At 41.4% G+C, this 203,648-nt stretch overlaps 1 protein-coding gene across 1 annotated transcript; it reads left to right on the top strand.

Annotated features, from left to right (window-relative positions):
• The first annotated feature begins 48,263 nt into the window (after nucleotides 1–48,263).
• Nucleotides 48,264–202,263, top strand: LOC134537839 (aquaporin AQPAn.G-like). Its single transcript, XM_063378698.1, has 6 exons — nucleotides 48,264–48,378; nucleotides 81,090–81,289; nucleotides 141,117–141,260; nucleotides 170,081–170,290; nucleotides 189,206–189,286; nucleotides 197,707–202,263. The coding sequence occupies exons 1-6, from the start codon at nucleotides 48,363–48,365 to the stop codon at nucleotides 197,812–197,814; spliced, it is 759 nt and encodes a 252-aa protein (XP_063234768.1). The 5' UTR covers nucleotides 48,264–48,362; the 3' UTR covers nucleotides 197,815–202,263.
• The last annotated feature ends 1,385 nt before the right edge of the window (nucleotides 202,264–203,648 follow it).

The following is a 203,648-nucleotide window of genomic DNA, read 5'->3' as shown; positions in this document are numbered from 1 at the left end:
ATGTTTCGGCGGAATATAGAAACCCTGAAGATAGCTTGCAGGATCCAGCAGAACCTAATATGGCGTGAGTAGTATACAAATGTATGTTCTGGAACATGGCTTCTGGCTGTGGAGCCCGTGGAGCCGACCGCCATCTTGGATTGTGACGTCACGGCGGCAAAAATTCCTCAAAATTCCTCAAAAATGACTCAAAATGACTCAAAAATTCCCGTTTTAAGAAAAAATTTCACGTTTTCGAGGGAAAAATTCCCGTTTCGAGGGAAAATTTCCCGTTTTATTCCGTAAAAATCCCAGCAGCTGAAAATTCCTGATAGAGGCTTAAGCATCCTTAACTCAAGCCTCAGTTAAGCCTCTTTTAGGATTATGACGTCACCGTTGCTATTTTCGTTACGTCCGCCATCTTGAAAATCCGCAATTTTTATGTTAGAAAATCGGTAAAAAATTTAATAATCATTAAAAAAATTATTTGATCGAATTAAAAAAAAATTAAAAACCACTGTTGCAGTTATCGTTACGGTCGCCATCTTGGATTATATAAATGTTATATTTCGTTACACCCGCCATCTTGGTTGAGTACCTTGTCATTCTTACACTTTACGTTACGACCAGCATATTGGATCCTATTAATGTTGCAATTATCGTTATGGTTGCCATCTTGAAATTTAGTCACCATCTTGAAATTTAGACGCCATCTTGGAAATCCGTAATTTTTATGTTAGAAAATCGGGAAAAATTCCAAAATTCATCAAAAAATTAACTTAATAGAATTCTGATTGATTATATCGATTCCCGTCCTTGGTTCGAAACCGGTGAGGGCAAAAAATAAAAAAAAATCAGATCCTTCCTCCACAGAAGCCACCTACAGACTGACCTACCACCACCAATAACTAGGTATTTACCATCAGCTGGTATGACGTCATGTCCGCCATCTTGTCTTTGTCCGCTGGAGGCATCCATCTTGTTTTCGTCTGCTAGAGTGTGCTGGAGACATGTTAGTATAATGTTCTGTTCACCATAACTTTGACCTTGACCTTGAACTTTGACCTTGACCTTGAAATTTGACCTTGACCTTGAAATTTGACCTTGACCTTGAACTTTGACCTTGAGCTTAAACTTTGACCTTGAGCTTGAACTTTGACCTTGACCTTGAACTTTGACCTTGACCTTGAAATTTGTCCTTGACCTTGATGTCCATCGCGGATCCGTCATTTTATGTTCAGTTCATGCTAGTGGTCATTGCCACCATCATGTTTTCGTCTGCTGGAGGACACCATATTGTGGGTACTCGTCTTACCATCATGCTAGTTTTATTCTAACATGCTACAGTGCAGTAATCATTTATTATTACTGAGGTGCCCACCATCTTGAAATTTGACCGCCATCTTAAAATCATGTAATTACTTAGCTAGAAATGCGGGAAAAATTCCAATAGTCTCCGAAAAAAATCAATTATTAATTTACAAATTGAATCTATGGATCCCTGTCCACGGTTCGATTCTTGACCAGAGACAGTTGTAACTAATTATTAAATAAATGTTAGGTTCTGTTTTCCATTACCTTTCACGGAGTTTATTAATCATTCACTCTACGAAAATCAACTCAAATCAATATACCGGACCAACGAATTAATACAGTGCCGATTAGCCTATTATGAAAGTCTAATTTTTCAATAATCTGAATAACATATAAGCCGTTCATGTACAAAGCCACACATATAGATCAATTGTCTTCAGTCCATGAGACCGAGTCATGACATTATCAGACGTATAGACTAGTCATTTCAGGACCACATGACCTTCGTAATCCATCGTGACATTTTTATACATTCTAAAGGACCAAGTAACCTTGTAAAATATTTTAGTAACACCAATAGGTGATAAACTAGTAAATATTCAATCACTACATTTTGTGCTACGCGCAATCAACAAAAAAGGAAGCACCAACAACGAAAAGACAGCACCACCAACGAAAAGACAGCTCATTTGGAAGCACCGACAACGAAAAGCCAGCACCGCCAACGTAAATACAGCACATTTGGAAGCACCGACAACGAAAAGACAGCAGCGACAACGAAAAGACAGAACATTTGGAAGCACCGACAACGAAAAGGTACCACATTTGGAAGCACTGACATCTAAAAGACAGCACCGCCATCGCAAAGGCAGCACATTTTGGAAGCACCGACAACGAAAAGGCAGCACCGTCATCGTAAAGGAACGGACCGCAAGACCGGGTCATGTCAATATCAGACATATAGACCATGAACTCAGTACACACAGGAAAACGAAAAGTACACACAGGAGACGGAACGTACACACAGGAAAACGAAAAGTACACACAGGAGACGGAACGTACACACAGGAAACGGAACGTACACACAGTACACACAGGAAAACGGAACGTACACGCAGGAAAAACGGAATGTACGCGCAGGAAAACGGAAGGTACACGCAGTAAAACGGAACGTACACGCTGGAAAACGGATCGTACACGCAGGAAAACGGAATGTTCACGCAGGAAAACGGAATGTACACGTAGGAAAACGGATTTTACACGCAGGAAAACGGAACGTACACGCAGGAAAAACGAAACGTACACGCAGGAAAAACGAAACGTACACGCAGGAAAACGGAAGGTACACGTAGGAAAACGGAACGTACACGCCGGAAATCGGAACGTACACGCAGGAAAACGGACTGTACACGCAGGAAAATGGAACGTACACGCAGGAAAACGGAATGTTCACGCAGGAAAACGGAACGTACACGCAGGAAAACGGAATTTACACACAGGAAAACAGAAAGTACACGCAGGAAAACGGAACGTACACGCAGGAAAACGGAACGTACACGCAGGAAAACGGAACGTACACACAGGAAACGGAACGTACACGCAGGAAACGGAATGATCACAGACTCCAAAATTCATTGGCTCCAATATTCATTGACTCCAATATTCATTGGCTCCAATATTCATTTACTTCAATATACATTGACTCCAATATTCATTGGCTTCAATATTCATTGGCTCCATCAGTCATTGTCACCAACAGTCTTTTGGTTCCAAAAGTCTTTTGGCTCTAAATATATTTGGATAGAATTCTTCGAGTCTAAGAGACTATAAAGCCACATGGCTACGAGTCTAAAATGATCTAGATATTTACGAGTTATACACGGCTTGCGAGGCTAGAGCTACGAAGCTTCTAGTTCACAAGTTTACGTGACTGCGAGGATACAGGACTACAAGTCTACATGAGTACTTGACTACGAAGCTACTCGTCTACAAGGCTCCAATTGCAGCATCTGTCTTCGTCAGAATTTTCTCTCTTGCTCCAACTGCACCACCATTATGTTATAAGATTACATGGATACTTGCTTACGTAGCTTCAAGTCTACGAGGCTCCAATGCATCATGACTACGCGACTTCTAGCAATGAGGTTACGAGACTACGTGAATACGAATCTTCAAGTTTACGAGACTGTGAGGCTACAGAGCTACGAAGCCTCTATAAAACGAGTTTACGTGTCTGCATGGATACAGGAATACAAGTCTGCATGAGTTCTTGACTACGAAGCTACTCGTCTACAAGGCTCCAATTACTACATTTGTCTTCGACGGAATTTTCTCTTTTGCTACATCTGCTCCATCAGCATTATGTTATAAGATTACAAGGCTACTTGCTTACGTAGCTTCAAGTCTACGAGGCTCCAATGCATCATGACTACGAGACTACGTGCCATGAGGTTACGTGACTATGCGATTGCAAGTCTTCAAGGTTACGTGATCGCGAGGCTATAGGACTACCAAGCTTCCAGAACGTATGGTTACGTGACTGCATGACTAATTGGCGGCGCGGCTACGAAACTTCATGTCTCTAACTGACTACAATAACACTATTCAGTGGTGAGAGTTAATTTATCTCATGCAAAGGTACTTGCTGCAAGTAGTTCCGCTTTTCAACATCAGATGACGTCACGTGTTGCTTGCAGGTAAATAATATTTATTTCTTATATGCGGGATGCTCACTATCGATCGCATAAGAAGGATGGCTTCGTTAGTCTCCAAGGAGAAGGAAGTTCGTCCTTCCTGCTAGTGCTTCTCAGATTTCTCACGTTCCGCCATCTTGGATTGCCACGTTACGGCGACCATCTTTGATGGGTGTGACCTTGACCTTTGACCGAAACCGCAGGAATGATCGCAAGCACTCGGATTAATCATCAAAATATTGATAAGAATAATCAGGAGCACACGTAGAAAACCATCACAATATTGATAAGAATAATCAGAAGCACACGGAGAAAAAAGACACATGTTTTCTTTGATATCATAAAATTACAGGAAAAAAAAATTAAAAATAAAAATAAATTAATAAAAAATTTAAAAAAATTAAAAAATACATAAACTGATTCTGCTAGCTTGTAAACTTATCATTGTTATATTGATAAGAATAATCAGGAGCACACGGAGAAAACCATCACAATATTGATAAGAATAATCAGAAGCACACGGAGAAAAAATACACATGTTTTCTTTGATATCATAAAATTACAGGAAAAAAAAATTAAAAATAAAAATAAATTAATAAAAAATTTAAAAAAATTAAAAAATACATAAACTGATTCTGCTAGCTTGTAAACTTATCATTGTTGAGCAAAGATAAGTGTACAAGCCAGAATTTTAAGTATTTTTTAATTTTTTTAAATTTTTTATTAATTTATTTTTATTTTTAATTTTTTTTTCCTGTAATTTTATGATATCAAAGAAAACATGTGTCTTTTTTCTCCGTGTGCTTCTGATTATTCTTATCAATATTGTGATGGTTTTCTCCGTGTGCTCCTGATTATTCTTATCAATATTTTGATGATTAATCCGAGTGCTTGCGATCATTCCTGCGGTTTCGGTCAAAGGTCAAGGTCACACCCATCAAAGATGGTCGCCGTAACGTGGCAATCCAAGATGGCGGAACGTGAGAAATCTGAGAAGCACTAGCAGGAAGGACGAACTTCCTTCTCCTTGGAGACTAACGAAGCCATCCTTCTTATGCGATCGATAGTGAGCATCCCGCATATAAGAAATAAATATTATTTACCTGCAAGCAACACGTACGTCATCTGATGTTGAAAAGCGGAACTACTTGCAGCAAGTACCTTTGCATGAGATAAATTAACTCTCACCACTGAATAGTGTTATTGTAGTCAGTTAGAGACATGAAGTTTCGTAGCCGCGCCGCCAATTAGTCATGCAGTCACGTAACCATACGTTCTGGAAGCTTGGTAGTCCTATAGCCTCGCGATCACGTAACCTTGAAGACTTGCAATCGCATAGTCACGTAACCTCATGGCACGTAGTCTCGTAGTCATGATGCATTGGAGCCTCGTAGACTTGAAGCTACGTAAGCAAGTAGCCTTGTAATCTTATAACATAATGCTGATGGAGCAGATGTAGCAAAAGAGAAAATTCCGTCGAAGACAAATGTAGTAATTGGAGCCTTGTAGACGAGTAGCTTCGTAGTCAAGAACTCATGCAGACTTGTATCCCTGTATCCATGCAGACACGTAAACTCGTTTTCTAGAGGCTTCGTAGCTCTGTAGCCTCACAGTCTCGTAAACTTGAAGATTCGTATTCACGTAGTCTCGTAACCTCATTGCTAGAAGTCGCGTAGTCATGATGCATTGGAGCCTCGTAGACTTGAAGCTACGTAAGCAAGTATCCATGTAATCTTATAACATAATGGTGGTGCAGTTGGAGCAAGAGAGAAAATTCTGACGAAGACAGATGCTGCAATTGGAGCCTTGTAGACGAGTAGCTTCGTAGTCAAGTACTCATGTAGACTTGTAGTCCTGTATCCTCGCAGTCACGTAAACTTGTGAACTAGAAGCTTCGTAGCTCTAGCCTCGCAAGCCGTGTATAACTCGTAAATATCTAGATCATTTTAGACTCGTAGCCATGTGGCTTTATAGTCTCTTAGACTCGAAGAATTCTATCCAAATATATTTAGAGCCAAAAGACTTTTGGAACCAAAAGACTGTTGGTGACAATGACTGATGGAGCCAATGAATATTGAAGCCAATGAATATTGGAGTCAATGTATATTGAAGTAAATGAATATTGGAGCCAATGAATATTGGAGTCAATGAATATTGGAGCCAATGAATTTTGGAGTCTGTGATCATTCCGTTTCCTGCGTGTACGTTCCGTTTCCTGTGTGTACGTTCCGTTTTCCTGCGTGTACGTTCCGTTTTCCTGCGTGTACCTTCCGTTTTCCTGCGTGTACATTCCGTTTTTCCTGCGTGTACGTTCCGTTTTACTGCGTGTACCTTCCGTTTTCCTGCGCGTACATTCCGTTTTTCCTGCGTGTACGTTCCGTTTTCCTGTGTGTACTGTGTGTACGTTCCGTTTCCTGTGTGTACGTTCCGTCTCCTGTGTGTACTTTTCGTTTTCCTGTGTGTACGTTCCGTCTCCTGTGTGTACTTTTCATTTTCCTGCCTGTACAGTCCGTTTTCCTGCGTGTACGTTCCGATTTCCGGCGTGTACGTTCCGTTTTCCTACGTGTACCTTCCGTTTTCCTGCGTGTACGTTTCGTTTTTCCTGCGTGTACGTTTCGTTTTTCCTGCGTGTACGTTCCGTTTTCCTGCGTGTAAATTCCGTTTTCCTACGTGTACATTCCGTTTTCCTGCGTGAACATTCCGTTTTCCTGCGTGTACGATCCGTTTTCCAGCGTGTACGTTCCGTTTTCCTGCGTGTACCTTCCGTTTTCCTGCGTGTACATTCCGTTTTTCCTGCGTGTACGTTCCGTTTTACTGCGTGTACCTTCCGTTTTCCTGCGCGTACATTCCGTTTTTCCTGCGTGTACGTTCCGTTTTCCTGTGTGTACTGTGTGTGCGTTCCGTTTCCTGTGTGTACGTTCCGTCTCCTGTGTGTACTTTTCGTTTTCCTGTGTGTACGTTCCGTCTCCTGTGTGTACTTTTCGTTTTCCTGTGTGTACTGAGTTCATGGTCTATATGTCTGATATTGACATGACCCGGTCTTGCGGTCCGTTCCTTTACGATGACGGTGCTGCCTTTTCGTTGTCGGTGCTTCCAAAATGTGCTGCCTTTGCGATGGCGGTGCTGTCTTTTAGATGTCAGTGCTTCCAAATGTGGTACCTTTTCGTTGTCGGTGCTTCCAAATGTTCTGTCTTTTCGTTGTCGCTGCTGTCTTTTCGTTGTCGGTGCTTCCAAATGTGCTGTATTTACGTTGGCGGTGCTGGCTTTTCGTTGTCGGTGCTTCCAAATGAGCTGTCTTTTCGTTGGTGGTGCTGTCTTTTCGTTGTTGGTGCTTCCTTTTTTGTTGATTGCGCGTAGCACAAAATGTAGTGATTGAATATTTACTAGTTTATCACCTATTGGTGTTACTAAAATATTTTACAAGGTTACTTGGTCCTTTAGAATGTATAAAAATGTCACGATGGATTACGAAGGTCATGTGGTCCTGAAATGACTAGTCTATACGTCTGATAATGTCATGACTCGGTCTCATGGACTGAAGACAATTGATCTATATGTGTGGCTTTGTACATGAACGGCTTATATGTTATTCAGATTATTGAAAAATTAGACTTTCATAATAGGCTAATCGGCACTGTATTAATTCGTTGGTCCGGTATATTGACTTGAGTTGATTTTCGTAGAGTGAATGATTAATAAACTCCGTGAAAGGTAATGGAAAACAGAACCTAACATTTATTTAATAATTAGTTACAACTGTCTCTGGTCAAGAATCGAACCGTGGACAGGGATCCATAGATTCAATTTGTAAATTAATAATTGATTTTTTTCGGAGACTATTGGAATTTTTCCCGCATTTCTAGCTAAATAATTACATGATTTTAAGATGGCGGTCAAATTTCAAGATGGTGGGCACCTCAGTAATAATAAATGATTACTGCACTGTAGCATGTTAGAATAAAACTAGCATGATGGTAAGACGAGTACCCACAATATGGTGTCCTCCAGCAGACGAAAACATGATGGTGGCAATGACCACTAGCATGAACTGAACATAAAATGACGGATCCGCGATGGACATCAAGGTCAAGGACAAATTTCAAGGTCAAGGTCAAAGTTCAAGGTCAAAGTTCAAGGTCAAGGTCAAAGTTCAAGCTCAAGGTCAAAGTTTAAGCTCAAGGTCAAAGTTCAAGGTCAAGGTCAAATTTCAAGGTCAAGGTCAAATTTCAAGGTCAAGGTCAAAGTTCAAGGTCAAGGTCAAAGTTATGGTGAACAGAACATTATACTAACATGTCTCCAGCACACTCTAGCAGACGAAAACAAGATGGATGCCTCCAGCGGACAAAGACAAGATGGCGGACATGACGTCATACCAGCTGATGGTAAATACCTAGTTATTGGTGGTGGTAGGTCAGTCTGTAGGTGGCTTCTGTGGAGGAAGGATCTGATTTTTTTTTATTTTTTGCCCTCACCGGTTTCGAACCAAGGACGGGAATCGATATAATCAATCAGAATTCTATTAAGTTAATTTTTTGATGAATTTTGGAATTTTTCCCGATTTTCTAACATAAAAATTACGGATTTCCAAGATGGCGTCTAAATTTCAAGATGGTGACTAAATTTCAAGATGGCAACCATAACGATAATTGCAACATTAATAGGATCCAATATGCTGGTCGTAACGTAAAGTGTAAGAATGACAAGGTACTCAACCAAGATGGCGGGTGTAACGAAATATAACATTTATATAATCCAAGATGGCGACCGTAACGATAACTGCAACAGTGGTTTTTAATTTTTTTTTAATTCGATCAAATAATTTTTTTAATGATTATTAAATTTTTTACCGATTTTCTAACATAAAAATTGCGGATTTTCAAGATGGCGGACGTAACGAAAATAGCAACGGTGACGTCATAATCCTAAAAGAGGCTTAACTGAGGCTTGAGTTAAGGATGCTTAAGCCTCTATCAGGAATTTTCAGCTGCTGGGATTTTTACGGAATAAAACGGGAAATTTTCCCTCGAAACGGGAATTTTTCCCTCGAAAACGTGAAATTTTTTCTTAAAACGGGAATTTTTGAGTCATTTTGAGTCATTTTTGAGGAATTTTGAGGAATTTTTGCCGCCGTGACGTCACAATCCAAGATGGCGGTCGGCTCCACGGGCTCCACAGCCAGAAGCCATGTTCCAGAACATACATTTGTATACTACTGGCGTGGTATAGCGCTCACGTCCGTGAATCGCAATATTTCTTGCAAGTTATTAAATGGGCGGATGAATCCTGCTATTCCCGCTTGAGGAGTGCATTAAAATCTGTATTTCCAGAAACTTTCCTGCCGCCACCCTGCCCAAGCCTTCAAACCGCAAACAAGCTCGTGGTACCTAGTCAGATAGACAAAGGTTCATGCAAGTTTTCGCCACTTCTTGTGAGGTTGTTTGTTGATCTGTCGCCTCTAGAAGGGTTTAGCAGATGCCTTACGATTTATTTTGCCCATCAGTACAATCCGACCTAAAGAACCGAGTATGTTCAACCTGTGGGGTTTATTTTACATCCCACAAGAGTGTGCAAATGCGCAATCATTACATGCATGGCAAGACTGCCCAAGACTTTCGTGAAAGTTGAGTACGGCCACAGCGACTTGCTGCAAGAAGGGCAAATGAGCTTCTCTGCATTGTGCGTCGCTGTGAAACATCGTCTGAGGATGCCGATTGGCTCGACGAAGACGAAGTTGATGCAAGCGGGTTAACAATTCCGGAACCCTCTTCGTCTGCTCTCCGGATGCCAGTAATGAAAGAATATGAGTGGCTGGCAAACTCATGGACAGAGGAGCAGTAAAACTCCAATTGAATTGTTTTTTTTTTTTTACAATCTACTTATTTTAATTATGGCTAATTTTATTTTAAATGTTTTTCGTTTTCGTTCGATCGTATTCTTAAATACGATTATATTTTGACAAATATATTTTATTTCAGTTAGTTTTATGTTTGTAATTGCATTGCCTAAAGTAAAAATAATTATTAGAAATAAAATTTGTTATTTGTTTTTAATAGCTTTATTAGTAAAACGCTAAAATAGGAGAATGCATGAGAAGAACAATGGCGGATAAAGCAAAAAGTGTGTAAGGACAGGGCCAAGTCAGGAAAACGACGTAATTAAATGTATGGCTGCTAAATGTATGACTGAGTAGTAAAAATTTATTAGGACAAAAAACATTAGAAAGCTCTTGCTTTTAAAAACAAGACATTTCAAATGGTAATAAATAACATTAAAGCGATTAAAACAATAACAAAGGTAATAATAGTGACTTATTCCGGTACGTTACGCCACATAATTGTGACTTTTAGGTAAAAATGGTCACTTGGGGTTACGTAACGTTTTACTAGGGGTGAGGGGGGGGGGGGGGGTACAGAAAAACGTTACTGCGCGTTACATGGGGGGAGGGGGGGGTCAAAAATATCAAAAAATTGCGTTACGTAATACTTGAACGCTCCCTTACGAAAAGTTGTCTTTGGCACCGCAATTAATTTGTTACACAAAAATATAAAAGTTTGAATAATATCACTGCAAATTGGTTGTCTCAAACAATTTTAGTTTTAAATATTTATATATTTACACTAAAATCAAGCTATCATTAACATTTAAATATTTTAACAAATATATTTATACCGACGAAAGTTACTGTTTCTATTAAATAATTTTTGTGGAATAGAAATTATTGTAACCACAAAAAAATATTACATAAAAAATAATATTCACCCCATTATTATTATTATTTTAGAAATATTATGTTGTTAGGTTGACATTGTTGTCCTACTCTCGTCTATCTACTCTCTTGTCAAGGATGCTCTTCTATATTCATAACCATCTTCAACTCTTCTCTTCTCCATGATATCCATTATTTATTTATTCTTTCTTAATTTTTTCGTTATTATTTCTTTTCTGCTTTTCTGTATCTAAGTTGATGCCATTATTTTCGCTCTTCTTTCTTCTCTTTTATAGACTTATGTTATATTTATTCCACTTTTGTTCACTTCAGGCTCTCAAAGTATCTTCTTTTATTTAGTTAACCTGGGCCTCTATTATTATGTTTTATTATTTTCTTTTTACTTGGTATTTTTTTCTGTCTTCGAAGTTCTGAAATGCTATTTAAAGAAATCATTAGTCTTAACTCCTCTCTTTTTTCAGCTTACAACGTATTTATTCTATCTTCTTCCAAGTCAGATTTGGATGGTATCTCCTGTTTTTATTTTATTTGTATATTTATTCTTATTATTATCGTTGTGTATTGTAGTTACATTTTATCTTTTTTTACTCATAAACATCATCTATTCATGCTTCTTTATTCTTTTCATATCTTGTCTTGTAATATTATCTTAGCAGGTTATTGTTGACTCCATTACTTCTGGTGTATTTTCTTCTTCCCATTCACACCATACATCAAACACTTCTAAACGTTTTCCGTTGCAATTCTTTTCCATAACAGAAATCCACTTTTGTTGGTATTAAGTCTTCATAATTTATATTCATTTCCCGTAAGGAACGGACTTGTTTATGTCTTATGTCTTCAATTTTCTGGCAGTGATTGAGAATGTACAATGCAATTTCTTCAACACTGCAAATCTCGCAGAAAGGGAACTTTACTTAATTTATGTAATATAGTACACCTTTAACATTTACATTACTGTTTGGGTATTGTGAGCAGTAATGATCAGTTTCAAACCATTTCCTCTTCATTCTGGTGCCAATATAAGGAAATTTACTGTAGGTACATCTTCCCTTCCCGGAGATGTTCAATTTTGTTTTTGGCATAGCTTGTTTTCTGTCTTCCGAATGAAGTATTCTTTGAGTTTCCTTAATATTTGCGAGTTCGATTATTTTCTTAATACATATATAAGTAGATGGGGATGAATCCAGTAGCTACCTGTAATATTCGACAGTCAGATGTCTGTTCCCTGGCTGTTGCCGAAGTGTGACGTCACTTCCGCCCTTGAGTTACTTCATTTGACCGTCCCGCCGTAATGGCCGGAAGTCATCCGAGCGGTAATTTTGTTTTTGGCATAGCTTTTTTCTGTCTTCTGAATGAAGTATTCTTTGAGTTTCCTTAATATTTGCGAGTTCGATTATTTTCTTAATACTGTAACGTTTTGGCCCTGACCCTAGCCAACACGTACAACTCCCGCGCCTCGCCACACCGTCAAAAGACTCTAATGACTCGTACCGCGAGCGCAGGCAAACCCCAAAAACAAATATTTGAATCCAAACCGATAGCAGACACAACAACACTACTAGTAAGATTTTGAACAGTGAGAGGGGACAGCAAGTTATAAAAAAAATGAGAAATTTATATGGCACCATTTAATAGTTAGATAAATATATCATAAACGGATTTCTCACAAATCGCCGCGAACCACTTCCAATACATACTGTATCATATAAAAAAATTACCGTTAAACTATACACAAAATACTTCATCAATTACTACCAACGGTATACTCTGATCTTATATTTCGGAGCTCCGAAGAATTAATATAATTACCCCAAAAAAATATTAACTATAAATATATATATATAACATATTAAAAACAACCTCTGACGCGCCAGGCATAGTACAACTATAAATATTAAAGGATAAACTTTTACATCTGATAAGCGTAATGTAACAACATATTAACACATATTAACATCTCACTAAATATCTTAAAAAATTTTATCTAGTTCCAAAATTTTGGCTTAAAACAAAAAGGCCTTTCACAGTTTAAGTCATAGTCTAACGCTGACGGTCTTTTCACTTCAACGACTGTCGAGTATAGTTATTTTTGCACGCGGAAGGTAACCAACTGCTGAACAATCAGGTTGCGTAGTAAGTTATTTAAATTTGCAAAATCCACGCTTTATCATTTCTTGCTGCGACTAAAAAGGGTCAATGGGGCGGTGGCATGGCTGGCACTTACTTGCGATCCACGTCGAGAAGTCCGGTCACCTGGTACACTCACTTACTCACGAGCGTAAAATGATGGCGAATCATCACCATTAAACGTTGCCGGAGTTGCGAATTTCTGCTGTGACGAGTTCCCGTCATGCTGGTTCGGAGGTGTCGTCGACGCACGTATTTCCTCCTTAAAACATGCTCGCGATATTCACCAACCTCTTCACCGCTCACTCGCGTCCTACGTATACGGCTTCCCCAACCTTTTTTAAAAAGGCAAGCCGTTCATAATCGCTTCGTAGTGGAAGCATCACCACGGTCAACCCGCTTTATTTCGACACGTCCGCCGCCGGCTAGGCCCACGGGCCGACTCCCCATCACTCGTCTTCTGACGTCACACCCACTCCATATGTCCGCTGACGTCAGACACACAGCTCTTCCGCCACGTGCGTTCGCCGCGGAGCGATACAATCGATGATGTTCTCGAACCTTCCAGACCAATATAATAACTAAAGTCCATTAAAATTAACAAATTAAGAAGACTAAATAAAAATTACAGTTTCATATATTTTATTACGTTAAACCAAATATAACAAACGTAAATCAAAATAACTTCTATTGCCAGGGAGGCCAAAAAAAAAAATATAAAAAATCTACCTTTTCTGCCAACATAAATCTCATCCAGGCCAGAGCTGTAGCAGACATGCTACAAATCACCCCGCTCAAAAAAAATATTGAAGCAATTAAAGAAAGGCTTCTATCCGAACCATTATCGTTTTAGCGGTAATCATCCTAGGACCGAATAGCCTAACAACAAAGGTAACAATTAAAGTACAATTAATAGAGCAAGTAAGAACAAGAATAAAGATAAAAAGGAGAGAAAACTACACAAAGTCACCTAACAAAGGAACAAAGTATTGACAAGATAGCACCAACAATTAACAAAGGTACAAAGACTAACCGCTATAACCGACAGTACTTAAAAATAAATCAAATACCATAATAAAAAAAATCATTCCACTCTTAACCTACCCAACTCATTATCCACCTGGAATAATATATTTTTTTAACTGCGAAACATGCGCCTTCTTTACTTTATACACATTCTTAACATCTCGTAGCAAAACCGTGACTGGACCTAGAAATCTAGTTATTTCAAAGGGCCCCGCAAAAGCGTGCTGAAGTTTCCCAGAAATAAAATCCTTTTTATTACTAAGTATATATTGTCTGCACAAAGCCTTGTCCCCTATCTGATAAGGATTAGGAATACGATCTTTGTTATACTGCGAACAGATCTTATTCCTAGCTTTGTCCAAATTGATAGCAACTTCATTCCACATATTTTCCAGTCGTCTAGGACTATGTACCTCTAAACATTCCGGATTGATCCCCCAAACATTTAATAGAGGGTGACAGAGTTCTCGACCCAAAAAAATTTCTCCAGGAGTAAAACCTGTTCCACTGTGTTTGCTACTGTTAAACGCCAAGTTCAGATAAGGCACCGAATCATCCCAGTGGCGGGGGTCTTTTTGGTGAAAAATGCTTAAGGCTACCTTGATATTCTTGTTTACTCTCTCAACTAAATTGGGTTTGGGATAATAAGGGCTCGTAGTAATATGTTTCACCCCCCATCGGAAACACATTTGTTGGAACATGGTACTCATAAAATAAGTGGCATTATCGGAAACCAGTAGCTCCGGACCCCCATACAAACTCCAAACTTTATCCACCAATGCCCGTACCACCTGCACACTCTTCATGTCCCGCAAAGCCATCATTATACAAAACTTACTAAACCCGTCTACTAATACTAACAAACAGTTATTTCCTCGCACGGTGCGCGGTAAGGGCCCAAAAACATCAATAAATGCTCTTTCCCACGGTCTCTCGATCTTCTCCACCGAGTATTTTCCCACCTTACTATTGCGGGGTTGTTTACACACTTGACACAAATGACATTGCTTAACATACTCATCCACATCCTTTTTTAGGGTGGGCCAATAAAACTTCCTCTTTAATCTTTCCTCTGTTTTCTCACTTCCACCATGGGCTCCTACACAAGAATCATGAAAATATCTTAAAAGCACACTCGTCAAACCCTCAGGGACATATACCTTTTTTACCCCATCTTTCACCCAATATAGAATTCCTTTAAAAAGTTGGAAATTTTCATACCCCTTTTCCCCTACTTTACTACGAATATTTCTGACGTCACAATCCCTCTCCTGCCATTCCTCTATACCTATAGAACTTTCGGGAAAGTCTCCTAAAACATTTAAATATTCTTTAACTTCCACCCCGTCCTCCTCTTCACATTCGCTCTCGTCTGATTGGTCCTCAATTTCTACAACATGCTCTTCGGGATTATACATGCGCGACAAAGCATCGGCCACTTTATTTTCCTGCCCTTTGATGTGACGAATCTTAAATCTGAAACGACTTAATCTCATCACCCACCGCCCAATCTTTCCAAGCTGCTTAGGATGGGTAAAGAGCCAAGTTAGGGCCTGGTTGTCCGTATGTAGTTCAAATTCATCGTGTTCTAAATAACACTCAAATCTTTCTAAGGCATAGACGCAAGCGAGGGCCTCTTTCTCATATACACTATAACCTTTTTCATGTTTATTGAGCGTCCTACTAGCAAACATAACAGGTTGTAAACCCCTTTCTCCTTCTTGCAATAAAACCGCCCCTAGGGCTAAACTAGACGCATCCACTTGCACAATAAATTTTTTATCAAAATTTGGAAGTACCAACACCGGAGGGCTTGAAATGGCGCGTTTTAACTCCTGGAAAGCTTTATTCTGAGCTTCACCCCAAACAAAGGCTACTCCCTTCTTTTTTAGTTCATTTAAAGGGGCGCACAAGGTGGCATAATCGGGTATGAACCTGCTAAAAAAAACCAGCATCCCCAAAAAGCGCATAACCCCTTTCAGATTTTTAGGTGGGCCATAATTAACAATCGGAGCTATTTTCGCAGGATCCATCTCTAAGCATCCATCTCCCACAATAAATCCTAAAAAACTGATTTTCCTTTTTACCCAACACACCTTCTCCGGGTTTACCGTAAACCCAGCTTCTCGTAGTTTCTCCAGCACTTTCCGTAAATGCTGAAAATGTTCTTCCAAGGAATCGGAAAACACACAGATGTCGTCTAAAAAGCTAAGTAAGAACTTGTATTGATACTCTTGTAAAACTTTCCCTAAAATCCTGGATAAACATTGCGCCCCAAAGTTCACACCAAAAGGTACTCTTCTCCACTCATATTGGCCCCAGGGTGTCACAAAACTAGTATACGGCTGGCTCTCAGGGTCGAGCACACATTGGTGAAAGGCCGCGTTCAGATCCAAAATAGTGAAATATTTGGCCTTGCCCAAATATTGGAATAACACCTCAATCTTAGGTAAAGGGAAAGGATCTAGCCTAATTTTTTCATTCAAAAGGCGATAGTCCAGCACTAAACGATATTCCCCTGCCTTTTTTTTCTTTACCAAAAAGGCCGGTGACGCATACACAGATTTTGACGCACAAATAATTCCTTTCTCCATTAAATCCTGTATTATCTGTCTAAAGGCTTGCATCTTCGGAGGGGGGCACTGGTATGGTACACACTTCACTGCTTTGTTATCCGTTAGCTTAATACAGTAAGGATCTATTTCACACTTTCCTACTTTATCAGTGATCACATCTCCAAACTCCTCGATAATTTCTTGAATTCGACCTACCACTTCTTGATCTAACCTACTCTCAGCCCCCTGCATTCCACCACACACTACCTCTGTCTTACTCCTATTCTTGGTTAACCTCACACTAACCTTTGGCTCAAAGGAGAAACTCAACTTCTTCTTATTACAATCGATAACCGCCCGAGTGTCCACCAAAAAATCCATTCCTAAAATTACCTCCTTAATAAGATCAGGTATCACCCAAAACTCGCGATCCCATGAAAAAGATCCAATTTTAATGTGTAAGTAAGCCTTTAATTTAGAGATTTTATTTTTTCCGTCTGCGAGTTGAAATTCCATACCACTCGCGACCGCTAATTTTTTTTTTAATTTCCCATCCCTTTTTAATAGCTTATTCACAAATTCCTCACTTACAAAACTTCGGGTAGCCCCAGTATCAATAAGAGCCACCACCTTCTCCTCATACATTTTAAGGTCTACCTGTAAATTATTTTCGTTCCGTATCACGGCTAAAAAATGTTTATTCCCAAAACGCAATTTATTTAGCCGCCCCTTTTTCCTACAAACACGAACCACATGCGATTTCTTCCCACAATAAAAACATCCTTGTTTAGAAATTGATTGACCGCCCCGCTGAAAATGTCCCCCTTCGCGACGATAAAAACAATCATTACCCTTTTTCTTAACCCTCAAGACCTTGTCTTTGCCCTTTTGAGTACACTCTACTCTATAATGCCCTTTCTCCCCACACGTATAACATTTCCCTTTCCTTTTCCCGCGGGTGAATATTTCCTCAACTACGCTCTCTTCGACAACTTTGTTTACCCCGTGTATATTTTTTTGGTACTCCTGCCGCGCATACATCACGTTTTCTATTTCTACCGACCACCTTCGCAGCCCATTCAGATCCCTCGGTCTTTCCACAAATGAACACTCTCTCCTCACATCGGGATTCATATTTTCTACAATTATATCCACCATGGCCTGCTCCGGTAAACACAAACCAAATACTTTCAAGTGTAACAAAATATCATATACATAATCACCCATTCTCTCCCCCTCTCTTTGAAACCTAAACACTCTGTCCTGCACGAGTTGTAACTTACGGCGCCGCGGACACAGGGCATCCCATAAACCCTCACTTACTTCACACCAACTAAGGTTATTAACCAATCCGTCAATAACTACGGCGCGAGCTACTCCCGAACATTTAACTACAACACTCTTCAAAATAATATTATCGTCGGCCCATTCTTTAATTTCCCGCAATTTTTCCACCTCGCTGCAAAACTGGATTAAGTCCTCCGGATTTTTATATTTTAAGTAAGGAATATTTTTTATCGCCTCGAAAAACAATTTCTGATTCAAGTAATGATCACTTTTATTAACCTCTCCCCCTGAAACATTTCCGTCAGCTCCATGCAAAACGTATTCCATAAACGTCACCTGGAGGAATTCTAAGTCCTCCTGCCCTTCCACTGTTATCCCCACCTTTTCCAGGTTGTTTATCAAGTCCGGGCGCTCCAAATTAAAAATCCAACTCACATTCACTGCCATACTAGCCCTTATTATTCCAAACACAATAACCCCTACAAGAAATAACATTACGCCTGCTGCCCTCCAGCCACTGCATATAGCAGAGTGGCGCACTTTGTAACGTTTTGGCCCTGACCCTAGCCAACACGTACAACTCCCGCGCCTCGCCACACCGTCAAAAGACTCTAATGACTCGTACCGCGAGCGCAGGCAAACCCCAAAAACAAATATTTGAATCCAAACCGATAGCAGACACAACAACACTACTAGTAAGATTTTGAACAGTGAGAGGGGACAGCAAGTTATAAAAAAAATGAGAAATTTATATGGCACCATTTAATAGTTAGATAAATATATCATAAACGGATTTCTCACAAATCGCCGCGAACCACTTCCAATACATACTGTATCATATAAAAAAATTACCGTTAAACTATACACAAAATACTTCATCAATTACTACCAACGGTATACTCTGATCTTATATTTCGGAGCTCCGAAGAATTAATATAATTACCCCAAAAAAATATTAACTATAAATATATATATATAACATATTAAAAACAACCTCTGACGCGCCAGGCATAGTACAACTATAAATATTAAAGGATAAACTTTTACATCTGATAAGCGTAATGTAACAACATATTAACACATATTAACATCTCACTAAATATCTTAAAAAATTTTATCTAGTTCCAAAATTTTGGCTTAAAACAAAAAGGCCTTTCACAGTTTAAGTCATAGTCTAACGCTGACGGTCTTTTCACTTCAACGACTGTCGAGTATAGTTATTTTTGCACGCGGAAGGTAACCAACTGCTGAACAATCAGGTTGCGTAGTAAGTTATTTAAATTTGCAAAATCCACGCTTTATCATTTCTTGCTGCGACTAAAAAGGGTCAATGGGGCGGTGGCATGGCTGGCACTTACTTGCGATCCACGTCGAGAAGTCCGGTCACCTGGTACACTCACTTACTCACGAGCGTAAAATGATGGCGAATCATCACCATTAAACGTTGCCGGAGTTGCGAATTTCTGCTGTGACGAGTTCCCGTCATGCTGGTTCGGAGGTGTCGTCGACGCACGTATTTCCTCCTTAAAACATGCTCGCGATATTCACCAACCTCTTCACCGCTCACTCGCGTCCTACGTATACGGCTTCCCCAACCTTTTTTAAAGGGCAAGCCGTTCATAATCGCTTCGTAGTGGAAGCATCACCACGGCCAACCCGCTTTATTTCGACACGTCCGCCGCCGGCTAGGCCCACGGGCCGACTCCCCATCACTCGTCTTCTGACGTCACACCCACTCCATATGTCCGCTGACGTCAGACACACAGCTCTTCCGCCACGTGCGTTCGCCGCGGAGCGATACAATCGATGATGTTCTCGAACCTTCCAGACCAATATAATAACTAAAGTCCATTAAAATTAACAAATTAAGAAGACTAAATAAAAATTACAGTTTCATATATTTTATTACGTTAAACCAAATATAACAAACGTAAATCAAAATAACTTCTATTGCCAGGGAGGCCAAAAAAAAAAATATAAAAAATCTACCTTTTCTGCCAACATAAATCTCATCCAGGCCAGAGCTGTAGCAGACATGCTACAATACATATATAAGTAGATGGGGATGAATCCAGTAGCTACCTGTAATATTCGACAGTCAGATGTCTGTTCCCCGGCTGTTGCCGAAGTGTGACGTCACTTCCGCCCTTGAGTTACTTCATTTGACCGCCCCGCGCCGTAATGGCCGGAAGTCATCCGAGCGGTGTTGGAACACATCGCGACGAGATAATGGGAAGAAAACCGACAGTCACGCATCCTCCAGGTCACAGCCGCCGCTCCGGAGGTTCAAGACGCGTGAAGCTTCGCGAAATGAAAAACCCGCAAGGCACAGTTTTATTGGACACTATTCCTACAATATATTACGAAATAATTTGGTTTCTCCTAATTTATCATAGTACAGCTTCAACTGACACTTGTACCCATATCTGTCCCTCTAAAATGTTATCGGACATGTCCTGTCTATATTTAATGTAATTATTGTAAATGATAAACTTAACATGTTTTCGACAATGACGCCCTTTGACACGGAAATACAGCAACACATCGAGAATATTAGGAACATACAATTAAGAACCTAAGAAATACAGTATGAAACCCATGGTATGAAGTAAGGACCCCTTAGCATTTGGTAAGAAATCCATTGCAAAGAGTAAGGAATCAATTACATATAGTATTGAACCTTTGGCATAGAGTAAGAAACCCATGTAATATAGTAAAGAATCCTTGGCAAGGATTAAGGAACACATGGTATAGAAAAAAGAACCCACGCGTAAAGCGTAAATTAAGTAACGCATCATAGAGTAAGAAACCCATGGCATTGATTAAGGAACAATTAACTTAGTCTAAAGAATAAATATATATTAAGGAACTCATGAAATAAAATTAAGAACCAATGGCATAGAGAAAGTAATTCGGGACATAGAGAAAGGAACCCAAGGCAAATATAAATAATTTCAAGGCATATCTGAAGGAACCCATGGCATAAGGTAAGTAGTTATAGGGATAGAGCAAGAAAACCATAGTATAAAGTAAGGAACCATTAGTATAGAGTAAATAACTAATAGCCTATATTAAGGACCCAGCCCAGCAATTGCAGGTAATGTTTTCGGGAACCTAATTAATATTTGACATCAGGATGATCAAAATGGAATTAGAGTTCAGGTTCGTAGGAATGCTCTAAAATATCTCAAATTATTGCCTGATTCAGAAAGCTCTACGGAATCGAAACAGCAATTGCTAAACATTAAATTATATAAACTGTTATACATTAATGAGTGCTAATCTTGCAACAAATAGCTGTGTCGTTGTGACACTGAACATATAATATTAATTAGATTTACAATATAAGTATTTTTTCCTTGATAAAATTAGCATAGGCTTGGTTATGTGAGATTAGGTCAGGTTCATACATGAATGGGCGCATTGATTTGAATATATTACTTATTTCTAACAATTGACGACCGTTGGTATAGCTCGGTTTGTTAAATACTTTACCAAGTATGATTCCACATGTCTTGGTGTAAATTTTGTCAGGCACCTTTATTTATTTCCTATGATTCAAATGCGATTTATAAGAATGTTTCTGTGGCAATAAAAACTTTTCTATACAAATATAAACGGTTGAAACGTGTAGCTAAAATTTAAGGCAAGCATCATGTTCAATTGCCTCTCTACCTAGTGCAATGAACTTGAGTAAGTGCAATTAACCGGTGAAAATGTAAAACAGGGCCTGCTTATGTGGTGCTGTCATCGAAGTTAGTTTTGGAACGCTGGTGTTTAACTTTATCGTTGTCACAATACAGGTTTACTGCTATATGTCTCGCATGAAACTTCACAAGGGCCAAATGAGTAACCGAACTATATTTATATTGTGTTGAATAGACACACAAAATTGTATTTCAGTGCCTTATTTTTAACCCACATTCTGCTAACTTTTTTAAAAATTTTCACGACAGACAATCATCAATCATTTTATTTTATACCATAGTCGTTTATAAATTTTCTATAATAATCAACTAAAGAATTGGTTTCGTCTTCATAAGACAAACGAACGTACAACCAAAAAGTGAACAATGATCACATCATCACTTCCAACATTGTATTTAAAGAGATTTTGTAAACGCTTATATTATTGGTATGTTTGAATATAATACTTCTGTAAAAAAAAGGGGGGGGGGGGTTGTCTGTAAAGTCGGTTTACGGATGATAATTTTACGTGATAACGTCATAAGAAAACATTGTTGTGTGCTGCCGCTGTCTCTCTTCTACTCGGACGCATCGGCCGATGGAGTGGAAGAGAGATAGAAGTGTCACAAGCCGATCGTGCCTCTCTATCGCTTGTTCCGCGCTCTCGCTTGCACGCTCGGCTCAGGCGGAACGTGACAATGAGTCATGCTTTTTCCGGCGTCCATTGATTTATAAGACGTTATCACGTCAAAAAAAATGTGTAACAGCTATTTGTACTGATGTGTTCAATTACATGTCTTCTTTTGTTCCAACACCCGTTTACTTTATTCTGTTCTTCTTCAAAATGTAATTTCTCCCAGATTTTTAAAGAATGGAATGCTACACAAACCGATTTGGCGCGCACTGCGGAATTCCGCACGGGTCGACTAGTTATGTAATACGTTCTCCTCACGAGTGTTGCGAGCATGTGAATGGGTGAGCGAGTGGGCCTGTGACGGGCCAATGACACGCAGTTTCTCCCGAGCGAGGAAGTGGCGACCTCTGACCCGAGCAGTAGGCCAGGCAGGCAGCACACAGTCCTCCTCCCTCCCCAGGGCCCCCACATTTAAGGAGGCAAGTTGGGGTCGTTACCACAACGCCGAACGTACAATAACGCCTAATACCATAACGCCAAATGCCAAATAGACCGCAACGCCGACAGCTAGAAAACTGCTGTGTACCACAACGCCGAAATACAGTAACGCCGAAAACTGTTGCTGCGGGGTGTTGGGGGGGGGGGGGGGGGGGGGGGCACAGGAGCAAAATGAAAAACAACTGAATGAATTTGTGTGCTAAGCTTACCTAACCTAACCTTTGTGGCAGTCCTGCAATGAAATTTTTCGGCGTTGTGGTGCGTCCCCGGCAAATTGTTGTTTTCAGATGAGAGATGCGTATTAAAATATGTGAGTTGAGTAACCATGACATTATCAACAATGTCACATCTATTATTGTAAAAATATCTCTGAAGATTTTGCTAGTATTACCTACTAAGTAGTATTCGTATTATAATAGGCCCTTAAACAACTAGGTACATTCCAAAATACATTTTAAAGTAAAAAATATGCATGGCAAAATTAATATAGTTTCTCAAACTTATTGATTTATAGAACATAATTTTTAAGTTAAAAAAAGAAAAAAAAGTTAAACATAAAATGCCAAAAAATGATTCAACACCAAAAGAGTATCCCAGAACTACAACAAAAAAAATTTAAAATTATTAGACAGTCATCTACTGTCACGCATTTAGTTAATGTGTGCTGAATAACGCACGATAAATCAAAACACAGAATTGATGTAGTGATTAACGCCACAATAAAGACGTGGTAATTAAACGCCCCCACGTGGATCGCGAGAGCGATGAATGGAAGCGTGTTCCTCGCAGTGTTCTAAATGCCTCGGCTTTCCCCCGGCTGGGCTGCGGAGGTCAGCCTACCCCGGCTGCGGGGTTATTGATGGTGTGATTGTCCGGCCGGCCATCCATCTCGGCCCTCGCGTGGTTCCCGTCGGGGACCACCACAACGCCGAAATACCACAACGTCGAAATACCACAACGCCGAAATGCCAAATTGACCACAACGTCGACAGCTAGAAAACTGCTGTGTACCACAACGCCGAATTACCACAACGTCGAAATACCACAACGCCGAAAAGCCAAATTGACCACAACGCCGACAGCTAGAAAATTGCTGTGTACCAAAACGCCGAATTACCACAACGCCGAAATGCCAAATTTACCACAACGCCGAAATGCCAAATTTACCACAACGCCGACAGCTAGAAAACTGCTGTGTACCACAACGCCGAATTACCACAACGCCGAAATACACTAACGCCGAAAAATGTTATTGCAGGACTGCCACAAAGGTTAGGTTAGGTTAGGTTGGACTAGGTTAGGTTAGACTAGGTTAGGTTAGACTAGGTTAGGTTAGTCTAGGTTAGGTTAGGCTAGGATAGGCTAGGTTAAGTTAGGTTATATTACGCTAGGTTAGGTTGGGTTAGGTAAGGTTAGGTTTTTATTATGGTATTCCGGCGTTAAGGTACATTTAAGAAACACACACAAATTCATTCAGTTGTTATTTCGGCGTTGTGGTAACGACCCGTTCCCGTCGACCGCGGCGCTCCGCTGCGCGCTGGATGGTCGAGTGAGCCACGAACTGCATGGTCACTGTCGGCACACTGTTGCACTGTCTGTTGATGGCCTCGCTGAATCAAGACTGATTCGATTACCGCTTGTGCACATCGCTTTCCAAAAGTGGGTGAGCAGATGTTGGAGTTTGTGCACGATACATTGAACCCAGCAGCAGCAGTTTTTTTTTTGGTTATGAAATCCACTATGAGTAGTGAATTTCATTTTGCTAGTGCTCAATTAAAAAAAAAGCCAAATAATTTGGGGGAAAGCGAACACATTTTTAGGCTAGTAAAGCTACTTTTGTGTCAAAAAAAATTGTTTGTCTGTAAACAAACGTCATAACAAAACATTGATGAAATGATTGCATACTTTTATGAATAAAATTGAATAATTTTTATTGAATTATCACTATTTTGTATGAATACAAAGAATGAGTGAAATGAAATCTACAATTTAATTGATAAATTTACTTTTATTTGTACTCATTAATTCAAATAAGTTTATTACATTAACGAAGAGATTATTTTAACTATAACTTTTATACATGTTTGATATTTAACTTCTTCCAATCTGTGTTATTCTGTTAAGGATAGGACGATGATAGGAAAAGTAGGAAACGAATGGGAGTGCATCAAGTTTAATGTGCCTCGAAAAAGTCAAATCGATGGTTGTTCCAGTCGAGTGGAAGAGAGATAGATGCGGCGCAAGCGTACAGTGAGCGTAACGGGACAATGTGCGTAACGGGACACTTTTTCGTGCGTGCATCCGGCGTTCATCGATTTATTAGACGTTGTCACGTTAATAAAGGAACTCCAGTTTCAAATGTGTTGAGCTAGGATATATTGCCTCAGAATGCGTCCTCCTGAAAGAGAAGGGGCGTACAAGCAAGCATACAGGGTGTCCGTGAAAATACGCACTTTTTTTTGGATCACATAGAGAATAAATTTCTGAGACAGAAAGTCTTTGCAGTTTTTTGATCTGACCCATAGGTATTTAGTAATTAATTAAAATAGTTAACCAATGATGAGCGCGCTCTAAGAGAAAGAAGAAGAGTGGGGGGACTGTGCTTACCGGGAGAGAGAGAGAGAGAGAGAGAGAGAGAGAGAGAGAGCGTGTAAGCTTACTGCTGCTTGCCCCCTTATACTCTTGGCGCGCCGTGAGAGACAGTAAGCAGTAGTACCTCGCGCTTCAGATCAAAAATCGGCAAAGACTTCCCGTTTCAGAAATTTATTCTCTATCTGATCCAAAAAAAAAAGTGCGGTCTTTCACGGCCACCCTATATAGGCAACGTAAACAAAAGGGTTCGCGGAGTGACGTGACGTATGCCCGTTACGCCCATTCGTGAGTATAGTGTCGCTTATAGCCATGCATGCGAGTGGTGGAGGTGGAAAGTTCGCCTAGTGTAAGGGAGGCCGTGTTCAAGCCCGTCAACTGTACTCAATACTTTGGTAAAAATAGAGCTGTGATGTCGTCCAGGCGAAAATGGCATAAATACAGACTGTCCCAAACTTAAAAAATTGATTGTCTGTAAAGTCGGTTTACGGACGATAGTTTAACGTGACAATGTCATAACAAAACATTGATAAAATTATTGCATACTTTTATGAATAAAATTGAATCATTTTTATTGAATTATCACTATTTTGTATGGATACAAAGGAGTGAAATGAAATCTACAATTTAATTGATGAATTTACTTTTATTTGCGCTCATTAATTCAAATATGTTTATTACTTTAACGAAGAGATTATTTTAACTATAACTGTTATACATGTTTGCTATTTAACTTCTTCCAATCTGTGTTATTCTATTAAGGATAGGACGATGATAGGAAAAGTAGGAAACGAATGGGAGTGTTTCAAGTTTAATGTGCCTCGAAAAAGTCAAATCCGTGGTTGTTCCAATCGAGTGGAAGAGTGAAGCGTACAATGAGCGTAACGGGACACAGCGTAACGGGACAAGTGCATAACGGGACACTTTTTCGTGCGTGCAGCCGGCGTTCATCGATTTATTAGACGTCATGTCACAATTAAAACAAAACCGCAGACTTTGAGTAGCCACTGGCCGAGCAGGTGGTTTTGCAGGGCAGCATACAAGAACAGCTTCAATAGTTTACATTGTATGGACGATTTCCCCCCCCCCCCCCCCCCAATTAAAACCCTTTTTTTTATTTTCTTCTCCAAGCCCTTGTAATAATATTCATCTGATCAAAAATTGTTTTAAACCAAAGTTTTAGATGAATTTTCAGATTTGCAATAAATTTTTATAGATTTTATAGGAAACTAATACGGGTGTTAGGAATGTTTTTGTCACTAAACCTAGTTTATTTTACCCTCAGGAGCAATGGGTGGTAGTAACAAAAATTGGTTTTAAGAAAAAATTATATTAAAAATTAAATTATTTACAAACATTTTGAACGGATTCGGTCGTATGCCTACCAATGGTCATTTGCACCATTCTGCTCTTTGATTCCCGATCCAATGATCTTACATAACTCAAGAACGATCGTACGATCATTCCTATAAAGTTTTCTCTAACACATATTAGGAGTAAACGAACTTCGTTCCCGTGAACTATAGCTCATACATTGCAAAAAACAGGCGGCAGCTTTCACGCGGAAACTACTCAACCGATCATCATGAAATTTTATGCGCATATTTTCAAGGGTATAGTAAAGGACATAGGACACTTTTTATATAAAAAATTATATATTTTTTCCGAAGCGCAAAAAAATTTATATTGGTATATATGATCGTCCGACTGAGATTTTGAGTAACTTAATTTGAATGAAATTCAACGCCATCTAGCGTTTCAATTAGTAAATTAAATATTTCGCCAATCTAATACTGTAATACCGGCGGTCAATTTTCTATTAATTTTTATTTTTCTGTCACTGCCAAGCAATACTTAAACTTTTTTTTTTTAATTTTTGAGGTTAGGTGTCTATTTTATTCGGTGATGGTTGTTTGGAGGTTGAAGCGAGGGTCGCGGTATCGAACCAGCACCCCGACATCACTCACATTCACAAACACCGAGTCGGTACCCCAAGGGGAAGCCTTCTTTTCACAGACGAGAGAGCCAAACGCCCGATCGTGCATCTTCGGTTTTTTTTTCATTGTAAATAAATATGGCGTTGTTGATAAAAGGACACTAATGGTCAATTCGGTTAGGTTAGCTACATTATAAATACTTTAAAACATTGTGGACGGTTGATTTGGTTAGGATAGCTACATAAAAGATACGGAAAAAAACATGAACTTCGGGGAACTTCGGGTGTGGCTCTCTCGTCTGTGAGAATAAGGCTTCCTCCTGAAGTCTTGTGGGTTCTGTGCGAGACTGCGTGAGAGCGAACCTCGCTGCTACAGAAAGCACTGGAGCGATCGGGCTCTGAGCTCAGCTTCAAGAGTGTTAGCGCTAGCCGAGCACAGTGCGTGTTGCTTGGAGAAGGGTAGAGGGGGGGAGCGCTATGTGGAACATGCCTGCAGGGCGTCTCTGACATTTACCCGGCGTCGCATCGCCCGCAGCCAGACCCGCGCACAGAGCAGCGCGCCTCAGGCATTGGGGACGCAGGGTGATGCCGGGTGACGCAGGGTGACGTAGATTGACGCAAGGTGACGCCTGGTGACGAAGCGTGACGCAGAGTGGCGCCAGGTGAAGCAAATACGTAGATGGAAGTTGATGCCGGGTGACCCAAGGTATCGCAGGGTGACACAGGGTTACTCCAGATTACACAAGGTGACGCCGGGTGACCCAAGGTATCGCAGGGTGACGCAGGGTTACTCCAGATTACACAAGGTGATGCAGGGTGATGCAAGTGACGCCGGGTGACATTGGATCACACAGAGTTAAACCGGGCGACGCAGAATGAAGTAAGTTAATGCCAGGTGACGCAGAGTGACATTGTACGACGCAGGGTGACGCAGAGTGACGTAGGGTGTTGCAGGGTAATGCAAGGTGGCACCGGGTAATTCATGGTGTGCAGGGTGGCGACGGTGACGCAGTGTGACGCAGGGTGACGCTAGATGATGCTTTGTGACGCAAGGTGACGTCGGTGACTCGAGGTGACGCAGAGTAACGCTGGGTAATCTAGTATTATGCCGGGTGATGTAAGGTGTCGCCAGGTGACGCAGTTTGATGCAGACTGACGCATTTTAACATAGGGTGATTAAGTGTGGCGCAGGATGTTTCAGGGTGACGCAAGGTGACGCCGGGTGACGCAATGTGACGCCGGGTAAAGCAGGGTGATGCCGAGTGTGGCTGAGTGAAGCAGAGTGACTTATGGTGACGCAAGGAGACCTCGGACGATACTGAGTGACGCTGAGTGATGCAGTGTGACCTAGGGTGATGCAAGGTGATGCCGGGTGAAGCACAGTGACGTGTGGTGAAGCAAGGTGACGCGGGGTGAAGCAAGGTGACGAAGGGTGACGAAGGGTGACGCCGTGTGTTTTAGTGTGATGCAGAGTGACACCGCGTAACGCAGGGTTACGAAAAGTGACGCCGGGTGAAGCAGAAAGCTGCAGGGTGATGCAGCGTGTGCAGAGTGACGCCAATTACGCCGGGTTACGTAAAATAACGCCAGCCTATGCAGGGTGATGCAGGGTGATGCCGGGCGATGCAATGTGACGCAGAGTGACGCCAGGTGACGCAAGGCGACGCCTGTTGACGCAGAGTCATGCTGCGGGATGCAGGGTGGCGCAGAGTGACGCAGGATGAAGCAGGTTGAGACGAAGCGACGCCGAGTGATGCAGGGAAGCAGCAACTGCACGCAGAGAGAGTAAAAGTTGTGGCTGGATTTCTATCAAAACTTCCACGGGTAAAAAGTATAATTTTTCAGTTTGCAGAATAATTAGGTATGTTGTTGACTTAAGTATCCGTTTATTTTCCGCCTTCAGATAGCACACTCTAAATGGACATGGTAGAGATTTAATGAGATAAAGTAAATATGAATAGTAGTAGTATATAAAAGGGGCTCCGAGCGCAGGCTTCAGGCTGTGGATTGAAGATTGTTTACTTTGTGACGTCACGGCGACCATCTTGAATGAGTGTAACGGGACACAGCGTAACAGGACAAGTAGTACCGTGACCTTTGACCTTGACCCCGACGGCCATTTTGGATCCACCATCTTGGATCCACCATTTAGGATGACGTCATTTTGTTTTCTCGAACATTCCGGCATTGTGTTTTCCGCCATTTTGAATTATGACGTCACCATTGCAGTTTACATTACGGCCGCCATCTTTAAAATCTTTATATATTATCCGATTTTAATGAAAAAAATCTAAAATTTATAAAAAAATTCACTTAATAAATTTTAATAATTTTTTTTATAAAAAAATGTACTTTTACGACACGGAGTTCGGAGTCCTCGGTTCGAACCCAACGAGTGCAAAAAAATAAAAATGGCGACCGATCCTTCCTCCCGTGGTGGGTGCTGGCATACTGACCCCCACCACTTTGTTCATAGCATATATATCGCCAGTTAGCATGATGTCATGTCAGCCATCTTGTCCTCGTCTGCTGGAAGCTATCATCATTGTATCGTCAGCTAGAGTACGCTGATGCCATGTTAGTTTAATTCTTATCCGCTAGAGTGCAGTAATCATTTATTATTATTGCTGTGACACCCGGCATCTTGTCATTTGGCCGCCATCTTGAAAATCCGCAATTATTTAGCTAAAAAATCGGGAAAAGTTCCAAAATTCATTAAATAAATAACTTATTAATTTAAATATTGATTCGATCGATTCCTGTCCTCGGTTCGATACCCGATCGATGCAATAATGTTTAATTTTATATAAAAAAAATAATAATTTCAATAAACCATGTTCAACATTCGTAAAGAGACTTTAAATCCTCTACTACCATCATCCTATTAGACATCAAGACCACCATATTGGAAATTCGTAATTTTAATGCTAGAGATTCGGGAAAAAGTTCAAAATTCATTAAATAAATTTGTAATATATATAATGATTGATTAGATCGACTAAGGTCCTTGGTTCAATCCCTGGCCGATACAAAACAACTTTAATATTTTTAAAAAGTACCACTTAAGTGGCAGGTTTGAGAAAATGAAAACACCGCAAGTTCTTTTAAAAAAACTTTTATTACAAAATACTACACTATTACAAGTACAAAAAATACACAGACAAATGACTAAAGTTTTGTGGATTTCTCTATTTCTGCATCTGCCACCCACGAATTAAAGTGAGGTGGAAAGCCCCACCACTTGACGTAGGACCGTCCGTTTCTTCGTTTTATAATCTTCTCCACCAAGTACGTATCGGGATACAACGTAGGCTGAATCTCTTCGGCATAGAAGCCGCCATGGATAGGTTTGTGGTCCAAATCTTCAAGGTAGTAGGTCCTAGGCTCTGATTCACGAACATGTGTCACACGGAAAAGTTCAGGGCTCCAGTTCGCAGTGAATCCTTTCTCGAAGATTCCTTTCTGCTTGGAGATTTGCACAATGTCACCGATAGTAGCTTTAAGCTTCCGTGGATCTTTCTTCTTCGTGTTGGAAAACACTGTTTGAAGTAGGCGATTGTCCGTTACGTCCTCTGGCTTCATTTTCGTGGTAGAATGCACCGTGGAATTATACTCGCTTATTAGTTTCGGCAAGATGTCAAGCCACTTGTAATTTCCGTTAACCGTGAACTGTCGCCACATCTTGGAACGCAAAGTTCTGTTACACCTTTCGACAACAGAAACTTTGATGTTACTAAATGTAGAGTAGTGTCTGATGCCATACTTCTTCATCAAAGCCTTGAAGGGTGCATTGTAGAATTCTTTCCCGAGGTCTGTTTGCAGGTGCGACGGTACACGTCCACCCTGCAAAATATTGTCCATGGCCTTGGCTACGTCAGTTGCAGTCTTTGATTTGACAGGTCTCGCCCAAGCGAACTTGCTATAAACATCGATGACTGTCAACATGTACTTGAAACCGTTATTCAATCGGGAATACGGTATCATCTCAACAAGGTCCGCCTGGAATAAATCATCAATTCCACGAACTATGACTTTGTGACGAAGATATTTCCGTCTAGCAGGATCATGAAGTTCGCGAGCGATTCCGGTTCGACTCATTGTATGTAGCCGGCTTCCCTCAGTTCTTCAAGTATGGAGACTATTTCGTTGATGTGCGAATAGTTTCCTACACTAAGGGAAGCATGTAGAATTCTAAGATGATCAACTAATTAATTGGAGTTGTCCCAATATACATAGTCAAATACCTGATCACTTTCTAGCTTTTTTTAAACCTTCACCATGTATCGTTAGTTCACTGAAGAGATTAGCGAGAATGTCGATTTTTTCATGATTTTCGTCTTTATACACACCACTATCTGGATCGTTATCGCGAAAATGTGCATTGGTTAGCTCTAGTAGTTTTTTGTACTCTTGTAAGTCTTTGTGAGAATATCCTTTTGGCTCCCTGCGAAACAGCAATTCGTACAGACCCGGAGTCACACGCGTTTTGAACGCTTCTACGCGCACGATATTTCCTGGTAGAAAGTCTATTTCTTTAGCACCGAGGAACCACTTATTATGTTTTCTGTACATTCCGTAGGTCGTGTCATTATTCCGGCTCGTAAACGATATCAGGTATGGTCGGACCATTGCATTAACTTGATGTCCCTTTTTCGGTATTTTTTTCTTGTGCATTGACTCTGTACTTGTTAAGTCTTCTTCTCGATCTGGTTCATACTTTCTCTTCTTTACAGTTGGCATTTCATCTTCAACTTCTGTCTTCACAATGATGGCTGGTTCTTCCTTGTTTTTAAGTTCGTCGAGGCGACTAGTGATTGGTTTAAATATCTCCTCATTTTCCATCTCACGTGCAAGTCTGGTTCGTCTAGCAAGTAAATATTTTTCACGAACAGACTGTATAGCTCTATGAAGGTCACTGGCCAGGTCCGACATTGTACTGGTTGAAAACTTATTGCAAGACCTCCTTTTATACTTTTTTATTCGTTCGCAGAAACTTCTTTCTTGTGTTTGGCCAAATCCGAATTTGTTGACAAATGAGATAGTGATGCTTTCAGACTACTTTGAAAAGTCCTCAAATCGTCACGTCTTTGTGCATTCGATACTTCGATCATGTCGCGAATGCGAGAATCCGAGGCTTCGACACGCTGGTCGATGGCAACGAGATACTCTAGTAATTCCTTTTTCACAATTTCTACTTTTTGAGCCAGTAATATAATGTATTTGCGGATATCGGAGTCGTGACATACAGTATGTCTGCTGCTACGACCGAATTTTGAAATGCTATGACTCATGTTTGGCGATAAACTGATCGAAACCTCGTCTGTACCTACCCTTATATAGAGGCCAGTCTTTGACTATAACTAGGAATCCGTGTTCTTCTTTCCAACACAAGGAGCACATGTCTTTGAATTCCTGGAATGTCATGTCGGTGTTTACGTGATCGTCATAAGCGTGACGTAAATTAAGTTCGTCCATGCGAAAAAGCACTATGACATTCGCGTTGTCTCGTAGGAGATGTTTTGTAATACGACTGTACGTCTGACACATGTAAACGCAGTCTACCTTGGTGTGTCTGCCCATGGAAAAGTACTCTTGTATTATGCCTTGCTTCTCGCACATTACATCGTCGAAAACAAACACGGAATTGGCTTTTGTTTCGCTTGGAGGTACCACATCCGTATTATCATTAAATGTAAAATACTCCAGACCATCCATCGATTGTAGAACCGTAGCTAGGCGCTGGTACTTAGGCTCTTGCAACGACTTGGAATACAAGTAAACGTTTTCGAACCTAAGACCGTTTGGTTCCTCCAGAAAACTTAGCAGAACGCACGTTTTGCCACAGTTGGACGGACCCGCCATTATGCATCGTACGGCAGAAGGCAACAGTAAGCCATGCCGTGATTCAAGCGCACTAAATACATCGTCTTGGGTAATGCGCACAGGCAAACACACTTCTTGCTTGACGACTTGCATTGTACTGAAGAAATTGTATAAAATCAAACACATTTATACTTTCTGGTCAGTTTTGCGCAATGACTCGAAGAGGTAAGTACAAAAAACACATCGGTGCAGGACTCGTAAACTCGCTGATAAACAATCTGACATTCGAAATACACATTCCCGGTTACATATTCTGCGGCCCCGGCACTAAACTAGCGAAAAGGTTAGCTCGCGGTGACGTGGGCATTAATTCTCTCGACGAAAAGTGCAAACAACACGATATCGCATATTCATTAAGCAAGGATCTGGAATCCAGACACCGGGCCGACGAGATATTGGCACAGGAAGCCGAAGATATAAGTAAATCGTCGAACGCGGGACTAGGAGAGAAAATCGCGGCCTGGGGCGTTTCCAAAATCATGAAGGCAAAGACCAAATTAGGACTGGGTGCTCGTTGAGCCAGCTCCATCAAGTCAAAGACTAACTCACGCAAGACCAAACGCAAGACTGGTGCAGGCGTGCAAAAAGCCAAGCAAAAATTCCATACCACCAAGTGAAAAACACTATTTAAGATTTACTAGTTCAAAACGAAATAATCTACGTTGCCGGACCTGAACAGAAGAAATGGCTGAGCAAGTTGTGTGATGCGTCAGTTGTAATTGTAGATCTACAGACCGACTACGGCTGTCCTTCCCTGCGCAAGCTTAGTGCAATATACGACGTGCAGCCACGTAACAAGTTTGAACGTGTCTGTGCCTGTACAAACTCGCAGTTAATGCAGAAATGGCACACACAATGTTAGTAGGAGCCTGCATATATAAATGGCGTGCATACGTACGTGCCTTCAGTGGTCGTTCGACCTGCAAGAAGATGTTTACGTTTCATCCTGCTAACGTGTACTTGAGCGCAAGACCTAGCTTCAGCAGTGTCGAGTACAGCTACTGGGATTCCGGGTATCTACGTACATATACAGAAACCTGTGATGTAGGCGCTCAGCATTGTCGGTTTGCGCACTTTCCTGTGTCCTACGAACCGACTCAGCAGCTGGTAGATTGTTGCGAACCTGGAAACTGTGCCGTCTATAACATGAGACCACACACAATCCTTCCTGCTAGCATCGCTGAGGTAGTCGCCTCGTCTGCATGTGCAACACCAAACATGGACGTGTTGCAACCTGTTGCGACCTGTGATGTTTCTACGCAGACGTCCAAACGGTGTGTGTCTCGTCGTCGTAGTTCAGGCAGTGAATCTGTCCCAACTAGCACTGAGCCAAAGCCCAGGCGTAGATGTGTTCACAGACGTCATCGACCATGTCTTGTCAGAGTTGTCGACGTCGCAGAAGATGACCAGCTGGAAACCTGTGTTCCTGATCCCGTGGCCTGCGAACCGGTTGGAACCGGAGTCGACGATACAGTGCGTGCGGCATTAAAGACTTTGCTTGTGAAAATGCTTGATTCCTTAACCTAATGTGTATTTGTGTAATTTTTATAAATAAATGTGTAAAACTTGAACTTGTGTGTTTTTTATTTCTGTAATTTTTAGGTACATAATAAAAAAATTTTAAATACAGACAATATTTTGACTCATGTAGTATACCAGTAGACCGCGGGTATATAAGCGAGGTTCAGACGACTGGACCCGCAGTCCACCTCAGGTCGCGGTGCAGTACGGACTTGCTCTCTTCAGGTGGTTTCGCGAGATTTAGTTATGTCGACCGGAATAGACTGTTTACCGTCAGCAGCGGGGACCTCGATGGCAGCAGCGATGATGGAGTCGGAGATCCTGATACCGACTGCAGAGGAGACAACGATACGTGCTGTTCCATCATCAGCTGAAGTTTCATCATCTGCATTGAATACTTCAATTAATGAAGAGTGTACAGCGCATCAATGCAAATATTGTGGCGCATCATTTACTTTCACTTTAAATGCGCGCAGACATGAAAGAAGCAGCTGTCAGAATAATGTTCAAAGAATACTGTTTCAGTGTATAAAATGTAATAAACTAATTTCACGTCTCGATAGCTTACTTCATCATTATAAAAAATGCTCCGAGAAAGTTAAGTGCGAGTATAATGAACATGGTTATTGTTTTGACTCATGTGTTGTACCAGCTGATGAGACTATATAAGTGAGACCCTGGTGATATGAACTTCAGTCCGCCTCCGGCTGCGGTGATGAACGGATCGGATAATTAGACTTGTATAACATAATAGACCGGTATCTAGCTATTCTTGAGAACTCGATGGCATCATTACCACTATCTACACCAACCTGGATCGAACGTCTACCATCATCAGTGCAGAGCACGATGACAACGACGTCTACAGCTACACCTGCTCTCTCAGCACAGCAGGAGATTTCGACTCAAGCAACATCTTCTGCAGAGCAGACCTCAAAGACTTCAGAAGTTAACATGTCAGCAGTGTTACAATGGTTGTCAACAATTCCAGTGCCATTGATGAAGGAAGGAGCATCCAGCGGTGTTCCATCACCCGACTGCACGTACTGTGATAAGATCAAAAACTTGAAATTACGGGATTATGTAATACACAATTGTACTAATAACTCTGAACGCATTAAATATCAGTGCAACAGATGTTTAAGCAAGTTTATACTCTATGGAAGATTAAAACGGCACCTCAGGAATTGTGATGGACTGGCTGTACATTCATCGGAATCAAGCTGTATATTTTATAACAAAACATTAGCAAATATTCAAAGTGCACAACGGCACGCAATATTTCACTGTCCTTTTAATGAAGTCGATAATTCGTCTTTGTGTGAAAATTGTGGTGTACCAATATGTCGACCTGATAAACTGAATAGACATTTACGGACATGTAAAAGACTTACTTCGTCCATTAAGAAGACTGTTTGAATCGAGACATCCACAAAACTTTAGTCATTTGTCTGTGTATTTTTTTGTACTTGTGGTAGTGTAGTATTTGTGTAATAAAAGTTTTTTTTAAAAGAACTTGCGGTGTTTTTATTTTCTCAAACCTGCCACTTTAGTGGTACTTTTTTAAAATATTAAAGTTGTTTTGTATCGGTCAGGGATCGAACCAAGGACCTTAGTCGATCTAATCAATCATTATATAGATTACAAATTTATTTAATGAATTTTGAACTTTTTCCCGAATCTCTAGCATTAAAATTACGAATTTACAATATGGTGGTCTTGATGTCTGATAGGATGATGGTAGTAGAGGATTTAAAGTCTCTTTACGAATGTTGAACATGGTTTATTGAAATTATTATTATTTTACATAAAATTAAACATTATTGCAACGATCGGGTATCGAACCGAGGACAGGAATCGATCGAATCAATATTTAAATTAATAAGTTATTTATTTAATGAAATTTGGAACTTTTCCCGATTTTTTAGCTAAATAATTACGGATTTTCAAGATGGCAGCCAAATGACAAGATGCCGGGTGTCACAGCAATAATAATAAATGATTACTGCACTCTAGCGGATAAGAATTAAACTAACATGGCATCAGCGCACTCTAGCCGACGATACAATGATGATTGCTTCCAGCAGACGAGGTCAAGATGGCTGACATGACATCATGCTAACTGGCGATATATATGCTATGAACAAAGTGGTGGGGGTCAGTATGCCAGCACCCACCACGGGAGGAAGGATCGGTTGCCATTTTTATTTTTTTTCACTCGTTGGGTTCGAACCAAGGACTCCGAACTCCGTGTCGTAAAAGTACATTTTTTTATAAAAAAATTATTAAAATTTATTAAGTGAATTTTTTTATAAATTTTAATTTTTTTTCCATTAAAATCGGATAATAAATAAAGATTTTAAAGATGACGGCCGTAACGGAAACTGCAACGGTGACGTCATAATTCAAAATGGCGGAAAACACAATGCCGGAATGTTCGAGAAAACAAAATGACGTCATCCAAAATGGTGGATCCAAGATGGTGGACCCAAAATGGCCGTTGGGGTCAAGGTCAAGGTCAAAGGTCATGGTACAACGTGTCCCGTTACACTCATCCAAGATGGCCGCCGTGATGTCACAATGTAAACAATCTTCAATCCACAGCCTGAAGCCTGCGCTCGGAGCCCCTTTTATATACTACTAATAGTATGTTTATTGACAGGCGCAGAAGGAGGCAGCAGCATTTTGGATTTTTGACATCATTGCCCCAACCTTGGATGACATCATCGCTACCATCTTGGATTCGCAATCTTATATTTAACATAACCCTTGACCTTTCACCTTGATTTGACCTTAAGCTCCAGCTGCCATATTGGATTCCAGAATTTTTTTTCTATAACATTCACCATTTTGGAATTGTGATATCACTGTTGCACTTATCGTTACGGCCGATATCTTGGATGTGTGTGACATCACTGTTGCACTTGTCATTATAGTCGCCATCTTGAATGTGTAATTCGACTATATAGTGTTTGTTTTCTTCATATTCGATTTTCCCCTCAACCACCTCCTTGTTTTGGTCTGCAAGTGGCCACCATCTTATTTGAGTATTCTGTGGCCGCCATATTGTTTTTGTCTGCTGGTAGCCACTATCTTGTTTTGGTCTGCTGGCGGTGGCCAACTTAGTTCCAAAGCTCGAAGATGGGTGGTTCCATTGTCAATGATGAATTTTATTTTGTACAAAAAGCTCTATTTAAGTGGCCGAGCCCCAAACCAAGGGACGCCACAGTATGTTGAGATTTGAAAACATACACTTTTAACCCGTCGGCCAGGAGAGCAGTTGATGAATAAATAAATTATACATGCTTTCAAAGTATTTCTTTAAGTCGATATTGGTATGATGTTTGGCAGGGAGTTTAAATTTCATAAATAGTTACCCAGAGGGCGCCATCTTTAGTTCTAACCATTGCTTGTAGTGGGTATCATCTTTAATTCAAGATATTGCTGCCAGAGGGCGCCCCATTTAAATATCAAAAGTTAGTTGACAGATGAGACACTCGTGTTGGCGTGTAGTTCACTGATACAGTAGAAGACCCCTCGTGTGCTGAGGTAGTACCGAGTCGAGCACTCGCCTCACGAACCCGCAGTCTGGGTGTCCACTCCAGGCTGTTGCTGTGGCGGCTAGTCTCGGTGTCAACTGCCGTGTCACGTGCTACCCGCAGTCGGAGATCCACGCGGTTCTCGACGGCCACGCACTGAGAGCAACACGAAGTCCCGCAGGAGACCTGCGCTGCTCAGCGAAGAAGGGCCGCAACCCTGTCGTACTCGCCAGATCACAGGACGCGGCGACCTGTCACGCTCGTACTCTTGTAGTAGCAGAGAGTCCACACAAGACACTGCATGATGTCTCGTATCGTAGGGGTTCTCGTATTGTGGGGTCGCACAGTCCGTCTCACTCCGAGACTAAGTCACTGCTGTGGTGATTCGTCCAAGTCCAGTTCAGAAACTCTGCCCTTCCCGCCACTGGCTGCTCTTATCAGTAGTGTGACATAAACCCTTGTTGTTCGGTCTTTTCCTGAACTCGCTAACTCGCTTACTTGACCGACGAGTAAAAAAAAGCGACAGTCGTCGGCGAGCGTTGTCCACCCTGAGGCGATGTGATGTTTGCCCACACCAAAGGGTCCAATCCCGCTGAGCGAGTTTTTCCACAGGAGTCGCCCCGCGAGTAGCAACTCGCTCCACGAGTTGCACTAGCAAGCAAGTTGATTAAAACCTGTTACCTTCTACGTGGGGGCTAAGTCCGTTGAGATCCTTGGCTGCGGTTGCACTAAGGCCGAACTGACCGCTGAAAAGTTAAGAGTCCAGCTTATCAGAGCTTCAGGCTAAGTCCAAATCGGCGCGCAGTCGGGCAGAGTGACGGTGTTTCGAAGAGATCTGGGGGTTTATTCTAAGTTTCCAGCGTTTTCTATCGGAACATTTCGATATCGATTCCGACATATAGCTCTTTGGCCGATCGGCAACACACGGTTACGAACGATCGTAATCGAAAGGTACTGAAATTGCTATTTTAAGCGCGGTAACGTTACGAGGCCTAACTATCTCGGCAAAGTTCGTGTTACGATTTCCCCCTCTACAATTTTTCTGGCAGCGAAGATGAGATTTGAAAACTGCAACATAACAACAAAAAACACTTCATATTTCTAACAAATCTATAAATAAAAACACAGAGTTTATAAGACAATATACTTTCCAGATGTTTCAATGTTGATAAAAGTATTTATAAAAATCTTAAGTAATTTTAAAAGTGATCGAGCAAGCGAAAACATGTTTATTTCTTAAATTGTTTTTACGGGATATTTGAAGTGAAATGTTTAGAGTTGTTTGCACGTGGTCGGTCATTGTATTATTGAAATAATGGCTGCTCGGCGATCTCGTGTGAGTGAGAGGCAAATTAAAATGTTGCTTTATTTTATGGAGGAGCACCCTGAATTCTTGCGGAGAAAATTTTCATCAAATTCCACGACTGCAACAAAATACACACGCTGAGTTATTGTTGAAACTTTTGATATCTGAAACAGGCGAATAATTTATGAATATGTATTTTGAAAGTTGGGTTATTTTTCAATTTACTTGCATAAAATCTTTGTTATAATATTGTTATTATAGAAAGAACGTCTTTACATTCCCACTTAGTTATTATGTATCTGGATCACTACTTACATTATGTAATTTTTTAATTTCTTTGATTGGATAGAAGTCGCTTCCATATGAAGAAATACTTTCGTGTTTTTGGGGCGTTATTCAAGTAGTTGGCCTAACAGTCACGAGATGGCAGGGCTTGCGGAAGTGCGAGGCAGTAGCGCGCAGCGACCGGTACGACTACTACAACACTTTATTGGAATTAAGTTTCGCGTCCACTACCGTTTCCTGAGTGGTAAAAGTAATTACTGAAGATATTTGTTCATGTATTATGGATCAATATTTTATACATAATAAATGTACAAATATCTTCAGTAATAACTGTTACCACTCGGGAAACGGTAATGGACGCGAAACTTAATTCCGATTAAGTGTTGTAGTAGTCCTACTCGCCGCAGCGCGCTACTGCCTCGCACTCCCGCAAGCCCTGCTGCCCTCTCGTGACTGTTAGGTCAACTACTTGAATAACGCCCCAAAATCATACATATTCAATGCTACTGGGAAAACATTTCATTTTACAAAATATTAAACACAATTGACACCTACGTAAAATATAAAAAAAAATAGATCATGCCCAAAAATGTACTATTTTCGACAATGTTTAACTATTTGTGTACACATAAATCGTGCATGCGCCATGATTTCAAGTGGCTGCTAATTCCCGATCGGCAAAGGTTTTTCGACAGCAATTGTATACTCGAAACATGCCGATCGTTGGCTTCCGAGAATCGAAAGGTTCCGAGTTGATGAAAGTAACTTAGAATACCAAATTGTAGAAAGCTTCCGATAATCGTGGCATCACGATCGGGAACTCTTTTCCGAGAAACTTAGAATAAACCCCCTGGCAGCGTGACGCAGGTATCGATGTCCGGCGGGTGAGAACTTCCCCGACTCCCTCCGAAGACTCAGGTTGGTCGATTATTTTTTCTAACCTAACTTAAAGCTATGAGTGTTCGGGAGAGGTCTGGGTAGGGAAGACTCTAAGTGCGTCTCAGGCCGAAGCCTATACGCTCCAATCATGCAGGTTGTTAGCCATGTAAGAGAGGTAGCATGCATCATGTGCTAGGAGGGGGATTGGCCAGCCATGACAGCGATTGGCGACCATGACTAACCCCTCTCACTGACTATCCTAGACTAAAACTAAGTAAGTTGGGCCCAGGTAAAACCAGGGGAAACCCTAGGCTCATTCGTGCGGGGTGCAAAGATAATACATTATGCGTGCGGGTTGGATACAGGAAACCGAAGGACGGATCTGGATGAAGAGTTGGACATAGTAGAAAAGAGTCTACCATGCGGGGGTTGGGCACTTGAACAGGTTGATCATGGCTAGGGCAGGCTTATTTATACCAGTCACCCACCTCTCCATTACCTTCTAGAATAGTCGCTTTATTCATTTTCTACTCCCTTCCCGGGGGGGGGGGGGGGAAGGTGGCGAGGAGTTAGGTCCGCTGACCTGTCATGTGATGTCCCACCCCCCTCCCAACTGCCCAGCCTTGCTCGTGCTTCGAGCTGCTCATGTGGAAACATGCCGGGACGTTATGCAGCCCACGCTGCCTTGCTGTACGGCGGATGTCGTGCACAATAGTATTAAACCTTCCGATAACTTCAGCGCATTCAGCCTTCCACCGCAACAGATGTATCATGATGAACCTAAGGACTCGTTCCTTTGCGCACACAGAGTGAAAAAGGAAAGCATTCAATGCGCTCCATCCCCTGCCATCTTGGAATTAGGAAAATGTGCCATATTGGATGGAGAGGTGTAACATGATGCGCCTAAGAATAAGTTCCTTTATGTGCATCAGAAGCGCGCACAAGAAACAAAATTGTCAAAGTCCTTATAGTAATATGTGTGCTTATAGGGATCGTGGTAAATATAGACATACTACTTCGTGTCCAGTAAAAATTATATATGGATGGTAGTAGACATAGTGCTATATATGCTTTTAAATGACTGGGGATAGATATAAGCCTAGTATGTGTAGTAAAAGAAACAACATTAATGTGCGTATTGGCTAAAAGCAGTGTGAGCTATTGTTTCGAATTAATGATTACATGTTTGTAGTCTTCAGAAAATCCCAGAAGTATGGACAGAGGAACAAAAACTTCGAACTTTCCTTCGGCATAAACAGGTTTGCCTATATTCATCCTCGAGGGCCCAGCCGGCCATCTTTGCAGCAGATAGTTCATTTGGTGTGAGCGAAAGGTAGTTTCTCATAGCTGATGATAAACCCACATTTTCTTGTTTGGTCTACCTCGACGCCATTGAGTACATATGTAATGTACTCAATTGGGTGAAGAATACCATTGCAGGATATTGTTATCATTTTCGGATGCGTGCAGCCTGCCATTGTAAGCGTGCATCTTATACGTAAAAATGTCTGCAAAGGTAAAGTACAGATATCCTGGTGATGTTAATATTCTTATCGTTCTTGAACGTGTACTAGTGGCGGAAAAGTTGTGTTCTTAATGCAATCTAAGATGGGAATAGTTCATCTGAAAAATATTTTTCAAACTAATATGTTGTTTTAATTTTGGTCTTGGAGCTTACTCATTTCATTTATCTTATTTTTTTTATCATTTAATAAGAATTTTAAATAAGTAATTTCGTATTTGAAAACCTTGTGACCATTAAATGTCAATCAAACTGCCAACGATTTTCCTGATATTCATTTTTATAACCTGGTTAAACTTTGCTAAACTAAAGTAATCCGATACACCAATAGGTTCAAGAATAATCTCAAACATTAGCTATTTAATTACATGTAGACAAATAGTTCTAGGTTTGTTAACTCATTTATCCGCCTCTAAAAAGGGCAAAAGTAATTAGTATTCTTAAAATTAGCATGCATCTAAAAAAAAGTGTTTTCAATCTAAATCATATTTAATATAACAGAGAGAGACGCTACAGAATTTTCAAGTGAACTTAAGTATTTAATACCAACAGCAGTTCTTATGATGAACTTGTCACTATTGTACTTGCTCACCCGAGCATCATAACTGACCCGGGGCGACCTGGGATATCGTAAAGGAGTGATTCAAGTCTTATTATCACAACCAGTAAAGAGGGATACGGCATAGAAAATAATATCTGATTATTTTCTCTGGCGTGTAAATGGACTGTAGGAGTAAAGAAAGGAGCTTTTACTCAAGCGAACCGGTAGAAAAGTGAGTTCATTCCGCTAAAATGCTCGCTTGTTGAAAACAGCCCACTGTTCGTTTCGTCACACAACATGAACTTTAAAATGAAATAGATACTGTATTGCAAATCAGTAACCGTGTTCACAGTTTCAAGTTTTTTTTTTTTAAATTTTTAGATTTCAAAGACCTGTCGTAATATTAAACCCTACGAAAAAAAAAAATGTGGTACGAAATAAGAAAAAAAATTATTTGATGTTTAATTTAAGCCCTTTCCCACATCATTAGTAAATGGGGATTGAATTGGGCATTGCAAGAATATGTGTGCATAGACGCATAAGGCAAGACCTCCGAGTTTACTGAGGGGTTCCAGGCTTCTTGCAGCTACTCATTTCTCATATTTAATTATCCAAGGCGGAGTTGGTAAAACCCATCCCACCAGGTTCTCCTGACTCCCATTTGTAGGCGATGAGATGAATACTGACAGATACACAAGTGTTGTGGCAATGGCGTTCGTTTTTTTTCGGGTTTTGAACAGATGTTGAAACGCCGCGCGAAGATAGACGGCCGCGGTGTTGCGCACCAGCTTTTGTCTCATGAATACTCGTGTTGTTCGAACAGTCTCACGCCCATCTAGCGACAATAGCTGCTGTCGGCGAGCGCGTGATACATGTCGCCGTGTATCACGAGGAGAGTGTCGCTTTCCCCGCGGGACATTACAGACACACCGCGGCAGGTGAGCTGTGCGGTTCACGCCCCGCGCAGCAGCTGGTCGGAGATACACCGCCAGGTTCACAGAGGCGCGTGGTTGATTGTCAGTTCACTGGACTTGCGTCGCAGAGCAGCAGGAGAACAATGCCTGCACGAGAGGGAACTCGGTCTCTGCCTTCGGCTTCTTAGCCAATTAACTATTTTTTACGTGACGTCTAATAAATCGATGAACGCTGGCTGGACGCACGAAAAAGTGTCCCGTTACGCACATTGTTCCGTTACGCTGTGTCCCTTTACACTCATTGTTCCGTTACGCTGTGTTCCGTTACGCTGTCGGCGAGTGCAGTAATAATAGGTTATATTAAAATTGACTAAAAAATTATGGTGATTCATATGATTGATGATAGATATTTGATTACAGTTTATTTATATGAAAACTTGTTCATAATTATTTAAACTTTATAGCTAAACGTCAGTTTTAAAATTAATTACAAGTCATCTACACGTGAACTGTTTCATCGACTGTTTATAAAGTGAAGTGAAAAGTTAATGTGGTTTTCATTGCTTATTACAACAACAATTTCAGCAATAAAGGTTAATTATTCTTGCATTTTAAAAATCTGATTACTAGTATAATTTCAAATATTTATTCTTTTATTATTAAAATAAAAATGATTCAATTTTATTCATAAAAGTATGCAATCATTTCATCAATGTTTTGTTATGACGTCACGTTAAACTATCGTCCGTAAACCGACTTTACAGACAACCAATTTTTTTATGTAGAAAAACACTGAAATGTAATATATGTATGGGTTTGCTTGTACGCAATACTTAGTTGCGGTAATAAACAAAATCGATATTGCATTATATACAATGATGCAATTCGTTGAACACATTTTTTTTTGTTATGATCATATTCCTGATATTTTACAACAGTATTCTGATGATAATTTCCACAAAAAGTATAATAATAGGCATGGTAAAATAATGCAGGAACTGTTGACGGAGAAATAAAAAAAAACTAATTTAATAGGTGAGTATGAGCATATAGGTTTTCCTCTCTACTCCACATGGTCTCCTCTGTTGCGAAAGTATTATCAATTATATATTTGTTATCATAGGGATAAAAGTATGTTTGATATCTTGTTTGTCAAATAACATGCGTAATTAAAGTTTATTAAAACAACCTCTTACAGGCTGGTTATAAGGTAAACAAATTATCATTTAACAAAGGGTTAAAACCCATGCAATAAATATTGGTAATTATGCTTGCATATAAAATGTCATATGCATATGTATATTTTTGACATTTATTTACGTTTAGCATATCTTTATACGTTATATGCATGTTCATAAGTTGTATATATTGGGGGCGCCTGGAACTGGTTTTAACTCGATGATTGATGGTGGAGTCAGTGACCATTCGCTATCTGATGTCACGGCGGCCATCTTAAATTATGATGTCACCATTGCAATATTTGTTATGGTCGCAATTTTGACTTTGACCCTGACCTTGATCTTGACAATGACCACCATATTTAATGCCACCATATTGACTTCCACCATATTTAAATCGAGTGCCCCACTACTTATTGTTCTTTTCGTTATAGTCTCTATTATTATGTTGACCTTGACCTTTCACCTTTACCTTGACATTTAACCTCGACCTTTGACCTTGAAGACTTAAACATTGAAGACTTAAAATGTGCAGCAGAGGCGACGGCGCTAGACACGTGAGACAAGCGCAGATCAGGGTGTCCACAATTAGTACTTTCGTACTAGATATAGTACTTTTATAACTTTTTTAGTGGTCTAGTACATTTACGTTCAGATCTAGTACTGTTTTCTTTAATATAATAATATAACAGTAACTCCAATATGTTTTATTATTAAGCGTAATTATTTTTAAAAACTATGGAATGTATGTGTGTGTGGTGTGTGATATTTAAGTTCGAGCATTGCAATGTTATAATAACTTCCTAAATTGTTAAAACAATAACAAATTATAATTTAGTACTTTTTTTTTTTTTCAAATCTAGTACTTTTTTCTCGGCTAAGTTGGTACGAAATATTTCTTCCTTGTGGACACCCTGGCGCAGATGCAGCAGGACGGATAGTAGCGGCGTGGCGTGAGGGGGCGAGGGCGAGGGACTGCTTCGCGCATCACGCCCCACTCCCCCCACCTTCGCCTCTGCCTCCATCGCCTCCGCCACCACTTTGATAGCAGCTAGGAAAACTGAGAATGACGGAAAAGTCTCCAGCCTTAGAGAAATCCAATCCTCATTGGTCCACTCTATCTGCAGGAAAAATTACACTAGGAAAAATAGTATATCAGATGCTGTCAAGATGCAGTCAGAAGATCCTGGAACATCAACTCAAGATGGTAAGAGAGAAATTTTGAGATTCTCGGCCACATCAGGTTTCACTTAAAAGAAAAGTTTTTTTTTCTGTGCTAAAACTATTGATGAACAATATAAGGAAATATAGAGAAATAAACCAGTGGATAGGCATGGTGTTTTATTTGAGGAGGCGAAGAAATCTGTTTATAGACGCAGTCAGACTCACTGCTGACACAAGTAATATTACATGTTAATCAGAAATGAAAACTCGCCTGATTAATGTGAATGACTTAGGACCACACACACCCATTGTACATGGTTAAGTAGGGAGTCCCCCCAGCATGCTCACCCTAAAGGTTCCGAAAATAAAAGACAAATACTGCACTTCAGGTATGGGAACCACCTTGACCTTGGGACAGTCTGTTAGACGGTTATTCCTCGTCAAGCATGACTGAGCCATCCCTCTGATCGACATGGGGGGAACAGTCGCAAAAACTATTGAAGTTAGCAGCGCTGCCCAATGCCATGTTGTCAGATGTGTGAGGTCGCTGGCTCCTCACAGTTGTAAGTGGCTGTCTAATTCTGGCAGTAAGGCGCAAAACATGCGAAGGGAATCGCAACAGGAGCTTTGGAAATGCACCAAAAAAAATGTTTAAAACTGTGTGGACTCCGAGAATATTTCTGAGTATCCAAGTAAAGTAATGGCATGCTTATGTAGCATATATTAAAAGAAAGCACTAAGGTTGGTTCGCAGTAAATTGGTTAAAACTGTATTCATTCTGGTGCAGGTAAGGTGAGACATGTCTGAGACTTAGGCCCACACAACGCGTCTGTACAAATGTGGTTTAACAAGTACATATTTACAAACTTCTATGAGACATGTCACGCAAACCGCCTCTGCCCAAAAATGAATTGGCAAATAGTTAATTAATTCAGTGAGACACGTTTGATACTTAGGCACACACACACCACCTCTCCCCATGCGTACATAGGCACTTAGTTTCTTACTTCAATGAGACATCTCTAAGACTTAGGCCCACACACACCGCGTCTGCCCACACATGCTCTGGCAAGTAGTTTGCGGTGTAACTGATCCTTGGGCCAGGCGGCGCATGTCGAACTGACACGTTGTTACATTTTGAGAGAACAGAATGGCGAACATACTTTACTTCAACCTCCAGGACATGTGGATGAATGAATGAGACGGGACGATAGCTGGAGGCAGCGGAAGCCACGAGGAACCACGCCGGTCGCAACAAGGTAGCCCTGGATGTAGGCAGACGACCCCTCTGTTAGTTCAGTCTACCTTTTACTTTATTTAGTACGGAATTATTTTGTCTCGATTTTAAATATTTAACTCAACGTTTTTGTTAAATGTTACTCATTTCATAGTATATATTTTAATAGGAAAAATTACCGCCTGTATACATAAAGTAGACTAGAATAGTAGTATAACTCACGTGGAGTTATTATTTAAGTAATAAATTCTGCTATATATAGCTCATTCATGCGAACATAATGTTAAAAGTATTAAATTAAAAAAAAAAATTGTTTGCAGGTAAAAAGCTATGACTTTGCTATATTTAAAGCTTCTAGCTCATCTGGCAGTAGGTAAAATTTTGTATGGATTAGTGAAAAATTCTCAACCCAAAGACACTACCAGTAAAACAGTTCTTAGTAGAATGTCAGTGTTAAGAGGTTATACCGACCGGGTCAAATAGAGGCACCTGATAAGACCACTACGACTTGAGAATGCTTGAACAATTGGGATTCATATCGGTTATAAATTAGGATTGATGACATTAGATAAATACGAGAAGCAAATGTGTCAATGTCCACTAGTGACAAGGGTTCGCTAGTACCTTTGAATATATATACTGTATAGAAGTCGCGAGTGGATAGGATTTACTCTACGTTTTTCAGGAGCGTATGATGAGCAGCTTGGGAACTTCACCGCTGCAGTGAGCTGCCGTAACGCCCTGTATCGTCTTAGGTTGTTATTTACAGGTTAGAGCGCAGCACTGTCGCCCGCTGTCATTCCCCCGCACCATAACCCAACATTCACTGCAGCTCAAGGTCGTTCAACGGGAGTTTGTGCGTAGGGATGAGAGGTGGGGTAGAGGGTGGGTGAGGGACAACGCATGTTTGAGGGAGGGCGGGGAAGGGGTGTTTGAAGAGTTCGACACTTGTCCGTTAGGGACCACCACAAGTCGATGCCCTAGAGATGGTGGCGATTGCGGCGGTGAATTAACCAACTACCTCAAACCGTATTAGAAATTTTAACCTGGGCTGGCGACTTCTATACAGTATATATATTCAAAGCTGTTAGGTATACAGTCCTGTGCACATGAGCTGGAGATGATGCCCAGGGGTGAGGCGGTGCAGAGCCGGCCGGGGAAAAGCGGTGTGGGAGGGGGTTGTTGACAGGGAGGGGAGAGGCCCGGATATAGGCCGGCGGCTCGGCGGCGCTCGGGTTCACTCGCGTCCCGCGCCGCGCTCTCGTGTCAGTTCCGCCCGCGACCGCCGCGCCGCGCCACCGTCGCTCCACGCTCCCGTCCCGACACACTTCTCGCGCCATGGGCAAGGCTGTAGGTAAGGAAGCTTCTTGCAACTGGGTGCAACCCTTAAGGCAATAACCAGGGAATTTAATTAAATTGTAGTAAAGTTGAGGCATTCGATTTGCTATTTAAAATATGCGTATCTTATAACTGTAATGCAGAATTTTTTCGAGATTTTTTAAAATCATTATGAGCGGCATCAAATGTTAATTGTTTTGTTACTTAAATTATATCTTCAAAAGTAATGTCTTAAGATAAATTAAAATTGTGTTACGCTGTGCTTTATTTAATTAATCTGTTCTACGATGCTGGCCAAGAAAAAAATTTTGTATAACATAAAATAAGGATGTTTTAGGTAAATAAAATTTAAAAAAAAAAGGTTGTTTACTATTTGAACCTACTGAGATTCGCCTCGTTTATTTCATCTTGTTTATTTGCATGATTGGTTTTTAACTACATACCTGCGTTCAGGACACTTAAATTGGCTTACGTGGGTCAAGCCAAGACCACAATTCACGAACACCGAGAGAAAATAAGAGTGGAGGGGAGATGGAATAGAGATGGGCTCTATTAGTACTTACAATTTCCAGTAGCAAATAATTTGATAATGATATATATCTCTAGGCTAAGTATTCGCCACTCGAAACTGGAAGTACTCGCCAGAGCCCATCTCTACCCCTCTCCTCTACACTCTTCTTTCTCTCGGTGTTCGTGAAGCTGTGGTCTGCCTGTTGACCCACCTCACCCAAGCTAGTTAAGTGTCCTAAATGCAGGTATGCAGTTAAATGTCCCGTGAACATGTATGAAGTTATAACCAATCGCTGATATAAAGAAGTCTAAATAAACAAGATATCTCTCCGTATATTCATATAGTTTAGAACATTTTATTATGTACATGTAACATCCTCATTTTATTTGTAACAGACCGAAATGAAATTCTGGTTACAACAAAAATATTTAAGAAATATTGATTAAACCTTACATGTAAACGACTAATAGGAACACCTTATGTTTATTCTTTGTGAAGAAATTAAACTTAAACCTACTGAGAATCTGGAAATATTTTTCGACTTACAAGGGTAGGGCGCGACTTGGGGAAATTCACTTCGGGAAGAGACTCGGTGTATTAGTAGCATATCTTCAGGGTGTCCACCCCTTGAAATGTAATAAAGCTCACTGGCCAGCCAGTTCCGGGCAAGAAAGGTCATTTAATATCCAAGCATAATTTATATAATAGTTAAATTTTGCTCTAGCCAACGGCGCAGTGGCGTGGCTGGTTTCATTCTTGCTTGCCGCCCAGACGCTCGGATTTCGATTCTTAGGCCTACTGTTGATCGCTCTTTTTAATGATTAATTATTTTTATAATTTGACTGTTTACAAATATTATTAATTTTAAAAGAAATAATTTTTTTTAAATAATGTGTTTATTAGATTATATTTATTTTACAGTAATAATTATGTCTTTGAAGAATAAAATAATGGGACAGTAACAATAGTTATAAAAAGTCCTCATAATTAAAATGTATTATTTTTATTAATAAATGTTATTCATATATTTTATAATACAAACAAGAACCTGGATAGTAATTATAAAAAATTTAAAAATATTTATTTTTTCGCATCTTGCACAATTAATAAGAGATTATTGTTTACATGAACGATGTTGTTGAAGTAGATCTGTTTGAAAGAATTTCACTCAAGAATAAACTGCCTTGTTTGTTCAGATTTTGCAGAGAAATAAGAATAATCAAACGGTTGAGAAATTGAACACAATATTGGGGTAAGCAAAAGAAGTTACCACATTACGTTTTTCAATAGAATACAAAGAAAACGATAGAAACGCAACTGCTCAGGTCAGGTCAAAATCGGTTTCGGTAAATATGTATTAAACGGATTAGCGCCAAAAAAAATCGTACAAATATGAAATAACTTTCATTATATGCTATCTTACGTACTCTCTTCAGAACCGCCTGCGGAGATAAAAAATTCCAATTACTTTAGGAGATATCGAATTTTTTAATCTTCATTTTTTGGCGATTTTTTTTTAAAAAAAATTTAAAAATCCGAAAATACCTTTATTCTGTGCTCTTAAACTTCCTCTTTTCATTAAACCCGGCTGAGATAAGAAATTCCAAATACTTTTGGAGATATCGAATTTTTTAATTTTCATCCTGTGCACTCGTGCGGCGATAACGGTTGCTTGTTTACAAGTATCATTTTTTTTTTTTTGCGATGTTCCCGAACGGAGAAACCTAAGATGCACATAGAGTTCTGCCATTCCCGATTACACCCGAACAATTCACCTTCGGCCAACCTCGGGTTTATTTATTAATATTTCTCTGTTTATTTTAATGTAGCTATACTAACCTAACTAACCATCCAAATAGTTTTAAAGTGTTTTAATGTAGCTAACCTATCCGACCACTTTTAATATTTCAATTCATTTTTCCTGCGCAAAAATAAATAAATCCCGAGGTTGGCCGAAGGTGAATATTCGGGTGTAATCGGGAATGGCAGAACTTTATGTGGATCTTAAGGACTCTCACGTAAACGAATACATCATGTAAAAAGAAACTTACGTGAGTTTATTCTGTTCATCCTTTTTCCCGGTTTGTTAGGTCAGGTCAGCTACATTATAAATACTTTAAAACTAAACAACCAATAAAATTAATTTTATTATTTTTAATGTCTGTTCAGTTTCAAAGTATTTATAATGTAGCTGACCTGACCTAATCTACCTTTGTCCCATTTTGTTAGGTCAGGTCAGTTACATTATAAATACTTAAAACTATACAACATGTAAAATAAATTGATATTATTTTTAATTTCTGTTTATTTTGAAGTATTTATAATGTAACTAACCTTACCTAATGGAAAATTTATGTTATTTAGACATTCACGCGCACACGGCAAAATATAAAATGGCGACGGTCAAATTATTACACACGTCTGGTATAGCAAAATAAGAACGGCCATATCTCCAAAAGTATTTGGAATTTTTTATCTCCGCAGGCGGTTCTGAAAAGAGGACGTAAGATAGCATATAATGAAAGTTATTTCATATTTGTACGATTTTTTTTGGCGCTAATCCGTACAATACATATTTACCTCGGTTTCAACAGAAAATTTATAACCGTTTGGATAGAATAATTTCAAAATTTTAATTACATTTTAATGACAAGACTCAGTAGAATATTTATTTATAACTTATTATTAAACCCATTAATATTTTATACTTGAAATATAAAATTATTACTTTAATTATTATAATATGAAGCAATATCAAATAAATGTTTTATTATAACTAATAGAAAATAACTTATATTTAAATTAATAATGTTAGTAAAAATTATATTTATTAAAAAAGTTATTATTAAAAAAATTCTCAACCAGCGAGGATCGAACCCCGAGTGTCTAAGTGGCAATTCAATTAAATAGTTTTTTTTTTACTGACACACTTTTTACACTTTACAGATCTTGTTATTGCGACATGACATTCCAGCACTCAGTGCTCTTTTACCTAATTTAGTTGATATATATACATTTCTGATATGGTTATAGTAAATCAATATTTAAATTAAAGGAAATTTTAAAAAAACCTTTAGCAATGGTTTTTGGAGCCTCTTTTGACTCAATGTTTTTGTTTTGAGTCTATACCTAGAACATATTTACACTGCAAGCCAGTACGGTACTACCTAGACCGCCCGTCGGCCAGAGGGGAAAGTTACTAACTAGTACGTAAACCGTGTTTAAATTTCCAAATGCGATTTTCTCGGGAGTGGCTGGCCAGTGTGCTTTATTACTTTAAGGGGTAAACATCCTGAAGGTATACTAATAACAAACCGAGTCTCAACCCGAATGCATTCCCCAAGTCGTTCCCTCTCCTCGTTAGCGTAGTTGAACTAATACTCACATGAAACTTGCCAATTGTGCATTATTGTCACATTTGGGTAAATTATGAAGGTGATTGTGTCCTTCGTGCTGATTCGGTTTTCATTACGTTGAAAATTTCATAAACTAGCCAAGGCCTACCAACAACTGGGTGGAACCCTTAAGGGGCCCGCCTCGTCAGGGGTGTATGTATGTTAGTGAGGCAAGATGATAAGCGCGACGCTCGATGGTATTTCTAGCGCGGTGTCGCCTCTAAGCGCAAGGCTCTGAACTGGTGCGCAGTCTTCTCGTCGTCAATTGATAACTGTGAAATTTGTGCGGTGACCGTATTTTTATATTACGGGGAAATGAAGATAAAGGTGTAATGCAAGCCCCTTAAGTGCTTTCAAAAATCTGTACCACTTGTTTTACACCTAAAAATTACTCTGAAAACATGCGTTTCAGCCATTTTAACGCTTCTAGAAATACAATTTAAAAACATGATCCAAAATTAAAAGTACTTTTCGGGCCTCAGCGAACTCTTAAATGCTTTTCGTAAACATACCCCACTCGGATATCTTGAGTAGTTATGAAATCGCGTTGTTTTTCCTGAAGCTCTGCACACCGTGTGTGTGACCAGGTAGGCGGGCCCCTTAAGGCAATAAGCAGGGAAATTAATTAAATTATAGTAAAGTTGAGGCATTAGATTTGCTATTTATAATATGCGTATCTTTTAACTGCTATACAGAATATTTTCGAGATTTTTTAAATCATTATGATTGACATCAAATGTTAATTATTATGTTCCTTAAATTATATCTTCAAAAGTAATGTCTTAAGATAAATTAAAACTGTGTAAGCATATGTATTTTCGTAGACACTTCGGAAACGTTAGGACCCACCTCGGAGAACAGGACAATGTAGGGAGTAGTGGTGGAGAGGTCGCTGTGGAAGTATCACAGCCGTGTGTTTGCTTGTTGACTCGCGGCTTCCTTATCGCCGCGACACTGGCGCTACTGGCGCTACTGGCGCTACCGGCGCTACTGGCGCTACTGGCGCCCTCGTGGGCCCGGGTTCAAGTCCTGCCCGCCCCACCTCTCCTATCTCGGCCGGCGCCTGTCTGGCCGCTGTTAGCTCCGAGGACACGCTTCCTGCCTGAGTGCGTTTTTTTAGCGATCCTGCAGACAGCGGTGAAAATAATATCTACGGATGTCACATATTTGGCTATGAAGACTTTTTCATTATTTTTTATTTTTACTAATTCAAATAACTTTTAATGAATTTAATAAAACATCATTTATTTAGCATTTCCCGTACTTAGGCCTATATCTTCATTCCAGGCACACAGGTGCACTAAACCAGCCAAACGTATGAAATGCAATCATATGTTGGTGAGCATGTGACAAAAAAAAATTAATTAAAGAGTATTTTGAAATATTTTATTTTGTTTCTCTAACAAATAAAACTAAAGAAAATTAAAGTGCCCACCTGCCCGTATAAACCTCTGCACTCTCTTGCTTTGACCGACCGTGCGCGCTGTGTCTGTCTGTGTCTGTCTGTGTCTGTCTGTGTCTGTCTGTGTCTGTCTGTGTCTGTCACCTGGGAGCGCTTCCGCCTCTCTCGCTGTTCCTTGTCGGCATGTACTGGCCTTCCCTGCAGTTCTTCTTGTTTTCTCAACATGTGGTGTTTTAGCTTGAATATTTCTTGACTGCAATTTGATTTCCTGATGTGGTCGTATTGACTAAACGACGTTGATATTTTTTCCTTCCATTTTAAATGGTACTCTTTTCATCCGTAAATGAGTTTGTTGTTCGTTATAATGTAACTGCTGGGATTCTGGATGCTTTCTGGCAGTTCAACCGTTCGATGTTCTCTGCAGCTCATTCTGCCTGAGGTTTAACGTTTCAACTCACACACAGAGGAAATTAGCAGCCAGAAATGCCACGATAACAGTTGATTGATAATAACGACAAAATTTAACGTAGAAACTAGGACTTTAATCGTGAAAAACCGCAACCGCTTTCACCTTGCTTATCTGAACTCGTCGAACTAGCTGTTTAATAATTTTGCAAATACCTATTCTACTCTGTTAAGGTTCCCCATTATATTTGATCGTTTACACTGTTTATTTTAACTTTTTTTTCCTCTGTAGCATCTATATATGTGCAGTAAGATCAGACAGTGTGTTTGAACATGTAGCTATCCACACAACTGGCTTGTTGGTGACTCGGAACAGGTTTAATTAGTTCTTGAGATCTAGGTTCAAATCCAGAGCACGATAAGCCAGTCTCATCAAGATCGTATTATTTTGCGTCAATTCTTTGTTTTTGAAAACATCTTGCTAGTTCTTGCTTAGTGATGAACATCTGGAGAAGTTAAGTTTCGAAAATATGACCTGCAGGTATATATTCACAACAGACAAACACTGTTTTGTGCGTACATTTGTGTAAAATATATTTATAGTCCCGACTTATTTATTTGATTTTTGCTTCCTACGAAATTAAATCTGTAGTTCTAAGACACGAGAAACACGAACCTGTCAGTAACACTTGACACTGCTGCCTCTGCCTGGTTCTTCACACCAGTCAAGTGGGGCCGGCGGAGTAGCTAGTAGCTTCTCCCGCGCTGCCTGACTGCTCAGCATGCCGTGGACCACATCCTCAGGGTTCAGCAGTCGTCACCCCAGACACTGTGACGGATAAAGGGAACTCAGCTCTGAGTCCAAAGGTCCACGAAGAAGAATGACCTTTCGGGAGGTTTATACCGTGGTTACTCTTTCAGTCCGCTGTACATCCGACTCTAATAGACTCGCTGTCTACAAATATATATATTTCTCTTCATTTTTACCATCAAGTTGGACTCGAAACATGTGTGGGTTTCTTTATTGCGTGTAAGTTGATTTGCCCCATACGACAGTGGAGAGGCGCCGTGTGGTCAGCGCGCTGTCCTCCCGACACGGAGACCTGCCCGGAGGGAACGTGGCGGACGTTTCCTCGTCTCTCCCGCGCAGCACTGCAAGCACTGCGCCGTGTGCGCTGGAGATACAGTCGCCTGTGTGCTTCAACGCTGATACACTTAGTTTATCCTCTCTCATTCTCGGGCCAGCGGCATCAGGATCACAAGACTCGCATCTGTATTGCTGAGGTAATGCAAGTCTTGTCAAGTCATCTGCGGCCCTGTTGAAGGATTACAGTTTCGGCGTACGTGTAACGCACAGACACACTTGTCGCTGGTATTCCATCAGTAGACCGAAGTACGTGTGATACGGCGTGTTGGCTCGTTGCCACAACGCCGAAATACCATAACGCCGATTGTCAAAATTGACCACAACGCCGACAGCTAGAAAACTGCTGTGTACCACAACGCCGAAATAACAACTGAATGAATTTGTGTGTGTTTCTTAAATGTACCTTAACGCCGAAATACCACAATCAAACCTAACCTTACCTAACCTAACCTAACCTAGCGTAATATAACCTAACCTAACTTAACCTAGCCTATTCTAGCCTAACCTAACCTAACCTAGTCTAACCTAACCTAGTCTAACCTAACCTAGTCTAACCTAACCTAGTCTAACCTAACCTAACCTTTGTGGCAGTCCTGCAATGACATTTTTCGGTGTTAGTGTATTTCGGCGTTGTGGTAATTCGGCGTTGTGGTAATTCGGCGTTGTGGTACACAACATTTTCTAGCTGTCGGCGTTGTGGTCAATTTGGCATTTCGGCGTTGTGGTATTTCGGCGTTGTGGTATTTCGGCGTTGTGGTTCGTCCCCGCTCATTCCGAGCGCACTGCCGCGGATCGCAGGCGGTCGTGGAGTACGTGAAGGTGTCAGGTTTGTTGCTGAGTGAGAGGGCGGGTGCCGCGGACAAGATAACCGCGGCAGCGTGCGGCAGATGCACAAGCAGAGCATTAGCATATCGCGCCTCTGTCGGAGGTCACCCGGCACAGCCCGAGGTCATCCCGCCGGGTCAAGGGAGGTCTCTCCCCCCCCCCCCCCCCCCTCAACCACCCCCACTCCAGCACCAGCCCCTTCACCGCCACTCGCGGTGGCACGACACGGCCTGTGTCGTATCCGTCAGTAATGACTTCGCTGTCGATGTTCAGAATCAGCTTACACATACTTCAATCCGATATTAATATTACGCCCCAATTTGATTCTTTAACATATGTCAATATTCTACAGAATGAGTCAGAAATCAACCAACAAACTTCGGCCACAGGTTCATTTAAAAAAAATTTAATTTAAAATAAAACCGTATATTCACATTGAAGTTGGAGCTTCAGAACCTTTTATTGCAAAAAAAAATAGACCATTAAGCATCTGAATAAGGTTAATTGAACAGATGTATACATGTTCTTAAAATGATTCATGGAATGGGTAATTTTGATTTAATACAATTGTTTTTTAACCTGATACCACGATACTGCTTTAGGGGTAGTAATGGGTATTAGGTGTGGTTTTCGAAATCTAATGTAATAAGTAGGCTGGGAGATTTTATTTTTCCAAATCGGACATAAACCGTTATCTTACTCTTAATTTTAAAGTTAAGTGTGCTAAAATTGAAAAATAAATACGTATATCCTTTTTTAAGAGATGGTAAAGGGTGTCAAGGTGGTTACTGAAACCTCCTGTGGACAGGAATAAGTGGGTGATTATTTTTAAATAAGATAAAGAATTAAATTTACTCTTTTTAAACATTAATTGTGCTTAATTTTAGTAATATGAACCATTATTATGCTCTAAGGGATTTAAAAAATGGATGGGGTGGTGTTTCACAATTTTTACGTAGGCAGTGACCTTACACATATTCCTAAATTATATTTGAACAGTAATTTTCCTCATATTTTAAATATCATGTTTCTAAATTTTCATAAAGTATCAAATTTCTGCCTTAAATGACGGGAAAGGGGGAGAGGATGATTTTTTTTTTAGACATTCCACTGTAATTTTAAATCAGTTAAATACAGTAACTACACCTTAACTTAAACGTAAAATGTACTAAATTTCATCAAAAAGTGCAAACACTCTGTTTTACGAGGTAAGAAAAAATTGGTTGTCTGTAAAGTCAGTTTACGGACGATAGTTTAACGTGACGTCATAACAAAACATTGATGAAATGATTGCATACTTTTATGAATAAAATTGAATCATTTTTATTTTAATAATAAAAGAATAAATACTTGAAATTATACTAGTAATCATATTTTTAAAATGCAAGAATGATTAACCTTTATTGCCGAAATTGTTGTTGTAATATACAATGAAAACCACATTAACTTTTCACTTCACTTTATAAACAGTTGACGAAACAGTTCACGTGTAGATGACTTGTAATTAATTTTAACAACTGGCGTTTAGCTATAAAGTTTAAATATAATTATGAACAAGTTTTTATATAAATAAAGTGTAATCAAATATCTATCATCAATTATATGAATTACCATAATTTTTTAGTCAATTGTAACATAACCTATTATTACTGCACTTGCCGACAGATGCTACTTTTTTTTAATAATAAAAGAATAAATACTTGAAATTATACTAGTAATCAGATTTTTAAAATGCAAGAATAATTAACCTTTATTGCAGAAATTGTTGTTGTAATAAGCAATGAAAACCACAGATTAAAATTCGTCGAGAATATTTTACTTTTTTTATGTCTTCCAGTGCTCAAAATGATATGCAATTGTGGCCCCGGGTACGAAATTTTATTTATAATTCATTAATAATAACGCCCCTCGCGATAAACAAAGGAAAATATGTATTAACGAGTGCCTGGTTGCCGTGGCAGCTAATAGATATCGCAATTCATTCGGTTCGTGTCCGTCACCGTAGACTACTGCACCATAGGGAATAATATTATTTCGTTTTTATAATACGATTTTATAACAAATACGCATCCCAAATACACCAAACTTATTTATAATGAGTTACAATATTTTTTAAAACATTGTGCAAAAGATCCCGGGTGTAATTTGAATTATTATGTGTAACTGTAAAACACCATTGTTCGTACAAAAAAAAAGTATTTGAAAATTCAACATTACTTTTAAATAACCGTACCGATTGTGCTGAAAATCGGTGGACGATTGTTAAATTACATAATATTAATAATTCAAACGACGAAAACATAATTGAAAAGTCAAATCGATGGTTGTTCCAATCGAGTGGAAGATAGATGCCGCGCATGCGTACAATGAGCGTAACGGGACACATCCGTAGTGGGACAATGTACGTTACGGGACATTTTTTCGTGCGTGTAGCCGGCGTTCATCGATTTATTAGACGTCACGTCAAAAATGATTCAATTTTATTCATAAAAGTATGCAATCATTTCATTAATGTTTTGTTATGACGTTGTCACGTTAAACTATCGTCCGTAAACCGACTTTACAGAAAACCTATTTTTTTTCAACATATTTTTTTTTCGTGATGACCTGAAACTGAATTTCGAAATACTATGAATTTATGAAATATTGAACTCTTACTCTCGAGTCACACTCACAATATGCTAGGAAATGTGGCAGAAAAAATGTGACGATTGCGTCCGCCGTGGCACAAGACTCTGTCCAATGGCGCGCGATGCGTCACAGTCCTCACTTAGCGTAACGAATTCTTTGATCCTTTAGCTATCCAGTGGTGTAATTAAATTTTGGATGGAGATGATAGATATGTAGCTGCAACACCAAACTGTATCACACCGATTTTGTTATCATTCGTTTTTTGAACTGCCTCCCACTATGGAAGCAATTATTTTAAAGACGTATTCACGTCAAAAAGCCGTCCAGTGTCGGGCCAGCTTGCGGGCATGGTCTGCCTGCTCCTTAGCGGGACGCGTGGGCGCCAAGGAGAACACACTTCCTCCTTGACGGGCAAAGCAGAGACGTGCCAGCCAGGGAGGCAACCTTCCAGACTTCTCGTCCACACTCCTTCCGTTCTCGCTTTATAACGTGTCGAATTATGATCTGAATTAATTATTTCAGCAGTAAAATGTTCAGCTGCATTTTCGGCAGCTACAAAGTTTCTATGGATTGCAGGTAGTGTATTTAGCGTGGAAAATATCTGTTTTGAACTGGCATTGGCACAGTTGGACGCTATATTGTACTGGTCGAACGCTCGTTATTCGTCGCTTGTTTCACAATCAGCTACACGATGGGTGCTTGATTGTGCGTGGTTCGGGGCTGGTATTGCAGTCACGCATCTCGCCCGTTGTACCAGCAGCGAGCCTCCATAGGGGCGCTCGGTCGTCCTCGGAGCGACCTCACCCGAGGACAGACGCCACGATAGATAACCCAGCCGTCGAGCGACGAGGCCAGGGGACAGTCTGTGCGTGCAAACACTGTCCCTCGACAATAATAGCTCATACGCTCACATTAACGTCTTTTACACGCTCCTTTCAACTCTTAACTTATTATTCTGTCGCGCACTGAAATCATACTGCCACAGTTCCACGGGAAGCCTTCATTTCACAGACGAGAGAGCCACACCCAAGTTCTCCGAAGTTCATGCTGGCTTTTTTTTTCCGTACCACAACAGGTGTATTTATTTGGGATGTAGTTTACTCATACGTCATACGTCGTTCTATCTCATTGTATAAACCGGCGTGGCATTAAATTTTGCGGTCGATTAGGATAGGTTAGCTACATTATAAATACTTTAAAACATTGTAGATGGTTGGTTATATTAGGTAAGTATAGCTACATTAAAAATACTGTAAAATCATTTTATGGTTGCTTAGCAAATAACTTTTTAATATGTAGCTATCCAGCGCTAGGAAACCGTTTACGTGATTCCACAGTATCTTTAATGTAGCTATCCTAACCAAATCAACCGTCCACAATGTTTTAAAGTATTATTTTAATGTAGCTAACCTAACCTATTTGACCATTAATTATCATGAGTTGTCCAAAATAATCATTCACGGACACACGGCAAACGAAAAATATGGCGGCGTACAAATAAATACCGTTGCCTTGTTTATTGTCTTTCCTTTTATCAACACCGCCATATTTATTAACAATGAACAAAAAAAACCGAAGATGCACGATCGGGCGTTTGGCTCTCTCGTCTGTGAAAAGGTTTCCCCAGTTCCACCGACTTGTGTGTGGACTCTTTAACTGTCCACGGCGTCATGTGGAGACACCGTGCATAGATTAAATATCCGACTTAACCACATCATCATTGTTATTTGATGCATAACCACATGGGATGTGTCCACGCTCGCAGAATGCATGGGGTACAACTGTAGGTACACGTCGTAATCCACTTGGCAAGAAGCAATTCAAATTTAAAAAAAAATTAAATAGGGTTATGAATATTGATGGTAGTGACTGTTGTAGGGATGGTTATTGGACTGTGCGGCTTTTTATAACGAAAGAAAAAAATTAGGAACACATGGTTTTACTCCGAAGGTATGGTTCCGTAATTCCTACTAGTAAGTAATTTTGTATCTTACATTGCAATGTTGTTATTTTACGCTGCCGCCGCCATTCATTGTTTAACTATTTATTTTATTTTTTATTTTTTGAGAACTTTTGTAAATGTTGGTGATGTTGTGATAATGAAATTCTTTTAAATAACAATTGTATTGCAATTCTAATGAATTTTTGAGCCTTATATTTCATGTTTGTTGTTTTATTATAATAGGTAATTTTATTACGAAATGTGTATTTTGTTACATTGCATTTAAGTACGTACTATTTTGAGTCACGTTGTAACGAACGAGTCTAATGGGAGGCAAAATTTTGAATAGAATTGTTAACATAGTTCCTTTTCTGTGAGGAACACGTGCTGTGCACTGAAGTAGCTGACACATTGAATTCCGCAGTTTTTCCAGGCAATTCTTTGATTACAGCCGTCGTATATTCTGTGTTTGATTTAGCTGGTGTTTCATGTATCCCATTTTATCCCTGGATCCTGAAGGCTTGATCCTGATGGCATCATCCTGTTGGCTTGATCTTGTGGTCATGATGCTTGCTGTTTTATTTCAGTATCCTGCACATAAAAGAAATTGAGAAATAAGAAAGAATTATGATTGTAGGATGAAAATAAAAAGCCTTTTTATTCGACTTTCGATTATAATTCATTATTATATGATAATTTTTTTTAATGTACAGGTAGTTCCAACGTATTGAAATAAAACAGCATGCATCAAGTACCACAGGATCAAGCCAACATGATCATGCCATCAGGATCAAGCCTCCAGGATCCAGGGATAAACCTCAATATATGAAACGAAAGAATTTGCGAATTTTTTATTCCCCATAGTTGGCCACAGTTGTGCTAAACAGATACACGATCGCGGGTAAAATTGACTGGCGGTGGCAGTGTGGAAACACAAGTAATGTAGGATTTAAACTGCTATTTTTCACGAACCAGTAGGAATTAAGAAACCGTGTTTTCAGGGTAAATATAGGGACGTGTGTAGTGTGTGAAAACTATGTTTTCCGATTTTTTTTCTTTCCGATCTGTGATGTCCGAGTATTACCGTTATAGGGTTTTGTAATTCTACATTGAAACTATGTGAAAAAGGTTGTATGTCCATTTTGCTACGGCATACATTCCTTCTTATTACAGCTATGACCTCTAGTTTTACACAACTCTCTTTCTCATCATTCGTTATGACACGTGAGCGCCGTGGGTTGTTTATTATGCAGGACACTCATGGTTAGGGTTTAACACATGCATGATTTCGTGAAAATGGCTAACCTGAAAGTTTTCTAGCTTTACGATATTTTTTTTTTTTTTTTTTTTTTTTTAGTTTCAATGTATCTACTTGCTTATTCAGTAAAAATAAAAGAATGACAACTCTGTATTATAAAATTACCCACGGGGAAAATCTAACGCCAAAATACGCCCAAATTATCGCCAAACATATATTCACAGGTGTAATATGTTTTGTGTAGGAAACATTACTCGCAAAATTTGTTTTGGTAAGCTGCAAGTAGTTAAATTTATTTATTTAAAACGGTATTCAAAGAAATTATTTTTAATGGTGCTTAGCTTCTTTAATAATAATTTTAGGTGGATAGTTAAAAGTGTTGATTGTTTTCAAAACCGTTTCCATCTAGTCTCTTGTGGCGAACCACCTGATAGTGGTGTGTCAGGAAGATTGTGAATGTCGCGCCGCGTCAGCATGGCACACATACTTCAAGCAAACATATATTACTTTTACAGCAACGCATTGCCGGTGAAATGGGAATTATTTTCTTGCATGGAGTTATTTTTTTTGTAGCAATACACAACACCTCATTGGTAAATTCTTCATATTATCTGTGATTAAATTGCTAACGTTCCATTGCTCCGAAATTTGCGAATAACTGTCAACATTTTGAAAACACGATAGTTCCGGAGGAAATAAAACTAGCATGTGCCTCTAGAGTCATAGTATCACAATACATTCAAGACCTGCTTCGTGTTAGTTTGGTATGATAATCAAAACAAGCGGCTCTCTCGGCAGCGCAGACGAGCCAATGTTATGACACATGCAATGCTAGCAATGGTAGACACACTGATAAATATTTTTAACACAGTACGATATCTCTTTAGAATTAATGTAAAAAAAATTAAGTCGTATATAAAGTCAAGATTCGACTATTTTTGACGTGCAAACATCTTGGCTCTCGTTATATGGCATTTGGTAGGAGTAATTTCGTTAATGGAACGTAAGTCCATTGGAACTAAAATGTGTTCCTAAACACTGTGCTGTTATCTGTGGAAGTCTCGGAAATCTCGCCAAGATGGTGGACCCACGTTATTCATCAGTATTTAATAATTCCGCGAACGTAATAAACGTATTGGTGTACCAAACTAAACTTTATAAAAGTACATCTCTCTTTGAATATTTTATGTTTCAATTTATAGTCACAAACAGAAATAATAACTTAAAAAATACGCATTACAATTTTGACATTTATTTCTTAGTTAACACTGAATGAAGAGATAGCGCACCGTTTGTCATACTTTAGACATAACAAATTGTTAGCCCACATATATTTGACGCCATGTTGAATAAAAAACTTCGTGATGAAATTTTTACATCTTAAGTGTTGAATCACCGGGAAGTATTTACAGACTGATTTCTGTCGTTTAAGCAAAAACAAATTTAAATACCCATACTTAGTGTTATGATATGTGTATTAGAATGTTTCAGGTTAATTTTATTTTAATGTGTCTATTATACGACCACTTTTAGATTGAAAAATACGTATAAGATAGCGTAGCGTTCGTAATGCTTTGAAACCATGTTTGTTTCAACACAATTTTCCTGGCTAATCAATTATAGGTACTTATTTAAGTTGCGATTATATCTGGTTATGACTATTCAAGATCACAAAATTTATTCCAGGATAGTTTCACTACCATAAATTTAACTTTGGCACACCAATACGCTTAGTACAATCCCCGATGTTCGCAAAAGTTAATATATAATCTGGTGCATGTTGTCACACGTGGGTCAGCCATCTTGACGACTTCTGCTCGTGGCTATAGCAGTTTCTGCATGCTTGCGCATTGGACTTTCAATATATTAAATTTCCATTGTGTAATGCGCGCTTATTTCATTGCATTTCTGGTTCATACTAAAATTTAACCCTCAAATACCCTTAAGAAGTATAACCTCAAAAGTGCAGGCGATGATAATTATTCCTGTCTAGGGGGGAAATGTCACTGGTTCAGCTTCGAGGTATTTACATGCGACGGGTTCGGTACTCCTGTTGTTCGGTTAGCCCTGAGTACCATCTTGTTGAACAGAATTATAGTTAAGTTTTATAAGAGTCCTGCGTAACATATGTTGTCCGAGTTTCGTATTATAAGTTTATTTGCAACATGAGAACACAATAATTTGCTTGTTATCAAGTTCAGTTGTTTACACATCATTGGCGAGAATTGAAATACTAGCTCACATTTTGTTTTGTGTGTTTAGCCTTTAGAATGTAATTTGTTTAACCAATGCTGTGTCAATATTATAGCAAACATAATCGCAGAATTATTCTATTTCGATCATAATATTATGTTCACTTCCACTTGCATATCATATGTGCGAAATAGCATACTTGGAACACACGTGGACCTCGGTCTGTGGCGACACCACGTGGTTATTGTGTTAGATCTGTAACGGTTGCATCGGCGTACACCAAGTAAGCGGTAAATGTAGTTGTTCCCTTTTGAATATTGCTCTATTTTACACAACATTTAACAATTAATAATACGTAATATCTGTGCATGCTGAAATAATGAAGCTTTTTAACACGGAAAGTATTTGAATTGGTCGAGTAGTATTTGAGTTTACTTCTTTAAACATACCATATCACGCACTCTCTCTTTATAATATTTCACGTTATTAAAGATATGGCTATGTTTCGTCCCTGGCCGAGCTATCTGCGAGCAGTGAGGCTTATCACAGATAGCCGGGCCTCGCTGGGCGCTGTCAGAACAGCTCTCTCTTGCTGCCCGCCATGCATACAGCCTACTGCACGTGGTTCACCGTCGGTGCTGAATATGAGAGGCAGTTCGCCACCCGGCGCCTTCTCCCATAAAACTACTGTATTATGCATTCAGGATGTACACGCTTTTTTTTTTCTACCTGGTTCAAGGAGAAAGTCCGTCATGCCCGGTAAGCACTCGCGCAACCTTGCCGCTCTCAACAAGCGTCTTTGTGAACGTGTTATCCTGCACTTTCCTCGGTGTATCGGCCCGACAGTTTCAGCACAACTGAGCTAGGAACTGGTCTGCCATTGACCGCCGAAGGTCTGACGAACCCGGCCCTATTGGGTTACGAGCAAGCGCCGCCACACGAAGTGCGCCGCAGAAGTGAAGTAACCTCTCTCGAGGCTATGACGAGCAAGACGGCGCGATGGAAGTCTCAGAGCTGCGAAGTCCAAGGTTCGCTCTATGAACCGTGCGGATTCAATTCTTGCTAATCAGGAAAAAAACTGGTTGTCTGTAAAGTCGGTTTACGGACGATAGTTTAACGTGACGTCATAGCAAAACATTGATGAAATGATTGCATACTTTTATGAATAAAATTGAATCATTTTTATTGAATTATAACTATTTTGTATGGATACAAAGAAGGAGTGAAATGAAATCTACAATTTAATTGATTCATTTACTTTTATTTGCACTCATTAATTCAAATATGTTTATTACTTTAACGAAGAGATTATTTTAACTATAACTTTTATACATGTTTGCTATTTAACTTCTTCCAATATGTGTTATTCTGTTAAGGATAGGACGATGATAGGAAAAGTAGGAAACGAATGGGAGTGTTTCAAGGATGATGTGAAGGAAAATGGCTTACCCAACACCAAGATGCAGTAAAAAATAATATATTTGTGCCACGGACTCTGCAGCAATGCTAGGAGGAACGGGTTAGCAAAGAGCAATTTAAAATGAGCGTAACGGGACACTGTGCGTAACGGGACACTTTTTCGTGCGTACAGCCGGCGTTCATCGATTTATTAGACGTTGTCACGTCTAAAAAATTTCCTGTAAGTTTTAGACATATCATATTTGCAGTAGGGTTAACTCTGATGACTCACTTATGCCTGTCTCGGAGGAGAACCACACGAACAACTTTCAAAACCAACCGGCATTCCAAAACATAGCAGCTGAGTGCTGAGGTGTTGTATTTGTAATTTACTGACGTCGATGGCTGGTACACTTGCTCATGATTGGTCACCGTTTCCACGTTCCACCGCATTCAGACATCAAGTGAATTCTAGCTTTTACTTTGGGCCTCAGACTGAAGTGAACACTGAATGATGGTGTGCATCTCGTATAAGTCAGGCAGCTGAGGGGAGGCGACACAAGGCTACAGTTGAGGCCGAGCGTCACGGCGAGACTCACGCTTATGAACGGATCTGTAGCTTTGAGTCTACCAGCGTAACGGTGGTCTTTACCAGTTCCTCAAATACACAGCAGACGCCCACACGTATTCCAAACAGCATTCAACATTTCCGTCGTTAAGATAATGGACAATGCTATCAACATACTTTTGAGTTAGTCCAACACTACCTCTGTTTCAAGTATTTTCACAAAAGAGAGCACAGGTGGAAGAATCTCTGAACTATTTCATGAATTCTATCCAACTGCATCAGTAGGGTTGGTTTGACCGAGTCTGGCGCAGGATCTAGGGCGAGGTGCGAAGTGCGGGTCAACGACCGACCACCATATTGGATTATTACATAACGGCGGCCATCTTGGATTACCTTGATCTTGACCTTAAACTTTACCACGGCGGCCCTCTTAGATGACTTTGATCCCAGCCGCCGTTTTGTTCCATCGTTTTGGTCACAGAGCTTCATCACAGTATTTATCTTGTGAGCTTCAAGTGCTTCATCGCAGTCTTCGATATTGTCAGCTTCAGGTCGTTCTGTATTGTTTTCAATTTCATGGACGCGACTAGAATTTGGTGTGAATATATTTTTTTTTTCATTTCCCACGAAGGAGCTACTTATTTCTTTTATGTTTTAATTCCAAATCATAAGTGAGATCTGGGATAGTAGTTTTTTTTTTAGAATCTGCATTTACACATCCTTTGTGATCTTATAGGTCGCCTAATATTTGCCTTAAATTTTAAATTTTTCAGATTTGTTAGGATAATAATTTCGTATTTTTAATATGGTGGACATGTCATCATAATTCAAAATGGCGGAATCCAAGATAGAGAGAGGTGGTTGTAGGAAACAAAATGAGGGACGTTTCTAGGAAACATAATGGCGGACAGGATCATGATAATCCAAGATAAAAACTGAGGTCCAGTTAAGATAAAATGTCAAGTTCCAGATCTTACAACATGGCCGTCATGACGTAATAATCCAATATTTTGGCCAGTCATTGACTCGCACCTCGCCCTGGACCCTGCACCAGACTCGGCCCAATCACACTACTCGCATCTCAGAATTGACTGATAACTGTTTCATTCAAATTAATCGTGTGAATTTAAGCTCATTGTTTTTTGCCAATATATTTCTTTAAAAATTGTTTAACTTTTGGACGTTTCTGTAATTTACTGATTCTGAGGAATTACTAATAACATTGTATAATGGGTGGTTATTGTAATGTACAAATAATCTACCAAATAATTTTCTAAAACTAAAAATTAAATTAAAAATAAAATTAAAAAAATTAAAAGCCAATTACTGATAAAATATAAAAAATAAGCAATCAGTGTTTCATAAACTAAAAACATATATGCATTTGAGTATTGCAATAAAAATTAGGTCAGTGCATTTGAATGACCCGAAAGAGTCATGAATGTAGCTTTGACAGCCACTGGGAGGCGCAGTGAGTAACTGTGACCTTGGCGCCGGCCCACGGGCTGTGAAGGGGCCTGATGGACTGCCAAGTCTAACCTGGAGCGAAGAGAACAGCGCGCCTCTCGTGATGCCGGGATCAGACGACATTGTCTCGCCTCGCCTCGCCTCACCTGGGAGCCTGGCAGTCTGGGAGCCTGGGAACCTGGCAGTATGGCAGCCTGGCAGCCTAGCAGCCTGGGAGCCTGGTCCCCTCCGCGGGGCAGAGCGCGCACCAGCTGCCGAATGCGGCACGCGACCAGCCTCGTCCCGCAGACTCGGCCCTCATGCATATTCACCCCGAGCTGCTGCGGCACTGCGGGCTGTCTGCCGGTCAGGGTCAGGGTCAGGGTGGACCTCGCTCGGCGGCAGCAACCCCCAGCCCCCAGCCCCCCAGCCCCCCCGGCTCCACGCCTGTTTCACAAGTGACTGCATTAATCACTACCTTCAGAACTTATTTACATCGCGTGGAATATCAAACACGTTTTGAAGTTGAAGAATGAGCACGCATAAGACAAGGAAACTGTCATGGTAAAAGGTATAAAGGAAACACCAATTAAACTGCTATACAAGCAAAATAATAGTACTTATTTATAACAATACTAGATGACATAAACTTCGCAACACCTAAAATTAAATTGATTGCAACTTCATAAGCGATTATTAATCCTTATCAACCTTCCAACTCTAATTCATTGAGATCGAGAATTTTAGCCGCATCGTGTACGGTTTGGGTTTTGTTTGGTTATTAAATGGAACTCGTTTGCAATTCAAATGAATTCAATGTCTTTTATTTACATGAAAGATAAATGCAGTTAACAGTCAATGCAAAGCTCTCTGGTAAACTACAGTTTTCGTTTTGTTTTCCGGCGCGTAAATAAACCCCGACACGTGAACACGCGACATACAGTTGTCCGTGCGCGAAACACGGGAACTCCCAGTTAATTCCGCAAACTTCCAACGACTGGCCTTGTGATTTGGTGATGGTATCGCGAAGGCCAGAGGTACGGGGAATTGTAGCCGTTTAAAATCGAATGGCAAGTCCGTTGGAATCATCGGGATGCGCGGAATAAATACATCCTCTCCTTTGTACTTTCCCTCGATAATCTTCGCCTCGCCAGTTTAATTCCATTGCATAGTCGTGGTTGATTAATTTTATGTAACATGATGATGACTGAGCCGACTTTCAATTCCAAACTGTAAGATGGTAACCCAGGCAATTTCAGCGAATTCAAAAATTATGTGGCATGAAACAAGAGTATAAGTTCGTATGAAAGAAAAAAACGTAGAGAAACAATTGGTAAAACCGGAATTAAATAGACTACTGGGAAACACAATTCCTGTCGCTTCCATGTATGAGGTGTGTCGGGCTTTAATGGGGAGGAAATACATCATTGTAGCCCACTGTGGATTACAAAAATCGTTTTAAAACAACCTCACTGTAAACCTGTGTAGCTAAGTAATCAGAGAAGGCTTGTTGAATGTTTCTTCTAAATCCTGGACGGTAGAAGTTCCAGCACAGGCCACGTTCCTGACAGAGGCGTTCCTGTGGTGGTAGCGATGGAACCCATCCACACAGGGACAGTGTTAGGGGGAGGTCTGTGGGGCCGTGTTTGACAATGGTGGTCCTGTGGTGGAAGTGTTGGGGACCACATACCCGGGGACGTAGCCAGGGGTGAGGTCTGTAGCGACATTCCTGATAGAGACGGTCCTGTGGTTTGAGCATTGGGGACCACCACTTCCCCCCCCCCTCTAGGGACATAGTCAGGGTGTGGGTCTGTGGGGTCCGGACCCTGGAAGGTTCCTGACAGAGGCGACCCTTGTTTGAGGAGCTTTGGGAACCACCACCTCCTCCCAGGTACGAAACCAGGAGGGGAGGTCTTTGGGATCCGGACCCTGACAGGTTCCTGACAGTGACGGGTCCTGGGGTGCAGTAGCGGATCCAGAGGGGGGGCTAAGGGGCTCAAGCCCCCTCCAAAAGCATTTGGGTTCACTATTGTTATAGTGTTTGCCTTGATAAAGCCTAGCCTCAGCTGGGTCAAGCCCCTCCCAAACCAAAATCCTGGATCCACCACTGCTGGGGTGGGAGTGATGGTGGCAACCTCCCCCCCCCCCTTCTCAAGGATCAAGCCACTATGGTCCTGACCCTGGCCAGGTTCCTCACTGTAGTGGTCCTGTGGTTGGAACGTTCGGGACAACCCCCAGGTATCTAGCTAGGGGGAAGTTTCGTGGTGTCTGTACCCCTCCCTTCTGTGATAAAAAACAAGTGTAGACCGCATAATAAAATCACGTAAACATAAGGTACAAGGTTACAGAGAGATTTTTTGTAGGATTTTTGTACTCCTTGCTGGACTACAATAACATATTTGCTCCCCATTATGGCCCTACAAAATTCACACACAAAAGCGGCAGCGATTGTTTACAGTTATTTAATTCCGGTTTGTACACATGTTACTGGAAGTATGTCTTTCATGCAAACTCAACAGTTGATTTTCACTTATTTAATAACTTTAATATATGACCTCTTTTAACAAAATAAACATTTTTCACGTGAGAAAAAAGTGTTGAAATTAGTTAAATAAGCGTCAAATTATGAACTGAGCAGTTTTCTTCTATCGACCAAAATCATTTATTAAAAAGTCTTATGTGCAAATCTTGTAGTTCTAAGTCAACTATTCCCTGAAATTTAAGTGTGACATTAAATTTTCTTTTAAAATTTAGTTATAAAAAACTTACTCATAAAAATTATGTTATGCATATATACTGGACCTCCTCCTTAAAATTCTGACTACAGCCCAAATGTCCCCTAACAACAACTGGAACTAAAAAATAGTATAGATTTAAAACAAATAATCTAATTATCTTTATTATTGAGATTTTTTTTTTAAGAATCAAACAAAGCATTAATAATGACAATTTATTGAGGCTGTTATTTTATTCTTAATTCCGGACTTATCATTAAACTGGCATGGGAAGTATTCAGTACTTTCCGAAACCCTCCATCACTCGCCCCCCTCAAGATGAGAAGCTAGGTACCTCCTGGTTCCTGACGCACTCATCGCAAACTGACACGGTTCTCCGAGTTCGCATACTTGAGAATGACTGCGTGGTTCTCTGAGTGCACGCACTCAACAGCAACTCGCGCGGCCCTCGAGACGTCAGGCAAACAAAGACACGGGTCATACGATCACCAGGAGCTCTGGCTCGGCGATAAGGCGGACACCCGTGTCACTGGAGCTCAGTGTTGCTGTTATCTGGCAGCTGAATACAATTGAAATTGATGGATACCAACACGACCTTCAGTGTAATGCACTGTGACATACTAGCACTTTATCGGCGTTACCCGGGCACACACACGGTTTGAAGAGCTTCAGGAAAAACAACGCGATTTCAAGACTACTCAAGATATCCGAGTGGGGTCTGCTTACGAAAATCATTTAAGAGTTCGCTGAGGTCCCAAAAGTAATTTTGATTTTGGATTAAGTTTTTAAACTGTATTTTTTAGAAGAGTTAAAATGGCTAAAACTCATGTTTTCAGAGAAATTTTTGGCGTAAAACCACCGGTACAGATTCTTGAAAGCACTTACGGGACTTGCATTACACCTTTATCTTCATCTCTCCGCAATATAATGTTACGGTCACCGCTCAAATGTCACAGTTATCCTGTGACGACGAGAAGACTGCGCGCCAGTCCAGAGGAGACACGGCGCTAGAAGCACCGGCGAGCGTCGCGCTTATCATTCCGCCTCACTAACATGAGGCCGTGTCACAAATTTGTGCTCCTATCTATATCAATGTTATTTTAAAAGGCAGTTTTTCTCAAAGTCTATAAGAAGTAGGGGCCGGAAATTTTGCCTACTGAAAGTATACAATACATTTAACATAACCACTTTTTTCAAATTTAGTTATCATATCATATATAATTTCTGTGATGAAAATAATATTATCAATATTTTGATTTGTCCAAATACAGTGAAATTTTGCTTATATTTATAATTATTTAGCAAAAACTGAAAATACCATTGAAATGTATTGCACATTACCTTTCGATCAGTGTCTTCATGATCATGATGGGTTTAAAAACCTGGGTGTAATCAAGTCTTTAACTATTACATGACAACATTTATACTTAATAATTTGGAGATAGGCCTTTTCTATCCTCAGCCCCTGAGCTTTTACTACCTGGTCTGGCGACCGACCTGACACTCTTCAACCACCCCAAGGGTCTCCGATTGCACATCCCATAAAAAAAAAGCTGTTCGTTCATTTGTTTTTGTGTTCGAGCGAAGGTTTACTTCTCCACAAGTGCCACAGACTTCACACATTTATGCCAAGGGAATATTCCGCTGATGTGACGCCATACGAATGTATTATTCGCGACCATACAACTTTTTTGTTTGTCATCGGGAAGAAATAAAATCATGGTGTTTTCTATACAGGGAAAAACCGTCGTTTATCAAGCAAGAGTGGGGTGTTTATTTCAACTAGAAGAAAGAAAAACAGAGGGGAAAGTTTGCAGAGTTACAAAGTTATCAGCATAAAAATAGAAGTTATTTTTACGTAGCTCCTACTGGAATGAGTATTTTGTGTTGAATTATGTAGCATGATTAATATTCTCTTATGGTATGTGTGTTTTGTTAAAATCTTATAAAACATATCTTACTGTTGAAGGATTTTCATTTTTTTGTGATGATCTTACTTAAACAAGTTTTAATTATATTACACATGTCTATTTTAAAAGCATTTTAATGTGTACTTATAGAATTGTAATAGCCTTTATACGGACTCTCAAAATGCATGTGCGCATCTATAATTATTTACATCACCATTATGGCCGTTTCACAAGATCAAATATTTATTGAATTCAATCCGTTGCCTTCATTGTACATGATTTTCGATATGTACATTGAATTCAATACAAATTGAAGATGTTACTCAACTAAGCTTATTCTTATTAACTTATAAGTATTTTGTTTGTTCAGTAGGTACATAAAAGTAAAAGATTCTTTATTATTTAAATAATGAGCATCTATAAGCAATAACGTTTTCTAAATATTTACATAAACATAATGGAATATATTTTTTCAATACTTTATATCTAGATCACATAAACGGCAGTATTATGTAATCAATGAGGTAATGAAATATCTTTAAAGGATATTTTCTCCTCTGTAAAGTAAATTTGTAATGCAGCCCTCTTAATGTTAGTCTTGTGAGTTATTTCGTCTTCTAATATGCTACAGCAATATATAAAATTAAGTTTCGTTAGTGTTTTAGTCTTGTGTAATGTTAAAGTGTTATGTAATCAATTCAACAATTTTTTGTAAATTCGTATTCATAAAGATACATATCGTAATAAGATCAATAGTAATATATGTAAATTTAAATTCTTTGAAACAACGCCGATAAGAGGTTCTCCTACCTCTGTTAAACTGTATGATGGTGCATGGTATAAAATTAGGTAGTCTGACTTAAGTGAGATTGTATTTGGATTGTGTGTAATGCATATGCAATATCTAAGCATATGAATTTATGTTATTATCCTTTTAAAACGTTACATGATGAATTTCGTATACTTTTTATGTCAACTAACATTATTTTTCACGGAATATTACATCCAGATAAAGAATAATTACCACATGTTTGAAGATTAATTGTATTCCGATACGTTTAAAGTATTAAAATTTTTAGATACGACTGATACTACAGTTGTAAATGTGAGGTTTCCTGACTCTGAATCCTTACATCCGCAATTTCCTTGTGAGCCGCCGATCAGATTGTCATCCTCTCAGATTGTCGAGGAACCAGATACATTTTTCGTCGAGTAAGCTGGAGCTGTTAACCTTCCTACTAATCATGTGATAAGGGTATAGTAGCTATATCACGCGCTGCGGCTACAGTTACTTCGGTTGAATAAGCCACTAAATCTCACTGTTAAAAGAGAGAACTTATAGAGCCGAATATTGGAAATAAACATTTACTGACACGGCCTCTTAATAATAATATATTTAGAGCTGTGGCTATATGTTTATCCAATGCATGCAAGGAGTGATACTCAAGGAGCCAGAATGTGGCACGAAGAAGCGACCCAGGGACAGCTAGCCAGGGTATCGCCCTGGTCCTTCTATACCTACACACCTGTCCTGTGGTATGTCAATTGATAGTAAACCTCTATCTAATATATACAGGGAAAGTAATTTACTTAAATTAATATAATAATATCTCAATTTCGTAAGATAAATGAGCAAAAACACAATTAAAATTTGATTTACAAGTTTCTACAAAAATGTTTTATTAAGTTTTTTTTTTAGTTTTTTTTTTTTTTTCCTTGGATGAGGGGCCCTGACCCCCGTTTTTACTGAAGGTATTTTATACCCACCAGGCCTCCTGGTCAGGCTCCTCTTCAAAACGTCTGGGCCCCGCAAAAAAAGATGGCGTTGGGCTCCGCAGAGTTTAGGGCCCCGCAAAAGTAAATGGTCTAGGGCCCCGTATAATCTAGGGCTAAGTAAATTGTCCAAGGCTCCGAATTATCCAGGGCTCCACATATACAAGAGCCCCGCAGAGCCTTTGGACCAGCAGAGTCTAGGGCTGCGTAAGGCCTAGGACTCCCCGTACCTAGGATAGATCTTTGCAGATCCAAGATGGCTAACATGACCTAATAATGGTGGAAATAACATATACCTTGAGTATTAGTGGTTCGTGTCAGTTGCTTGGTAAATATTGTGGATGGATGTTGATTTATTATTCATCGGCGGGAATCGAACCGAAGTCTGTAATCGATTAAGTAATGTAATGTTTTTAATAAATAATTTTTCACTTATATTTTGGAATTATTTCGGTATTCTTAGAAAAAAATTGAATAGTTTAAATTTGATGGTCAAGGTCATGGTCTAAAATGGGACCTTTCAGTAAAATGGCCCCACTTAAAAGAAAATAGGCCCTCTTTGAGAAAAATTGCTTTTATCTCAGGAGAATGGCCCCTTTAGCATTTTTGGGAAAGGGAAATTTACTTCGAAATTGGGAAGTTTTTTTTAGTCATTTTGAGGATTTTTTTAATAGTTTTTGAGGAATTTTGTAGAAATTTTCCCTAAAAAGCCAAGATGGCGGCTGGTCATTGACCCAATCCACAGTTTCCACACCCTGAATCTGGCATTAGACTCCCTATTTTCTACTACTTATAGAGACATGGAAGACTCTTGTACTATAACAATCATGTCTTGGTGCACACTTCGTTGCTAGTATATCAATTGTTTGTTTAGTTGTGAACCAGCACTTTTTTTTAGAACGTTAGCGAAGGATTTCGCCCTGCTTTTCTTTGCCCAGCTTTCTACCCTTCTTTCTGCCGTTTTCTGTCCTTTCTGTCGTTTTCTGTCCCGTTCTGTTATGCTTACTGCCCTCCACTATACTATTCTCTGCTCTTCGCTGCTCTGCTATGTCTGTTTTGCCCTGCTCTTCCCTGCTTTTCTTCACTCTACCTTGTTCTTGTCGCCAATCTGGCTGGCTTGTTTCCCGGTGTAGGCTGTAGCAACTGCGTAGTGCGGTGTAAACATGAAGGCCCAGTGAGTTCCAGGTGAGAATACCATGGCTGCAAGCGTTTAATGTTGTTACTAACAAATAAGAAGTTTCAGTTGTCTATGACATTTGTATTTACAACACTTGAAATAAACCAGATTAGAGAAACATAACTACACATATAATTAACAATATTTGGCAACATAAACAAATTTGTAACTAACACTCGATTTCAAACTAATCTCATTTAATTATTTTACTGGTAAACATTATTATTGTTTAGTTGCTGCATAAATATCTTCATCATGATTCTACTTCATCGGCAATTTTTATTTTAACTCATTAGCGCAGAAACTAGACCACAAATATTTTAAGAATAATTTTTTTTGAAACCTGTAAATTAATGTTACCTAACTACCAATGAAGTAGGAAAATAATTATTAGTTAAAAGATGACACCTACGAGTTTGTAAGGCAATATCGCATGTATTTTAGTAGCCATAACAAGCTCATAAGTAGTAAACTTGTGAAAACTTAGTCAGTTTACAATATTTTTTTTTAGGAAATTTTCCATAAGCATTTAAATGTTGTATGCACGTTACCTACACGTCTCACTGTAACATTGTAACGTTGCTGCAATGTACTGCAATGTACAGGCGCGATATGCACTGACTGATGCGGGACTATCTTAAAGTCATAGAACAACGACGTCCCAGGTGTATGTTGCATGCACATTTCAAGCAACGCATTTTCCTCATGTTCCAGGCAGCCCATTGCCCACACCACGCATTCCAGGCAATACCCTTCTCACAGTTTTACAGGCCACACATTGCCCTACGTTCCAGGAAGCACGTGGCTCGCACATTCCAAGCAACATATTGCTTGCACGTTCCAGGCAAAACGTTGCCCGCACGTTCCAGGAAGCACATTTCTCGCATATTTCAAGCAGCAACAGAGTCATATAAAATGTTCCAAACAAAACAAAAATAATTAACCTTTATTGCCGAAATTGTTGTTGTAATAAGCAATGAAAACCACATTACCTTTTCACTTCACTTTATAAACAGTCGACGAAACAGTTCACGTGTAGATGACTTGTAATTAATTTTAAAAACTGGCGTTTAGCTATAAAGTTTAAATATAATTATGAACAACTTTTCATATAAATAAACTGTAATAAAATATCTATCATCAATTATATGAATCACCATAATTTTTTAGTCAGTTCTAACATAACCTATTATTACTGCACTCGCCAACAGCGTAACGGAACACAGCGTAACGGGACACAGCGCAACGGAACAATGAGCGTAACGGGACACAGCGTAACGGAACAATGTGCGTAACGGGACACTTTTTCGTGCGTGCAGCCGGGGTTCATCGATTTATTAGACGTTGTCACGTCAAAAATGTTACATTTATAAATTACAGGTATCGTGAGTGTAACGTGTTGAAATACACAAAGACATCGCACTTTTTACGTTACACCAACAAACAAGTAATGTGCCGAGTGGCACAAACAAACTGCCACATTTATAACTTTGAGGCAACGTGCACGTGACGTGCTGAAAGATACATTAAACAATGTCACCAACGATCATGTACATGTGCCGAGTGATACGGTCAGAACATCACGTTTATGACGTTGAGGCAACATGCGTGTATCGTACTGAAGATCATATTCAATTATATACCCGTTACAACAACGGATATGTAATGTTCCGAGTGACACAAACAGAAGGTCACATTTGTGACTTTGAGGCGACGTGCGTGTAACGAGCTGTGAAACACTATGGCGAGTGTTGCATCTTTTAACGTTATGTTGCTAGTACAAAGTGTGGTGTATGGGTTGTTAGTAGGTATTTTCACAGACTCTGCAGTGTACCTGGTTGTTACTAGCTTGTTGTGCAGCGTACTTGGTTGTTACAAGGTTGTTGTGATGTTTACCTGGTTATTACAAGCTTGTAGTACTGTGAACGGTCTCTGGAGTGTAGGAGTGAGAGATACCCCCTCCCCCTAAAGCAATGAGGGTTGCCTTTCTTCCACTCCCCTCGTCATACCCACGCGGGGGAGTTGGGGGGGGGGGGGGGGAACTGGGCCCGTCGTCTTGGAGATTATATTTGTTCTTTAATCGCGAGATATTCGTTCCCATTTCCGGCATGAACAGAAATCCACTTCGGAATGATCCCGCTGTTTGCTTTTAAATTATTTCCATTTCTTGGTAGGAAGATAGATATTTTATAATTTCATGGAAAGAGGGTCATATAACCTCCTTCCCCACCTGCGTACGCCCCAGTACACGAAAATGCATTGTCATAACTTTCCAAACCGACATTCACTAACAGATAACCGGGATAGGCAACTTCTTGTTTCACGAGGCGACTGCAGTGGTCATAACTTTGACACCAGCCCGTGTCTGGTGCACCCCTGCAAGAACCGAGAGCAGGTTTCACGTCACGTCCATCCACAAAGCACGGGAGCAACACGAGGAAACACGGAAACGTCCGCCACGTTTCTGTCTCGCGCAAGTTCCAGGAAGCAGACCCTGCCCTCGTGGTGGGAGGCGAGTGCTGTACCCAGAGAGCCACCGCGGCTGGCCTGAAACTGGGGGGGGGGGGGTGCTCAGTCAGGGACCGGACCGCCAGATCTGACGTCATACCTCCGCCCGGATCGAAGTGACGGTCATGAGGAAGAGACTGATAACCAAAGCACTTTAGACAGACGAGATGGGTGGGGGGACAGTTTTTTTAGTTTCTTAAACTAAAACAATTTTTAATTTTTGTTATTTTCAATTTTATGACACTTAAATAGTAGCTTGGCTTCTGGGTTGTAACCGTGTCCTTGGCGAATAATTCACCGACGTTTCGGCGACTCTACCGAAACTTCAGACAATGGCCGTGAAAGCCTGCGAATATTATTGACACTAAAGGAGTTTTTTAAACCTATAACTCATTTTCAATTTGATTGGCTGATTATGGAATAGCACTGAGAATTAATTGCGGCTGCAAAGTACACACTGAATGTAAGCTCTAACGATATAAACATGTGTGTTCTCACTGACTGAACTCCAGACGGCACAGAGGCACAGACTGCCCGTGTCACAGGCGATGAGAGCCGGCTGAGTGATGAGCTGCGCGCAGACAGGAGGCAGGCTCCGCGCAGGGCGAGTGATGAGCTGTCAGGCGGCTGATGCGGTCTTGCAGCACCGCCATGTTGCAACAGAGCGCAGACATGTCATCGGCCCAGATTGGCGGGGCCCGAGGCGCGGCCAGCGGACCGCCCTTTCTCCGAGCCGCCGCGAGCCTGCAGCACCGTGCCTCTGGCAGCGCCGTGCCTCTGGCAGCGCCGTGCCTCTGGCAGCGCCGTGCCTCTGGCAGCGCCGTGCCTCTGGCAGCGCCGTGCCTCTGGCAGCGCCGTGCCTCTGGCAGCGCCGTGCCTCTGGCAGCGCCGTGCCTCTGGCAGCGCCGTGCCTCTGGCAGCGCCGTGCCTCTGGCAGCGCCGTGCCTCTGGCAGCGCCGTGCCTCTGGCAGCGCCGTGCCTCTGGCAGAGCCGTGCCTCTGGCAGCGCCGTGCCTCTGGCAGCGCCGTGCCTCTGGCAGCGCCGTGCCTCTGGCAGCGCCGTGCCTCTGGCAGCGCCGTGCCTCTGGCAGCGCCGTGCCTCTGGCAGCGCCGTGCCTCTGGCAGCGCCGTGCCTCTGGCAGCGCCGTGCCTCTGGCAGCGCCGTGCCTCTGGCAGCGCCGTGCCTCTGGCAGCGCCGTGCCTCTGGCAGCGCCGTGCCTCTGGCAGCACCGTTCCTCTGGTAGCGCCGAGCTCCTGGTACCACCGTACCTCTGGTAGCGCCGAGCTCCTGGTAGCACCGATATCCTAGTGGCTAAATTTTACGTGAATCTCATAAGTTTGTAAGTTAAAAATAACACTCAAATACTGTTTAAATTTAGGTAACTTTGTTTACTGTAAAAAATCATAAAATTAATTAAAACATACTTACCAGTTGTTTTAATTTCCTCTTGTATATTGCTCCAGATTTTATTCTTAAAATTCGTGTTCATGTACTTGGGGTTGGAAAGATCATAGTCATAGAGCACAGGATAATCGCGCACTAGTTCGATAAGGATTTCATCGTTCATTTTTTAACTTGGGATAAAAACTGACGGTCACGGTGCGGCGAAGGCACCGCCACGGTCGGACGCCGGGCGAGTCTGAGCTACAACACCCAGTTTCCTAGAGGCATACTTTCAGGCGCGCCGGTGGAATCACGTGCCGGCGTCGACACTGCTACGTCACTGATGTGTGTTAGGTCGACCTTTAGTCTGTCATGCTGTTGCTGGTCGTAAATCTTTAACACCACCAACACTGCCGATCGCCGAGGCCAAACACGTGAACGTACTGCAGGGACGACCCACTGTGCTGTCCACCGGACTGCTGGTTGCTAGAGCGCGTGGCTGATACTGGTGGTCTGTGCAGTGTACAGAGTAAAGGTTGGCGACAGTGGAAAATATAAACATGGCGGACTGGGATGCTGATGTGGTACAGCAAGAGTAATGTGAACATGTACGATTGTAGTAGTGAAGTATTTATAGTAGTAATATAATGGAGAAATAAATAAACATTACTTAGCGCAGTCGGTGACGTGAATTGGTAACGGCAACATGACTGTGGATCACTAGTTGACAATCTCGGCGCGGCGTGTCACGGTGTAAAGATGGCGATTTCGTTTAACGTACCAGCAAAATTTAAATTAGAAGGGAACATCAGTGAAAACTGGAAGAAATTTAGACAGGCCTTCGAAATATATTTTGGAAACTTCCGATTTGAAGACGAAAAGCGAACAGAGGAAGATAGCAAATTTTTGTAAATGTAGTTGGCGACGATGCACTAGACGTATGCATAAACATTACAGTCTGTGCCCACTTGTCGCCTGCTTCCCGCGGGGGAGCTAGCGTCTCGCCTTCTCAGCCCACCGGAGTGGCGTGCAAGCGCCTTGAACTTTGCAGGGTTGCTATTCCGGACATATGCCCATGAACGTAATTGTTTATTTTTTTGGTATTTACCGCCACCCATTCAATTTACGCCGCATTGTTCGCAAAAGTTCTGTACAATTGAAGTTGAATGTCGAACACGTTAATGAAAATCTGCACTGTTTATCTAAGCGGTAACGCTGTTAAGTTGCAATAAGTGTCGGCCGCGACACGAGGCGGTGAGAGCCCGCGCAGCAGCAGGCGGTTGGTAGACGTGGCAGCTGACACACCTGTGTGTGCACGCGCGCGGCCGCTCCGCGTGTGCCGCACCTGTGCACTGGCACACATCACACAGCACACAGCACACAGCACAGCTGCCTGCCACACCTGCAGAGCACGCATCTCTGAGACGTCTTCCGTCGCTTCCCTCGACCGTAGCACACTCGCTGCACTAAATGTGCGCTGGGCAACGAAATAATTTGGTAATATTAGTTGTAGTTATCCATTCACATCCTACATATTGCGACTTAGTGCAGTATAAAAGTCTACCTTGATTCAACCCAATCAGATAAATCAGGACTAACTTATAATGTGAAAATTAACTTGAAATTAGAAACTCTTTGTTATTGGCCTGATTGACCGTGAGTTGGTTCATAAAGAAAAGATGTCTACCAAGTCCTAGGCTGATAGGAGACCAGCATGATTGCTTCTTTAAGCATGGCGTTCTGTGATGGTGGGGTCGTATCAGTAGGGTTATTGGTGGCTCATTTCACTAACATGCCATGCTCATGTGAGGAAGATAACGGCCTGGATCTCAGCATCGTGGTATAACTCAAATTTATCAGCACGAAGTGGTACCACACGATATTCTTGAAGTTTCTTTCACATTAATCCACTGTGTTAAATACACTCTTACAATTTTACATAAAAACCAACCACATGTGTACCCTTGATGCTACCTAGCGCTAGAGTGGCCAGTGTGTGACATGTGCACCCCTGATGCTGCCCAGCGCTAGAGAGTGGCCAGGGTGTGACACGTGCACCCACGACGCTACCCAGCGCTAGAGAGTAGCCAGAGTGTGACGGAGAGGGGCGGGTGTTGCAGAGGCCAAGGCCATGCTGGGCCTGCAGGACATCACGGACAACAGGAACATCTGGCGCATGCTGGTGGCCGAGTTCCTGGGCACCCTGCTGCTGGTGCTGGTGGGCTGCGGCAGCACCACGGCGCACTGGAGCGAGGGCTACTCGCCCAGCGTGGTGCAGATCGCGCTCGCCTTCGGCCTCGCCGTCGCCACCATAGTCCAGGTACAGCCACCGTCTGTCCCTGCCGTAACCCTCGACCCATCCACCCAGGCGTCATGGCCCTACTGGTAGCGACTCTCGCTTAACAATTACACATCAACAACACTCCAGTGATAAAAAACACTTGTTATTCACGTGTTGTAATTTAGGTTTTTATGTTTGTTTACTTTACCAAAATAACATTAGTTAATTTCTCTAAATGTAGGCAATTTATAAAAGAATATAAGTCTAAAACCAAATGGTAATCAAACAGAAACAAACTTTTAGTCTTAAATATCCTTTATACCCCTTAAACCATGTATCGATATCTTTGACCTTCCATGGTCTATGAAAATCATCTGTAAATGCTTTTCAGATACTTCTGAAACCATTAGTAGTATTTTCTTAATACCAACCTATTAAATCCAAGCAACTGGTTGTATCAATTTTCAGGATCTTTTAAACAAGAACGGTTTGAGTTTAGACTTCCTCCTTATCTCTTTCCACTGCATAAATATAAAAATCTAAATCCCTTTCTTCTCACAAAGTTTGACTTATTTTCCTAAACACTATGCCCAGTAATTTATCTGTTTTCTTTAGTGCACTGCGTGTTTGTCTCCAGAAAATTTTAAACATCTAAATTGTCTTTTATTTTTACTTGTTGACTGTAGTTGACAATGGTTTTGTGCTGACCTTTTGGTTTGAGGCGTCTGAGAGGAAACTTAAGTACATTTTCTAAAAATACAAGAAAATATTGGTTGTTGTTATTATTATTAATATTAGTAGTAGAAATTGTAGTAGTAATAGTAGTAGTAGAAGTAGACGTAGACGTAGCAGTGGTGTAAGTTCTTCCTCTAAATTATTGCCCTTTTACTCCGAATCAGTTTCATATTCAAGTAACATGCTATCTATTAGACTAAACGGGACTACATGAATTATTACACAAAATAATGAACAATTACAAATGCAGGAACTGAAAAATGTTTTCTACTCTAAAACCGACAGCTTTATTAACTTGTTAAAAAATTGCAGCAGATAAAATTACCACACTCTTGCTGTTAGCCTTCACTCTTCTCGAGTGCAACTATTGTGTTTATGGTCATGCAGTTGTTGGTCAGTAAATCAGTACAATGGTCTGTGTGTTTGTGACGTGTGGTTTTCAGTGGAAGTGAAATGCTATTCATATCCTTGAACTAGCAGTAAAATGTTTTGAGGTTTGGAAACAAAGCGTCGGGTAAACTAGCGTGAGGGTTCATGACTGTGGTCGCTTCGCGGTAACAGGTGTGTCGAGAGGCGAGCCGTAGCTTGGTATGAAGCAACTAACCATGTTGAGGTGAGGTAGTAGTAAAGACAGGGGAAGCCTTCATTTCACAGACGAGAGAGCCACACCCGAATTTCCCCGAAGTTCATGCTCGCTTTTATTTCCGTTCAATCTCATTGTATAAGCCGGTGTGGCATTAAGTCTTGCGGTCGATTAGGATAGGTTAGCTACATTATAAATACTTGAAAACATTGTGGATGGTTTGTTATATTAGGAAAGTATAGCTATATTAAAAATATTGTAAAATCATTTTATTGTTGCTTAGCAAATAACTTTTCAATATGTAGCTATCCAGGGCTAGGAAACCGTTTACATGATTTCACAGTATCTTTAATGTAGCTATCCTAACCAAATCAACCGTCCAATGTTTTAATGTATTTATAATGTAGCTTACCTAACCTAATTAACCATTAGTTGTCATGAGTTACATTGAACCAAAAAAAAAAAAACGAAGAGGCACGATCGGGGGTTTGGCTCTCTCGTCTGTGAAAAGAAGGCTTCCCGTAAAGACAGCACATCTCACATCAGTTTGTTTACAATTTTCCTAAATCTTGTAAATCTTGCTGTAGTGATAATAGTATTATTCCATATGCAGTCCTGCCTGCGGGAGAAAAAGCTCCGAGATTCGCAGAGCCCATTGAGATTAACATCACTTCAGATAGACGATGGAAAAGTGTCGTGGTGTAACAACATAACGTATAAGCCGAAGCCGAGATCACACATTATTACACTGCACTTAATTGATATGAAGTTATGTTTGAAAAAATTAACGATGAAACATCGTGGGAATAAATTAGGCACACATGTTACGATGCTGCCTGTTTTTAAGCCTAAAGAAATTTAGAAAATTTTTGGTTATCACTAATAACTTCCCGATCTATTCAACACTAGTTTTGGCAGTAAACAATTAGTATAAATTTGGATAAAATGTTTATAAAATGTGGATGGGTGGCAATGCTCAGAGGGCAGCAGCTGCGGAGGTGAAATCCCACTTGAAACATTAAGAGTAGTGTATCTTGGTTCCTCCTGCTACTGGATTTGGATGTGGCTAGTATCAGTGACCGACTGACATATGACGTCACAGAGGCCATCTTGGATGTTCTTTTTGACCTTGACCTTTGACTTTGATCTTGACCTTTGACTTTAACCTTGACCTCAGGCGCCAACTTGAATATCGCCATCTTGAAATCGAACGTTGCAATAATATTACGGCTGTCATTTTAGATGTGCATGATGTCATCGATGCACTTTTCGTTACAGTCACCATCTTGAATTCTAATGGATCTGTTGTCACAAACACATTTTTCGATTCTGACAACACAGACACAATCTTATAGTCTGCTGGAGGACGCTATTTTGGACGACATCGCGACCACCATCTTAGTTTGTTCTGTTCTGCTGGAGGCCACCATATTGGATACCGCCATATTTGTTTCTGCCGTTTGAGTGCGCCAGCAGCGCTCTGTCTCATGCATATAAGGTCGATGTTCCATTACATCTACTAACATTTTCATACAAAATACATTGGAACTGGGATGATTCGAACTATGACAGCTTGGACCTCTGGGTTGGAAAACATACGCCTTTGACCCACGGCTATCGAGACATTTACCAGACCGAAAATTAATAAGGGGTATATGAAAAGTGACACACATTCGGAATTGTAATTTTTGTAATTTGAAGGAGTAATAGCATCACCTGTTCGAGACCAAACCGCAGTATTTATTTTCAATACTTCCTACCAGGAATGCTACTTAACACACATCGTCTGCTAGAGTGCGCAGCCACCATCTTGTTTTCAGTAATCGATTCACGGCGTAATAGTGTCACGTAGTACATATGCCATCTCCCAGAGAGTGCTGCCACAATATTTGATAAAATTTGAACTGCTAGAGTGAAGAAATATTTTGCTACCTTGACATCCACCGTCTTGTAGGCCATCTGGACCGCCATTTGGAAAAACTGTAATCATTTAGATAGAAATTCGGAAAAAGTTTCATACATTATTAGAAATATCAAACATTATATTTCTGATTGATGCAATCTATTCTTTATCTCGGTTCGATCCTTGCTTAATGCAAAAAATTTAATCTTAATTTAATATTGTGAAAAATCCTTAAAGCTGCTTAAATTCCTCATATACCAACATCCAGTCAGCCAATGATGACATTGACCACCATATTGAAATTAATAATTATTGACCTAGATATTCTAAAAAAATTAAAACAAATAATGTAGGTAATGTAATGAATAAGTTAAATAAATGTTCGTCCTTGATTCGTTTCTCGGCCAGGGATAATAGTAACTAAAGCTTAAAATAAAATTAAATTCGGTTTCCCATTGCCTTCATGAAGTTATAAATAATTCTCTCTACGAAAACCGACTCTATACAAGATACATGTCTAAAGAAATAAATGCATTGGTGCTCTGCCTACTATGGAAGTCTAAATTTTCAGTATATGGAATACCTTATAAAGGTTGAACTTGGGAACTTTATAGAACAAGATGGAGGAACAAAATTAATGTGTTATATTTTATATTGTCACCTCAGTGTACGTGTCTTTCTTTCTCTATGAACCATTAGTTAATAATTTTTGCAGGTTTATCTTTTAGTATTAAACTTCTTTGCTCAAGTAATTAGATATTTTGTTAAGCCAATAAGAAATGTATTTTCAAGTTTCATGCGTAATTATATAACTAAATTTTGTTAAGCACTCGGGTATTGGACGAAGACAGTCGAACAAAAACTATTTCTCGCAAATAAAAATTTTGTTTGGTAATTTTGACGGAGAAAAGAAAACGAGAATTAATATTCGAACCATCGTAGAAGCACGACGTATAATTGCGATACAGAAGAAATTGTAAATTATGGTATTTTAATTATTTAGAAGAATAGTATAAAATAATATGAGAAATTTATTCTACAGAGAATTGGAAAATATTTATTGATTTGAAGAGAACGGACAACTTATACGAAGATTATAATAATTATTCAAGCGTTCCCAGTTCGAAGGAAATAGATCATTTATACGAAGAATTTCAAGAAGTATTCAGGCGTTCCCAGGATGAAGAGAACGTACAACTTCTACGAAGATTACAAGAATGATTCAGGCGTTCCCAGGACGAAGAAATAGAAAATCTACGGAATAATCATCAGTTCGAGTCCATCCAGAACCACCGAGAGGCGTTCCCAGGACGAAGTCGCGGAACTACTGCGCTGGTGTTCCCAGGATGAAGATGCATCATTCGATGCGGAGTTCCAGTATTAAGGAGTCAGAAACCGTACTAGATAGTTCTATTACCCTGAACTATTACTACAGATCGGTCGTATCTTTCTTAAGGAATCTCATATAATTCACGAGCTTTTCAGAACAAAACCCCGGAATATTTAAAATCATTAAAGTAATTTTAAACACCAGTTTTCTTCTAATACCAGAATGTTGACGTCTCTTATAACTTGAATTACTATTTAAAATATAGTGTTTCATATAATCTATCAATCTATCGATACCACCACGACATACCCTGCTCTACCTACTGAATAGTTATGATAATGACAATTACTTCACTTTGTACATAATTCATTCAATAATTGAAGACATTTAATAACATAGGTGCAATTAGTTTGACGATATTTTACTGGTATGAAGTAAACCATGTATATCACGTTATATTAATGGAATGACACTGAAAAGTAATAACCTTTCTTTTCCGTTCATTATACTAATATTGTGGCATTCATATTTAAGTCAAAACATTCACACCCTTTTCTTGTTTCCTTTTAATTCATACAAATATTCAATTTATTACAACTACTTAGAAGTTGTTGGCGCCCATAAATTAACATTAAATAATTCTTTCTTTTGATTTTATTTTATAAAAATTCATTAGAATGGGTCTAAGTATATTCGAGTTATTTGAAGTCAAACCACTTTATAGTAATCGATAAATGTTTTGACGGAAGTAACCCGTTTAACCTTCCAACTAGGTCGAGTACAATGTTAGGCGTATAGGCCAAAAGTCTTCGAACCAAACAATTTTTTCTTCAAATTTATACATAAGCAGTTAAAACATGTTTTTATTGTGTGTAGCCTGCATTTCTTAGTTTACGGAGTATTATCACTACTTCGTTGAGGTGTGATTAGTTTCCTCCCCTAAGCAAAATTAATAGAATTCTTAACTTGTCGACTAATATGTTAGGATCTTTCCATGGTGTGTATTCAATCTCACCTGCTGGTGACATATTCCTTGAATTTTTATTATTATTTTTAAGATATCTGAAAATTTCCATTTTTACACCATACTCATTATCGTCGTCGTCCCAGTGTCCGTCATATGCTGGATCAGAATAATTTATAATAATGCATTGTTTCCATTGTTTTGGCCTCAGTGAATCATCACAATCTTCATTGACCCTATCAACATACACACTCCGACTCCAGTAGCAGGAAGACAAAAATTATACTACCCTTAAGATATTAGACCTATTGAGTACAGTGTAATATTTATCTGGATGTGGGAATTTTACATTGGTATGAATCTTGAAGTCGTCAGCAACCATATTGATTTTATGACATCTGCTGTCGTCGGCCATGTTATATGGCTTCACGGCATTCATCTTGTTTCCGAAGTTCACCAATGGGTTGTTAATGTACAGTGGTTGGGTACAGTGGTTGGGTAGTAACCCGTATATGTGAGAGTTGAAGAGGAAATACTTTAACTGATTTGTCTTAATGGTCAGTCAATAAATAACAAAAACAGACTATTAGCTGTGAAATTTCTGATGGTTTTTCAAAGTATTATACAATGCATCAACTGAGAGATCATATTAAGTATTTGTTACTAGGTTTTTTTTTTCTGAATAAGCTGCTAGAGCCTGCAAAAGTCGCACACATTTTCTGGTAGGGGTGCAATACAGCCGCTTTTCTTAATTCGATTTTCGCTGACAGGGTGCACTAGTCTCGAATATCTGTAGGATAGAGAGAGATAATCCTGAAGTTTCAAGCATATAATTCTTTGGAGCATAAGAAAAACATCGTGCTAGTACCGGCTGTCGTAAACTACTAAAAATGTACAGAAATATGTTTCAAGTTTTGAATTTACCTATAATTATACTAATTATAATCATATAATCATATAATCATAATCATACTAATTATAGGTTATGTTTCCAAGTTAACCCTATGTCTAACTGAAAATAAATAGTCCATAGTACAAAATGTACATTTCCATGAAAAACTGTTTAGAAAAATATGAGTGCGTTTCTAACATTAGCAAATGAATATCTGTAAATAATGAAATAAATACTCTTCTAAGATGTTTTAAAATATGGTGAGACACTTATGTTTAATGTGTAATTATGTTTAATTTTAATGTTAACGTAATTTTTTTTAGTTAATGCTTTCATATTTATTTTTATTTACGTCTTCAAAAGTCTCAGTTAAAATTAATCAAAGACTTTGGTTTTCCGTACGGCCATTTACCTATGTTAAATGGACTTGTCCACGTATGAAAGAGGGGAATTAGCGGAGGGAGGTGGATGATGTCACGGGTGTGTGACGTATGCAGGGAAGAGACTGTTTGGAGACTGGAGACGACAGTGGCTTGCGGGCGTAGACCGACGACGGAACAGCTGTGAATATGTGGTGTCGGTGTAGCTCTGTGCACGGGAGTAGGGACGCGACCCACACGGTCGTTGTGAACTGTTAACCCTGGAGACTGCTACGCGGACCCATCGTGGCTGCGGCCTGCATCAGCTGGTTTATTTTTTTTAATAATTTGCAAGGAACGGCAACGTATTTACCGAAAGCGATCTTAAACTTCTCGTGAGTCGCGAGTGTTAATGCACCTCGCTCCGAAGTGCGGAGACCGCTGCCATTTGACTGTGCTACATACGTCACCTACGCCGAGTCTACAGCCCGGGTACCCGAAGGCGCTACAGTTTTGGTAAATTTCTACTGCACGGCGAGAATTATTGTAAGTAAAACTTTAATTTGTTATTGGTGGAAGAAGAAGTTGGTTTGGGACGGTGTGCAAGCTTTGGTGTGGATCCCCCCCCCCCCCCCCTTCCGAACTTCTAGTACGGACTTAGACTTATGCGAAGGCCAGGTCTTGGTGTTGTAGGTAACCTGATCGCTACGGCCGGGCATCACGTAAGGATTGTAATTTTTTGTCTTTTTTTTAATGTATTTTTATCCCACTTGTCAGTGGTCAGTGTATTATAATTTATCTTTTTTTTTATGTGTCAGAATAATTTTGCGAACCCTGCAATAATCTATTCAACACACAATCAAGCATTTTATTTTATTTTTGCGTCTCTACCGTGTGTACGCGACTAGCCATGGTGAAGTCAGTCAGCTGGGTTCAAACAGAATGGTTGTAACTGGCTGTCCTGGTAGGGATGGACGTGGGCTGCTCGCCTCGTCACGGGGTAGCAGGCTACAATGGAAACACAGAACACCTACACATACATACTTGAACTATGAAATCACCAGGCGACAGGCCCTCTGCACATCGCTTGAGGGGACCCTAAAAGGAATTATTTGCTTGCTATGCCATAGAATACACACACCACAACTAAGCACAGTCCACAATCCATATACCGGCTGCGAAAATTGTTCTAAGTCCAATTTTTACATTTGGGGGTTTCCCCCCCCCCCCCAGCCCATAATTATAGGGGGCTCCCTCAGAGATGTAATAGAATCTAGCCCAAGGACACTCCCATTTATCTGGGACGAGTTTGAATTACGAGCGAAACTTTCGTTCTTGAGAAATGAGTATGTAACATATAGTAGTTACTAAAGGAAAACTTTACACATACGCACTTGAAGCCTCCCCTTAAGAAAATGTCTCTCTATGAGGAAAAACTATCTTACAAATGTATTTATTTAATAAACCTTTTGCAAGAAAAAAATATAACTATTAAAGAACACCAGCACTATATAATTTTTTTTTTAAATAAATTAATAAAATGAAGCTGTGTGCATTGAGGTGAATTTGGCCAGCTAGTTGTGAAATTAAATATTGCGACTGGTGTGCCGGTTTGCAAGAGATACCTGCACACAATATGTGTTCAATAAGAAATATGGCCTCCAAGTAAAGAGATAGTACTGGTATTGTATAAATATCAATTTTATTACGTTCTTTGGGTAGACTCTAAATTAACTGTTTAAAACAATATAAATCTTTTGGCTTCAAACAAAAAATAATAATGCCAAGTTTAATTATGTTGAGCTATATTTTCTAGTAATTCAGGTATAGCCCGGGGGGTGGGGGATATGTCTAACTAGTTCACCATAGTATTTTACAGCCCTTAGATATTTTAAACTGTTTTACTTTTTCTTAAGAAAAAAAAATGGGTTTGAATTCAATCGATTGAATTTTATTTACTACTTCCTTACCGAAAATAGCCCCTCCCCCTCCCCCCTCCCCCCCCCCCCCCCCCAAATAAAACTATAAAAGAAGAAGCGTATTTTACGAGGTCGCCGTAAAGGTCCACTGCACCACAGATTATATTTCACGATGCCATAAGCGAGGCTCTAATTATTGCTTTTACCAGCCGACAGCGCTAGGCTGTGCAGCACGCTTGGGACAGCAGCGAGTCCTCAGCCACGCCCAGCCATCTTGCGCCACGCCAGTGCAAACAATTATAAATTATTTTAAAAAATTGGTTATCTGTAAAGTCGGTTTACGGACGATAGTTTAACGTGACAACGTCATAACAAAACATTGATGAAATGATTGCATAAATTTATGAATAAAATTGAATAATTTTTATTGAATTATCACTACTTTGTATGGATACAAAGAAGGAATGAAATGAAATCTACAATTTAATTGATAAATTTACTTTTATTTGCACTCATCAATTCAAATATGTTTATTACTTTAACGAAGAGATTATTTTAACTATAACGTTTATACATGTTTGCTATTTAACTTCTTCCAATCTGTGTTATTCTGTTAAGGATAGGACGATGATAGGAAAAGTAGGAAACGAATGGGAGTGTTTCAAGTTTAATGTGCCTCGAAAAAGTCCAATCGAGTGGAAGAGAGATAGATGCGGCGCAAGCGTACAATGAACGTAAAGGGACAATCTGCGTAACGGGACAATGAATCATCCTTTTTCGTGCGTGCAGCCGGCGTTCATCGATTTATTAGACGTTGTCACGTCAAATAACCAGTGCAATCTATGTTTCAACTGCATCTTTAATAAACTGCTTATTTAATATTTTTAATAGCATACGAGATATAAAATGTTTTTTTCTTAATCCATTAATACAAGCAAATAAATAGTATAATGAATTCGTTTTAATTATTTGGTGGTTTTTGCATCGATTATCCATATGATTTTTCAGAATTTCAGATGGGAATACAAAATACTGCGTAACTAATAACGTAATTCTGACTGTCGCATTGGCTCTTCCTGCTCTGTGTTAGCTAGCATTTTCTCTTTCGACTTTTCCGGTTAAGTTCAAATTACCCTCACCTACTTCACGATATAAAATGAATTCACTTATTAAATAATTGTGTATTCCGTGTTCCTGGGTGTCCATAATCGTGACAAAACCTGGCGCAGTACGCCCCTGTTGTTTGCACTGTGTACTTGTACCCTACCCCTTGCGTTATTGCTAAGAAGAGTGTGTTATTGTTTTGAAACAACTTTTTTTTTTAAAAACTCTCTTGTGATATTGGCAGGAAGGGCACACTCATGGATGCATGGAGACTTTCATTAGTGATATTTTGACACCACAGATTCGATACGATTTTAAGGGCTCAAAATCATATTTATTATACCATTTACAGTGTATATTGTGACACAGCTAAAGAATCAGAAAGACCAGCACCGTTTCTATATATACATATGTTTAAAACAATCATATGCGTATAAAATGATGAGATGCACGGGTAGATGATCGACTACCCCCGCTACTGACTAGTCGACGAAGACTAGGTAGAGCCTGAAGACCGCCTGTCGGAGGAGGACTGTCGAGGTAGAGATAAGGCTGAGTGACAGTTGGCCAGGAGACGTGACGGCGACAGCGACTCACAGTAGCTGTCAGTCAGGAGGTTGCGCTGGTAGGTGATACCCCAACTCCACTACTGACTGGTCTCCACAGGAATACTAGGTAGAGCCTGAAGGATGCGATGTGAACTAGACAGGCAGATATGCGCCTGGTGACAAGATGGACAGGAGATTGCGGCGGCGACTCACAGTTTGATAGACTAACTCCACTACTGACTGGACATTAGGAAGACTATGTTAAGCCTAGAGGCCGCGTTGAGAACTGGAGATGCAATAATACAGGGGAGTGACACAGTTGGCCAGGAGACGGCGACCGCGACTCACAGTTAACCTCCAGTCATGTGTTGCACTGGTAGGTGATAGCCTAACTCCGCTACTGACTGGACTCCAGGAAGACTAGGTAGAGCCTGGAGGCACCGAGGAGGACTGTAGAGGCAGAGATACGGCTGAGTGACACAGTTGGCCAGGAGACGGCTGCGGCTGGCGGTTAGCAGCTGGGTCACGGTCAGCCCGCTGCCTCTCAGCTCAGATGAGTTTTTACATGGTTTTACTGACCCACATGCCCCGTCCTGCCTTTGTCATGACTCACCGCATGTTCATTCCGGACCAGTGTGGTTTCTGCTGAGCGGCTCGGAGGAGCTGTGGTCGCACACCTGTGATTCTTCTACTTTAGTCAGCATTTGGTTTGAATGTGTTAAATGAGTCCTTCGATTGAATCCTAGGCCATAGCGAACGCTAGATATTTTAAGCACCGTCATGCAGAACTTTGAACGTTGTAGGGTGTATTTTAATACTTTCTCGGCTGAAAACTTAACAGCATATCAGAAGTTACTAAAAAAGTTTATTCCGAGCAAACCATACTCCCACGACGTTCCACCAAGGTCGCCGTGTCACTTTAGCTTCTTTTCCAAACTTTCAGCAGCATCTCAAGACATTGTTTCAGGGCTCTTACACACTGGCGACTTTCTGTCGCTCAGTCGCTGCAACAGAAAGTCACCCGTAAGTGAACTGTTCGTTCAAATTATTTTGCTTCGTGCTATGATTGAGTTCCTTAAAACAGTTTTTTAATATTTTGTTATACAAACATGAAAGTGTCATAGTGAGACTGCGTATTCATAAGCAAGTGTGTAACGCTACGAATCGTATGCTGTTACACGCTAGCCCTCGGCTGTTTAGCTCAGCCATGAGCAGTGGATGTGCGCAGTGTTCATCCGCGATAACCTTGCCCACTCGCACGGCATGGCGAGCCCTCGGCAGTCTCTGCTGCTACTCGGCGCGGATGGACGTCTGCTCGGAGCGAGTGGTTCTGGGTTCCGATCCCGGCTACACGTCCATGTGTGTGGCATTTCAAAACCCTCAACTAACCAAATTACATACAGTCATACAACTTGATCAGCTCACTTAAAAAAAAAATCCACTTTAACTTGCCAAACAATGTATTAGAGCAGTGGATTTTTTTAAAACTATATATAACACACGGTAAAATTTTTTAGTTACATTTTCAGATACTTAGTGTTTAATTTTTTGTAACCGGGTTTGATTCATCCTTAAAAGGGCTTCGATATTTGCTTTTTATTGGCTTTAAATGGATTTTAATCAGTAATACAGCAATACTTGACTTTTTATCAATTGTTTTATCACATCAATTAGCATATTTAATGGTTTTGAGAACCTTAAAGCCAAATGATATTTCAATCCCGGCATGAATTGAGAGCATGAAAGCGCGTGTTTAACAAATATGGATGACCAACTGTATGAGTCTGTCGCGAAACTATTTATTTTTTCGGTTATAATTCATAAGAAAATAAAAGTTTTGATTTCCAAAAATTCTGAAAATCTTAGGTTTTGTGTGCGTTTTGGAAAAACCAAATTTTATTGATATCTAATAAATCTTACGAATAAAGGGTTTTAAGACAAAGCCACGTACAAAAATCTAAATCAAAACTGTATGCCATGCGATTGCTTGTTCTATGTTCATGCTAGGATCAAAATATAAATGGTGTTTCAACTTTCCCAAAAAAAAAAATTAAATGAATAGGGCCTACTTATTAATTTGATAAAACATTTGTAAACATTTACCCATGTTAATATTATAAATTTATTCAAAATCATGATCAAACACGAATTTAGAGAAATAAGCATAAAATTGTAGAATTCAGTCCTTCAAGGAGAACGGGCCTGCCGCCCAGAACCCCCCCCCCCCCCCCTTCAGGATTTAAAAGAAAAGAAACACAAGTAAAGACACAATGAGAAAGTTAGAATAACTTATATACCTAAGTGTACAGAGAGATTATTTTAGAAGAACTGTTGCAATTCTTAGTGGCCTGCACTACAGCCCGATATACCTCATACACAGAAGTCATGGAATTGTGTTTCCAAGTAGTCTATATTTAATGCTGCTGTGCATATATACTTTTGACGTGTTTTGGCAAAATCACAAAATAATTGTTATATGAACAAATAATTATCTGAGACAATTGAATAAAAACAAAATTAATAAATTTTCGGTTTTCTTTTATCAAGCAAAATCATTACTTAAATTTTAATGCTTGTACATTCGAGTTGCAAAAGTCTACTGTTCCCTGCGATAGTCAATATTATTTTTTTATTCAAACTGTACGAAAAACTTGCTCATAAAAAATAATATAATGGTTGTATTGGAACCACGCCTTCACAGAATCCTGGCCACGAGCTTGTATCTGGGCATGTGACCGCCGGGACATCGGAGAACAACTCCTCACACAAGCAGTGGCACTCACAGACCTGGCCTCAGTTGGTTACTATCTCACTACGGGAAGCCTACGATTCACTCGTCCTTCTGGACATACGCGAATACGTTGGCAAGCTTTCCTTCAACAGACGAGAGAGCCAAACGAACGATCGTGCATCTTCGGTTTTTTTTTTTTGTTCATTGTAAATAAATATACAACTCATGATAACTAATGGTCAATTAGGTTAGGTTAGCTACATTATTAATACGTTAAAACATTGTGGACGGTTGATTTGGTTAGGATAGCTAAATTAAAGATACTGTGAAATCATGTACGGTTTCCTAGCCCTGGATAGCTACATATTAAAAAGTTATTTGCTAAGCAACCATAAAATGATTTTACAGTATTTTTAATGTAGCTATACTTACCTAATATAATCAACCATCCACGATGTTTTAAAGTATTTATAATGAAGATAACCTATCCTAATCGACCGCAAAATTTAATACCACACCGGTTTATACAATGAGATAGAACGGAAAAAAAAAGCGAGCATGAACTTCGGGTTTGGCTCTCTCGTCTGTGAAAAGAAGGCTTGCCAACGGGTGTGTCCAGAAGGACGAGTGAATCGTAGGCTTCCCATCTCACTACACACTCGTGTGTGTTCTCAGAGCGAGACATTCAGTGAGAGTAGCTAGCGCTCAGATTTTACCAAGCTACCGTCTGTCACGTTTGACTGGTTTGTGCAAGAAAATGAACTGGAATTGAAACTTGCCTTTTATTGGACTTCAGCGCCATGCTCGGCTGTTAAATGATTACCTTATCCCTATGCAGTAGGCACGAAATATATAGGCTTGATTTCAAATGCTAAAATTAAACAATACTTTATAATACAATTCAATGTTTTTTTTTTACTTAGTAAAATAATTTGTGGTTAATTAAAGTGAATGAAATACGGTATCAGATGCGACAGTAACTTCCACTTTATTATGTATGCAGTTCGTTTATCTCGTACAGTAACATGTGTGTTATCTAAACTGGACATTGTTTTGTTACTGAATGTTACGACAACAGCTATGAGTTGAATCACCGCTTGTGTTTAAACGAGTGTTTTGTTTCCCGCGACGCCAGCCGTGTTCCGCTGTTGTAACGCCGTCAGCCCACACTGCAGCTGATAGCCGGGCAGGTCGTGTTACGCCATTGTTCCGGCACTGCGCTGTTACCGGCGGTGTTACCTCGGCTCCTTGTTCCTGCACTGCGCTGTTACCGGCGGTGTTACCTCGGCTCCTTGTTCCTGCACTGCGCTGTTACCGGCGGTGTTACCTCGGCTCCTTGTTCCTGCACTGCGCTGTTACCCGGTTACCAAATGCTCTGCTCAACAAGAAGCTCAAGCAATAACAAAAGTTTATATTGCCATTTAATGAAATATGCGTTTTTGATTATTTATATATATAGAGTTTACTCTAAATGAACGCGTCAGTCAAGGTGCGGGAACGTATGATTTAGAACTTGCTGGACATTTAGCCACCGGCGGAACATGCGGTGAGCGACCGAGGCAACGGCGGCTCCAGGAAGACCTCTCGGGCAGGAGGATGCAGTCAATAACCATGACACTGCCCTTGGGATATTCACAAAATATATAGTCCCAAATACTGAAATTTAGTATTTTCGTACAAATTATGATTGAAAGAAGAGTTTAGCACATCAGCGAAAGTATTTAAATTAATATTAATATTCCCTACAAAGAAATAATAAGTAAAATTTGGGCTCGGAAGGGGCTGTCACCCCCTGCGCCCTTCCTCTGGAACCGCGCTTGGACCGAGTCCGAACTCGCCTCTCACGCGTGGCGTACACTGGCTGGTTTCTGCGCAGCGCCCGCGCAGCCTCGGGGTCCGCTCCCCTAGCTGCGCTCGTCGTGAGTCACGATCCGTGTTCTCAACTCGCCCCCACTCGCCCCCACTCGCCCCCACTCGGTCCGGGCGATGTGGCTGTCCCTCAACTCTGAGACTATCTTCGGCTCCCGGCGCCGCTACTGCCGTTTCCCTACCGGCGAAAGCGTCTACACACCTACCCGGGCACAAACACGGTGCGCAGAGCTTCAGGAAAAACCAACGCGATTTCAAAACTACTCGAGATATCCGAGTGGGGTCTGCTCACGAAAAGCATTTAAGAGTTCTCTGAGGACCGAAAAGTACTTTTGATTTCGTTTTAAATTTTTTAACTATAGTTTTAGACGAGTTAAAATGGCTAAAACGCATGTTTTCAGAGTAGTGTTTAGGCGTAAAACAACCGTTACAGATTCTTGAAAGCACTCAAGGGACTTGCATCACACATTTATCTTCATTTCTCCGCCATATAATGTTACGGTCACCGCTCAAACTTTACAGTTATCATGTGACGACGAGAAGACTGCGCGCCAGTCCAGAGGCGACACCGCGCCAAAATCACCAGCGAGCGTCGCGCTTATCATCCCGCCTCGCCGACACAGACACACCCCTGACGAGGCGGGCCCCTTTAACAACTGGAAGTAACTGCGGGTCTAACAAAGTCCGGTACGCTGTGTTCCGTCACACTGCAGATGACGTCTCGTCTGGCCCGGCTCCGCGGCCACGCAGAGACCAAGTCTCGTTGAGGTGTTTGTGCCTCAACCTCCCTGGCCTCACCGCCGCCGCTAAACCTCGAGTTCCGCGGATACTTACACACTTAACATAACTCCATTTGAACAAATGTATAAGCAATAAAATCTAAATCTACATAATCAAGAATAGGTTATGTCGCTCACGTATGGTACTTTTGTCAGGTTTCTGCCAAAAATGATTTACGATAAACATCTCGTTTTTATATTCAAAGAACAAGTCCTATGGACAGCGCAAACATTATAAATTTCCTGACTGTTTTAAATGTAACTTAGTCGAGTCCAAAGTTATCAACGACCAGTCCATTTCCAACTTGGAGCGATCTGGTAACGTGGCGGCTGGCCAGACTCTCGAGGTAGCTTCGTCCGGGCGGCGACAGAGGGCGGCGTGTTGACGGTGTAGTGAAGGAGGCTTCCTTGGCAGCGGAGTCGTCTTCTGATGGCCTCTTCGGTTCTGACCTCGAGGGTTTTTAATACTCCTCCGGGCCGCTTCTGTAGGATCCGAGAATTGTCTGGAAGCCCTCGGTGACTTGCTTACCGTGAAGCCAGTTTCCAGCCACGTCTTCGTAAGCCGGCGTTTCGCCGAAGTTCACCGACTACGACCGAGCCTATCGCATCTAGACCCATTCAGCCCGCGCGAGCGGTGATTCGCGGGTGACGTCACACGCCGTGCAGGGGCTTACAGCTGTCATGTACGGGTGTGAAAATACCCGTAACACTATAATTAATCAATTTTCTTTACTTAGAATATACACAAATATAAACCAAAAGAGAGGAATCAAACTAAACAAAGCCGTTTCTTTACTCAGCCTACTCTCCAACCATGACCCAAACTGCAACCGACCGGATCAGGCCTGAATATGACGTGAAGAGCAGCAGCATCGAGCTCTCAGCATCAATAACAAAGCCTGCCGTTACACGCTTGCTGCTAGCACGCCAGAGCTTCTTCACTGATCCTGCTCTCTAAACATGCCCCGAAACACAGCTGGCCGTATGACCTTTGTCTGCGGTGAAGAGCATAAAAGTCGAGAACCCAAAATCGACAACAATAACTATCTTTGACGAACACACAACACATCAGCACTTCTTCGCTGAGTCTCGACTACAACCATGCAATGTGCTGCAACGGAACTGATAAAGCCCGGGTCTGCCTGGATGATCATCTGCGTTAAGACCTCAACAGCTGCAACAATAGCTGTCAGTATTATCTTTGAAAGATTTGTGCAATGGGAGTGCATGACTTGATGTAAGCTTTTGGACATACGCCATTGCTAAGCACATGTATGTCTGTAGAAGAAAACTACAAAAAACCCAACAGGAATATGGTCAACAAACAAAGAAAAACGGACTAAGAGAACGAAAAAAAAAACCACAAATTATAACAGCACAAAAATATTGAACCCCAAAAAAAAAAATTCAGCACAACAGTTGAAACGAGACAAAAACACGACAAAACGAAAAGACGAAACGAACACAATAGTTTTCCAAAACAGAAACAAGCGAAGTTTCGGGAACTGCTATCTGCTCCCGTCCTCAGGCAGAGACGCACATGCAACGAAAACCCAGGTGCGACTGTTTGTTGACCATATTCCTGTTGTGGAATATTACGTGGTGTTTATATCCTGTTGACAACAGCAATTTTTTTTGCTTAATTTGTGTTTTTGACTCTTGGGTTTTTTTTTTTTTTTTGTAGTTTTCTTCTACAGACATACACGTGGTTAGCAATGGCGTATGTCCAAAAGATTGCATCAAGTAATAGCTGTCAGTGACACGCACCTAACTGAGCCCGCCCTGCACCACACCCGCACTGCAGGTGGCCTGATCAGACCAGCAGCAGCGGTGAGCTCTTGGGATGACATCAGCGGCGGCTGGTGACATGCGAGATCGCGTGGCTGTGAGGATGCGCGTGTCTCTCGACAATCTCGGTGATATAATGCAGTGTATTTCCGAGGCCGTGCATCGATCTGGCCGAGGGCTCTTCGTGCTTCACTTCACGGTCAAGCAATTTGAATTTTACATTATGATTTTATAGTCTAGAAATCACGAATTTTTTTTCCCTTATATTTTCCTAGGCTTTCTAAGCAATCTTACACCTACTTGATCCTTCACAGTAAACCACGTGTATTGACATATTTTTGGCAATACAGTGTGAATGCTTTCTTACCAATATAATTATTCTCTCCCTTATTTTAACCTCTAAAAATTTGAAATAAGTATATATTTCATTAATTTATTTTCTATTTAGAATTCTTATGTTGGTTCAAAAAATATTTTTATTTTATTTTTCAAAACATTTTTCATGCCACCTGGCCAAAACGTCCTTGCTCGACTCGAAAACTTTCTATTCGACCGAATGTTCGTGATCGAACGGTCTATTAAAAGAACTTTTTTTGCATAAAACAGTGTGCTAGGGCCGTGAATGTTTTTTTTACCACGAAGGCCGCTATCTCGTAGAGTACTTCTCAACACAAATACTGAAATGTCAATAACCTTATCGAAGCTATTACAGCCCATAAAGTACGTGTACCTTATCGACCCTGTTGGCTATAATGTGTGCAGGCGATAACGGTACTTGAATGCGGCTTTCCATTAATTTTTTATCTTTTTTATCTTCATTTTTCGCATGATGTTTAATTTGGTGTTTAAAGTCATTTTTTCTTTATGAAACAACTCCACAGTTTTATCGAAATAATATTCTGTTTTGTATGTGAGTGCAAACGGACATGATTCAATAGCGACATAACGAAAAGAGTATTTTAACCATTTCTTTAGTTCCCTGACCAATGGGCTATAATTCGCGCAGTTGTGTATGCTGTGACAGATATCGTTTTTTAATAGTTTACAGTTCTAATGAGAAAATAGTTTACTCTTGTCCGGTCTCGCTGAGATTCACGCGTTCTTCTGTTAAGTTTATTATTTCTTTTCTTTTTTTTGTTTAGAGTGCTGTAGGACATGACATCAAACCTTAAGCACTAGTATAAACAATAAAAAATAAGTGACGTTAATCCTGGTGCCGAGAGAATCCTATAGTTATTTCCAGCCTTTGTCTATAGTCCAGTAAAGGGATTTTGAAACACTTGCATTAATCTAAAATAAAACTTTTAATACTACTACTACTGAAGATCATTATTTAAATTCTAGCTGTTCATCAGTGTATCAGTTTTAAATAACAATCCTTTCTTTTAAAAATTAAGAGTGTACAATAATAACAAAATTATTCTTGCGTTTTACAAGAAGTTTTTTTTTTTAACCAATAATCCTGGATAGTGAAGGGGTACAGCAAGTAGTTCCTTCACAGTGATGTGATGTATCTGACTGACAGTCACAACATTGGTTTTGTGCTGGTAGCAACTCTACACTGGTCGCGCCCTCTTGCACTGCAGTCGCCGGCAGACCTGCGCATCCAGGCACATCAAGAAACATGCTACACGCAGTAGCGTAGCCAGGATTTGTGTATTGGGGGGGGGGGGGAGGTTAAGAAGCTTTGTTTCCCCCTCCCCAAACCCTATTAAAGCGGGGGGGGGGGGGGGGTGTCCTCCCCCGGAAAAATTTGGATTTTAAGGTGTAAAATAGTGCTATTTGAGCATTTTTCTGTACTTAACTTTAAATATTGTAATGGTAAAAATACTATCATTAATTTTTTAATAAAAAAATTGTTTGAGTGATGAAGTAAGAAATTAATTAAAGATATTTTAATCAATCCAAGTGCCTTGTCCACGTCCACTCAAAATCATAAATCATGCTCGAAGCTCGACAATACAAAAAAAAAAAATAAAAATGGTTGGGTTTCGGCAGAACTGCCTATTCCTGGAAACAATTAGCTTTAGCTTGAAGAGTTACCCAGTCACCACCTGCTTATAATTACGGAAGGAGAATCGGTAGGGCTCGCTTACTCTTCCCCTCCAGTGCAGTGGCCAGTGATAGCAGTAAGACACCCAGGCTTTTAGCTAACCTGCTTTAAGATAAGAAAAATAATGTGGGCTAAGGGGGGGGGGGGGTTAGAACCCCTAAACCCCCCCCCCCGGCTGCTCCCCTGGCTACACGCATTGGTAAACATTGTAAATTATGACTTAAACATTGTTTAAGATTAACGTCAATACTAACGACATGTCTTCACGACCTCGAGTGACGAGCGGTCTAAACTTACTCTTTGTTTTAGATAGATTTCAAAGAAATACTACCTTGTAGCCGTTACCATGGTGCGACTTTCAGAAAATTTTTATATAAATTTTTATTTCATGGTTCATAGACCCCAAAACCATCGTCAACTTAAACACGATACTGTCGCAATTTTTTCACAAATCACTTCCAAACTGATACATAAAATCTAGTAGTGGAAAATCTCAATACGGCCGTCATCTTGAAAATGCAGCATCAGTATTTTTATGATAGTAAATCGGAAAAAAAATTAATAAAAATAATAAAAATATAAAAATTTAAATAAAAAACATTCTGTCATCTTGGATTATGTCGTCACAGCCTCCTTATTGAAAATCCGCAATTATTATACAACAAATTCGACCATTACTCCTGCCAAGTCCCGTATACCGAGAGCTAAGATGTTTACACGTCAAAAAGATACAATCCGTTATTAAATTCGGTGTTTACTTTTGCAACCCTTACATGATTATTTCCTGTAAGTTCAGAAACACACATTCCTTCCTGGTCAAGATTATGCGCCGTGCTATGACGAGCCGATGTGTCTGAATGCTGCAACATGCTCAGCCCAGTGTTGCCATGTGTCGCTTATCAGAACAAGTGGCGCAGCAAAGAGGAAGAGATTACAGTCTGAAGCTATAATTATCTTACTTAAATATGAACACACTATTGATTTTTTAATTATAATTTACGATGAGAAGATGGTTTGACAAATATTTGTCTGAAAACACGTCTGGCAATTACCAATATTCCTTGATGCTTTTTTAAGCTAGCAGCCTCCACTTGACTTTGTCATTCTTCTCAATTTCTTTAATGGTTGTCAGTTAGACAGCTGCTTTTTTTGCTCTTACTGCTTGATTACTCCTAGGTCAAGCCTGAGTATCGTCCATAGCGAATTCATCACGGACGGAAAACACACAACTTTGGATTCAGAGAACTTGGAGTAGCTATCAGTATTCACACTTGAAGTTGATGAATGCAGGAAATGATGGAGGACATCAATCGGGAATGGCTTGACCTAAATAGAGTCTGATGGTTCTCTACTGTTATCGACAAAATGCGTTCACTGCGAGCCTGTTCATCTCAAATGGGAAGCCTGAGATGTACATCAAGTTCTGTCCCTGCCCGAACACGCCCGAATATTCATCTTCGGCCAACCTCGGGTTTATTTATATATATTTCTCTGTTTATTTTCATGTAGCTATACTAACCTAAATAGCCGTCCATAGTGTTTTAAAGTGTTTTAATGTACTTAACCTAACCGACCACTTTTAATATTTGAATTAATTTTTCCTGCGCAAAAATAAAACAAATCCCGAGGTTGGCCGAAGGTGAATATTCGGGCGTGTTCGGGCAGGGACCGAACTTGATGTACATCTTAGGCTTCTCATCTGAACTGCCATCATAACACCAAACTTCATCCGACAGAACGGAGTCGGGCAGCTCGCACACGACGCTGTCGTTCCCCGCGTCGACGGTCTGCAGCTCGCTCCCGCGAAGCGCGCCGGTGAAAGTAACCGTGGGTAAAAGTTGCGGTGGTAGAAAGTGCAGAAAGTGCCGTATTTGCCCCTCTAATGCCCGCCAGATAGCTACATTCACTAGAAGGTTTCGTCCTTCTGATACGAAACGATTAGTCAAAGTGTGTTGGACAGTTTAATGACAGTGTTTAGCTGCAAGATCAAGAGAAACTCATGCCTGTGATTTACAATATGGTGGTAAACACTAATTCTCTACATGTGAGCGTAGTTACTCCGGTGACGACGCGGTGTAGAGACCTCTACTGAACCTGACATTTTCGCGACAGGGCTAGTCCACGATGGTTCGTCATTGCCTTTCGCAGTATAAGCAGGACAGACTGGACAACGCGTAATCGTGAAAATTCTCACGAGCAAGAAGACCTCGATGCAATTCCAACTGTTAATAAAGGTTGTTCGTCGTCTTTATGAAAGCAGTTAGTCAGATAGCAAATAGTTTTTGCATGACATGTTTTCTACTCATCTACAATAAAAAAAATAATTGCGACTCAAATATTCTCGGATAACACGAGCTTCGGGTTTCTGGGGCTTGATGACTCAAGACTCAGCTGTGATTTCAAACGGATGTGGCCTCACCACAAGTTCCGTGAAAGTACAGTGTGATGCTAGCCCCGATAGACTTTGATCCAAGTGGTGGTTAAATTCTAAACATCGCAGTTAAACGACACGAAGGAGCCCCAGCATGTTGGAGAGGCGAGCCCTAGCTGGCCGACTGAGCCGCCGAGGCTCGCGACCGCGAGGCTGGGGTCGTGACCCTGTCCTGCCGTCACGCCTGCTGCTTGTGTGTCGCGGCCAGCACGACCGGGCCTCAAGGCGAGACCCTCCCCGCCGGCCGTACATCACCGCGATCTCGCACCTCGCCGCCTGACGCCATGGGATGTGATGAGTAGTATATATGGACCGGTCCGGGGTCACGGAGTAGGAGTGTGGTGCCGGTGCCGATATCCGCCATATTGGAGTGTGACTTCACGGCGGCCATTTTGGCTGGCCTTGCGCTTACACCTTGACCTTGATCTTCATAATTTGTCAAAAATCACTCAAAATTCGGCAAAATTTCCAGTTTTTTTGGGAGAAAAATCCATCAAAAAATCTCCGAAATTTGAAAATAAAAATTATCCTGTTTAGAGGAAAAAATTACCGTTTTGAGGGAAGGAAAACTTCCCGCTTAAGTCCTCAAAAATGCCAGCGGCTTAAAAAAAATTCCCTGAAGTGGCTTAAATTCCCGGGCTGGCAAGCTGCTCTAAGCCGCCGAGGTTACGACCTCGACCATTACGATGTCTTGGCCGCCATTTTGAATTGTTACGTAACCGTTGCAATAACCGTTACGGTCACCATCTTGAAAATCCGTAATTTTTTATGATAGGAAATCGGTTGGTGTGGACAAGTATTCCGCAGTATTCGCACCCAAGTACCAGCGAAACACAACAGCTGCTCGAAGGTCTGAGGTCAGTAGTCGGGGAATAATGTCACAGCGCATGTATACACTGTCATATCAAGCTTGCCTCAAACCAACCACCAATGAATGTTTCTCGTCACGCACTCACGCTCATGTGCCCTCTGCGTTCCCTTCAATCTTTATACGCGCTTATTTCCTACTCGCCCAGCGAGTAAAATTCGACACATCGACGGAGGGCATCATACGACTTCTGGTGCTACTGGACACCTCCCACAGGGCCCAAAACTGCAGAGCGACTTTTCACAGAAATAAAAACTCGCCCAGCGAGTCCCAATCTCGCAACACGAGTTGACACTTCAAGTCGCTGACGATTACATTCTTGATTCTACCAGTCTCCACAGAACAACACTCCAGGATCCCTCGTCGACGACTGGGTTTAGTCCTATTTCAGAGTAAAGTTAAAGTTCCTCTTACCAGTCACAGAGTGACTAAGTCCTACTCCGGCGATCGGTGCGTAGTCGGACAAAGTGACGTTCTTCGGGTGGTCTGGCAGGGCGGTACTCCCACTCCTTCACTGTGGCTTCTTCATGCTCTCCCCGGGTAGGGGTACATATGCGCCTACAGGACGACGGCGCCAGGCTTGAGGCCAGTGCAACTATTGCGTCCTGATCGACCTTCGTGCTGATCGCTCTTCAGGTTTAAACCCTAGGATTAGATATGATGTCTTAAGATTAACTAGTTTATCTTGTCGATTGCTTTTATTATATATGTGTGTGTTTGTGTTTTTGTTGATTGATTTTACTATAGGGTAAATCCAGGAGAGATGGACCACCGGGTGAGATGGACCGGTGGCATAGTTCACGAACCTGCTAATAGAAAGCGCCATGGTTGGTAGGAATGTGTCATGGAAACTGTATTGCGCGTGCTGTGTTGTTTAAGTTCCTTTGTATGAGTTAATTGAGAAGATATTAAAGAAAATAGAAAACAGGTAGGTCAAAAATTTTGTTAATGTGAACGCAGTTGTGTCGTAGAAACAGTATTTTGCAATATTTTTGAACCATCATTCCTTACAACATGTAAACAAGCTAAACGTATCTTTGTAGTGTTCTGTAGCTACGCTGGGCACAACAGGGACGTAATGGCGGCCTGGTCCATCTCTCCCTAACGATCGGGATAGATGGACCAAAATAAAGTGGGAGAGATGGACCATCGTGGGAGAGATGGACCATCGTTTTAAATGGGCCTACGTATTATTAATGAGTAGGCTGTAGATTTTTAATGTCGTTTATACAAAAAAAAATTAGTCACAAAACATATTGTTAAGTAATTTGGAGGTTAATTTCCAAACTTTTAAGGTAAATTCTTCTCTCCGTTAAGCCTACTTAAAATACAAAAATACAATATAGGCTGTATGCGGTAAAGTGGGCACTTTTGAGGCCATAGTTACTTTTATCATTCGATCAAATTACTATCTTTCGGCCACTTTTAAATAGTATATAAATAATCGCAACTACATTCCTCCCTATTGCATTTTTAAAGGGAAGAATAAGAAACAGGAGTTCAGTGATGGCATCCCTCCGGGTTCCATGATTGCAATGCACGTGAAATCTGCTTACATAACCTCTGAATTATTTTTCGACTGGTTGAAACATCACTTTTTGCAAAGAAAGCCTGCTGGAAAAGTACTGTTGATTATTGACGGACACCCCTCCCATTGCAGCAGTGTCGAAATGCTTGAATTCGCTGATGGAAATGATATAATTTTGCTCAGCCTTCCTAGTCACACGACCCATTTCTTGCAGCCACTTGACAGAAGCTTTTTTAAATCTTTGAAGTCTAACTACAACAAAGAATGTAATGTGTTCATGAGGAACAACCCATTGGGGCAGATTACGAGACTGCAATTTGGCAAGTTGTTAGGATGTGCTTGGTCCAAATCAGCGAATGTAGAAAATGCAGTTTCCGGCTTCAAGGCATGTGGAATTATTCCGCTAAACATGTCTGCAATACCAGGCTACGTTTACCTGACACCTAGCGAAGATTCAACAATCATCACCCCTGACACAAGAGGTTCTAGTGAAACGTCACTTTCTGTAGCTACTGAAACGAACTTAGTTCAACTACACTCTCCAGACATTGGTTTGACATTAAACCAAGAAGCAACCATATTCACCGATAGGTCTACCCCTCCACTCGAATCTGCTCTGCCTATAAGACATTTCGAACAACCTATCAGTGATGAATGCCTGGCGACTCCTGGAACTTCGTCAGGGCCCACCAGTGTCTCCGGAGTCAAAGAGGTCGAAAATCCCACGCCAACAAAAATGTTGAACAATATCTCACCTATTCCAATCTTAACAAAAAAAAACTACAGCCCGTGGTAAGAGTGCAAGTGTTTCGAAAGTACTAAATTCTAAGGATAATGTACAACGTATTACCCAAGGAAAACATGACAAATTGAAGAAAATAAAAGAACAAGAAAGAAAAAGACGGAGAGAAGAAGCTATCCTAACTAGGACTGTTAGGCCTACCAAACATAAAAAACCAAACACCAAAGGATTTTCTCAGCCAATTTTGTATGATAATTGATGATGGTGACTGGGACGAAGATGAATGTGTTGGGTGTAATGAGGACTAAAATACTACAAAAAGTACAGAAGACTGGATTAAATGCACAGTGTGTTCCCGTTGGTTGCATGAGAACTGCACAAAGTACGAAAATAAGTGCGATGTATGTGGAAAAAAAGAACTAAAATCTTTATGGGTTTTAAAAAAACTACATCTGAAAGATGAAATATCTTGTAAATCATTTTAATGTATAGGCACTGTAGACTTGTACGTCAGAAACGATTTTTGTTTAATTGAGTGCTTAAATCTAAATTTAAAGTTAGTCATAACTGATTAAATAGCTTTCTGAATGCTGGTCCATCTCTCTCATATAGGCTGGTCCATCTAACCCTAGGTATATGGTATAGATGGACCAGTACTGCAAAATTTTTCATAATTTTTCTTCACTTTGTTAACATAAATTTTCTACATATGCCTTTGCTTTTCATATACATAGTTCACCAGAATATCATAGCGAAATTTACTTCACCAATAACTTCACAAATAACAAAATTATAAGAGTTTCAAAAAAGGTGGTCCATCTCTCCTGGATTTACTGTATATATAATATATAATATATAATATATAATATATATGAGTGTTTGTGTTTCCATTAACGAGGTCCGAACTTCTGGGTAATTGGCTACAGCTTTGCTAGTTGTGTTCTCATTTCACGTCAACGCTGCAGAAGACAACGAACTGCCTCATTTTCATATCGGACAGTAGGAAGTTCGATCAGTCACCAGACCGATCAATCATCGTCCATATCCTAAGAGTTTAGTTTAAAAAATTGTATATATTGTTGCGATTTACCGTGGGTTCGTAAAGGATAGCCCAATTAAAGATTTTTATCACACACACAGTTTTATTTATTGCCACTACTTATGTCACTTACAAATAATCTTCCAAAATGGCAAATATGAATTTCACTTGAAGAAAGGTCTATTCCCCAGTCAATCGTTTTCACAATTCACACACCTCGCTGGGCCGCACCTCTGGCGCAACTCTCGTTGCAACACCCCTCGTGGGTCTCCGCCGCGGGACTCTGTCGCCACACTCCGCCGCCGCCGACGCACTTGCCTTCGCCGAGGATCCGCTCGACGCCTCGCTCGGAACTTCGCTCGGGACTCCGCCACGCCCGCGACACTATTGCCCGGAAACTCCGCCGCGGGAAAACTCCCGACTGAACACTCCGAACTGACTCACTCCATGACGTCCTCGGGCATATATATAGGCCCCGGCGCAATTCCAGAACTCTCGAGAGCGGCCGGGGCCAGTCGCGTCATCGCGAGCCGTCCCGACGGCAGAAATCTCTCGAAAACACGTGTAGGCGGTTCGCGTAACTCCGCAGCTGGCAGGTTTCGGATGTCAAACTAACAGTGCCGCGCTAACGTTCGTAACATTATTATTGTTTTAATTGATTATAATTTTGTATGTTGCTGCAAAATAAAATAATGTTGTCATGGATAAATAGTGAATGAGACCTCATTGCAACTTCTCCAAATAATGCTTTATATTTTGCACTTTTAGTGACACGTGGGGATTGGACATCATATAACGCGTTTAATGTGACGGACATTAGTTTACTCGCCATTGTTAATTGTGAATTTAATTAGTTCGGTTTTGGTTCGGTGTGATAAAATGATTCTTTTGGAACAGGCTTCTGGGTGTATGGGGTACATTACTTTAATGCAGAATCAGAATCATGAAACTACTGAAGGAATCCGCAGATATTAGTAATATACATCTCCAGCCTGTTACCGGGTAAGGTAGATCGTAGCTGTGACAGTGCAGTCCACGGCTGTACCAACTGTTCCAGCTGTTCCAGCCTCTGGAAAGACACGGCTGCTGGCTGGATCACCATGCCCTTCTTCGACGCAACACAAAAGGAAATGGACTGACACAGAGCGTTTTCTTCGCAAATTCTTCGTAATTTGCCTCATTGAAACTTCAAACTGCGAATCTACCATTTTATTTTGGACTATTAAAGTGAAAGATTCCTTCTTATTCTAAACAAGAAAAAAAGTACAACTTAGGGAAATGTTGAACTGGACTTCAAAAACGGCGCGTTGTTTCGCGAGGTTCTCCAGACGGTGTGGCGGCTCAGCGAACCGGCCGACTGATGGAGTTGCTCGACCTTCGGGTTGATGGACTGACATCCACACCCTCGCTGCGAGCCCGCTGTTGCGCAAGTCGCCGTCTCCCGCCCCCGCCGACCGCCTCCGGCACTGGGTGCGGCCTGCAGCTGCGTTCCGTACTGCACACAGTGCGAACCGTGCGCGCACCCTCCACCCGGGGCACACGTGGGCAGCGTGCATCAGCGTTATTCTTGCCTGTCGCTGCGTTCCGTTACTGCGCACCGCGCGCACCGTGCGCACCGTGCGCGCCGTGCGCGCACCCTCCAGCCGGGGCACACGTGGGCAGCGTGCATCAGCGTCATTCTTGCCTGTAGCTGCGTTCCGTTACTGCGCACCGCGCGCACAGTGCGCACCGTGCGCGCACCCTCCAGCCGGGGCACACGTGGGCAGCGTGCATCAGCGTCATTCTTGCCTGTCGCTGCGTTCCGTTACTGCGCACCGCGCGCACCGTGCGCACCGTGCGCGCACCTATCTACCCGGGGCACACGTGGGCAGCGTGCATCAGCGTCATTCTTGCCTGTCGCTGCGTTCCGTTACTGCGCACCGCGCACACCGTGCGCACCGTGCGCGCACCCTCTACCCGGGGCACACGTGGGCAGCGTGCATCAGCGTCATTCTTGCCTGTCGCTGCGTTCCGTTACTTCGCACCGCGCACACCGTGCGCACCGTGCGCGCACCCTCTACCCGGGGCACACGTGGGCAGCTTGCATCAGCGTCATTCTTGCCTGTAGCTGCGTTCCGTTACTGCGCACCGTGCACACAGTGCGCACCGTGCGCGCACCCTCCACCCGGGGCACACGTGGGCAGCGTGCATCAGCGTTATTCTTGCCTGTAGCTGCGTTCCGTTACTGCGCACCGCGCACACCGTGCGCACCGTGCGCGCACCCTCCAGCCGGGGCACACGTGGGCAGCGTGCATCAGCGTCATTCTTGCCTGTCGCTGCGTTCCGTTACTGCGCACCGTGCACACAGTGCGCACCGTGCGCGCACCCTCCACCCGGGGCACACGTGGGCAGCGTGCATCAGCGTCATTCTTGCCTGTAGCTGCGTTCCGTTACTGCGCACCGCGCACACCGTGCGCACCGTGCGCGCACCCTCCACCCGGGGCACACGTGGGCAGCGTGCATCAGCGTCATTCTTGCCTGTCGCTGCGTTCCGTTACTGCGCACCTTGCACACCGTGCGCACCCTCTACCCGGGGCACACGTGGGCAGCGTGCATCAGTGTCATTCTTGCCTGTAGCTGCGTTCCGTTACTGCGCACCGTGCACACAGTGCGCACCGTGCGCGCACCCTCCACCCGGGGCACACGTGGGCAGCGTGCATCAGCGTTATTCTTGCCTGAGGCTGCGTTCCGTTACTGCGCACCGCGCACACCGTGCGCACCGTGCGCGCACCCTCTACCCGGGGCACACGTGGGCAGCGTGCATCAGCGTCATTCTTGCCTGTAGCTGCGTTCCGTTACTGCGCACCGTGCACACAGTGCGCACCGTGCGCGCACCCTCCACCCGGGGCACACGTGGGCAGCGTGCATCAGCGTCATTCTTGCCTGTAGCTGCGTTCCGTTACTGCGCACCGCGCACACCGTGCGCACCGTGCGCGCACCCTCTACCCGGGGCACACGTGGGCAGCGTGCATCAGCGTCATTCTTGCCTGTCGCTGCGTTCCGTTACTGCGCACCACGCGCACAGTGCGCACCGTGCGCGCACCCTCCACCCGGGGCACACGTGGGCAGCGTGCATCAGCGTCATTCTTGCCTGTCGCTGCGTTCCGTTACTGCGCACCGCGCGCTCAGTGCGCACCGTGCGCGCACCCTCCAGCCGGGGCACACGTGGGCAGCGTGCATTAGCGTCATTCTTGCCTGTAGCTGCGTTCCGTTACTGCGCACCGTGCACACAGTGCGCACCGTGCGCGCACCCTCCACCCGGGGCACACGTGGGCAGCGTGCATCAGCGTCATTCTTGCCTGTCGCTGCGTTCCGTTACTGCGCACCACGCGCACAGTGCGCACCGTGCGCGCACCCTCCACCCGGGGCACACGTGGGCAGCGTGCATCAGCGTCATTCTTGTGGCACACCCTGGACACTCACTGTACCTTACATCCGGAGCACTTGCAGTGGGCAGAACACAAGCAGACTGTATTTGGTAACAATTCGTGTTCCCGTGTATTGTGTGCTGAAAACTAGTTAAGTCAAATTTAGCAGTGAACACAGTGATATTTATTAATCACCATAACATTATCTACATCTACCAAAAAAATATTTTTTTTTCCTATACCAGCAAATTTTCGTGGCAAATATCTGAACTGCTTCGTGCTCTGACTTGTCATTGCGTGAGCAATTTTCAAATTAGTGAGAAAACATGCCGTTGCGCTCAATGTTGACACGTGATTGCAAGTAGCTGTCTAATGCACCCCGAGACATCAGAAGAACACGTATTCCCTCCAGCCAAGCACAGATGCTTCTCTACTCTAGCCTAGAGATGATGAACGATGAATGTTTGCAAATCTCTAGTGTGTTCAGTAACCGCGATGCTACAATTTTCATAGTGGTATGACTGTGCCGCTCTACGCTTTAATAAACATTATCTGACTCATTGGCTTATTAGGATTCTACCACTTTACAAGCTTGAGGGATTAATACTACACTTATACTATACATTCTTTATATATGCATACTTATATAGTTATTGGGAGGCAGATTATACACCAATATTTCCCTTAAATGTCGGGAAATATGCCAGAATGTCTTGCCGTTAGCGAGATGTGTTGTGTGTTTGCAAATTATGACTATAACCGTGTTTATGTATTCGAGAATTTATTTTGTTAACATATGGATTTTATTATTGTTTTACATTACCTATTTCTAATATTTTATATTAATACATTTTTTTTTTCAAAATTAACTTGCCCGTAGACACTTATTATTTAGGTGTTAATTACACCTATGTTATAGCTTTAACGGAAATAAACATTTCAAAAAAGAGCACCGAAATTATTCTTTGTTCCCTCCACTAAACTGATGTGGTTTACTGACTACAGAATGTTAATAAAATGATAAGAAAAATCTACGTACGTCACTTACAGCCTAGTTCCGTAATTAATATTCCGTAATTAAGTGCATAATGTTTTAAACTATTATAAAGTTATCACACATATAGTGATTAATGGTGCAGAATTCTTCGTTGCTGGATTAAACTTATTGAATGAGGCGCTACCATTACAAATAATGGCAGAGTGTTAATTAATTTTGATGCGAAACCAATATTGGTTTCCCTCCTACAATTAAAAATCAACTTGTTAGGATATATGGCCCTATGACTTAAAAACGTCTGTTTTATTTACAAATGCATATAACGCGCCATTCAAATGAAAAACGCATTCGAAAACTTCAAGCGGCAATCATACGACGCCTGGAATGTAGGCAATACCTAATACACCATAAGGTTACGAATACTCGGCTTGACTTTTCCCCGCAGCCAAGAGGCAACACGTCACGGCAAACTTGTGTTCACCGGTCTCTCGTGTCCTGCAGTATTGCAGCGGCATCTGGAGGTCCCCCTGGTAGGAACTAGCAGGCATGCGGCAGACTGCATTGGCCTGAAGGATGGTGCCGAAATCCTGTTACTCACCTAGTACATAATAATAATAAATTTCCCATTTTTTTACACTTTGTTAACAATATTCACTTAATTAACCTGGAAATTTAGCACTCACGAAAGCAAGCTTGCATGTGAGTGCATCTAGTCACTTCAAATTACATGCGGTAGTTTGACGATTGTAAACATTTGTAAATTTATAGTAACTGAGAAATAAATATATAAAATATAACCTCAGAAACTTTACATTAGTTATATAGAGATGAAAGTTAAAAAGAGCAATTTATTAAAATGCAATATTATGTATAAACAAAAAACGTAGTATAAATTATAACATTGTTACATGAATAAATAAAAAAATATAATTAAATAAAAATTAGTATTTAAGTAAAGTACAGGTACATAGTTATAACAATATATAAAACTTACTTAATACTAAAGCCATATCTTCATCAGTTAACTTGTAGCCAAATATCAACATATTTTTTTCATTTGAAAATAATTTTTAATTTTTAGTTTTGCAGGAAGAACAAGATTTTTTGGAAGCAAAAATTCTAAAGATCTCTGAGATATTGTTTTATGAAATTGAGGTATTTGTAAATTTATATTCTGTCTATAGATAGAAATCAAATAAACACGCATAAAGATAGACGGAAATTTTGTGCTCCTGACCAACTGTCGGTTTTCTATTCCTACTATAACTACTGTTCTCTCCTCTGCCTGAAAGATGTATCGTCTACATTACATATAATGTATCATTGCTGTTAAATTGGCTGCATGCATTTGAAGTCGAAATGATGCGTACTAGAAAGTTACAACTGATTGTGTTTTTTTTATTAATTTGATGGTGAAGATCTTAAATGAATAATCAGTAGTCATTTAACTCTATTTAACTTTCGTAACGTTTTCGGTAGTTTATAAGCAGACACGATTACTCAACCTGCCTTTAAGGGAGCCTTTAAGAACCAAGCAAAGTTATCAGCAGCGTGTATGTCAATTATACTTCAGTATCAACAAGGGACCATCTCCCGAAATTTTGGGTTAACTTTTCGAACAAGCTGTACTAAATCGTGTATACTTCTGTTTCGTGTCAAAAACCAGTCTCGTCTAAACGTTAGGTAATCCTAGAGCATGGGGAAACCAACCTTAGAATAATGAGGTACGATTACAAAGATTAATAATTCTATCTGGCCGATTTTACCTGTATAGTGTGCAGCGAGTATTTCGTAGTTTTTGATGAAAAGAGAACGTGAGAGTGATACTGGTGAGATGATAGCTCTCGTCCTTCAGAACGAAAGACGCCTGCTTGCCTGTGGTCTGGAGCTGTGAATGAGAGGAGGGGATGAGGGAGGGGGAACGGGGAAGGGCGCCGCGCGCCGCCGGCTGTAGAGGTTACTTTCCCCGGTCTGAGGCTGGGCTCCAGGGGGGCAGGGGGCAGGGGGTGACTCATGTGGGGCGAGTGTCGCAACAATGGCTCAGACCTGCACGGGGAGGGAGGGGATTGCATATTCATGCCCTTCGAGAGCCGGTGCGTGCGGCGTGACGCAAGCGCAGACGGTGTCGCGAGCGGGCGGCCGTCGACCCGACCACGCCCCGAGCCCCCGGAGCCTGCCAGGAGCCTGCCAGGAGGCTGCCAGGGGGCGCCCCGCTCTGCAGACCTGGCGCAGTGCTGGCTCACGTCGGGACAACACCCTGGCTGTCGTCTCTGACCTGAGCGGCGAGGTCTGGTCAGCTAGGGGCGCCCCGGGAGCCGATACAGCACAGCAACCAGGAGCCGACACAGCACAGCAACCAGGAGCCGACACAGCACAACAACCAGGAGCCGACACAGCACAGCAACCATGAGCCGACACAGCACAGCAACCAGGAGCCGACACAGCACAGCAACCAGGAGTCGACACAGCACAGCAACCAGGAGCCGACACAGCACAGCAACCAGGAGCCGACACAGCACAGCAACCAGGAGTCGACACAGCACAGCAACCAGGAGTCGACACAGCACAGCAACCATGAGCCGACACAGCACAGCAACCAGGAGCCGACACAGCACAGCAACCAGGAGTCGACACAGCACAGCAACCAGGAGCCGACACAGCACAGCAACCAGGAGCCGACACAGCACAGCAACCAGGAGCCGACACAGCACAGCAACCAGGAGCCGACACAGCACAGCAACCAGGAGTCGACACAGCACAGCAACCAGGAGCCGACACAGCACAGCAACCAGGAGCCGACACAGCACAGCAACCAGGAGCCGACACAGCACAGCAACCAGGAGCCGACACAGCACAGCAACCAGGAGCCGACACAGCACAGCAACCAGGAGCCGACACAGCACAGCAACCAGGAGCCGACACAGCACAGCAACCAGGAGTCGACACAGCACAGCAACCAGGAGCCGACACAGCACAGCAACCAGGAGCCGACACAGCACAGCAACCAGGAGTCGACACAGCACAGCAACCAGGAGCCGACACAGCACAGCAACCAGGAGCCGACACAGCACAGCAACCAGGAGCCGACACAGCACAGCAACCAGGAGTCGACACAGCACAGCAACCAGGAGCCGACACAGCACAGCAACCAGGAGCCGACACAGCACAGCAACCAGGAGCCGACACAGCACAGCAACCAGGAGTCGACACAGCACAGCAACCAGGAGCCGACACAGCACAGCAACCAGGAGCCGACACAGCACAGCAACCAGGAGCCGACACAGCACAGCAACCAGGAGCCGACACAGCACAGCAACCAGGAGCCGACACAGCACAGCAACCAGGAGCCGGCACAGCACAGCAACCAGGAGCCGACACAGCACAGCAACCAGGAGCCGACACAACACAGCAACCAGGAGCCGACACAACACAGCAACCAGGAGCCGACACAGCACAGCAACCAGGAGCCGACACAGCACAGCAACCAGGAGCCGGCACAGCACAGCAACCAGGAGCCGACACAACACAGCAACCAGGAGCCGACACAGCACAGCAACCAGGAGCCGACACAGCACAGCAACCAGGAGCCGACACAGCACAGCAACCAGGAGCCGGCACAGCACAGCAACCAGGAGCCGACACAGCACAGCAACCAGGAGCCGACACAGCACAGCAACCACCAGGAGCTGGATTGCCCCATCTGTAGCCCCATTGGCGATCATAACAAGTGTGTGCTGCAGTAGTAGTCTATCCTCAGCACTGTAGGCTGTAAGTCCTCTGGTTTAGCCTCACATTTCTCTCTACGCTACAGCACACTATGGCTGCTGGCACCTTAGGCGTTACCCAGAGTTTGCATGTCACTCGATTGACTCTACGTCATCCCAGCAAGAGCAAGTCTCATGGTACACGGTACTGTCGTACCTGGAGACTTGGCAACACCGCTCATGTTACGCCTCCTTCACCCAATGGCTGCATGTAGTTGCTTAGCCAAAGCTGAATACTGCATTTATGTAAACTGGCCCAGGGCAGAAGAAGTAGGGCCTACCTCTGAACCCAAGTAGAATGTAAAATGTCTTCACACTAGAGCTACAAGATCACAGTAACAAGCTTGTTACTTGCAGCACAGCATCGTTCTCACCTTGCAGTAGATGCGATTCGTGCACACGTATGTGCACATGCCCAGTAAGAACGGAGCTCTCCTCCTTGCTCACATGCGAGACATGTCACGCTTACAGCGCTGCAGGCTTCCCCCTCGTGGACACAATTACGTGCCGGTGGGAGGTCTACCCACCAATAACCCGAAACCCCGAAACCTTTTTGTCTCAATCAAAGTCGACACACTGCTATTTGCGGTAGCAGTGTTTACACAACATGCCCAGGTAATAACATGGTACTATACTCACTCGGAAACCCGTTATAGTGTAACTGGCTGCCGCGTCTATTAGCGGCCATGTGTCTCTCCTTGCCTGGACCACCCGCGATCAGGGCCAGCAGGACGAACGCCATGTCGTGTTTGCGATGGCCCAACACCCGCCTAGTTCCATGGTGTGCGCAGCGTCGTACAACAACTCAGAGACGTGTTTGTTCAGTGGTTGGTGCAGTCCTGGGCTCTGATGCACGTGTGTGCTGACGTCACAATCCAGCAGGCGAGTGGTTCGGAGACCGAGATGTTCATTCGCGTTGCCTCTTTGCATGGACGAGCGATGTAAATCTCTACCTCTGAATTCAGGGTATTCAAGCTTGGCGTATTTGCCTGGGACCTGTGAGTGACTCGAAGTGCTGACTGTAGGACGAGATATACAACCTGAAGGACGCGATATACAACCTGTAGGATGAGATATACAACCTGTGGGACGCGATATCAACCTGTAGGACGAGATATACAACCTGTAGGACGCGATATACAACCTGTAGGACGAGTTTTACAACCTGAATGACGAAATATACAACCTGTGGGACGCGATATACAACCTGTAGGATGCGATATACAACCTGTAGGACGCGATATAGAACCTGTAGGACGCGATATACAACTTTTGACCCGTGAGTGACTTGGATTGCTGACTGTGGGAGGCGACATACAACCTCTGACCTGTGAGTGAGTGCTGACATACACTGTGGCCCACGGATTCCCGCCAGTCACTAGATGACACCGATACTTTCTCCGATCACGCCGACAACAGGCTCCACCGACAGCGGAGCTGTGACCCGTGACAACGCGACTCACTGCCATGCTAGTGCCGTGTTCAGGAACTCCCCGTTGCGATCCTAGCCAGCCCTCCTCACTTCAAACTTCCATGGATATTTTAAACACACAATTATAATGCGCCAGTTTCTAAACACTGGACATTAAAATTATGTTATGAAGAAATTAATAAAAAAAATGGAGGGGCCTAAACAACTTGACACAGGATTCTTCAACGGTGTACGCAGTACATGAATAGCATTTTACGATTGGAAATCTGTAAACAGCAAATGCTGGACTGATTTCTCGTCATTAGCCGCGTTCATATTAATCCATAAACATATATTTGCGCCGTAACCAAAATACGTGTGTCTAAAGAATATGACATCACCATGAGCTTAGCCAGGAGCGTTTGGAAAAAGAAAAAAATAAATATATGTATGAAACGTATCCAAGTGTAATGATTCATGTCCTCGTATTGCAAGTTATGGCCTTGTTGGGATGAGCGAGTCAGTGGTTGGTGTGCCAGGCGCCGAGGCCACGTGACGAGTCTTCTCACGAGCTGGGCCTCGTGGGTCCCTATGTCACGAGTCCCTGCGCACAGAGAGTGTGTGTGTGTGGGCGTGTGTTGATGGAGAAGGGGCCTGGGGAGGGAGGGGGGGTTGTACCGGCGCGCCGTGCTAGTGCGCGCGTGTGTGTGTTGGCGGGAAGGGAAGAGGAGGGGGGAGGGTCGTACTACTGGCGCGCCGTGCTACAGACGCCGCGCCCATGTGCGAGCCCGCGGGGCTGCCCCTACTACTTTCTCCCACCTGCCCGCCCATAACCTCATTCATTCCCGAGTCATTTTCCTCCCGGCGAGCGTCTCAGATGTCCAAGGACGCCCGGGCCATTAGAGTGTGGGCTAATTCATCTCGGCCTCACGTGCAGACGTGGCAGCCCTGCCCTGAGCGGGCCGACTCAGCGGCACAACGTGTCTCGGCGCGTTATACAGTCTGCGTGTTCCAGTTCCAATACACATATGTTCAATGTCACATTACTTTACTTTGGAAAAAATATCGACAAAAACGTGTGTCTACTGATGTACCACCAGTAAACAAACATACGTGGCTTTATTTAAAACAGTTGAATTTGACTGTGATATTTACATATCGTGAAGCAAGATGACATCTTGCGCAGAAGACAAGAATACTTAGTGTGTGGTGGATGCCTCGTGGCATGGAACTTCACGAGGCGTGCCCGGCCCATACAGGGGCGTGCTCAGGGGCGTGTACAGGGTCGTATACAAGAGCGTGTACAGGGGCGTGTACAGGGGCGTGTACAGGGTCGTATACAAGAGCGTGTACAGGGTCGTATACAAGAGCGTGTACAGGAGCATGTACAGGAGCGTGTACAGGGGCGTGTACAGAGGCATGTACAGGGGCGCCTAGCAGGCCCCGCGCCGGGCCTTGTTGCCCTAGCCTCTTGGATCGAAAACACTCCAAATCGAAAGAGAATATTTTTTAGAAATGTTCAAAAATGGGGGGGGGGGGGGGGGGGTCAGTTGACCACCAGTGAATTTCCCACCATGTCCCGGTTTCTGGATACACAAAAATCATGGTTATTCCACATAGCTCGAAAGTAGCGGTTTTCTGCCCCTATGACCCTCCCACACACTCTTTTTCAGGTTATAGCCATAAAAGTATTGTATTGTCATCCGGATTACATATACGTGCAAAGTTTCAAATCGATACGACAATTATTAACAAGTTAAAATCGACTTTCAAGATTTGATTAAGAAGTTACTTTCAATTGGAGCTAATAAAAGTGTGTAAAGAAGATATCACCTCGATCTTAATTCTTTATAGAACCTAAAGTATTAATATCTTTGACGCCATGTTTGTTTCAACACAACCTAATCTTTCATTTATATCGAGCTGCTCTCGTTTTCTAGAGAGATAAAATCTATACACGTTTTTAAATCTAATATGGGGCTTTTAAACATAACAATGTTTCATAAAAATCGGTCCAGTAGATTTTGCGTGATGCTTGGACAAAAACGTGACGGACATACGAAGCGATAACGCGTTTCAAATTCCAGGCAACGCCATCTATTGAGGAAATCCAAAACTAAACGTTTATTAGCGCCTTTAGTTCGCTAGCCGCCTTGAGGACGGGTCTCACTAAGGAAAAGGATAGGAATTATCTATGAAAAAATGGTTTTTATGTTATACGTCCGGCATCCGTCATCATAGCGAGATAAAATATATATACCCGTTTTTAAGTTTAAAAAAAAAAAGCTTTTAAACATAAAAACGAAAATCGGTTCAGTAGATTTTGCGTGATGCTCGAACAAACAAACAAACTGACAAACAGACAGATACAGTTTAATAATTATATTTTATTCCTTTCTTTAATGCAGTCGTGTGAGACAGTTAATATTTATCTTCGCTATACAAAATAAATCAATGAATTAAATGAATGATGGCATTTTAATACTTGTTCTCTGCTGTTATGGGTTAGTCTATAACAATACAAGAGTTGGTCCCTGGCCTGTCTACTCGTCTGTATGATGATCAGTGCAAGAGTAGCGTTTAGGAGCGAAGTAAGGGCATCTCAGCTAGTTCATTATATGACGTGAACGTAATTCAGATAAGAATAGCGACATTACTTGAGAAACAATAGGAAAACAATCTTCGAAATTAGTACCACTTTGTCTGAAAATGTTCAAGAGTTAATTTTTTCAAATTTTTTTTCTTCTCTGGAAGCGATTCTATATCCATCAGACGTCTTTCGAAAATACCAGGGCTCCGGTAGAGTATACGGCCGCCACTGGGGTGTGCCGAGTGTTTCCACACGACAACACCTGAGCCGGTAGGCCCATGTGATGCATCAGCGACATGCCTTTCATATACTGTCGCCTGATGGCGCAACTCAGAACACCGCGCTACAATGGCCGACTCGAAATGGGGAGGAACCTATAGTTCAGAGATCAGTAAGTCGAGGTGTTGCCACAGAACTACGTTATTGCTTCTTTCTTAAAACCTTTCCTTTCGTTTTGAAATGGCCTTCGCTGAAATTATCTTATAGATTCAGTGCAAAAAGTTTCCAAAATGAGTTAGCAAAAATATTTTCCTCTTCTCGCCAGTAAATTAATTTTTTGTACAATGCATTATACATATTTTAATGGAAAGCAAGTCTATCAAATTTCATAACTACATTTTGAACGCAGTGTCGGGGAAAAAGTCAAAGCCTGTTCTTCTTTTGTGGCAAAAAATTCTGGAACAGCCATTTTTAGATAGATTTATACGAAAAACTACCTATTGTAGACGTTATCATGGTGCGACTTCCGGAAATTTTTTACATAGTTTCTCGTTTCATGGTCCATAGAACTCAAAACCATCGTTAAATCAAATTATGTATATATATATAATCACATTTTTATGGATAATTGCCACTGCTGTAATTTTGCACATATCACTTTTAAATTGATGCATAAAATATATTACTGGAAATTTTCGACAATTTTTTTTTTTTAAATTTGAAGGGGAAAAAAATTACTGTAACTACCTTAATACGACAAATATCGTATACGTATGAAAATTATATATTTCGTTAAAGTAATTTTTGATACGAGCAACCATCACTGAAAGAGGTGGGGAAAATAGGGGTTGGAGGACAAAAAATTCATAACTTCCTAAGTAGGCCCACCATCAAATCCATTCAAATAGTTTCTAAACCTTTTAAGTACTAACTAAAACTTCTTTCGTCTGAAGAATTTTTTCATACTATCAACTATTTCTGCAAAGGGTGGAAAAAACAGGGTTTAAAGGACCAAAATTTCGTTACTCTCTTATTAGGTAAACTATCGAACCTATAACAATTTACTTTAAATATTCTAAACATTATCTGGGACCAGCTAGAAGCAGCTAATTATAGCTTGGGCCAGCTATGAAAAGCAAGAGCCGGCTAATTCCAGCATACAGGCATCGTTCTCTTTCCTATAATAGGCCGACTGTAGGAGCTTATCATTAACAACTACTACGTTTTACATCTTAATTTATAAAGACATGTTTAAGTTACTTTCTTTGTACAACCAAGGCAAGTAAGAAAATAACTTACTTGCGAACATTCGATACAATGAAGACACATTAAGAAAGTCGGGCCTAAAATATTGTCATTACTTTTAGTTGTAAATGACTCTATCGAGATAGGACATGGTGTCAGATTTAATATTCCATAGTTGGCGAAGAATGATGTAGAAAGATAAATATTGTTACGAGTGGAAAAACAGGTTCGAAAATGAAAGTTCATTTGATTGAATACTGTTTTATTTATTGCTATTATTGGCACTTTTAACTAAATTACAACACTGAAAATGTCTATCCACTAATTATTCACTCTTTCATTTAGTTAATACTTTACTCTCCCCACTGGAGCTCGGCTCTACTGCTCGTCTCTTACCTCGCACCTCTGTCCCAACACACTGCCTCGTACCACTCACTCGTCCATCGCACACAACACACCAGTGGTGCACCAGTCTCCGCACACGAAGCCCTTCATTTGTCGTCGGTTTCCGCTCACCAACGGGTCACTCGCCTTCTTCACTTCACTGCCTCGGGGGGCTGGCGTGGTCATTTATATACCCCTCAACCCTCTTATAGAATGGTCTCGCACCCCTTTTAAGTGTCGCGTCATCAGAGTCGACTTGACCCCCGAAGCTCCCAGAACAGTGTCGTCCTAGTTACGCAAATTTAGTACGTGCCAAACCCTCCAGAGGCGTTGAGGAAGAGGGAAGCGGGGAAGTACGGGGTAGCGAGGCGCTATTACTAATCGTATTATGTGTGTAACAACAGTGATACAGGTAGACCGCGCCCCATCCGCGGACTAACGGGTCAGCTGGCTGGCTAGCAAGGCAAATGGTCAAATGGTCCAATGGTCTTCCCGCGACCCCACCTACAGTACAATCGTAACACTATATTAACTTAAACAGCTGCATGTCATGTAGATGGTGCTTTCAAACCAGAGACTACGCACAATCCTGCTGTTTACTGCCGAACGATTTTTTTTTTATTTCGAAGTCGTCCTTTGACAAGCATCTTTGTACAGTTTTTCTCAAGTTATTTTAACTGTATTCCTTTTGTGTTTATCCTTAGTGCTGGCCTGGCTATCAGCAAAGTACAAACTACTTTTTTATTGCCACCTATATGAAATTGTAAAATGTCTTAAATGCAGTCAATCAAGATTTTGCTTGAATTATGTCCATAAAACACTTAGAGAAAGAAATCACCCCACAATGCAGAGAATACGAATCGAGTATACTAAATAATGGAAAAAAATACAATTTTTTAAATAACCAAGTCCTTTGTGTTAGGTTATCTGACAGGTATCTTCCAGTACATTTAAGGTTATCTTACAGGTATCTTCGTGTTAGGTTATTTTATAAGTAACTTCCAGTACAGCTACCCGACACTTATATGACCAAAATCTTCATGTTAAGTTATGAGAAGTAGATGATAAACCTTTCATTAAATGAGTTGACACGTGGAAAGCCAATCCTGTCATGTAAATGTATCCAAATCGCAGCTCTGATTACAAAGATGTGCGGCAGGTGTAATCATGGCTCAAGCCGTGGGCAAGTGCAGAAGACGCCTAGCAACTGGTGGTAGCGTGAACTTCACCTTGAGAACGACATCCGCATAGGCCATCGTCCCGCAGTTTCCACTCTAGTTATCGCTGTTAGCTTCGTTAGCGTCCTCTCTCTCTCTCTCTCTCTCTCTCTCTCTCTCTCTCTCTCTCTCTCTCTTGATGCAGGCAGTAGCCCTGTGTCGCGTCTTGCGCTGCTTCCATTTCACAACTGCGTGCATGCTGATCTCTTACTCCTGGGATCGTGAACCTCTTTGGCCCTGGCCATCCTCATTGATTTCTTAACAGGCATTACATTGGGAGAACGTGGTTTTCTAGTATACCGCTGGACTTATTTCAGACTTTGGAATAAATCTCTACCCGTGAGAAGAAATTTGGTGAGATAAGAGTCTTGAAAGTCAATACAAGAGATCTTCGGTCAAGAGGTTCAAGAAAGACAGCCTATCTTCCAATTCCGCTTTCTTTTATGTTATTGATCACTCTTGTTTTATCATAATCAAATATATATCTTGCAAGAGTTCCCAGATTATAATATTTTCTTCACGAGGCTTTGCTGTTTAACGATTAAATCTCTGTGCTTTGCCATACATTTCTCAAAAAACGTTTCCCATAAAAAATAACGTCCTCTGCTCAAAGTATGTACTTTTTTAATCCTGCGTCATAAACGAATTATAAAGATTCCAATGAAATAAAAAATTAATGAAAAAATTACGTACACAATATTCACTTCAGGAAAACTCACACCAACTGACTGTCGACAAGAAAAAACGGATAGGACAAATATACGTTTTACTTGACGTGCATTTACTGAGTATTCACACAGTTTCGGTACCATCGTTGGTACATGTAGGATTCTCCCAGGTTAATTAAACCTGCTGATATAGCTAGTTCCTCCCAAGGGAAACTCGAGATGCCATTCCAAGACTGCAGAACACACGTGAGGCCAACGAACCACTGCCGTGGAGTGTTTCAGCTGTGGTTGTCGGGAGGAGTCGGCCAAATATCGGTTACATTACGAGTCCATTGAGAATGCCTTACATTCCAGGAGTCTCATCATTGCTGCTAAAAATGTTCAATGATTTAACGCGTAAACGATGCATTTCAGGCAGTTACGACAAGATAAGTGGTCAGTTTATTAGGTCATATCCCTCAATAAGTAGGCACAAATTATTCAAAATATCGAAGGTTACAAATGGTCTATGCAGTTAAAGGATGTTTACCATTGTAATTTTATCAAAAGGAGGAAGAAATGTTAATAGTTTGTTTTAAAAATAAAAAAACTCTGTCAACTTAGCCATAAAAATTTAGTATCATTCATAATGTTTCATTAATATGCACAAATGCGATTTTGAATATGACAGACAAGTATACTAATTCAATTTAAGGAATTAAAAAAAGACTACATGAGACGTGTGCTTTTTTTATATACTTAATATTCAAATAGAAATGATCCCATTAAATACATTGATGTGTTTCCCAATATTCTGTAGTACGTTTACGCCACGACAAGAATTATTTCTTCTAACCATAAGTTTAAGAAAAACGTACTGTCGTGTCTTACACTAAATGTATCAATCACTACTATCATGTATGAAAGACATATCCAAGACGCTGGGTGGTTACTGTCAGGCAAAGTTCTGACACTACAAGTCCCAGCAGCAGTGGGACAGTGTGTGGTAATCAAGAGTGGAACTGGAGGTTCGTCCAGACACGAGCCCAGTCAGAGCTGTGAGGAAACAAATGGCCATACATACGCAGTGTATGGAGTTAAGTTATACACGGCCCTTTTTTTATTCAGCAGGAAAGTCCGCATCGTAGGTAAACAGTAAAGTGACCACCAACTCTAATTATAACTATAACTAGCCTGCAAAAAGATATTAAACAATACACAAGGTATATGTTATCTGTGGTTGTTCTTTAGAGCGAGATGTCATATTTTATACTTAAACTATTTGTTTTAGACCCAATTGCATAAAAATGGCTAAAAGATTTAAATTTAAAATTTTTTTAGGTGTGTTTGCACTGATCTCGTGCGAGGTCCGGCTCGTGAACTCGCAGCCACTGGTGGCGTGCAAGCACTGTGTTGCGGCTTACGGCCGAGCGAGGCGATAGTGCGCAGTGCTTTCACAAGAGCGCTGCAGGCGGGAGACAGGAGAGGCCGCGAGGGCCGGGCAGGGCGAGGCAGGCGCCTCTGGCTCTCTGCGTGCTGCTGGCCCGCTGCTGGCCCTCTGCTGGCCCTCTGCTGGCCCTCTGCTGGCCCTCTGCTGGCCCTCTGCTGGCCCTCTGCTGGCCCTCTGCTGGCCCTCTGCTGGCCCGCTGCTGGCCCTCTGCTGGCCCTCTGCTGGCTCTCTTCTGGCCCTCTGCTGGCCGGCTGCTGGCCGGCTGCTGGCCGGCTGCTGGCCGGCTGCTGGCCGGCTGCTGGCCCGCTGCTGGCCCGCTGCTGGCCCTCTGCTGGCTCTCTTCTGACCCTCTGCTGGCCCTCTGCTGGCCCTCAGCTGGCCCTCTGCTGGCCCGCTGCTGGCCCTCTGCTGGCCCGCTGCTGGCCCTCTGCTGGCCCTCTGCTGGCCCTCTGCTGGCCCGCTGCTGGCTCTCTGCTGGCCCTCTGCTGGCCCTCTGCTGGCCCGCTGCTGGCCCTCTGCTGGCCCTCTGCTGGCTCTCTTCTGGCCCTCTGCTGGCCGGCTGCTGGCCCGCTGCTGGCCCGCTGCTGGCCCGCTGCTGGCCCGCTGCTGGCCCTCTGCTGGCTCTCTTCTGGCCCTCTGCTGGCCGGCTGCTGGCCCTCTGCTGGCCCTCTGCTGGCCCTCAGCTGGCCCGCTGCTGGCCCTCTGCTGGCCCGCTGCTGGCCCTCAGCTGGCCCTCTGCTGGCCCGCTGCTAGCTCTCTTCTGGCCCTCTGCTGGCCCTCTGCTGGCCCGCTGCTGGCCCGCTGCTGGCCCGCTGCTGGCCCTCTGCTGGCCTTCTGCTGGCCCTCTGCTGGCCCGCTGCTGGCCCTCTGCTGGCCCGCTGCTGGCCCTCTGCTGGCCCTCTGCTGGCCCTCTGCTGTCAGGCTACTGGCCCGCTGCTGGCCCTCTGCTGGCCCTCTGCTGGCCCTCTGCTGGCCCGCTGCTGGCCCTCTGCTGGCCCTCAGCTGGCCCTCTGCTGGCCCTCTGCTGGCCCGCTGCTGGCCCGCTGCTGGCCCGCTGCTGGCCCGCTGCTGGCCCTCTGCTGGCCCTCTGCTGGCCCTCTGCTGGCCCTCTGCTGGCCCTCTGCTGGCCCTCTGCTGGCCCTCTGCTGGCCCGCTGCTGGCCCGCTGCTGGCCCTCTGCTTGCCCTCTGCTGGCCCTCTGCTGGCCTGCTGCTGGCCCGCTGCTGGCCCTCTGCTGGCCCGCTGCTGGCCCTCTGCTGGCCCTCTGCTGGCCCGCTGCTGGCCCTCTGCTGGCCCTCTGCTGGCCCGCTGCTGGCCCTCTGCTGGCCCTCTGCTGGCCCTCGGCTGGCTCTCTTCTGGCCCTCTGCTGGCCGGCTGCTGGCCCTCTGCTGGCCCTCTGCTGGCCCTCTGCTGGCCCTCTGCTGGCCCTCTGCTGGCCTGCTGCTGGCCCGCTGCTGGCCCTCTGCTGGCCCGCTGCTGGCCCTCTGCTGGCCCTCTGCTGGCCCGCTGCTGGCCCTCTGCTGGCCCTCTGCTGGCCCGCTGCTGGCCCTCTGCTGGCCCTCTGCTGGCCCTCGGCTGGCTCTCTTCTGGCCCTCTGCTGGCCGGCTGCTGGCCCTCTGCTGGCCCTCTGCTGGCTCTCTTCTGGCCCTCTGCTGGCCCTCTGCTGGCCCTCTGCTGGCTCTCTTCTGGCCCTCTGCTGGCCCTCTGCTGGCCCGCTGCTGGCCCTCTGCTGGCCCTCTGCTGGCTCTCTTCTGGCCCTCTGCTGGCCGGCTGCTGGCCCGCTGCTGGCCCTCTGCTGGCCCTCTGCTGGCTCTCTTCTGGCCCTCTGCTGGCCCTCTGCTGGCCCTCTGCTGGCCGGCTGCTGGCCCTCTGCTGGCCCTCTGCTGGCCCTCTGCTGGCTCTCTTCTGGCCCTCTGCTGGCCGGCTGCTGGCCCGCTGCTGGCCCGCTGCTGGCCCGCTGCTGGCCCTCTGCTGGCCCTCTGCTGGCCCTCTGCTGGCCCTTTGCTGGCCCTTTGCTGGCTCTCTTCTGGCCCTCTGCTGGCCGGCTGCTGGCCCGCTGCTGGCCCGCTGCTGGCCCGCTGCTGGCCCTCTGCTGGCCCTCTGCTGGCCCTCTTCTGGCCCTCTGCTGGCCCGCTGCTGGCCGGCTGCTGGCCGACTGCTGGCCCTCTGTTGGCCCTCTGCTGGCCCTCTGCTGGCCCTCTGCTGGCCGGCTGCTGGCCCTCTGCTGGCCCTCTGCTGGCCCTCTGCTGGCCTGCTTTTTGCTCACTACTGCAGTCCCAAAATTGCAGTCCAAATAATGCAATCCTACTATTATTTCATTCATATTGTTGCAGTACCTTTATTGCATCCCCTTTATTGCGGTTCCAAGTGCAGTTAATGAATCCCTATTTTACTCTGCCAATGTTACAGTACCGTTTATTTTTTTTTTGAGGTCCCATTATTACGGTACACTTATTGCAGTACATATTTTACAGTAACAATAACAGACCAAGTTATGCACGCAGCTTGACGTAAAGAAAAGATTTCAGTTCAATGCCTTGTGCATATGGCAATTTATACTCGACCTGCGCCTCAAACCAACTTTGTAGCTTCACGTAGGGAAAGATACCTAACCCCAACTCATTTCTCATCATTTCGGAAAACTTGTTTATCCATCCATAATAAAAAAAAAATGATGAGGGTCGAATTTGATCAAGACATAGACAACCCTATTTTATAATTTACAGAACTGGTAAAATAAATTCAAATTTATATTTAATGACAGTAAAAAACATGTACTATACATAATTTGATTACCTATAGGAAAATGTGAATGTGCAGTGTGGCTGGGTTGTGAGTGTTGCTTTAGTGGCAAGCAGGGACGTCCTGTGACGGCCGTGTTAGCCGCGTCCCAGGGACTCCCAGTAGGGGCGGTGCCCTAGCAGACCGCCGCCTGCTCGACATGTCCTCTGTACTGCACCTAGCCACGCGCCACTATCAGTGCCGGCCGTGTTAGCGTTACATGCGTGAAGTGGATAGTAGTTTGCTGAATTTTAAATATTCCTCTGTGAAATCACTGAACCCAATACATACTGTGTTCAGTTTAAAGAAGTGTTACAAATTTGAAAATAATTTAAACTCTTTAAACCTTATGTGATAACTTTGTGCTTTTGCTCTGTGGTTTATGCTGCTGCTCCTAGCTTGTGGTAGCCACTGAAATAAATCTCCTTGTTCTATATTATATAGTATATGTTCTCATGGGGTTCTTGGCGCCTACCCTCGTTGCAGTAAATACCAGGACCGCTACTGCTGGATGGTCTGCCCAGACTGATAGTCCAGCTAGCACGTCACTGCCCTGGGTTACTGTATGGAGAGTATTTATAAAAAGGAAATTTAGTGGTGTTACGTGAATAGTGGAAATTTGCATATAAATTAAATAATAATAATTGAAAAACATATGATTTTAATGGTTCTTAAATATTGGTGTGAAGTTACGTTTAAAATGAGATTAAGTGAGAACAACCAAGGTGTCAAATCTAGGTGTCGGAAATTTGCAAATGACGTCACTAGAACACGTTGAATATCCTGCCGGGTCTAGCTATACGTGGTCGGAGGCTTGAGGCTCTCTTCACAGGACCTCCAGGTGGTCTGCTGCTACACTGGAACTCTGGATGCTGTAATTCTGTAATTAGCGAACTACAGAAGGGCTGAGGTCGCCGGGTATCAGCTGAAGACTCGACATCCCTCTCGTCCTGGAAAGTCTGGTTTAATTCTGGATTGGTCTCACCAATCTTCGTGGTCGAATCTCAGCTGGCGCTGCCCTCAGATGTCTGGAACCACTACGAGACGAAGACGGGACCGACGCGGAAGTTGGCACTCGAAGTCGCCGATACTCCCTATCTAGGATTTATTTAATCCAGATATAATTCTCTCAACTCGTAGAGAGGAGAATTCTAAGCAGGACACGATCGCGGATGACGCGAAATCTTCTATTTCTCGGGCGGCAACCAAGGCTTTGGTTCGCCCCAGCCCGAGAAACGTCTTCTTTCCGCAAGATGGCGATGGCGTCTCCCTTCTTCCTCCTTATAAACTATTTACTGGCCGTCCCTAGCAACCAAGGAGCTATCGATATCAGCAAACAGAATAAGCTGCATAGTGAAATAAAAACGTGGATGTTGGAGTGTAAAAGAATCGAACTAAGACCAAATGAATAAAGTTTCCAAGGAATAATTCTTAGAAGACCCTGACGTTGGAAGTGTGTCGTCTATGGTAACAAGATGTGTCATATTTGTTATGCCTTGGTTGTCCTCTTTACAATCAAAACAATTAAATACATAATATTCGCTCATGGAATATACAATTAATATTACAATCATAATAAAAATAATAATATATAACTGTAAACAGTTGTACTGGTTACACTTAGGAAAGTTATTTGTTTGTGTATCGTATCTTAATGAAGGAAACTGCTCAAATATTTGTATAAACATATTTTTGCATAAAATTATGTACAGTTAATTCTAAATGAGCCTTTCATCATGAGTCATGCTGGTGGTCGGGCACGCTTCGTTGACCTTGGCGCTACGCCGTAAAGGCTCGAGTAGTTATGTGAACGCGTAGACGTGGATTAGATCTTCCTGAGCCTCCAGCCACGAGATCTGCTGTGCCAGGCTCGCTGCACACTGCGCCTTGCAGCTGCCCGGGTGCGATTAGTTAACCTGTGGTTAGCGCTGCTTGGCTCGTCGGCGCCAACTGGCCGCCTTTAGACACAATCATGCGACGTTTAGCGCAGTTGTCGGGCCGGCGATAACGAGCCGCAGCAAATCCGGGGACGCGCCCGGCGTGCCACGAGTCGTTAGTGCCGACCAATGGCAGGCGCGGAGATCACGTGGTTTAGCGATGATGTTGGCGGAACCTGGCTCCACGCGTGTCTGTTCACTTCGGGTCCTCCGGGGTTCTGTTTACACAGACTGGTGGTAGAAACATATGATTGTTAGATTTATTATATTTCAAGACAAAAAAGAATAAATTAGGTCTGTTTGTTCTTTCCCAAAAATAACATTCTTATCAAGAATAATAAATTAATCTATTTTGAAGCAAAAATCACAGTTTAAAACATATATTTTAATACAAATGTTTTTTTGTTTTTTGAAGATCGTTATTAAACCTATAGAAAATTTGTTTTCTTAAAAATAAATATATTTTAACTACCTTGTCTAAAAAAAATGCATTTTTAACAACTTTATAAACATCAATGAACGATCAATAGCAACTTAACCAAAAGCCAAACAGCACAGCTACTTTGATTAGTACATATGTATAGTACCTACTGCCTATATTTCACAAAAGGACATTTTGCAAAGGACTTCGCACCTTTATGGTAGCACATGCGACGGTAACTCATGCCTCGCCTGTGAAGCGGTAGGTGCAACTGTTGATGCTGTTGCCAACAGGATCGGTGTCTCGCTACATGCCAGCTATAGCGCATGTTCCGCGTAGGGTCTGCTCCTTGCCCGGACGTCTGGACGTCTCTTTGACTTCTTCCCTGGCTACTTTCCTGCTACAGGCCAGTGCTGGCGTGGTCTTGGTCTCCGTGTGGAGTCTTACCCCTCGCCCGGACGTCACTGGGACCTCCTGCTCCAGCCAGCAGCGGTGCCAACAGCTCCTTCGAGGTTAATCGATTGTTCCGACCGCTTTCTCGCTGCGAGGGGACCGTCATTACTGATTCGCGTCGCTTGCCCGGCTGGAACCTGCAGCGTCGAGGCGGCTCTGCAACATGACACGTGCGAACCCTTCAGATTTAAGATCAACATCAGCAACAAGATATCTTTATTTAAGTAACCAACACTGTACAATCCATCTTGCACAACTCGTAAGACTGCGCGTAACGTTAGTGTACTCTTGTCAACTATTTTTAACATTCAAGATGGTAACAGACGACAACCTATTTAATGAATATTCAATATGACCTCCCAGGAAATGGGACATTATGCTAAAAACAATTACTCAAATATTAAAGTAAAGCGTATGTCCCTTATATAGTTACCTATTTAATAACATAACATTTTACCGCGTGGTTAAGAGGGTGCCTTCTATTTCAGGTTAAGATTTTATATTGTTACGAATGTGAGCAAGGCCACGACATGCGTAGGTGCAGAGCTGGCTGGCGGCTGCCGTAACATGAGATGTGCCGTGCGCACCTGGGTCGCCGCTTTATCTCCCTCCAGCCCTCCGTTCCCCCTGCGCGGCACTGTTAGTTTGACATCCGAAACCTGCCAGCTGCGGAGTTACGCGAGCCGCCGACACGTGTTTTCGAGAGATTTCTGCCGTCGGGACGGCTCGCGATGACGCGACTGGCCCCGGCCGCTCTCGAGAGTTCTGGAATTGCGCCGGGGCCTATATATATGCCCGAGGACGCCGATCGGAGAGAGTTCGGAGTGTTCAGTCGGGAGTTCTCCCGCGGCAGAGTTCCCGGGCGATAGTGCCGCGGGCGCGGCAGAGTGGCGAAGTCCTTGGACGAAGGTTCCAGGGCAGGGAGTGAGTGAGTTCAGTGGAGTCGGGAGTTTTCCTGCGGTGGAGTTTCCGGGCGATAGAGTCGCGGGCGCGGCGGAGTCCCGAGTGAAGTTGCGAGCGAGGAGTCGAGCGGATCCTCGGCGAAGGGGAAGTGCGTCGGCGGCGGCGGAGTGTGGCGACGGAGTCCCACGGTGGAGACCCACGAGGGGTGCTGCGGCGAGAGTTGCGCCAGAGGTGCAACCCAGCGAGGTGTGTGGAACGAGTGACTGGGGAATAGACCTTTCTTTAAGTGTAATTAATTATTTGCCATTTTAGAAGATTTTTGTAAGTGATATAAGTAGTAGCAATAAATAAAACTGTGTTGTGTAATAAAATCTTTAATTGGGCTATCCTTTACGAACCCGAGGTAAATCGTAACAATATTTACAGTAATTACAGATAAACTTGTAAACCTTTTCAATTGTTAAAATTTCACGAAATGAAAAATATATACAGCGCATACTTTTTGCATAATTAGCTGCCAAAGTTACATTTATAACGTTTTTGGTTTTTACAAATAAGGAGAATTTAATTTAATGCAGAACTGAAACATTTTAGTTTTAACTGCAATGCCACTGCCTACTTAAAGAAATGGTTTGAATTTCTTTCAGAAAATATAGGTTAATTTTACATGGCATTTCAAAATTCTTAAATTTGTTACGATTTTGACAGCCAAGAAACATGAAATGAGTTTTTGTGATAGAAATGTAAACCATATCATGAAGTAGCCAGTGGCATTGCAGTTAAACCTAAAAAGTTTCAGTTCTGCAATAAATAAAATTCTCCTTATTATTGAAAAAGTCTAGAAGTTGATCAGTGATTACTATAAATATAAAATCATGACCTGAAATGGGAGGCACCTCTTTAAACGCCGCCTACCAGCGAACTTTGGAACAAAGATGGCTGCTGTGAGGTCATACAATCTGACTGACATCAACAGAAAAACCCCGGGGGGAGGTGGTAATTCATGTTCACTAAGTTTAACCAGTTAACAAAAAATAACCTTAACTTTCATGATCTCATTACACTATCTGTAACTCTTGTTATCTTGTTGCGTCTGAGTACTTGTCATAGTACATAGTATTGCTCCCCTTTTGGCACATAACGTTTGTATAAAACAATTATAGGTTAAAGAAATTCTGTTATCATAGAATTAATACATTATATTTTTACTACATTTAGAAATCGTCATTAATAATTACCTTTCCTTAACTCAATAAAAACCACGATTTTTTTTTTAAACATAGCAAGTCTAAATAAAAATATTTTGGAATGCAGGTACACGGGTTATAAGAGGCAACACATTTTTTTTTTCAAAAACTTCAATTTTTATATATTTTTATTTCAAATTACCTTTAACAGTTTTATTGCAATTTACTATCTTTTACATAAAGAGAAATACGATCTACCTTTATCAAAAATAAAATGAAAGTAATGATACGTAGAATGCATTTTCATATTCATACTGCCTTTAAAATAAAAAAAGTTAAAAAATTAAATATATAAGATAAATTTTCCATTATATAAAATATAATACTTTAAATTAATAGGTTTAAAATATTTACATGAAATTATTTAAATACAATTATAAAAATAATTATGACAAACCTTTAAAACGGTTCTTAAAATCACCACAATAAATAATATAATTAATTCCTGAGGGCAGTTTTAGTAAAATTTCCTTATGTTTTGTATTTGACGTCTTATTTACTTCACTTCATATATTTATTTCATCAGTCTGCAATTTTATCTCTATAGATAAGATCAGTAGCGAGTTAAATCCACCATCGAACGAACTATAAGGACGGTAATAGGCGCAATATAAATGTGAATGTTTTTCGCGCTTCTCACGACCGAGTATTCTCTCTGCCGCATGAAGTCTACTCCTTGCCGCATGCAGTCTACTCCTTGCCACATGCGGTCTACTTCTGCCGCTCGTGGTCTGCTTTGCCACTCGCGGTATGCTCCCTGCCGCATGCGGTCTTCTCATTCCACTCGCAATCTTCCCCCTGCCACAGTCTGCTCCATTCCACTCGCAATCTTCCCCCTGCCACTCACAGTCTGCTCCATGCTGCTCGCTGTCTACGCCTGCTGCTTGCTGTCTACTCCTGCCGCTTGCTGTCTACTCCTGCCGCTTGCTGTCTACTCCTGCTGCTCGTGGTCTTCTCCCTGCCACATGCAGTCTACTCCGTGCCGCTTACAACCTGCTCCCGCAGTCCTCGACCAAGAATTGTGACATCAGCAAGATAAACTACATTCGCTTACTTAACTACAGTGAATATAATAATGGATAAAGTTATATCTATAAAACGGCGTATTCAACATAAATAATTACAATTTTAATCTCTTAGCCTCTGCTGTTTCTTAGTTCACATCGTTCTGGTTACGTTCATTGTGGCCACGCTGGGATATCAATAACACCAACTTCACGAGTCGAGTATTAGTTGTTGAAGCCATGGCCCCCACAAGGGGGAGGGGGGGGGGGGGCTGGGTGGACCCCTGGGTCTAGGGCCCGGGACCAGCTCTGTTTATTTTTAAATGTTTAACTATTATAATTTATCAATTAAGCAAATGAGAATGAATTGGCCACGAATCTTGACTTTTCCAATGTAGTTGATGATTTTAGGCCGAAGAAAGCTCGAAAAACTATTATTATGTTAAGTAGTCTTATTTTGTAGCCAGTGTCTATGATTTACATAAATCCTAATTTTATTTTTCTGTAACTATTTTCATTCGTATCTCATTGTGTGAAATAAACATACATACTCGCTGAGGTTATTTTAAAGTAAAAATTATTTTATAAATAAAGCTTAGTTTGGACTTATAAAATAGTAACCATAATTATAGGCCTACCCTGTATTATCCGCAATTATAATGTAGCACGTGACTGTAAAATTGGGGAGGGGGAAGGAGGCCCGTCTCCGATCCTGGATCCAGGGCCCCCTTGATCGTGTGTGGGGGCCATGGTTGAAGCCACGGATCAACATAATCAACTCCCCACCGGACACTTTTCTCGTTGAAGACTTGGCGAGTCAGGGCCGGATTTAGGGGAGGGCAACCGGGGCCTCCACAAACGGAGGGCCCCCACAATAGAGACGTCGGGAAAAAAAAATTCTTTAAAATTCCGACAAGTAAACACTAGTAAACATCTTTTCCTTTGATATTCTTTTTTCGCTGTTTTACCTTTACCTACAATACTTTGTACATACATGATAATATTATTGTTAAATATTAACAGAAATGTTCATTAACACTAAAATTTAATTTCATATCATTCTTGTCTCCGATTATATTTATGTATGTTTTTTAAATACTAAGAGTATCTACTTGATTTCACAATAAATTATTTATTGGAAAACTCGACTGAAAAAAAAAATTGTTCATTTTATTTGTAAAATAATTTGGGGCCAGCGGGCCTCCGCTCCTGTCGCCCCGAGGCCTCCAGACCTGTAAATCCGGCCCTGTGGCGAGTGCTTGTGCATCACTGCCGGCGCTGTGTGGCCTCCTGAGGGGAACACCGGTGCCTCGCGTGGAGTGAGTCCTCGGGCCAGACCGCAGGCAGCAAGTGTATCTGGGTCAGCGGCGCCTGCCCCGGGGAGGGTCGTCCACCTGCAGCCACCCCCCTCCCCTCCTGCGTGCTGCCAACCAGGCTCAAGGTCGCGCCTCTCTCCGCCGAGACCATCCCGCCACAGACACTGGGTCACACGCTCTTCACTGCCGCTGTTCCGCAACGGCAACACACGCGGCCGCTAGTTGGTCCATGTCTCTCTTCACTCTCTTCACTCTCTTCACTCTCTTCCACTTCCCTTACGGCCTTACGGTCGGCATTCTCACGTTCCTCTCCCACACATGCGCCCTAATAGGGTAGGTTGGGAGTAGCTTTCCAGTTCGCCTTATATACATTTCACCGAACTGTTAGGGATAGCTCCCTTTTGTTTGATCGTGAGGGTATTAGGGCTTCGGCAATGACCAGCGGCTGGGGCCACCAACCCAGCATAGTCACCGCCTCAGCTCCACACCTCACACAGCTGACCAGACAGTTGGCTGTGTCCTGAGCCCTGAGACTTCATCAGCACTGCTGGCGCCTTCCCCGATCTCACGCATCACTTCCCCCAGGACAGTGCTTGTTCTGCCGAGTCTGTTACACGTGTAATCGGCACATCTCACAGTTCCTCGGGCGAGAGAATCTTCAAGTAGTACTCGACCCAGCATACCGGCCCTCGGGACGATACAGCGCGACTCCCACCGCGCATGCGCGCGCGAGCCAGGGACACGAGTGTGGTCTGGCCTTCATCAGCGTCGCGTCTCGAGCCGAAATGGCGTGAGGTACCTGTGTTCAGTAGCGGATCCAGAGAGGGGGCTAAGGAGCTCAAGCCCCCTCGAAAAGCATCTGGGTCTACTATTGTTTTAGTGTTTGCCTTGATAAAGCCTAGCCTCAGCTGGGTAAAGCCCCTCCCAAAACAAAATCCTGGATCCGCCACTGCATGTGTTGGCAGGGCGTTTCCCCTTGGAGTTCCCGGCTGGCGGCTTTCATGCGGCCGCAGTGCTTCCTTCTGTCTTGACACGCGGGAAGGGCAATGTTATAACTCCAGTAACTCACCAGTAAGGGACAGATCATAAAGATATTCCAATATTACAACTAAGTAAACTGAAGTACAGACAGTGCGGATCGCAAGGCGAAGTAGCGGGTCAGTAGCCTCATTGAATATACATGCATATATATACACACACTTTAAAAATTTTGACATTTTAAAATATGCGAAATAAAGTTTGAATAAGTATTTAACTTCTATAAATAAAACCACATTTTAAACGCATGCCTGACTGTATGCCCGAAGCTCAGTTTTTTAAAGAGTTTTTTCACGTTAATCGGGAGTCAAGCTTTCCCAAAACACGATTAAAAATTATTTAATGATGACCGGTTGTACAGAACGCGTTTCTGTGCCGCATGAAGTGAACTTGGGCAACTGCCCGCGCTGCCTCGCTGCTGACTGCTGACGTCCATTTAGCACGAATGTGTGCCCAGGACCAGGCTTGTCACACGCTCTATTACCATGAAACCATTACCGAGCCTTGGGTACCGTGTGCATGATGCAGCAATTCACAGTTGTCTCGACTGCCGTCTAAACATAATGCACTTCTAGTACTTTAACCATTTCATCAAATGCTGTTTTGAACAATACTATTCCTATTTCATATTGTTCTGTCTTCGTGTGTCTGCAAAGAATTTAGCAAGGCAATACACTTCTATCTGTTTTCATACCTGTGGTTAAACTTTGGTGATGGTTACTTGATAGATAAAGACCCGTAAAATTCGCGGATTCATTTCGCGATAGGATAAGAGTCAAACTACTGTTGACATTATTTTGCTTGAGTGATTGGGCCACAGTTTATCTGGGCCAACGAAAAATCTTTAACAGAAGAATTTGCGAATCACGATCATTCCAGTCAACAGGTGTTACGAGTCGGTAACCAATCAGCAGATGTAATTTGCACGAGTGCGTAGAGGATCATGGAGTCTATCCTTTAGGGATTTGAAATCGCGAATTTTACAGGAGGTCTCTATTGATAGGTAATGTGGATGAAGCAGCATGTAGCACTGGCGACCAACACGCTCATGACGTGGCGCGGCTGCCTGCAGCGCTCGCGGCGGCAGGGCGCAGCAACCGGTTCTCTACCTGGTCCCCCGCTGTTTCGCCATCCCAGCCGCCAGGCCGCCCTCGTGAGTGGTGAGGGGGGGAGGGGGGATAATTAAACCGCCGATAAGCGTATCGGGGCGGCATCCGTCACGCGCGGCAGCTCTGGAGAGGGGCGGGGGGAAGGAAAGAGTTCTTCGCGAGACCTCTCGCCGCCTCATTAGCTCCTGTTCTCCCGGCGGTGTGTACTGCAACATGCGGACCCATCGAGCCGAGACGGAGGCGGGTAAACTGAGAAGCCTATAAGTAAGATGTACATCAAGTCCTGTCCCTGTCCGAACACGCCCGAATGAATATTCACCTTAGGCCAACCTCGGGATTTGTTTTATTTTTGCGCAGGAAAAATGAATTCAATTATTAAAAGTGGTCGGTTAGGGTTAGCTACATTAAAACACTTTAAAACACTATGGACGGTTAGTTAGGTTAGTATAGCTACATTAAAATAAACAGAGAAATATAAATATATATAAATGAACCCGAGGTTGGCCGAAGGTGAATATTCATTCGGGCGTGTTCGGACAGGGACAGAACTTGATGTACATCTTAGGCTTCCCTGTGGACAGCAGTGTCGGAACCACTGCAGCATAGAGTAAGTAAAGGGAAAGGCGCCACTCCCATAGTAATGATCGTTCGCTTAAATTTTTAAACAAAACCCTTGCGATCATACCATTTCTTTGCAACTTGACAACGAAAAAATTACAGCCGAATGTAGTATAGGCCTACTTTCACTAAAACTAACTAAAATTAATTTAAAACTATTTATAATTGGAATATAAGTAATTTCTGGTACTGAAACAGCAACTTAGATTAACACAAATTAATAACAACTGGACATGTAATAAACTAAAGAGATAAAAACTTGTAATCTATTTTTCCCCGATGTTGGTGAAACATGGTATGATCCAATTTTTAATGATTCAGTTCGTCCTATCTACTGTCAGCCCCCCTCACTGCAGGCAGATACGCTAGGGACTAGTGTGTGGTGCCGACAGCATGAGAACGAAAATAACGGGTACTCTCTGTGTGACAACACGGGCGGCTGTGGTACCTTCAGGCCGCCTCGGTGCAGCTCAGTCGGTGCTGGCTGTGTGCTCAACACGCGTGGTCTGACATCAGTCAGCGCGGTACGTGCGGTACTAAACTGGAACTAAACTAGAACTCATTTGTTGGTACCTTTATTTCTACGCTATGTTGAACACATTTATTTGTATGGGTGGGATTAGTAGTTTATTTAGTTTAAATTGTTACATAATGAAAGTAAATTAGTTTATTAAATGCCATTGTACATATAGCTCTAGGCTGAATTTATAAAGTAAAATAAATGCTTTCAGTTCTAGCCCGTGATTTGTAAACATCTAAACTTTAAAACGAGCGAATTCATGTGTTCTCGTGTTGCAAATAAACTTGTAATATGAAACTCGTATGATTCTTTCTAAAAAAAAAAAAAAAGCCAAGTGTGATAAATATACGAAAATTATTGTGACGATTTACCGAGGGTTCGTAAAGGATAGCCCAATTAAAGATTTTATTACACTACACATTTTTATTGATGGCCACTACTTATGTCACAATTAATCTTCTATAATGGCAAATAATCTATTGTAATTAAAAATGTTGCTTCCCCAGTCACTCGGTTCTTACACACCGCACACCTCGCTGGGCCGCACCTCTGGCGCAACTCTCGCCGCAGCACCCCTCGTGGACCTCCGTCGCCGCACTCCGCCGCCGCCGTCGCACTTGCCTTCGCCGAGGTCCGCTCGACGCCTCGCTCGGAACTTCGCTCGGAACTCCACCGCGCCCGCGACACTATCGCCCGGAACTGAACTCTCTGCCCTGGAACCTTCGTCCAGGGACTTCGCCGCTCTATCGCCCGGAAACTCCGCCGCGGGAAAGCTACCGCCTGAACTCTCTCTGAGGCCGGCGTCCTCATCTTATATATCAGCCCAGGCGCTTTCCAGAAATCACGAGCGTGGCTGGGGCCAGTCGCGTCATTACGCGCCGACCCGACTGCAGAAATCTCTCGAAACACGTGTCGGCAGCTGCCTGGTGGCGCGCGGGACTCCGCAGCTGTGAGGTGTCAGGTGTCTTAGCTATCAGCGCCGCGCGTGGAGCGTAGGGTAGGAAGGGGGGGGGGGGGAAGCGACAATCCTTGTAATCTTCCAGGCGCGCACGGCGCATATCATGTTGCGGCAGCCGCCATCCAGCTCTGCACCTGCACGTGTCGCGGCCTTGCTCACGTTCGTAACAATATTCTTGTTAGGAAAACAAATGGTAAAACATTTTTTCCGTTTTCAAAACCTAACTATAATTATGTTTAACAATGTGGTACTATCGATTTCTCAGGGCTAGCCGAACAACAGGCGTACCGAGCGCGTCACCTGTAAATGCTTCAATACTGAACCTGTGACACTCCCCCCTAGACAGGAATTATCATCGCCTGGGTTTTTTTAGATCATACTTGTTTAGGCAAATTGAGGGTGCATCAGAAATGCAATGATATAAACGCGCATTAAAAAACTGAAATTTAACACGAAAGTCCAATGAGCATGCGTACAGAAACTGCCATAGTCACGAACCGAAATCGTCAAGATGGCGGACCTACGTGTAGCATTATGCACCCGTAAATATTAACTTATCGGGAATCGGCGATGTACAATACTAAGCGTATGGTGTGCCAAAGAAAACTTTATGGTAGTGAAACTATCCTGAAATATATTTTGTAAAATCAAAGAGTCATAAGAAAATATAATTGCAACTTAAAAAATACAAATGATTTATAAACCTGGAAAAGTTTTTTGAAACAAACATGGCATCAAAGATATTTAACATGTTGTTGGTTCTCTAAAGCATTTATAGCTCGGCGCTATCTTTTAAGTATTTTTACAACTAAAAGTTTCAGTTCAATAGATACATTGAAACAAAATCAACTCGAAACATTTTAAAACACGTATCAAAGAAACTAAGTACATATACGTGACCTTGTTTTGCTTTGATGACAGAATTCAATCTCTGTAAATAGGTACTTCCAAAAAACAAACCTTAACCTTATTGAGTTAATTAATCATTTAAGAATTAACAGCAAAAAATGTTATCATGTCTTTAACTAAACGTGGCATAGAATATATGTAGACTAACAATTTCTTGTATGTCTACAATGTGAAATGCTCTACATTTCAAAGTTAACTAAGGATTGTGAAAATATAATGCGTATTTTTTAAGTTGTCATTTATTTTCATGAGTGTTAATCACAACATAAAGTATTAAAGAATAGTTGTACTATTATAAATTTTACTTTAGCACATACTATTACGCTTAGTATATCCCTCGATGTTAGTGAAAGTTGATATAAACGGATTAAACACGTGGGTCAGCCATCTTTTCGAGACTTCTGAGACTTCCACAGATGGCAGCACCGTGTTTAGGAACACATTTCCGTTCAAATCAACTTCTGGTCAATTCACGAAATTAACGAGAGCTATCAATGTTTACAGATAAGAAAAAAAAGTTCATATTTTGTAACTAATGTGAAAATATAATTTTAGCCATGTGTATACTAGGTTAGTGAATGCAAGTAAGATAATATGTGTTATCGTGTGTAAGCACTGTATATGAGAGCGGAGACTTTGCAGAAAGAGGCTTGTAAAACATGTGAGTTGAGGTTAGGTTGAAACACGCCCAGTGGAGTGTATAAGCAGGGGACGCACCACAACCCCGAAATACCACAACGCTGAAGGTACAATAACGCCGAAAACCATAACGCCGAATGCCAAATTGACTACAACGCCGACAGCTAGAAAACTGCTGTGTACCACAACGCCGAAATACAATAACGCCGAAAAATGTCATTCCAGGACTGCCAAAAAGATTAGGTTAGGTAAGGTTAGCACACAAATTCATTCAGTTGTTTTTCATTTTGCTCCTGTGCGCCCCCCCCCCCCCCCCCAAGCAACATTTTTCGGCGTTACTGTATTTCGGCGTTGTGGTACACAGCAGTTTTCTAGCTGTCGGCGTTGCGGTCAATTTGGCATTCGGCGATATTGTACGTTCGGCGTTGTGGTAACGAGCCGTATAAGCAGACCACAGATGAGCTAGTCGGTAGGTGTGGGAGTAGACGTGTGTAACACTGTGTGTGCTGTGTCTACAGGCGGTGGGCCACGTGAGCGGAGGCCACGTGAACCCGGCCGTGACCTGCGGTCTGCTGGTGTCGGGCCACATCAGTCTGCTGAAGGCCGTCTTCTACGTGGCCGTGCAGTGCATCGGTGCCGTGGCGGGCGCCGCTCTGCTCAAGGTGAGACTTGTCACCGCATCAGGCCCGCGGGTCTGCTGGACACTCTTCTTGACACTCCACTGATGCATTCCGTGGCTTGCCGAGGTCGCTCCAGGCGAACACGTCTAGCCATTGACATCCTCCCTTAATATCGCTGTGTGTTGTTCACCTTGCCATTTCATCAGGCCCTCCCTCACCACTTCAAACCATTTATCATATCTCTAGGACCTTCTATATCTTGTTGCAACTACATATCGGCGGCTAAGAAGTGATAACCTCGTATTTACAATTTTGTCGAAATGAGATACGTGTATGATAATTTAAAGAAAAAATCACTACACCTGCTGGTGAGACCTCGGATCTCTATCGTGGATATTGAAATCTGAAAACAGTTTCAAGTGACATCTACAGACTTTAAGCCTTACTGAAATAAAAAATTAACTTCTCGCAAATGTCAGTGATTGCTATCTAAACTATTTATTTATTTATTCATTGAGAAGTTGTAAGAAGTACCAAAGTGCCTTAATGTTATAAATTTGTTTGAATATTTTGTGTTTAATTTGTAAATGTTTATAATAAACTATTGTTTACCCTCTGTCCTCGCTAAGAACTCTATGATACTCTTTTATATATGGGGAAATAAAGGTCCGGAAGGAATGCCCAGTTAGTTTTATTTATTATCAAATATTTACACTATTTATTATAAGAATATAAATGTCTGTCCATTAATTAGTCACAGTCAAGGGCGTCGCCAGAGGGGGTAGGGGAGGCGGTTGCCCTCCCCCCCCTAGAGCCCTAGAGATTAAAAAAAAAAAAATGTAGCCAAATGCAAAAAAAAATACATACTTTTCCCACAACTAAACCCCCCCCCCCCCCTTCATAGGCCATCAGATGGCCATCGGCTGGCGACGCCCTTGGTCACAGTTTGAAAAAGCCAATATTAACTATCCCCACCGGAGCAGGACTCGACTCGTACCTCGATACCAACACAAGGCTTCGCAATACTCTCTCGGGTAACTCGTTCCCGCCGCGACACTGTCACCGATGATCCGATCTTCGTACACGTCGTCCGTCGCTTGTCGCCCGGGTCACTCACCCTCTTCACTTTCACCAGTCTCACACTCGCTGGCCGGAGTCACCACCTGCCTCTGTCACTCGCACTCGCTCTCTGATGTCACCACCTGCCTCTGTCACTCGCTCTCTGAGGTCACCACCTGCCTCTGTCACTCGCTCTCTGAGGTCACCACCTGCCTCTGTCACTCGCTCTCTGAGGTCACCACCTGCCTCTGTCACTCGCTCTCTGAGGTCACCACCTGCCTCTGTCACTCGCTCTCTGAGGTCACCACCTGCCTCTGTCACTCGCTCTCTGAGATCACCACCTGCCTCTGTCACTCGCTCTCTGAGGTCACCACCTGCCTCGGTCACTCGCTCTCTGAGGTCACCACCTGCCTCTGTCACTCGCTCTCTGAGGTCACCACCTGCCTCTGTCACTCGCTCTCTGAGGTCACCACCTGCCTCTGTCACTCGCTCTCTGAGGTCACCACCTGCCTCTGTCACTCGCTCTCTGAGGTCACCACCTGCCTCTGTCACTCGCTCTCTGAGGTCACCACCTGCCTCTGTCACTCGCTCTCTGAGGTCACCACCTACCTCTGTCACTCGCTCTCTGAGGTCACCACCTGCCTCTGTCACTCGCTCTCTGAGGTCACCACCTACCTCTGTCACTCGCTCTCTGAGGTCACCACCTGCCTCTGTCACTCGCTCTCTGAGGTCACCACCTGCCTCTGTCACTCGCTCTCTGAGGTCACCACCTGCCTCTGTCACTCGCTCTCTGAGGTCACCACCTGCCTCTGTCACTCGCTCTCTGAGGTCACCACCTGCCTCTGTCACTCGCTCTCTGAGGTCACCACCTGCCTCTGTCACTCGCTCTCTGAGGTCACCACCTGCCTCTGTCACTCGCTCTCTGAGGTCACCACCTGCCTCTGTCACTCGCTCTCTGAGGTCACCACCTGCCTCTGTCACTCGCTCTCTGAGGTCACCACCTACCTCTGTCACTCGCTCTCTGAGGTCACCACCTGCCTCTGTCACTCGCTCTCTGAGGTCACCACCTGCCTCTGTCACTCGCTCTCTGAGGTCACCACCTGCCTGTCATTCTCTCGCTGGAGGTTTTCGTCGTTTAATATACCTTGAAAGTTTCGCTCTGGTAAAGTCTCGTATCCCTTTTAAGTTTTGCGTCTGCAAAATCCCCGACTAAAAATTCGAAGCTGCAAGAAAAATGGCGTTCTAGTTACACTACTTGAAGTGACGGGGCTCTGAGTGCCTGCCGAACCCTCCAGAGAGACGGAGAAGGCGCTACCCCTTATCTCTGCCTGGCCGGACCTCGTCCCGGGCAGTCTCGTAACAATACTTACTTGCCTTCGTGACCTACAGATTACAACTCTTTATATATTGAAACCCTTTAAGTAGACATTAATGTACTTAAATGATTTAACCCAACCATTCTGGCTCTAGCATAAGTACTCTTCACGCCCTCTTAAGGGGCCCGCCTCGTCAGGGGTGTATGTGTGCTAGTGAGGCGGGATGATAAGCGCGACGCTCGCTGGTGCTTCCAGCGCGGTATAGCCTCTAAGCGCATGTCTCTGAACTGGCGCGCATTCGTCTCGTCGTCACAGGATAACTGTGAAATTTGAGCGGTGACCGTAACATTATATGGTGGATAAATGAAGATAAAGGTGTTATGCAAGCCCCTTAAGTGCTTTCAAGAATATGTACTGATTGTTTTATGCCTAAAAATTACTCTGAAAACACGCGTTTTAGCCATTTTAACGCTTCTAAAAATACAGTTTAAAAACTTAATCCGAAATTAAAAGTACTTTTCGGCCTTCAGCGAACTCTTAAATGCTATTCGTAAATAGGCCCCACTCGGATATCTTGAGTACTTTTGAAATCGCGTTGTTTTTCCTGAAGCTCTGCGCACCGTATGTGTGCCCAGGTAGGCGGGCACTTGCACTTTCTGTTTCCACAACTTGTGTGGCATTCCAAAAGAAAATCTTATGTTATTTTTTCTCTGAGTACTTTAAGCAACTTTATCCTAAAATCTTAATATATATAAATCTCGTGTCACAATGTTTGTCCTCAATGAACTCCTAAACCACTTAACCGATTATAATAAAATTCGCACACCATGTGCAGTTCGATCCAACTTGAGAGATAGAATAGTTTAAATCTCAAATTATAGTCGCAATTTTAATTTATTGCGATTTATAAAAGCGAAATACCACTCACTCACTCATCACGAGATCTCTAAAACTATAAACCCAATTGACTTGAAATTTAGCATAATTATTCATTTTGTGATGTAGACGCTCACTAAGAACGGATTCTGCGGAAATCCGATCCCAAGGGGAGTTTCGGAGGGGGGAGGGGGGGGGTAATATATCAAAATTTCCATTTTTTGGTAGGAAATCACCATGGCAACGGCTGTTGCTTTGTTGATGCTTCATTCGTCTCTATGACAACGACTATTTCATTGTTAGTGCAGTCCTCATCACCGTTGAAATTTAGCTGGTATCTAAATATCAAGAATTACCCTTTTTTTCAAGTATTTATATTTTACAGACTTGAAACTTCACAGTAATGTTCCTTATGTTACGCAGGATGACATTTTCCGAAAATTAGATCCCATGGGTGGTTAAAACAAGGCAACAGGATTTTGCATTGTTCATGCCTTCTGCGTCTCCATGGCAACGGGCATCGCGCGGCAGTGGCGTACCCTTAAGGAGGGGCATGTATTATGAGCGGCACAAGAGTGATCTGTCTGTAGACTGCCGTAGCGAAGTACGGGTACATCAGTTGTACGTTGCGTGCGCGAGTCGGGAAACCATCGGTGCTATTCATTTTCTCTCCGGTACATTATACAGCATTGTAATAAATTTTCACTGATTTTTTTATTATTTACCATTACTGTAAATGGGTGATGTGGCTTAATTTTTTTCCATTAGTATAGCCGTGCGAAGCCGGGTCGGGCAGCTAGTATTATATAAAAATATAGACATTACTTTAAATTTCGACTTATAAATAGACTGCTAGATTTTATTAGTTATTTACACAAGTGTAGAACATCCTATTTCTTGTCAATACGTTTTATTTAGGGTTATTGTATCACGATGCGTTCAAGATATTAACCATGATTATAAATCTAATTTACATAAATAAGGAAATTCATAGGGTATAGATTCTATACTTAATAATGTAAAATTTATTTTATTTTGACTGTATTTTATACATTTACCTTTTTTCTTTTGCATAAATAAAGTGAAATGCATGCTTTCATCAAAACAACCATAATCTCATGACGAACTCAATGCAAATGAAACTATTGAAATTAATAAAGATTGGAAAATACCATACTGTGTTAAGTTCATTTTACATACAAATTCTCCCAGACACGCATGGTGCTCTTAATGACTATAACAGTTTCAAAGAAAGCATACGTTTATGAACTTTGCTTAGACAACTCCTGTAGCCATACTTCACCGGGTATGGATTTCCGAACCGGGTATGGATTTCCAGACGATACTAGTGATTCAGTCAACCTATTCAAGATTTTTTTTATAACTTAACATGGAAATCAGAGTCTTAAGCTAGTAAAAATTACCTACCTCATAATTGTTAAGAGAAACGATCTTTTCTAATATACATCTAAAATTTAATAAAATAGATTTCTAAAATAGCAAAACATTTAGTGGGTTTGTATCTGGTATTTGTGTATTACGCGATATTCTTGAAAAATAAAATTATAGTGTGAAATAATTCTCTGCCACAAATTCAAATATATCGAGAAACCGTTACTCAGCCTAACTTAATAATCAGGCTGCAGTTTTAAATTATTCTGCCTGAAGTTTTTAAGGGGCCTCCCTAGTAGCATCAGAAGTTAGCGGAACACTATGTTTTTAAAATAATGATGGGACTTTATTATTCGACACTACGAATCTGAAAATTTTTCACCCACGAGAAGATACTACACGAATTGTCTGTATACTTTTACATTTTTGTTTTTTTCTATCAAAATATGAAATAAAAAATCACCAACTTGTCCAACTTTGGGGCCATTTTATACTGCTTAGGAGAATGACAGAAAAAAAAAAGTACAAGTCTAGAAAAAAAGGTAATTTTTTTCTGAAGAAATTCATGTATTTAAAACATATAGTCATCGCTTTGAATTCCGAGATATCTTTTCCACAATTTCCGCAAATCCTGAAAGTTTTCCGCCGTCTCGTGCTGCCGCTCGGCGAAGCCAGCTCGCAGCCCACAGCTAGGTAGCGTGGTGAGGGACCCCGGCCCGGAGGGGAGGCAGGCTACCTGTGTGTGCGTGCGTGCGTGAGAGGGAGACAACCCACAAACGGCAAAGGTAAAAGATAATCCCGTGACCGAAAGAAATTCTCAGAATCGCTTTTAGTGTGCCTCGCCACAGTACCATGTGCTCGACTTAGGGCGCGGTTACACGGGACCCTGAACTACTTCAGGTGAACATGTTTAAGTAAACACGTTTACAAACGCGAAAGTGTGCGGTTACACGGTAGTTGCTGAAAAGTGTGTTTAGCTCTAAAACCGATTGTCTACTGTCAACGAATGACTGTGTTGTTGATCTCTATTTTTTAATTGCATCCAGAAAACGCGGGATTTTCTCACTTGTTTATACAGCATTATCAGCAGAAATGAAATGTGTTTACATATTGCTCAATATTTTTTTACAAATCGGGAATTCAAACATGCACAGTAAAATTTTTAAACTTATTTTTTATTATTTTCTGAGCGAGAGTACCTATCTCAGTTTTAAGAAAATTAAGGTCAGGATAAATTTAAAAATATGTATAATTATCTGTTGGTTTTTTTGTTGCATTCGGTAAAATATTACTCGAACTTGTGCCAGAAACACTTTCCATCTAGAATTTCTGCAAAAGACTGTTTATATTCTAACCAGCCAATCAGAGGCTAATGTAGAAGATATGTCGATCTGAACTACTTTGCCAACCTGTTTAAGTTAAATGAGAAATGGCCTCGAACGAAACATGTTCAGACTGTGTGTAACCGCACTCAACAGCTGAACATGTTCACCTGAAGTAGTTCAGACTCCCGTGTAACCGCGCCCTTACTCTGTGACTATATTCGTGTATCTCTAAAACATTGCTTTTGTTTAAACTACAAATATCCTAAAGCTTACCATACTAGATCATGTATTACGAAATAAAGTATTGAAACTGATCAATCAACACATTGAAAGTTGTCGTACAAACTATTTATTGGTGGCTTTACAGTCTCGCTAGCTAATTCGACAAAATTTGTATTTAACTTTTAACATGAAAATACACTTCATTGTTTTTCCTTCTATTTTTAATAAAAATTAAAAAAAAAACAATTATTATACTACCCAATTATTTTAAAATAATTTTTGTTTTCCAAAATTATTTTACACATCTTACAACGCCGGGGGAAAATTTTATACTGGTATTAACCAAATGGTTAACTATTTACAAAAGTTTTGATACTTAAAAAGTGTAGGTTTATATAAAATGTATCTTAAATTAAAAGAAAAATCGTATTTGAAAACTAAATGTCATTTTGCTATGCTTTTTGGTTAGATCGATATCTGATGGTCTGCGCTGTTTTAAAAATGTTCATGGAATGATAAATAAAAAATAAAAACTAGGGAAGTTCTATATTAAATAAGCTAGTCAGAAGTATATAAATGTTCCTCCAGGCACAGGAGTCACGAGGAGGATTGAAGATGGTGTCAGTGACCAATCGCTCACTTGTGTAGTTATGGATGGTACGTTATTAATTACAAAATTCAAAAACTATTTTGAAGTTAAAAAGTATAATTAGTGGCAATGTTTAATAAAGATGACGTAAATTTTCAGATAAACTTATTTCTACAGCTCGATTAATTAATAAGGGCAGGAAATAAATGTTTTACAGCAATTATACAAAATTATTAAAATTTTACTAACCACAATTAATTTATCCAAAAACCAAAATTAAGTAAATATTGCCCACACATTACAACATCCACGAAAGAACCTTGCAAATTATTTTTGTTAGATGCATTATTTTGCATTCATACTTCACCTACTTATAATTGTTACATATTTGGCACATGGTCCGTCACGCCCAATTAAAGGGCCTGAATAAGTAGAACGCGTTTCTGATCAAATTGCACGCCTGTTACTTTACCTGCAACCCGGAGCGGTGTGAAATAAATTATTGTACACTCGTGACGTTGGTAATCAACTTAAATATTTATGAGTTAAAACAAAACATAACTATAACGGATAATCAAAGAAATTGTGAAATTTTGAAAGCTTGTTCTGTTTTTATACAGTAGGTTCACAAAGCAGTTAAACCATAAATTATTTGTTGTTGAAAAAAAATAATCCTTAATCTTTCATGCTTTTTTCATTTATTTTTATTACCAGATATTTCCGTTGAAGTAATACTTATATACCTATGTATAACAATATAGCAATCTAGAAAAAAAATTAAGGTTGCCTTATTCCAAATATGTTATGATAGACGTTAGTTAACTAAGAATATAAATTCGCTTTACAACCACAGATTGTACACAAGTCGTAAAAAAACATGGGTTCTACTTACAGGCCGTATTGAATGTAGTAGGTTTATGACAAATACAACAGCAATAAACACATGGCTGAGTCTGCTTCCATGTACACTTTTTTCTTAAGTTAAAGCGGGTAAAGTGTACCTATCAAGTAGCTTAGCATTACCCAAAGTGAATGTCGTGCTCCAGAAAATGTTCGAACTATGTAATATTTGTATCACTGTTGCGTTACAGACCTGCAACTTTTTTCAGTGCGCGATGTCACTCTTATGTAAAAATATGTCGTGTTTAGCGCAAACGTGTTTGAATGAATCCACATCGAGCTGCCAAAGAATATCTATCGATGTCGGCAACATACATAAGTATACAAACCAACGTTTACAAGAGTGTATTCATACGTAAGTATAAAACTGGCGGTGGACCATGATGCAGTTGCTTCTTCGCGTACAGTCCACTGACGGGATAAGAAGCGTCAAAGATCTTATATGGCTATTCTGTAAACTTGTATGTCATTTCACTGCCTGCTTTAGACAAACAACATCCATTACTTTTAGCTTTGGCTTGAAAAGAATTACTCCGGCCGGCTTTCTTATATGACTTATTTCAGCTCCTCGTGCGACCAGTGTGTATAATTTGTCCGCGGCCTTATCTTTGGGTGAAAGTTATTTGGAAGGGAAGTTGTATCTGTAATGTTCATCATGTATTATATAACAATTCAACTTAGATACGCACATGTGTTTTTAAAATATATGTTTAATAACTTGCAATACAAAGTATGTGTTGAATTTCATGTATTGAATTTTTTTTACATTATGTACGAACATAATAATCACAATATTTCATGAGAAATTTTTAAAACATTTTACAAAGCAATCTTTTTATTCTTCCACACCTCATGGTTAACCTTACTATTTTATTTCATGTTTCAGTTGATTTAAACTGTTTGGAATCATAATATGATGGGCAATGAAGAATATTAGTTTCAGTAAATTTTATGAGAGGATTTACTTATTACATTTAATAAACCAAATAAATTTGACAATTTATTAAATTATATGCATTTGAATCTATTCGTTTACTAGCTGACCCGGCGAACTTCATACCGCCTGACAGTCAATGATTGTCGTGTTAACTTTTAGCTAAGCCTAATTTAGGATTTTATTAACATAATAAAATGAATACTCAAAATTCAATAAAAGTACAAAAATCAAGTATTTCAATCGCGTGTCAGCAAGACATTTGCTTTATTGGAGATATGTATTTTGCTGCATAGGTTGCACTCGGGTTGATTCTCTTCAGTGAAGCACCTTGTTATATACGACATTTTTACGTTTTGTTATCAGGCGCAAGAACAAATAAAGCGGATGATTTGCCGACAGGTGAACATGCCACGTAAAATAGACCATGAGAAAAACATGCATTTTCTAGATTAAGACCACAAACACTTAAGGATTGGCCTTGTGATTTGTTAATCGTCTTGGCGAATGCAAGACGAATCGGAAATTGAAATCGTTTAAACTCAAAGGGCATATCGGTTGGAATCATCGGAATCTTCGGAATGAGAACTTCCTCACCTTTGAATTTTTCTTTGAGTATCATGGAGTGAATCAGATTGATCATCAGTTTTCTTATCACTAAACGCGTTCCATTGCATAGTTTTGGTTGGTTTAGATTTCAAAGCATGATGACTACCGAGCCAACCTTCAGTTATAAATTGTGCGGTGGTAAGCCAGGCACATCCAAGCAGTTTAAAAATTCAGTTGGAGAGTTGATGGCTTCGTTTTTGTTTGTTGCACAATCAATAGATTTGAATGAATGCAGAGTACCAACGATTTGATTCTGAATTACGAAGTTTAAGTCATTCACATATTTGTTCTTAGCCACTAAAATTGCTAGCTCACTCAACCATTTGTTATTTTTGTGTTTAGCAATAATTTTCGAGAACACTTTGTTGATGAGCTCGTCTTTCAATGAGACGAAAACGCAAAAATTCGGAGGAAATGAAATCAATCCGCGTGATTCGTCGACAGGAACACGGTCATTACCGATAGTCAGCAATTGCTCAGAGAAATCTGCAGCAGATGTATCGTTCAGTAATGCAACTCTCATGTTTGTTGTCAGCTGAAGTTTATTCACATAGCGCCATAGATTCGATGATTTGAGACAAGCGTTTATTTCATCGGCAGCAGTTGATCTTTGAATTACTGGTAGTGTTTGACGGAAATCGCCAGACAGTAAAATCATTGCGCCTCCAAAACATCTCGAGTCATTGCGTTCGGTTAAGTGCTTCCAATGCACGTTTATGCGCCATTGTGCATTCGTACCAGGTGCTGTCAATGTTTTTTTTTATTTGGTAGTGCTGTAGTGTTAACGCGATTGGGTGATTCATTTTAATTAATTTTAATGATAAAAGAAAACAATAAATCACAAAATGGGTAAAAACAATTGTCCCAAACATGGCGACGACAAGGTTTAGAGCTTTAGTTTTTCTATCTCTCTCTACTTTATTCGTTAGAATAGCTTCGCGGCTATTGCTTGGCGGACATAGAGAAATAACACTCACATTTTGTACGTCTGTAACTTTGTATGTCTATGGCCAACCTGCGTGACATGAGTTGTCAATTGCGTAATATGGCGGAGTTAAAAACCTAATTTATTTAAAAGTTATTATTTTTTCTGTGAATTTTATCAACATTTTTATAGTTATTCTGCTATTCGGGGCGGAGACGAATCCAACAAATCAGAGATCATTAAAATCGGTCCAGCCGTTCTTGAGTTATAAATGGTGTAACTAACCCGACTTTGTTTTATATATCTTGATTAAATTTGCAAAATGAGATTTTCGTCAATTTATATAATTTCACAATATTTAGTAGGCTTTGTTTATATCGCGCCAAAGAAAAACTGAAAGAAAAGAGTTCGCACATTGTAAGAAAACCATTTCGCTCATGTGCGAACTCTTTTCTTTCAGTTTGTCTTTGGCGCGATATAAACAATGTCTACTAAATATTGTGACATTGAAAAGTGACATTTAAATGAAAAGTGACATTTAATTAAATGAAAAGTGAGAATGGGTTATGATTATTGCGAACAATATACTTTTTTTTATTTTCTAATTTTTAGTTTGGTTTCCTATATAAAGCGTGTTTTTTAGTTTTTTAAACTATTTTTTTCCCCGAGAACAGGATAAAAAGTATCCTATGTCCGTCTCCTGGTTCTAAGCTACCTCCCTACCAATTTTCAGCCAAATCGGTTCAGCCGTTCTTGAGTTATAAATAGTGTAACTAACACGACTTCCTTTTATATATAAAGATTCTGCAGCATTAATTCCTATAAACAAATACTTATTACGTACAATGTACTTTTAGTCCTGTCGTATAATTATACAAAAAATTGTATGCAAAGTATTGTTTCTTCTATGCGGTTATGGTTGAAAAAGAAAAAAAAAAAGTAATTTATATTATTTTTAAATTCGGTTGTCAGTAAGAACACGTATTTAGTGTAATACGACATATATTATTCTGTTTATTAAAACATTACTATCGAGAACTCTATTTTAGATTTATCTGTCCATGTTATATTTCAAATTGATTCTTTTTCTTCGGCTTATGACAGCAGCAATTTTGTTTTATCGCATATGTAATGTTTTTATGTTTTGCATATTATAATTAATGAGTTAGTATTGTTGGCGGGTGAGGCTTTTTCACAAATGGACGCGTTCTTGGCGGCTAGCAGGTAGGACGCGTGTATTACGCAGGCTGGATAGGGAAGTACGACTGCGGGCGAGCTCCAACATGACAGAAGCAACGGGAGTAGTATCACTCGGCTATTTGTATAGGTTGGGATAGCTGTGCGAATGGTAGAACATACCACGGGTCTATGGTGAGGAAAAAGGTCCCAAGCTCGACATCCGACGATGAGACCGTTTACGAACTGTGGATGGATCATCAGGAAAGTCAACAACTTGTTCAGAAACTTGAGTCTCTCTTTCAAAATTCAGTTTAATACCTGGAGATGACTATATTCGGTGTTCTACCGAGCAAAAGCAAACTCTTAATTCATTACTAGTTGATGTTTAATATTTTGACGCAAAATAAAATTGTGAATTAGCTTACTTTGCTCATGCCAGGTTTTACAAGTTTTGTCAAAGTTAATTAAATGAATAAAAATTGTGTCCCTTTGCTGCTGGCTACCCGCAAGAAATTATCATGGTGAATAATAATAATTTTAAGTCGACATGTAATATTATATGATTTTTATGGGATTGTGTTTTGGTAATGGCGTGTGTAACTGTCTTGTGTATTTTATTACATTCACTTCACGTAACGAATTGTCTGAACGTAATGTTATTGTTTGTTTGTTTTAATATTTCGTTTTATTGAACAAAGGTACATAGTTTGCCGCTTCGAGCGACTACAGAAATGACAATACAATTAGTTTACAGTGTTCCAAACATTTTAGTTTCCTCTACTGTACATGGGGCGAATATGTTTTATGTTATGTTTACTGAAACCATTATACGCGCTAAGTGAGACGTTGCGATTGAGTAGAAGGGAAAATATGTCTTAAAACCCTGCGTAATGTTATGAATTCCATTCATTCGTTTACTCTGTGATCCGGAGGGTCTGTTGTTAAGACTGAATACATGTGCACTTCCTCTATGTAGAGTGGCTTCATTGAGATGAAAGCATAGCTCACGTTGATTAAATACTTATTAATTAAAAAATAAAAAATGTTATATTATGCTTCAATTTCTGTTAGTGTCGTACACAGATTAAAAATGTAATGCAGAGTTCCTCAGTTTTATGTATATTGAAATTTACTCATGTGTAGAGTAGTTATTAAAGCATAAAAAACATATAAAATTAATTAAAAAATTTGAACTACTGCAAGCAAAAAAAATACTTTATTCACATTTTTATTTTAAAATTAGCCATTGTATTCTACCTTGCTTACACTCTATTATCGAAAAAGATTTTTTTTTACAGAGATGAATACCGTAAATTAATACACAAAGCATACATGTTTTCGTATGATACAATAACAGCTAGTGACAGTGACGAAACCAAATTATTTTGATAGTTTGTATAGAAAATCCCCAACAGTAGTGGTGGTATATTTAGGGATTTCTTTGTAGATGGGTACTATTTCACAATAAAAAGGAGTTATCGTCAATTATCAAAGCAGCCATATTTCGTATTTTCTTTGACAGCCTAAATACAGCACCAAATGACGTACTTGGCTAAAAATTAATTCCAGCTGCATGCGTAGATTCCGGGAGGGGGGGAGAATCTCAGGGTGGCCCGAACCTCCCTGAAATAAAAAAGTCCGTCTGATGGGGCCCGCTTGCATTTGCAAAATCTTCACGTTATCCCACGGGCCTCATGGGAATCCTACAGATTTTCGCCCGTGATTCCAGCTGTACACTTCACTGACACCTTGAGCACAACAGTCAGTGCACACTGAGTTCTTCCATACCACCCGCACTTGTCTTCGATAAAATCTGAACTCAGGTGGATTCAGCGTGACTGACTAAGCCTGCAGTCTGAATCCACCTGTAGGCCGCTGTTGCAACAGCTAAGAAATTTACACTGCTCATAGTAAACAGTCTGTATGTAACTCGGAACGGGATTCCTGTTCATTCGTGTATACTTATTCATCATATTATGCAACGTTAAAGTCATTAAAAAAATATGCAAACAATAAAATAAAATGCTAAACATGTAATAAGTGCCAGAAAATAATAATAATATGCAGTAATATTTAGTGTAACTAAATACGACGTGAACCCTAGAATACAAAGTTGACGATGTGTCATTGGTAGGAACACTTGTTTGTTCCTGACATTTTTTTTCTTTACAGAATTTTAAAGTGAGTTTGACATGCACTTTTTCTTCAGGAAGTAAGTTAAAAATTTGTTTGTCGTTATTGCGATTTCAAAAGTTGATTTGTGTCTAAGAGTAAAAATATTTAATATTATTTTCATCATTTTATTCCCAGTTTTATTACTCAATCTATTAGTAGGACGTGATTTCCCGTCGCGGTGCGGAAGACTTTTATGAATGAAAACGTAACTGTTCGTGCAAAACCATTCATCACACAAATGTCAGTTCGAAAGTATAATGTTGGAAATTTTTTTAATGATATAATTTTTGCAAATTTTTTCTGAAAACACAAGCTAACGCATCGATTGTTGGTGACAGCATTTTTTGTAATGTATGTAAATCTCTTAATTATGTAGAACGTTAATTAAAAAATAAAAATACATGTTTTAAACAGAATTGACGATTGTTTGCATTTCATGGATATGGACTGGATCACAACACTAATTTAATGTTTAAATTTAATAAACACTGTCAGGAAGCAAGCAAGGCAATGCGAGAACATTATCCTTTTGGTTGAATGTAGCGAAAGGGAAAAACAGTCACCTTTCTTGCCACGATCTTATTCGCAGATAACGCAGGTATAAGTAGCAAATGGACTCCACACAATGACAAAAGATCCTTCCCCTCCAACCCTCCCATTATTCCGCCCCCCCTCATTGAAACGCCCTCTCCCCCTTCCACCCCGGCGCAGGCGACAGGCTCAGGTATATCGCCCCGCCCAACCACTGGCCGTAGCACGTGGCCAGTGGCCCAACGCGCTAAAAATATTTACTAGGGAGGCCCCTTGCCAATAACCATCAGCGTAGAAACAGTCAACGTAAAATTACTGAGTCTTAAATTATTCGTCCCATTGTATTCAAGCTATAAAAAATCCAGCCTAATTTTTGGCTGAAAATCTTTAAGTTGAGTGACACGTAGTCGTCTAGTCATAATTCCGTTCTTGAAAACATGAGAACCCTTGGGTATTTTATTCGTGGCTATGATGTGGATATATAGTTTTCTTTCGATTCAATAAAATGAAACAAATAAATGCGTAGACAGTCATATTTAAATTAAATTTAATTTTGTTAGTTGATAATTGAAACTATACTACTGAAAAAGCTGTTAGGGCTTTAAACTTGGGTGTTTGAAACCGATTCTGTACATTACGAACTAAAGGTGGGGGGAGTTTTGGGGTAGATGTGGCAGCTCAAGGGAAGCTGCTCTAGCGGGGACGCACCACAACGCCGAAATACCACAACGCCGAACGTACAATAACGCCGAATACCCTAACGCCGAATGCCAAATTGACTACAACGCCGACAGCTAGAAAACTGCTGTGTACCACAACGCCGAAATACATTAACCCCGAAAAATGTCATTGTAGGACTGCCACAAAGGTTAGGTTAGGTAAGGTTAGCACACAAATTCATTCAGTTGTTTTTCATTTTGCTCCTGTGCCCCCCCCCCCCCCCCTCCTTGCAGCAACATTTTTCGGCGTTACTGTATTTCGGCGTTGTGGTACACAGCAGTTTTATAGCTGTCGGCGTTGTGGTCAATTTGGCATTCGGCGTTAGGGTATTCGGCGTTGTGGTATTTCGGCGTTGTGGTAACGACCCGCTCTAGCCAGCAAACACTCGGTGGAAGCCCTCCCAGCCTGTGTGGTCGCGGAGTGCCGTCAGCCTGCAGGGAAGACCCGGACAGCTCTTCGTGCCCGTGTGAATGATGACCTCGGTGCCGTGTGGGCATCGTCTCGACGGGAAGTGGCGTGAGGCGATGTGCACTGCTGGCGGTGGGGGATGGTGGAGTCGCGAGGTCGCAGCCTCTGGCGCGGCGTGTCTGGACACGGCTGGCTGGCTGCTGGCTGCCCCTGCCGCTGCGAGAGTCAAGTTCTGGGTCACCCTCCCTCCTAGGCCGGGCTCGTGGCCAGGGGCGTAGCCAGGGGGGGGAGAGGTTAGGGGTTCAAACACCCCCCCCCCTCCCCTTAGCACCATATCTTTAATTAATTTCTTATTCATCACTCAAACAAATTTCATATTAAAATTAATAAAATTTTTACCATTACAATATTTCAATTTAAGTACCGAAAACTGCTAAAATAGCACTATTTTACACCTTAAAATTCAAATTTTCCCGGGGGAGGACCCCCGGACCCCCCGCTTTTATACGGTTGGGGGGGGGGGGGGGGCCATGCTTCTTAACACCCCCCATACACAAATCCTGGCTACGCCACTGCTCGTGGCTCGCCAGTCGGAGACGTCCTCGGAGCAGACCGTCCCAGAGGGCGCCTCGTCAGGGGCGTATCTGTGTCGGTGAGGCGGGATGATGACGCTCGCTGGTGCTTCTAGCGCGGTGTCTCCTCTGTCTTCTCGGCGTGCACGTGACAATTGTGAAGTTTGAGCGGTGACCGTAACATTATATGGCCGAGAAGTGAAGATAAATGTGTAATGCAAGTCCCTTAATTGCTTTCAAGAATCTGTCCCGGTGGTTTCACGCCTAAAAACTACTCCGAAAACATGCGTTTTAGCCATTTTAACTCTACTAAAAATACAGTTTAAAAACTTGATCCAAAATCAAAAATACTTTGTGACCTGAACGTACGTGGGTTTCCAGTGAATTCTATCAGCACTAGACTTGAAACTCCGTCCTCTCAGGATAAACTCATGTCTGGACCCCGGGGATTATGCCCCTCCAAGCCCCCTCTCGGGCCCTGACACATCGACATAATGCAGTCAAAACTATGGACACCATAGTAAATTAATAATAATATATACTAATAATAATAATAAAACTGTTCGGGGCAAGTGTGTGTACGTAGAATTACATTATGATATTATCGTTGGAAATGGTGATACACATTATTTAGAAGTAAAAAACAAAGTTTAATAACTGATGTCTTTTTGCTCCGGCATCACTAGTAAACTACTGTACGGGTCATGATGAACTTTTTATACGTTTTTTTTGGATAACTTAAACCTTGCAATATTTAATAACAGAATTCCACTTCTAAGGGAGTGATAAAGAAATATTTTTTTAAAAAAATAACTGATTATGTTTCCATAGCCAAACAAGCATAAGAAAATATTGTAGGCATCAAATATAAACATATTAAAACTACCAACCTTCATTTTACCATTTTGTGAATTTCCACCACTAAAGGATGTAAATGTTTTTTCGCTTGATATTATGAAAAAAGAATGTATGCTTCCGAACATACTAAGAATAGAGATAATAAACGAAGATGAACAACATGCTTATAGAGACTGTTTTTTTTTAATTCGTCCTAAACGGTTAGAGATAAGGTAACTTTTGTTTACATATAAAAAATCCTGTTTCCAAAGTAATGAAGCAGGACTAAAAATAATGTATAAAATAATAAAAGTAAATATTATGTTGGTTTTTTTTTTTTTTCATTTTGCAAGATCCCATTCTTAAGAGGTGGAAAAGGGGTAGGTTCGATTTTAAGAAGATAATATTTACTTCCAAAATTTACAATAAGTATAGGTAAGAAACCAAGAACGAATTATATACATATAGCATTACGTAATGTATATTTTACATTACTAAAAATGTATTCGTTAAAGGGGCAAAAATAGGGAAGGTTTGGATTATTTAAAAAAAAATTATCTCAGAAGGAAATCAAGTTGATGGTAAATAAACGGGCCTCTAATAATGAATGTAATTAGTTATTTGCATATTTGATCAAGATTCGACTGCAAATGATGGAAGTTATTTGAATAGAAAAAGTCATATCTCCAAAGAAAATTTAATAATATACTAGGTAAGAAATTGAACATGAATAATGAATACGATAACATTGTTGTTACATATTTTCAATTCGATTTCTGGGTTGGAAAACATCTCCTGACCGCACTGCCATCGAGACATTTACTAGACCGAGAATAAATTAAGGTATATAAAAAAATTAAACTCATTTTCGGACTTGTAATTTATTTTAATTTCGAAGGAATAATAGCGTCACCTACTATAGATCGTTGCCGCCATATTTATTCTCAATACCAGCTACCAGGAGCGCTAATTAACACACATCGTCTGCTAGAGGGTGCTGCCACCATCTTGTTTTCAGTAATCGATACAAGGAGAGCTAGTGTCATTTAGTACACGCATCATATGCTACAGTGCGCCACCGAAATATAAGTTTTATTTTTACCTGCTAGAGTGCAGTAGTATTTACTACCGTGGCGTCTGCCATCTTGTCCGCCATCTGAAATGCCCTCTTGGAAGTCTATAATTATAAAGCTAGAAAATTGGGAAAAATTCCTAAATTAATTAGAAATATCACTTATTAAAACAATGATTTATTTGATAGGTTCTCGTCCTCAGTTTGATCCTTGCTCAAGGCAAATCGTTTATTATACACAGAGTCCAAACCTGACCACATGCCACAAAAAAAGACGCCACGAAAATTAAGAAAGAAACAAATCCTTATATAGGCCACAGGAATCCAAATAATGATACCGTCCTTTTTTAATACTCTGTGAACATTTTAAACAGGTCATGTACAATGTCAGAAATTTAGCCCAGGCATCTCCGAACCACGAAGCCAATCATTACCTGACTACAGACTTGACGATGCACAATCAACGAATCGGATATAAAATTGAAAAGACATTCAATAAAATAAAGCACACATGGAAATACAATAAAAAAAGTAATCACATTTGGAAGCACATTCAAAAAAGGAAGCTCGTTTGAAAGCACAATCGACAAAAAGGAGTCACATATGGAAGCACTTTAAAAAAATTAAAAATGAAGAACATCTGGAAGCACATTTGAAAGTAGATTAAAAACGAAGCACATTAAAAAAGGAAGCACATTTGGAAACACATTTAAAAAGGAAGCCTATTTGGAAGCACATTAAGAGAAGGAAGCACAATTGGAAGCACAATCGACAAAAAGGAAGCACATTTGCAAGCAGGTTCAATAAATGAAGCTGTATTACGAGAACTCAGTCCTAGAAATCATATTTTGAAAAATAAATAAATAATATTTTTAGTCGAAAATTTATTTTATTTTTCACTTAATTGCACTGTAAGTAAATCAGGTATTTATTTTATATAGCCAGCTTCCCTCAGTTCTTTGAGTATGGAGGCTATTTCGTTGATGTAAGAATAGTTTCCTCTCTAATCGATGCCAGCAACAGTCTCAGACGATCAACTAATATGTTAGGATCTTCCCATGACGTGTGGTGTAGTCAATCACTTCTGCTGCCGTCATCTTCCTGGAATCTTTATTTTGATATTTTTTTAAGATCTCTGAAGTCTTCTGTTTTATCGTCAGCCTCAAAGTCACTGACGCCATCATTGTAGAAGTTAGCATCTTCACTTGGATTACTGTTATAATTCGAAATCGTTGACGTCGAAGCTCCTTGATCGTCTTCAAGCTTCCTTTTTAAGAGTCCATCATTTTTACAAACTTCGAAGAATAAACTCGAATTCGACTGGAATGCATCCTCACTTTTCACGGTGATGATACTTCCATTGTCTTCAGTCTTCCTTATACCAAGTCCTTCAATTCAAGTTTTTTGTCAAGATCTGGAGAGCTATGGACATACTCATGTTCAAGACAAGGAAAATTATAGTCGTCAAGCAGCACACTTAGAATAGTAGCTCCATCGTTGACCTCTATCTTGTCTATCTTGTAATTTGACTTGGCTTTACAAATTCTGTCGTGTCTTTTTAAGCTCTCGCTTCACGTAAACGATTTGGTACACCGTACAAAACTTATCATTTTGCATTTTGGGTTTTTAAAACAGTCATTCTTCTCTTGTTGTCTGCCGTTCTTTATCAGGACAAATTTTTTGCTACATAAATTACACCAGTGTCCTTTGTATAATGCTGCAGGCATCAAACAGGGTTCTATATTAGCTTCTGTGACTAACAAACCGAGAGTTTTAATTTGTAACAATTACTGAAATAGAATTTTCAACGTTTCGTCAGCGAGAGTTTATTTAGCTCATACAAGAAACTTGTTTCAAGTAGTTCCTATTCTTGCCAACAGATGTCGCTATGTGTTGTGTTGAGATAAATATTGATATTTTTTTTTATGTGGGATGCGGGGTATTCACTCACGATCGCAAGAGAAGGAGGGCTTCGCTAGCCTCAAGGGGAAAGGAAAGCGTCTTACTTGATAGTGTTTCTCAGATCTCTCAAGGCATTGTAATCGTGTGAGTAATGAATTTTTTTGTCTGAATGCCGTATTAAAAATATTTTTTTAAATGACTACTATATTTAAATAAAGTCGTTTATGTAGAAGGTTTAAAATACCATAGTTAATCCCAAACGAACACGTTAAATTAAATTGACTGGCACTCGGATGTTGGAAGATGGTTAAAAATAATTAAGGTGGCTCGTGGATGTCTGCAGTTGGTGACCTCTGTGTTACTGCTAACTGCACCCTGGAGTGTCCACAATTACAGTCGTGCAGTGCCGCCTGTGGTAACGAGGCTGGGGAAACCATCTAGCTCTCTACCAAGTTAACTGCTACTTTCCTACTTGAGTATCCACCTCTGTGAGAGTGCACTGACCGATGTAAGTACACACTTCCGCCGCAACCAGCTCCTGTACAGCCAAGTTTAGAACTAAGGAATTCTGTCTTGCTCTGCCAGACAGAGCTCCTAGATCTCTCCAGCCTTACAGTCATTCCATGTGCACTATATATATATATATATATAAAATAGTAACCACACCTGTGACAATGAACTGCCTCACTCACACCACAGCCGGATCCTACATGGTCGTTTCGAGGCTAAGGAAACCACGTGTATATGCCAGATGCGGCCTCTGGCTCTCTGCCGTATCAAGGTTACTGCTGTCTGCGCACCGAAGTGTCAACTCATGTGACAGTGCACTGCCTCTTGTTATCACCTACTCACACCGCAGCTGGATCCTGCATGGTCGTTTCAAGGCTGATGAAACCGTCTCGCTCTGCCAGATGTGGCGTTTTAACTATGGCACTAAATCCTCTCGTTATTTGTAGCGCTTGCTATTTCTAATTTTTTTTGTAACTGTTTTAAGCTTTTGTTGGAAACTATGTGGTCTATTTACCCTGACAACATTACAGTCAGCTGATCAACAACCTTAAAAAAATTGTTTTTAAATATAATTATTTGTTAACTTAATAATCGTAGCATTTATTGTTTGCAATAGCATACCTTCTTGAACACAAAACTTTAAATTTTTCTTTTTAAAATATAAACGTTATGTTACTGGATTTACTGTTTGTTGATCGCTTTTATTTGATTTTTTTATAATGCGAACACTGTTGGTTCCTCGCATTTTAATTCTTTGTGTTCATTACATATATTAATTGTAAACCTGCATGAGATTTACTGTTGGTAGCTTTTGTTCCTGTCTAATAGTTTTATGCTCCAATTATTTTATAGTAATTTGAACTATCCAATAATGTGTTTTTACTACTTTAAATTTAGGAATATTTATAACCAGTAAAGAAAACAAATATTAAGTCCTTTCTCTTGAAAAACACAACATTCCTTGTGTTATCGAATAACATAGTTATTCAGCCGGTAGGAGTCCTTGTTTGCAGGAAGATGTTTAATTAAATTAATATCGACCAATGATCGAACCAAATACTGAAATGAATCGGATCAATCATTACATTAATAGGTGATTTTTTTGATGATTTTTAGAAGTTTTTCCGAATTTATAGGTTACTTATTTCGAATTCCCAAGATGACATTCAATATGTCGTTATACATAGGCTTACTAGAGGCTTTTAGCTGAGAAATTTAAGCCGCTTTTAGGATTTTTAACTGTTTTTATTAAATAAGTGTTTTTTACCTAGAATTTGTTTTTGTATCGAGTAAGGATAGAACCAAGGAAATGCATAGATTAAATCAGTAAATAAATTAAAGATATTTTTATGAATTTTGGATATTTTCTTGAATTTCTAATTTATTAATTATAGATCATCAAGATACCAGCCACGATGGCTGACAAGATGTTGGGTGCCCTGGCAGTAAATACTAATGCATTATAGTGGGTAAAATTTAAACCAGTATGACGGCAGCGCACTCTGGCAGACGTGGGTACTAGCACTCCTAATAGCGAGTACTGAAAACAAGATAGCAGCAGCGCTCTCTAGCAGACGACATGTATACTACATGACACTAGCACGTCTGGTAGCAAGTATTGAAAACAAGATGGAGGCAGCACCGTCTAGAGACGATGTGTATCACGTGATACTAGTGCTCCCAGTAGCAAGTATTGAAAATAAAGATGGCTGCAATACCCTCTAGCAGGTAACGCTATTTTTTCCTTCAAATTAAAAAAATACAAGACTAAATATGTGTGTTATTTTTTTATATTCCTTATTTCATTCTCAGTCTGGCAAATGTCTCGGTGGCCGGGTGGTTAGAGGCGTTTGTTTTCCAACCCAGAGGTTCGAGCTTTCATGGTTTGCATCATTGTATTTTGTATAAAAAAATTAATTTAAATGTCGTCGAGGACCCAAACAACATTGGTAGGTATTGGAACATCGACCTTACGTGCATGAGACAGAGCGATGCTGGTGCACTCTAGGAACAAACAGCAGAAACAGATATAGCGGTAGCCACGATTGCGGTCTCCTGCAGAACAAACAAAAAACAATATGGCAGTCATGACATCATCCAAGATGGTGACCCCCAGCAGACGACACCAGAATGGCGGCTGTGTCGTCAGAATCTAAAGAAAAGTGACTGTGATGTCAGATCCAAGATGGCAGACGCGACTTTAGAAGTCAATTTAGAGGCCATAACGATAATTGCAATGGTGACATCATAATTCAAGGTGGTGAACATGATTTTTAAAATTAAAGATGGCGGACATAACGAAAAGTTCAACGATCGTGAACATGGCACTGGATTCCAATAAGGCGTAATTCAAGAAGGCGAATTCCAAGATGGCGGGCGAGATGTGGTTAAAGTCAAAGGTGAAGTGAAAGTCATCCAAGATGGCGCCGTGACTTCATAATCTAAGATGGCGTTTGGCACGAAGCACCACTCCCTGGCTCCTGGCACAGGACCTACTATTATACACTACTGCTGCGTAATAAGGCAAATAATAACTAATGTGAAAGGTTGATTAGTTTAGCTATATTAATTACATATAACTTATTAATTTTACATATAAATACATATTATAAACGTATCTTAAATAACCCAATGAACCTTTCACTTAAGTTTTATATGTGCCTTTATGCCAGAAGCCACTGCAAAATTACCATGTTGGTAACTACCTTAAAGTTAGTGGGTTTTAATTTAGATTTATTCTTCTTCAGAAATATACCTATACGATTCATAATTAAATGCTAGATAAATTTTAGTTTCTAGTGATATTTTCTGAGTATTAAGTTAGTAAGAGTCTTGGGAAGAGGGTCTGTCTTAATTGTGTAGTCTTGCATTTTTGTGAATAAGCAGTTTTGCTGTTTTATTACAGAAAAAATAATTCTAAAGATGGTTTTGTATGGATAAAGTTTTTATTTGATTTGTTGTTAAGAAAGATTTTTTTAAGTCCACGCCAGAATGTATAGAATAACTTGTAAAAAAAGGAAAACAAAGATTATTTAATAACAACTTTTTTTTAATCATTTAGTTATTCTACTGTGATGTACCAGCCCACTTCGTGAACCTACAGTGATTAAATCGACGAAATTGCTAGGATGCGAAGCACAGTACGAGGTTAGGTCATGAGATGTAAACATATCAATGACCGATTATTTACTGTCAATGTATAATTCGTAGATAAATACGTATTATTTATTTCTGTTGCACTATGATAAAATAATATCATAATTTTATGTATTTAAACATCCGTACAATAACACGTGAAAATGCGTCGTGGAAAAAAAACCACATTATCCTAGAGAACAGACATCTCTTAATTGTGCAAGGAGATTGGAATGCCTTAATTAAACTTATGAATCATTTTTGCACAAAATAAGTTCGAATATTAATAAACACTCTCATAGAAAATTCTCGTGTCTTCTTATGACGCGTCATGTTAAGTGAGGGCTGCCGAATCTGGGAGTCATATGTCGAGACGAAACGTCATGACGTGGGGGCGTCGTAAGTGATCGGTAATCGCATGTCGCTGTACGGAAGCCTTGAAATGAGCTCCGTGGTGGACCCTGCTGCGGAGAGTCACTGACTGACTGTCTCGTGTCAGCACGCACTTCCGCCCAGCAGGCTGCGCGGCCAAGTTCAAGGCCGGGGAAACCGTCTCGCTCCGCCAGACACGGCCGCTGCTCTCTCCCGCCTCAAGGCCACGGCTTCCTGCCCCCCTCCACCCTCCCCCCCCCCTTTCCCGCGGCACCCGCTCGTGTCCGAGTAGGGAAAACCTCTCGGTTCCGGTACACTCGAGACCGTGGCCGGACCTTTTCATTCAGCGTCAGTTAGGTTTAACGGGTTTGACGAGAGTACCAGACGTGGAAATTCATGATAATACCCGCTAGAAACTGAAATGAAAACATACATTAAAGGTAAACTCCGAGCGAATCAAAACCATCTGGAAACCATCTGAACGTGAGCGACCCGATTGGTGCCGTGTGGAAGAATATGCCGAACCGTAGAATGTCAGGTTAAAATTATGTTACAATAGTTCTTCTAGATAGCATTCGGCGGTTTGTGGATTCGAGCCCTGGCAGCTGCCCTTTTACCCCTCCCCCTCCCCCGTCCCCCATTTCAATGGTTTCAAATGATGATCTTTTAAATTCAGATCAATTGTCTGTCCTCAGAACATTTTGTCAATATAACTATTAACTCCTTATCATTGCCCGCCGCTGTTTAGGAGCCAGACTTTCCTGGCTCTTAAGAACCGGTTTCCCAACGTCTTGTTTCAAGAGCTGGAAATGCGGTCATGTGATAAATTTAAACAGAGGCTGCACCCAGTGGTTAGTTCAGGCCCTGCCTCGTTTTACTTTCACTGCGCGTGGCGGCGTGTATTGGTTCAGATAAATACGGCGACAGTTTGTGACGCATCGCATCACAAGTGCTCCTGGATATTTTGACGTGAATACGTCTTTAAAATTGCTTCCATAGTGGGAGGCAATTCAAAAAACGAATGATAACAAAATCGGGGGATACAGTTAGGTGTTGCAGCTACATATCTATCATCTCCATCCAAAATTTAATTACACCACTGGATAGCTTAAGGATCAAAGAATTCGTTACGCTAAGTGAGGACTGTGGCGCATCGCGCGTGGTGGAGGGGGAAGCGCCGCCATTTTGAGGTCATTTTTCTGCATTTCGAGATTTCCATTTAGTATAACTTTTGACTCGGAGAAGCTATGACGTTCGTTTGAGTTTCAATCGTCAGCTCTCGTCAAAATATATCGATTGCATATACAAAAACATTAGTGTAAAATAGTTACAGTAAATATATATGGTGCTAAAATAATAAAATACATGATTATAAATTACATAAAATAGCGTATTGTATAGAAAATATAATTGCTATGTACACGTATTCACGAAAAACATACGGCCGTGTCCATGACACAGCCACACCCCATTTTTTATTGTTATTTTAAGGCAATTCGTTAACAAGATCTGCTTTAAAAGGAACTTCAGTCAAAGGCAGTGGGGGATCCAGGATTTTGGTTTGGGAGGGGCTTGACCCAGCTGAGGCTAGGCTTTATAAAGGCAAACACTAAAGCAATGATGCTTTTGGGGGGAGGCTTGAGCCCCTTAGCCCCCCCTCTGGATCCGCTACTGGTCAAAGGATAGAGGCTTTTGAAATAATCTTCGTGTCTGGTTATTGTTCAACTAATTACTTTACACCAGCTTAACTGATAGCTAAGTTTTTTCCATTTCACTTTCATGCTATGTTCAAAATTTGTTTGCATATTGTTACGAGTAATGTGGGGAGAAAACTGGGCTCGTAAAGGAATAGCTCAATTAATTAGTACAGTTTTATTTATTACTAATTCTACACTATAAATTTAGTCAATGCACTCAAGATCTCTGTTCACAACAATTAGTCTTACACTGATCATTGAAAAACTAACACTTTCCACTGGAGCTTGGCTCCACAGGGCTCGCTCTTCTGTCGGCCTCTGTCCGCTTCCTTCGCACACTCACCATCTGATATTTTCAAAATATTATTTAAAATTACCAAAGACCAATCCGCAACATATTCACGGAAATAAACTTGGCAGACAGATAAAAAAATACATTCAAAAATAATTAATACCTTCAGATACATCGTAACCCTCGATGTTAAAGAAACTATTTAGTTCAAGAGTAAAGAAACTGCAGAGAGTGTGTAGAAATTTTAATTTTGCATAAAGTTATCTTAGAAGTCATAAATGAATAATTTGGAAAGATCTAAAATGGCCATGCCAGTGTATAGGGTTTGTTGAAAGTTTATCAAACATTTTTGAAACTTAATCAGGACCATAATGCCTTCGACGATTGGCCTAGCCATAAAGGTGAGATGTAGAATCAGTTCTGTCACCCAATATATGGAATCTAATAGTGAAACTGTATGAATATCGTGTTCCGGTTGGGGAATTTTTAAAAGTTCCCGAAGATCAAATTGCTTATAAATTACAAAAAAAAAAAAAAATCTCCAAAAATCTGGAGCCTGAGCATTCCTTGCAACATTCAATGAATGTGCCACCCACGATTTCTTATAATAGCGTAAAACATATTTACTTTGTTGAGGACAGTGCTTTAGTGAATTATGTGCCTTGATAATGTGGTATTTAATATGTAATGTTGGCACAGCACGAGAGTTAGCAAGAGCTTTTTCATTGTGACTTTCATTGGTACATCATTACCTATTAAAATACAATTTACTATAATTTAAATTTACCTGCTAAAATCAAGATATTTTTCGCTAAATTCCTTTATTAACAATGGCCAGTTCTGTCTGGATGAATAGGTCTAGGGTTGTGAATTTTTTTTTATAATAACCAAAGTTTACTTACACATTGTGAAGCATATGTGTAATTTTAGGACATGTATAATCGTTCAGAATAGTAATACTAATACATATGCTATAACATTAGTTGTATATTTATCACTAGGGGACTTAAATATATATGATCTTAGTTTTTCATAACAATATAGATTCTAAAGACATTCATCCAACCTTGATCTAAATTTGCCTTTTCTTCTGTAGCTAAAAAGAAAAGACATTTTCACTGCCAAATTGGTGAATGAATATTTTCATTCCTTCATTAAATGGTAATAATGCACTGCAAAATACCATTAGTTAAAGTAAAATATCAACAAGGCGGTACCTACTTTAATGTTTGTAGTATGTAAAAGAGAATTGTGATCGTATTGGTGTATCTTCTATAATGCTTTACACATATATTATCGCATAAAAAAGAGCATTATGTTTAAACACTGTGTTTGTAGCCAACTATAAATTTGGAAGAATCAAAAACCTTAGAGTCATTTGAGACAATGAGGGTTGATAAAATGAGAAACATTGACGAAATATTGGGTCGTGGAATGGGAATACCCTAAGACAAACCCACTGGCTTGTGGTAAAGTCCGCTACATTACCCATCTGCAAAAATTCCTTGTGCGTTCCCCCAAGGATATAAGTTTCGAAAAAAAAAGTATAACACATATTTGTGCTTAACTGTACAATGTTTGAAAACTACATATACAGATTTCTTTATAGCTTAGATCCAAGTATGATGAAGAGAGATATACGTATGTTGGCAGTGTAGTTACTATTTAAATTGTACGAGTGATACAGAATAAGGATAGTAATGTAGTACTCATGTTGCAGTGTTGGTCTGTAAGTACAAAGAGATTATAATAAAGAAAAAGTAAAGCATTGAAAGCATATTCTCATGTAAAAGAGCAAGATCGTGGATATGTGATACATTGGAAACATAATAGGTAGTGTAGCAGCTATTAGCAGGGTGTGGTAGTACTGTGAATAGATGATGGTTGTGTAAGAGCGCTAGCGGTTGTCAGGAACATGGAGGGCTAATGTTCCAGGCTGTCACCCCCGAGGAGACGGTGGGCTCGCTCGGCATGACGACCATCAGCCCGTACATGTCGCCACTGCAGGGGCTGATCATCACCGTCGTGCTAGTGCTGGTTGTGTAAGAGCGCTAGTGGTTGTCAGGAACGTGGAGGGCTAATGTTCCAGGCTGTCACCCCCGAGGAGACGGTGGGCTCGCTCGGCATGACGACCATCAGCCTGTACATGTCACCACTGCATGGGCTGATCATCACCGTCGTGCTAGTGCTGGTTGTGTAAGAGCGCTAGCGGTTGTCAGGAACATGGAGGGCTAATGTTCCAGGCTGTCACCCCCGAGGAGACGGTGGGCTCGCTCGGCATGACGACCATCAGCCCGTACATGTCGCCACTGCAGGGGCTGATCATCACCGTCGTGCTAGTGCTGGTTGTGTAAGAGCGCTAGTGGTTGTCAGGAACGTGGAGGGCTAATGTTCCAGGCTGTCACCCCCGAGGAGACGGTGGGCTCGCTCGGCATGACGACCATCAGCCCGTACATGTCGCCACTGCAGGGGCTGATCATCACCGTCGTGCTAGTGCTGGTTGTGTAAGAGCGCTAGTGGTTGTCAGGAACGTGGAGGGCTAATGTTCCAGGCTGTCACCCCCGAGGAGACGGTGGGCTCGCTCGGCATGACGACCATCAGCCCGTACATGTCGCCACTGCAGGGGCTGATCATCACCGTCGTGCTAGTGCTGGTTGTGTAAGAGCGCTAGTGGTTGTCAGGAACGTGGAGGGCTAATGTTCCAGGCTGTCACCCCCGAGGAGACGGTGGGCTCGCTCGGCATGACGACCATCAGCCCGTACATGTCGCCACTGCAGGGGCTGATCATCACCGTCGTGCTAGTGCTGGTTGTGTAAGAGCGCTAGTGGTTGTCAGGAACGTGGAGGGCTAATGTTCCAGGCTGTCACCCCCGAGGAGACGGTGGGCTCGCTCGGCATGACGACCATCAGCCCGTACATGTCGTCACTGCAGGGGCTGATCATCACCTTCGTGCTAGTGCTGGTTGTGTAAGAGCGCTAGTGGTTGTCAGGAACGTGGAGGGCTAATGTTCCAGGCTGTCACCCCCGAGGAGATGGTGGGCTCGCTCGGCATGACGACCATCAGCCCGTACATGTCGCCACTGCAGGGGCTGATCATCACCTGCTAGTGCTGGTTGTGTAAGAGCGCTAGCGGTTGTCAGGAACATGGAGGGCTAATGTTCCAGGCTGTCACCCCCGAGGAGACGGTGGGCTCGCTCGGCATGACGACCATCAGCCCGTACATGTCGCCACTGCAGGGGCTGATCATCACCTGCTAGTGCTGGTTGTGTAAGAGTGCTAGCGGTTGTCAGGAACATGGAGGGCTAATGTTCCAGGCTGTCACCCCCGAGGAGACGGTGGGCTCGCTCGGCATGACGACCATCAGCCCGTACATGTCGCCACTGCAGGGGCTGGTTGTGGAGGCTGCCATCACCTTCGTGCTGGTGCTGGTGGTGCACGGCGTGTGTGATGACAAGCGTGGCGACCTCAAGGGCTCAGCGCCGCTCGCCATCGGGCTCTCGATCTCCACCTGCCACCTTGCTGCTGTGAGTACCTTCTCTGCCCTTCAGGCCCTTCAGGCCTTGTCACTGTCTGGCAAGAGTGCCACCTCGCTCTCTTCAACCATCACGCTGTACCCTCTTCATTATCTTGGTGCATCTGATTGGCCCAGAGGATGAAGTATCGATCTAACATCACTTCTTCATTCTGGTGGGAAAGTTACAAAGTCGCTACACTAGCCAGGCGCTCGAAACGTTTTATTTTCCATGGGCCTAAGTCATTATTTTTGCTAAAACTATGTTTTCAAGCATATGAAGCTATTTTAGATTTCAGAGGTGTACTAACCATCCTGTGGTTCAGTAAATTCACAGTTATGAAAAACAACACTATAAAGAAATTTCTTTGAATATGAAATACTAGTAATTTAGGTAATTATGAAAAAAAATTAATATAGTTATGAAAATGTTTGCTTTTCCCTATTGTGAACTGATAGAATTTATGTTCGTGATTTAATGAAATGTTATTTGACACCAACTGCTGTCTCTTGGTCGATAAGGACCATATAGGTAAATAAACTACGAATATGTTGCAATGAAGACCAAAAGAAAAAATGAACTCCGTGCAAGCATTAGCTAGCAAGCAAAAGGCAACGCCTAACAGGACTGCGGAAGTCTTGTGGAAGTTAATTATATCCGCGAAATGATTCTATACCACGTTTACGTCCACGTGCCTTTGATGTAGCACTAACTTGATTCGTTAAGACATTTTAAATTGTCTGCTTTTGGATTAAAACCTTTATGAGCACATCTAGCAACTCGAAAACCATTAAATAAGACTTGCAAATGTCGTAGGGCAAATTTCGCAGTGAAACCATTCTTAAGGTCACTAAAAACCTTCCAATTCGATCCGATGTCCTAAAAGTATGATGAGGCAAATTGTGTACCGTGTACATTGACCATCCCAACAAAAAAGTTGTAATCCGAATTAGGAAGGTCGGACGGTCTTTACCTTCCGACTAGACAACTTAGGACAGACCCTCTTCACTAGCCTTCCTAGATCGGATGTGCGTAGAGAAGTCAGGCGTCGGTTCCGATTAGTTTGTTTTCTCGCAAAATGGCTCTACCATTCTACTCATTCTGCTTGTTCATTCATTTTTTTTTTTAAATATCGGAAATTTTTCTAGTTCAATTGCTTTAACAATTTCGAATGGATAAATTTCTTTCGTTCTTTTAGCCACTTTGTTGCCTAAAATTTCCTTTCTGGGTTCTGGTGGGGGGCTTTTGAAAGCACAATAATGTAAGAGCAATTTCAATTTTTTTTTGGACAAAAACGGTGCCATTACGAGGGAGTGATCAGGTCGGGAATCGCAGTGGTACTGACTAATGACGAGATCGGGAGAAAGGGGGACAGATAAGTGGAGGGGAGGAAGGAGGGCTAGATGCGGAGGAGCTGGAATGGGGCAAGGGGAGAAGCGAAAATGAAAGAGCAAAAGTACGACGATTCAGTGAAAATGTGAGGTGGTATTGATAAACTGTAGAAGTGTGTAGAGGATGTTAGACATGTTCTGGAGCATAGTTGAGGCATAAAGAGCAGATATTTTTGTAGCGGTAGAGACATGGTTGGATGGGGTAGTTGAGGATAGAGAACTGAGGAGGACTATCTAAGGGGTATTTAAAAGGGACAGAAATAGATAGAGAGGGGGTAATGGTATGCTTGCGAGAGGGATTTACAGGTAGGGTTGAATGGGTGAGTGATCAAGCAGAAGTGTTATAGATAAGGGTTAGAGAATTAGGATGGCAGATAATGCTTCTGGCAGTGTATAGGCCATCAGGGCAAGGGGAAGAAACCATTCTATAGCTGAGGAATAGACTAAAGGCTAGGAGAGGAGAGGTGGGTGATGGTAGCTGGAGACCTTAACTTGCCAGAGGTGGTGTGGAAGCAGGGACCAGAGAATATGGGGGCAAAGGAACAGAGATGGGCATCTAAATGGGTAAATAGAGGACTGGAGCAGTGGTGATGGATAACACCAGAAAGTGTAATGGTAGAGTGGAGGAGGAAAGTGGACCTCTATTAGATGTGGTGCTGGTGAGACCAGTGGAGGTGGTTGTAAGTAGTATGGTGATGGAGGAGATCAGTGACCACAGGGTGCCGGTGGTGGAGATTGAAATGGGGCGGCGAGCAAATAAGGAAAGGAGAAATGAAGTGCTTAAAATATGGGGTAGGGCGGAAGAGGTTGTGACGGAGGCATATTTGAAGATGTATATTGTAGGAGGGTAAAGATTGGGTGACTTGACGAAAAATGGGTTGTCCTGAGAGTAATACTGGAACAGATGGTGGAGCGTTTTGTGCCTTAAATGAGGGTAGAGTAAGGGGGTGACCCTCCCTACTATGTGAGGGAAATAACGCCCTTAAATAGAATGTGTAGGAGGCTACATGCAAGGGCCAGGATTACAGGAGGGGGAGGAATAAAGGCAGAGATGGAGTTGGGTAAGGAACTGGGGAGGAAAACAAGGGAGTCAAGGAATGCATACATGGAAAGGCTAATGGAAAAAAGGGGGGAAAGGAAGTGAGGCGTATCTTTACAGCTATGTGCGAAGGGTGAAGGGAGAGGAGGGAATAGCGGTGCTCAGGGAAAGATAGGAGTAGGAATGTATGAGGCACAGAGAAAAAGCAAATTTACTACAGGAGCAGTACCTATCTGTATTTGTAAGGGGAGAGGTATAGGAGGGTCGGAAAGTAGCAAACATGGTAGAACAGAGGGTCAGAAATTTAAAGGAGAGGAAGGCAATGGGGTCAGACAGGATAGGGAACAGCCATCTAAAGTTGGGAGGTAAAGAGGTATGCAGATATCTAACGGTGATGTTCCTATAATCCTTGGAGGAGGGTAAATTGCCAAAACAATGGTAAGAAGTGGTAGTGGTACCAAGAGCAGTAAGGATAAGGCAAATCCAGCAAACTACAGACCAGTCAGCCTGACATCCTGTGTAGGGAAAGTAATGGAGAAGCCAGTTGGCAGGTATGTGGTGGGGATAATGAATGATATAGGTTGGGTGGGCGATAGACAGCATGGACAGTAAGGGTTCTCGTGTGAAACATATATGGCGGGATTGCTGGAGGATCTGGTGGACACAGTTAATTAGGGCAAGCAGATAGATGCAATTTTCATAGACTTTGAAAAATCATTCGATAAGGTACCGCACAAGAGACTAATGGAGAATGTAGAGATGCTGGTAGAGGATGAAAGTGGTAGGTTGGGTAGGAGACTTACTGAAAGGTAGAATACATTGGGTGAGGGTGGAAGGGGAAATGTATGAAGAGGGGAAGTGACATCAAGAGTGCCACAGGGGAGTGTGTTGAGGCTCAGGTTGTTCACTATAATAAAGAACGATATCGGAGAGGGAATGGAGGCCAGGATGAGACTATTTGCGGATGATTGCATAGTGTATGAGTTGGTGGGGGAAGGGGTACATCTGCAAGGTGACATGAGCAGACTGGAACGATGGACCGAGAAGAATAGGATGTCATTGAATGTTGAAAAGACGAAGGTGGTTCGATTCCAAGGCCGAGAAAATTAATGAGGGAAGTGTATAGCTAGAAGAGACAGGTGATAAAGGAAGCAGACGATTGTAAGTACAAAATAACCTGGGATGGGAAACAGGTTCAGGGGGGGGGTGAGTAAGGGGAGGAGGGCTCTGGGACTGCTTGTCAGGACCCTACAGAGAGCAGGGAGGAGGGTAAGGGTGAAGGCATACTCCATGTTAGCCAGGCCAGTGATGGATTATGTGTTGTGATATGGGACCCCTACCTAGTTATTGAGGTAAGGGAGCTGGAGAAGGTGCAGTGTGGAGCAGCGAGGGGGTGATGTGTGTGTGATGGAGAAGGGAAGTGCACAGTCCGATGGAAATGTTTTAGGAGTTATGGTGAGAAGCATTATTATGGGGGTAATGGAGGAAAGGTAAGGTGCGTCGGACTGTATAAGGTGATAAAAGGAGAGGAGGGGGCTGGAGGCAGCCGGTGACTAGGATACACAAGAGTTGTATATAAAAGGCGGAGAGATCACGGGAAAGCTCCAGAGGGAATGGAGGCGAACAGAAAGGGGTAAAGAGAGGGATGTATTGAAATGGGCTGGAGGAAGTAATGCACTGGGTGAGAGATGAATGGGATCTGAGGAGAAGACTAAAGAAAAGGGGGGGGGGAGTGAGTGAAAGGAGAGGACTCCTTGCCACCGGGTGAAAGCCCAGTTGTGAGCATAACATAGCAGGAAATATATTACAACCCTGGTTACAAAGAAATTGCAAAGTGTGGATAACGATCTCCTTTCCTAAATTGGAGATCGAATCTGATTGGATTGGAAGGTGTGTAGGGGTCTTTAAAGGTGGCTTCCTGCTTGAATATCCACTTAATGTCGCGGACATTAACTTTAATTTTTCGTGGAACTTTTTTCTTGCATTGGAAATCACAGTCGAAAGCACATGATCATCCTTCAGGTCTTTGTGCTCCATTTTCGTAGTAGAATGCACCGTGGAATTCTATTCGCTAATAAGGTTCGGAAAAATAGCCAACCACTTGCCATTAACTGACGCCACATCTTGGGGAGCAAAATTCTTTTAAACTTTTAGACTTTGGAGATAATAAATAAGGTAGCTCAAAAAATATTTGTTGAGTAACATATTAAATATATATCGAGACTAATTTTGTTCTGAATTAGAAATATGAGAGCAGATTTGTTGAGCTCATCGATACATGCCAGTTTTTTTAATGTATTTATTTAAAGATGTGCAATATGCACAATGTTTCCAGGAAATCGTTGAATACAGACATAAATCATGTGCTTAAAAGGGGGAAAGAAAAGCTGTTAAGTAGTTCGATATTACGTAATTTTTTAAATTAAAAAAAATAATATTTTGTCATTTTTGAAAAGTGAAAAAAAAATGTATAAAGTGATAAAAATAATTTTTGATAAAAAAATTTTTAAAAACTTTTATTAAAATGCTGTAAAAAATCACTTAGTGTTGTCCTATTAATACAGCATTATAATCTCCTAAAGGTTTGCAGTATTATGAATTTTTTAAAAAAAGTGGGGGGTTTGAATACTTAGTTGTGTATTAAGTGATAGGGCGGGAGTCGGAAAACATTATTAGTTTCTCTCGACACCCCTGGCTGCGTGGACTCGGGGAAAACCCTGGGGGCATCGGGTCCTGCACTGGTAGTGCAGGAGAACACAGGAAACAAGAGGATGGTCCGGATGAAGAGTGGGTGAGAGTAGGAAAAGAGTCTACCATGCATGGGTGGGGCGCTTGAACACTAGGCCCGCTTTCATGTTCTGTTCCTCATCAGGATGTGGTTAACCAGCGACGCAAGCGCCCCTGGTGTCGGGTGGGTGCACGCACCGTCCATCCATCTTCCAGTAGCACCTGGCAGGGCCGGAACTAAGGGGGGGCATGGGGGGCATGTGCCCCGGGCGGCAAATATCAGGGGGCGGCAAAATATGAAAAGTGGTTCACTAAAAAAAGTTTAAACTAGTCATTAAAAAAAGTTTTGAAAGTGTACATATCGCAACCAATAAGTTAGCCAAGAAATTAAGAAATTCTATTTAACTTGATTATGCATAATTTGTAAATATATTCGTACTTCAAATGCGTTACTTCACTCTAAGAAACAAGTATTACCATAATTCGTGGTCTGGAGTGAGTAAAACCACTGCAATGAAAGCTGGCATCTCAAGGACCCGTTGCGCGGGTGATCACTTGGCTGAGCAAGATGTAGCCCTTTCTCTGATAAATACCCTCATTTTTCCAGCCCCTACTCAGTCGCTCCTGTGTTTTCGTACCATGTGCGTCTCTGCCTGAGGACGGGAGCAGATAGCAGTTCCCGAATCGTCACTTGTTTCTGTTTTGGAAAAACTATTGGGTTTGTTTCGTCTTTTCGTTTTGTCGTGTTTTTGTCTCGTTTCAACCATTGTGCTGAATTTTTTTTTTTAGTTCAATATTTTTGTGTCATCATGATTTGTGGGTACCTATTTTTCGTTCTCTTAGTACATATTTCTTTGTTTTTCTTTGTTTGTTGACCATATTCCTGTTACGGAATATTTTGTTGTGTTTATATTCTGTTGACAACAGCAATTGTTTGCTTAATTTGTGCGTTTTGTCTTTTGGTTATTTTTACTTATTTATTTTATTTTTTAGTTTTCTTCTACAGAAAAAGTGCTTAGCAATGGCGTATGTCCAAAAAACTTATATCAAGTAATGTTGAAAGTCATTGACAGATTAATTATGGAACTGAGTAACAGGTTTAAGGCTTTGGAGAACATTAACAATAAGTTTGGATATTTTAGTGGTGTTCAAATTCATAAAATGGAAGTAGAAGATTTAAAAGTCAAAGCAGCAGAATTAGGAAACACAGGGCCGATCTTAACAAAGTAGAATTCGTATTTGATATTGAAAGTTTTAAGCACCATGCATTAACAGTAGACTATGAATTAAAAGATGCTGCAGCATCAACAATGTTGAGCCTTATCTACAAAATAAAATTGGAGGAGGCACATCCTAACATTACTACTGCTCTGAGAATGTTTATCACCCGTCCAGTTACAATTGCGTCAGGTGAAAGAAGTTTTAGTAAACTTAAACTTATTAAAAGCTATTTGAGAAACACGATGGGCCAGCAGAGATGAACAAATCTAAGTATTATTTATATCTATTGAACACAAACGAGCTGCTTTGATCAATTTTGATGATATTATTAACACTTTTGCAGCTAATCATGCTCGAAAAATTAAATTTTGAACTGAATTTATTTGTATGGTTATCAATACAATATTATATTTAATTCAGAATCACATGTTCCTTATGTAATTTTATTACTTAATAAACTTATTGGTAAGACATTAATTTTCACTTTTGTGCAAACAATAAACAATAGTTTGATAACAGTCTACTTCATCATAATAAAAAATGTAATTGTATTAGTTTTCCAATTAGTGTACTTGATAAATAAAAGTTCTTAATTATGTATAAGTGAATGGTATCATTTCAACCACCGCTTCTAACGAAAAAGGGTATTTTATAATGTTGGTAAGGAGGGGGCGGCAAATTAAGCTTTGCCCCCCTTAACGAATCTCCTAGTTCCGGCCCTGGCACCTGGACGCTAAAGAAAGAAGTGAACCAACAAACTAACATTTCATTTTTAAAAAAAATTAATATTGCGCTGTGCACCAGCAGGTTGGTTTTGCATAGGCGCACATTTTTTTTAGGCAAGACTGAGGTAATAGGCTGAAGATAATAATTTATGTATTTTATTTTTGTAGTGTTTGCTTTGTTTTTTTTTTTTTTTAATTTTTGAGGTGTTTATTTTAGTATTATTGCTAAGTAATGGGGACTTAATATTATTTAAACAATACTATCGTACGACATATGACGTTTGCAATTTACAGGATAATGAATATACAAGCATTCGAGTCTGCAGTAGTTGTTGTATAACCTAGTTATCGCTACCGTGCCACACCACGGCGCTGACATGAAGCCAGCTTGTCGCTGGAAGGTGTTTCAGGACTCTGTGTGGGTCCCTGCGCTGATTGCCTGGGCGGGTACTGCACGTGGAACGATGCTCTGCCATTGCTACTTAACAACAGCCTGATCATTGTATTCAAGTTTTATTAGATCTAGATCACGACCCTTCGGCCCTCAATGTTGGGGCTGAGGTCGCGGCTGAAATCCACTGACTCCGGGTCATGATACCCCCGACAGAAGGAATACGTTATTTACACTTGAAGTAGTTGTTACCAAAGGTAAGCGCCAAACTCAGGTTGAACTTCGCTACTGTTCGTGCCACGGAATGGACAGGCGTGAACCTTAGGCTTCTCAATTAAACGCGATTTTACGATTTAAAAAAAACCTTTAGAATATTAAACCTAATTTTACATTATGAGTACACAGTCAATTAATACTGCGATTTACCAGGTTAAGATTGAGTTAGCGTTCGTTGATTCCAGACAATGTTCCAGCCATGTTATCTAAGCTGTAATTTTTGTATTTGTGGTAATCATCTGCATTTTGAGTGCCTTCTGTTTCCAATTATTGTTTATTAATAATTTGTTAAATGTAGGATTTTTTCTATCGGGAAATTTGTCATGTACTTACATGAATTATCAGGCATATGGCTACGGTTATATATATATATATATATTTTTTTTTATTTCAGCTCATAACATAGAATTTGTACACAAATTATATTTTCAAATCTTTGAATTTTAATTTAATGGTGTCATGATCTATTCCGAGCCAACGTAAAATGATTGTATAGTTAAAAAATATATTTAGTAGTTTTGAATAAATCTTATAAACTAGTGCAATTGCAAAAAATGTCTAGCAACACATAAGAACAATAATATTTCTGAAACACACAAAAAAAATATATTCCAATCATAACTTTTTAAAACTATTTCATGCAATTTTATTCTAATAGTCTTATAGTTTTTAACATTTTGATTATAATTCCTTATTTCCTACAACTTTTTTAGTTATCTCATAACGCGCTTTCCCCGAGTAAACATTTTATCACACCAGTAACACATCAGACTTTGCTCTGATTGGTGCTTCCCCTTATTCTTTAGAAAAAAATATATGATATAGCTATATCTGTTAATTCGTAAGTAAACAGCTGATTTTCACACGACACGTCACGATACCTACACGACAATATAGGTACATACATATAGTCATATCTTAATCGTACTACTAATTCTTAATTCTTAATTTAGTTTTTAACCGTAAACCCATCTTAATTCAGTACATTCATATGCGTCATCGTATGCATTTAACATCACAGATGAACTTGCGCATAAAGTCGTATGCTTGTAACATCACAGATGAACTATCGCAGAAAGTTAGCACAAATTTTTCAGAGGTATTAACAACTTAAAAAAAAAATAATTACTAAAAAACTCTGTAAGACATGAAAGTACAACTTCTTAAGGTACTACCAACTCAATTCGTTCTCTTAAAGCTACAAAATAGTAACTAATAAAACCACTTCAGTGATATATATAAATGAAAATTATCCTTTAATATATAAATAACTTAAAAATTAAAAAAAGCTCTGACACTGTTTTACTATTAAAACGATAATTTTCAAGGAATAACTTTCGGGAGCTTTCGGCTATCAGTATCGGGAGTTCTTTCCAAACTAATGATGATTTATATCCCAGTGACATATTAATGAAAAACTCTATAGATTTTTATATTAATGTTTTCGACGAAACATTATTCATCGAATCGGTGGCATTTTCTCAGAGTCTCTGATACAACCACACTATTGCCATGGGCTTTCTCAATAACCGCACGACACGCAACCTTTCCTTCGCGTTTTATTTCATTCCAAAAGGTTCCCGGGGTGTGCTGTGTGTTATTGGAAAAGTAATGATTCGGACGCGGTGTTTACGACCCGGAGTATGAATGAGAGCGAGGACACGGGCCGGGAGTGTGTTGAAGCTCGCCACCCGAACACAGCAACCCAGAGGGCGAAACTTGTTCGGACTTGTTCGGTAAATACCATCCACTCCCCCGGCGGCCGGGAGGAATGTTCTTCAGCGGCCGGGCTCCTGGCGCGACGTGGAGCACACCTGCTCTCGCGACCCTAGCCGTCGTGCGCAGATGTCTCCGCCGAGAGGGGTCGTTGCCACAACGCCGAAATACCATAACGCCGAATGTCAAAATTGACCACAACGCCGACAGCTAGAAAACTGCTGTGTACCACAACGCCGAAATAACCACTGAATGAATTTGTGTGTGTTTCTTAAATGTAACTTTAACGCCGATATACCACAATCAAACCTAACTTTACCTAACCTAAACTAGCGTAATATAACCTAACCTAACTTAACCTAGCCTAACCTAGCCTAACCTAACCTAACCTAACCTAACCTAACCTAGCCTAACCTAACCTTTGTGGCAGTCCTGCAATGACATTTTTCGGCGTTGTGGTCCCTCCCTGCGGGGGCCCGCCCCTCTTAGAGCTCTGTTCGCTTACGTGGTTACAGAGAACCCGGCAGAGTTACAAACCCGAGCTCTTTAACTGTCATATTGTTGATGGGCAGTCCCAGCACTCGGAGCGCCGACACGCTGCTCGCAGCACTTGGGACTTGGGACTTGGGACTTGGTCCTCCAGGCAGTGCTTGCGTTGCGACCACACCATCATCGGGCGTGTGAACTATATGACACGCTTCCCTTCGTTGTGTGTCATACTAACAGTCTTGCGGTCATGGAAAATTAAAAAAAAAAAAAACTTGAAGTAAACTCTTTCGAACAAAAGCTATTTTCTGCCCCCTTCAGACGCGCTAGTTTAATTAAAAAAAACACAATAATAATTAATTATACACAAAAAAGTTGGAAAAAATGTTTTTTGTAGGTTAGCAACCAGCTGTATAAATTATACAAGCATTGATTATTAAATTACTACATCTACTATTACAAAATAAGCAAACATTATTTATCTTGCGAGTTTTAAAATAGTATTATTATAATGCAGTTACATAATCCAAAACTAAAAATTAAAAAAAAAAATTAAAAAAATTTGTTCTATTGAACTACCACATTCTAAAGTTTGGTCGAATTTCATATATCTTTTTACTTTCAAACAATGTTTGGGTATTTAATTTCATATAAAAAAACGTTTCCGCAAGAGTAGATGTCGAAATCATCCTCGCACAGTGGGAATAACTCTTTATTGCCTTCCTGAGAATTTTGACAAGCTAGTGTAATGAAAAATTTATTTCAGTTAAAATTAAGTAAAAGTAATATATTTATTTTTGTATTGTAATGTATTTCACGTGCTCTCCTTTTTATACTACTTTAGTATGGTTTTTTACCACATCTCGAAATCCAAAAGAAAGGTCTCATGCATGTATTTATTATAAATGTATAAGTTTGAAAACTTCACCAAATTTGTTTCACCTGCCGTCCGTGAGTATTAAAAAAAAACCGCCATAAACTAATGTTTGGTTCGTTGACTACCCCGCTAGCCTTAGCGAACTGTTGGACAGCCCTGAGCTCGTGAATGGTCCCTCGCGATTTGTAACCTACGGCAAAGATAAGGAAGGAGCCATATTCCACTACTGTGCGGTATCTCCGAGATTTATAACCGCGGCTCGCTCGCGGAGGCACCTGGGCGGGGGAGGGGGGGGGGTGTTGTCACGTGGCCTCGCGAGACTGCGCACTTACACAACTTAACCACGCTCTTCTGCTCCACAGTTGCCGGCCTGAGCAACTGCAGGTGCCAGTTGTGCCATCGCAATGTTTGCATTTGAATGGTAAACGTTATTGACGTGATAACGTCTTATAAACCGATGAACACCGGCTGCACGCAGGGAAAAGTGTCACGTTCCGCCTGAGCCGAGCGTGCAAGAACCGGCCAACCATCGTGCGAGAAAATCTTCTATGATATCGAAAAGTTTAAGGCGGGCTTTTAAACTAAATGTTGGTGTTTGTATTTAAACAAATTATTTAAATTAAATTTGCAAAAAAACTGTAAATAATATTTGAAAATTAAAAAGTATGCAATTTTTCATCAATGTTTTCTTATGACATTATCACGTAAAATTATCGTCCGTAAACCGACTTTACAGACAACCCCCTTCCCTTTTTTTTTAATCTTTGGGAAGTTGTTTTAGAATGAAATAAATTGTTAAACCTTCTTTAAAAAAAGAACACTGCTGAAACTATAATATTTATATAATTCCGCTTGAGTTGTCTTGCTTTTCAAGTGTGTTTTCTGATGTGGTCTTCGAGTATGAATGGGTCGCACACCGTATCTTCGCTTCCACGTGGAGAAGCTACTGTATCATCCAGATGAAGGAGTACATCTTCGCTGGCTCGAGCAGATACGGTTGACCTGCAGACAACCTCTCTTCACGGCTGTTCGGCTACCTTTCTTATGTCGCTCAGCATTCCTCGGTCAGTTACTTGAAGTCTCGCGCATAAGACACTCCGCGCGACATTTTCTCCAGAGAGTGATTGGCAATCCTCCCGTCCTCAGTTATCTTCTTGTGATTGCGTGACAATTCTTGGATCATTTATTAGTAGAGACCTGAAAAATTCGCGTGTTCATTTCGTGTTATGCAAATAATTATACCTTAGTGCTGCTTCTGCCATTGTTTCACTGTTAATCTGGAGGACTGAGGGCCAATTAGAGACCCATCACTCATAGAAGTGTCGAATCACAGGCCACCTGGTCGAGACAACTCACAAGTCAGCAGCCAATGAACAGTTGGCATTTACCCGAGTGTGTAAGAGGATATTGGAGTCTATCCTGGAGGTCACTGAACCGGCGAATTTTTCCGGTCTCTATTTATTAGTCATTGCTGAAAAAAAATTGACGAGTTCACATCTTCGTTCACCTGTGGACGTAAACCTGTTCCTTCGTTTCTGTTTCCGCACACGCCACTGCTTTGTTCGTGGTTCTACTGGTGGCCCCTCGACATGGCTTGTGTCGCCTCATGGTCGCCCTCTCGTGGGACTTATGTGGCTTGAAATACTGTCTTGCCTGGCTTTTACTGTTCCGCAGTTATCACTGTTTTTCATTTGTGTTTAATTAAAAAAATTTCTTATACATTTTGCCATTAAAAAATTGAAAAAAAAAGTTTAGCACAAGCAAATAAAGAAATTTTTAGTTTATATATCGATGGCTTTGTACAATTTACAGTAACTTCTTTAAGTTAGTCTTAATTTTAATTAATCACTAGGATTATTACTTAATATACAAGCATTCGGAGTTTTTCTGTTTGAAATAGGGTACATGAAAGGGCTTACCACCGAAGTGAATATTGTGGTAGATTGTACCAAACGTTGAATGACTTACAAATATAATTTCAAAAATATTGATGACGTTAAACTCACAAGGCACTTACTCCAGCACTAATTGTAAGTAAGGCTTTAAATTAAAAAGGAATTTGTTAGTCCCTGTCTAGTAAATTATATTACCAAAGGCATAAAATTAATTAATTAATATCGGGTACTAAATAATTATCGTTAGAAAACATTTTTTAAAAGTCTAAAGACGAGTCATAGACAATTCTATTCGTAAATTGTGAGCCACAGACGGTAAAAAGAGTAGTAGACGGGAAAAATCTGTACTCGCTCGTCTATGTGATCGATGGTCTATTAGATCGCTGATTCATGTGATCGCTAGTCAATGAGTTCGCTGGTCCATGAGATCGCTGGTTCATGAGATTTCTGGTCCATGTGATATCTGGTCCATGAGATCGATAGTCAATGTGATCTCTGGTCCATGTGATCGCTCCTCCACGGCCTCCTCGGAGTGACGCGGCCAGACGGCTTGTGGGTCAGCTGGCCGCGGCAGGGACCGGTCCCGCGCTCCCGGATGCCAGGAGGCTGACCCCTGACCCGCCGACCCTCCCCGCGCCCAGCTCCGTCAGCCAGGGCTTCCGTCTGTGTAGCCTATACTTCCACGGTGCTTCGTGCCCAGCGCATACTTGGAGCTTTTTTATAATCGTCTAAGTACTTACAATTGCTAACTAACTATTTCAATGATAATATAATGCACGAGAGATTGAACGTCTATAGCTGCAAAGTGCAGACTTATCTTCTATCATCAGACTGTAGATGGTTAAGATACAGCTTTTTTGACTTGACAACGTCTAATAAATCGATGAACGCCGGCTGCACGCACGAAAAAGTGTCCCGTTACGCACATTGTCCCATTACGCACGTTGTCCCGTTACACACATTGTCCCGTTACGCACATTGTCCCGTAGCGCACATTTTCCCGTTACGCACATTGTCCCGTTACGCTCATTGTACGCTTGCGCCGCATCTATCTCTCTTCCACTGGATTGGAACAACCATCGATTTGACTTTTTCGAGGCACATTAAACTTGAAACACTCCCATTCGTTTGCTACTTTTCCTATCATCGTCCTATCCTTAACATAATAACACAGATTGGAAGAAGTTAAATAGCAAACATGTATAAAAGTTATAGTTAAAATAATCTCTTCGTTAAAGTAATAGACATATTTGAATTAATAAGTACAAATAAAAGTACATTTATCAATTAAATTGTAGAATTAATTTCACTCCTTCTTTGTATCCATACAAAATAGTGATAATTCAATAAAAATGATTCAATTTACTAAATAGTGATAATTCAATAAAAATGATTCAATTTTATTCATAAAAGTATGCAATCATTTCATCAATGTTTTGTTATGACGTTGTCACGTTAAAATATCGTCCGTAAACCGACTTTACAGACAACCAATTTTTTAACCGGTTGATTTCACATGAACTGCAAGTAATGCATTCCTCGTTAATAAGTTGGTGGGGTGGCCATCTACTGACCGACGCCCGGCTCAGTCGCTGTGTCGGTACCGGTGCTATGCTGGTGGGGAGGGGGGGTGGGGGGAAGCAGTGACCGACCAGATGCTTCGTGGTCACACGGACGAGCAGCAGTTCTGATCAGGGCCCGCCCACCTCTCTTCTGACGACATGCACGCACACCCAGGGGTCCCTGCGTTCTCTGCATTTCCTCAAGAATATGCTCGGGCCATTTTCCCACGTTGTCACGCAGACCCGCCTGATTTCCGGCACTAGCTCGTCACAACCTTCCCCTCTGAAGGCTGTCTCGCCACTGAATGCCCAGCGGCGCGACCCTGAGTCTTATACAGCGCTGTCAGTGTGAGTGATGTATCAGTTTGAAGTCATTCTGAAGTAGGGACGATTTTTGGACCTCTTGAACAGCCTTAAAGCTTGAACAAGTAGTGGACGATAATATCAGCATCAGTGGTTTCGGCTTACGTTCAGACCATCGCACATATAATGAACCGTTACTACTTCTACTGCTACGCTGTGAAGTCAAGAGTCGCGTAAAGAAATTACGTTTTACTGAAACAGTGTTACAGAGACTTGCTGTAGTGCAGGGGATTATTTTCCGCTACACCTTGCATTTTCTTATATTAAGCCGCAGTTTTCTGGTAGTATCCTCAATACATCATATGGCTTGATATTGCATAACACCTAGTTTTTGAGTCCTTATTGAAGTTACAATTCGTGAACTGCAGTAATTACTGATTACATGATTGTGCGAGTTTGCCCGCTAACATAACCATTTATTTCCTGCTAGAGGTAGCAGGCTAAAGCCTGTTAAAAAATACCAGACTGTGGCAACGTTAAAAGTTTGTGAAGATTAATTTTGTGTTTTTTATCGAAATCTTTGTATTGTAATATGAAATATGTTGAGGATTTGCCTACTATTTTGCATGAATGTAATATCATTTTTTGTTTGTTTAAGTTTTCAGTATGATATTGGAAATATTATGCTGTAAAAAAATTTGTTTTTGCTATCTTATATTGGCGACACTGCATTTGGATCTGTTTTGAATGTAACTAACTGATCAGTAAGCCTCACACATAAAAAATAAAGGAAAAAAAGTAAAGGTGTACTGAACATAAAATTTACAAATATATGTGTCATTTAATTGTGTAATACACAAATATTCATCGACATAATAACAAGAATATGCAATCTATAATTATTTTATTTCGTTCTTTAAATATATGTAAAGTTTGAGAAGGATGTTCATTATAAATGTCGAGGCAGCTTGCTTGTTGCGTAAGAAAGCCCCTATTTGTTTCAAAGTCAAGTTTAGAAGTGGCACTTGTAAAACAGTTTTCACTTCTTGTATTGCGCTTATGAGAAGGTTATTACAGTTTTTTGTATAAAACATAAGTAATTAGCATAGAGTGTTCAGAAAGGAGTGCTTGAACGGAGCGTAGCGGGTTGCCCCTGCCGCAGAGCGCCTGCGCGCACGGCTGTGTGGCGGGCTGCCTGCTCCGCAGGCGCCGACATGACAATGCCATTGTGAGGCGCTTGCAGCGCCGTGTACACACTGCTCTGTCGTCGCCGTCGCTCATGCCTCGTGTTTGCTGCCGGTGTTTGCCTTCGTGTTCCCGCGTCTGCCTCCCCCCTCCACCTCACTCCCGAGAGAGAGCTGCAGGACGTCACACGACCGCTCTTACAGCCTTCTGAACCTTGTGTTCGGCCGACACGACACACGCCGCTTGTTTCATTCACATCAGCGACTTCAGAGCAGAGAGAACCACAGTTAGGAACCAGCCCAACATTCGCCGCTGATGGTTTACAGAAAACATTTAAAATCGAAATCAGGATAGCTGGACCAGAAGTCACACAGGTGTACCTTTAGTTAAATAACTTGTAAAAAAAAAACATCAAATTATTTCATTAAAAAAAACAAATTTATAAAACTTCAGTATACGGCATTTGGTGGTAGTATTTTTTTTTTAATTGGACGGAAATGTGTGACAGGAAGTAGGGAGCAACGATGCTGCTATCTATGACGTATGGTGCGAACAAATTTCACAAATACAAAGGGAAACGTTATAGTAACTGCTGTTTAATGAATTTAAACAGGATCGGCAATATTTTAATAAATTTCCTTGTCTTAAATCAGGTCCAAAGGCAGGGTTTAGTATGTTTTCCATTTTATGGGAGAAATTTCATAATAGTTTAAAATTTCCCGAATTCTAGCGGCAGGTGTGGAAAGTGCGTGTAGTTAAAACCTTATTTTATGTATGTCTTTCACGCTCGGAATTATTATTATTTTTTGAGTATTCTACGTTAAATTTCAGAGGCCCGAGTTTCATATTAAAAGTATATTTGCAACAGAACACATCTTGTTACCGAGGTTCGATGTTACATGTCTCTGACGAGTACTAAAAAACTCGCTCGTGTTTCCTTTTTTTTTTGTTGAGAAAAAAATTACAAATATTGTGTTTTGCGTTATGTTTATCATTACGGATTTTCCACCGTCTATGAGGTTTTATTTCTGCAGCACAGACACGTCAAGCAGGTTGAAGCAATGCAGTAACCACGCGGCACACAACATGACTCCCCCCCCCCCCCCCACCGCCCCTCTCTTCGACCAAGCAAAACAGAGCGACGTCCGCTGCAGACTCTCGCGTGACCACGCCGCCATCTTTGATTATCAATTGACGGCAATCCCACTGTGTGGCCACTTCACAATGCCTTCCTCGAGTTTTATTTTAGTAAGGTATGCGTTATGATACAAGAGGACGTGTTTTAATGCAGTTTTTTTTTACATACGCCATTGCAGTTTTTCACTGTTTGTCATGGAAAAATTCCGAAAAATTTTTGATTTTCGGAATTTTCTCATGACAAACAGTGCAAAACTGAAATGGCGTATGTGCAGAAAACTGCATTAAATCAAAATTACTCATTGCATGAATCATTTAAAGAAAGGCCATGTATATCGGTATACTATGCTATGAGGCATGAGTGAGAGAGATAGTAGTATAATTTAATACATCCGGGCACAGGATTAGGGATGAGGTGCTGATGTGCCGACCACCATATTTGATTGTGATGTCATGGCCGCCATCTCGGATGACCTTGACCGTGAAATTTGACCTTCAATGTTCGATGAATTCTGCCAAAATCGACTTATATTCCACGAAAATTGACCCAAAATTAAACCAAAATGACCGCAAATTTAAATTTTTATAAAAAAATTCCACCGAAAATTCTCAAAAAAAAAAAAAGTAAAAATTTCGTAATTCCCTATTATGAGGGAAAAATTTACTTTTCGAGGGAACATTTTTCCATTTTATACTCCAAAAAATTTAGAAGAGCCAATTTCCTCAGAGAGGCTTAATTTTCCACGCTAGGACTTAAATTCATCAAAATGGCAAAAATAAAAGCCTCCGGGTCATTTCTTGGGCATTGACCATCAACTTGAAAATTTGTAACTATCAGCTTAAAAAGTTGTAAATAATTCCAAAAAAAAACATTTGAATTGTACCTATTAATACAATGATTGATTCGAATTGTTACTGCCGTTGGTTCGATCCTTGGTGGATGCTTGTTGGGTCACTGCTGATGTCAGGCGCATCTTGTTCGGGCGAAGGAACGCCGTCAGAGCAGCAACGAGACGTGCGTGACCTCTGCCGTAGATGCATCGCAGGTCACAACAGGCTTCAGAAAGCCTTGTCCTGCACAGTTTGGAGTCACGCGCGGGCATTGTGTCTTCGTGCTACATCCAATTACTAGAGACCTGCAAAATTCGCGGATTCATTCGGTGATAGGCTAGTATTGAAACACACATACCTCTTAGATAATTATGCTATTGGCTTACTGTTCATCTGGACGAATCTCAACCAGTTATAAACCCTCAACCAAAGAAGGATCGAATCACAGACAAACCAGCTGAGACGACTTACAAGTGGGCAGCCAATGAACTTGCGTTATTTGCCCGAGTGTACAGGGGTATGTGCAGTCTATCCTGAAGGCCATCGAAACCGCGAATTTTGCAGGTCTCTACCAATTGCTTGCGCTCGTTCTTGGAAGTGTTGACTGACTTCACTATACCGCTCGTAGCACCGGTAAGTCATGGCCTTCATCCTCTTCAGTACGCCCTAAGAAGCGATTTTTCATCCCAGTCTTGCCTCTGGTGAATTACTTATATTTTCATATTCCTGCACCAGTAGGTATCTCGTAAGCTTGGTGCCTGGATCCCAGATCCTTGTACTTAACAATCTCGCTTTAAAAGAAAAACCTATATGATACATTGTGAAGAGGACACTGCTACAAAATAACAGAAACGAATAAATCATTCTTTTTTATATATAGTGATTTTTTTTGCAATGTACGTTGGGAAGCGATATGGCTTAAAGATTTTTAGAAATAAGCGTTAAAATATTTTGAGTTCATTACTAATGTGAACATCGTAACCAACCATCGAATAAACTCACCGTTCGTGAACAGAAAATGAAATAACGTGTCGACACCCTGGTACGTTCAAATGTTGGCGGCAGATGAAGAGAGGTGGTTGCATTGCCGTGTATGTACGCTCGAGTGGTATAGCCTTGTTGAAGAGGCGCGCGGGAGGGAGTGCAGCGGGTCGTGTGCTTGCAGATCCAGTACACGGGCTCCAGCATGAACCCCGCCAGGACCTTCGGTCCGGCCGTCATGACGGGCGCGTGGACCAACCACTGGGTGAGTTCCCCTCCCGGCGAGGCGCCATCTTGCCCTGCTCTCTCGGTCCCGCTCGCCTCCGAGAGTACTGGAGAGCAGTCTGGTAGCAGTCGTGACTCCGGGGCGCTGGGGCCCCCGTCACTTCACGCCTGCCTCGACGTCTCCCGGGTTCGACTCCCGGATGCAATCCGCCGCAACCTCGCCCTTGTCCACAGGGTGTCTGTCCCTGGCACACTTCTCCCTTGTTCGCGCAACTGTCCATTCATCAGTGCCCCGCCAGGTGAACGCTATGCACATATATACACAGACTTAACGTATTGATTACTGAATTATCTCTTCTGAGAACTTCATCAATGCACGGATCGGCGTAATGTTTATACTTGCTTAACCTGTTTGACTGGTTCATGACCGACGTCTTCGCTCGCACAATTTCAGGGTATTTCTGATATTTTACTATTGTAAGAAAACTATGTGATTAACTACAGAAATGTTTACTTAAGAAATAGACACAATGATTTTTCAGTCGTATACAAGATTTAATTAATAACAAACCCCTTTTGAGAATATTTTCTAAATTTGTTATGCATCCAACTTTTTTTTATTTTTAGTATAGATAAAGTATTTGAGTATATAATTCCCGTTTTAGTGTATTAGAGTATCTATTTTACCTTTTTAATCAAAACAGCAATAATAATGATTATTTTCATTCTAATAAAACATATTTTAAATTTGCGTAATAGAGTCTCATTTTACTGGAAGTTTTAAAACAATTTTGTTTTATGAGATAAACATAAACATATTTGTAATGAATAACGCTAAGAAAATATTTTAATCTCAGGAATAGTTTATAAGAAGCAAAATATTTATAAGTTTTCTTTGGTTTCGTTTAGATTGAAAGCAAATATACAATTATACACACACATTCATACACATAACACACACATACACACACCTACACACACCTACAAACACATACACACACATATATACCGTATATCCGCAACTCGAACATACGAAGTCCTGTTTATATGTTTATATCGTTTCAAATTCTATTATAATTTCATTACACTCCATTTTTCAAACTAGCATCCCGATCTATGAGAAGTGTTCACGTAGAAAGAAAATTTTTGTCTGCTTGAGCCCCCGAGCCAGCATTCTATTGAGTGCCGCCCAGGGACTCTTTGCAATTTGTCATGGAGTACCTGATCCACATGGACCTTTGTGTTCACTTCAAAGCTAGCAACTTAAATACTGTCATCGCCGAAGCCTTGAATGGTTACCTCTCAAGAGGGAGGTAGGGAGGTGTTGTGACGCAACACCCCGCTGGGCCAATCACGTCCCTGCACTGTCACAGGCCTGTGTTCAGCCGCCACTAATTCATCATTGGGTAATCCCTCAGCGTGGGTGAGGTACAAGCCTTTTTAGGGGCTCTTGTCCTCCCTTTTGGTAATCATTGACCTGTGCTTGGTTTTTTTTCTAACCTAACTTAAAACTAAGTGCATTTGGGAGGGGTCTGGGTTAGGGAGAGACACTTAATTGCGTTTCAGGCCGAAGCCTATACGCTCTAATCATGCAGGGTGTTAGCCATGCAAGAGAGGTAGCATGCAACATGTGTTATGAGGGGATTTGGCCAGCCATGGCAGCGTTTGGCGCCTCACTGACTATTATAGACTAAAGCTAGTTGGGTCCAGGTAAAGCCTGGAAGAAATGCCACCCGCAGCACACAGGTGTTCGATGGGAGTAGAACCATTCAGGGGTACAAAGTCTGAAAGTGTGTTTAAATGCAATAAAAATATAATGTTCTTTGTGGGCAAGAAATTTCTATTTTTTATTACATTTAACATCAAAAACGTAAGACAAAATGGTGAGAGATAGAGCTCTGGCATTAAATACAATCATTTCTGCTATGTAGTCAAAAGCTCTATACGATAGGCAGTAACTAAAGTCCCTAAAAACGCAATTATATAAAACATTTTAAATTTATGTTTAAAGCAGGGAACAATTTTGCTCAACTTTCAGTCTAATAGTTTAGTTTTTTTGTCATTAACTACACCAGAAAAGATTTGAGGTATCTTAATTACTGTTAACTAATTTTTTGCATAAGTTATCATTCTCTCGTATAACTTTTAATAGAAAAAAAGTTTTAACAAGCTACTAGTCAGCTGTCATGGGAGAATCATACTTATTAGAACTACAAACAAATGTAATATTGAATGCAAAATTTCACTGTCACATTGTTGTAGAAGTGACGTCCCGAGAGTGCGGCTTCAATGCATGGAACAGGTGAAAGTCCGATGGGGCATGATCGGGGCTGTAGACTGGGTGATCCAGTCTCTCCCATCCGAAGCGACGATTCTGATCGCGTGTGTGCCTTGCTGTGCGTGGTTTTGCGTTGACGTCCAAGAGCACAACACCTTCACTCAAGAGTCCTGGTCTCTTTCGTCGAATGGAGGACCTGAGTTTGGTGAGGGTGTCGCAGTAGCGTGCCGCAGTGATGGTCCCTCGATGGAGGAAATCAAGGAGAATCACACCTTTCCTGCTGAGGGTGACACTTTGAATTTTTTCCTCGCTGGTGAACTGAGATTCTTCCACGTCATTGGGGCGGCCTTGGTTTCTGGGGTGAAGTGGTGCACCCATGTCTCATAGCCTTTGATGATTTTGAACAGGAACATATTTCCCTCTTGCACGTACTGCATCAAGTGATCGAGGCTGATTCTCATTCTGGCACTCTTGTGATTCGGGGTTAGGTTTCTCGGCACCCATCTTGCAGACACTTTTAGGTAATCCAACACATGGGGCATGTGATGGGCCTGAGCACGACCAACACGCAGTGTGGACGCCACTTCTCACACCGTTATGCGCCTGTCAGCTAACACCATGCCCTGTACTCCAGCAATGTTGTCTTCATTCGTGGATTTGGAGGGAAGCACACTTCGACCTTCACCCTCCACACTCTGCCTTCCTTCACTGAACATGCATCACCAGCGAGCGACCAACCATTTGACGAGACATGACCTCTTCACCATACACGGTCTGCAGGTGTTCATGGATGATGGATACACTATTCCCACATGCCCATTCACACTGGATAACAGCATGCACTTCCATTGGCGACCACGTTGTCAGTACACGTCTGTCTGCTGTCTTGATCTGTACTCGAATAACCTCGGGCAAGCCGGTCTGCTGCTACTCTCTCTTCTTCGGCGCTCTGCGCGTACGTCATTCCTCCTCCGCTCATGCTACTTCCATCCTTGTGCCAGCAACGGGTGTGGATTCATATGGCGATTGTTTGTTGCACCTGGTGTACCATTTTCTCTTTAAAAATAAATGATGAAACTGAAATTTGGAACATCCCTCGTATATTAATTTCCCTGCCATGAGCACGACCTCCCTCCTATGAACATAAAAGTACTATTTGTAGTTGTGAGTCAGAGTGTTAGGAATTATGGTGGTCACATACTGTGCCCATGTTCTATGTGACTTTTTAAAATATTGAATCCAACTTCATGTTTTGACGTTTGTCACTCTCCATGATTGAGAACCTTATCCGGCCAAACGAAGCCAAACATTTGAATGGCACAAAGCACGGAGGGGGGCACCGTGGCCTAGCGGTTTGCCACCCCTTCTTCTTCTCCTCAAAGCTCTCTGGCGGTGGTCCACCTCACCCATGCTAGCTCGTGGCGACAACAATAGCTCTGATCTTGGAGCAGTTGCACACTAAGCGACCACATTCTACAGTTCATGTGTTTATTTGCGTGCGATTCTTGAAGTTTCCTTCCCATTGCCTCACTGTATTCTAAGTGTTACGGCAAATCTTTTTATCAGTTTAATATTTATAGTAATTTTAAAACGAAAAAAAGTGTGAATTCAAGTGATTTTGTGAGGTTTGATGGCAACTAATTATTCGTTCGCCCAGTGTTGTGTGTGTGTGTGGTAAGCCAATGTAGAACTGTCGAGGCGTGTGACACAACAAGCCCTGAGAGGAACTGCAGAGCTTGGCTGGCGCAGGTGTACTGGGTCGGCCCGCTGGTGGGCGGAGCGGCGGCGGGCATAGCCTACAGCCTCGTGCTCAGCCCCTCTGCCGCCCCCGACACGCCGCCCCCGCCCCCGCAGACCAGCCTCGCCACGGTCCAGCTGCGCCACTAGACGTAACTACCTGCACGCCTGTCGCTCCGTGCATGGCTTACACGTGGTCTCCTCTGTTCTCCCGCTCCCGGCCGAGCCATGCCGGCAGCATGCACGAGCGCCTGCCTACCATAACCTCAAAGCTGGTGACCTTCACACGAGCTCTGCAGGGGACTGCAGGGCCACCGTGCGTGTCTATGTTATGTTCCCATGCCCCCGTGTGCTTAGTTCAACACTGTGACTCTTGTGCGCTTAAGTGAAATACTTGTGGAGAATAAACTAAGTATTTAACTTCTTGAAAAGAAACAAAAGAAAGACAAACAACTGGTTTGTTGAATTTTTTTTTCAAGCTGTTCGTCTCCTCAGATTTGGATTTGACGAAAAAGAAGCCAGTGGGTCGCAGGACAAAAAACACGAGTTGCGCAGTTGTTCTTTGCTGCCGAATTATTCCGACAAAACACAGCACTTGTAGATTGTTGCCGTCGCACGCAAACAGTGGATCGAGGGAAAGGCTTTAAAGTGCCTTGTGATACATTACTGTAATGAGTGTGTGAAACGTTTGTCTGTTGCGGTACAGTTGCTGAGATGTTTGTGTTTTCCAAAACAATATGTGTAGATCCCATGACATTGCAAACAAATTACTTAATGTAAATTGTATTTTACAAATGTGATGCAACACATACACACACACACACACACACACACACATATATATATATATATCACACACACACACGACAAGCAAATCAAGTCCCTCTTTCGATTTAAATGGAATTCTTTGTTTTAAAATTAAATCATATCTGATTTATTTCACACGTCCATTTCACATTTCTGTATGTCTGCATGAGTTGTTGTGTTCGTTTGCCATGTTTCTTGTGTAGTTAAATGTTACCGCACGAAACTGAAACACATCACTCTTTTCCTCATCTGTTTTACAGCACGTAGTATATTATTGCACATACGCATGTTTGTGCGCTTCTTGCGTTAAGCCCCAAATACTGGCTTCATGTATACTATTAAATCTATAGAGTATACTCAATTGCTTTTTTTGTTGTCAAATGTGATCAGATAAAGTACACATGGTGTGCCGTGGCCGGGGTTTTCGTTATCGGATAGATGTTGGAGTTAATGGGCGCCACCGCGCATAGAGGCACTGAACCGGTAGACTCTCACGTCTGGGATCGTGACGTCACCCATGTGAGGCGTGGCTCGTAAGCCCCTTAATCCCCTGGGCCGGCCTGCTCTCAGCGTCGGACACGCTTTGATCAGTGACGCAGCCGGGCTCTTAGGGCGTCCCACACGCCAACAGACATCCTAAACACACGCGTGGTCAGGTATGAGGCGAACACGAGGAAGACGAAACTGAGAGTTGTTATTAGCTGCTCGACACACGTCCCTCGTAACAATCTTCACGACCGGTTTTATGGAGGTTCGAACCATCTCGTGGTTGACCAGAACATTCGTGGCTGTGACGGATTCCAGCGAGAGCGGATTTAAATACGCATTAACTCTGCGATCGCGCCATCGATGTAGGCTTCGATGATGAACGTGAACGATTGAGATAAATTACAGAATTACCTATCTCGGATATTACCAAAGAAGGTGAAGTTCTCGGAGTGCTGGAAGCATCCTACCTCGGGTGACTTTGCGAAGCTACTGGGGAGAGACGTGGCTGCCGAGGTGGGTCGTATTTACTATGTACTCCAGTACCGTTATGCGAGCTCGGATCGTGCCGCAGATATACGCCGATTAAAAACAAAAAAATTGGTTGTCTATAAAGTCGGTTTACGGACGATAGTTTAACGTGACAACGTCATAACAAAACATTGATGAAATGATTGATCCAGAAGAAAATGAAATATCATATTCGGCCTGAGACTGAGCCGTAATAGGTTTTTGCAACCAAACCATTTAGGCATTAAAAATATTATATTTTTTGAGGAAGAAATTTTTTTATAATTTTTCTATCTTTTGTATGATAAAATCTAACTCTGCATACTTTTATGAATAAATGTGTATCATTTTTTTTAATTGAATTATCACTATTTTGGTATTTTGTATGGATACTTTTATTTGCATTCTTTAATTCAAATATATTTATTACTTTTGAAGTGTCATGCACGCCGTATTTATTTTTACAAGTACCAAAAAAAATTGCAGCGGACCGGATTCTATCCATCAACCTTTGGATTAGTAGTCAGTGATGCTAACCGAACAGCCACTAGGCCATATTGAATATAATTGTTTCAGATGTTGTATGTATATTTATAAAAATTTTGTTTTGTGTTGTGGGAGTTTTAAAAATGTATGTAGTCCGCCATGTTTATTTCTTATAGTGGTAGGCGGGAAATTAAAAATATATTGTCGGCTGCAAATCGGTGGACGAACGTTAAATTACATAATATTAATAATTCAAACGACGAAAATATGATTGAAAAGTCAAATCGATTGTTGTTCCAATCGAGTGGAAGAGAGATGCCACGCATGCGTACAATGAGCATAACAGGACACATCCGTAGTGGGACAATGTGCGTTAGGGGCCACTTTTTCGTGCGTGTAGCCGGCGTTCATCGATTTATTAGACGTTGTCACGTCAAAATAATTTTCTTAAAAGTTACAATACAGTTAAATCATAACACCCTTTTTATAATTTCCGTAGCAATTACAATTCAAATACTAAAATGTAAAATGACCTTCAGCAGTCCAGGTCTGATAGTTGAATGCTATTTAAATAGTTAAACGTCTGATTGTTTACGGTAACTGAAAACCAAAGAGATTTACGAGACTGATCATTAATTACCTTCACAAAACAAACTTACACTATTGATTGTCATATGTTATTGGCTTGACTGCGCCCTCTGGCGGTCGTCAGCGGCGCACACGCATGTCACCCGAGGATGTTCAAAATGTCACTAGGAGAGGTACTAGGAGTGATGGCATATCGGGCTCAGATGGGCGTAAGCCCGGACGACGTCAAACGTTATCTCCACCAAAGTTTCTGTTTATTTATACGGGTGCATGGATGTAGTCCCGATGCTGCCATAACTACGCCCGCCTCAGCCCACAACGAAGTCCAGGCAGAAGACTCCGCTGCCAAAATTAAGTTGTGCGAGGTGCAGTGACATTCACATGCCCCTGAACACAAGCAGGCGCCTAGCCGTAGTTCCGTATTAGTCCATCCACCACGGGCTTAACAGCGAAGAAATGCAGAGTTAGGGTTCAATTCTATTTTTTTTTTTTTTTAACTAATTGCAGGATTTCTCATTCTAATAATATATTTATAAAACGAAACATATTTTTTAATAATTTATGGTTAACAATTGCTATATTTCCCATAAAGTGGTTAGGATAATCTCTATCATATGTCATCCCTAAAGGATATTTTCATAGTGGCTACAGCTAGAACAATGTTTGAGGTGCGAAAATTACTTTTAGAAACATTGAGGTAGCATAAAAAAGTGAAAAGCAGTCATTTTAGTTATCGTATTGAAAAATAATTGGATTGTTGGTTTGTTGCTGCCCTGACGTCGATGTGACAATGGCTTCTGCCAGTTACACAAACCGTCAGGAACCAGACCTTGGTTTACTTCAAGTATCTCGGCAATAATACCATCTTAATTTCTCCAGCATTGTGAGCTACCCTCGTGCAGGCGCATCACAGCACGTTCAGGCTGCGAATAGAGGCTATTGTTTTATCCAAGTACTAGATACAATAACATTACCAAAAATTACCCTGAATCACATATTTCATTAATCTCACTCATTGGTTCAGCAGCTACTTTGTTTTTGACATGTTCATCACAAGTAGCTTTATTTTGTCACACATCAAGCTGCAGTATATGCATACCAATATATTAGTGCAGTACTAAAATTTACAAGGAATAGCTAATAATCATAAATTAAAACTTACCAACTGAATAAAACTCATTAATAGCTTTAAATACCACCTTGCAGACCCTTTCATTACATATTTAAGCCAATAAGATTTAATTTTGTTAGAAGAGATGTGATATGTCTTGATATATGCTTAAGAGGCATTAACTCTTCAAAGTTTACAATTCTAGGGACTTACTAGAGCGAGTTTCACTTCAGCTCTGGGACCGTGGAAAGTGTCCGTGTAGCGCGCATGCCAGTTCAGAACACTGTTCGTGCTATCAAGCAAACAAGTGTTTCACTCGAATGTCTTGCCATTGCGAGTCGCGCCTCGCTCCAGAAACTGCCTTGTACGTAGCATTGGGAACATTTCGCGCGGTACTGCCAGAGCCTAGTGAAGGTTGAAGGCGTGGCTGCTAGCGCGCGCGTGTGCTGGGTTGCAGGTGTACTGGGCCGGCCCCATCGCGGGAGGCGTGCTGGCCGGGCTGACCTACAGGCTGCTCTTCCAGGCGAGCAAGGGCGACGACGAGGCCAGCTCGTACGACTTCTGAGCCCCCGCCATGTTGTCCGGCTGCCAGCCCTTGCAGCGAGTGCTACTAGGAACTGGATCCGTCCTCGTGAGGAACGTAGCAGTAAATGTTCATAGTCTCACGATAGTCGTAGTCCACCTGAACCGGCATGTGGGAAGAACTGTGCGGAGACTTGCTTCAAGAAGGACTCCGCTGCACTCGACCTTGTGTGTTAACCTTCCGTCCGCAGCGCTGAGACAGCCCTCGTGCAGAGAGGCTGGTTGACACGCGTGCTAGTTTGTTTAGTCAGAGAGACATGTCGCTCATCTGCCACAACTACTTGTCACCAAGTTTCATCTTTAAGAATACAAATCCATCTTCAGCCCACGAGATATTTCACTACAATCTTCACAAGTCAAACCATCACTACCAATTTTTACATTGTCAATACTTTATTTTCCATTTAACCAATACTTGTAGTTGTTTTCTTTGTACGTGTGGATGCCTGATTCTTTAGAGAGTATTTGGGTTTCCTGTGCAAGCTCACTTCACTAGGCATGTACGTGGCCTTGTCCCTTGCGAAGAGAGACCCTGACCAGTACAATCGTCCCTAGCCTTGCTGGGCCACTTGCCGCGTGCCTCTAAGGAATGAGCGCAAGTGCAGGCTGTAGCGAGGTTATAACAGCAGTGGGCAGTGCACCAGCTAGAGCTCCTGCTATAACTGGCATCCACCAGATTGTACACACAGATCCACCCATGTGCCACTCCCTCAACAGGGTGCAATAGGACCGATCGCTCACTGCACCCTCGATTAGCCACAAATACCACAGAAAAAGAGGCTTATAACTGCAATGAACTTCATTCAGATCATGGAAGGTTTCAAGGTGGTCTATAAAAAAAGGTTTATTGAAGAATTAAAAATACCATGTAAGTACAAACTTTATCTGCCAAATCATTCTCTCTCTAGGATGTTTTAAGATACACATCTCTGCAAATAGTTTTGAAATATAAGTAGTTAGTGATTGTATTGTTAAACTTATTAGGTAGTATGACGGCATTTTATAAACAATTTTATATAGCAAGCCTACCAGAAGCTTTATTAGATACAGTAACTCATTATTTCTTACATTAGAAGATATTGAAGCCAAAATATATGTGAAGTGGTTTAAGGAGTAATTTTATTGAGCAAGTGTGTTTGCGACTAAGAAAGAGTAGGTAATATTGAACTCATTATTACTTTTAACTTAACCAATACCTAGTTTTAAATATTGTTATTCAACTTGAACAGCAGGCCATTTTAATGTTCACACCATGGCAGTCCACAAACAGTTGATATTCAACCTTCAATATAAGAAAAAAAATTTTTTTAACATTGGCAACAAATTCTTCAAGCTCTTTTACTGTATAAGTGAAGGCAGTAATAAAAATATTAGCACACATATATCAACAATCTGAAAAAAAAAATTACACTAAAAGGAAATGCATAAATAATTACACGTAGGTACCTACATAATGGCTGAAACTAATAAAAAAAGTAGCCAGTCATGGGAACTGTCAACAGAAGTGAAAACGTAAAACTTTGTTTTTAAATGTGTAATATGACATCATTTCTACCAAATGTACGTAAGAAAATGATTTTGGTATTATATCAGTACGATGTCAACATGATATAATTTATCCTTCATCATTTTTTAGTCACAACAGATGTCAGTGGTATGTAAAAATTCATTACCTAGCTATGACTTACCAGTGATGTTAGACCTAGGTCATGTATTCACGTAGTCAAATTAACTTAACTTACTGCTACTACAGCATGTCGGTGACACGAACCCATAAGTTTTGCCGCTACCACAAATCGCTCAACGCGGCTAAAGAAGTTTTCACTTCAAAAAGTAATGCAAAACCTTGCACATATGTTTGAACACATGATAGACCAGCACTCACAGAAAGCTGTGGAACAGCTGCACTGTGGCCGCTCCACTGAGCTCAGGACAGCAACAAGCGAGCATAGGCCAGGACGGGCGGAATTTTTCTTTTATATATATATTATGTGGCCTACAGCTTTCGCCAACAGCCAGAGGGTCATTATATTCAGTGTGAATTCAAATTTCAACTCGTTATCCAATATCAGAATATTTATGGCACACCCATGCCTTACCCGGGACTCGAACCCAGGACCCCTAGCACCGTAAGCCGGTGTGCATCCGACTACGCTACGGAGATCGGCGGACGGGCAGAAGTGTGTGTGTGCAGGTCGCAGCCCTCTGACCTCTCTCATGGCAGTTCTCATGTTCAGTCACGTGCCATTTTCTGTAGAAGGTTCCCTACCAGGTGGAAATTTAATTTGGTCAGACAATCTTTGGTTGGTGTTCTATTGATGACATGTCAGCTTGAGCTGTGATTCAATTCAAAACCGAATTACGTAATAACACAAAATATTCATTTCACAAAGTACTAGGTAATCACCACAAAAAGTGAACTCCGCAACAGAAGCTGCGAGTGCAGTATCGTAGGACCCCACAGCTGCTTGTACACAGGCTGAAACAAGCAGTTCTGGTGGAATCCTTATCGAAGCCCTTGAGTAGGGCTTTACTCTCGGCTACACCTAAGTTCCTAGTAAACACCTTTTAACTGCTGGCCACAAGCAAATGCAAAAACATATTTTATTATTTTTCTCTTGCATCCCCCGTGCTTCTACAAGAAATCTCTGCTACTTTCAAGCAGCAAGAATGCCAAACTGCCTGAATTACAGTCTTTATTAGAATCATTTATAACGGCTGGGTTTACTTCCTTGCTTGTAGCAATGTTCTCTTAATCTATCACACATATTACATATCTTATAATGATTAGTGTAATGTCAGGAACAATACCACATTGTAGGCAAATTAGTAGCACGCTAAATAAACATTGATTTACAATATCACAAGTAACCGTATGTGAGATAAAAATACTCCCAGAAACTTCCGTCATATAAAGTAACTAAGAGTTTAAACTATGATAAATATAGTTTCTTACATTTCCTTTAAATTATGTTTATAAAAATAAAATAAATACAATACAAATTAAGTGTCCATATAGTATAACCTTAAATTTACATTCTCCTCACTTACACTGGTATTTTTGTTTCCTGACATTCCGGTTACTTACACAAGAAACTGTGCTTCTTCTTCTTCTTGCTGTTAGTTCTTTTTTATGGTGCTAACTAAGAGCTGAAAGGGAGACACTTTGTTTACAATTTATGTACTATTAACTATTACATGTATCCATGATGTACCGAAACAACAGTTTTACTTAAGACCATTCTTTCATAATGTAGCACTGCAGTTACACTAATTTACTTTTCCTGCATGCATTTTTTCATGTCGAGTACAGATCTAAAGAGGTACACTTTTTTTATATGCCTTACGTATGGCAGTGATAATTAAACACTTTGAATGTGGATTTAAATATCATAAACATAAAATCCACTCCCAAATCATTAAATTAATTTTTTAAGTTCATTTCCATTTTATTTATTTTCAAAGATTCTGATTAAAAATTAAAACAACAAAAAAAACAACAGAGAAACTTCAAAAAGACAATACTATAGTGTTTCCCTTCATTTGCACTTACCTGGTTGCCGAAATTGTATTCTAAGTCAAAAAATAATAATTTTCTGTCTCACAAAAAAAATTTTCATGTACCTGCACTCTGGATTATCAACTGTCTTTACATGGAAGGAGCGTATATAAATCCTTCACTACTAGACAATGGCTGTTTTAGTTGCTTACTATATATTTCCTCAATAAATTGTGAACCGAAAGAAAAAAATTATAATAATAATAATTAGCACCCCTATCACGAACAATATGTATTGTATTTCTATTCTATTCATTCTTCATTAATATTTCACAAGAGCATAGTCAACAGCTTAGATCTTGCATTTCATATTCATCCCTGCCACCCTGCATTGACTGTCTGCTGTATAACTGCCAACCAATGAGAAGCCTAGCTCCTTACCTACCAGGTATGTTACTAGTAGTTGACTCCCTTCTCCTGCTCACTATAAAAATGTTTTCAGAGACTTTTTATGCTAGGATTCGGTGTTATTCATTTATAAAAACCACTTTATTCATTTGTACTTAAAGCACCATATCACAAAAATGTACTCATATATATGAAAAATATGTCTTTATCAAAAGTGATGACAGTTATACAATGTATAGTTTTTAAATATTTTGCACATATAATAATGTACATACTGTACCTTTGAGTATTATTACCTAGGTTTTCTTGGTGTTTTAGTATAGTCTTATACAACTAGTACACTTATTTATTTCATAGATATTTATTGTTGGAAAAATATGTATTATCTTCTTGAAAATGTTTTTATGAAAGATTTTAAACAAGTGTTTGAAAAAACTACTATCTAAATGTATCTTTGTAAATAGTTATTTCTAGATATTGCTAGAGTTCCCTGTGATTTTAAAGAAATAAAATCTTATAAAATTATATGAAGTTTTAATATATAAAGGCAAACCCCATACTGGAATAATGTCAATATCATTATGATTTTTTAAAGACTGTACCAAATTAAATATATTATTCTGAAAGTAATTCACACCATATCATGAAGTAGCACGTAGCATTGCCTTTAAACCCAAAAAAAGTTTTAGTCTGTAGTGTATTCAATTCTCCCCTTTGACAATGCACCACAAACATTAAGAATGTAAATTTGGCAGCTAATTAAGCCAAAAGTATGCAATATTATTAGTTATGTATAATATTTTGCTATAATTGAGCCACTTAAAACTATACAGTATAACAGAGTTTACCATTAATATAAAAGAATTATCTGAGTGGTACAAAACTGCTTGGAAAAAATAAAATAATTTAATTGAACGTGATCCTACAGCAATACACAATCCTACTGTAATACACCTACATGATGTCTATAAAGATACATAACAAAATACTCCAAACAACTGGTAACAAATAACTTACATTTTACACTGCACAGAAGATATGTAATTTACGTCTCTCTTTACATGAGTGCGAAGTCACCACAGTGAACAATGTGTGCAGTGAGCACATGATATGTGCTAAGTGTGGGCCACTTCTCCACGTGATCACACCAACGTATCCTCATTTGTTTGCCCGCAAACAGCTATAGCTATAACTGCTCATTAGCTTCTACCCTTTCGCTCCGGGACATCACGCCACCTCCTCTCTGCACAATATACGTCATCGCTCTTGAAATGAATTGCCAAGCAAGGTCGCATTACTTCCCCTCCAATCAGCAATCATTGCGCAACGTAAGAAGACACTGGCTGGATCCCACCTCCATCAACCACTGGGTTGTGTGTGCAGGGCAATACAAACCATCCCCCTAGAAGGCGTGTAGAGCATGTCTACACGTGACAACTCCTCCTCAAATGCCCCAGTTTCCACAGCAACAATCCCTCTCAGCCAACCACATGTAACCACGAGTGTATGCAGAACTTCCATTTCCGAGAGGAGGGGGGACAGAACCACATTACTCGCTGTTCCCATTCAAATTCTTTCCATCTGTTGGTGGGAATAATACATTCTTTAAGATTGGGGGAATATATATCCCTCCATCCCCCCCTCATTCGCTCCTGCTTGTAACTACCACCTCTCGTCTGAACATGAAGTGGAAGAAAGAAGATACCAGCTGGGCACATGATCACCTTTTGTGTGTATTCTGTCACGGCACATCTCTATTTAGCCCTGTTAAGTGATCCTGCAAGTCTCAGATCCACAAACCCGCAAAAATGGTTTGACTAACACATGCTGCGGCGCTGTACCAAGAGGACTGGAGGCAACTAGTGCCACATATCACGCGCGTGTGTAGATTACTACGGTGAACAATGGGC

Source organism: Bacillus rossius, chromosome 12 (assembly GCF_032445375.1).
Source record: "Bacillus rossius redtenbacheri isolate Brsri chromosome 12, Brsri_v3, whole genome shotgun sequence".
Classification (NCBI taxonomy): domain Eukaryota; kingdom Metazoa; phylum Arthropoda; class Insecta; order Phasmatodea; family Bacillidae; genus Bacillus; species Bacillus rossius.
The sequence above is the reverse complement of the archived record's forward strand: the minus strand, read 5'-3'. Positions and strand labels throughout refer to the sequence as shown.

What these genes read in the sequence shown, in the direction of transcription:
- LOC134537839 (XM_063378698.1), top strand. An exon ending in CCGTCGCCACCATAGTCCAG is followed by an intron (nt 81,290 to 141,116) that starts GTACAGCCACCG and finishes CTGTGTCTACAG; the next exon opens with GCGGTGGGCCACGTGAGCGG. An exon ending in CCACCTGCCACCTTGCTGCT is followed by an intron (nt 170,291 to 189,205) that starts GTGAGTACCTTC and finishes GTGTGCTTGCAG; the next exon opens with ATCCAGTACACGGGCTCCAG.